The sequence below is a fragment of the Balaenoptera borealis genome, assembly GCF_965194805.1.
Source record: "Balaenoptera borealis genome assembly, chromosome: 12".
In the NCBI taxonomy this organism is placed as follows: Eukaryota; Metazoa; Chordata; class Mammalia; order Artiodactyla; family Balaenopteridae; genus Balaenoptera; species Balaenoptera borealis.
The window spans coordinates 58,144,504-58,348,629 of record NC_138869.1 but is presented as its reverse complement, the minus strand read 5'-3'; the positions used below and the strand labels follow the sequence as shown (position 1 = coordinate 58,348,629).

Sequence of the window (204,126 nt, the reverse complement as noted above, 5' to 3'; positions counted from 1 at the left end):
AACTGCACATGGTGTGAAATGTGTGTTCTCTCTCACTCTTTCTCCACACACACACACACACACGCACACCCCTGATCCTAAAAACTCACTCTGCATGCAGCCCGTGCAATCCGTGCTGCTGAAACTGTCCTCGAATCTTCCCCCCTCCATGCCTGCTGTGTAGACAATAGAATAATGATAGCCCTGGTGCTGGTGTGTCACCAGAAAGATGAAATGCTTTTGAAATGTCATATTTTGTCTAAATATTCATAACAAAATCATTAAAATTGGGACCTCTGGAGTCAGATCTCCTTGGTTTGGTTCAAATTATTGTCAGCTCCACAATGACTGACATGGCATGAGCCTTTTAATCATTTTATTACTTTGGTTTCTTACCATGTAAAATGGGTAATGACAGGACCTACCTGAGAGAGTAGTAAGAATTACTATAAAAATAGAGTTACTGTTTTCAAAGTCATTAGAACAGAGACTGGTGCACGTAAGCATTAATTATTATTATCTACTCCAAAATGAAGTTGTGATGTTGTCAAATTTCAAAGACATAATGTCTCAACATCCCTAATTATCAGAGAAATGCAAATCAAAACTACAATGAGGCATCACCTAGCACCAGTCAAAATGGCCATCATTAAAAAGTCTACAAACAATAAATGCTGGAAAGGGTGTAGAGAAAAGGGAACCCTCTTGCACTGCTGGTGGGAACGTAAATTGATACAGCCACTATGGAGAACTGTGTGGAGGTTCCTTAACAAAAACTAAGAACAAAGCTACCATATGATCTGGCAATCCCACTTCTGGGCATATGTCCAGAGAAAACCATGGTTCGAAAAGATACATGGACCCCAACATTCACTGCAGCATTATTTACAACAGCCAAGACATGGAAGCAACCTAAATGCCCATGGACGGATGAATGGATAAAGAAGATGTGGTATATACATACAATGGAATATTACTCAGCCATAAAAAACAATGAAATCATGCCATTTACAGCAACATGGATGGACCTAGAAATGATCACACTAAGGGAAGTCAGACAGAGAAAGACAAATATCATATGAGATTGCTTACGTGTGGAATCTAAAAACTGATATAAATGAATGAATTGACAAAACAAAAACAGACTCACAGACTTAGGAAAGAAACTTAGAGTTACCGAAGGGGGAAGTTGAGGAGGGGGGAGAGATAAATTAGGAGGTTGGCATTAACACATATACACTACTATATATAAAATAGATAATCAATGAGGACCTACTGTATAGCACAGGGAACTTTATCCAACAGTCTATAATAACCTATGTGGTAAAAGAATCTGAAAAAGAATAGGTACATGTATATGTATAACTGAATCGTTACTGTACACCTCATAAAAACACAACATTGTAAATCAACCATACTCCAACAGAAAATAAAAATTTAAAAAAAAAGGAAAGAAATGCCTACTCTATTCTCCTCAGGCCTTGGTGACCTGGGCTGGTGTCACATCCCCTGGAGCCTGAGCAGGCTTGGGTCCCAAGGCTGGACTCTCATGGGGCTGAGGGAGCTGGGGAGGATGTACCAGCAAATGAGCCTCCATTGGACCTGTAGTGCCTGGTCCCCTCCGGATGGGACCACAAGCTCCAGATCCAGGCAGGCCCTTCAAAAGCTAAACCAAGCCAATTGCACCCAAAGAAGGGTGGACCCTCTGGTCTGGAAGAGCTTTGAAAAGTCACCTGGTCTCCACATCTCCTGGTAGTGGGGTTCCCACCTCTATCCTCCTTCCTTACAGTTGCCCCACCTACAGATGACAGCACCCTCAATGTAGTGGTTTTGCAGGGTTGGGGTTTGTCTGGTGGGTGAAGGGTAAGGGGGAAGAAGTAATGAGACACAAGCCCTCAGGAGTTTCTTCTAGCACATTCCACTCTGATAACCCAGGAACGCGAATTTCCTAAGGCTCTGGTTGCCCACGTTGCCAGAGTGGGGCATATAGAAATGCTGCTGCCTTGTAGGCATTTCTCATAACAAAAACTTTAAAACTGGTGCTTATGGGTACTTCATCTTAACAAGACCTGCAGGGCTATAAATATACCTGCCCTCAAGAAATGTCCTGCAGTAGATAACCAAAAAGGAATTCAAAACAGGGCCAACTTTCAAGAAGCCAATTTCAAGAGGTAAATTTTACTCACACTGTTTAAAAAAAAAAAAAAAAAGCACATGGAAAGATGCTCAGCATCGCTAATGATTAGAGATGTGCAAATCAAAACTACAATGAGGTATCCCCTGACACCAGTCATCAAAAAGTCTGCGAACAATAAATGCTGGAGAGGGCATGGAGAAAATGGAACCCAACTACACTGTTGGTGGGAAGGTAAATTGTAACAGCCACTATGGGGAACAGTAAGGAAGTTCCTTAAAAAATGAAAAACAGAGCTACCATAAGATCTGGCAATCCAAAAAAAAAAAATAAAAGAGATCTGGCAATCCCACTCCTGGGTGTATATTAGGAGAAAACCATAATTCAAAAAGATACATGCACTCCAATGTTCATGGCAGCATTAGTCACAATAGCCAGGACATGGAAGCAACCTAAATGTATATTGACAGATGAATGGATAAAGAACTGGTACATAGAGACAATGGAATATTACTCAGCCATAAATAAGAATGAACTAATGCCATTTGCGGTAACATGGATGGACCTAGAGATTATCATACTAAGTGATGTAAGTCAGACAGAGAAAGACAAATATCATATGATAGCACTCATGTGGAATCTAATTTTGAAAAAAAATGAACTTATTATAAAACAAACAGATTCACAGATTTCAAAAACAAACCTATGGTTACCAAAGGGGAAACGTGGCAAGGGGGATAAATTAGGATCTTGGGATTAACATACACACACTACTATGTATAAAATAGATAATCAACAAGGATCTACTGTATAGCACAGGGAACTCTACTCAGTATTCTGTAATAACCTATATGGAAAAGAATCTGAAAAAGAATGAATGTACATATATGTATAACTGAATCACTTTGCTGTACACCTGAAACTAACACAACATTGTAAATCAACTATACCCCAATAAAATTTTTAAAAAAGACATAATGTTCCACAAATCATTGGGTAAAATGGACTCTTGAGGAAGATGAGCCATGTCTTCTGTATGAAAACCTTGCCCCTAGCTCTGGTCTGTGGAGCACTCCTAACTACTTTTGGTTTTTTAATATGTTTCAGTTTACCTTTTAATACACATGAATATACCACAATTTCTTCATTCACCTTACTCAAAGACACTGGGTTTTTTCCAATTTTTTTTTATAATTACAAAGTGTTGAGTAGACAGTATGGATCTATTTTATTAGAAAAAGGAAATGATATCAAAATTAATTAAAAGAAGTAAGATGATTTAGATTATAAAATTCATTGAAAAATATACAGATTGAGCCTGACTAGTGAAAAAACAGGATAAGGAGCAGAAGACGGCATAATTGTGACACCTCCCCCCCCAAAGTGAGAAAAGCTCTACCAGTTTAAATGCTAACAAATTGTATGCAGGATCTGTATGCTGAAAACTACAGTAAACTGATAAAAGGAATATAAAAGACCAAAATAAATGGAGTGCTATTCTGTGATCATGAATTGGAAGACTCAATATTGTTAAGACATCGATTCTCTCCAATTTGATCTGTAGAGTCAAGACAATTAAATCTAAACCCTAGCACTTTTTTGGGTAGATATCAGCAAGAAAATTCTAAAATTTATGTAGAAGTGCAAAGAAACTAGGATAGCACAAACAATTCTGAAAGCGAACTAAGTTCTATCTACTTTGAAGACACACTATAAAACTATGTTGACCTAAAACAAATAGACTGCCATTTATTTCTCCAGCAAAAATGGGTTTATTCTGGATCCTCAAGAGATTGCAATTTGGAGTCTGCAGCCATGGCAAGTCACATGCAAGTCCCCTGCACAGCAAGGAGAGGAGAACTCTTTTAAAGAGAGGTGAAGGAGGAGTGGGAGGTACAATCTATGGAGTGAAAGATAGGCTCAGTGATGTATTATACAACATGGGGGATACTGCCAACATTTTGTAATAACTGTAAATGGAAAGTAACCTTTAAAAAGTGTATAAAACTTTTTTAAAAATTAAAAAATAAATAAAGAGGGAGAAAAGAAGTTAAAAGGGCTATAGTAAACAAAGAGTCGGCTGGAGGAATTAAGATTTTGAAGAATAGTGACTTATCATTGGCTGAGTTGTGACAGTCTCTCATTGGTTGAGCCCTTGCCAGACATAAAGAGAACGTCTTTCTTCTTCCTTTTGGGCTCTGCTATGGTCATAAGATGTGAGAGCTTCCCCTTCTAGTATCCTGACTTTATTTTAATTGAGGTTTCGGTTTACGGCTACAGTCATCAGAATAAACAGCCTAGATTCGAGACAGAAAATCAATAAGGCAACAGAGATCCTAAATGATACAATAGAATAGTTAGACTTAATTGATATCTTAGGACATTACATCCAAAAAATGAAGAATATACATTCTTTTCAAGTGCACATGGAACATTCTCTAGGACTGACCATGTACTAGGGCACAAAAACAAGCCTCAACAAATTTAAGAGTACAGAAATTATTTCAAGCATCTTTTATGACCACAATGGCATGAAATGAGAAATCAACCACAGAAAAAGAAACGAGAAAAAAACAATTATATGGAGACTAAACTACACGCTACTAAAAAACCAATGGGTCAACAATGAAATCAAAGAAGAAATTTAAAAATACCTTGAGGCAAATGACAATAAAAATGCAACCATTCAAAATCTATGGGATGCAGCAAAAGCAGTTCTTAGAGGAAAGTTCATAGTGATACAGGCCTTCTTTAAGAAACAAGCAAAATCTCAAATAAATAACCTAACCTACCACCTAAAAGAATTAGAAAAAGGAGAACAAACAAAACCTAAAGTCAGCAGAAGGAAGGAGATAATAAAGATCAGAGAGGAAATAAATAAAATACAGATAAAAAAACAATTTAAAAAATCAATAAAACCAAGAGCTGGTTCTTTGAAAGGGTAAACAAAATTGACAAACCTCTGTCCAGGCTCACCAAGAAGAAAAGAGAGAAGACACAAATAAACAAAATCAGAAATGAAAGAGAAGAAATCACAACTGTTACCAGAGAAATACAAAAAACATAAGAGAATACTATGAACAATTATATGCCAACAAATTTGACAACCTAGAAGAAATGGACAGCTTTCTAGAAACATACAAGCCCACCAAAACTGAATCTAGAAGAAATAGATAACTTGAACGACCAATCACTAGAAATGAAATAGAATCTGTAATTTAAAAAAAAAACAAAAAAAAAACCTCCCTACAAACAAAAGTCCAGGACCAGATGGCTTCACTGGGGAATTCTACCAAACATACAAAGAAGAACTTATACCAATCCTTCTCAAACTCTTCCAAAAGACTGAAGAGGAAGAAACACTCTCAAAGACATTCTATGAAGCCACCATCACTCTGATACCAAAACCAGACAAAGACACTACCAAAAAAAGAAAATTACAGGCCAATATCTTTGATGAATATAGACGCAAAAATTCTCAACAAAATACTAGGAACAATCCAACAACACATAAAAAAGGTCATACACCATGACCAAGTTGGATTCATCCTAGGGTCACAAGGATGGTTCAACATACACAAATCAATCAATGTGATACACCACATCAAATAAAGAAAGGACAAAACCCACATGATCAACTCAATAGATGCAGAAAAAACATTTGATTAAATTCAACATCGATTCATGATAAAAACCCTTATGAAAATGAGTATAGTGGGAACATATCTCAACATAATAAAAGCTATTTATGACAAACCTACAGCCAATATAATACTCAACGGTGAAAAGCTGCAAGCCTTCCCCCTAAAATCTGGAACAAGACAAGGATGCCCACTCTCACCACTTCTCTTCAACATAGTATTGGAAGTCCTAGCCACAGCAGTCAGACAAGAGAAAGAAAGAAAATGTATCCAAATTGGAAGGGAAGAAGTAAAAGTGTTATTATACACAAATGACATGATACCATATATAGAAAACCCTGAAGATTCCACACAAAAACTACTAGAACTGATAAATAAATTCAGCAAGATAACAGGATACAAGATTAACTACAGAATTCGGTTGCATTTCTTTACACTACCAATGAAATATCAGAAAGGGAATGTAAACAAATAATCCCTTAAAAATCACATCAAAAAATACTTAGAAATAAACCTCACCAAGGAGGTGAAAGACTTACATGCTGAGAACTACAAAACATTAATAAAGGAAGTTAAAGATGATTCAAAAAAATGGAAAGATAACCCATGCTCTTGAATTGAAAGAATTAATATTGTTAAAATGGCAATACTACCCAAAGCAATCTACAGATTTAATGCAATCTCTATCAAATTACCCATGCCATTTTCCACAGAACTAGAACAAATAATCCTAAAATTTATATGGAACCATAAAAGACCCAGAAGTGCCAAAGCAATCCTGAGGAAAAACAACAAACTAGGAGGCATAACCTTACCAGACTTCAGACAATACTACAAAGCTACAGTATTCAAAACAGGGTGGTGTTGGCACAAAAACACACATACAGATCAATGGACCAGAATAGAGAGTCCAGAAAAAACCCCACACACCTACGGTCAATTAATTTTCAACAAAGGAGGCAAGAATAAACAATGGGAAAAAGTCTCTTCAGCAAGTAGTGCTGGGAAAGTTGGACAGCTGCATATAAATCAATTAAGTTAGAACACACGCTCACACCATGTACAAAAATAAACTCAAAATGGCTTAAAGACCTAAACATAAGATATGACACCATAAAACTCCTAGAAGAGATCATAGGCAAAACATTCTCTGACATCAATTGCACCAATGTTTTCTTAGGTCAGTCTCCCAAGGCAATAGAAATAAAAACAAAAATAAACAGATTGGACCTAATCAAACTTACAATCTTTTGCACAGCAAAGGAAACCATAAACAAAATGAAAAGACAACCTATGGAATGGGAGAAAATATTTGCAAACGATGCAACTGACAAGGGCGTAATTTCCAAAATATACAAACAGCTCATACAACTCAACAACAAAAAAACAAACAACCCAATCGAAAAATGGGCAGAAGACCTAAACAGACATTTCTCCAAAGGAGACAGTTAGCCAGTAGGCACATGAAATGATGCTCAACATTGCTAATTATTAGAGAACTGCAAATTAAAACTACAGTGAGGTACCACCTCACACCAGTCAGAATGCCCATCATTAAAATCTCTACAAACAACAAACGTTAGAGATGTGTGGAGAAAGGGGAACCCTCTTACACTGTTGATGGGAATGTAAATTGGTGCAGCCACTGTGGAAAACAGTATGGAGTTTCCTCAAAAAACTAAAAATAAGAGATGCCATATGATCCAGCAGTCGCACTCCTGGGCATATATCCAGAGAAAACTATAAGTCAAAAAGATACATGCATCCCTATGTTCATAGCAGAACTATTTAAAATAGGCAAGACATGGAAGCAACTTAAATGTCCATCAATAGATGAATGGATAAAGAAGATGTGGTACATACATACAATAGAATATTACTGAGCCATCGAAAAGAACGAAATAATGTCATTTGCAGCAACATGGTGGACCTAGAGATGATCATACTAAGCGAAGTAAGTCAGAAAGAGAAAGACAAATACCATATGATATCACTTATATGTGGAATCTAAAATATGACACAAATGAACCTATCTACAAAACAGAAATAGACTCACAGACATAGAGAACAGACTTATGGTTGCCAAGGGGAGGAGGGGTAGGGGAGGGAAAGAATGGGAGTTTGGGATTAGCAGATGCAAACTATTATATATAGAATGGATGAACGATGAGCTCCTACTGTATAACACAGGGAACTATATTCAATATCCTGTTAGAAACCGTAATGGAAAAGAACATTAAAAAGTATATAAATATATTTTTAATATATATATAAAAGTATATATATATACATATATATATAACTATATATATAGTCACTTTGCTGTATAGAATACAACATTGTAAATCAACTATACTTCAATAAAATAAAATAAAATAATAAAGAGCCCAGAAATAGACTCCACAAATATAGGCAACTGATTTTTAATAATTGATGGGGAAGTCTAATATTATAAATAAAATCTTCTGCTAATGAATAAAATCTAGCCACAAAGGTGACAGTTTTCTTGTTGACTAAGCATTAAACCAGAGGTTATGTGCAGCTCAGGTAATATGCTAAAGAGATGGTAAAGACAGAAAGAAATCACACAGGATTAGGCACATGAGTGTTTTTCCAGTGGTTTAGCTTTAGCCCCAGGAGGGATGCAACAGGCCCAAATGTCATATAATCTGCTTATGAGTAATCTCCAGGATTGGCACTTCACCCTGGATTGTTCACATTAGGAGACATGATGCAGAAATTCCCACCTAGACTTGATTATGTGGCTGCAACTATAACGCGCATCCAGCGCTTGCAGGAAGCGGAGAATCTCAAGCAGATCCTTATCATTTGCACACCAGATTCGAAGGAATGTGTGTGCTCCTGCCTGACAGACCAGCAAATCCCTCTAATGTGAATATAAGACCTCCCCAGAAGCCATGCAGATGGAGGTATGTGGTTCTGCCCCAAGGATGTGAGAAATACCAAAATTTATCCTCTAGAAAAGTCCTCTCTGGAGACCCAAATGTGAGAGGCCTTAGAAAAACACGGCACTTGGGTTTTAGAACACAACCTAATAATCATTCAACTAAAAATTCAACTCACGTGTTGACTTAAGTAGGATTGGAAGACATATTTTTAGGCTTAGCACAGGTCCTCCAATGTGACAGTAGGGTCCTCTTCCACGGGCAGGGAGGTGAGGAGGTAGTGAAGTCCCTCCAGCATCGATGCTCACCCCCTGCCCCACCCAGCCCACCACAGAAAGGCCTCCCCCTGCAGAGAGAACAACTGTGTTTCCATTACGGTGTAACAACCTTCTCATCCCTTGGTCTGCAGCAGAACATGACCTGCCCATAGAAGAGCCTTCAAATAACAGAAAAGAATTGTTTAGGACTCACTATTCACCTGGGTTACATTTTGTGGCTATTTGTATTCTACATTGTTATCAGCTATCAGTCAGAATTGCAGAATATGTCAAATATGAGTGGGTCCCAGGCAGTGTTCATAAAATGTTAACTGACCTGTAACTTGTGATTCTTAAAATGAATGTGGCTTTAGCCTGACATTCTCTTGTGAGAAAATATTTAGAAATCAAAATCATGCTTCTCCCAAGAAGAAAAGTTTTCTCATATAAGTCAATCTAAATTCATTTTTAGGGGGAAACTTTTCTCTTTTCCTGCAGGGATGCATATACTAACCAGAACACTTGACATTTCAGTTTGTAGCATGTGTTTTAAGATTAAAGGTGACTTCTGTTGGTGGGAATGTAAATTGATACAGCGACTATGGAGAACAGTATGGAGGTTCCTGAAAAAACTAAAAACAGAATTACCATACAATCCAGCAATCCCACTACTGGGCATATACCCAGAGAAAACCAGAACTCAAAAAGACGCATGCACCCCAATGTTCATTGCAGCACTATTTACAATAGCCAGGTCATGGAAGCAACCTAAATGCCCATCAACAGACGAATGGATAAAGAGGATGTGGTACATATATGCAATGGAATATTACTCAGCCATAAAAAGGAATGAAATTGGGTCATTTGTAGAGACGTGGATGGATCCAGAGACTGTCATACAGAGTGAAGTAAGTCAGAAAGAGAAAAACAAATATCGTATATTAACACATGTATGTGGAACCTAGAAAAATGGTACAGATGAACCGGTTTTCAGGGCAGAAACTGAGACACAGATGTAGAGAACAAACATATGGACACCAAGGGGGGAAAGTGGCAGGGTGGTGGTGGTGGTGTGATGAATTGGGAGATTGGAACTGACATGTACACACTGATGTGTATAAAATTGATGACTAATAAGAACCTGCTGTATTAAAAAATAAATAAAATAAAATTCAAAAATTAAAAAAAAGATTAAAGGCGATTTAAGAGCTTTTTCTAAGACATGAGTTAGTTATTTTACATTCGTGTATCCAGGTGTTCCCTAAATAAAGAAGTTATCATCTCCAAAGGCAAACTAAATGCACCTGCCAACCTTCCTCACAGCCACGATTATTTATTAATTACTATGTGCTAAGCCCCCTATGGATATTAAGTCTAATTTTTAAATGCATAGAGATATATAATTACAAATAGTGATACAAATATTTTAAGAAAATTATAGAGAGCTTATATTGGGGCGGATCCCCTTTTGGGTGGGTGGAAGGCAGGCAGAGAACATCCCTAAGAAACAAAGAATCAAGCTGAGATCAGAAGTGTAAGCAGAAGTTTAGCTAGGTGGAGGGGGAAACAGCATTGTAGGAAGAGGCAGGGCTACCGCCAAAGCTTTTGACAGCTGGGGTAAAAAGGAGGGGTGGGATCTGAAAAAAGCCCAACTTCCGGCTCCCATCAGGTGGGGGACAGCACAACACAACCTGTATGGGGCTGGAAGGACACAGTGCCTTGGCAGCCACTTCCAGAATTTGATCTTTATCCCGGGAATTAAAATCACCTGCTTTCGTACAGCTTAACTATCAGGACCGCGATCACCTACGCCAACATGATTTAATTTTGTTCCAGGAGATTTTCGCTCAGAAAGTTCATGTTGTAAATCAGTGAGTAACTTTACTGTTTGCTTTAGGAAATTCCTGCCAACCAGCTTATCCAGAGAAACACTTGACTCATCTCTCCCATCAGGACAAAAGAGGGCTCAGCTGTAGAAACAGCTCACTTATCACACAATTTATTTATGGAGACTTGTGCCAAGACACTCCCCTTGCTGTGCCCACCAACCCGACACCATTACATGGTGGACTGTGTCCCAACCAGTTTGCCTTAAAAGACCCGCCTTAAGCCACTTGAGCACACACCTGAAGCCTGTAAATAGGCTTCTTCAACTCCCCCTTCTGAGACCCCACTGAAACTCTTTCAAGGCAGTTTTGCTCCATACTCGGTAGGGCTAATAAAGTTTTAATTAGCTTTGCTTGACCAACAGCTTTTCTGAAGATTTTCTGCAGAGTTTGTAAAACAGAAAGTGAGAGATAGGATCAGTCTGTGTTTTAATATGGTTGCAGTTTGTTGAGCAGATGGGACAAAGTCCAGAATCAATGTGTGGATGCAGTAAGAAGGCTATAGCTATAGTCCAGAGGAGAGGTGAAAGGAGTTTGGAATTTGGACATGACAATGGAGCTGGGATAAATGGATGGATTTGAGACATGTTTTGGAGGTAAATCCAACAGGAAGGTCTGCTCGTAGGCTGGACAGTGGGGGAGAGATGGAGACAGAGACATTAAGCATCAATTATAAATTCTGGTTTGCTGAACTAGATAGAAAATGATGTCATTCGCTGAGATGGAAGCATGGACAAAGGAACTTGTTTGAACAGGGGTGTAGAAAATCCTGAGTCAGTTTTGGGCACGCTGAGTTTGAGTGGGACCTGAGTGGAGTTGTCAAGTAAGCATTTGCCCATGTGGGCATGGAGCTCACAAAGGTCTGAGAAAGCAATGGCCAAATACTAAGAAAATATTTATTCTCACCTCCACTGGGGTACCTATTAAAATTTCTTACTATTTCAAATCAAAATGCCCTCTAGGCTATTGCCCTCCAACTTCAATGGCAAAAAGCAGACAGGAAAATTCCTATCTTCTGGTTTGAGAAAGGGGCCATGACAGTATGATATAATTATTGTCCTCTTAGACCAACCTAGTTCTTGATGTTTCTGTTTGCCAAGTAACTGTGGGATGTCAGACACAGTCAGATTGCTAGGATTAGTTCAAGATGACCCTTTTCTCTCTATACATCTACAGTAGCAAAGTGAAGAAGTTTAGAGCCTGGGCTCTGGATGGATTTAGATTTGACCCTGGGGTCTACCACTCAGTAGTTTGATAATCTTGGAGAATTTTCTTACACTATTTGTGTACCAGGTTCCTTGATTGTAAAATGAGGATAATAAAACTCCCACCTTGATCGAGTTTTGTGAGGTGTGTGTAAGACCATGTAAATGTACTAACTGGCACAGTCCTTGGCATGTCGTATGGACTCAGTAAATGTTAGCTATTGTCACCATCATCCTTGGTTTTCTGCATTAGAGGAGGCTCAAACTTGTGGAATTTGCCATGAGAAACACCACACCTGCAGGACTAACAGGCTAAAGAAACAGGAAACCTATATTATCTTTCTCCTTTTGGCTATAGCACTCCACATACTCCCCCTGCCCCAGGGGCATTTACTTTAATGGTCTGGGTGTCCAATGCTTCATTGGTTCAGCCTAATGGCCCCCCAGAAGTTGAGATTCGTAAGTAATTTCTTGTATCATATCTGGTTGGCTGACTTACAGCTCACATTTTACATGACCAAAACCAGGTAAAGCTACTCTTGCAGCCCTCATCCCAGTAATGGCAATTCCTTTCTTATGGTTGCCCAAGCCAAAGGTAAACGAAACTATCCTTCATTTCTCATTTCTTTTTAAATACTCTACACCATTAGCCAAGATTCCACCTTTCAGTGCCTCTGGGATCAGACCCGTTTTCACCGCTTCCTTCACTACATCTCTAGCATAAACCACCATGGTTTCTTGTTTGCACTATTGCAATTGCCCCCATTTGATCTCCACCCTTGCCCATGCACGCCCTATTCTCCAAACAGTAATCAGAGTGATCCTCCGAAAATATAAGCTGAATCATGTCAATACCCTGTTCAGATGCTCCAGTGTGTTTCCATCTAAGTCTCCATCTACACGGTCCAGTGTCCTGACTCCCAGATACGTCCCTGATTCCATCACCCTATCCTGACTACCACTCACCCCAATCATTCCCTCCACTCCAGCCAAACTCACCTCCATGTTGGTCCTTGGATGGATCACAAGGGCAGCTCCTCAGCCTTTAGCTTACCAAGCCCTCCTCGTGGAACACCCTTTCCCCAGATACCCACAGGGCTCTCTCTCCACTTCCTTGATCTCCATGCAGAGGTTCCCCTGTCAGGGAGGCCCTGCCTAACCAACTTCTCTCCGACAGCCAAGTCCATCCTCATTGCTACCATACTCCATCCCTTTACTCTCTTTTTCTTCAAAATACACATTGCCACCTGACTTGTTACATAGTGACTTGATTGTCAGCCCCAAGGATATAGAGAGCTTCACAGGAGCAGAGATTTTGTCTATTTCAGTCACTGGGTATTGCCTGCACCTAGATAACAGTCTGGAACACAGTAGACCCATTAGCAATATATTTAAAGGGTGAATGAATTACAATTAACCTTTCATCAAAAAATTTTTCTTGACCATTCAGTCAAATACCTGATTGGGGGTGGTATATCTGAACATTTTAAGGAGAAAGGAGTGGGATGTTCAAAGTACTGGTAGCAGTTGTTGTTTTTTTTTTGCCATTGAGCAAGGAACTGTCATCTTTCAAAAAAAAGGCCCAACAGGAGCTGAGCTCGGGCTATTGAGTCTCCCATGGCCTGCCTTGTAGATGAAGGAAGACTGAACAAGGGGCAAATCCATACTTGGCTATAACTGTTTTTTCCATTTTATTCAAGGTGTTAACTAAAAAACAGACCACTTCCAACCTACTCTCTCAATTAGTTAACTAAAATGCCAACAGAGCCCAAATTACTTCTAAAATGTATTGGTACCAAATGAACTAATTTACAAAACAGAAACAGACTCACAGACTTAGAAAACAAACTTAAGGTTAACAAAGGGGAAATGTAGTAGAAGGGATAAATTAGGAGGTTGAGATTAACGTGTACACATTAATATATATAAAATAGATAATCAACAAGGACCTGCTGTACAGCACAGGAACTCTACTCAACACTGTAATAACCTATATGGGAAAAGAATACGAAAAAGAAAAGATATATGTATATGTATAACTGAATCAAGCTGCTGTACACTGACAACAAACACAACATTGTAAATCAACTATACTCCAATATAAAATAAAAATTAAAAAAAAGATTTTAACACTTAAAAATATAAAAAATAAAATAAAATGACTATGTGTTACTTACAAAATAAATAAATAAATAAAATGTATTGGTACAATCCAGTAAAGAGGGGGTGACAGGAAAAGAAAAGCCAAACACGGTGTGCTCACATCGCTTTTTATTTCATTAAACCCAAATTACTGCAAACATCAATTTCAGAACATTTTAGGAAGACTTTAAAACAAAAAGGCAACAAGAAATTCAATACACACACACAAATACCTATCACCAGAGACTGAAGTAATTCAGAGAAAGATTATTCTTTGACTGATGGAGATATTGAGAAATGACACACCCTAAAATGAGAATATGGAATAAAAGCAAACAGTACACATCTGCTTTTTAAGTCTTCACAATTTAAATAAGTTAGGGAAGGCATACAAAATGGTTATTGAATATGCTACGTCTAATACTTGAACAATCTTCGATCACGTGCCTTCCAAATCACAGCTCTAACTAGATTCATAATTATACTTTGTTGACCTCTGCACCCACACCTCTGAATTCTGTTTATTTCTTAGTCAAAGAAAATTCTGCTAGAAATCTAGGACCAGGATTAGATAGAATTACAATTATCCATTCTCAGGAGAAATGGAGGAGGTGTTTGCCCTGAAAGACCTCTAATTCCCAGATTCTCTGCCCAATATAAATCACTTAATAGTCTACACTGACATTTCAAAGCTTGAGAAAGGGAATGTTGTATAACCCTGGACTTCATTCTGGTTATTTCCTACAAGCAGAGAACAGGATAAAAAAAGGGCCCCTCAAGCTTAAAGAGGTACCTTATTAGAGATATATATACCTAACGTCTACTCCCAATTAATGACATGAATGATTTGGGGAAGTGAATTAGGACTATTGCTTTGATTAAAAGGACTACACTACAAAGTGTTTGTCTTTTATCCTTATCTCTAATTTAAATAATTTATAATAGATAATGGCTAATTTTAACTTTTGAGAATAAACATTTAGTCTGCATAAAAGATACTTTTTATAAAGTAACCATCTTATATAGTTTCTCTTTTAAAAAACAGCATTGATATACTTCTGATGACCCTAAACATTTGTGCTACAGATGCCACAGCTGCATTTTCAGAGACCGACTCAGGAACCACTGAAATATTAGATATCCTTTTGCTGGCAACACATCAGAGTGCTTATTCAGTCAATTCAAAGTTGTGCTAAACTACTGGTTCTCAGATTTTACCTTGCCTCAGAATCACGTAGAAGGCTCCTTAAAATTCAGAATACCCAGCCCACCCCCAGAGTTTCTGATTCAGTAGGTCTGGCGCGGGGCTGAGAACCTGCATTTCTAACATGTTTCCAGGTGCTGCTGGTGTAGGGATCATACTGTGAGAACCACTGCTTTAACCCACTAATTTCGATGTTCTTTCAAGAGAAATGTAAGCTTAGAACCCAGAGCCCACATAGTACTCACTAAACTCTCTCCCGGGCTCTGCCCCAGGGATCATCCGTGAGAAAATCCTTTATTGCAGCAGTAGCACCCAGGCAGCTAAAGAGTCCTTAACACTACTTGCTTAGCATTTTGGTTTTGCTGGGCAAGGATGGGGCATGTTTCCTATTTCTCACCAGAAGGGCTGCAATCTCCTATGTGTCCCCAGATGCCCTGGATCTGTAACCCTCCAGGGCAGGACCTTTGCCTCTGGGGGATCAAAAACCACAGCTACATGTCCCTACCCAGAAGGTCTATCTCATCCAGGAGGAAGTCCATGTCCTCCCGTCTGACTTGAGGGCTGATCAGCACCTGCCGGAAGAAGTTGACCTTCCCCCGGTGGGGCTGGTAGCCCAGCATGAGGCTCCCCTTCTTCATCATCCGCTCCTTAATGGCCGGGGCCACCTGCATGGGAGAGGAGGGAGGCGGTGAAAGACCAGAACACCGAGGCATCATGATTGCACTGTACCCAGTCATTGGCTACTCACAGGGCAGCCACTGGTGTGGACGCCATTCTCACACACACAAAGTTGACATTAATAATAATCATCTGCTGAGAACTTATGACATATAAGTACTGATTCAAGCGCCTTAGATAGATGAATTCACTTAATCTTCACAATAACTCCACAAGGGAGATATTATTAATATACCCTTTCCAGATGAGGAAATTGAGGTGCACAGAGATTAGATTAATAGCCTGAGGTCCTGCATTTGTAAGTGGGAGAGCTGAGATTTAAAAGCAGGCAGTCTCACCTAAGCCCACGCTCAGAAACTTAAATCACGATGCAATGATGCCGCATTAAAATCAAACCAGGTGTTCTCAGGGGTCACAGTCTCAAAAGTGTCAAATGTTATGTTCCCAAATTTGTTGGAACTAAAAAATACTCCAGTTCAGGCAACTCGAATAAAGATTAGTCAGAAATGGATAAAAAGCACACAAAACAGCCATGCCTTGACAGTCTACCAAAGAAAACACTAAAACAGGTACTATGTGAGGTTATATTTTGAAGACTACCAGTTTATTAGTTTATTAATAGAACATAATTGTTTGTTAACAGGAAATATAACCACTGTCACTTATTAAGAGGTGTACAGTTGGTAATAAAATTAGTAAGTCCATATTTTAAGGATTTCTGGTGAACACGGGAAGAATGGGCCCTGAGAGTCCAAGTGCACACATTTTTCTAATTTTCCACTTCCATTTTCATTTTAACTCTTTCACAGTTGCTGAGCATGTCCTCAGTGAATATGGGCAAAGAGAATAGAATGAGCGTCTGTCCTCTCCTGTCAGGAAAAGGAGACTTAGCTAGTCCAGAAGGGAGAAACGCATACTTAAATAAAACCAGGCGCAACGTGGTATAAGATGCCCTAGATGATGGGCATAAATCTCGGTTCCCGGGAGCCCTTCTCAGTGTGACCACCCCACACCACTCTGGTTTGAAACACATCTATGATTTGTCAGATACTTCCCTAAACACAAGCCAAAGTACTTCATCCAGCTCTCAACAAAATGATCCAAGCTTATGGGAGAATCAATGCTTCAGACCTCTGGAGATATAGTTGGACTCAACCAAAGCCTTCCGAAGCGATGTCCAAGGGTCATTTTAGCTAAATACTTTTTTCATCATGTGCTCATTTTAGAACTTAAATCTTGTAAAACATGAACTATTACTGTGCTTACAACAGCAAAAACGAAGACTTACTAAGCACAGTCACAGTCATTCTAGCGAAGGATTGGACGTCTCTCACAGTAAAAGGAACATAAAAAGAAAATATAAAAGCTTTAATGAAAAATAAATGTAGAAGAAGAAGATGAAGTCGGAGGTCAAGTTACTGAAAAAATACAGACCATCAGGTTCTATAAATGTCTGGGAATGTGTCACAAATTTTATTCTGAGCTTTTTAGATTAGGAAAACAGGGTTAAACCAACATCACCTCCATTCTCTTTGCAAAACTTAGTGGCAAAGTCCAGTGGATACTGAAGCTGGAAGCTGGTAGGTAACTCTGTGTATGCTTACGCATGCCCATTTGAAACCCTTCAATTTGTATGCTCTTACCATCAGTTTTCTTCCAAAGCTGTCTATGCAAGTACCATTTCTTATTAGAATTATAAAATCTAGTGAAATAGTACTAAGCAAAGGAAAAGTGAAAAGGAGAGTGTTTTCCATAAAAACTAAGTTGAATCCTTTGGAAAGACCAGATAAAGGAGGCGAGGGGCTGCCAGAATTTACTGCCATCAAGTTAGGTGTGATGGGAGAGCTGTAAAAGCTTTAGAACAAAGTCTTGAGAGTCCAGACCAAGTCTGCCCACAGGTGGCTGCCTAGGTGCTGAGGACGCTTTCCATTTAAAGAAACCTGAGCTGGAAAAGGACAGATGATTCCTGAAGAGTATAGTTTATGTAAGAACCATAGACACCCTCAGAGCATCAGAACTCTGCTCAAGAAAAGCCTCATTTGCTCTTGGAGATCCTCACTTGATGGAAAAAAAAAAAAAAACCTTTCCATCGAAAGATGGGGAAATTAAAATGCACATAGATGTGTTTTAAGTTAAAATATTTAAGTTACGTATGCATCACATATTTTTCTAGGATTATTTGCTTTAACTTGACCAATCCTCATCCCCTTAGGTAGGTGGGCTTCTAGTGCATATGTGGGTATGAATGCGTGTGTTTGTGCATGTGTGTATATGTGTATGCAAGCATGTGTGGATGTGTATGTATGTGCATATGTGTGTTTGTGTGGTGTGTATGTATGTGCATGTGTGGGTGTATGTGTGCATGTGTGTGCACAATCACATGTAATTTAAGCTTCTAACCCCCCATTTGTCATTTACCGCTCTTAAAATCCTCCTAGTCACAGGGCAATGCAGAACTGTGGGCTGACTTAGGCTCATGACAAAGGTACATTTATTTTTAATTCCAAGAGCGAGTGGGCTCTTGCATGTAACCTGTAGGTGTGAGAGTAGGTATGAGAAGGCATGGCCCACAGTGCCCGTGCTAATCAATGCCAGGAAGATCTGGTCCATGTGGGGCAAATGTCTGCCCAGGAGAGTCACAGACTACCAATTTTAGGGCTTACAGCTTGTGGTTCTGTAGACTTTTTTTAAAATAAAAATTCCCTTCCTATTTATCTCCATCCTCCTCTAGGTGGTACCCAGGATATAATCCGCTCTGGCTTAGAGCAAATTTTAAATTTAAAACAGGCATGTTCTTGGCTCAAACCTAATTTGCATTATTTATTCCTATTTATTTTTCCTCTATTTTTCTTTCCCAAATGATAATTTATGCCTTACCTTTGGAGAGCAGTAGAATTTTGATTCCAGCTCCTAATGCGGCTCACAGGAGGCGCTTATCAAAATGAATGTCAGGTTTGCATTTCTTGTTAGCAAACCAAAAACATCTCCTAATGTGAGCAAGAAAGATAAAACTAAGAGGCACTCAGATGTGTTAATATAAAGATATTTTTGATCTTTAAATTCTTGCTCTTTGTAAGGCATAAAAATTTGCTTCCATGGGCAGAACACTTGGCATCAGAACCAAACTTCTAAGCCAAATTTTGTCACTGACTTTCAAAAATTATAAAGAAATGACTAAATATCTGTGTGATTCAGAGAACCAGCTAAATAAGGGTTTGGCAGTACAACACACATCTTATTTTCGTACCCATGAATATAAGCTTAATTCCTAGAGGTAATTACTCCTGGCCAAGAGGGGAAAACCTCCTTTGTTTAAATACTTCATGGGGAAAGCAAGCTGTAAGCAACACCAACATCATTCATTAAATCTGCCACAAATTATAATTGTAGTAGTAGCGGTTGTTGTTATTGTTAATATTTTACCAACTCTTTAAAATTTGCAATGTGCTTTTCATGTCTCTGATTCTCATGAACCCAAATTAAAGCTTATTTGAAAAGAATCCACATTTTTGCAATTTAGGGACCAGAATATTCTCGTGACTAGCCAGCTTGTCACCTTTGTACATAAAAAAAAAAAAAAAAAAAAATCAACCACTTCCTATTTATAAAGCTTCAGGCATAATCCAATTCTTGGCAACTAGGATATTCTATTTTGCTGATCACAGCAGAGAAACAGTCCTAATCCGACAAGATGGAATATTCACAAGGGAAAGAAAATATGCGCAAACTAAATGTAAGTATCCGAATATCGCTCCTAAATGGAGCACGCAAGGAGGAAAGCAATTTAGCAGGAGTGAGATTGCTTTCCAGCTCTCAATTATTTTACTGCTGGTTTTTCCCCCAAATTGTAAATCAAGTTCTTTTCTCCTGCCTCAGTGCTCTGGTCCCTGCATCTTAAGTGGAGGAAGATCCTGACATTTCTATTTGGTTGCACAGGAACTTAATCGACACATTTCTGTAGGGTTGCTGTTTCCCCCCCTTAAATTATGTTTCAGCAATGATTTAGCCATTTAAACAGAATTTTGTTGCCACACCCCTGCTGCATCAACAGCATTTGGTATTTAAAAGTTGCTTAAACCCAAGGAAAAGAAAAAAACAACTCTCTCATTCAGGCCAAGTACAGTAACTTGGTAACAGATAACTGACCAGGTGTCACCAGAGCCTTTTATTAAAATAAAATCCTCAGGTCTATAAAGTGACATTTCTTCTTAAAAATGTGTAACTTATTTAATGTTAAACAACATATTTTTTTTCAATATACAAAGTGTTTCTCAAACTCTCTGTAAGGAAGTTTACTTTTTCCAGTCCATTACATACTTTTGTGAAATACAATAAAAGTGAATAACTAAATGAAAATTAATTACTAAATAAAAATGAAATAAAAGAGACATAAAAACAAGATCCTACTGTATGGCACAGGAACTATATTCAATATCCTGTGATAAACCATAATGGAAAAGAATGTATGTGTATGTGTATATAACTGAGTCACTTTGCTGTACAGCAGAAATTTAAAAAACATTGTAAATCAACTATATTTCAATAAAATTAATTTAAAAAAATTTTTAAAAAGACACAAAAAGAAAGACGGTAAAAAGAAGACATAATAAGTACAAGCTAAATTAGTGTTTTTTTTAAAAAAATCAACAGTAAACTTACTGTTGTTATAAAAGTTTCTAAACAGTAACTCTGGGTTCCCATGTTTTTCTTATGGCAGACACCCAGTTCATGGATCTGCAGGGTGCTGGAGACCACATTTTGAGGATTGCTGCTCTGTTCTAACTCCCTTGTCTCCTTAGGGGTGTATATAATTTTAGTTATGAATGTTGGTGTTATTTTTCATACTTACTTCTGCATATTGGCATAATCTCCATACCATTTTGAATTGTGTTTTTGTTTTTCACTAAACCACTGTGCCATAGTTTACCTAAACATGTCCCACTTGTTAAGTCTTGGAACTGCTTCCAATGACACTTCGGTGAAACCATGAACCCAATCATGAAAACTCTAAATCAGTTCTTCGAAGTCTAGTTCAGAGATTATAAATGTCTCAAAATCTCCTAGACATTAGGATCTTTATACAACTTTTCCCATCAGATGCTATAAGGGTGAAATAGTCACATTTTCACCTGCAAAATATGGGGCAGCACAACACCCAGCATGACTGAGAAGACAGGCCTGTAATTAAAGGAAGTGATCCTTTAAGCAAATATGAGGGGCAAAGACTACATACACTTCTACTGTGACTCTAGATAGCAGAATCTTCGGAGCTTCTAATAAACCCAGCAAGATTTGTGCTTTGCTAAATTCTCCCCTAAATTGATGTTCTTCAAACTCCAGATTTTATAGTTGTTTTCTCAATTTCAATTTAATTAAATCTTCATTCTGTAATCTCTAAGGAAGCAAAGATTTTTTAAGGAGTAGGAGGCTAAACTCATAATAATTTGCACATCTTGTGGGTAGAACATGGAGTGGGCAGGCAGACTAATAAACTGAAGAATTATTAGAGTTTTATTGTAATTAATAAAACTTTTTCTAAGATTATTTTGCCTAAAGGAGAGTTAGTTGTATCAAATGCAGAAAATTATCTACAATATTTTTTTCTCTCTATAAAAGTCACTTGGAAGAGTTTTTAATTTCCTTATATTTACACTAAACTTCATACATCTTTGGCACCTTCTGTATTTCCCAGAACAGAGTTTATAGCCATACCAAAGCTACTCATTGCAATACATGGTTAAGCAAATAAACACTGAGAAAGCAATATAGTGGGGGCTGATTCAGCTGCTATGTTGAATGTTAGTTGCTCTAGCTCTAGTTTGGTAAGCTTTTTTTTTCTGTAAAACACCAGACAGTAAATATTTTAGGCTTTGTAAGTCATACAAGCTCTGCTGCAAATACTCAACTATGCTACTGTAGCATGAAAGCAGCCCTAGACAATATATAAATAAATGAGCATGGCTATTTAGGGACTTTATTTAGGGACAATGAAATTTAATATTCAATATCATATGATTTTCACATGTCACAAAATATTAACTGCTTTTCATTATTTTTCAACCTCTTAAAAATATTAAGCACATTTGTAGCTCCTAGGCTGTACACAAATAGGTGATAAGCTAGATTTGGCTTTGGACATAATTTACTAACTCCCTGGTCAAAATGGAAAAAAATACATTACAATGTATAAAATCTACCCCTTAGAAGGAAAAAGTGCATGAATATTAGGTTCGCTGGGCTTCTTTCAGAAACTCTGAATTGAGCCAGGAAATGAAAAAGTTCTTCCTGTCTCTTCTTCTCCAGGAGAGCATGAAACCAGAGCCACAGATGGGTGGGCAGGGTTGCCACAGTGGATTTCTTCCAGAACAATTATTCTTGAACCAGCACAACAAGTAGCTTGCTTTATATTGTCTTCCCAAATAATCTGGGTTCCAAATAAGCCCCATCTTCCATGTTAAACTTGAGGTGTGTTCTTCCGAGTAGGATATTAAAATCTAGCTCATGAAAAGAGTTGGCAGGAAATGTCCACACTTGGTACCTGGCACCCAACACAAAACTCTTTCCAAGACTTATAACAAGGTATGTACCTCCTTTCCCCATTTAAGTAATTTCTTTTTGTATAGTTTGGGGACATCTCAGATTTTCTGAGCCCAGATAGAGATGCAATGCTGATCAAGGTGAGGGCCAGAATTCAGGGCATGAATAGCAGCAACGGCCAGAATTTAAATGGAGGAATTCCAGTCCAAGAGAAGAATTAGCAAGACTAAACCAGTCAGAGAACTTAAGTGGGCTTTCCAGGGGCCTTCCTTCTTCTGAGAAAAGTGCAGACCAGCACAGTGACAATCTAGGAAGCAAACGGGGCTTTCCCAGTGCATATAAGCTGAAGGCCAATCAATCATCAGAGAAAAGCTACCCTGGAGAGATTCCCCAGGCATTCCTGAATGCCCAGTTTTGCAGTTATAGAAAATAAGATGTGAGAAAGCCTGTAAATCCTTTATTTGTTCATTACTTTCTCTGGTATTTATCTCCATAACTAAAGCATCATGATGGTCCTTGCATGAGCCAGTGAATGGAAGGCCATCATAACACTGATACTGCATCACAGTCTAAACATAGATTTGCATCTCTTATTTTCCTTTTAGCTTCGATTAAAAAAAGATATACTCTCCAGTGGATAAGTGCATTCCATCAATTTCTGATCATGAAAGAGCTCAAACATATAAGAACTTCCCAAAACTTAAATGAACATTTTTATCTTGATTTCTTCTAACTGTACATAAGAACCAGATACCTTGATTTCTTCTGACTGTACGTAAGAACTGGCTTTTCCAAATTTTAAAATTTGTATGGAAACACAAAAGACCCCAAATAGCCAAAGCAATCCTGAGAAAGAAAAACAGAGCTGGAGGAACCAGGCTCCCTGAATTCAGACTATACTACAAAGCTACAGTAATCAAAACAGCAAGGTACTAGTGCAAAAACAGAAATATAGCTCAATGGACGGGATAGAAAGACCAGAAATAAACCCACAGATCTATGATCAATTAATTTATGACAAAAAAGGCAAGAATACACAATGGAGAAAAAACAGTCTCTTCAATAAGTGGTACTGGGAAAACTGGACAGCTACATGTAAAAGAATGAAATTAGAACATTCTCTAATATGATACGCAAAAATAAACTCAAAATGGATAAAAGACCTAAATGTAAGGCTGGACATTATAAAACTCTTAGAGGAAAACATAGGCAGAACACTCTTTGACATAAATCGCAACAATATCTTTTTTTGATCCACCTCCTAGAGTAATGAAAATAAAAACAAACAAATGGGACCTAATTAAACTTAAAAACTTTTGCACAGCAAAGGAAACCATAAACCAAGAGAAGAGACATCCTACAGAATGGAAGAAAATATTTGCAAATGAAGCGACCTACAAGGGATCAATTTCCAAAATATAAAAACACCTCATGCAGTTCCATGTCAAGAAAACAAACCACCCAATCAAAAAACGGGCAGAAGATCTAAATAGACATTTCTCCAAAGAAGACATACAGATGTCCAAAAAGCATATGAAAAGATGCTCAACATCAATTATTATCAGAGAAATGAAAATCAAAACTACAATGAGGTATCACCTCACACTAGTCAGAATGGCCATCATCAAAAGTCTACTAACAATAAATGCTGGAGAGGTTGTGGAGAAAAAGAGAACCCTCCTACACTGTTGGTGAGAGTGTAAATTGGTACAACCACTATGGAGAACAGTATGGAGATTCCTTAAAAACCTAAAAATAGAACTACCATATGATCCAGTAATCCCACTCCTGGGCATTTATCTGGAGAAAACTCCAATTCAAAAAGATACATGCATCCCTATGTTCATAATAGCACTATTTACAATAGTTAAAACATGGAAGCAACCTAAATGACCATCAACAGAGGAATGGATAAAGAAGATGTAGTACATATATACAATGGAATATTACTCAGCCAAAAAAAGAATGAAATAATGCCACTTGTAGCAACATGGATGGACCTAGATATTATCTTACTAACTGAAGTCAGACAGAGAAAGACAAATATCATATGATATCACTTCTATGTGGAATCTAAAAAAAATGGTACAAATGAACTTATTTACAAAACAGAAACAGACTCACAAATTTCGAAAACAAATTTATGGTTACCAAAGGGGAAACAAATGTATGGAGGGGAAGGATAAATTAGGAGCTTGGGATTAACATACACACACTACTATATATAAAATAGATAACCAACTGTGACTACTACTGTAGAACTCTACTCAATATTCTGTAATAACCTATATGGGTAAAGAATCTGAAAAAGAATATATGTGTGTGTGTGTGTGTGTGTGTGTGTGTGTGTGTATTTGTGTGTATAACTGAATCAATTTGCTGTACACCTGAAAACTAATACAACATTGTAAATTGACTATACTCCAATAAAATTTTTTAAAAAAAAGATATTTTCATTTTCACGGGTTTAACATATTTCTGCTGTTTGGATATAGGTGAAATTATAAATTAAGGAAAAATGAACACTATTATAACAGTGAAACTTCCCATCAAAGAAAAAAAAAGAATTGGCTTTTCCTTTACACATGCAATTCAGAACATATAGAAATGGGTTTTGAATTCAGCTAAATATATATCCTCCCATTTGTAACCTCTGTGTTACACAGGGAGGTTGTTGCTAAACGAACAGCTATTGAAAGAAAACATTTCCTTATGGTCTAAACATGATATAGTCCAAAGGAGAAAGTGAGTTTTTAGTCTTATAAAAAAAGTTCTTTGTGGTAATGGTTACCTTTACATCCTTAAAATGTAGTAAATGGAATCTCTCACCCGATACAAAAGAAACAGTTGCTACCTCACAATACAGAAACCATTCCTTTGTATTTCCAAACACTTTAGAGTAATTTGCCCCAAACGTGACATTCTATATAGAATAGGCATTTGCCCTCCTAACACAGTTTGCTTTTGTCTAAAATTGTTCTGAGCTCACAGCCCTAAACAGCAGAAATTTTGCTTATGGCTGATCACACAGGCAGTCTCCACCCCCCATCAAGGAAGAAACCATTACCTGCCAGAACAACATTAAAGCACTTCCACATTTCTAAGAGCATTTCTGACTCAAAGAAAGAAAACTGCTACTATTGTGTGGATACATGACCATTGGACTATAAACTCTGTTCAAAGCTAGGTCTTCACCTTATTTTTCTTTATATCCCTCAGAACCTAATGTAAAGCCTTGCTAGGAGATAATGCTATGCACTTGTCAAAACTCATAGAACTGTGCACCTTAAAAGGTAAACTTTACGTGTGTGTAAATTAAGAAGTGAATAAATTAATTAACTTAAAAAACAACAGAGATTCTGAGAGGGCCATGTAGATATGTGAGATCATGCAAGTATCTTCAGCTCCTAGTGCCCCAGTTTCCTTATCTCTAGGCAAGAGATAGTAATAATAGTACAGATCTCTTCCTAAGATTGATAAAATATGGAATGTGATATTGTGGGTGAAGTGTGTAATGCTGTGAACAGACAGTCCATGATGGAGATTAATATTCTTACTCAAGAAGAATCTAGAAATACAAATCAAAACTACAATGAGGTACCACCTCACACCAGTCAGAATGGCCATCATCAAAAAGTCTACAAATAACAAATGCTGGAGACGGTGTGGAGAAAAGGGAACCCTCCTACACAGTTGGTGAGAATATAAATTGGTACAGCCATTATGGAGAACAGTATGGAGGTTCCTTAAAAAACGAAAAATAGAGCTACCATTTGATCCAGCAATCCCACTCCTGGGCATATATCCAGATAAAACTGTAATTCAAAAAGATATATGCACCCCTATGTTCATAGCAGCACTATTCACAATAGCCAAGACATGGAAGCAACCTAAATGTCCATCGACAGGTGAATGGATAAAGAAGATGTGGTACATATATACAATGGAATACTACTCAGACATAAAAAAAGAACAAAATAATGCTATTTGCAGCAACAATGGATGCAACTAGAGATTATCATACTAAGTGAAGTAAGTCAGACAGAGAAAGACAAATATCATATGATATCACTTATATGTGGAATCTAAAATATGACACAAATGAACCTATCTATGAAACAGAAACAGAATCACGGACATGGAGAACAGACTGGTCGTTGCCAATGGGGAGAGGGTTGGAGGAGGGATGGAGTGGGAGGTTAGCGTTAGCAGATGTAAGCTTTTATGATAAACCATAATGGAAAAGTATAAAAAAATAATGTGTATATATATATATATGTATACATATGTATAACTGAATCACTTTGCTGTACAGCAGAAATTAACACAGCATTGTAAATCAACTATACTTCAATAAAAAATATTAAAACTGAAAAAAAAAGAAGAGTCTAGAGAACAAAATCTGGAAAGGAAATGGAGCATGAATTGGGATGTTTCCTTCTAGTTCTACCACTCACTGCATGTCCTTTAGCAAATCACTTGAGTTCTCTGTAGGTCTGAAAATGACAAGGGTCATGTTGACCACTCTTAGATGCAAAGGATAAAGGTATTTTGGACATGGTGGCACTTGAAGCTTTTCTTCATGGTGGGCAGTGGAGACTAATGGAAACTGTATGGTCTGAGGTTTTTTGGAGGCTCTGAAGCACATAAGATCAAATATACTGGGGCTTCCCTGGTGGCACAGTGTTAAGAATCCGCCTGCCAATGCAGGGACATGGGTTCGATCCCTGGGCCGGGAAGATCCCACATGTTGCAGAACAACTAAGCCCATGCACCACAACTACTGAGCCTGAGCTCTACAGCCCGCGAGCCACAACTACTGAATCCCACGTGCCACAACTACTGAAGCCCACGTGCCTAGAGCCCGTGCTCCGCAACAAGAGAAGCCACTGCAATGAGAAGCCTGGGCACCGCAATTAAGAGTAGCCCCCACTCGCCGCAACTAGAGAAAGCCTGTGCGCGGCAGCGAAGACCCAATGCAGCCAAAAATAAATAAATAAATAAACTTATATTTAAAAAAAGATCATATATACTGTAATAGGGAAAAACAAATCTGACTTTATATTAGATCTGTTCCTTTTGCTTTAACCTTTGTGCTCTGTTGCCTGTGCTTAGTCATGCTGGCTCTGCACCTTTTGTAAAAGAATGTTGCGTATAGCCTGAAATATGCAGGATAGCCCATTCTCAAGTCTCTGACCTTTAAGAGTCCATTCATATAAAGGTAAAAAGTTGCAGAACAGAGAATAACGTGTTTTGTTGGAGGTTTACAGGAGCATTATGACCTATGGGGACAGCTGCAAGAATGAAGGATTCTGGCACCAAGAAGTTTGTAACTAACCATGCCCCCCTCCCTCCAGTTTGCCTTTAAAAGTGCTTTGCTGAAACCCTTTGGGGAGTTTGGGGTTTTTTGGGCATGGCCCACCCATCGCCTCGCATGGCCCTGCAATAAGCCTTTTCTCTGCTCCAAACTCCGACGTTTTGGTTGTTTGGACTCACTGTGTGTTGGGCACACGAACTTGCATTCAGTAAGAATATCACTGTACTTATTAAATAGAATTCACACATAATTATAGAAGATTTCAGTTGAGTTGTGATTGACTAAGTTAACATAATGTTCATTATCTGTGATTTTGCAGTTTTTCTTTTGTATTTTGGAGCCATCTTTAAAAGTTAGCAAGTATTTTTATATGCCCCAATTCAATTCTTATACCCCACCCCATGCTTATTTTGCCTGATGACTAAATAAACTAGCTCTATGCACATATGAGTGGCCAAACATCCACTGTCCTCAGGACAGACTCAACTTATACCTGTAATTATCACAGCACTCCTTTTCACTGTTATAAGTGTCCCAATTTAGAGGCTAAGTTCTATGGTTTAGACTAACCATAAATAGACCAAGAGACTAGTTTACTGACTAGGGACCCAATTCCTGAAATTCTGTGTGACTCTGGACAAGAACTTTGGACTTAATACTATGACTCCTGTGGGACTCATAGTCCTCTCTTATGAAAAACTGATAATTCCTTGTAGGATTGTCATGTGGACTAAATGAAATAATATAGATAAAAACACCAAGCACAGGGGCTTCCCTGGTGGCACAGTGGTTAAGAATCTGCCTGCCAATGAAGGGGACACGGGTTCGAGCCTTGGTCCGGGAAGATCCCACATGCTGCAGAGAAAGTAAGCCCGCAAGTTGTGGCTCTAGAGCCCACGAGCCACAACTACTGAGCCCACGTGCCACAACTACTGAAGCCTGCACGCCTAGAGCCCATGCTCTACAATGAGAAGCCACTGCAATGAGAAGTCCACACGGCGCAATGAAGAGTAGCCCCTGCTCGCCGCAACTAGAGAAAGCCCGCGCGCAGCAATGAAGACCCAATGCAGCCAAAAATAACTAAATTAAATAAATAAATTTATTTAAAAAAAAAACAACAAGCATAGAGTTGGCATCTGCTAGGCACTCAATAATATGAACTAGTATTATTAATTTCTTAAAATGAATTTGCTTTTAATCAATTTACATTCACACCTGGTCTTTTATTACTCTTATTTCATTATCTCTTGAGACATGTGCATTTGAAAGTGTTGTGAAAACATGACTTGTAACTTATTCTTTCTCCCCAAAGCATCTAAACTGTATTAAATAATTCTGAGAGGTTGTGAGTTACCAGTTTTAGAAATTAAATCTTACACCTCATGTATGCTGCTTCTATATTAATCTTCTATTTATGTTCCAGGTTTTTTCCAAATCAGACAAAAATTAACAAAGCAAACTTTTTTTTTCTTTAAAAAGTAAAACAGTTGTTGATTATCTTGGCCGTTTGATGGTGGGGAGAGAAGTTTCCATTGAAATGTACTGTGGGCAGGGACGAGTTTCTATTGTATTCTAGAAATTTCTATGTGTTGTGTAATTTTGCAGCATACAGAAATATTTTCTAAGTAATGAAGTTACTTCTCCTTTGGACATGTGAAAAGTTCACATATAATGAAAAGGTCATTTGTCCCCATATTCATGAGCTTGTATCCAAAACTTTAGTCTTTGTGTTGTCCTGCCATGTACATTTTTATCAAAGGAAGATCAAAGAGCTGTGTTAGGTGCTTCCCAAATGTGCCTGACGATACACGGCACCTGGATCCAGACCCCAATCCACAGCAGCTGAATCTGAATTTTGATGGGACAGGCCATTGGTCTGTATGTTTACTGACCAGGCACTCAAGTTCTTGCTATCATGATGCAAGTTTGGGAACCTGGACAATGGCAGTCCTTTAACTAGGATGTTGGAGACATATGGTACAGTAGGAGGTGAGAGGTGTTGGACAGGAAAAAACAATTTTGAGAGAGGAAGGAGGTGAGATTGGGAATCTCCCCTTCCTGAATTGCTTATGTTGATTTCATAATAAACGAGTGACCTTCAAAGAAGCTGTTAGCCAACTTTTCTGTTAATCATAAAACATGAAAAAGTATTCAAAACACTTAATTATGGACCAGGAAACAATGAAACTCTTCGTACTGAATGCTTAAAGAATCAATTTTCCTCTCTCGATATATTTCCTGCCATTCCTTACCTGCTCAATTCTTCTACTCCTTTGCCCTCACTCTTTTCCCCTGATGTCTCCACTCTACAATTTAGAGGTGAGCTGCCCTGGTGTGCCTCCCAAGCTTACATTATGTAAAATCGGTGGTCCAGAGCCCATGAAATCATTTGCATCTAAGAGATCATTTCAGCTTGGCAGACATGGAGAAACAGGCCACACTCGGGGCATACCTTTTTTCAAATATGGATTCTTACCCTTATTTTCCTCTGGAGTATATCTCAAAATCAGCAAAACACTAAAAAGTGCTTCACTTTAAAAGCACTGCCCTGTCTATACGCTTCCCAGTACAGATGAGCAAAGCCACAGAAACAAAGAGGTCAGACCTCCAGGAAGAATGAAGAACACAGCTTCACATGCGGTGTTTGTAACGTAGAAATGACAATGACGGCAATTCCAGTAAACCTAATGTCAGTCATATATTCAAGGCAGCCAGAATGAACAGTCATAAAAAGAAACCAAACTGAACTGAAAGCTTTAGCTGGAGAATGGACACAATAAATGTTTTACACACTCTATAAAGTAAAACCTTAATACTCAGTGGTGTCACATGAGCTCACAGCTCCTCAGTAACTGTTGTGGGCCAACCCCCAAACGTTAGCCCACGCTGTGAGATCCCTATATTGTTCCTTAAAATGGCAAGTTATTCGGTAATGCTCAGCCAAGGCTGGCACCACCTCTCAGGGGCGTTTGGAAAGGAGTCCAGGCATTTTGGTTTATTGCAATGACTGACAGCTGCGTGCTTCTTGCACTTGCTGTGTGAGGTCAAGAGTGACAAACGCTTCATAATGGTTAGACACAACTTGCCCAGGGAAGAATGATGTTGCCCCAAATGCCAGTGAGGCCCCTGCTGAGAAAGCTGATCAGGAGGCCTGTGGGCTCCAGGAACACCTTCTACACTTTGTCTTGACTCCTCTGGGTCCTTTCAGTTTCTCCCACAAGTTACTGACCTTGCTTTGAGTCAGAACAGATGACTCAATTGATGGCTCAGCAAAGTAAATGGGACCCTTGAGGGCAAAAAATAGTATTTTGTTGTTTCCCTTAGATTCTTTTTTTAATGTTTCATTTTAATTTCATTTTTTTCTAGCTTTATGAGGTCTATTTGAGAAAAAAGAATGGTATATATTTATAGCGTCCAATGTGATGTTTTGATATACACTTAAGTAACAAAATGCTTTAGGTTTGCACATATTGAGCAAATTAACGAAAGTGATTATACATTCTTCCTTATGGAGCTTGCTCAACACTGTTGAACCCAGTACTTAAAATTAGAAGTTGCTTTTGAAGCCACATACAAGCCCCTGTGTCCCTGACTTTTGAAGTAAAATGCTGACTTAAGAGTTATGACTGGGAATTGTGAAGATGTAGAAACAGAGAACAGCTGTTGGGCTGGGGAAATGATGACAATTTAGACTATAAATCCATCACATAGCAGAATCACCTAACTCCCAGTTCCCTGAAAGATACAGATAAAGGCCTGACACACTCCTGAGTTGTTTGTACAGGAAGCAGACCCCCTCCAGGTGAAAACTGCTGACCACAAGCACATAGACCCTAGACTGGTTGAAACCAGAAGGTTGATGATGCTGACTCCCAATTACCTCACCACCAGCCAATCAGAAGAATGTCCATCAGCTGATCACGTCCTCTTTGAACCATTACTATAAAACTCCTCACTACCCCCTCCAGGGGTACACAGTTTTGAGGGCATTAGCCCGCTGTGGCCCCCTTTGCCTGGCAAAGCAATAAAGCTATTCTTTTCTACTTCACCCAAAACTCTGTCTCCAAGATTTAATCCGGTGCTGGTGTACACAGGCGGAATGTCAGCAACACTTTTTCCTTAAAGTCATGGAAAAAGTGTTGGCTGCAGGGTGCTGCCCCTGGAGAGAGGGGCTGCCACAAGAGGCAAAAAGGAGGCAAAGCAGACAGGGCCCTTCTTGGCCTCAACCAAGCTCCTCTTTACCTGTCTTACATGTTGGAGTTCTAGGTAAGAATTTGTGTGACAAAAAGGGATCTGCCACTTAAAAAGACCAACTTTGAATTTGATTGGCAATGTATGTATTATTATTTATTCAAGAGCTATCATTTTGGAATATCTGCAAAATAGCCCTCTAGATGTTGGCCAAGGGAATGCTCCCTAGATGCTGAGTCTAAGGGCAGAGAGTGGACCCTGGGGTCTGACATTCCTGACCGGGTTGGGGAAGCTAAGAAAATTCACCGGGAAATATGTCTCCTTGCTAAAACTAAGCTTCTTTTGTATAAGAGTTAAGGATAAGGGGCTTCCCTGGTGGCTCAGTGGTTAAGAATCCGCCTGCCAATGCAGGGGACACAGGTTTGAGCCCTGATCCGGGAAGATCCCACATGCCGTGGAGCAACTAAGCCCATGTGCCACAACTACTGAGCCTGTGCTCTAGAGCCCGTGAGCCACAACTACTGAGCCCACATGCCACAACTACTGAAGCCCATGAGCCTAGAGCCTGTGCTCTGCAACAAGAGAAGCCACTGCAATGAGAAGCCTGCGCACCGCAACTACAGAAAGCTGGCGTGCAGCAACGAAGACCAAATGCAGCCAAAAATAAATAAATTAATTAATTAAAAAAAAAAAGTTAGGATAAGCCATACGTTGTCAAGTTACGTTCAAGTAGAGTAATAATAAATAACCAACAATAATAAATGACCATTTCACATAATTGAACTTAAGTATGTCCCACGCGCAGCTATGTAACAAAGCCGTATCACGTTCCAGGGGCTCTCTTGCCTCTGGCAGGTAATCATCATTCCATTCCCATGCTCTCACTCTCCTGTAAGTGCCCCAGGGTTTCAACTCATCCGCTGGCCACTTGAATGTCCTCTTTTTAAGAACTGCTTGTTCATGTTCTTTGCCCATTTTGGGTAATCATCTTTTTCTTACTGATTTAGAAGAACTCTTTGTTGGTAAGAACATTATCTGATGGCTTTACATGTTGCAAGTGATTTATCTGCTTTTAACTTGGTTTTTAGTAGCTTTAATTACATATTACAATTTTTAACCCTTAAAATCCTTAACAAAACCAAGAAACAAGTAATTGAACTGTTACTCCAGTATTTACTGATTGGCAAACTTAAGAACATATTCCATAACCTCTAAAAACTTACATTTTTCTTGTAGCATAATTTCTCCTTAATGTGGTACAAGATGCGTGTTTAATAAACCCAAACATCTTCTGAAGTTCTACTAATTAACGAAAGGCTGAAGTCTCAGGCAAAGTGGGCTGTGTTTGTATTTCAAGGACATGATGAGAGCTAACTTCAAGTTTTCTCCGAAGTATATTTTTGTTCTCTCAGGGTCAGAATTCTGAAAACAGTATGTTATCAAGCTAGCTTTCTCTAACTGCATATGCAAACAGAAACAGTTCTGGAGTTTCAAAAGAGTTTCATCTTAACCATTTTTTTCCAGAGTCTAAAGAATACCATTGTCATATATTGTTAAAAAAATCATCTTTCTTTTTCTTTAGTCATAATATCATAGCTAAGGTTTTTCTAATGAATTGAACCTGAATTTCCCATTTTACAAAAGACAACAAAGATACCAATCACACAAATGGAATATACACTCATACACCAGAAAACAGAACTGTCACAAATCCTCCGAGAGATGACTGATAAAGTCCCAAACACTTCCCAACACAAACAGGCCTCGACGTCAGACACACATCAGAACCAACTAGCAAAACACCCAAACGACGTTTCGTGCTCAAAAGAGAAGTTTGCCGGGTGCACACCGGTGGACTTACTGGGTCTTGGAACTCGTCAGCTCGTCGTGAGGCATCTTTCCGTTCCACCAAGGGAAAGCATACATTGGTAGCCAGTGCTGAGCAGGGGAGAAACAGGGAGGAGCCCCGAAACAAATGGTTTGGGCAGCTGCTAGGAACGTGCCCCCAAATCCCCCTCTCAGGGCCAATTAGCCACAAGCAGAGGGCTCCTCACAGCCAACCCAGCACGTCTTCATGGCGGCAGCCCTGCTCAGGGAAACCTGGGAGCCAGATATCGCGAGAGCCCAGCCTCACGCTGGGAACCAAATACTTACCTAAAGTGGGTCCAGCTGCTCGCCGCTCAAAAGCCAATAAAGAGGCAAGCCTCGTGGAAGGGAAAGCTTGCTTTATTTTGGAGGCCAGCAACCAGGTTGCGGGGCAGGCTCCTGTCCAAAGGCCGACTCCTCCCACTGACAATCAGTGGGCAAGAGCTTTTATAGACGGAGGGGGGGGGGCTACATGCAGAAACAGCACAGTCAGCTCTGACGCTCATCTTGAAATTGGTCATCCACCAATGGTCTGACCACCATCATCTTGATTGTTTTAAGTACAGTTAATCTTCAGTTCCAGGGTTGGTTTGTTCCCATTTCTTTGAGGCCAGTTCTCAGAATTGTGGCAGCTTATGTCATGGCTACAGTCTGGTCATCATGTATTAACCTCTTCCACCTGGTGGGGGTTTCAGTATCTATAAGACAGCTCACAGGACACGGCTCAGAATATTATCTTTAGCCCTTGAGGAGGAACTAAAGGTCCTTGACTTTGCTTAATGACTAAACTATTATTATTTAGTCTTGTTGGACTGTTTTCCTTTGTTTCTGCATTTTCTCACTTCTCTGATTAAACTTATTCTTCGGCTAAAGTTTTCCCCCAGACAAAAGGCAGGCTGAGGACGTGGTGGGGGCAAGGACCATAGGGTCCTGCTCCGTTTCAGATGGACCTAGCGAGGATCATACTAAGTGAAGTAAGTCAGACAGAGAAAGACAAGTATCACATGATACCACTTATATGTGGAATCTAAAAAATGATACAAATCATCTTATTGACAAAACAGAAACAAACTCACAAACATAAAAAACAAACTTATGGTTGCCAAAGGGGAAAGGGAGTGACAGGGGGAAAGGGAGTGACAGATAAATTAGGAGTTTAGGAGTAACAGATATACACTATTTATAAAATAGGTAAACAACAAAGACCTATGATAGCACAGGGAATTATATTCAATATCTGGTAATAACCAAAATAGAAGAGAATCTGAAAAAGGTATATATATATATATATATATATATATATATATATATATATATATATATCTGAATCACTTTGCTGTACACCTGAAACTAATATGATACTGTAAATCAACTATAATTCAATTTAAAAAAAAGAAGGGATACAAAGAGGAAAAAAAACTTCTATTGATATGATTAGAATTATATTAGGCCTATATATTACTGAGGGAAAATTAATCTTCTCATCTAGAATTATGGTGTTTTCCAGTTTCTTTTTTTTTTATTATACAAATGGTTTATTTGCTTCATCTTATTATGAATATTATACATACTCAGCATAAAACACATACATGTGCATGTACACATACATATACACATCACCATCACCACCATTAAAATATTATAAATTAGAAAATAAAGATTATCCAAAATATTATGACCCAGTGATAATATCCATCTCTATTTCACAAGAAATTCTTAATTCGCAGATGTCCACAAGCAGGGTATACAAGGGCTATTCTGGATCCCGTTTTCTTCTTTCTTCACTTTATCATTCTTCATAAGTCTTAAATTATTTTTTTGAATTTTATTTTATTTATTTTTTTATACAGCAGGTTCTTATTAGTCATCCATTTTATACACATCAGTGTATGCATGTCAATCCCAATCTCCCCATTCATCCCACCACCACACTCACGCCCTGCCGCTTTCCCCCCTTGGTGTCCGTACGTTTGTTCTCTACATCTGTGTCTCAATTTCTGCCCTGCAAACCGGTTCATCTGTACATTTTCTAGGTTCCACATATATGTGTTAATATACGATATTTGTTTTTCTCTTTCTGACTTACTTCACTCTGTATGACAGTCTCTAGATCAATACACATCTTTACAAATGACCCAATTTCATTCCTTTTTATGGCTGAGTAATATTCCATTGCATATATGTACCACTTCTTCTTTATCCATTCGTCTGTCGATGGGCATTTAGGTTGCTTCCATGACCTGGCTATTGTAAATAGTGCTGCAATGAACATTGGGGTGCATGTGTCTTTCTGAATTGTGGTTTCCTCTGGGTACATGCCCAGTAGTGGGATTGCTGGGTCATATGGTAATTCTATTTTTAGTTTTTTAAGGAACCTCCATGCTGTTCTCCATAGTGGCTGTATCAATTTACATTCCCACCAACAGTGCAAGAGGGTTCCCTTTTCTCTACACCCTCTCCAGCATTTGTTTTTTGTAGATTTTCTGATGATGCCCATTTTAACTGGTGTGAGGTGATACCTCATTGTAGTTTTGATTTGCATTTCTCTAATAATTAGTGATGTTGAGCAGCTTTTCATGTGCTTCTTGGCCATCTGTATGTCTTCTTTGGAGAAATGTCTATTTAGGTCTTCTACCAATTTTTGGATTGGGTTGTTTGTTTTTTTAATATTGAGCTGCATGAGCTGTTTATATATTTTGGAGATTAATCCTTTGTCCGTTGATTTGTTTGCAGATCTTTTCTTCCATTCTCAGGGTTGTCTTTTCGTCTTGTGTATGGTTTCCTTTGCTGTGCAAAAGCTTTGAAGTTTCATTAGGTCCCATTTGTTTATCTTTGTTTTTATTTTCATTACTCTAGGAGGTGGATCAAAAAAGATCTTACTGTGATTTATGTCAAAGAGTGTTCTTCCTATGTTTTCCTCTAAGAGTTTTATAGTGTCCGGTCTTAAACTTAGGTCTCTAATCCATTTTGAGTTAATTTTTGTCTATGGTGTTAGGAAGTGTTCAAATTTCATTCTTTTAAATGTAGCTATCCAGTTTTCCCAGCACCACTTATTGAAGAGACTGTCTTTTCTCCATTGTATATCCTTGCCTCCTTTGTCAAAGATTAGTTGACCATAGGTGCCTGGGTTTATCTCTGGGCTTTCTACCTTGTTTCATTGATCTATATTTCTGTTTTTGTGCCATTACCATATTGTTTTGATTACTGTAGCTTTGTAGTATAGTCTGAAGTCAGGTAGCCTGATTCCTCCAGCTCCGTTTTTTTCCCCAAGACTGCTTTAGCTATTTGGGGTCTTTTGTGTCTCCACACAAATGTTAAGATATTTTGTTCTAGTTCTGTAAAAAATGCCATTGGTAATTTGATAGGGATTGCACTGAATCTGTAGATTCCTTTGGGTAGTAGAGTCATTTTCACAATATTGATTCTTCCAATCCAAGAACATGATATATCTCTCCATTTATTGGTATCATCTTTAGTTTCTTTCTTCAGTGTCTTATAGTTTTCTGCATACAGGTCTTTTGTCTCCCTAGGTAGGTTTATTCCTAGGTATTTTATTCTTTTTGTTGCAATGGTAAATGGGAGTGTTTCCTTGATTTCTCTTTCAGATTTTTCATCATTAGTGTATAGGAATGCTAGAGATTTCTGTGCATTAATTTTGTATCCTGCTACTTTACCAAATTCATTGATTAGGTCTAGTAGTTTTCTGGTAGCGTCTTTAGGATTCTCTATGTATAGTATCATGTCATCTGCAAACAATGACAGTTTTACTTCTTCTTTTCCAATTTGGATTCCTTTTATTTCTTTTTCTTCTCTGATTGCCATGGCTAGGACTTCCAAAACTATGTTGAATAATAGTGGTGAGAGTGGACATCCTTGTCTTGTTCCTGATCTTAGATGAAACGCTTTCAGTTTTTCACCATTGAGAATGATGTTTGCTGTGGGTTTGTTGTATATGGCCTTTATTATGTTGAGGTAGGTTCCCTCTATGCCCACTTTCTGGAGAGTTTTTATCATAAATGGGTGTTGAATTTTGTCAAAAGCTCTTTCTGCATGTATTGAGATGATAATATGGGTTTTATTCTTCAATTTGTTAATATGGTGTATCACATTGATTGATTTGCATATATTGAAGAATTCTTGCATCCCTGGGATAAATCCCACTTGATCATGGTGTATGATCCTTTTAATGTGTTGTTGGATTCTGTTTGCTAGTATTTTGTTGAGGATTTTTGCATCTATGTTCATCGGTGATATTGGTCTGTAATTTTCTTTTTTTTGTAGTATGTTTTTCTGGTTTTGGTATCAGGGTGATGATGGTGGCCTCATAGAGTGAGTTTGGGAGTGTTCCTTCCTCTGTAATATTTTGGAAGAATTTGAGAAGGATGGGTGTTAGCTCTTCTCTAAATGTTTGATAGAATTCACCTGTAAAGCCATCTGGTCCTAGACTTTTGTTTGTTGAAAGATTTTTAATCACAGTTTCAATTTCTTTACTTGTGATTAGTCTGTTCATATTTTCTATTTCTTCCTGCTTCAGTCTTGCAAGGTTATACCTTGCTAAGAATTTGTCCATTTCTTCCAGGTTGTCCATTTTATTGGCATAGAGTTCCTTGTAGTAGTCTCCTAGGATGCTTTGTGTTTCTGCGGTGTCTGTTGTAACTTCTCCTTTTTCATTTCTAATTTTATTGATTTGAGTCCTCTCCCTCTTTTTCTTCATGAGTCTGGCTAATGGTTTATCAATTTTGTTTATCTTCTCAAAGAACCAGCTTTTAGTTTGACTGATCTTTGCTATTGTTTTCTTTGTTTCTATTTCATTTATTTCTGCTCTGATCTTTATGATTTCTTTCCTTCTGCTAACTTTGGGTTTCGTTTGTTCTTCTTTCTCTAGTTCCTTTAGGTGTAATGTTAGATTGTTTATTTGAGGTTTTTCTTGTTTCTTGAGGTAGGCTTGTATAGCTATAAACTTCCCTCTTAGAACTGCTTTTGCTGCATTCCATAGGTTTTGGATTGTCGTGTTTTCATTATCCTTTGTCTCTAAGTATTTTTTGATTTCCTCTTTGATTTCTTCAGTGATCTCTTGGTTATTTAGTAACATATTGTTTAGCCTCTATGTGTTTGTGTTTTTTACGTTTTTTTCCCTGTCATTGATTTCTAATCTCATAGCATTGTGGTCAGAAAAGATACTTGATATGAGTTCAATTTTCTTAAATTTGCTGAGGCTTGGTTTGTGACCCAAGATGTGATCTATCCTGGAGAATGTTCTGTGCGCACTTGAGAAGAAAGTGTAATCTGCTCTTTTGGGATGGAATCTTCTATAAATATCAATTAAAACTATCTGGTCTATTGTGTCATTTAAAGCTTGTGTTTCCTTATTAATTTTCTGTTTGGATGATCTGTCCATTGGTGTAAGTGAGATGTTAAATTCCCCCACTATTATTGTGTTACTGTCAATTTCCTCTTTTAGAGCTGTTAAAGTTGCATTATGTATTGAGGTGCTCCTATGTTTGGTTCATATATATTTGTAATTGTTATATCTTCTTCTTGGATTGATCCCTTGATCATTATGTAGTGTCCTTCCTTGTCTCTTGTAACATTCTTTATTTTAAAGTCTATTTTATCTGATATGAGTATTGTTACTCCAGCTTTCTTTTGATTTCCATTTGCATGGAATATCTTTTTCCATCCCCTCACTTTCAGTGTGTATGTGTCCCTAGGTCTGAGGTGGGTCTCTTGTAGACAGCATATATATGCATCTTTTTTTTGTATCCATTCAGCAAGCCTGTGTCTTTTGGTTGGAGCATTTAATCCATTCACGTTTAAGGTAATTATCGATATGTATGTTCCTATGACCATTTTCTTAATTGTTTTGGGTTTGTTTTTGTAGGTCCTTTTCTTCTCTTGTGTTTCCCACTTAGAGAAATTCCTTTAGCATTTGTTGTAGAGCTGGTTTGGTGGTGCTGAATTCTCTTAGCTTTTGCTTGTCTGTAAAGCTTTTGATTTCTCCATCAAATCTGAATGGGATCCTTGCCAGGTAGAGTTATCTTGGTTGTACGTTCTTCCCTTTCATCACTTTAAGTTTACCATGCCACTCCCTTCTGGCTTGTAGAGTTTCTGCTGAGAAATCAGCTGTTAACCTTATGGGAGTTCCCTTGTATGTTATTTGTCCTTTTTCCCTTGCTGCTTTCAATAATTTTTCTTTGTCTTTAATTTTTGCTAATTTGATTACTATGTGTCTCGGCATGTTTCTCTTTGGGTTTGTCCTGTATGGGACTCTCTGCGCTTCCTGGACTTGGGTGGCTATTTCCTTTCCCATGTTAGGGAGATTTTCGACTATAATCTCTTCAAATATTTTCTCAGGTCCTTTTTCTCTCTCTTCTCCTTCTGGGACCCCTGTAATGCTAATATTGATGCATTTAATGTTGTCCCAGAGGTCTCTTAAGCTGTCTTCATTTCTTTTCATTCTCTTTTCTTTATTCTGTTCTGCAGCAGTGAATTCCACCATTCTGTCTTCCATGTCACTTACCCGTTTTTCTGCCTCAGTTATTCTGCTATAGATTCCTTTTAGTGTATTTTTTTTAAAATTATTGTATTGTTCATCTCTGTTTGTTTGTTCTTTAATTCTTCTAGATCTTTGTTAAACATTTCTTTCATCTTCTCGATCTTTGCCTCCATTCTTTTTCCGAGGTCCTGGATCATCTTCACTATCATTATTCTGAATTCTCTTTCTGGAAGGTTGCCAATCTCCACTTCATTTAGTTGTTTTTCTGGGGTTTTATATTGTTCCTTCATCTGGTACATAGACCTCTGCCTTTTCATCTTGCCTATCTCTCTTTGAATGTGGTTTTTGTTCTGTTTTCCAGTTTCTTAATGAAGTGATTTTTAAAATATGGCTGCAATTTCTTTGGCACTGCTCTCGGAAATTTCCTGAATTGGAGACAATTTGTGGCCGGTTAGTTACCAGCAGAGAGCAATGGACACTGCGTGGCCCCCGAGATGAGGTCAGGAGAGGTAGTAGGGTAGAGTCCAGCTAGTTCTCAGGGACACTCACCTTTTGAGGTCCAACTATCCTGAGCCCCCCAGCTCTGCTGAATCCCAGGCCACCTGGAGAGGCCTCCAGCAGGTGCTCTGGTTGACAGTCCCCAGTGAGTTTCCTGCCCAGGGCCAGCACCAACCATCAGATATGAGACTGAAGATGCTTCCAGAATATTCCAGCCCCAGCCACTGCATCACCCTCAGCTACATCAGTCTCCCAGATGTGGCTCCAGACATCCCATTCCCTCTGTGCTGTCCAAATGCCTAACCCACAAAATCTGGGTGTATAATAAAATGGCTGTTTAAAGCTGCTATACTTCAAATAATTTATAAAACAGAAACTGTTCCTGGAACATTAAGGGTATTTTTTTGGTCCTTAAAATTTTATAGTTTTCTTCTGAAGGTCCTATACTTCATTTAACTCAGTTACTTCAAGTATGTTTTGGTATTGTGGTGATGAAATTATTCTGACTAAAAATCTGCCTTCTGATATAAATTTCAATTTTCAAGCTCCTAGTTTCTCCTTCTGTATGTAAGAAAAAACTTTTTTATGTATTCAACTTTGTACATCTACTATGGAAAATTTCTAAGTTTTTTATTTGATGCCCTTGGGTCTTATAGGTATACAATCATACAATCTAAAATGAATGTATTTGGATCTTCTCCTTTTAAATATTTTAAAGCCCATGTCTTCTTCTGCCTATTAAGCTGGTAGCACTCTTTGAATAACATTAATGCACAGCGGGGAGGGCAGATGCTTGTAATTTGTTCCTGAGTTTAAAGGGAAGGCTTTTTGCATTTAATATAATTTAATCTAAGACATCATATAAGCAAACAAAATGATATAACCATGAGATAACCTCTAAACCTTAACATTATTTTTTTTAATTGAAGTATAGTTAATTTACAATGTTGTGTTAGTTTCAAGTGTACAGCAAAGTGATTCAATTATACATGTACATATATGTACATTTTCAGATTCTTTTCCATTATAGGCTATTACAAGATATTGAGTATTGTTCCCTGTGCTATACAGTAGGTCCTTGTTGTTTACCTATTTTATATATAGTAGTGTGTATATGTTAATCCCAAACTCCTAATTTATCTCTCTTAACATTAATTTTTTTCTTTTTTTTTTTTTGACTGCTTTGGGTCTTCATTGCTGTGCATGGGCTTTCTCTAGTTGTGGTGCGTGGGGCTACTCTTCACTGTGGTGGGCGGGCTTCTCATTACGGTGGCTTCTCTTGTTGCGGAGCATGGGTCCTAGGTGCATGGGCTTCAATAGTTGCAGCACACGAGCTCAGTAGCTGTGGCACACGGGCTCTAGAGGTCATGGGCTTCAGTAGTTGTGGTGCACGGGCTCAGTAGTTGTGGCTCATGGGTTCTAGAGAGAAGGCTCAGTAGTTGTGGTGCACAGGCTTAGTTGCTCCGCGGCATGTGGGATCTTCCCCGACCAGAGATTGAACCCATGTCCCCTGCATTAGCAGGCAGATTCTTAACCACTGTGCCACCAGGGAAGTCCCTTAATATTAATTTTGAAGGTCATTCAACATGTGTATTTTTTTTCAATTTCTAAGGATTTTGTCTTTCTTGCTTCATTTTAAGTAGGAGAAATACTTTTGGACTATTTTCTTGATTTACTTGTTCAGCAATAGGTATAAAATGATGAAATTGCTTTTTCAAACCTGCTTTGGCTGAGCATTGGAAATAACGAAGTTTGGCAGGATGGAGCACAGAAAATGGAACCTTGGGCACGTGGCTGACTAATTCATCTCCTCAGTTTTGGGGAATCCGAAAACACTATATAAATTAAGTTTGTCAGTCCTGAGTGGATTATTGTGTGGCTTCCTGAAATAATCCTCTCATCTTCTACCACAGTTCTGACCCAGTTTGGAGAAGTAGCTTTAATATCTTCTTCTACTTCACCGACTTTGAGGCAGAATAGCCAGAAAATCTGCATTTAACAGACAACTTTCATCTTCAGGCTCACAAAAGGGTCAGCTTTCTTTAAAAAGGAAATGGAAACTTAAGCCATAGGGTATCTTCTTAGGCGATTTGACTTTCTTTGTTGTAACCCTGACAGACAGAAGACAGAGATCTGGAATAACTGAAATGCCTCAGAATGGTGCCCACCTGCTGACGGAAGTAAGTCAAAAGCTGTTGAGTGGCCCTGCTTTACTTCACCATTGATTGTTTATCAAGTCATGGGCACTCGCCCCAGAAAGAAAAATAGAAACACATGCATGGAAGGTGAGGTAAGGCTGGGTGGTTAGAAAAAAACACAGAACAATAACCCACCTGGAAGAGGAGGGGGATCGTGAAGTGTTTACAGGAAGCAGTAACTCTGAGATTTCACAACACACCCTGGTTACCTAAGGGATGGTTAGGAGGATGGAGGTTCTCTAGTTGGCAGATGGGGGACTGATTGTTCTGGCCTGCAGTAGGTTTTATTGCTGTCCTCAATTATCCACATGTCCTGCTCACTGTAAGAGCGTGCATCCTTGCCCTTGCCTCGCAGCCTGTGGGGCCTCCTTACAGCAGCAGTATGTATCATCCTTCCATCAGCATGTGACCAAGTACCTGCTGAAACTATAAGAGCCCTTGTGTATTTCCGTCAGCCCTTTTCTCCTTTCCCTTTGTTGTGAGGATGGCATGTCCCAGATAGGGGTCCTCCTTCAGCCTGGATGTGAGGATGAGGGCCCTGTGTCAGAGCAGAGCAGCCACTGACCCGCAGCAGACATGAAATGCGATCAAGAAATAAACCTGAGATTGGGGAGGGGGAGCTCACTTGTTCTGTAGTATAACTAAGTGAACCCTAATGAATGTGACTCAAACTAAGGTATAGAAGGTTAGATCTAGGCTGAGTCCCACTTTAGAGGAAACTAGGTAACTCGTGCTTATTTGGAAGTTTGGATCTAACTAATTCTTCCCACATTAGACAAGGGAGATTAAAGCCCTCAAGCCCTGATGACACCACACACTTAGATTTCCACAATGTCAAGGCAACAATCTGGTGATTCTGAGCTATTATTCGATGAATATCTGCCATCATGAAAGAGGGTTAGTCATATAGAGAGAGCATCAATCTGTAGCACAGGGGTTGGCAAACTTTTTCTATAAAGGGCCAGGTAGTAAAAACTTTAGACTTTGAAGACCATACAATTTCTGTTGCAACTACTCAGGTTGTAAGTGAAAGCAACTGTAGATAATACAGAACACAAGACTGTGGCTGTGTTCCAATATAATTTATTTACAAAAACGAACAATGGGCTGGATTTGGTCTGGGGGCTGACCCTGCTATAGCGTAAGAAAACTTAAAAAACACACAAAGAAACAAAAAAAAAATCTTAAAACCAGACTAATGTTTTACAACCACGTTTCTATTGTTTTAACATTAAAAGCCCCACCCAGCAGCCACAGAAAGACATGCATAATTCCTCGGTTTTGCCACAGAGATAATAAAAGCCACTTCATAAGGCTTTTGGAGGAATTAATTAAGATGAAATAGAAAGTGCCAATGAGTAAGCACTCAATGAATTTCAGCTCCCTGCATTCTTCTTCATTCTGCTCTATAGACTCAGAGTGGATTCTCAACTTAGACCTATTTAATGCATGCTGAGTTAACGCATGAGGTCAAACAGTAATGAGGCAAAGCAGAGAATCCTTTAAGTCAACATTTGCTGAGCAATTGGTTTGATATGACAAACAGGATAACTAAGAATAAATATTAATATCTGTCATGATTTACATGACCATTAATTAGATTCTTAATTATATTGACCTGACATGGAAGTGCCTTATTTTCAATTCAGGGGTGTATTTTGAATGATAGATAATAACTCTGTGTTCTATAGCAAAGTCATGAAATTCCCAAAGCCTTGCATTAGAGCTTGTTCTGCATGGACAAGGAATAGAAAATAAGATCTTAGTGCTATCTGCTCAATTACACAGAAGTCAATTTTGTGACTTACTGAACTCAAGTTTTCTTTTAAAAGACAATGAATCTCAATACTGTGTTGCTCTATGTTGTGTTAAATGTCTTCTGACATAAATCGTTAGGGTCAGATGTGCTTAGGACCCCATGGCCGATATCCAGCATCTTTGGTGCATGGGCCATAGAGACAATTGTTGAGATAACTGAACCAACTTTTTTCTTCCTGTATATGTACATGCCACCAGAGAAAAGTATATTTATTTTTTCAATACATTTTTTTGGCCTGATTTAGCATCTTAAATTTATCTTCCAGTCCTCCTCTTGGACTCACCGTGTCCCCGAATTTTAAAATCCCCTCTCCTCCATTCTTTCCATTTCTTCTACTGCCAAAATAATGACCAACATCATTAACAACCACACAGTGTCTTTTCTGTCTAGGAAATGGATGATCTGACATGCATCTTATCTATCACTGTTGCCTTGCAGGACACCAAGGCAGGTATGAACACGTTCCTCCTGGAACATTGTACAAAGGAAGGGAGAAATATTCTCCGTAAAACTGGTTATATACTTAAGGAAACTTTTTCACAGGGTAGAGGAGATTTTTAAGGTAAGTGAAATTGCTCTGAGGTGATGGTATGGTTGTGTGTTTAAATAAACATATGGAGAAGGGAGTACAGGAAAGGGAGATGAGTTAATATTCATTTAATCCTGATGTTAACATACTTCAAGCATAGTGGTGAGTGGAGACAGTATCATTTACACGAGCCCTGAAGCACCCTGTCTAGTGTTTCCAGAATGTGGACACATTGCCTTGGAATCATCTGGAGATGCTTGTTAAAAATACAGATTTTAGGGTACCACCCACTGCAGACCTACAGAACCTTCACTCTCTAAGAAGTTGAGCCTGGAAATATGATTTTTACCAAAATTTCCCTGTGATTCCAATGTTAAGTCAAGTACAGAAACCTCCTTATGAAGATCATGAGAGACGCAAACAGACATCACCATGAGTGTTTTCACATCAGCATGAAAAATGGCACCGGGGCCCGTCCCACTGGGCAGCAGGGTGACAGGTGGGCTAACATTTCTGTGAGAAGCTTCTTTCTCTTTCTACTTTGTACTTTTCTCTAGGCCATCAGGCATCTCACACTCTCAGGAACATCAACAAATAAAAATGAAGTATAATTTGGGGACTCAAGAAAAAAATTATTAAAATAATTGTCAATAAAAAATGCCATTTAAATGTTTGAAAAAATGAACCAGATCGATCACATGTACAAAAATCATTTTCTATGAATTCAGTGTTGTCTTTAAGCGTTCTTGAGGGCCGGCCATGGAGGAAAGTGAAAATGAACTAGTGTGAGTTTGAGCATTAAAGGGCAGAAGGCCACTGAAAGATCCCTCCATGAAAGAATGCAATCGAGGCCAGGAACGTCCGTCCTTCATCTTCACAGGACCTTTTGGGTACCCTGTAAAATCACAGCAGTTATATAGGGATGTCTCTACAACATAGCACCTTTCAGGGTCCTGCACTTTTCTCTTTGCCACTCAGATGATTTTCATCATCACAGGCCCGGACTAAGCCTTGCACATGAAGCATATCCTCAGACCAGTCCATTAGAACTGGGCTCTGCTCTGTTTATGGTAACAGCAGAATCATCACAAGTGGAACCAGGCCATTGTACTCTCCCAGGGATTTTAGACCCAGCCCACTGGGTTGTCTAAAAGTTCTTTTTTCCCATGGAGCTGCCTCCAGACACAAACATGTCATGAAAAATTTCAGTTTCCTTGGCTACTGACAATAAGGAATCAACTGCATATACAGCTGTCAAAGTGATGGTGTGTTTAGCTATCTGAATAATGGAGCACAGGCGGGGGAGGAGAGCATGAGGAACTGTGGAACTAAGTAGGATAAGTTCATATCTATTCATATATCTCATTGGACCGTCATTTTTTAAATATCTTTATTGGAGTATAATTGCTTTACAATGTTGTGTTAGTTTCTGCTGTACAACAAAGTGAATCAGCTATACATATACATATATCCCTATATCTCCTCCTTCTTGAGTCTCCCTCCCACCCTCCTCCTTAACCCACCCCTCTAGGTTGTCACAAAGCATCAAGCTGATCTACCAGTGCTATGCAGCAGCTTCCCACTAGCCATCTGTTTTACATTTGGTAGTGTATATATGTCAGTGCTACTCTCTCACTTCATCCCAGCTTCCTCTTCCCCTGTGTCCTCAAGTCCGTTCTCTACGTCTGCATCTTTATTCCTGCCCTGCCACTAAGTTCATCAGTACTGTTTTTTTTAGATTCCATATATGTGCGTTAGCATACGGTATTTGTTTTTCTCTTTCTGACTTACTTCACTCTGTATGACAGACTCTAGGTCCATCCACCTCATTACAAAGAACTCAATTCTGTTCCTTTTTATGGCTGAGTAATATTCCATCGTATATATGTGCCACATCTTCTTCATCCATTCATTTGTCGATGGACATTTAGGTTGCTTCCACGTCCTGGCTATTGTAAATAGTGTTGCAATGAGCACTGTGGTACATGTATCTTTTCGAATTATGGTTTTCTCAGGGTATATGCCCAGCAGTGGGATTGCTGGGTCATATGGTAGCTCTATTTTCAGTTCTTTAAGGAACCTCCATACTGCTCTCCATAGTGGCTGTATCAGTTTACATTCCCACCAACAGTGCAGGAGGGTTCCCTTTTCTCCACACCCTCTCCAGCATTTATTGTTTGTAGATTTTTTGATGATGGCCATTCTGATGGGTGTGAGGTGATACCTCATTGTGGTTTTGATTTGCATTTCTCTAATGATTCGTGATGTTGAGCATCTTTTCATGTGTTTGTTGGCAATCTGTATGGCTACTTTGGAGAAATGTCTATTGAGGTATTCCACCCATTTTTGGATTGGGTTGTTTGTTTGTTTTTTAATTTTTTTTTAATTGAAGTGCAGTTGATTTACAATGTTGTGCCAATCTCTGCTGTACAGCAAAGTGACTCAGTTATACACACATACACATTCTTTTTTATATTCTTTTCCATTGTGGTTTATCACAGGTTATTATATATAGTTTGGGTTGTTTGTTTTTTTGATATTGAGCTCCATGAGCTGCTTGTATATTTTGGAGATTAATCCTTTGTCAGTTGCTTCATTTGCAAATATTTTCTCTCATTCAGAGGGTTGTCTTTTTGTCTTGTTTATGGTTTCCTTTGCTGTGCAAAACCGTTTAAGTTTAATTAGGTCCCATTTGTTTATTTTTGTTTTTATTTCCATTACTCTAGGAGGTGGGTCAAAAAGGATCTTGCTATGATTATGTCATAGAGTGTTCTTCCTATGTTTTCCTCTAAGAGTTTTATAGTGTCTGGCCTTATATTTAGGTCTTTAATCCATTTTGAGTTTATTTTTGTGTATGGTGTAAGGAAGTGTTCTAATTTCATTCTTTCACATGTAGCTGTCCAGTTTTCCCAGCACCACGTATTGAAGAGATTGTCTTTTCTCCATTGTATATTCTTGCCTCCTTTGTCAAAGGTAAGGTGACCATATGTGCATGGGTTTGTCTCTGGGCTTTCTATCCTGTACCATTGATCTATAGTTCTGTTTTTGGGCCAGTACCATACTTGGACCGTCATTTTTATAGCATCCTCAAATCCAGTTTGTTTTTGAAAGATAGTCTCCAATATCTTTTGTGAATCAAATGAATTTTTCAGTATTTGAGAAAAGCAACATTAATTCATCATTTCCTTTGAAATGAAGACCCTAGACACAGCCCTGTCTAACAAACACAGATCCAAGATTTACATATGCGGGCACAGATTTGTACATTTCCCGGGTCTATCACCTCCTGTAAATATTTCTATTCATTACTCATCTGTTGGTCCCACTCAGGGGCCACACCCAGGTTTCAGTTCCCATCGGGCTTGTGGTTTGAATTGACCATCTTCACCAGGGGTTAAAACGAATTTGCTTGTGATTCCCAGCACCAGCGAGAGTCATGGGGGCCGCTGATGATGAGTCTAGCAAAGCTTCCTGCCAATCACACAGAAATGTCTCCTGTCAGAACCACTCCCAGATACTGACACATATGGCCTGCAACACAGCTCAACAATATGCAGAACTACTCACTGAGTAGCGGGGAAAAGTCCAGCCATTCTTGAAGGCAGAGGGAGGGACCACAGTCAGTCACAGAGGGATGGCTGTGTGCTTCCCCCATTTTCCTGGACCAAAGCAACCATGTAGAGATCACGGATTGATTTGGAACACCATCTAGCGAAGGATTTGAGGAAGTGCATGAACAGAGAAAGAAAATCCCAAGCCCAATTCTGATTCAACTCTTTCAGACTATTTTAAATGGTTCTGAAATGATGATGGTATGATTTTTTTTTTTTTTTAATTTAGGGCAAAAGCAAAACAGGATGACCCGTGTGCATTCCAGCAAAGACCAGATTCAGCTGGTTATCCCATCTGCTTCTTAGAATAGAATGGGCACTGCTCCCCTAGCACTTTCTCTTGGACTACAGTAGGAATGGAAGCAACACACGAGTCAGCCCAACCTGTCAGAAAGTCGCTTCTGGGAATGACAACAAAGGGCTTGGGAAGTATGATGCGAGGGCACCAGATTTTCAAACACTCATCTACAAACTGCCATGTTTTTCAGTTAAACAGTATATGTCAGAGGCCTTAGCTATGAAAATTTTTTTTTATATTTCTAGAACTCAATAGCTTTTATCGCCAGAAAATGAGTACCAACATTACCTATTTCACAGTGGGCTGTGCACCAAAAGCACTCAATAAATATAAGATTGTTCAATAACTAGAGGTGGGAGAGAGAATTTTTAACTGGGGAGGAAAGCTGAATACAACTCAACTGTTACATTTTGAATTCTTCTATATGAAGCTGTGTCCTTTATTTATTTACTTATTCATTCATTCATCTATAACTTAGCTCCACATTTCAATGTCACACTCCTCCATACATTGATCTACGTGCTCTTGGCGTTGAATAAATGTCATGTGACTGCCTCTGAACTTCAGGGGGAAGAAATAAAGCAAACAATAACAACCCCCCACCCCCCCAAGCTCAATCTTGTGGTACTTTTACCATAATTAACTATCAGTAGTTTCTAACAAATCTTCATTCATCTTATTCTGACTTTCAAAAAACCTCACTTCACATTCTTGATCAGAAGCTTGCTTTGTCATTTCTAGCTGTTGCTCAGAAGTTACACCCTCCGTTTGCCATTTGGAGCATCACAGTTCCTAGGGGTAACTGATTCTAGCTACTCTAAATGAAAGCAAATGCTGTATTTGTGTTTCTAATGTTGCTGAGTTTTCCTTTTTAGGTGAAGAAAAAAAGCCTCCATCAGGCCTCCCAGCCTCGATCAGAGGTCCCTGGGGAGATGGTGGCCTTCCATCAGGCCCTTGGTCTCTCTCTAATTAGAAGGAAAGAAGGCCAGTCAGAATGGTGGGTGGCTCTTTTACTTCTTCCTTGAACTCTTCCACTGACAAATGGCATATTACTGATCATTATCTTAATCCAGCCCTGCCCTGACTAACCCACGCTTATTTTTTAGAAACAAGTGACTCTCGGGACATTTCTTCAAGAAGTCAACACTTTAAACCAATTGGACTTACTTTGAACTTAGAGAATATAGCAGTTTTCAAACATTTCAACTACGCTTTCCTTATATTTATTGGTGGTCCTTTAACTAATAAGGAGGAAGGGTTGTTACCTGGCAAAACATTCTCAGTCTGCTAGACACTCCGTGAAGAGCACCTGTAGGCAGGCAAAGTGGTCAGATGCTGCTGTTAGTGGTTTGAGCCCCACTGCCTGTGTCACTTGCCCTAGTTCAGCACCTCACACAAACGAGCCACCGAGGCTGCTAACAAGGAATAAGTAGGAAAAACACATCATCTCTCGGGGAGGGGTGAGAAAACATGAAAATGACTATTGCATGAAATGAAATGGATTAAATATCGGAACTGAAGAATGAAATGTGATGGAGATTTAAGACACAGTGTCCTATAGGCAGAGATCAGGGGTGACGGAAAAGAATACTTAGGGGCAGTAGAGTTTATACTTTAGACAAGGGTCCAGAAATACTGCTGGTGCTCAATCAGGCATGCAGTGTGTAGGCAACTTATTATTAATCAGGTTACAGCATAGGAATTTGCAAGTAACTCTTCCTCTTCCTCAAAGTAAGTTATAAGCATTTCAGATTGTCCCAATATAACACATCTCTCACTCCTCTGACATGCTTTCATTAAAGAGAGAGAAGGGGTTAAAATTACAATCAAAAAAGTGTATACCAGAGCATTCACCTCTGTTATTTATAATGTTAAAAATGTAGAGGGGAGGGATAAATTAGGAGGTTGGGATTAACATATACACACAACAATATATAAAATAGATGATAAACAAGGACCTACTGTATAGCACAGGGAACTCTACTAAATAATCTGTAATAACCAATATGGGAAAAGAATAGGTATATGTATATACCTGAAACTAATGCAACATTGTAAATCATCTATACTACAATATAAAATAAAAATTAAACTACAAAAAATGTAGAAACCAAATGTCAATAATGCAAGACTGAATTATGTAAAAGAATGGTATAATACATGCATTCTCTTGTGTGTGTAACCATTGAAAATGGTGCAGACCTATATCGGACACCATGGAAAGATGTCTAAGTGTTTACTGAAGAAAAGCAAATTGTAGAACATTATATATAATTTGATCCCATTTGTGTAAAAGTATATTTGTGTATCTGTGTACATATGCCCATATGTAGAGAAGACCAGAAGAATGTTTACCAAACTGTTAACGCTAGTTATCTCCTGGTTCTGACACCACAATGGATTTTTACTTGTCTTGCACTTTCTGTATTGTTGGGTTTTCCAATTTGTTTTTACAATGAGTGTGTATCATTTTCACTAAAACAAAGGTCTCTTCTAAGATGATTCTGGTTTCATCAAACACATATATCAAAATTGAATAAAAATATGCTTTCTGCTTTTGGACCTCATCAGAGAAAGAACTGTGAACTAAAAAAAAAGAGCCTATAACTAGGATGCTGGTTTGCTCTGAGATCCACTTCACTTTCAGAAGTGTCCTGAGTTAAGCAATACATTCTCTGGTCACCAGACACACACTGACAGTCTTATCTTATGGATGCTATGTAAGTGGATGGAGCTGCCCAAGTGGGTGGGATGCATTAGCAGCACACACTGCCCCAGGAGCCTTTTGGTCTCCCTCTGCTAAGGTTTCCAAAATGCCAGGTCTCCCAAGACATCCAAACAACATTCCAAAGGTGAGGCTGTAAGAAATGTCATAGTCCATTGAGAGGGTACCATTTTATGCTTTCATATGTTTGAAAGGGCACTGGATACAAGTTCCTATCTCTCCCTTCCTTCCCCGGATGCCAACCTTTTGCCATAATTGCTACAACTAATTGCCAATATTAGCAACACACACACATACCCCATACACACAGTCTCTCTCTCTCTCTCTCACACACCTGTATATGTAATTTGTTCTGTGGTTTCATACTGCTTGATTTAAATAAGTATCTTTGTCAAACTAATTTATTTTCAGCTCAACTCAAAATAAGTGCTAACTGTCTTTGGTGGGGCTAATGGCGGACTCTGGGAGGGCTCACGCCAAAGAGTACTTCCCGGAACTTCTGCTGCCAGTGTCCTTGTCCCCATGGTGAGCCACAGCGCCCCCCCCCCCCCCGCCTCTGCAGGAGACCCTCCAACACTAGCAGCCTGTGGAACAAAAACCACATTCACAGAAAGATAGACAAGATGAAAAGGCAGAGGTTTATGTACCAGATGAAGGAACAAGATAAAACCCCAGAAAAACAACTAAATGAAACGGAGATAGGCAATATTCCAGAAAGAGAATTCAGAATAATGATAATGAAGATGATCCAGGACCTCGGAAAAAGAATGGAGACAAAGATCGAGAAGTTGAAAGAAATGTTTAACAAAGATCTACCAGAATTAAAGAACAAACAAACAGAGATGAACAATATAACAACTGAAATGAAAATACACTAGAAGGAATCAATAGCAGAATAACTGAGGCAGAAAAACGGGTAAGTGACCTGGAAGACAGAATGGTGGAATTCACTGCTGTGGAACAGAATAAAGAAAAAAGATTGAAAAGAAATGAAGACAGCATAAGAGACCTCTGGGACAACATTAAACGCAACAACATTCAAGTTATAGGGGTCCCAGAAGGAGAAGAGAGAGAGAAAGGACAAGAGAAAATATTTGAAGAGATTATAGTCGAAAATTTCCCTAACATGGGAAAGGAAATAGCCACCCAAGTCCAGGAAGTGCAGAGAGTCCCATACAGGATAAACCCAAGGAAAAACACGCTGAGACACATGGTAATCAAATTGGCAAAAATTAAAGACAAAGAAAAATTATTGAAAGCAGCAAGGGAAAAAGGACAACATACAAGGGAACTCCCATAAGGTTAACAGCTGATTTCTCAGCAGAAACTCTACAAGCCAGAAGGGAGTGGCATGATATACTTAAAGTGATGAGAGGGAAGAACGTACAACCAAGATAACTCTACCTGGCAAGGATCCCATTCAGATTTGATGGAGAAATCAAAAGTTTTACAGACAAGCAAAAGCTAAGAGAATTCAGCACCACCAAACCAGCTCTACAACAGATGCTAAAGGAACTTCTCTAAGTGGGAAACACAAGAGAAGAAAAGGACCTACAAAAACAAACCCAAAACAATTAAGAAAATGGTCATAGGAACATACATATCGATAATTACCTTAAACGTGAATGGATTAAATGCTCCAACCAGAAGACACAGGCTTGCTGAATGGATACAAAAACAAGATGCATATATATGCTGTCTACAAGAGATCCACCTCAGACCTAGGGACACATACACACTGAAAGTGAGGGGATGGAAAAAGATATTCCATGCAAATGGAAATCAAAAGAAAGCTGGAGTAACAATACTCATATCAGATAAAATGGACTTTAAAATAAAGAATGTTACAAGAGACGAGGAAGGACACTACATAATGATCAAGGGATCAATCCAAGAAGAAGATATAACAATTACAAATATATATGCACCAAACATAGGAGCACCTCAATACATAAGGCAACTTTAACAGCTCTAAAAGAGGAAATTGACAGTAACACAATAATAGTGGGGGACTTTAACATCTCACTTACACCAATGGACAGATCATCCAAACAGAAAATTAATAAGGAGACAGAAGCTTTAAATGACACAATAGACCAGATAGATTTAATTGATATTTATAGGACATTCAATCCCAAAAGAGCAGATTACACTTTCTTCTCAAGTGTGCACGGAACATTCTCCAGGGTAGATCAAATCTTGTGTCACAAACCAAGCCTCAGTAAATTTAATAAAACTGAAATCATATCAAGCATCTTTCCTGAGCACAACGCTATGAGATTAGATATGAATTACAGGGAAAAAAGCATAAAAAAACACAAACATGTGGCAGCTAAACAATATGTTACTAAATAACCAAGAGATCACTGAAGAAATCAAAGAGGAAATCAAAAAATACTTAGAGACAAAGGATAATGAAAACACGACAATCCAAAACCTATGGGATGCAGCAAAAGCAGTTCTAAGAGGGAAGTTTATAGCTATACAAGCCTACCTAAAGAAACAAGAAAAACCTCAAATAAACAATCTAACATTACACCTAAAGGAACTACAGAAACAAGAACAAACAAAACATAAAGTTAGCAGAAGGAAAGAAATCATCAAGATCAGAGCAGAAATAAATGAAATAGAAACAAAAAAACAATAGCAAAGATCAATAAAACTAAAAGCTGGTTCTTTGTAAAGATAAACAAAATTGATAAACCATTAGCCAGACTCATCAGGAAAAGAGGGAGAGGACTCAAATCAATAAAATTAGAAATGAAAAAGGAGAAGTTACAACAGACACAGCAGAAATACAAAGCATCCTGAGAGACTGCTACAAGCAACACTATGCAAATAAAATCAACAACCTGGAAGAAATGGACAAATCCTTAGAAAGGTATAACCTTGCAAGACTGAAGCAGGAAGAAATAGAAAATATGAATAGACAATCACAAGTAATGATATTGAAACTGTGATTAAAAATCTTCTAACAAACGAAAGTCCAGGACCAGATGGCTTCACGGGTGAATTCTATCAAACATTTAGAGAAGAGCTAACACCCATCCTTCTCAAACTCTTCCAAAAAATTGCAGAGGAAGGAACACTCCCAAACTCATTCTATGAGGCCCCATCATCACCCTAATACCAAAACCAGACAAAGATACACAAAAAAAGAAAATTACAGACCAATATCACCGATGAATATAGATGCAAAAATCCTCAACAAAATACTAGCAAACAGAATCCAACAACACATTAAAAGGATCATACACCATGATCAAGTGGGATTTATCCCAGGGATACAAGGATTCTTCAATACATGCAAATCAGTGAATGTGATACACCATATTAACAAATTGAAGAATAAAAACCATATGACGATCTCAATAGATGCTGAAAAAGCTTTTCACAAAATTCAACACCCATTTATGATAAAAACTCTCCATAAGGTGGGCATAGAGGGAACCTACCTCAACATAATAAAGGCCATATATGACATACCCACAGCAAACATTATTCTCAATGGTGAAAAACTGAAAGCATTTCATCTAAGATCAGGAACGAGACAAGGATGTCCACTCTCACCACTATTATTCAACATAGTTTTGGAAGTCCTAGCCATGGCAATCAGAGAAGAAAAATAAATAAAAGGAATCCAAATTGGAAAAGAAGAAGTAAAGCTGTCACTGTTTGTAGATGACATGATACTATACATAGAGAATCCTAAAGACGCTACCAGAAAACTACTAGAGCTAATCAATGAATTTGGTAAAGTAGCAGGATACAAAGTTAATGCACAGAAATCTCTTGCATTCCTAAACACCAATGATGAAAAATATGGAAGAGAAATTAAGGAAACACTTCCATTTACCATTGCAACAAAAAGAATAAAATATCTAGGAATAAACCTACCTAAGGAGAGACAAAAGACCTGTATGCAGAAAACTATAAGACACTGATGGAAGAAATTAAATATGATACCAACAGATGGAGAGATATACCATGTTCTTGGATTGGAAGAATCAATATTGTGAAAATGACTATACTACCCAAAGCAATCTACAGATTCAATGTAATCCCTATCAAATTACCAATGGCATTTTTTACAGAACTAGAACAGAAAATCTTAAAATTTGTATGGAGATACAAAAGACCCCGAATTGCCACAGCAGTCTTGAGGGAAAAAAACGGAGCTGGAGGAATCAGGCTACCTGACTTCAGACTATACTACAAAGCTACAGTAATCAAGACAATATGGTACTGGCACAAAAACAGAAATATAGATCAATGGAACAGGATAGAAAGCCCAGAGATAAACTCACACACCTATGGTCAACTAATCTATGACAAAGGAGGCAAAGATATACAATGGAGAAAAGACAGTCTCTTCAATAAGTGGTGGTGGGAAAACTGGACAGCTACATGTACAAGAATGAAAGTAGAACACTCCCTAACACCATACACAAAAATAAACTCAAAATGGATTAAAGACCTAAATGTAAGGCCGGACACTATAAAACTCTTAGAGGAAAACATAGGAAGAACACTTTTTGACATAAATCACAGCAAGATCTTTTCTGATCCATCTCCTAGAATAATGGAAATAAAAACAAAGATAAACAAATGGGACCTAATGAAACTTCAAAGCTTTTGCACAGCAAAGGAAACCATACACAAGACGAAAAGACAACCATCAGAATGGGAGAAAATATTTGCAAACGAATCAACTGACAAGGGATTAATCTCCAAAATATATAAACTGCTCATTCAGCTCAATATTAAAAAAACAAACAACCTAATCCAAAAATGGGCAGAAGACCTAAATAAACATTTCTCCAAAGAAGACATACAGATAGCCACGAAGCACATGAATAGCTGCTCAACATCACTAATTGTTAGAGAAATGCAAATCAAAACTACAATGAGGTATTACCTCACACCGGTTAGAATGGGCATCATCAGAAAATCTACAAATAACAAATGCTGGAGAGGGTGTGGAGAAAAGGGAACCCTCTTGCACTGTTGGTGGGAATGTAAATTGATACAGCCACTATGGAGAACAATATGGAGGTTCCTTAAAAAACTAAAAATAGAATTACCATATGACCCAGCAATCCCACTACTGGGCATATACCCAGAGAAAACCATAATTCAAAAAGACACATGCACCCCAATGTTTACTGCAGGTCTATTTACAATAACCAGGTCATGGAAGCAACCTAAATGCCCATCGACAGACGAATGGATAAAGAAGAAGTGGTACATATATACAATGGAATATTACTCAGCCACAAAAAGGGACAAAATTAGGTCATTTGTAGAGACGTGGATGCATCTAGAGACTGTCATACAGAGTGAAGTAAGTCAGAAAGAGAAAAACAAATATCGTATATTAACCATATATGTGGACCCTAGAAAATGGTACAGATGAACCGGTTTGCAAAGCAGAAACTGAGACACAGATGTAGAGAACAAACGTATGGACATCAAGGGGGGAAAGCGGCGGGGGGTGGGGGTGGGGGTGTGATGAATTGGGAGATTGGGATTGACATGTATACACTGATGTGTATAAAATGGATGACTAATAAGAACCTGCTGTATAAAAAAATAAATAAAATCAAATTAAAAATAAAAGTGCTAATTCATTTGCCTGACTTAGCTTATTTTTTATTTACAATGAAAATCAGGCCCTGGTAGAGCATATAATAAATAGAACATGATATATTTTACATAGTTTTGGAAGACACAGGACCTCATCTGCATCCCAAGGCCAACTTTTGTAGCAAATGTGAAAGGGCATATTTGGTAGAGAAAGAAGTAAAGAGCTATTTCTTAGGCAAACTGAATATACCAAGCAGAGCAGAAGAAAGCCCTCCAGGTTTTGAATGGCAGTATCTGGGGAAAATAGGCTAATACACAATTTCAAAGACAAATGATTTGAAGGATGATCTTCCCCTCCCCCAGTCTGTTTGTACTACAGCTGTGTCCCAGAGACATCAATAGAGGGACTGAGAAACTCAATTAGATTTCTGCTGCACTGACGCCCCACACTGGTCTCACCATCTCACAGTTTCAGAGGAAAGCCCTTTGGAAAATTTTTCACAGGTTTTTGTCACATGCAGGATTTAATTCAGCTTCCCTCTTCGCCCCCCGGCCAATTTCATTCCCCTCTCTTTCCAACAAGTGAATGGCAAAGGGTAATGAGGCCAAGGATGAAAAGGACAAAAAAAAAAAAAAAAGAAAGAAGGAAAGACGTGTGATGGCTGTCCATCTGAATAAAACAGGCCAAGGTTCTGAAATTAAACCCAGCAGGCAGAATTTTCCAAAGGCTGCCTGACCTGATGGCTGAAACCGCTTTCATCCGAGTTCCAAGTGCTGGCGTGGGTTCTCAGTACACACACACAAAGGGACCTTCACTGACACACCTGAGCTGTCGTCCTGCTCCCCGGGCTTCCTCAGGTAATTTCAGGGTCATTTCCAAGGGACGCAGAATCACAAACTGAGCACTAGCCCAGACTGGCATGAGACAAAGCCTACCGTTCTCTCATTTCAGACACGGTAGGGCCTGCCTTTCCTGTCTGACAGTCACAGGGTACAGTTTAAGCATAAAATCTATGTAAGTGGTGTGCTGCGCATGGAGGTGAAGAAATTTATGGTACAAGATAATGGGAATAACAGTGGAGTCTGTGCCATGCTGACCTCAGCTTTAGCTAATGTCCTGCATCTCACAGTTACCATAGTTACTGTGCATTTACTGTGCATCTCCATAGCCCTGGAGATGAGGATCACATGGAACTCTGTTTGCTTCTTTAAATCACCAGAACCACTCCGAGACCCAGTCTCAAGGAGCTCTAAATGACTCTTTCCTTGTTCCTTGTCTCTTCACCTCTCCCCCTTAACACATCTGATAGCTGCAAGAAAATGGTGGTTGGAACACACTCCAGAGCGGATGTCAGGAGCAGAAGGGCACCATAGATTGTTCTAGAAGAAACTTCCACCATCTCCTAGTTCACTTGTGGGTTTCTAGAAAAGATTTGGTTGTTAACATTTGAAAGATGTCAATCACCTGTTAAAACAACTCAACTGTTGGGAGACTAGTGCTTGTTTTATTTAAATTAATAGGATAATTATTTCTTAAAGTCTCAAAAAATAAATGCTAAAAAAGGTGGATGGAAGTCAAGCCAGTATAAGTGGATGACAGCAAACAGGTAAGTCCCTTGAAGTCAGCTAAGAATGTAGACTCTCATCCTCACCAACTTCAATCAGTGTAGGACACTCCATCATCAGTGCAGATGAAGTCTGTCTTTTTAAAAAATTTTTCTTTTTGAAGCATAGTTTTACAATGTTGTGTTAATTTCTGCTGTACAGGAAAGTGATTCATTTATACATATATATATTCTTTTCTATGTTCTTTTCCATTATGGTTTATCACAGGATATTGAATATAGTCCCCTGTGTTATACAGTAGGACCTTGTCGTTTGTCCATCCTATATATAATAGTTTGCGTCTGCTAATTCCAAACTCCCACTCCATCCCTCCCCTGATGAAGTCTTAAATTATATTTCAAGTGTATTCAGATTCATAGAGGAGAGTCATAATAGGCATCTTTGTAAACCAGCTTCTCTTTAAAACAAAACACTGTCACTGCCAAAAAAAATGCAATGTTTACTCTTATTGATGAGGCAGCAATTCACAGCCTCTGTGAGGTCAATCTGCTAAATAGGCTTGTGAAATATTAACCACACTACAGAGACCCCACCCATGATTGCACGCAAACAGTGGGACCTGACTTCAGATTGTGTGCATGGGGACGGTTCCAGTTGACATTACATGCTGTGTCCATAACAGCATTTTTTCTCCGACAGTTATTCCTTCCATTCAGAAGTCTTTCCTCAAAAGCAGCTCTCCTAGGTCCAGATACATCTTTAAAGATGCCAGGAAGAGATTTGCATACAATATGCATTTTGCTTATTTATCTTGGTTAATTGGGGTTCTTGCTTATTGTCAATTTTTAAATTTTCTTAATTTTAATATTTAGGGAAAACAGAATATAATACTCTCTCAAGTAGTCATTTTTTTCAATTTAAAAAGAAATTAAACAACAGAAATTAAACACAACATTGAAAATCAACTCTACTTCAATAAAATTAAAAAAAAAAAAGAAAGCAAACTACTTCTGTTAAGGAAGCGTGGTTTCTTACTGAAGGTGATTAATGAGAAACCCTTTTCCCCATTCACCACCATGGAGCTCATCCAACAAAACCAAAGACCACAGACGTTAAAGGATAACTGGTTAGTCCTCCTCCTGAGCAATACTTAAACTCACCCTCTTAACCCCATGTTTACCTGTGGGTCGGGACCTACAGGAGGTCCCGCTGACATGTGGGTAATCATATGAGGAAACCAACGTGAATTCAGTACCACGAAAAATAAACAATGACAGTCTCATTTGCTTCTTAACTATTAAACCTGGAAGGCACGTGTTTCTAGGTAAGATTTAGCTAATTCATAAACTGCAAGAAAACAGGCAAGTTTCTTTGATGCCTTAACCGACTTATGAGGTTCCCGACTCAGTACTTAGTTTTAGTGGCCTCTGCAAAAATAGGTAACTAGAACCTTGACTAATCAGAGAAGAGGAAGCAATTGCTTAAATGACATCACTAGCTGCTAGAAGCACGCTGAAAGTCACGGCGATGCACACAATTTCCCCAGGGGCAATGAGGGCCATTTGCATTACCAATTTCATTTTCTGTCTTCGACTTTCAAGTGATAAACTCAATTACTGACACAGGCTCCTGTAAAAAAGTATCTGATTGATATTTGGTTTCCAAATGATTAAAACCCCTTTCAATAAAAAGAGAAAAGAAGGTGTATTAGTTTGCCTTTGAAGTGTGACTCAATCCTTTTCACTTTCTCCAGGGGTTATAAGTCCAGTGTAGTGTAAGGGGCAGGGAGCCCACCATTTATTTTTATCAAGATATATAAAAAGGGTCCTACACGCAAGTCTTTTGGGACACCAACTATAATTTTATCCAACTAATGAAATAAAAGTTATCAAGTAATATTACCTTATGGATTCCTTCAGGAAAGAAAAAGGGAGTATGTTGTGACTGCATTTTGAGAGTCATGATGCAGTGACGATGATAAACATTATAAAGCCTAAATCCTAAAGGGATAGGGAAAGAGAGAGCTCCACAGAGATGCTGATGACAAACTTTTGAAGCTACAGGAGCCTGGGAGCATCAGGAGCATGGAGTCCAGCTTCTACGGCTAAGCTGACAGTTGATAAAGTATATTACCTCAATGGGTAAATATTTAAGCTTCATGGAGTAGAAGATATTTGACTGTAAATGAGCCAAGAATACAAAATTAGAAGGAAAAAAACTGCCTGTGAAATTGTACTGCAGACACAAACCCTCAACTGCCTGACAGCCCCAGTTTTTTAAAAGCTGTGGTTGACAGAACAAATTAAGCAGTGAGATGTTTACTATGGTTAACAGAGATAAACCAGCACATGTAAAAGATGTAATTACCCAGCATGTTTTCCTAACAATGGATCTTAACTCTGGGCCATGGGAGCACTGGTTTCTTTTCCTTTTTTTCTTCCTTTCTGAAAAATCATCTCAGGTGCTTGGGAAAATTTTTTTAAATTTTCTTTAGAAACTAATAAGATGGTTAAATATTGAAAAACTGAGACTTTCATTGAGAAAGCATTATAGCATCTCTGAAGAGGATTTCCTGGATGAAGAATACTATTTAAGCTAGCAAGAAATCCAGAGAATTTGCATTTCTATCAAGGACTTACCTTTCTCTTAATGTAAATTACATCCCAACTAGATGTCTTGTATATAATAGGAGATAATAATTATTTACTGACTTGAAGGTATACATACAGAGATGTTTACATTATGAAACCATAAACCTGATTTATTAAAAAACCTGGGTGTTTTTTTCTTGTTATTAAACAGCAGCAATAAAAGAGGACAGCTCCAATCTAGCTCTTGGAAGAAGAGAACCACTATAAATAAAGTTTTCTACATAATGAAACTTTTAATAAGTCAAAAATTTCTCTAAGCCAACACTGGAGTAAATACAAAGATAATTAGTCACACATTAAAAAATATATTAAGTTAAAGTCTTGGTGAAGATTCTTCCTCTCCATTGGGCATTTCTTGAGCCTGTCCTAGGGTGGGGTTACCTCCTCTGCAATACTGGTAAGACAGGAAATTGTCAGGGGGCTTTTGTTAGGGTGTGACTTTGGAGAGAATATATACTTTCTGAATGACGGTAAAGTTATAGTTATTTATATGTTTATCTGTATATTTATATGTATTAACGTTTATATTGCATATATATACACATACATGTATATATGGTGTATATTTATATATACTAATGTAATGTTATTTATTTGTCTGTTCATCTGTATATTTATACACATATAATATATGCACATATGTACATATATGTATATACACATGTATATACACATGTAAATATATATGTATATATAGTATATTTATATGTTTGTCTGTATCCTCCATTAGACCTTAAGCTCATTGAGGGTTCTCTGTAGAACCCTCCGAGAACAGAGCCTGACATATTGGAAACACTCAATAAATATTTATTAAATGAGTGAGTGAATAAGATAAAGTCTGAATGTCCAGAAACATATGTTATGATAGAAAATGATTTAAACATGTGCCAAAGCACTCTCTTTGCCTACTAAAAGAAAGTGCGAGGCACTCGTCTGTATACCCAACATTCACGCAGGTAACCCCAAGTCAGCCTTAAGGGGCTGGTTCCTCTGGGAGAGCCACGCTGCCTCACAGGTAGACCTCCGGCAGCCCTCTCCTATGTGATATGAAGAGCCCCCCATCCAGGCCATCCATAAAGGCGCCGTGCCCAGGCCTGGCAGCAGAGACCTAGCATGGTTCAGGAGACACTCACAGCCAGAGGGAGCTTCACAAGATGCCTCAGCAGCATGGAGCCAGCAGCAGCAGAGACAAAATGACTCACCACTCTTTGGACACACACGAGCTACCTACATCAAGAGCATTTCTTTTCCCTTCATCCTTTGAGGTAATCATCTTTTCATGTGCCATGAAAACCACATGGGGCATGGTTACAATAAGAACTGTATTTAAGTCTTGGCTCCACCTCAACTCTACCTAATTAACTACCTAATGAACTGATCTGGGCCTCAGTTTCTTCATATGTAAGATGGGAATGATCATAAGAATGAAACTGACCTTACAGGATTCTTAGGCAAGTCAAGTGAGATTGTGGATGTGGAAACACTTGTCAAGCCACAGAACACTCTGCAATATACAAAGTTATAAAGAAAAGGGTCTGTGTGGTAGAATGCTAATTTCTATCCCTCTGCCATGCTTTGCAGTGTGACTTTTAAGTTCCCCCCATCAGCAGTGGTGGCGTCTATTCCTCCACCAAACCTATTCTCCAATCTGTCTGGCTTCGCAATTTGCTCTGATCTACAAAAAACAGCAGAGGTGATGGTGTGGAAGTACTGAGCCCAAGAAGTCCTGCAAACTTTCATTTTCTCTCTTGGAACGCTATCACTGCCAGGACAACGCACCCAGAATAGCCTGGTGAGGATTAGAGCCATTTGGAGGACGGCTCGGTTGTCCCAGCCGAGGTCATCCTAGTGCAGCATCCAGCAGCAAACGGAGCTACGATGAGCAGAGCTGCCTGCCTGTCCCACAGCTGACTGTAGGTGTAAAGAGAGCCCAGCCAAGACCAGCAGAACCGCCCAGACCATCTGTAAATTCATCAGGACTGATGACAGCTTATTGTTTGAGACCACTGGGTTTGGGGGTGGTGCGCTACGTGGCAATGGCTCACTGACCTGGCATCATAGCTGCCTACCAGGGCCCTTGGGGACATGTCCAGAGAAGAGGGCTCACATGGTCGGAAAATGTGTAAGTCAACGACAACTGCATGGTACAGCTTTTCCCTTCAGCTTCCTTCAGCATTTCCAGGGTGGTTTTAACCACAATTTCTGGCTGACCTCAGGACTAAGGCTGAGAGCTTCTGATCTCAGCAGAAAGCCTGCCCTGAGTTCACAGGATACCATGTGAACAGCTGTGCTTCTGCTTCCAAGATGCGATCTAAAAAGAAAATAAGAAATGGCCTCCTGGATCTCATCCCTCTTTAAGTATGCTGTCCCGGCAAAGAGCCAAAGATGCAGGCAGGTCTCTTTTTAAATATAGCTTCTGAAATCAACCTACCCAGACTGACATTTAAAAATCAGCTGATACAGGAAAGCAGGAAGGGATTAGTCAGCAGAAGTGGAAAAGGGAATAGATCAGAGGCTAGATCATCAGAAGCCTATAAAAACCATAAATGTTCAGGATGATTTGTGTGGCAAGTGGAAAGGTAATTTAAAAAGAAATGAAAGGGTAAAAGCCATCAAAGTCTTCTTTATGACCAACTATGTCTTTGCTCACAGAGCTTTGGCCACCATAGCCAAGGCTAATGTGATGCCCTTCGTGAATATTCTGAGGATAATCACAGGCCCATGGATTAATGTTTCCCTATATTTCTGCCTTGTTGATGGGAGTTTTGTTTATTTCCTAGGGCTTAACTCTCCCACAAAGTGTGCATAAGTATGGGATGAGGGCCCAGGACTCCAATCATCCAAATATGTTTCATGATTAATAGATCAGGTTCACAAAGTTATGAGGACTTGAAGGAATTCTACAACTCCTACAAATATATCCCCACCCTTGCTTAAAGGGTTCTCTTTCTATACTGTAACTTCTGGATACCCAGCCTTCCCTCTTTCTCCTTTATTATCAAAATACACCAGCAGCAAAGCTGTTTAAACAACCAACAAATCAGCAAAAACTAAGAAAAGCATATGAGCTTAAGATCAGAAGGCCAAGTACCCATAAACAATGACTGCAGATACCATTTACTGAGTACTTTACTATGTACTAAGCACCATGGTGTTCATCCATTACCTCAAATTTGTCTCTCAACAATTCCATGAGTCAGGTATTGTTAAGCCCATTTACAGATGAGAATTGGCAAGATGCAGCGGCTTGTCCCAAAAGTCTCATAGCTACTTACTGGCAGAGCTGAGAGCAAAACTAAGTCTGGATGAGACCAAAGTACTTCTCTCCCAACAACCACTTGAACTTCAAGCTTTGACTCTAGCCAAAATTCTTTGCATTTGAAAATAATGCTTATTCAACATGTTACAAAGTAAACTACCAAGCATTTTGTCAGCTGCCTGAACCAAATGTTTCACCTTCCTGAGTGCATACCTTTCCTTAGCAGAGCTTGGTCCAGCTCCCTGCAGAGCCCCTCCTGGCTGACAATTTTTCTTGGGGCCACTTTTTGCAGCCTCTCCCAGCTCTGCCTTTTGCCTGAGCTCCATTCTCTACACTTTGCATTTGATCCTTTTTGATCCTTTTTTGATCCTTTACCAAGAGCCACGGTGACTGGCCTTAAGAACTTTAGTGTTAGACTAGCTCTGTCATTAACTAACTAATTAATTAACATGAGATGTTCGACAAGTAACTTACCTTCTCTGAGGGTAATAATAGAACCTACTTCATAGAAAAGACTAAATGGGTAGGACAGAAAACTAGCCTCAACAAATTAAGAGGTTATTTCAAGCATCTTTTCTGACCATAATGGCATGAAACTAGAAATTAACCATGGAAAGAAAAATGAGACAAAAATGATTACATGGAGACTAAAAAACATGCCACTAAAACACCAATGGGTCACCGATGAAATTAAAGAGGAAATTTAAAGATAATTTGAGACAAATGACAATGAAAACACAACCATACAAAATCTAGGGGATGCAGCAAAAGCAGTCCTAAGAGGGAAGTTCACAGCAATACAGGTCTTCCTTAAAAAACAAGAAAAATCTCAAATAAACAACCTAACCTGCAACCTAAAAGAATTAGAAAAAGAGGAACAAACAAAACCTAAAGTCAGCAGAAGGAAGGATATAATAAAGATCAGAGAGAAAATAAATAAGATAGAGATTTAAAAAAATTAGAAAAAATCAATAAAACCAAGAGCTGGTTTTTTGAAAGGATAAACAAAATTGACAAACCTCTGGTCAGGCTCACCACGAAGAAAAGAGAGAGGACCCAAATGAACAAAATAAGAAAAGGCTAAATGAGATTATATATGTACTGGGCTTAGCGCAGTGTAAGGTAATATAGTAAAAGCTCAAAAATTGTTATGGAAAAATAAATGTACGCCTTCCAGGAACATATAAATTTGGTGGAAAGAGAAAGCCAAAACTATTCCTAGATTCTTGTTACTGAGAAAAAGGTCTCCATGGTGACCCCATTCAAGAGGACTTCATTGGAAGTTCATAAAGCAAGTCTTCTTTATATTTGTTTGCTGCTTTACAATTTATAAAGTACTTCCATAAACAGAATCTTATGTCACCCTTGACACGAGGCAGCACTTTCCAAGACGTGGTACCAGTGCCACACTCCCGATGACGTCTTCCCTGAACTTCCTGTAGAAGACATTAGGGATTGATTCAGCATCATCCAACCTCCTTCTAATAAAGTCTCTTTTGCAGCTAGGGTGTCTGATGTGATTGAAGGTTAGCCAACTATTGGAACGTGTATAAGCCATCATTTCAGAATCAACTGGGAGAAGGGGCATAATGGCAGGGATCGTTTTTGCCAGGAAGGTCATGGTGGGGCAGCTGGTTCTGGTGCTGGCATCTCTTATGGCAGATTCACAATTCAACAGGCCACTTCAGACTTGGGAAGGAGCAGCAGCCCCCTGCATGGCCCAGTTCTGGAGTAGGACTTTGAAACGTGTCTTTTCAGCCCTTCAATGATTATGTAAGTCTTTAATTTTCTATAAATCCCTTTCTTCTTAAATTAACCAGAGTATGTTCTATTTTTTGTACTTGATCTCTAAGCAGTCACTTAGAAGAGGAATTCTTCTTGACCTCCTTTCTGTACCCACAGTCCTTTGTTCCTGCCCATAATTCTTGTGACATTTGACTTTTCATTATAGTAACTTTTATATATGACTGTCTCTTTTTCCAATTGAAGGCGGCTTGATAGAAGACATCATTTTCATCTTTGATTTTCCCCACAGCACTCAGCACAATGCATGTGCTGAATGGAACTGGGACTTCCCCACAGCAGCACCGTGGCTGGCAAAAGACTGATTTTGCAATATCACTACGTTTTATTATTCCATGCTTGATCTCTTGTTAAATTAAGCCTAAATGTAAGTTTTCAAAGTGGCCATCTTTATTTGCGGTAGACTAGGTAGCTCTTCAGAAATATTTCTTCCCACTGCCTCACTTCCAAGGGAGTACTATATTGATTTTGGTCACATGGCTTGATTTGGCCTCACACTGGGGTAGAGTATATCTCCACCATCTTTTCACGTTGGGTTCAGTTACGTGATTTGCTTTGGTCAATCATCTGTTAGCAGACATGCTATGACAGAGACTCTTGAAATGCTCTTACGCAGTAGGTTTGTGCTCGTGGGTCTCTTGTCATTGTCATAACAACATGCCCCAGAGAGTCCACTGGCTCAAGGAGGAGGATAAGGGACCCATGGAGCAGAGCGCCCCTTCCAAGAGTCCAACCTAAATTAGCACCCCCACCTCTCCTTCCCCTCTCATCTGCAGATGCATGAGTAATACATGCTTACTGTTTTCTATCGCTGAGGTTTGTGACACAGTGTTGTTGTAGCTCCTGGAGAGGCAAAGAGGGAAATTCCCCCTTTCAAAGAAGATCGGATGTAGTAGAAAGAGAAGGTGCCTCTTGTATGAAGTTTAATACTTTCCTCCACATCCCCCTTCCTCCTGGAGACTCATCTCCTTCATTTCCACCCAACACACTTTGTAGGGTTGGAGCTACTTTCTGCCCTTCCCACCCCACCCTCCTTGTGCTTTTCAGTAGATGTTGGCTTCTTTTCATTGAGTCCTCTTCTCTCCTCTCAGTATCATTTTTGAGGACTTGTATCACTCTCTGTGGAAAACTCCCAAATTCTAGCCCCAGTCCCTAAGTTGTCCTCAAGTTATAGCCACTGAGTTCCAGCTGCCAAGAGCCTGTCTCCAGCTGGCACTCCTCACGGGATCTCTGACACGGAACTCCCAGACCACAGCCAGCAATTTCTTCTAATTCACTCTTCTGTCTTCTCTTCCTTTGACCATCTCCCAGGTCATCCATACACAAAAATTGCAGGAATAAATAGTTCTCTTTCTGTCACCAAATACCTGCCAACTACCTTGTAGGTGAACTGATGTGGCTTTCAAAAGCACTAAGAGGGAGTTATTTAGGTTCATGGAGGTTTTAAGTTAAAGGAGCACCCTCTGGAATAATTTTGTAAAGCAGAGGGAATTTGGCAATGCAGCTTTGCCCTGAATGTGTCTCTAATTTCAGGATTTTTACTGTATACATTTTCCTTGAATTAGGGGCAGGGTGGTGAGGGACAGAAGATGGAGCCTCACGTATAAAAAGACTGTGGGAACCAGTAAGGGTTTTGGTGGGACACAAAGGGCATAGGGAAACTGTGGCCACGCCCACTTCAATTATCAAAATTAAAGGCTGATATCCTGTACTGTCCTATTCAAAAATCAATGGCTAATAAAAATGTAAGCAATATTAATTCAGGCTGGCAAAACAGGGATTAAAATTTACCATGCAGAACACAGCCCATAAAAATTTTGCAACTAGATTTTTTTTGCCATTCAAAAAGGATAACACACTCTCAGCTTATAGACAGGCATTTAACGAAGGACTTCTGAAGAGACGCTGGGCGTAAATCTCATGTTGGCTGCTTTTTTTTTTTAACTCCTTTTGTATAATTCCAGCTTTTCTTCCAGTCTGGCTGGCTTTCTACCACACTGTCTGTTACTGAGATCTGTCCGGCAGGGACAGTAATGAGAATTCTGGGCACAGCCTCTAGGGAAGAGACAACGAGAGTCTGGCAGAGCCCCTTACCATGTTGCTGAGTTAAAACCGATTCAGAGAATATTTGTTTGGTGGATTCCAGGAACGAATGACAACTGTTTACTAAGTGTGTGTGTGGGGGGGTGGGGGGGCTTATTGACAAAACAAGTGGCTACGTCTTCTCCGAGGCACCCAGTGTCTGTAGCAAACACATTTTCACATCCCATTAACTTCAGAACTTGAGGTTTTATATGTTTATTTTTATTGCATGGTATATTTTAGCTCCTGTGCTGGCCAAGTGTTTTTGTGCAGATGGAAATTGGGCAAGCTTCCTTCCCTGACTCTGTAGTTGATCCTTGTTCTTTACCCCAAAAAAAGTCTTTGAGTCTAGATTAAACTTTGTCCCATTGAAAATATCAATTTTTAGCAGACTGCAGTGATCAAAAAGGGGACTGGGATGAGATTTTCAGAGGTGTGTAGGGGGAGAGAGGAACAGACAGAGAGAAAATGACTTTACTGGACCAGCATTAAGTCAAAAAATCATACTGGAACTCTTATTCTACACCATACCCACAACTGAGCATGCAGACATGCACCAACTGGGGCCAAACGTAAGGTTAATATTTTTAAGACAGTGTTGAAATAGTACAGCACATCAGTATGCTGTCTTTGGCCTTATATATAATAAGAAATGTTTACACGTGTGTACACATACACATACGTATATACGTATGTGATATTTCAGGAAGATGGGATGATGGGTGCAGTGAGATTCTAAGAAAAGGGGGCATCTGGGACTAAGGTACAGAAGGGAGAGATGAGACCTTGAGCTTGGAGCTCTGGGATCTGAAAGGAACTCGTGCAGCCAGGACAGGTGGGAGGTGTGGCTGCAGGAGGAGGCAAAGCCACACCCCCAAATGCCTCGACGGCCCTGCTCAGGACCCCGCATTTTCTAGAGAAGGTGGCGGGAAGGTCTTTAAGCAGTGGAACACAGTGATTCATGGCCATTTATGCATGGCCCTCTGACAGTGTGAGGACAGGGGCTTGGAGCAGAGGCAGTGCCGGAAGCAGGTGGGTCAGGTGGAGACATCTGTGGCAATAATCTACGTAGGAAAAGTGACAACACAGGTTTAAAATAGCTTCCAATTCACCCAGTACCTCAATATAATGTCCCTTTGGAAGGCTATAGTCAAAATTTCCATGTGATTTTTCAGAACTGCCATTACTTGAAAAAATACACAAAACATATCTGAGTTCTCCAGTACAACAAACTGACCTCCAAAATCAGAGATTAGAAATTTAACAAAAAATATTTTTATTGGCTTGTAAACTGTTTTTTATTCAACATACTTTCCACCCTTTGACTTCCATTAAAAATATAAGTGTGTGGCCGGTCAGGATGGCTATTATCAAAAAATCTAGAAACAATAAATGCTGGAAAGGGTGTGGTGAAAAGGGAACCCTCCTGCACTATTGGTGGGAATGCAAACTGATACAACCACTATGGAAAACAGTAAGGAGGTTCCTTAAAAAAATAAAAATAGAACTACCATATGACCCAGCAATTCCACTACTGGGTATATATCCTGAGAAAACCATAATTCAAAAAGACACATGCACCCCAATGTTCATTGCAGCACTATTTACAATAGCCAGGTCATGGAAGCAACATCTGTCCATCGACAGATGAATGGATAAAGATGTGGCACATATATACAATGGAATATTACTCAGCTATAAAAAGAAACAAAACTGAGTTATTTGTAGTGAGGTGGATGGACCTAGAGTCTGTCATACAGAGTGAAGTAAGTCAGAAAGAGAAAAACAAATACCGTATTCTAATGCATATATATGGAAACTAAAAAAAAAAAAAAAAATGGTACTGATGAACCTAGTTGCAGGGCAGGAATAAAGATGTAGACATAGAGAATGGACTTGAGGACACGGGGTGGGAGGGGGAAGATGGGGCGAAGTGAGAGTAGCATGGACATATATACACTACCGAATGTAAAATACATAGCTAGTGCGAAGCAGCAGCATAGCACAGGGAGATCAGCTCAGTGCTTTGCGATGACCTAGAGGGGTGGGATAGGGAGGATGGGAGGGAGGCTCAAGAGGGAGGGGATATGGGGACATATGTATGCATATGGCTGATTCATTTTTGTGTACAACAGAAACTAACACAGTATTGTGAAGCAATTATACTCCAATAAAGATCTATTAAAAAAAAAAAAAGTCACTTGAGGCAGAAGCACCTGAGAGTAAACAGAGACATATGTTGACATACAATAGATTAAGTATTGTTATTCTTGAATGAATGAATATTTTGTTAATATTCTGTTATCATTTTTAATTCTATAAATATTGATAAATAACCCACATGAACTAAAGCTCTTAAATGTTCTCAGTGATTTTTAAGAGTGTAAAGTGATTTTTGGTCTCAGGACCAAAAAGTTTGAGAACTGCTGTCCAAGGACAATGCCTGGCACTTAGCTAACTGATGTCAGTGTTGGTTAAATAACAAGATAAGCAACAAATCTGATCTGGTTGCAATTTATCACATAAAAGAACTTTGTTTCTTGTTTTGCATTCATAGACAATTTAAAAGGGTCCAAGCTTTTTCTGTGTGAGACAGACATTCTGTAGGAAGATTCCAGCAGGCTTACTTGGCATTATTGCTTCATTTGATCACTTTTCAATGTGAATAAGACACTTAGGGTGCAGATGAGAATTGCTGGGGTACACAAATTCACATTTCAGATAACCCTCATATGTTGCCTAATTAAAGATCAACTATTTTTTTTAATCCCCTAATAGCGTGTGATGTTGGGGAAGTGAGTGCACCTCTCTGAACCTCGGTTTTCTCGTTTCTAAAATGAAGATCATAGTACCCACTCATTAAGGCTATACTGAGGATTAAATGTAAAGTGCTTAGAACAGGGCCTGGCATGTAGAAAGCACTATAAAATTGCTCTTATTATTTCTGACAACTGAATTTGCCTTGTGATTCTGATTTTTCAGCTTTATTGAAAAAGTTGTTGAATTCTGTGGAAAAATGAACATTTGTAAAGATTAAGTGTATTTAATACAGCTTAATACTTAGGGGACTGTAGATCTCAATGGCTTTAGAAAATTGATTTTGTTCAAAATATTATGTCATCTTCATGCTTAAGGATGTTCTTCATTAGAAAATAATAAATATACACTAAGTGGAAAAAAAATCAAGTGTGTGTGTGTATAAATAAATGTATATATACGCACATTCAAATTATATGTAATTACATATATATATATCTGTGTGTGTGTGTGTATGTATATGTATACATACATATAAAATCTTTAGTCAGCTTTTGGGGAAATTTTAAAATTATATAACAAAGTTAATATACCTATGAAATGAAGAAATGTGCAAGTATCAGAAAATATCGTTTTTGAAATGAGGTAGAATGTGGTTGTCTATATTTGGAAAATATGGCTTTATAAATAAGTTCAATAATACAAAAGAAACTATTCTTTCCATTGATTTTTTTTTTTTCTTTGTAACAAAAAGGACCAAAATATCATAGGGTGTTCTTATTAACTAACTTTAAATCTCTGAATGAGGCTATCAGGCAATAAAATTCTTTATTCAATATTAATTTTATGATAATAGCATAGAAAAATTTAATACAAGTATTTTACAAAAATGTAAATTGATATTTAATATATATATTTATATTTGACATATTCACATTTATCTTTAATAATGTTATTACTGAAGCTATTTTATATTTAAACTTCATACCAAAAAATAAAATAAACAAACTGCTTTAAGAAATTTCAAAATTTAGTTCTCTTAAATAATAACTGAGGATATGAAAGGGGAAGAAATCTCAGTGGAGTTAAGAGTGTAAGATTTTAGATCCAAGATATTTTCTCTGTTCAGACTATAAGAAGATACACAGTAGAAACTAGTTTCCAAGACATGACCTGATAGATTCTGGTGCTCAGAGTATAACAGAAATCATAACTCAGTTTTGCAACATTTATGTTAGATTACACTTACAATGTAACGTATGCCTGTAAGAACAACAGAGCAGGACCCCTGCATTATAAACTAAAAACCAAGCTGAACCTTCATTTGTAAAAACTGAGGAGTAATTCAGTTTTAATTTTTTAAATCTTTCCTGTTATCCTTCATAAAACCTCAGTCTCTAATTGTAATTTTTCTAAGCTTTGATCACATTTTATTAGAGAAACTACTCAACAAAAGAGATGTACCCGAAGCACCTAGAAAAGAGTCTGGTACACGGTAGGGGCTCGATATGTATTTTTTGAATGAATAGGCAGATTCAAATGAGAATTCTGACTCCCTGATTGTCCTTTTACCCTGAAGCATTGTTAAGCCGTATGAAAGACATGATTAAGACCCAATTCATTACCTACAAGATTCTAACCCAGGCGCCCCCAAACCCTGGGCCACGGACTGGTAATGCTCTGCAGCCTGTGAGGAACCAGGCCGCACAGCAGGAGGTGAGCGGCCGGTAAGCGAGTGAAGCTTCATCTGCTGCTTCCCATCACTCCCCATTGCTCACATTACCGCCTGAACCATACCCCACACACCCGCCCTCCGGTCCATGGAAAAATTGTCTTCCACAAAACCGGTTCCTGGTGCCAAAATGGTTGGGGACCACTGTTCTAGCCCATTGTAGTACCACCTGGAAAAGCAGCTCCCCCCAGGTTGTAGACTGAAAGACAGTCTCAATTCTGAGTCAGACAGGTGGCATTACAATCAACTAAAGCAAGCTCTACCGCTGTATTTCTAGCATTTGAATTATCCCTGCCCCCTAAAACAGTGGAGTGCTATTCTTTCTAGGACCTCCTAGATAGGGGGATATTTTCATAAGAAGCGGAGCATGATTCAAAGATAGGTAGTATGAAAAGTCTGAACTAAAATCGAGAGAGCTATCTGAAGTCAGACTTTAAAAATTTTGACCTTCAAAAAATTTTTTTTTGCATTCTGAACTAATGACGATTTGGTGAACAGAACACAACTAACTAGACAGCAAACTACAACACCAACCCTGCTAGATTCACATAGAGACAGAGGAGGTGGCCTCCTCCAATTTATCTCCTCACAATATCTTCATTATTAAGCTGCACTCATCCTGAGAATCCCTTACACAGATCATTCATAAAATGTGATGGTTCCCAGTCCTTCCTGCATATCAGAAGCCAGATAAAAAAGATGATCCCAGCACTTCACTCCAGACCAACCCAATCACACTCTGAGAATGAGCACTCATACTTTTTAAAACTTCTGTGGGTGAGTTGATGGGCAAGAAAGGTAAGAACAACTAATGTCTCTAGGAGACCACTATAAGCATGCGAGTCAGTCATCCAAAGGGTAATCCATCAGGCCATGTCTTTACTCACCGATTCATTCATTTAGCAAACATTTATTGTGCATCTACCGTGTGATAGCAGTGTGAGAAAATGCAAAGAAATAGTAACACTAGCAACTTCCCCCTTATTAAACACTCACACCACATGAGTATACAACCAGCCTGGCCTCATAAGTGTGCAACCAGTGTAGCTGCATAGGGCCCTGGGTGTGGAAGAGCCCCGTGTTGTCACCATCTTGAAATTCTTGATAATTTTGGAACAAAGGGCTCTGCATTTTCATTTTGCTCTAGTATAGAGCTTCAAGGGCTCTATACTAGCCTGGCTTGGGATACTGAAGCTCAAATATGGCCAACCCCAGTGGGACATGCTGCCCACTTTCTTCATCTCCCCTCCATCAACAGTGTCATCAGTACAAATAAGTGAATCTTTGTTGATAACGGGGGTTATCAATGCATCTTCCTTGTGCTAAAATCCATCAGCTATTTCCTGCAATGGGTGACTTCTCACTGCCTACTCCCCTCCTCCCTGGCTTGCCACCATCTTTTCCATTCCCCGCCCCAAATGCTGCTATCTTACGGTAACAGCCAAGACAGGGTAGCAAAGATGTCACAGGAGTATATGGAAAGGGTACTCATACTCAAGTGTCAGGAAATGCCTTCTGGGCAAGTTGAGGTGTTGCCAGCCTAATTGAAGGTCAACTCAGACCCCCAGATTCCCTATACTATATTAGGTTGAAAGCTATAAGAGGCTTCAAGGAGACTAGGTCATAGCCATATTACTTCAGAGGAGGAAACAAGTACGTATCTCTGGGGCCTCCAGGAGAAGACTGTACACGAAGAGGGTTAGCAGGAGACAGGGCACGGAGGCTGAGTTAAATCATATCTCTGCAGTCCCTGAATGTTTGCGGGCTCTTTCCTTTGGGACAAAGGGAAACATAAGAAGTGACATGACCAGGGTTGTATTTTAGAAAGTTTACTGTTGTAATAGTATTTAAGGTAATTTGAAGGGGGATAAGCAAAAAGGCATGAAGAAGACATTTAAGGCTCATACAGTCCTTCAAAAATGAGGAAACAGGATTAATAATAATGCAAGATAATATTTAATGAACACTTACTCTGTGCCAGACACTGTACCTGGATTATGCCATTCAACCCTATCAAATCCCTTTAAGAGAGGTGCTTTTTATTATCCCCACGCTATTGAGGAAAAAGAGGAGGTAAAGGGACTTTAAGTAACTTGTCCATGGTTACACAGCCAGTGGCAGCAAAGGTATTATTTATTTAACTCCAGATTCAATGACTTTAAACTCCGATAAAAATCCTAACAAGATGTCTTTAACTAAAAAAAAGTTCTACAATCCGTACAAAAAATTTTAAATGTAATGTTAAAGAATGCTCTTTTAAAAAAGAACCAGAAGGGTAATGTTTTAGCAGCCTTGAGAACTCATTATAAAGCAACACCGTTTAAAACCTTTTGTTCCTGACACAAAAACAGAAACACAGATCAATAGAACAGATTAGAAAATCCAGAAATAGACTAAAGTGTTTTAAAAAATGTAACACATGATAACACAAGCTTCCCATAATAAAAAGTGTTAGGAAGAATTATTAAATAAATCAAATTGGAATAACTGGATAATAATTTGGGGATCTGATCGGGTTAGATACATATTTTACACTGTACACAAAAATAGCCTCCACATGAATTGAGTTAATTACAAAAAAAAAAAAAAATTGAATGACAGAAAAACCAGCAGGAGATGGAATAGAATATTTATCAGATTTGTGAAAGAACAATAACTTCAGCTTTGAAGCAGTGGAATAAATCATGAAGGAAAGGACTGACACATCTGAATACATAAAAAATTTAAAACTTCTGTACAATGAAAAAACAGCAAGACTAAAATAAAAAGGACATTATACTAAGGGCATTATTTGCATCCCATCTGACAAAAAGGGCTTTAAAACTCAAACTATATATATCCTCATTCAAATTTATAAGGAAACCATCAGACCTCAAAATACAAACATGTAAGATAGGAAAAAACAATGGATACACAGAGACGCACCATCAGTAAAGAAAAAAATAGAAAATGGTTCAAACCACCAACAATTAATACAATAAAAGCAAAACAAACTTAAGATAGTATTTTTCCCCTTTCTAAATAACATTTCCCCCCAAGCAGGCAACACCCAGTGTTGCCGCAGTTAGACGGAAGGCTTTGTACTGGTTGCTTACTGGTGGAATGCAACCTTCTTAAAAATCAGTATCACAATACACAGCCAGAGTCAGGCTCCAAACCACAGTGATTTCTATAATCAGCAATTACATACCGAGCACTTCATCTTCTGGAAATAATAAAAGCAAAAGTGGACTGAGGATGGAGATGGTCATTCGTTACAGCTCACCAAGGGGAAATGATGGAAACAACCTGAACACCCCAAATTCTGGGAATGGGTTTATAAATTATGACACAGACTATTATTCAGGGTGAGACACTTTAAGCTATTATTTTCATAAGTTTAGTCCAAAGGGATGGAGAAGGAGATAGGGATGTATCTTGAGGGGGCAACAGTATTAAGAGAAAAATCATAAAATTATTTCCTTTAAGGTTGTCAGAGCCTGGATGTGCTTATCATTGGAGGGGAGCAATATATTAGAGAAAAAAGAAGAAGGAAAATGTGAGAAGGAGAGAGAGAGAGAAGTAAGGAGAAGAGAGGGTGGGAGGGCAGAGAAGGAGAGGGAAGTGCGTGGTAAGATTGCAGGTGGGATGAAGTCTAGACAGCAGACGCAAAGGTAAGCACAGAAAAGTTTGCTGTGGAAACGAGGAGTGAAAACGAAGAAAGAGCAACAAGAAACATGTTTGAAGTGAAGACACACAAATCAATTTTATCCTTTGAGAATTCCTCACTCAGGTGAGCTGCTCTTGGTTTGGTAGAATCCAGAAGCCCTGACCCCAGTGATGCTGTAATTCTGTAACATTTTATAACAGCATTTATTCAGTCAGCATTTAGTGTCACTTCCCAGCAAGGAAAGGAAAAATGAGCAAAAGTGCCACCAGGGGGCAGGTTTGGCACTGGCAAAGGGACTTCAAAGACAACGTGCAAAAATATATATATATTTTTTCTTTCAGCACAGGATCCATTCTTTGTTTTGCAACAATAAATATTGCATCAAGTCCAGAGCAATTCCTTAATGGATATGAATTTCGCTCAGGTGTGCAAGAAATGTCACAGTACTTTATATCCTTTAAATAAAATTAAATCCAACCTCAAGCCGCTATCCTACTAGGTCAGGTTAAAAGTCAATTTCAGTCATTATCATGGCTCCCGCAGCCTCATTGGGTCCTGCAGAGGTTCTTGGGGGTCTCAGCCAGGGCTAATATTTAGGTCATTGGTTCAATATGGTTCAATGCTTATGGTCTGAACCAACATGATCCCTTGATAGGCTGTGACTTGTTAGGAATGGGCAGACATTCCATCACCTGGAACACACACACACACACACACACACACACACACACACACACACGCACCTCCTTAGGGCACTCAGAGAAGGGAAGCTGGCATTCATCCTTATCTTTAGAGCTCTTGTCTCCAGCACACCCCTTTCTGCTCCTCTCTCCTGTGCCTGCCTCTCCGCCTCCAGACTCCTCGCCTTCCTCTATGGGTTTCATCTCTGGCCAGCTGAGGCTTTCAGAAAATCTAGGAAGACAGATGTCTTCAAGGCTACAGAAGCCTCAAGAGAAGCATGGAGCCCAGAGGCCAGGTCCAGTGCTCAGGACAGGGAAAGGAGAAAACACAAGAACATCAAAAGAACAGCAAACACACGTATATCCTAATTGTATTGCCACATTGACCACAAGACCACAGTTCTTAAAACCCCGTTTACAAGTCTGACAGCATGCAACAGTGAGTTTTCTTTTTCTGGTAGATGACACAGAACTCTGACATCTCTCAAAGTTCATGGCGGGCTGGGACTGGCTATCAGATTAGCTGCCCTGGGGGAACAAAGACAAAGATGGGCACACCCTCAACTCAAGGAGCTTCTGGTGACACATAAAGAGAAACAGGTGATAGGGCACTAATGGATTTAGGTAAGAGTTGCAAACTAAAAGCCTGAAGGCCAGAACCCACCAACCTTAGTAATTTTTCACTTGCCAACATTTAAAACATTAAAAGCAAAGGACGGTTTACATAAGTTTCTATAAATCTAGCATCTCTTTAAAAATAAGAAGACCTGGCAACCCAGACCTGCATTTCCACATGGCAGCCATCATTAGGAGCTGAGTAGAGGCTGCTCCCTTTAGCTGGGGCCACTGCTTTCCAGTTGTCCACAGTCCCCACCACTCCCTATTGTGTTACGCCCCATCTACTTCCCTCATGTATGCTACTGGCCTAGCTTCTATAGGTTTTGAGTCTGTAACTCCTGACTGAGTGAACTAAATAAAATTATACTCAGGGTAAGTGTTCCATGAAACTAATTAAGCTTCTGCATTTCTTTAATTCGCACTCTGATAGATCTGGAAATTCAGAATTATTTCAGATGGGCCTGAAGATTTGAGCAGAGACTGAAGAAACTGTTGTATTTAAGTGATTAACTTGGTTCATATGCAAATGTTACAGACAAGGCCAGCCATACTCCTGGCATCAAGTAGACTCGTTGTTTGTGTGCTAAAGAGTAAACCCAAGGCACAAAAAGATACTTGTGAAATGCAGCTTTAGCTATGTTCTTTGGCCTCATTTCCCATTACTGCTACCTTGAGTGCCCCATGGAGTGTGCGCTGGTGTGAGTGAGCTACAGGAGGCCACACCCATGGACATTCCTCTCAGACCCAGTCCTGTCCTGACCTCAGGTCCAGGACAGTTCAGCCCCAGCCTGCAGAGACACCCAGCTTCATTTTGCTCAATTTTAACTTTCAGTAGATCATTCCAAGTTTAGAACTTCTTGCACAGTCAATAAACTCAGGGGAGAAAAATAAAGGAAAGAAAAAATAATTCTTTGTTGAGGACATCTGGACTTGTCTGGCTTTCCTGGGGATTCAAGTAACTATCCATGGAAATTCTTCTCTATGTGTCTGAAAATAATGTTTAAAAGACTAAAAAGCAACATATGAAATAAATAAATTAACAACACCAATTTGGCAAATGTATTCTACGTGTTGAAAGGTGTTGTTGAATACAAAGGACAACTCATGTGAACTTCCCCATGGTACACGCATATCCAACAAGGATGCTGTTGGAATCTTTTACTGCTTGACATTTTATTGATCCAATGGAGTAGAGCTATTTAGAAAGACCAGGAGTAAACAACTGGGGAAGAGAGATGGGCATAAAAGCTATAAGACAGAGTATCCCATGTCCTTCAACAGAAGGGACACCCAGCTTCCCCAGCTGAGTTCTGAAGAAGGCCATACACACAGGACTTACCTAAGTAGCTCCTTGACCCTTAATTACACAGAAGAAACTGATTACAACTAGTAGAATATCTGACAGATTGTAGAAAATAACATCTCTCCCTGAGAGAATAGTTAAAAGAACAGCATTTTATCTCAGGTCTTAATAATTTGGGGAAAAATAATATAGTATCTGCAAGAAACAGTATATTAAGTATTTAGTACATTAAGCATTTTCAAAATCGACATCCCAGCCATCATCAGAAGGAGAGAGTCTCAAGTCACACTCAGAAATATTTTATTTTAAGACACTTCTATATTACATTCTCCTTAAATATAATTTTTTAAAAGTAGAGCTTTAAAATGAGGGATATCCACTAGCAAACAGGAGTTTTGAAGATGTTATAATTTCTATATCACAGGGTTAAAAAAGAAACTCATCTTTGAAAATTAAAAAAAAAAAAACAAAACACTGTCACACCTTTAAAGAAATGAGTTTTTTTTTCCACAACCCAAAAACGAGTGCTTGATAAGCAAATGTCACAGATGATGAGGGAAACAAAATCAGAATCAAAGTCCTCAAAATACACAGAAGACCTTAAAATGTGTATGGACTCATATGCACTCATGTGAACACACATGCACACACACATACACACACACAGAGGAAACAAGTGAAGCACAGCCAGGGGCCCTGAGGCCCTCCCTGATGCAAACCCAGAAAGTGGGCATCCTTGAAAGCACACAATGCTACCCAGTCTACGCTGTCTCATCTTCAAGTGCCGTTCATCAGAAACCCGCCAGGGAGAACACTAGATTCTCTCCAAAGATATCTGGAATACCGTATCAAGTTATATCACCAAATAAGCAATACAACAAACCCATCTAGTAGTTTCTAAAAGATTTATTCTTTGCCTACTGTTGAGGAGAAATGAGCCTATTATAAATGTCTAACATTAGCCACAAATCTGCAGGTGAGTGAATGAAAAAAAATTTGAAATGACCATGCTTAAGTACAAAAAGACACCTTGGTAATTACTTTTAAGAATGTAAATTATGTTGGTGGAATGCAGGACTGTTTATGAAATGTTGACAAAAAGAGGAAATCTTCTGCATCAGAACATTGAGTAATGATGAAACAAAACAAACTGATGAAATTTTCAATTACATTCTCTGGGTCTTATGCTTTCAGCTTTATCTTTGCCCTCTCTCCCCAGCTCCCTCGCCCTCCATACCTGATCACCAAGTGAGAAGAAACAAACATACATAATCTTATTTGGGGCAGTCACCTTAGCGAGTGAAGTCTACCTCGACCACAGAGCAGGCAGCTTTCAGGAAGCCCTGGGAAACCTGCTGAAGCTCTCACTGTGGACCCCAGGGGCAACGTCTCTGAACTTGAAATCAGTGCAGATAGTGTAGGTGTTTCAGTAAGGAGATAAGGGGAGAGAAAAAGAGAAGTAGGAAGGGAAGACAAATTATATACTACGTCTGGGAGCAAGTCATGAGAGAAAATAGTTTGCAAACTAATTGATTTGACTATGGTATAATCATGGTCTCCAAACAAGACAATCCCTTTGGTATAAGAAGAAAAGATTAGAGTATCTCTGAATAATTAAATATTTTAAATCTATCCTTAAAAAAACTTATTTTGTGCATTTTTTAAATGTACATACTACATTTAAAAATGAATACATGTAGATAATTTAAAACAATAAACACATATTGGGGTAAATACTCAATTAAAAAAACATTTTTTAACTATTAGGAGATTGTGGTCAAAACCTGGATAACCTTTGCCTGGATAAACACTCAAGGAACTCTAAGGCTTCGTTGGGTCAATTATTCTATACTTTGGTTTATTATTATTATTATTGTTGCTGCTGTTATTATTATTTTCACAAAAGCAATATATATTAATTGTAGAAAATTAAGAAATTGCAGAGGAATACAAAAGAAAGGAACAATCATCTGTAACTCTATTTCTAAAATAGTTTGGTGCCCCTTATCTAACCACATATACAATATTGTATATGTATATAAATCTCTATGTATATACAATATAGTGACTGTTCTATAACTTATTTTTTCAATTAATAATAAATTATGAATACGTTATTTAGGAAGAAAATTTTAATTGTCTATACACTACAAATTTGCATATAAATTATGTACCACATTTTAATCAATTCCCTATAGTTGAATATTTAAGTTTTTAAAATTTTCTTGCTTTTTTAATGCCTGAGGAACAGACATGGAGGCCTCTGGATGCGAAGCAGAATGAACTAGATTTTATACTGTGGACCAGCCATTCTCAAGGAAATGGTATTACACCTCCAGGGAATATCTTCAAAATTTGGGCAGATGTTTTTGGTTTTCATGATGTTTGGGGGTTGCTCCCTGTGTTTAGAAGGTGGGGAACAGGGATGCCAGCTGCCTTGCACCGTGGAGAGCAGTCCTGAGCCAGGAAGAGCTGCCCCATGTCCTGTACAACTTTGAAGTGTCCTGCTGGAAATGCAGGAGGCCAGGAGCCTGATTACATTTATCCAAGCCCAGAACTTAACTCTGGTTTACATGCAAATGCAAACTATTCTGTGCCCATTTTAAATAAACATTAAGTTTTCTACTACCATATAAATCAAGGGGAAAATGTTTTCTTCAATGCTTTACCAAGAATTGTGCACCTTTTTTGAAAATTATGTCACTAACATCACCCCATTCCTACTACTGGCATCAGTAACATCACCTACTTCTAAGAGTCTGCGTTTGAAGATGGCTCACATTCACAGTGATTCTAAAAGGATGTGTGAGCATCTTATCACTTCCTTGTGTCTTCTAATATTGTCATGCCAAACGTTTGTGTAATGAAATACATATCTTTATTATAAAGATTATTTTTCCATCATATGACATGTAAGGCCTTCTATTGCCTTTTACAAAATTCCGTGTAGGTAGGTCCTATTTTCTATTGGTTTCATCTTAGGAGAATAAAGAGAACATTAACAGCATTTATTATAAACAGTGGTCATTGGTCGATCGGGTTGAAAGCTGCGAGTGTAAAGAGTGTAAAGCATTCGGAGGCTTCCAGCAGGAAAATGACAAGATAAAACAGGGCTGCAGGTATGACTGTGCGGAGAGGAAGGAAAATAAACAGGAGGCAGAGACCAGAAAAGAAGCGAGTACAATCTGGGCAGGGAACTAATGAAGACCTAGAATGCTGCAACACCTGAAAAAACCAAAAAGAACTTTCATGGAGGACATTTTAAAAAGAGGAGTTGCTGGAACTCAGTGGTTGAACACAGTGTCAGAGAGGGGCTGTCACAGCATCAGTAGACAGCAGAGTGACTGTGTTCTCAGAAACAGTCTCACGTGTGTGCTCACACGCACACACGCACATGCACACACACACACACACACCCCCAAACTCCAGGTTCTTTATGAAATAATCCCGCTCCTCTCCTGCTGCCAAAGGGAAGACTTATCACACCACTGATTCTGAAATCTGACAGCTCCGCCTGACATGAGTCTGAATTGGCGGGGCGAAGCTTTATTCGGTTTATTTATTTGTTTGTGATTCTCCATCCAAGATAAATCCTGAAACAAATTTCAAGTGTGCTTTAAGTACACTCCAGGTTATAAATCATATACTTGCATTCTCATACTACAGTAAGCATGAAACCACATAGATCAACAACAGATATATATGCCTCCCTTCCTTGCCAAATTCACGCACACACACCCATGCCAAGAGAGAGGATAAACGGAAACTAAGACAGAACCAATGATGATTCATCTGCAGCATACATGTTTAGGAATCAGAAGCAACCAGAACAATTAAAATAATATGATATTAGACTGGGCAAGGGCCTCATGGTTCTAAATGGCAGAAAAGTGTTTCCAAAATGAAGGGATGGAGAATCATGTATATCAATCATGAGAGAACCGATGCTGGAGAATACTGGGGAGAGAAGAGACTGTCCTAATTCATATTTGATCTCCAGTTAAGATTAAAAGTGTATTATATGCTGATTTATCTGATTTTAGCTTATATAGCCATCCTCAGCTTTAAATTTTCTGAGACTAGATAATGTAAATGTTTCTTTAAACAATGGAAGAGTGAGTCCATAGTATCCCCAAACATAAAGAGACTATTTAGTTACCCTGATCCGTGTCCATGCAACAGTATTGAGTCCATAAAACACGAATATCACCTTCTCGGTTGCTTTTCTTAACAATCAGAAAGTGAGAAGGATGGCAGTCATATCCTTCTCAATGTCACCAAACAATGCCTGATGCATTCCATCAAAGTGCAAAATGTCCCTGGAAACACCACCATTAAATTCTCACATTGTTTCTTTTTGAGTCACTTACCATCTGAAATGTATTCTTTAGCACTTTCTCATTTACATTATGTGACAAAAAGACAAGCCAGATCCAAGGACCATGTTAACTGCCTGAAACGGCCAATGGAGGGCTTGTCTAGGCAAAGGCACAGGTAACTCTGTCCATCTCTCCCCATCTCTGCTGCCTGACCTCAGGTTTAACAAGAGGTAAGATATTTATATATTGAGTATGTACTGTGCTACCTTGCAGGAGGCTAAATGAGCTAAAAAGAAACAGAAAGTGGCCTGAGGCTAAAGAAGATGCTGCAGGTGAGGATCCAGGTGGCTATGACTTAAAGGTCATGGTCTTCCCACCTCTCCCTAACTAGGCACAAATTCCAAGCACCTTGTCATGGAAGATGAGGCCTTCATGTGCTCCCCTTCCTGCTGCTCTTGTCCTACTCCTAGCACTGCCCCCTGCCCCATTGTGGTCTTCGATCACACCCTCCCCTCTTCGCCTCTGGGCCATGATGTTGTGATTCTTCCTGGAACCCACTTCTTCACAATTGTCACTGACTCACACCTACTTATTGTCCAAGACTCCAATCTAGTGTCACACTTTGGGGTAGATGTCCTTTCTCTCTGCCTTTACAGGATTTCTCTTCATCTAGGCACCTACTAGTTACCTTGTGATGATCTCTTTACTCATTTGTCTCCTAGAATACGAGCTTCCCAGGGCAGGGACCAAGTCTCTTTGATGTTTATATCTCTAGTGCCCGGCATAGTGAGCGCTGAATGTCTGTCCCTTGCATGACTGGGAAGTTTTTCCTTTTCTTCTAGAGAGCAAGGAGAAGGGCTAGCACCTATCAAAGCTGTTAAAACTATCACTGATTTCCACATTGAGGGTAAGGAGGGGTTTGCAAGTCACACTTAGTTCAATGATCAGTTGAAATTCATTGCTGACATTTCCTTTCTTTTTTATCACATAAGCCCCTTGGTGGAAAGAACAGAAAGTCTCACACTCACAAAGGGTACCAGATTTAGACTTTAACATTATCTGCTAGTGAAGTGATGCAAGCAGTCACAGACATGCACCAGCAGAGCTGAAGGAAGAAGCCATTCATCATACGACATTAACCATTACCAGATCACGTGCTCTGAAATGCACTGTGAATTAGAACTTCTGACAAATTCTACCACTCTCTTGCAAACAACACAATTATTTTGAATTTGTGTGTGTCAAGTATGTTGATTTGTTTTAACAAATGCTCACAACTGTTTGGCATGTCATTAACTTTTAATATACTAAGAACAACCTCTCTAGATCCTCAAGAAGTTCTTGCAAGTACCAAATTATTTATAGGATCATTAGACAATGGGCATTGAATCTATTCCATCCAAAGGAAAAAATGCAATATCCTTATCACTCACCAAATGAAGTTTTGCCCAGAATTCAGGTCCTTCCTCCATCTCTCTGAGGCTCGGTGGAATGTACCAAAAGCAAACATTGGCATATTCAGGCTGAAGATGAAGAAAGTTTGAAAGTTTTTAATTAATCTTAGAATGCAATTCAACTCTTAGCTAGTTTCTTTCAGTCATCATGTGTGTCTTACATTGATAACATCAGAATCTGATAGATTAGACATCCATTCAACCTTACTTTTGATAACAGCTTATTGAGTAATTTTCTTCTCAGTTGGGTGCACCGAGAGAGTGCTCTCCCCTCTGGGTAAGGGATGTGCACAAGATCAAAAATAAACATAATGAAGTTTGAAGCTAACTCAACCCAGCTCTAACTAACCATTAGTTAGCACCTGATACACATATACCTAGAGATACCCTGGTTCATCCCTCTTCAACCCTAATCCTTAAGTTATATCTCATACCACCATATCCTTCAAATAATTTCTTCTCTACTTAAGGTGGCCAAAGTTGTCTTCTATTACCTGCTACACTTGACAAATGCAAAATCCCCAATTACCTGTGAGTCGGTAACATATGATACACTTGGGCTCCAGTTAACCAGCCCTGCTGTGACCCTGGCCAATACAGCATCAGAAGGAAAAAAAAGGCCATCAGTTCGACTACTGGCTCTCAAGTATCAGTATCAGAAAGGGTGTGAGTCTGCTAGACGGCTTGCTCAAAATGAAGACTCTCAGCACCTGGGCTCAGAACACCCAGAGCTGAATAAGTCCGTCATAGAAATGGCTGAAGAACTGGGTCATGCTGGGTCATGCCCACCCACTCAGCACCTTCCTCATCTGATTTTTCATGCTGACAGTTTTTGAAATGACTTCTATTTTCCCACCACAAACACAGTTTGTAGGTAATAACCGGTGTTATAATAGTTCTCAATAACCAAGTTACGCTCCATTGTCAGTATAAAGTTTCAAAGTATTTCAGAGAGAAGAAACAGCTATCACCCCACATCTTAAAATCAAAACTGGTACTATAAAGAGTTTTGATTTTAATGGATTTTAAATTACAACTGATAGCCCAGAAACATTCCAGCTCAACAAGGTAAGCTCTTGATCTGATCATCCCTTCACCTTTGAAGTTTGCAACAGGCTTATTGAATTTGACCAAAAAACAAAAATGGAGCTACAGAAAGAACAAACAAACAGAAGAGGAACCAAGATGGCGGACTAGAAGGATGTGGTCTCACTCCCTCTTGTGAGAACACCAGAATCACAACTAGCTGCTGGACAATTATTGACAGGAAGACACTGGACCTCACCAAAAAAGATACCCCACATCCAAAGACAAAGGAGAAGCCACAATGAGATGGTGGGAGGGACACAATCACAGTAAAATCAAATCCCATAACTGCTGGGTGGGTGACTCACAGACTGGAGAACACTTATACCACAGAAGTCCACCCACTGGAGTGAAGGTTCTGAGCCCCATGTCAGGCTTCCCAAACTGGGGGTCCGGCAACGGGAGGAGGAATTCCTATAGAATCAGACTTTGAAGCCTAGTGGGATTTGACTGCACAACTTCGACAGGACTGAGGGAAACAGAGACTCCACTCTTGGAGAGCACACACAAAGTAGTGTACTCATCAGGACCCAGGGGAAGGAGCAGTGACCCCAGGGGAGACTGAACCAGACCTACCTGCTAGTGTTGGAGGGTCTCCTGCAGAGGCGGGGAGGGGGGGCTGTGGCTCACTGTGGGGACAAAGACACTGGCAGCAGAAGTTCTGGGAAGTACTCCTTGGTGTGAGCCCTCCCAGAGTCTGTCATTAGCCCCACCAAAGAGCCCAGGTAGGCTCCAGTGTTGGGTTGCCTCAGGCCAAACAACCAACAGGGAGGGAACCCAGCCCCAAGCATCAGCAGTCAAGCAGATTAAAGTTTTACTGAGCTCTGCCCACAAGACCAACAGTCAGCTCTAACCACCACCAGTCCCTCCCATCAGGAAACATACACAAGCCTCTTAGATAGCCTCGTCCACCAGAAGGCAGACAGCAGAAGCAAGAAGAACTACAATCCTGCAGCCTGTGGAACAAAAACCACATTCACAGAAAGATAGACAAGATGAAAAGGCAGAGGGCTATGTACCAGATGAAGGAACAAGATAAAACCCCAGAAAAACAACTAAATGAAGAGGAGATAGGCAACCTTCCAGAAAAGAATTCAGATTAATGATAGTGAAGATGATCCAGGACCTCGGAAAAAGAATGGAGGCAAAGATCGAGAAGATGAAAAAAATGTTTAACAAAGATCTAGCAGAATTAAAGAACAAACAAACAGAGACGAACAATACAATAACTGAAATGAAAAATACACTAGAAGGAATCAATAGCAGAATAGCTGAGGCAGAAGAACGGACAAGTGACCTGGAAGACAGAATGGTGGAATTCACTGCTGCAGAACAGAATAAAGAAAAGAGAATGAAAAGAAATGAAGACAGCCTAAGAGACCTCTGGGACAACATTAAATGCAACAACATTCGCAGTATAGGTGTCCCAGAAGGAGAAGAGAGAGAGAAAGGACCAAGAAAATATTTGAAGAGATTATAGTTGAAAACTTCCCTAACATGGGAAAGGAAGGAGCCAACCAAGTGCAGGAAGTGCAGTGAGTCCCATATAGGATAAACCTAAGGAAAAACACGCCGAGACACATAGTTATCAAATTGGCAAAAATTAAAGACAAAGAAAAATTATTGAAAGCAGCAAGGGAAAAGTGACAAATAACATACAAGGGAACTCCCATTTTAAATGACACAATAGACCTGATAGATTTAATTGATATTTATAGGACATTCCAACCAAAAACAGCAGATTACACTTTCTTCTCTAGTGCACATGGAGCATTCTCCAGGATAGATCACATCTTGGGTCACAAATCAAGCCTCAGTAAAATTAACAAAATTGAAATCATATCAAGCATCTTTCCTGACCACAATGCTACGAGATTAGATATGAATTACTGGGAAAAAAAACATAAAAAACACAAACACATGGAGGCTAAACAATACGTTACTAAATAACCAAGAGATCACTGAAGAAATCAAAGAGGAAATCAAAAAATACTTAGAGACAAATGACAATGAAAACATGATGATCCACAATCTATGGGATGCAGCAAATGCAGTTCTAAGAGGGAAGTTTATAGCTATACAAGCCTACCTCAAGAAACAAGAAAAATCTCAAATAAACAATCTAACCTTACACCTAAAGGAACTAGAGAAAGAATAAACAAAACCCAAAATTAGCAGAAGGAAAGAAATCATCAAGATCAGAGCAGAAATAAATGAAACAGAAACAAAGAAAACAATAGCGAAGATCAATAAAACTAAAAGCTGGTTCTTTGAGAAGATAAACAGAATTGATAAACCATTAGCCAGGCTCATCAAGAAAAAGAGGGAGAGGACTCAATTCAATAAAATTAGAAATGAAAAAGGATAAGTTACAACAGACACCGCAGAAACACAAAGCATCCTAGGAGACTACTAAAAGCAACTCTATGCCAATAAAATGGACAACCTGGAAGAAATGGACAAATTCATAGAAAGGTATAACCTTCCAAGACTGAACCAGGAAGAAACAGAAAATATGAACAGACCAATCACAAGTAATGAAATTGAAACTGGGATTAAAAATCTTCCAACAAACAAAAGTCGAGGACCAGATGGCTTCACAGGTGAATTCTATCAAACTTTTAGAGAAGAGCTAACACCCATCCTTCTCAAACTCTTCCAAAAAATTGCAGAGGAAGGAACACTCCCAAACTCATTCTGTGAGGCCACCATCACCCTCATACCAAAACCCGACAAAGATACTACAAAAAAAGAAAATTACAGACCAATATCACTGATGAATATAGACGCAAAAATCCTCAACAAAATACTAGCAAACAGAATCCAACAACACATTAAAAGGATCATACACCATGATTAACTGGGATTTATCCCAGGGATGCAAGAATTCTTCAATATATGCAAATCAATCAATCTGATACACCATATTAACAAATTGAAGAATAAAAACCATATGATCATCTCAATAGATGCAGAAAAAGCTTTTGACAAAATTCAACACCCATTTATGATAAAAACTTTCCAGAAAGTGGGCATAGAGGGAACCTACCTCAACCTAATAAAGGCCATATATGACAAACCCATAGCAAACATCATTCTCAATGGTGAAAAACTGAAAGCATCTCCTCTAAGGTCAGGAACAAGACAAGGATGTCCACTCTCACCACTATTATTCAACATAGTTTTGGAAGTCCTAGCCACGGCAATCAGAGAAGAAAAAGAAATAAAAGGAATACAAATTGGAAAAGAAGAAGTAAAACTATCACTGTTTGTAGATGACATGATACTATACAGAGAGAATCCTAAAAATGCCACCAGAAAACTACTAGAGCTAATCAATGAATTTTTTAAAGTTGCAGGATACAAAATTAATGCACAGAAATCTCTTGCATTCCTACACACTAATGATGAAAAATCTGAAAGAGAAATTAATGAAACACTCCCATTTACCATTGCAAGAAAAAGAATAAAATACCTAGGAATAAACCTACCTAGGGAAACAAAACAACTGTATGCAGAAAACTATAAGACACTGATGAAAGAAATTAAACATGATACCAACAGATGGAGAGATATACCATGTTCTTGGATTGGAAGAACCAATATTGTGAAAATGACTATACTACCCAAAGCAATCTACAGATTCAATGCAATCCCTATCAAATTACCAATGGCAATTTACAGAACTAGAACAAAAAATCTTAAAACTTGTATGGACACACAAAAGACCCCAAATAGCCAAAGCAGTCTTGAGGGAAAAAAATGGAGTGGGAGGAAACAGACTCCCTGACTTCAGACTATACTACAAAGCTACAGTAATCAAGACAATATGGTACTGGCACAAAAACAAAAACACAGATCAATGGAACAAGATAGAAAGCCCAGAGATAATCCCATGCACCTATGGTCAACTAATCTATGACAAAGGAGGCAAGGATATACAATGGAGAAAAGACAGCCTCTTCAATAAGTGGTGCTGGGAAAATTGGACAGCTACATGTAAAAGAATGAAATTAGAACACTCTCTAACACCATACACAAAAATAAACTCAAAATGGGTTCGAGACCTAAATGTAAGACCGGACAGTATAAAACTCTTAGAGGAAAACATAGGAAGAACACTCTTTGACATAAATCACAGCAAGATCCTTTTTGACCCACCTCCTAGAGAAATGGAAATAAAAACAAAAATAAACAAATGGGACCTAATGAAACTTCAAAGCTTTTGCACAGCAAAGGAAACCATAAACAGGATGAAAAGACAACCCTCAGAATGGGAGAAAATATTTGCAAACGAATCAATGGACAAAGGATTAATCTCCAAAATATATAAACAGCTCAAGCAGCTCAATAGTAAAAAAACAAACAACCCAATCAAAAAATGGGCAGAAGACCTAAATAGACATCTCTCCAAAGAAGACATACAGATGGCCAAGAGGCACATGAAAAGCTGCTCAACCTCACTAATTATTAGATAATATAAATCAAAACTACAATGAGGTATCACCTCACACTGGTTAGAATGGCATCATCAGAAAATCTACAAACAACAAATGCTAGAGAGGGTGTGGAGAAAAGGGAATCCTGTTGCACTGTTGGTGGGAGTGTAAAAAACACCCACTATGGAGAACAGTATGGAGGTTCCTTAAAAAACTAAAAATAGAACTACCATATGACCCAGCAATCCCACTACTGGGCATATACCCTGAGAAAACCATAATTCAAAACGACACATGCACCCCAATGTTCACTGCAGCACTATTTACAATAGCCAGGTCATGGAAGCAGCCTAAATGCTCATTGACAAACAAATGGATAAAGAAGATGTGGTACAAACATACAATGGAATATTATTCAGCCATAAAAAGGAACGAAATTGGGTCATTTGTAGAGATGTGGATGGACCTAGAGACTGTCATACAGAGTGAAGTAAGTCAGAAGGAGAAAAACAAATATTGTATATTAACACATATATGTGGACCCTAGAAAAATGGTACAAATGAACCGGTTTGCAAGGCAGAAATCGTGACACAGATGTAGAGAACAAACGTATGGACACCAAGGGGGGAAGGTGGTGTGTGGTGGTGGTGGTGTGATGAATTGGGAGATTGGGATTGACATGTATACATTGATGTGTATAAGATAGATAACTAATATTGAACATGGGAAAAATAAAGAAATGATTAAAAAAACAAAAAAACAAATGGAGTACTTTGTAATTCAAGTCAATTTCCATAAACATTTATCATGAGACTACAATAGTCTTTACAGATCTACACAATTTATATTTGGTTTTCTAATTTATGATTAATTTGGTTTCTCTAGGATAGAATGTCCTGGCCTTCAAATTATTTAATCATCTAATGTGAATAAATCAAGTCACTATGGTTGATTAGAAAGTAGAAAAAAACAGAGTTATTATCTGTCACTAGATTCTAGGAATTTGTGTCTTTATATCAACGATGATTTTTTTCCAGGTGCCATTTATGTCAGTTATCAATTTATTGCCTCTCAGCTCCAAATCCACCCTTTCTTTATGTTCCCCAATAATGGAGGTGGACTCTATAAATATTTCTCCTTGCCATCTGGTCCAATCGGAGACTTCATCAGCAGAGGGTGCTGGAGGGACACGGAGAAGGAAGAGGTGTCTCCTCCTGGTCACGTGCGCTCATCTCATGGGGCTCCTGCAGTAGGTGGGGCTCTTTTAAGCAGTTTTGGTGACCAGCAGCAAGTGGCCCCTGACAGCTTCCCCCAGCACCACGCCCTGTGGCGGCTTCACAGCAGCCTGGTCACAGGAGGATGCCCATAAATGGTTTTTCCTTGCACACTCTCCTCGGGGGATTTCATAGGGAGGGCTGCCAGCGAGGCATCTTGCCTTGGATGGCTTGAGTGAGTTCTAAAATATGGCAGTGCCCTGAAATCAGCATCCTCCAGCACTCCAGGTGGTGTGGACTCCTAGAGACCCCACCTGTGTGACACCTTGGGGGACTTCCCTGTCATCTTGTGAGCCACACTGCACCCTCTCCAACCAAGTCCGGATCTCAGCCCTGGGTGGGGGTGGCTTCTTGCTCAGTGCTCCATCTCAGTTCTAGGAGTGATGTCTTTACAGTATCTGTTATTTCTGTATTTTTCTTTACAGTATCTGCTATTTCTGTATTTTTTAGGGTCTCTCTCTCTTGCGAGGCAATCTCCCATGACTCCAATCCCCTGTTAATAATTCTTTTTTTTAAAATACGGAACTCTTCACAAATCTGCATGTCATCCTTGCACAGGGACCATCCTAATCTTTTCCGTATTATTCTGATTTTAATATATGTGCTGCTAAAGCAAGCACGATAATTCTTTACATTGCACTTTCCCACTTCAGATTACTGTGCAGTTTTTGTCTTTTTATTGGACCCTAATACATCATTAAATAAGCCATTCTTTTTCATTTGTATGGCAACATTATGAATCATTTTGTAATAGTTTCTATCTGCTACCAGACCTGCTCTATATAAGTTAGGACCTAGTCCTTTTGAACCACCTATTATATTCTCTTCCTTCAATAAGTTTCGGTTTAGATATTTTGGAAGTGACAAACCTGTGATATCTTTGCCCAGTCTCTTTTAGAATGGTGTGGCTTCAGTGCTATGATATTTGAAAACTGGTGAAGCCTTTTTGACATTTCATTTCATTGGAGGAAATTTGATGCTCCATTTGGTGGAATACCTTTACTATAGGCATTCCCCAAATTATTAAAACTTGGAAAAAACATCCTTTGAATATCCACAGGGAACATATTTGAGTTTTCCTGTCTCTTTGCCTCTGTAGCTTTTATTTTATATAGACTTTCTTCAAGTAGCTTCAAAGCAGTAAAGTGTATTTTCAGAGTAGAACCATTCACATGCCACTTAATTCCCTACATATATAAAAGTCTGACCTCTTGGGTGTCTTAGGACCACATTTAGTCCATATTGTCTAACACCACAACATTGAGAAGGCATAAAAGGGAATCCAAGTGTCTAGACCAGACAGATGACAGAGAAGGGTACAAAAAACCTGTAGCAGTAAAAGCACTGTCATCATCTTTAAAGATTCACGGAGGAGTAGAGAAGTGTCACTAAAGAAAAGATGGGTTCATTCTATCCTGATTTTCAAAGAGAAAGAAAGGAGATATATTCCAAGAAATAAAGCCAGTGCTTTGATGTCAGTTCCAGCAAGGATTATTGAGCAAATAATATGAGACCCTTGGGGGAAAAAAAGTCAGTGGTCACCAAGATATAGTAGCTTGTATTCTCTAAAACTGAGTTTTGTCAAAAGAAATTCATCTCTGCTGCTGAAATATCATTAGATCACAATGATGATGATGATTAATAATAATAATAATAATAAAAACTAGCAGTATGCTTTTTAATAAGTATAAATGTAGAATCTAGCACATAGACTGAAATGATCAATCATGCAAATATAGAATGCAGAAGGGGGTCATGATGGATTTTACCTGACTTCAAGCTCACAAGTTTTAAGTAACTGATTAGACTGCTGAAAAATTCTGAAGGCAGCACTTAGCACAAAAAGCCTGGGTTTTGGAGTCACATGGATGCAGTTTGAATCCCAGCTTCACCAGGTGTTTGCTTGGACAAGTGTCAAACTCTCTAAGCTTCAGCTTCCTAATCTATAAAATGGAGATTATATTGTCTACCCCACAGAGTTGGTTTGATGAGTAAAGAGATTATTTCCAACATTTACCACCACATCTGGCACACAGAAGGAACTCTACTAGTGTAGTGACTATTATTTGGAACTATATTGGTAGAAAGAAATGTGCTTTTCAAGTGGATAAACAGTCCCATTAAAATCTTCACTGGGTGAGACACATCACTGTTAATTTCTACCTACTTATTAGAAGGGGAACATAAAAAAGTTATAGCATGTCCAAAGAAGGGCAACTGAAATGTTCAATTTCATATGATTTAAACACAGAATATAACTCAAAATTTGTATATGTTCTAGATATTGGACCAGGCATTGGGATGAGAAACATGACTTACATTTTATGCTTATCTCCAGGGACTCAGAGAACAGTAATAAAGCTAGGTACAGGCAATCAAGCTGCAATGGTATGGGCATTTTAAAAGAAGAAATTTCTCATAATCCAAGAAATATTCCTGGCAAAACGAAGAGTACACAGGTAGAAGCTGGTGTATTCAGGGTGATGGCAAGTACTTGGAATGACTAGATGGCAGGGTGTGCTGAAGAGGGGTGATGCTGGAAGCAGAGATGGGCATCCTTTCACAAAGGGCTTCCTCACTGGCCATGCTGGGGAGTATGGGCTTGATTCCAGAGGCAACTGGAGAGTTTCAGTCTAGGGGACAGAGTTCATTCTATTAGAAAGCCCACAGGGTGGCTGCAGTGTGGAGATGGGATAAAGGGGTCTAAGACTGGAAGCAGGGGATGAGTTGGGAGACAGCACCAACCTGAGTGGTAAGGGGAGCCTGAACTAAGGTGGTGGCTTTAGGAGTAGAGAAGGGGAATAGTGAAGACAACATCGAGACTTTTGTTTAGATAAATCATAGTTCTAATGAAAAAGAAGAAGATGGATCATAGTTCTAATGGAAAAGAGTTCCAAAAATTCATCTGGAAAATCAATTTATCAAAATTTTGGTAAAGAAAATGGCTACACTTCAGCTTTAGAAATGATGAATTTGAGGTGACTGTGGGAGTCTGGAAAATTCCAGGACATACCTATATACAAAGGACTGGAGCTGAGGAGACAAGTCAGGGATGGAGACATTATTGAGACTGTTGATGACAAAGCTCTAGACATGGATAAAATATTTCAGGGACAGTATGTGGACACAGGAAAGGGCCAAGACAAAAGAATGGAGAACATTTAAGCAGTCCCCAGATGAAGAGACCTTCACACAGAGACTGAGAAGAAAAAGCCACATGGAAAGGAGAAAAACTGGGAGAGAAAGTTAAAGGAACCAAGACAGGAAAGAAGTGGATAATGGTGCAAAATGCTGCAGAAGTCCAACAAGAAGATTAAAGGATGTGCATTGAATTTAGCAAATAGAAGGTTGTTATGATCTAGTAAAACTATATAAAAACTATATTTAAAAAACTATAAGTTGCAACGTGCTTGATACATATTGAATCCTAATAGTAGGATTCAGTAAGTATTAGAATATGAATATTTAGAGCCCCCTGGAAGAGGAATAAACTGTGAATTCTCTTACACAGGAAGTGTCCTGGCAGAAGTTGACTTCCTGTTACAAGAACTGTCAAGAGAGGTTTCCTGCACTGAGCAGGAAGTTGACTAGATGTCCTTGAAGATCCTTTGTAACTCAGAAAGTCTATGAAACCTAAATAACCCTTTCTAAGGCAGAACTCAGGAAGAGAAAAACAAAAAGTTGAATAATTAGGACTCTCCCAAGAGATCAAAATAAAACATGTGAATGATAGTATATACCTCTAAGAAAACATCTATTAGGTCTTAGATCCAACATGGAAAAAAAAAGATAGGATTTTCAGGGGCCTATGAATAATGCAGAATTCCTTTGAAATGATAAGTTTCAATCATCTTCAAGAAGATATGCATTACTTTTGTTCTTTTCAGGGAAAGATATTCAAGTACTAGATACTCTGTGTGGTTGTGTTCATTTACTGTTTGTAATGTTCCACTTGACACTCTCACTGCCATCTGCTTCACAGCGAAATACACGTATATATCATTATAGACTCTGTTTTTTCCTAAATTGAAAACCTTGCAGTTTTACAGACCTGGGCTCTCATCAAACCTGTGTATCTCTTCTCTTAAGTATGCATTAGGGTTATATTTAATCAGTCCAAGGAAGGCATTTGTTAACAAAAAGAGGCTAATCAATTTGACACTTATATGTGAAATTCAAGGTCTAACTTTACTTTATTTCTCTAAATGGATACAGAGAAAAGAGGCAAATGCAGATCACATACAAAATCCCTTATAAGTAGGAATTCTGGAGGAACGTTGAAGGAGCCACCTTCCCTGCTTTGGGCCCATCTGGCTCCCACAGATAAAATATCCAGGGCAGAAGGCTGCCTAATGCTTAAAATCCACCTTAACTTTCATTACAAGGATGTGAATGTTGGCATTTCCCTAAAGATGATGGCAAGAGGTTCCTCCCTCAATTTTTAAGCCTTTAGGAAGGTATATAAATAACTTTTAAATCAGTTCATCATTTTTCTCGTCACTTTTTCTCTCAGCTCTATCAAAGACTGTGCAGTTCTGAGGTGTACAGCACTTTTCTTAAGACCTATAGCTCCCACAGCCAGAGAAATAAAAAAGGCAATTCAAACTTGAGAAAATAAAGAGGTAATTCAACCTCAAGAAAATAAAAAAGGTGATTCAAACTCATATTCAATCCAGTTGGATAGCTCTTGTTTCATCCTTACATGGTAAGTATGCATCTCTAGAAAATACAGACATTTTCTTCTGTAGTTATAATGCCATTGTCATGTCTAACAAAATCAGTGATAACTCCTACTAGTTCATATTAGAAATTCCCCAACTGTTTCAAAAGTTACTTTTACAATTGGTTCCCTCAAACTAGGGTTCCAACAGGGTTCCAACTAGGGTTCCAATATGTTGCCTTTGGTTGTTCTGCCTCTTAGGTTTCTTTGACCCCGGAAGTGATCATCATCACACTCTCCTTTATTTTTCCTCATGCCGCTGACCTGTTGAAGAAACCAGGTCAGCTGTCCTGTGGAATGTTCCACATTCTAAACTGGTCTTCTTGCTTTTTTGTGGTGTTACCAGAAAGTCGTTTAAATATGGATTCTTCTGCTCTTTTTGCAAGTTCCTTTATATCCCTAGTTTTCAGGGAGTCTGGATTCTTAGAACCTTCTGATCGGATGCCCCCTTTGCAGACAGTGGGAGAATCCACGGCCAGGAGTCTCTGGAGCAGTGTTTCCCAAAGTCATCTGAGGACCATCATCACATCTCACCCAAGTTACTGCAACAGTCTCCCACCTTGTCTCGCTTATTCTTTTCTTGTCCTCCCCTCACCACCACCCCCTCCCTCTCTTCTCATGACATCCAGCACCATCTTTCAAAATGGAAGTCAGACTCCTCTCTGCTGAAAACTTCTCCAAAGATTACACTTGGAATAAAAGCCAAAGGTCTTTATCATGACCCGCCTGGCTCCAGCAGATCTGGTCTCCGCCAACCTCTCCACACTATCACCTACTATATCTCCCCCTTGCTTAAAGCACCTTCTTTTGGCTCCTCAAACACACAGAACTCTTTTCAGCTTCAAGCCTTGGCAGTTGTTTGTTGATTCTATCTAGAATGCCTTTCCCTCAAGCATCTGCGCGGCATGCTTCTTACCATCATTCAGCAGGTCTCAGCGCAGAGGCAACCCCAGAGGGCCCTACCTGCACCCCAACCAAAGAGGCCACCACCACTCACACCCCAATTTCAGCATTTTACCCTATTTATTTCCATTATAGTACTTCCCACATCTGGAACTGTCTAATGAGTTTTTTGTAATTACTTATTATCTTTCATAAATCTGTTTTATTGTTTTCTTAAGACTTCCCCCAACTTGATGTTTCCCATGTAATAATTTGCTTGTTTATTGCCTGTCACTTTCCCTTTGAATGTAAGCACCATGAGAGTGGGGAACTTCCCTGTCTTATATCTCCAGCACGTAGCAATTGCTCAGTAAATCTTGCCAAATGAATACCAAAATTTAGCCAGATTGCTTATATACAGGATAGATTCCTAGGCTGCAGTCTCTAAGTGATTTTTATTATGTTAAAAATTGCTATAAAGTATATGCTATAAGAAGAGCTAAGCAAACCTCACACTTTATATTTCTTAAAAATCAGAATTAAATAATATTCTTCATATTTTCTAACCATATATTTTAGAAAAAAACCCCAATATTCTCTATCTCTGTAACCACCATATTTCTTATATATAGCAAACAATCCAACAACAAAATGACTTATTTTCCCATTGCTCCAAAGCTAATATGCTCTCATTATTTTATAAAAAGAGAAAACTATATGCATTATTGTACATTCACTTAATTGATTTTTCACAGAAGCACCACTATAGCACAGTTGAATATTTGCAGTACAATCATTATGCAATTTATATATCAAGAGAGAGGTCATAATTTATTCAGTATTATCCCTGGTAATTATTATTGAGCACTGTAATTTTCAATACTTAAAGGCAAGTGTGTTCTCTGAATCCAACAAAGGAAAAATACTCACTATTAGAGTAAATTAACATAATGGACTCTATGAATTAAGCTAATGACTTGTTTCTAAGTCTGCAACACAAAAACCAATGAAATATAATAGATTAGAAAATTACCACCTTCATCACTGTTGACTGACAAAATCACAAGCACAATTCTGTAATCACTTACTTCTATCAGTAATTTGAATCCTTCTCTTTTCTTGATTTCTTCTACCAGGTACCTAAAAAAAAGTCACAATAATATTTATAATCTGCAATCTAAAAATTCCATGAACATGGCTGACATACAATAAATCTATAATTTCTGATGCAGAGACAAGGCTTAGAAATAAGTAAGGGTACATGTACAGGCACAGGTTTGTATTTAGACAGATACACCTGAGCCTACTGCAATCCACTGGGGCCTGAGTAAAAAGGTACATCTCTTTGATGAGATGATGTCTATCTTACATGTTAGCATCAGACTTCAACCCAAGTGTGAAAGCCACACAAAGTAGATCGGATATATATCTCATTCATATTCTAGATGGGGATTTAGCTTAGGTACTTAAATTATCTAGCTGGCTTGGGGGTAAAAGTTTTTGGTGTGTAGTCTTGCCTGTGTGTTCTTTTAAGATCAAGGAAGAGCAACATCATCCTTCCCAAGGCCAGGCCAGAGGGAAGAAAGACTGATCACTGGTATCATGCTAAAAGTAAGTAGGTTGTAGCCATTGATAGAATGTCTATGAAGTTATCTTGAATGTCAGGGAAAAAAGAATTATCATGCCATAAGCAAAGGGCACAGCTACATGAGATATGGAATGTGATGGAGAAAAGACTAAAATGACATTGAGAATGTAGAGTAAATTAACACTGACTCTGCCCCACTGGGCTTGGTTATTGTCTAAATAAAAAGATAAACTTTCTGAACAATTGGCCTTGAAAACTAGTGATTTGTTCATGAGCTTTGAAAAGTTCATAACACTTGACCTAGTATTTCAAATTTGGCGGTCAAATGTAAGGAAATGATCGGAGGTGCTGACAAAAATGTACTTTCCAGGGTATTTTGTAATTTTATATGTTACAGCCAAAAAGAAAGGACGGAAGGAAGAAAGCAGGCAAGCAAGCAAGCACTGGCTTTGAAAATCCTGTCCGGTCATATGGAATTATGGTACCATCATATGGAATTGATTGTGTAACTAAATTACATATATTCAATTAATATTTAAGGGCAACAAAGAAATGCTCCTCTTTGGACCTCAATTCCCTTACCTGTAAAACTGGAATAACACATTCTGATTTTCCAATCTCAAAAGGACGTTGTAAAAAAAATAAATCATATGTAAAAAATTGTATAGAATATAAACTGTGGAAATGGGGGATTATTATTACTATGTTTATTTACTAAAGGACATTCTAGAATGTGGATATGGAATACACCAGTTAATGGGATGAAGTTCTTTTTTCCCAAACAATTTTTTTAGCTTTTTGCATAAGGTTAAGTATTGGTGCTTAGCATACAGATTATATCATCTTTAAATTATAAAATATCTTTAAAAATCCTATCGGTATTAACTGGATAATATGAATCTTTTATTTTGAGCAATAATATTGTGACACCACACACGTGCATGCACACACGCGCACACACACACACAGATTCACAAACTATTTGATGTTCTTTCTACATACTCCTTTCCCTGAACGTTTTTTCAGGAGATGTCATGTAGCTGTAAAGTTTTTACACCGTTAGCATACTGCCTAACTTTCGATAAAAGCAATTCCAATGGTCAATAAACATTAGAAAAGATGCTCAAGATCACTGGTAATCAAAGAAGTGCGAATTAAAATAACAATACTAAACCTGTTGCCCACAGGACACTGGAAACAAATTTAAAGAGGGACAACATCCAGTGCTAGTGAATGTGATAGAAAGCTGCTATAAACCTTTCAAAATTACTAATACTCGCGGCTTCTGATCCAGCAAACCACTTATGAGATGCTGGTCTACCAGGAAAACCTCATCAACACTAAGACAGATAGATAGAGAGATAGAGAGAGAGAGAGAGAGATAGATAGATAGATGCATACACAAATGTTGCTGCATCTAAACCTACATGTGCATGCGTATGTGTGTGTATTCCATACGGAATAATTAGAAACAAGATTAATATCCAGAAATTGGCAAAGGGTAAAATAAAATGTATTATAGCAACACATATACTACGATGCAGCTATTAAAGAGAATGGATTATATCCACTTCAATTAAACCACAGGGATGCTCATGATGTATTAGTAAGAGATGAAAGCAAGGGACTGAGGAATGTAGATAATATGATTCTGCTTTTTAAGAAAATGTAAAAAAAAGAAAAAGCATAAGTGATCCCTCTCCTCATGTATATATGAGCTCGGAATGAAGTATGGAAGACCACATCCTAAAGACATCTTTGATGTCTACCTGAGGAAGCGAGAAACAGGATGCAATGGGGAGGTAGGGACTATTTACTCTCTTTATATCTCTGCAAAGCTTCATAGGTGTGGTTACTCATAATTTTTGAAAAGGAAATTAATAAAAGAAAAAAATACAAATCACAAAGCAAAATAAATAGACATATACAATCTTTATCTATACAAGGAAAGCTTCATGAACCCTATTTTTTCTTACCTTTTCAGGCACAAATATAATGGCAATCTGCTAACTCAGTGCCATGATTCCATTCTGAGGGGGCCTGCACTAATCCTGGATACCCCCAGGCTATGAAATCCAGGGAATGACTCTAGAAGATTCTAGTTCTGCAGTTGATCAACTTAGTGATTCTAGGCAAACTCCTCAGACTCCCTGAGCCCTCCTCAGTTTCCTCATGCACATAATGCAGATGTGGAACTAAATTTGTAAAATCCTTCCCCAACAGATTAAGACTGTTAAGATGAAACTTAGACACACTGCCTATAGTCTCAGTTTAAAATATCTGTCAAACCGGCTAACACTGCTCCTGGGAGAAAGGCATCCTAAGGCAGAGCTGAATCATTTCAGTTAAAACTCTGCTCTTTGCTAACCACGTGGATCTGGGCTTTGTGTCTGATCAATGCCCCCATGCAGTCACTCTCAGAACCTGTAAAGCCCAGTGTAACAAACACTCCAACTGAACTGAGGGTGGAGGTGATTTGGATAAAGAGTTATAACAATAATAAAAGGTTTACACCAGACTTCCCAAACTATGTTCCTTGGTATACCGTGTTAATAGGTTTCCACATGAAAGGGTTCCATTCAAATAAATTTGAGCAATGCTAGGCATATCCATTAGATTGCTTTGCTTAAAATTAGAAGTGTACTTGGCTTAATTCATGAGAACATTTATTGAGCTGGTTGGAAAGTTCAGTAATGTCACCAAGAACCAGGCATTTTCTATTATTTCAGCCTGCCATGTTCAGAGTGTTAGTGAATTCACTTGTGTTCACAAGATGGCAGCCACAGCTCCACACATCACATCCATATGTGACAGTGTCACAGGAAGAAAGAGAGGAAGCTGGAGCAAAATGCATTTTCTCTTAATTTCTATTTAGGTAAGAACATTTTCCTCAGAAGCCTTCATAGAATTCTTCCTGTATCTTATTGACTGAACCTAAGTCATATATCTATCCCTAAGCTAATGATTGGCAAAGGGGATAGGCTTAGGCCAATGTTCCCAGCTGGAATATTGCTATCTATATAAAATTGAGGTTCTGTTGGCAAGGAAAAAGGAAGAATGGTTTTTGGATGAACAGTCAACAATGTCTGTCTACTGACTAAAGTTTAAAATGTTTCTATATTACAAGACCCTCAGAGCCTTTAATGTGCTAATGAACACTTGGAACCTCCAAGAGGGGACCAATGTATTGGTTAGCATTGTCCAAACATATTTGACTGTGGAAACATTTTTTGGAAGAGCATCTATTAAGATCTTCTGGAAGTCTATTATCCCATGGAGCGTAGGTTCAGAAATGCTAGCATAAAGTGCCTCTTCTATAGGGTACCTACCCTCTTCTTAAATAAATGCTTAAATGAAATGAGTTTTTGGGGAGGGGATCCAAATAAGGTTTAAGTCACTTCTGCCTACATTCATAGGATGAGTTATTCCTCGCAACTTTTCAGTATATGGAAACAGCCTAAAGATAAAATACACTAAAAAAAAAAACCTCTATTCTTATCTAATACAAGCCAGAAAAAAAAAAGATATACATTGAGTTTTTTGATAAAACTCAGGAACCATAAAACACTTCTACCAAAAGGCATCCAGGTAAATGGGTTCAAAAAGCAACAATAGCGTCAAAAAATTCACAGTCCTTCCCACTAAGCTTAGCAAAAAGAGAGAAGAGAGAAAAAAATACACATTAGTAAGTTTTCACCAGTCCTACTGGGTAAAAAACTCATTTTATTAAGATCCTGGCTTAGTTTTGAAATGTACATTAATGAAATCTTGCTCTGAAACATTTCCCTCCTTAGTTCCATGAGTCCATTTAACAGTTGTGCATTTCACTTGCCCTTTTGCAGGACATACATTCCTTTCCAGAAATAGCCTTTCCAGTCCCTTTCTCAATTCACTAGCCACTTGGAGTCTCCCTGGAGCGCTCTGGACCAAGTGCCTCTCCCAGTCTCATCTCATGTGAAATTTCTTCTGATGCAGTGGACCTCCCAGAACTCCTGGGATTTTTTTCCATATGCTTTCTGTATGCTCTGCATTTATGAGAACATATTGCATGGCATGCATGTGTGATTCATCACAGATATCTACATGCTACATTTTACAGCATTGTGATGTTTTTAAAATTACAAATATAAAGAAAAAAATGAAAACGTTGGACCTTCTATAGTCTTCTAGACTCTCTCCCTCTCCTCACCTAGAGAAATACACTAGCACAAAATTGCCTTGTGTTTCTGCTTACCTTTTCCATACTAGTACCAATAAATCCCTCAGTATTCATGCAAGTCAGTGAAATGAATTCCATCTGAGAGATTACAGAGATTGTGTGTCAGAGGAATAGATAAATGATACACTGGAGACCTAGCAACATAGCAGAATGGGAGTTCCTGACCTGTTTGTTGTTCTTGAAAAGACTTACGCACATGACTCTTCTAGATTTGCTTTAAAACTTACCCCTTAGTGAATATCCATTTAACTTGAGTGTTGTAACAAAGGCCTACAAGGTGCCCTCAGCAACCAGTAGCCCTGGGTATTGTAACACATTTTCAACTTTTCTAACTAGATATCAGAGATCACAATCACCTTGTGCCAGAAATGGTGGTTTTAAACCTCAGCCTTCCGGGTTTCAAATATGCTTAATAATCACATGCTGCTTTAGGTTCCCAAAGTCACTGGTTTTCCAACAACCAAAGGAGAAAGCAAGTTTTTTGTCATTAATATTTCTTGAGAGAAATGTTCTCTCATCCATTGGAATGACAAGGGTCAAATGGAAATTAGGGAAAGCCTTAGAGATCTTCTAGGAACTAATTAGTTCCTTCTTGCTGGATTTCTGACAACTCATAAAATAGGAATCATTGTCCTCTTGAAAAGGTCTGCTCTTGCTTTCCTAAGGGAAGAGGGAACATCTGATCAGGGTGATGGCCGTCCATTGGTCCATCAAAATCTGGTCCTTAAATCTTAAGGTCAATATACAAATTTTAAAACTAAGTTCCATTCAGATTCAGGAACATGGAAATGTTGTTTCTATGGAATCAGTGCAATCCTTACTTCAATATGCCAGGGGAAAAGAGTTGCACAGCCTTCTCTGTGCTTAAGAGACCTGACCTAGGTAGGGCCTGTGGGAATGGACATCTTATCTACCTCAGGCTGCTGATGACAGATGTGTACCACAAATAGTAACACAATTGTCATCTGCAGCTTTACTTTGCTAGAGTTGTTATCTACTGGAGAAAATCATACTTCTTGGAAACAAAACAGTGTTGGTCTGACCTAGAAATTAAGCCAAATAGAGTCTTTTGACAGTGGATGAGAATCATTTTTATTAGGTAAACTCTAAAACAAGTGGCTGCAGGTCAGTAGGCTTGATGAGAAATGGTATTTTAACTCCCACCAGCCAGTGGTTTGAACCGATTATGCTGGCTCATATAATCAATGGTAGTATAGAATTAGTTTGTACTAGCTAGTGAGAGCCAATTGTTAAATAATCAGAAATTTAACAGCCGCGACTGTTGGTAGCTTGCAATTTTCCACAGTGGGAATATTTACACCATGGAAATTGGCAGACATTACAAATTGGGGCCTTTTTCCCCTCCTGAGAAACAGTTTACCAGTGCACAACTGCACATAGGCTCCAACTAATAGACTAGACCTCAGAATTCAGATAATGTTTCCTCTTTCCTAAAAAGCAGAACCACATTCAATTTGAAAAGACATAAAATCATGAAAATAAAGCACTTGTGTTGCTATTGTGAAATAATTCTTAATCCCAGAGAAACGTTCTCCAAGTTTATAATTTCACATTCATTCCAAGTGACATGCCTAAAAGGACTCTTCCTTGGCACCTGTCACTGGGGATAGGGGAAGAGGATGGCTTTTGCCCACCCCAGGAATGGACTGTTGGATATCAAGAATGTGGAAAGTTAAGACAAGAAAACCATTATGACTAACGGCATGACAGAAAAGGGATTATTTTAAATATAGGTCACAGAGTCTGCAGTGACGCTCGCTGAAATGTTAATTCAATTCAATTCAACTTGACAAACATTTACAAACAATGTGCTGTTGAACTAAATTGAAATGTTTACATTTATCCTCCTGTGATATTTCTCTGCAAAATTAGGAAGTAACCTTAGACTATAAATTAAATTCCACCCTGAGATGAATGTTAACTTTGTAATAAATACGATCATCAAATATTTACATCTAGCCTTGTTTCAAGACACCTGTCATCGAATTACTTAGCAGCTTTGATAAAATAATGCAGAGTCTACCATACTTAAATAGTATGAGAAAAATACAAACAAGGGAACAGAGCTTTCTGAACTTTTAGTTTAATGGGCAACTGTGAATATTTATGGTAGACAGTTTCATGTTTTCACCCCTGTGTAGTTATCTCCCCACTTCTGACGAAGGCACTTTATCCCTGCTTCTAAGAGAGGTACACTCCTCACCCGGTGTCAGTATATTCTATATACGTAGGAGGAGTCGACAGTCTTCCCAGTGCCAAGGGAGAGCATGTGACTCAATATCACATTTCCCTGACAACAGTGATTGATTCAGATATGGACATTTGCCTCATTCAAAAGGAATTAAAACTTTCCTTGGGATTGTTGAGAAAGGAGCACTCTTTCCTTTTGACCTTGAAGTTGAACCTGGGAGGCTATAGATCTGACCCTCCTGGCAGCTACCTTCCTACAGAGGAATAAACTGAACATGGAGGAGAACAGACCTGATTGATGGACAGAGATTAAGGCCTGGTGATCTTGTTTAAGCTCCTAGAATAAGCCATTCCATAGTCATCATTACACTGGCTTATCAGTAACATGAGCAAATAAATTACCTTTCTTTGTTTATAATGCCTTGAATGAAGGTTTCTGTTGCTTACCAACAGACACAGTATTTACAGATTTTTCAAACTACTTTTTAAACCAAAATCACCAGAATTGCTGACTTCTAATAGTCTTCTGAAAGTGCCAAAGCCGTCTTTTCCCCTGTCCTTATATCTAAGCCCTTCGCCATGTAATCTTGCAGTTCTTTCTGCCTCTTGACATTGAGTTTGGCCATCTGACATTGAGTTAGGCCATCTGATCTCCTTTGGTCACTGGAATGCTAATAGACATGATGCAATCAGGAGCTTAAAGTATGCTTGCCTTCTTGGGCTTCTGTTACCACCATCACAAAACCAGGCTCTGGCTGGCCTGTTGGTCCAAGGAAGATGCAAGACATGCAGGCGGGAGACCCAGACCCTCCTCCTACCCCCACAGCCGCCGCAGGATGAGATGAAGCCGCTCCAGCCAACTTGCAGACCTCTTAGAATAAACGACTGCTGCTTTAAGATACTGGGTTTTTAGACAGTCCTCAGTAATGCTCAGAGCATCACTGTCACACAGAGAGGCGCAGAGAGCACCCATGCCACTTCCCTATAGAGAGAGGAAATTGCTTAAATCTCTCAGGAGACACTGCAGGTTTCTGCAATTGAAATATGAACAGGGAGTAAAGAAGGAGAGATTATCCAAACCAGAGATCACAAACTCTGATGCTTCTAGTGGCCAAGCAAGTGAGAAAATAATAACTAATAAAACTCATAGAGCATGTGGCATATGCCAGGCACCATCCTGGGTGTTTTACAAACATCAATTCATTTAATTCTACTAACAGTTGTTTGAGTTCGAAGCTGTTGTTACTTCCATCTTACTGGGATGCAATGGAGGTAAAGAAAGTTTTAGCAACTTGCCCAAGTCACAAAGCTTGTAAATGGTGGAGCTAACTTTTGAGTCCCGGCTATTAGCATTCTGTGCCACAGTAAAATAGGCTCAACAAAAACCAGGGGGCGTGGAGGGCACTGTGGGTCTCCAGAGTCAGGCACCACCATGTTCAGTGCCTTGTCACCAGGTGGGACTCAGAGCACTCTGATCTTTTGAGAGAAACCACGAATCTAGATTTTTGATGGTCTCCCTATTTTAAAATATTTGGAATGTTTAAATGTTTGATTTTTTAAAACACAATCCAGGTTAACCCAATGGAGCTCAGGCCCAACAAATCACATTTAAAACTACATTTAGCCATGGCCTGCCATCCACACACACTGGTCCAAGCTTAGCAGCAGAGTCCTGCTCTGGTGGCAAGCACCCAGCACCTGTATCTCAAGAGCTTTTCTAGTGTCGTTGAAAGTGGTTTCAAAACATTTGTCCTTACATTACAAGAAGGCAGCAATGACGGTGCTTCCACATCACCTTTACCTGTATGTCTTTCCACCAGCCCCACATTCTCACAGACTGTCTTTTCGGGTCCTTGAAGTCACCAGGATTTCTCCCACACCCAGAGATTTGGGCCTGGTGCTCCCTCCTCCTGAATCAATCTTCTCCCCTTTCTTCATTGGGTCTTAGTTGAATGTCACTTCCTCCAGGAAACCTCTGCCAACATCTCTCAAGAATGTACTAGGGAACCCTCCCGAGTGCTTCTGGAGCACCGTGTACCTCCCTTTACCCAAAACTAGGTGCACCTGTATTTTATCTGCTTTGTCACTTGGATGTATCTCTCACTAGGTTGGGATGCTGGAGGGCAGAGGGTAGAACTGCTTTGTTGGCAATTCCTAACACATACTAGGTATTGAGAAAATGGTTATTAGATGAAAGAAGGAATACATATATGGAAGAACATCTTTCTATTAGACACCCATGGACACACACACACACACACACACACACACACACACACACACAGAGCAAGTACCTAGATAAAGCAAGAGCGCGATTAACTTTTTCTTCAAGGCCTAATGTGCCCAGGGCCTTCCAGGTCATCCAGAACTTGAATGCGTCTGGTCTTCTGCTACATTGGATAGACTTGTCTCCCGTGTCATAGCTGACATCATAGAATTTATCCTGTTGGAAGAGGTAAGATGCCTTGGCAGAGTAGCATTTCTTAAGAAGGTCCTTTCGGGAAAAAAAAAAAAAGGAAGAAAGACAAACTGTAAGACTGTCCATTTTAGAATGCAGTTAATTTCAAAAACACATGCCCACCAACAAAACCTGTATAATATTCTACCACTTTGTGCCCAAAGTATTTGGTCTCACTCTGTGACTGCCCTACGTCAGGAACATTAGGTGTGTATTAACTTTGAGACACAGATGACCCGTTGTGTTTTCAAAAAAACCAAAAACCCCTCAGAGTTGAGAATGCTAAGTCCATCTTCACAGTTGTATTGATGAGTATTAAGAAGCTTTGAAATGATCATATCATCATCTGTATGACATATGACATCAAGATGGGCCAATTTCTCAAGATGAAAAAAAAAATTTGTCTATAACTCACTCAAGGCTCTGTATTAGAAAAAAAATACCCAACATATTGTACATACTTTATACAATTTCATAGGCAAAAAACTAGGCTTTTAAATCCAAATCCTTTTTTCAATTCATAACCATATTGAAAAGGCCAGAATTGACAGTAACCCAGAGATTTAAAAAAAAAAACCTGAGGAAAGAGCTTATGGAAGAGTCAAACAAGAACCAACACGTTTCAACCACCACTAAACAGCACCTACAATTCCATAGAATTGGGGGTGGGGGGTTGGTCTCACACTGGTTTTATTTGCAACCAAATTCAATTTGCATTTACTGACTGGTTACTTCTCTCTAAGATTTACCCTGGGTGACAATTTACCCTGTTTATTACCATTCTAGAGTCTTTACTTTGACCTCAAATTATTAGAGTTTAAGCCCTATTTCCTTCAATGTCATGTGGGATCTAAGAAATCCCAGGTATCCTAGCCCATCCTTCACAGTCCCACAATCCCCTGAGCATCTTCACTCCTAGAGAATACCCATTAGAACCTTCTGCTTCCCTAGCATAACCAAACTGCTCAACGCCCCTTAATCACTAGATCATGCCCCATTTGTATCTCTGTTCACACAATTTGCTTCTCTTTGTCTCTGTTTTAATGTATTTGACACACTTGAAAGAATAAATGCAGCATATTTATAAGTTGTGAAGTTTACTAACGCTGAACACAGTCGCCTCTCTTTCTCTAGGTCTGCCTTTCCTTTGGGTCCCATCTCAAGTTCTGCTTCCCCTCCAGCTTCTTTATCTGCCCATCCCGTTGGACTCCCTTCTTCTTTTCACATTTGACTGCATTTGTTGCCTTTGCTCCTGTGCTGCCCCTACTAAGTGAGCAGCCCCACATATTTTCTCCTCGTGAGGCCAAGCAGCTTCTTGAGGGCAGGAATCATTTCCTGTCCATGTCCACATCCACAGAACTTAACACCACTGGGCACAAAGACCCTCACTAAGCAGTTAGGGTGAGGACACCACCTCCCATATTCTGTACTTCTCCCACATCCCCCTGACATTTAGTATGAACAAAATAAACACAGATACAAGAACTTCTCATTTGGTGCATCTTCCAAACTTTAACAATGCAGAACCATCAGTGCTGTACAGGAAGCTACGGAGAAACTCCCCACGAGTCACGGAAGTCCTAGAAAATGATCCCTCCTGAAGAATGAATGTATTACATGCCTCATTTGAGTGATCAACATGTACTTAAAGAATAAGGAGAAAATCTCAAGGGATCACATTCCAAACAAGAGCACATATTTGTTGTCTTAATAACAATACTGTCTTGCGTGGACACTAATCTGGGTATTATATGCTCCAATACCAGAAAGTATGATTCTATACTATGTAAAAAATGATACACCAACTATAGTCAAGAACTCCAAAATCTGGCTCATCCAGTATCCAAAAGTAAACTGATTTTAAAATAATAAAGGAATACTAGTAGGCCTTCAGCCTGGCTCTGATGGGTAATATTGGTAGACACAAGGGAAGAGGAGATTGCCCCGACCTGATCATTAAGGTAGAAAAAGCCCTTATTCTTTAATCTTTACTATAATTCTATCATCAATCTCTCAACTCTGATCACAGCTGCCACCGCTGCATCTCCCTACCCTCAAAGGTCAGGAAATTTGGTTACTGCTTCCATAGCAACTACAGCCTGACCATATATTATAACATTAAAAGATCACTGCAGTTTAAGGACAAAGCACGTGCGTGCGCACGCACATGCGTGCGTGCACACACACACACACACACCACACACTTGTACTTGCATCATGATTATAAATTTACTTTCATCAACCATGAAAGATTCAAAAAATTCCCAAAGCAGATGAACTTTGGACATGTCTTGGGCAAGTTTCAGTGCCTTCTGCTAGTGACTGAAAGGGAGAGGAAGCCCATCCGTTAGAGGAAGACAAATGGCATCATCACAGACAAATGGAGAAGCGAAGAGCCCAGAAAGCATATCGCACGCAGAATGAGTGATTACCCTGTAGTCATGACACTGTTGATCTCACTGCACTGAAAAATCCTCCTGTCTTGTGAAGGTTTCATAAAGAACAACTAAAAATATTTCGATATTTACTTTATCAAAATAAATGAAAACTTTCCTCCCAAAGTCCCTGCTTTGCATTTTAGTTTCTATCTTTGTATTAAAATGGATGAACTGTCTTTAGTTTTAAGATAGACATCAACTAAGAGAAGATGTTCAGATCTCCGGAGAAAACATTTTAGAATAAGTGTGGTAAAAGTTAACATTTTTGAAAACATTTAATTAGTCACTGCTGTGCTATCAAAGAGAAGGACCATGTTCATCTTGCTCATCTTTATATTCTTAATCCTAGCAGGACAGTAAATACTAGTTATCCAAATTCTAGAAAGAAGTATTCAATGAGAATGCCAATTGCTCCATATTGTGATAGCGTCTCAAACAGTTCTCAGGAATTAGGAGACATTGGGTTAGGATACACACAGTGACAAGTGAAAGAAATGCAATCAAAGTAACTTAAGCAAAAGGGAGAATTTTTATAGGCGCATATATTTAACAATCCAGTCATATATAACCTTCAGGCACAGTTGGATCCAGGATTAAATCTGCAATCTGTCTTTTTCCTCTTGTTCTGTTTTCTTCTGTATTGGCCTCACTCCTAAAGCAGAAAGCTGGGAGGAAGTCTTGGAACAGTGTCTTCCAGTAGGACCTGTGAGCCCAGGGGGAGGCTCTGTTTAGAGAGTGATGAGAAACGTAAAAGAGGTAGCCTCGGCTGGTGACGCTACCCAAGCCAAGAGACCACTGGCCTCCCAGCCTCAATCTCTTCTGAAGCCAGTGGGCAAGGGAGCCCAGGAAATGTGGTTCCCAGCAGTAAGGTCCCTTGCAGAGCAAAGCTGAGGAAAACTGGAGAATGAATTATACAGTAAAGAGAAATGACAAATGACAAGCACACTACATGAGTGCAGAAGCCACAACACTCCTTTTCACCTAGCATGTAACAGTCATGACCAGAGCTAACATTTATGGAGTCCTTACTGTGTGTCAGGCACTGTGTGTGGATGAACTCATAAATCTCGTAACAACCCAAAGAGGCAGTTCTATTATTTTTCAATGCCATTGCACATGTGTGGAAACTGCAACCCGGCGAGGTTCAGTTAATGACATAAGATCATGTAGCTACTGAGTGGCAGAGCTGGGTTTCAAACCGAGGCTGCTAGGATTCAGGGCGTGAACTCTTTACCCATTATACTCTACTCTCTCTGCACTGGAGCTTAAATATTTGTGGAGGAGAGGGACCTGTGAAAGCTCATGAAGAGTTCTTGAACATGGCAGCAGAGAATATACCACAACAGAGGTCAAAGCAACTCACATCCTGTTTCAGATTCTTACTTTGTTCCTGTAAATACGACTTCTAGTCTTACTAGTGTAATATCTTCTCTGTAAAGCATTTTGAGATTTTTTTCTAAATACCTGTGACTGGTGATACTTAATTTATCACCAAAAACACATCCTGGATTATGAGGTTACGTATTTTCATTGTCAAAATTAGCTAAGCCATCTTTGATATCCATAGGCCAGACCAGATTCTGCAGGCTCTTTCCAAGGAGTCAGTGACTACTCACAGCCCTCACTTCTTGCAATCATGTTTTTCAGCTTAACAAAATCTCCTAAAAACTCTTCCCGTATGGCTTTTCACATAATCTGTCCCATATCACCATTATTTACATGCAAGAAATTGCCTAAATGCCTTAGGAAATGGGTATATTAATCATCTTTGTACTAATTAAGTCATTCCAAAATTAGGTGTTGAGAACTTTTATAACAAGCACTATGATGCCAGGAGCTTAGATATATAACCCCAGGGAGGTACAACACATCTAGGCTCATACTTGTTGATCGAATGTGCAAAACTAAATTTAGACTGTGAATAGCAGGAAGGCTTGGTTGCAATCTAGAATACAAAAGTGAATTTTTAACATGATTATAGCTTCTGATGTTGTCTTTATTTATTTATTGAGGAAACATTTTGAGAGCCTGAATATATGCCAAAAGCTGTGCTAGGCACTGGGGCTGTAGTGGTAAATGAGAACGTCACTGTTCTTAAGAACTTTAAGGTGGAAATGGGAACGGAAAAACAGTCAGTTAGAGTACAGAGCAAGACCAGGGGAAAGAGCAAGGTCTAAGGAGCAAGAAGGAAGGTCATCTTTCACTAACTTAGAGGCATTAGAGGCATTAGCACACACCATTCCCATATTTTCTTCTGAAATGTCAATCTTCCTTAAATTCGCCCAAACCACGGGTTAGAATGAGCAGATTCGGAAATGAGGAGGCTGAACTAAAAGACATTTTTAAGAAATGCAACTTAATACTTTTAAGCAGTGATGGTACCTACAGGAGAGGGTAAAGTCAGGCTCAGTGTCTCAAAGAATGTGTAAGGGCTTCTATAAATAGGCAAGAAACATTTGATAGCACAGAGAACGCTTGGCAATACCTCTGCGTGCCCTACACGCATTTAAAAATAGTTCTATCAGGCTTCTCTCTTAGGACAGATGGAGATTTTCTGATCTTCCCCAGGCAACTATCAACATACCTTCTCTGTTAAAGATTATCTAAAACAGTGTTTTTCAGTCTTTGACTACAACCCACAGTAAGAAATTATTTTTCAATAGTGACAGCATCCACTCTAAAATACATGAAACTGAAACAAAAGTTTCTTGATAGAGTATCCATCATTTCTACATGAAATGCATACTGATATTTTCTATTCCATTTTATTCTCACTGTTCAATAAAAGGGAAAATAAAACACTGATGTGACTTACAGTTGACTATATAACTCAAGACCAACTAGTATGGTGGTTCTTAACCCAAGTTAATATTAGAATTATCTGAAGAGTTTTTTGAAAAATAGCAATGCAGGGTCCTTACTCCAGATCAAAAAATCAGAATCTTTGATGTGGGGTAAGGGCAATGCTATTTATTTAAAAAGCTTCCCAGGTGACCCTATTGTGCAGCCATGACTGCAAAGCACTGCTCTGATGGGTCTTGACCTTATGTTGAAAAATCCTGATCTAGAAGTTTTGGAAGGCATTACATTCACATTGAATCTAGAAAACTCTCAAGTGTTGAGTTTTCACCAAAGCATATAAACCAGGGTGATTATCTGCCTTCTTTTTGTGCTGTGAGTGCCAATCATCAAAGTTTTATTTGTGTGTGAATACAAGTGAAGAATGACTTTAGTCCATGCAACTAAATAAAGAGCATACAGGTTCGATATGAATAATGCTGGAGTCTTCATCAGGGGGGAAAATGCTCCGAGCTATGAAACATATGTCCAAGGATTTGGTGTGGATGTGATGTGCAAAAAAATCCCACAACCTTAATCTATTACACTTTTTGATTAGCTAGGTGTTTGTGATGGGGGACAAAGATTCACTTGTTTTTGGAAGCTTAATCATATCGACATGGATACGAGTAAACCTCGCTCACTCAACTGAGATCTTGCATTACTCCCATCTCTGAGTTTCTACAATTCTACCTGATATATATCTATTGTCACCCTTCTTGTTGCAAAAGGGAGTTAAGGCAGCTTACAAAAATACGATATGGTGGGATTAGAAGAGAAAAGGAGGAAGGGGAGGCAAGAGAGCAGGGAAGGTAGGAGGATGAAGGAGGTGGGGAGGAGGGGGAGGAGGAGAAGGAGGGGAGGACACGGGGTCCATTCCGACAGAAAAGGTGATGTGGAAACACGATGAAATGTGGAGTGACATCTGTGCACAAAAGACACACCAGGAGAATGAAAGGGGACAGATATTTGCCAAGGTCTCAGCACACCCGGTCCCACAGGCACAGCAAAAGCATCCAGGCATCACTTGCTGCTTCTGAGCGCTGAGTCTTGACTGTGAACTGTCAAGTACGTCATGCTGCCCCATTGCCTCACTCATCATTCATCTGTAATTTGAGGATAATGACATTGTGTTGCATCCCACCTCCCGGGGATGGATATTCATGGCACAATGTTTAAGTGAATGTCTGGAAGAAAACATTTATTAACCCAAGACATATTTCTTCAGTCTAGATGGCTTAGTTGCCTCTCTCTAAAATAGGTGGACAGACATAGATGGAAATGAGGTCTTTCAAATTGGACAAAACGGACACCGAGCAAGTGTGCTGCTTTGGACGTGAGCTATGAGAGCAATTCTACAGCAGGAGCACAATATTTAACAAAATCAATCTATGTCTCCAGTTTATTGCAATGCTGTTCACAGCGGCACGTTCAGCACCAAGGCTGCCGGCCTACATTTCTAGGAGTTTTAGCATCCTTGAGAGGTCTGGCCTCTGAGGCCTGAGCACAGGTAAGAGATTGATTTTGCACAGGGAAATGTTACCCAGGGGGGCCATTTCTGAAACACTGTTCCCTGATTTTTGTAAAAATCCCATGAAAGGGTTGTTGGAAATTGTTGATATTACCATAACCATGGGCAATCCCACAGAAAACTGGCTTAAATAATAGTTTGAAATGAACTAGGAAGCACTTGGTAAAAACCTCTGAATAGAACCTAGGATGTAGTGAACAAAAGCATTCTTTTCCCAAAGACTCGTGATAAAATACAGAAATGTGCTTTTCCCACTGTACACATGGACATTTGTCCACACAGAAGAATCTGTGCATTCACATGTGCCCTCAATCTGGAGAGAACAAGGAAACAAGAAATGGCATGCACAGGGTGCCCAGCACATGGCTGGCAGCATACTGTGCGCTTCTGGACATTCTCTCACTCAAGGTCATATCACTTCTTCAAAATGGGAAGTGTCTCCATTTTACAGATAAAATAATGGAATTTCAGAGAAATTATGCGACTTGTCAAAGTCACACAGGGCAGAAGCAGAGGCAGAATTTGAACACAAGTCTTGCTGGGCATCAAGGGCCCTAGGTGGAGGGAGGTATGCACTGCGAAATCGTATTTAAGCCCAGAATTTCCTAGTCAAACTGTGGTCCCAGAGTGTGGGAAAGACAAAGTCCTCTCCTCTGGAGGTTCTAAATCAGGGATGGGCTAACGAGTTCTGTAAACAGCCAGAGAGTAAATATTTTCAGCTTTATAAGCCATGTGATCACTGTCACGGCTATTCAACTCTGGGATTATAGCATGAAAGTAGCCACATGGGATCCTTAAATGACCAGATCACACATTCTCCATTTCGGACTGTTTAGAACAGGTCAGAAATCAGGCAGTAACTGGGGTGAAGGCTTCACCCCGACTCTTACCCCGTATCCTCAAGCCCTTGAGCAGACCTCTGCTCAGAACCTCTAGGAAGGCCCTGTGCGCTGCCAGGTCCAGTGCCCAGAGGCACAGGAACTGCAAATGAACCACAGCTATCTTTCTTCTCCCGGCCTCCCCAAATCCATGAAATTGGTACAGTGATGAGGGACAGCATATCTTCTCTATGATTTCATGTAGCCTGGCACCGATGAATGACATTTTTGGTCCTAAATAATTAGGATAAATGCCCTGGATATAAGTGATGTCCTGTCTCAAGGATGCCTAAAGCAATGGCAGCTTTGGGGGACATCCCCATGTAGGGAAAGTTAACCCCCACGGGTTCCCATCACTTCATTGTTAAACTCTACAGCCAGTATCAGACTCTACAGTACACTGAAGATTGCTGGCTCCATGAAGTTAACCTCACCACCCACCAAGAGTGAGTCAATCCCAAAGCACAATCTTTTTAAATTAAAGAAGACATATAAAGAACTTCACTCCCCTGGAGGTTTTCCTCTTGGATTTCAACTGAACCCTTTAAGTGAAAGGCATCCTATAACTCTCATAATGGGAAAATAAAATCTGTTAAAGTGACTAACCTTCTAACACTTGCTGTTGCTACCTCACTGGTAGAAAACAATCTTTTTCTTATTATATATAAATTCCTGGTTCTCAGTAGTTCTGAAAAAAGCTATGTATTTCATTGAATTTCACTACATCTCTGGCAAGTTGGATATTGAAATGGCACAAAGACGCTGACAATACTCTAAATGCATGCATTGGTATTTCTGTGACTGGGTGTCGAGGGTTTAATCCGCACTATGGTGCCGTCTAAAACTGGTAATAAAACAGAGGAATAATATGCCAAGATAAGATCCAAAGGGCATATAATAGTGACATGTGCTACTCCGTGACAAGGGCATAATGAAATGTACTGGGGAGAGAGTAGCCTTATAAAAAAGAAGCCATGAACTTCTTTCTGACAACTGCTGTGAGCTAGAAACGGGCAAGATGCAATCCATCTACCTTGTTCCACTTCAGTTTCTGGACCAGGTTTAAAACTCAGCAATCCATTAGTAAGTTGTCACAGCAAGAGATGGAAGACATTTATAGTACACAATTTAGGCTCTCTGCCTGGTTCCCAGGGACCCCTTACTTCCCTTCTCTCCCACAGAGATGGTCACATCACACCTTTCCCCTGCCGTATCCCCCTGGTCCCAGCTTACTGGACCAGAGGTGGAGAAGACAAGGGATTTGGAATGAACACTGTGAGATTCTAATTTAGCTTGTGTTCGTCTTTTGGGTAAAGATGTAAACATCATACTGTGAAGTGCCAACTTTTACCTGTCACATGAACTTAAAAACAAATAAAATTGTTATGAATTTCAAAATGATATCACTTTGGATATGCAAAAATGACACTTCACTTTTCTTTCACTGAAAACATTTCTGATTTGGAGCTATGTTTATTTCCAATGCAAACTATTTAATCGGGTCACTTCCAGAAAAACTCAAAGCTCAAACTGAGTGATTTCTCAGACCATGTAGACATAAAACATGGGCAATCGAGATTTTTCCTCTGAGAGTTTTCTTCCTCTTACTTTTTGTTTAACATCGTTGGGACATTCACAAATGCCGCTAAGGAGGGTTATCAGATAAAATACAAAACCACCTATTAAATTTGAATTATATACAAATTTCATATAAATTCCTAAAACCCAAAATTTTTAGTAAAAGTATTATGCCATGCAATATTTAGGATATACTTATAATAAAATATTACATGTCATTTATCTGAAATTCAAATTTCACTGAGCATCTTATGTTTTCAATTGCTAAATCTGCCGACTGAAGCTAAGGAGGGGACATCTGTTTCTGCAGTGTGGTCACCACTGTCCTTGTGCTGACCACCTGACCATCTCTAGCTCTTTCCAGATGCTCTTTCCTGCTTACGTCTAAAAACCTGCCTTGGGCTGTGGTTGTCAGATCACATGAGTCATGCTCCTTGCTTCTTAACCCTATTTCCAGGCTCCCTTGTGCCCCCGGTTCATTTTCAGTCACTTTCAGTTGTTCTTCTGACCAGCCACTGTGAAGCCTACAGGAGAACTGGGGGTATCTCAGGCACTCTCATGCCTTGGATATACCCGCTTCCCATCTCTATTTAATTTCTGCTTTCCAGTTGACATGAGAGGTGGGGGAGAAGGGAGACTTCCCAAATCTCTGAGCCTCACCTAGAACTTGGGACAAGAAAGGAAAGAACCCACATATTCTATTTACAGGGAAGTTCTGGTTTTTCTTGAACCCCCTAGGTTTGCTTATTCATATTTAATACTTGGTTCTTCTTCAAACACTCTTCTCCCCTCCCCAAACTTGAGGACTCTTTATCTGCTTGGGAAAGAAAATGCAAACTAAAAGTGGATTCTGGATGATAAGATGTCCTTTCAACTTTTGAGTTTAAAAGGTAAAAATTCATCACTCTTGATCTCTGCTTTCATTTTGATTATCTGACTACAATAAAACAAACCAGAATTTCATAACACATCTTAAGCACTTGGGAAGTTAAAATTACTTTTATAAATCACCGTTGGCTCGAAGAGTAAATCAACACTGTGATTATAGATTAATTGGGAAATAATTTAAATGAGAATACTCCAAAACAAAATTTAAGGAGCTGAGCCAAAACTGCCCTCAAATGTAAAATAACATTTTTACAGAACAAAAACATAAAGAAGCAGGAGTAAATGAGTAACAATGAAATAAACAATAAAGATGTGACGTGAAAAAAAAAATGCAAGAAGTGATTCTTATGGAGAGAAGATAAGGTAAGCAAACTAAGAAAAAATATTTTAAAAATTAAGACTTCAGGCAAGGAGATAAGGTAAAAATTAGATGAAAATGATGAAATGATATAGATTCTACTAATATACTTGAAAATCTCAATAAAATGTATTAGATATTTGAGAAAATGTTCTTGAAATTGATCAAGTAGAGCATGAAATTCTTAACAGTTGAATAAAAATGGGAAAATAAAGAATTATCTCCCTCCAAATTTCTGAACAAGAGTTTTATGATTGAGTTTTCTCACCATTTCTAAAAGCTGACGATCTCTATGCTCTCATAATAATTCTAAAACAAATAAGACAGTTGAAAGCTGACAGTCAAAGTACAATCTAACCAAGATAACATGCACACGCACTCGCGTGCATACACACACACAGAGTAGATTAATTGTATGTATATAGAGGCCAAAATCTAAGTACACAAATCCATTAATACATTAAAGCAATTTACTGCAACTAAATGAGGTTAGTCAGTAATGTAGAAAATCAATGAACACACATCTAACTTTGTTCAGGAGTAAAATGATAGAACTACCTTATCAGATATTAAAAAGGAATATGGTAAAATTCAATACTCATTCCTAGATCATTTCTCAAGAGGACTTATACAGAATGTATATCTTAAGGCAACTTTAATAAAATCACAAAGAAGATAAAAATGCCTTCTATTTACTATTATTACTGAACATATTTTTGGAAATTTTATCAGTGCATTATAATTGCAACTGATATGAAGCAAACAAAATATATTAGAATATTAGACAGCAAACAAAATTACAGTTATATACTAATATTATTATATATTTATAAAATGCAAGAGAATAACTTGAAATCCCTCAGAACTAATATGAAATCTGGTAAGATAATGGTGGTCATAGTTAAACAAATGAATAATTTTAAATGAAGATTTTATAAGCCCAAGTGCCTCTGTTTTTTAGATAATGAGAGGGGGTAGGAATGGGTAAAGAAAGGAGATGCTAGTTATAGAAGCAAAATACATAAATCTATATCAACACAGATACAGTAACATAATATTCATCTATCAAGAAAATTTTAAATGATTTAACTTTGACTGGTGGGTACGAGTAATTTTTATATTCCTAATTATGCCTGACACTATGCTATTTTGATCCTATATTGCTTTAAAAATGGAAAGAAAATACCAATAACTGATATTTTAAAGGTCACCTCTGTTTCAATTAAGTTTTCTAGACCAGCTTCTTCAGCAGAGTTGTTCTTTCACTTGATCTACATTTCCAAAACACCTGCTTTTTACTCTATTACATAAATACAGATATTATATTTTAATTATTTGCTTAAAATTTGTTTCTTACTATCTCTTGAGTTCACTTATGATAGGGAGCATGTCTTACTCAACCAACACATAAGAGGCTGCACACATTTGCAGGTGGAATGAAAGGGTGAGTAAATTAACGAATGCTCATCCCCACTGGCAGCACTGAACAGCAGCTGATTATTACAAGGCCAAAGCCTGACATATATCAATGCTGGTAATAAAAGACTAGATGAACTTGAAATGCCCCTACTGAAAATAACAAGAAAGGCTGGAAAAAAACATAAAAACTGCATCTAATAAAAAGCGTAGCAGACCTACACAAGGCAGAAGTAAACGTCTGGGAGGTACAGGAGAGAAGTGGAGCTCAGAGGTGAGCCAGAGATGCTTCCACCCCAGGGGCATGTTCAGACTCAGAAGGGCAGCTGCAACAAGAGCTAGAGTGAGGAGAGGTGAGGGAAGGGGCAGTGTGGCCTCCACATGTGGGGACCTGGAGTATCACCATCATTTTTCCTCCTAGCAGGCATTTCATGGGCTTCAGGAAACAGAGTTCAAAGGTGGTCAATGTAACAAGAGCACTAAAGCAATCCTTTCTCTTGTTTAGGACCCAAAGGTCTCCACTGGAAAGAGAGGTCAAGATTATACTCTGAAGACCCAGAGAATCTTTAAGCGTTGGTCCTGGACTGCTAATCCCCCCCAGTTGCCCAGAGAATGAAAATAAAATCCTCTGTAAAGAAAGAGAGCTTCACTTCTAGTTTCAAATTATTCCTGAAGGTAAATTTTTAAATAAAATATTCAGTAAACCATCAAGGATTGTAAGGTACCTCTCTAGACAATATGAGAGCCAGGACTCACAGACTTAAGAAACAACAGGCATAGCACTTGTGGGAATCCAGAAACTAGAGTTAGCAGAGGCAGACTGTGAATCTATGTTCAGAATGTTCATGGAGATAAAAGCTGATCTTAAAAATGTCAACAAGAACCTAGAGACCTTCTATATGTAAAAAAGATTCAATTTGATGCTACGAAACCAGAAAGACAATAATAAAGTAAGAACCCAAGGGTTAGTGTTAATAGCAGATTAGACATAGCTGAAGAGAGAATTAGTGAATTTCAAATAGGCCCTAAAAATTATCCACAAGGAGACAAGGAAAGACAAAGTTATGAAACTTACAAACTAGAGTAAGAGAAGAAACGGTAAGAAGGTTTAATATGCATTTAATTGGAGTGCCAGAAAAGAAAGGAGACAAGGTCGATAATTAAATGGAGAATTTTTAAAACTTATGAAACATGTCAATCTTCAGATTCAAGAAGCACGATGGAGTCTAAGCAAGAAAAACCAAACAAAATATATATTAATAGCATTATAGATAAATGGCAGAAAATTAAAGAAAGCTAGAAAATCTTAAAGGAAGCCAGAGAAAGAAGTTATTTTGCCACCAAAGGAATGACAGTTAAGTAGTTAACTTTCTAATACACAATGCCAAAAGACAAAAAAAAAAAAAAATCATTAAAGTTCTAAAGGAAAATTCCTGACAGAATTCTATCCCCAGAAAAAAATGAAATAAAGACATTTTCAAAGAAGCAAAGTGTAATAGAGTATGCCACCTTTTGATTCATTAAGAAATTCCTAAATATGATCTTCAAGAAAAAGGAAAATTATACCAGATGGCACCTCTGGGACATAGCAAGCAATGAATACATGTACACAAAAATGTTTGTAGCAAAATTTTGTAAAATCCCTGAATTAGCATAACTCAAATGTTCATCAACAGCAAAATGGATAATCAAATGGTGATTTGCTCATGTGGAATAGTATAAAGCAGAAAATGAATAACCCTGTGACTGTGCAACTCGTGAATGAATCTTACAGACGTAAGGTAAGTTTGAGTAACAACAGTAACAAAGCCAAACCAAAAAATACATACTGCATGATTCCATTTACATAAATTTCAAAAAGGCAAAAGTAAACTATATTATTTGAGAATGCATAACTACAAAGCAAAACTAAAGAGAAAAGTTAAAAAGTCAGTAACAGGAAGGAGCACATAGGGGATTCCTGGGTTTCTGTTCTTTGTTTTAATCTGTGTGGGAATCACCTGATTATTCTTTTTAAAAAAATGAATTAAATAAATGCATTTCATGCATATTTTATATTTTCCTTATATTTCATAATAATTAATTGAAAAAATATCAGTATCTTCTAAACTCCCAAATAGCCCTTAGAATGAACTACCAGAGAAGCTTCTAATTCCTTTTGCAATTAACAAAACTGCCTAAATTATAATTTTCCATCAGCATCATAGTGACCTAAAGGCAAGTATGTTTGCTGAGTAAATGCACGTGTGCTTGCATGCACGCGTTGTATGTAACTTCAATATATAAAATGTGGCAATTATTTTACAGAGTTTCTGTTTTTCTACTCAGTCCACAATTAATTCCTTTATTATATGCCAGTAACAATTTCTGTACAAATTAGTGTTTAAGTACAACAGCTAAAAATCTATATAAGATAAATCTATATTTACCACCTCTGAGTTATCTATAAAATTAAAATACTTCTCTTATTCACATGCACTTGTATCTGCATTTTGAATTGCCATGGAAGAAAAACCCACCAAAAAATGGACTCCCTGAAATTATATGGCCTTGAAACAACAAAGCTAGAAAGCCTAATTAGGAGTGTCAGATATGTTTTTAGATATCTTCCTTGGAAAACAACAAATATGACAGCTAGAAATGTGCAAAGGAAAACAAATGGAACGATTTATGCCAAGAAGTCAAAAGGGCCTCAAGCGTCACACCAGAGAGTAGAAATAGAAGAGAAAGCCTTGGTGTAGTGAGTTAATAGTAAAAAATAAAATAAAGGCAAAAGGCAGATGCTTAGAATATTTAAAAAATGCTAAAATCAAATTTTAGCCTACCCACTGAGGCAGGTGTAGCTTGCTACTTATGGCATGCATTTTTCCATTAGCTTCTTTCCAGGTTTTCTTTTATGCCCTAATCCTTATGTTTCTTGTTTTTTTTTTAGATTTTAACTTATGTAATCTTCCTGTATTATGGGACCCTAATCAGTTTTGTTACAAGGTAAGATAGAGAAAATTCAATCTGTAAGTAGAATCCTCTTTTTGGGATATTTTTCAACTGCTAGTTTTTGTGGAATCAGAGATGACAAAAGGACATAAAGGTAGAATTTCCTATTTCTTCCCTCTTGGTCATTTCTTAGCAAATCTGAAGTTTTCTGTGATGAATGGCAGAGAAGCAAATGTTGCAGTCCCATAGACATGGGATGGCTGTTATGAAGAACGAATTCTTTACCTGGAAGGATATAAGAGAAATTCCCATATTCTTCGGGTTCTCCAGAAATTGACAGGCAGATGATATTAAATGCAACCATGGGCAGCACCCCAACTCACTCAAGTCAAACTGATGAAATAAATGTAGCTCAATCAATAGGACCAGGTGGCAGCCACCCAAAGGTTTGAAGGAACTCAAGGATGAAATTGGAAAACTGTTGGCCAAGATGCTTGATCTAGCATTACAAACAGCCACCACCGTCACCCTGGCAGATTGTGAATGTCATTCTGTTCATTAGAAGGGGTCAAGAGAGGACCCGGGAGCCCTGGAAAAGCAAGCTTCTCTTCCGCTTGTCCACTATCCAATAAAGCACAGCATCATTAGACACTGAAACAAAAATAACTTTCTAGGGGAAAGACAATATGGTTTCTGCAAAAAGGAAAGCATGAGTCACTGATTTATTATTGGTCTCTGAGGCACGTAGATAAAAGGCCAAATGTTGGCACAGTTTAGGGTAGACTTTTTCTAATCACCAACATGAAATGGGATGTAAGGAGATAATGGACATCTCAAACCATATGGATAAGACAAGCAATTTCTACACTCCCTCAAAAAAAAACCTCTATGTACTAGCAAGAAGGGACGCTCTGAGACTTGAAAGAGATCAGGTTGTGGTGATAAAGGATCTACTGCAGGTAACAAATTTAAAATATTACCATTTGATAGTATTGGAAAAAGATACAAAGTAAGTTCACTCCAGGAAACATTTTTATTGAGCATGAATGGAGTGTCAGGCTTTGTACTAAGTAGTGGGAGTACAGCAATGAATAGACCCCTTCTGCTCTCCAGTAACTCACAGTCTACCATATAGATGATTCCAAGAACCAAGGGATAGGTTCTCTGCTGGGACTTGTGCCCATTTATGACATGATGGCAACTATCGACTGGAATCAGATAGTACAATCATGATCATGCAATAACACATCCCTCAGAGCTGCAGTTCACCAAGGAGTTAATATACTAGGTTATATGATGCATGGTTCTAAAACAAAGTACAAATCCCCTTGTTAAAATTAATGACAATTGCAATACGAACCCAGTAAATCCTAAAACCCAATTTATTGGTTTGTTCAGTGGAGAAAGATATGCTGGGTTTTGAACACAAGCAATTCTAACATTAATTATTATCTCTCTTTACCTCATGGGGAAGGAAAGCAGACACTATACCATGTGAAGTTTTTTTAATGTGATGTATATATATATATATATATATATATATATATATATATATATACGCACAAATTTCTAAAAGCCTCATGAAAAAATTAACTTTTTTCATTATAAGTAAAAAAAAAAACAGCAATTAAAAAGAAAATGGGCTATTTACCAACCACGAATTTGTTGAGCTCTGCCAGTGTTATGAAATTCTCAACCTCGCTGAAAAGTTGAAGAATTTTCTGAGCTCAGGCAAGAGTCTCCAAGATCTGGAGAATAATTTCGGCAGCCTCAAGCCGAGGAGACTGATGTCTCTCCTTCAAGTCAAATGTTTCTTTTTTTCTAATCAGTTTTTTTTTAAAATTTTTATTTATTTATTTATTTATGGCTGTGTTGGGTCTTCGTTTCTGTGCGAGGGCTTTCTCTAGCTGTGCCAAGCGGGGGCCACTCTTCATCGTGGTGCGCGGGCCTCTCACTATCGCAGCCTCTCTTGTTGCGGAGCACAGGCTCCAGACGCGCAGGCTCAGTAGCTGTGGCTCACGGGCCCAGTTGCTCCGCGGCATGTGGGATCCTCCCAGACCAGGGCTCGAACCCGTGTCCCCTGCACTGGCAGGCAGATTCCCAACCACTGCGCCACCCGGGAAGCCCTCTAATCAGTTTTAAACACTGACCTTCCCCCTTTTCTGTTCCATTAGCTAGGAGGCTGTCATTCCAAAGAAATGTATAATGTACGTGTGTAGGGGAAGTGTGAATGTTCTCTGGAATGGGAGAAAAGAAGTTTTTGATGATCAGATTGTTCAGTATTTTCAAGCCATCTAACGGCACTTCCATAGGAACTCCATGAAGAAAAATGAGAGCTGAAAAAGAAATCCTCACCAAAGCAGACACAGTCTGTCCTAGTTTCTCTGATAAGCCATGTTCTCTCCCTTTTTTATTTTCTTGCACATTTTTTTAATGGCATATAATAGTTGTCCTTTGCAATATCAATGATCATTCAGGATAAAAATTTAAGTGGGTCTGAGAGAGAACACATTTCTCAGGTGTGGTATCTCAGTGAAAAATTCCTGCCTTCTCTTGGGGAACCACACTGGGAGATGGTATTGAGTCCCCTTTTCCATTTTTTCTCCATGCATAGCAGTGCCAGGCCCACAGTATACCTTCAATGAGTGTATACTGAATGAACTCCCTGCTCCTCTTCTTCCTGCTACTTCTTCTAAAGAAAAACTGGGACCATCCTGAGCCTCCTCTAGACTGAAGATGAAAGGGAAAGAATTGCAAGTCTATCTCCAAAGCCTCACATTTGAAACCTAAGTAGCCCAGAATTGCATGTCAGTACCTCCAGCTAAAGAAGATCCCTGAGTAGGAGGAGATACAGTACATCACTGGATAAAATGAGAAGGAAAATGGTTATGTGTCTGTAAGTATGGGTGTACAAATGTCTTGCCTGTCAAATCAACAAAGCTAAAAACCCTTGCTATTTTGACGTCAAAAGCTAACACACACACACACACACACACACACACACACTCGCATACTCTGCTAGTGAGAAGGCAAGCAATTTTTTAGAAGGAAAATTAGGAAACAAGTATAAAAAAGCATCATGAAAGATGATCATGGCTCTTCAACTTCTAAGAATTTATTCTAAGGGAAAAATAAAGGATATGCCCAAAGATTTAGCCTCAAAGGTGGCAGCCACATCTATATTAGCCCAAAATCAAAACAATCTAGTTGGTCAGTGGTAAGGAGGTAGCCTAGTTAATTATCAAATATCAAAATGATAGAACACCATGCAGCTACGGAAAATGCATACAATGCATATTGACATAGAGCAATGTTCACAATTTTGTGAAACAGAAAAAGCATGCTAAAATCAAAATATGTTTTTATGTTAGATAAATACATATGTGTACATTTAAATATATAAATATGCCTAAGAAAATATGCATCTTCAGATATTTGTAAAGGGCATCTTTTTTCTTCATCCTTCTCCCTATCTGAATTTTCTGATTCTGGTCTATGATGTAGGTGAATTACTTCTGAAATAAACATATAAAAATGGACATAATAAAAAAAATCCTTAGTATCTACATAATTTTTCTAAGAAAAAAAATGTCCCTTTAATTATCTATAGCTGCTAGGTTAAACAGGAAGTCCTTGTGAGTTAATATTGGATGATGATGATAAATAGAAATAGAGAGGAATTATTTATTCTCAAAAAGTCATCTGATTAGCATTTTTCATGTTCTCATATATCTGTTAGATTTTTTTTTTAACTAAATAGTTCTTCCAGTAAACACTAAAAGTCAAAAAGCCAATACTGAGATTTTTCTCCATCTATGCATCTGATTCTTAGACTGTATTGCCTTTTATTTTAGATCAAAGCATCAAAATTGTCTTTGATCCAAAGCAACCATGTAGACCCAGCATTTACATCTGAAGTCAACCTATTTATAATCACAGATTTTTTTTAAATCCCTGATTTTGTTTTTATCCCTATCATGCAGAGTGTTAGTGATAGTATGACTTGGAGAGCAACAGCTCTTTGTTTTGGAAGCAGTCTTCCTTATGGATACAGGAAATTAAAAGTGTGAACAAACGCCACCAGCTAGTCAAACAGGAAAACAGCATTGTGAATGCTGGGGCTTTGAAGGTACAATTAGGGAATTAGTTTTTCCCTTAACAGAAGTATGTTCACTAAGTAATTTGCTTTCTTTTAACTAGAGTTACCCGCTTCCATTAACTGGAGAAGTAAGCCCAAATAAAAATCACTATTCATCAATTGCCTGCTGGAGGCACACTCAAGCCTTGTGTTAGGACCAAGGCAATAAAGCTCATCAACTATCATTTTAATCATTGTTACCTCAGAGCTCTCAGAAGGAATAATTTGGGGTAGGGGAGAAAGTGGAAACTCCTAGTTATTGCTGATATGAAGGCAGATATTTCTGAGGATTTTAAATTTACTGAATCATTCATTTTTTCAGTGGATTTTTATTTTTTCCTCGTTCAGTGAGTACTTGCTAGGCACGCAGGATACAGTGGTGAATATAATGACATGGTCCCTATCTATATATACAGCTTACATTCTAAGGGAGGGAACATTAATACATGAGAAATCATAATTACAAGTTGTGATGAGCACTTTAGAGGAAGGGAACGGGCTCTGAGAAGGAATAATGGAGAGATGACAGTTACTTGGGTGAGTCAGGAAACTCTTCCTTAAGGAAGTGATACTCAAGCTTTGACACTAAGACAGAGTCACACTCCTCCTAATATGTTTCTCTCTATTTCATTAGCATCACCCTTTCCTGGTCCTCCTACTGTCTCCCTGGCCATTCCAACGCAGCTTTCTCTCTCACTGCTGGTTCCTCCTCTTCTAAACTCAGACTCTGAAGTTTTTCAGGCCTAAGATCTCCATCCTCTTCTCACTACAAAGTTCCTCCCAAGGCAAGCCATTCCACTCTATGACCTCAAGCATCATCTGCACTCAACAATCCCCTAATATATTTTTCCAGCCCAGAACCCTTTTCCTAGCTTTGGATCCATATGTCAACTGCCTACATGACACCTTCACTTGCATACCGCACAGGAGTCTCAAATTTAACATAGCCCATGCTAAATCAAGATATTTCCCTGTGGAATCTTCTCTTCCTTCAGCAATCTCCATCTCCCTACACAGGACCATTCACTCAGTTGCTGTATCACTACTCAGGGAGTCAACCATGATGCCTGCTTCCTCCTCATGTCCCATATATAACTGGGAATTCAGCCCGGTCTAGTTGATAGCTAAAATATATCTTGAATTTTATCACACTTTTTCCATACCCTACCATTATCTTGTCTGGATACTGCAAGTTTTTTCTCATCTTGTACCCATTTTTGCCCCCCTTCAATTCATTGTCTTAAATGAAACTCTTTTCTGATTACTCTTTGCTTTTAAAATTCTTCCATTGTTCTGAACATCGAATCATTAAAATGGTTTCTAAGACCGTGCATGATCCATCCACTGCCTAATCTTTTAGTCTCATCTCATGCTGGTCTTAGCATTACTCTCTGTGCTTCAGCAACGATGAACCTCTTTCAGTTCCTAAAGTTTAAAAAAGGACCCTCCTTTCTTAAAGACTTTGCACATGCTGCTCCTTCCATCTGGAACTTCTCAGGTGTCCCTGCTTTGTAGTCTGAGTAACACACTGTTCTCTGTCTCAGATAAGAGTGCATTTGGCTTCAAGTAACAGATTACCCAGTAGAAGTAGTTTTAGCAATAAAGACACTTACCATACATATCACAAAAAGTCTGGAAGTGGGCACTTCCATACTAAGTGCAATATTTCAAAACTGTTACCCAAGACTATGCTCTGCCATTCTGTGCATGTTCACTTTTTAATTTAGGGTCATTGCCTTATGGCTACAAAGTGGCTGTCAGAGCTCCCTATATCATGGTCTGACACAACAATGTTTCTGCATTCATGGTAGAAAAGGGGGCAGAAAGCTCTCCTCTTGGGTATAGCACCTCTACCAGAAACTAAAAGCTTTGTTTCACATTTCTCCCTCATCATAGTGGCCATATCTGTGTCATATGGTGACTCTTAGCTGCAAGGGGGGGCTCGTTAGATGAGCATCAGGAGAGAGAAGGAAGGAGGTCGGGACAGCTGGTGAATATATAATCAACAGTGTCCAACACGGTCTTCGGAGCACTTACCAAAATAGTAATCAAACAATTCAATATGCACACTTTGTTCACTGTCTGCTCTGTGAGATTATAAGCACTTTGACTATGGGGAATGTGTCTGTTTCTAAGCCCAGCATCAGTACTGCGCCCAGCCTATGTAGGAGTCAGTTGGCAGTGGTAGAATGAATGAAAGTACGAAAGAAAACAACAGAGGCAGAAAATAGCTACAAAAGGGACAGAAAACTGCCGACACAGAACTTAAGCCGATGGTCATATCTCATACCTCATGGTTCAATTCTGCATTCCAGGTAATTTGAAAACAGTCTTTCATCAAAAAAAGGCAACTTTTGAAAGTGCTCCATTCTTTGCATCATGAATGCAATTTTCCTAATCTGTTAATTCCTGCCATGTGAGTAGACATGGGTGCTATAGTTTGCATTGAGATCCAGGAATGAATTCTTCAAAAAAATTATTTTAACCACTGTTATATAGTGTTAGATGATCCAGAAAATTTTAAATTGCCTCAAGGACATGAATGTAAATCAATTCTTAGCTAAATCACTCCAAATATCATTCAACAAGAAAAATTTATAAAAGCTAGAAAGTTATTTAAAAGAATAGTCATAAAATTTGGGGTCTAAATTTTCCACTCCTGAGAGCATCACACTAACAGATAAGGATGTCATTCAGATTATCTGATTAGGGAGAAAGCAGATGTAAAATGCCTGGCACATAAAGGATGCTTGGCATGTTTTTGTTCTTATATCTAGACCACAGGAAAACCAGGGTTTACTCCTAACTCTTTCATGTCCTATATATGTAACTGTGGGCAAGCTGAATATGTTCTTTGGTTCATAAATGATACAGTAATCTTTAACCACCTTTCAGTTATAACATGAAGTCACTCTACTATTGAAAAACTTAAATGAATAAAAGTTAAGTGGCATTGAATGCAGTCCATAGTAGCCAACCTAATAAAACATGAAGGAATAGATTCATATTCCCAAGAGTCTCTCTATCTACAGATGCAGAATCTGTTCATAGTTTCTGACGGACATCCTGTTTGGTCATCTCAAAACACAAAGGGCACCAACATGCAAATATCACAAAATTTTTTTAAAGAAAGTTGTAACCATCCACACATACGAGACTAGATTTCAGGTTTTAAATATGGTTGTCATTTGAAATAAAATTCCTTAAAAAGAGAAAATGACTTTAGCATTGGCAAAGGGAGTCCCCTAAGAAAAAAATGTAAACAGATGGCTGAGAAAGATCACCCACATGCTGCACACAGATCTTGAGGAGGCATTTCTAAGAATGAAGTGGCACTTCCCAGCCTGGGCCACGTCCCACAAGGATCCTTATTTAACCCAGAGAAAGCATAGAGTTTCTACCTCTAACCAAGAGGAACTTCAGCCTGCTTGCCTCACAGCAATCCAGACTAGTTTCCAGCTCTCCCCAGTGCTCCAACAGAAGCTAAGTACCGACCACGTGAGACAGGCAATCCCCTAATAAATCAGGGTTTGATGATCAGCCCTGAACCAACATCTTCCCATATAAAGGGGCTGTTAAGCCCCAGCTAAGCATATTAAGCATTCAATTTAATGTATGACACACATCTGCTCTCCTTTCTCAGGGAGAAGTTTCAAGATAATTTAAACCCCAGACTTAAGGGGAAAAAATATCTTGGCAATGTTTAAAACTGAGTTTAAAAATATAATCCAAATGAGGGCGAGAGAGACCATTTTGCTGTAAGTAATGAGATTATATAATACCTAAATCAAATACACAACATTACCTGAGCAGAAGCACTTGTTTCTTTTATCTGGGTCTATTCAACTTTCCTTTTGATTCCATCAACATTTACCAAAGACCGTCATCTACCTCTGGCCCAAGGTATAAAATACAAGCAAAAATGGGTCCTCTGCAAATATGGTAATCTACCCCCATCCATGCCTGATGAAGGCCATAAGAGGAAAACTCACAGATTTGTCTTTTACAAGGAAAGCACAGCACTGAATCCCAGCCATCAGCATCTTGTGTGGATTCCATGCCACAGAATCAGCCCTGTTACGTTAAACAAAGACAAAAACAGGGTAGGGAGGGGGAGACTCAATTAGTTTCTACTGGTGGGAAGAATGCTGGTACATTCAGTATTCACGTCCAAGTTAGTGCTCCAAAGGATTCCTTGTGTGAGCGGTTTAAGGAGTTTGGGATTTTTTTAAACCAAAACAATTTCTTAGTTTTTTGCCTGTTTTCAAAAGGTCACTTAATTGGGCAAAGGCCAAAGAGAGTCCCTTGCCTAAATAAAAGGCCCTGTGACTGGGGAAACTACATTTACCTGTGGATGCCGTGCAGAAGCTTGCGGTGCTTCCTTGACATCAAGGCTGAGCCACCCCAGGAAGCCTGTTGAGATATTTATATAACCAAAATGATGTTATTTCTATGGTACTTGTTTACCAGCCAGTTGTCATTTGATGCTTTAAGTCGATGTTAACCAATGTGGACTCTAGGAAATTTTGATCACTGGCTCTACTCAGGTGATCAGAACCTCAAAACAATTGATGGTCCCCCACTGATGCTTAGGAGTTAAATTCCCACACTATAAAGAAATTGGTATAGTATTCATTGAGTTTCCTGTGGACAAACAGAAGTGTAAAAGACACAGTTCATATCCTCTCAAATCTTAGAATTTAAAATAGACAATAGCCCTTCAGTGTTGACATTCTACCATACACGATGTACAAGTGCTGATCATGAGACATGGGTTCAGGAAAGGAAATCCCATAGTCAATAAGTCTGGAGGAGAGGGAGGAAGAATCAATGTGAGAAATAAGAAAGTCAGTTTGGTACTTGAAATCGAGCGGACTTCTTGTGAGGGAATATGAGGGGACCAGCGTGGGAGATGTTGAAAGCTCTCCACGCTTATTTAAACTGCACAACGTTGCACTGAGAACAGAGTTATCACCATGTCAATTTTTTAATAGAAAAACTAAGGTTTGGAGGTTATAAATTTTCCAAGGTCTCATAGGTAATAAAAATCAGGTCTGAGAGACAAAAGCCCATTCTTTACACTAACATCATATCTTAGGGAAGGTGACCAACTGGCCCGATGGTAGAACTCAGCATGGAGAATTGAGGTAGGAGGGGGGTTGCCTAGCAGAATTTTAAAAGGCAACCCCAATGAACATGCACCCCAATGTTCATTGCAGCACTATTTACAATAGCCAAGACATGGAAGAAACCTAAATACCCATTGACAGATGAATGGATAAAGAAGATGTGGTTCATATATATTGGGTTGGCCAAAAAGTTCGAACTTTTTGGCCAACACAATACAATGGAATATTAGCCATAAAAAAGAATGAAATAATGCCATTTGCAGCAACATGGATGGACCTAGAGATGATCATACTAAGTGAAGTAAGTCAGACAGAGAAGGACAAATATCATATGATACCACTTAATATGTGGAATCCAAAAAAAAAATGATACAAATGAACTTACATATCAAAACAGAAATAGACTCACAGACATAGAAGACAAACTAATGGTTACCAAAGGGGAAAGGAGGGGAAGGATAAATTAGGATGTTGAGATTAGCAGATACACACTACTATATATAAAACAGGTAAGCGACAAGGACCTACTGTATAGCACAGGAAACTATACTCAATATTTTGTAATAACTTATAATGGAAAAGAATCTGAAAAGAATATATATATAATTTGTATGTATAACTGAATCACTTTGCTGTACACCTGAAACTAACACAACATTGTAAATCAACTACATTGCAATTTAAAAAAAGATCTTTCCAAAAACTTTATGTCCCAAACTTTGACCTTGAGCATTCTAATATGACTATAGTGAGTATAATAATTTAATTCAAGAAATATTTATTACATATCTAAATAGACTGACACTGATATAAGTGCTAGAAACACAACAGTAAATAAAACACTGAAATAATAACTCCAAAAAAAAGGTAAGGAAGAGCCCAATATCATGCAGAAAGAAATGGCAAGATTGTGTGCACCATGGATGTGAAGGAGGAAGTAAGTGAGAGGTCTCCACGATCCTCAGAGTATTAAAAAGCTGAGCCCAATGGTGGACAATAAAGAGTGGCCTTAAGAACAGCTCTCCACTTCAGGGCTGGGCCCAGGGGCAAGTGAGCGAGTCACCCAGGGTGCACCCTTAAGCTCACTCCCAGAGTTGGGCTCTTGCATGGCCTTGGGAGTGAATGCCTCCTTAAATTTTCAAATACCAAACTGACTTTCTTATTTCTCGCATTGATTCTTCCTCCCTCCCCTCCAGACTTACTGACAATGGGATTTCCTTTCCTCTCCTTATTCTCAGCTCTCCTCTCCTTTGCTCATAATACTTACCTGTCCAATGAACCCTAGGAACCTCACTTGCCTCACCTTAGTTCCAGCCCTGTTTCCTGGGACTAGACTCTCCAGTGATCCCATAGGGTTCCCAAAGGTTTGTGGGCCGAAGGTGGTGTGCAGGCGAGTTCCAAAGATGCCCAGATAAAGGACTGATGATCAGGACTGTCAGTCAAGTGCCCTTGCTGCTGCCCTCTCTGTCCCACCGGAGTTCATGATGGACCATGTGTGACCAAAGCTGAGCTATGGAGGCAGCTGCCCTCAGCCTCTGGGAAAACGTGATCTGAACCTGCTAACTGAGGCTCCCCAGACCTGGGGTTTGAGAACTTGACCCTCAGGAACATGAAGATGACTTACATATTAGGTTCTTTTATTTCTCTTACATCCCTAAACTCTAAGTTGCCTGCTTTTCTCAATCTTTTTAACCCCCAACTGCATTGAGAACCTACCAGTGGCAACTAGGGGAAGGATTAATCAGTAAAGCTCAGCCACGCCCACTCACTCTCACCCTTTCCACCTGCCCACTCACACACCTGCCCTCCCTGGTGCCTCCTGCACTGGCCTCTGCCTCTTCTTCCTCCTCAAAAAGCAGACAAATATTCTGCCAATCTTAGTGAGCTGGACTGAAGTTTTAAAATCACATGAACTCTTTCAAGGCATTAGTTCACTGGTTTACAGGGTGGTAGGCAGCGTTAGAAGCAGCTCGTTCATAAATGTATTCCTCAAAAGAGCTGAAAGGGGAAAAACGACGCACCTGATGCCAGTGCCCTACTTGTACTGGCTTCACTCCACAACCCCCTCACTCCAGAGCTCGCAACAACATCGAACCAACGGATGTCATTATTGAGCTATGAGCCAGACACCATGAGTACCATTTTACTACGTTTTTCTCTTCAAGTAATTAATTAATAATTTAATTGTACAGCCAATCTTGAAAGGGAAGTGGAAGCAGGGTGGAATGTAGAGATGGCAGCCCCTAAAGCCCATGATTTTAAATACAGTGTTTGTCACCTCCCCCGGGACTTGGGATGGAGTGTGGGTGAGACACCGTAGGAAGTGTTGCTGGGAGGGTGAGGTTTTGCAGTGGCCGCAGCCTCTGCTTCAGAGAAGAGCTGGACCAGCCCTGAAATGCTGGTCTCAGGCAGAGGCTGGGATAACATTGACTCTCGCAGATACAGAATAGTCCTGGAGGCAAAATATTCTAACACAACTGAAGTTTTTCTTATTCTGTTGTTTAAAAATACATTGTAATTAACCAAATTGCAGGCACTATCAGATGTAAGAGTACCATTTTTTTGTGGATTGCTAAGAAAAAGAAAAGTGACATCAACATACCAATTAGGTATATTAAAAATGTAAACAAAATATGTGTATCTTAGAAATAATAAGATATGGTATATATGCCAGGCAACCTGGTTTTATGGAAAACGCAGAAGACCAAGCAATTCTAATTACATTTTTAAAAAGAAAGCAAGTAAATGCCAGTTTTTAATATTTTAAAGGATCTTTAAAATACCCTTTAGAAAATTTCAGGACTTCCCTGGTGGCGCAGTGGTTAAGAATCCGCCTGCCAATGTAGGGGAGAAGGGTTCGAGCCCTGGTCCAGGAAGATCCCACATGCCGCAGAGCAACTAAGCCCATGTGCCACAACTACTGAGCCTGCACTCTAGACCCCCCGTGCCACAACTACTGAGGCTGCGTGCCACAACTACTGAAGCTCATGCGCCTAGAGCCCGTGCTCTGTGACAAGAGAAGCCACCGCAATGAGAAGCCCACGCACCACAAGGAAGAGTAGCCCCTGCCCACCGCAACTAGAGAAAGCCGGTGTGCAGCAATGAAGACCCAATGCAGCCAAAAAAAAAAAAAAAAATTCAAACAAGCCAAAGTAATCACTGTAATTTTACTAACTTTTTATCTGTAAAATTAATAAACTACCCTTGGTATATGAAGTTTCTTCAAGGGAAGTTATATGCTCCTGCATAAAATTTTATCAACAGAATGATGTCTGCAATATTAGAGGATGAGTGAGTACTGTCTCAATGTTAGAGCTAATTTCTTTAATAAGTCATATAAACAGTTGTCAGATTTAATCTAATACTACAGACATTCAACTTGAAGCTTATTATATGCAAATAGAACAATTTGCGTGGCTTAAATATTCCCTTATAAAAGTGTTTTCTTCAAAAATTCAACCTTTGATTTTTAGAAAATCTAGAGAGGTTTTCATTCACATCTTATAAATCACAATTCTTTCTAAGCCCCGTAAATCTCTTAATATCATTCCCAATTTGGAAACTGCTGTAGTTACTCTGTTTTACATAAACCATATAATCCATATTTGATGTTTCTTTTATGAGAGTAGAATTTTTAAGTATAACTGCTCAGATATTTGATTTTGCCCCTATTTCCACAGTCACAAAAGTACTCACTTCATATTATCTTTCAGGACATACTGTATTATTATGCTTCTAAGTCTATAAAAATCAATAAGATATAAGTTGAAATGTGAACAGATACAGATACTATAATCCCATTTAAAGAAGTCACAAATAATCTACCTGATGTATTGCCATTGGCTTACTAATCAAGCCTATCACTCTAGTGAGCTTTATATTACTACTTCTGCTTTTACCAAATATTAGCATACTTTTACTGAAAGCTTTGAGTTGCTGAAAAATTCTTTCAATATTATATCATAGAAACTTTACCTTGAAAGCATAAAATCATACAAACTATAAAATTATGTGCAGGCATATCCCCCAAATAAATGCTCAGTTACCTAATGTTCAGTGAGTCAAAAATATTGTCCTTTCTTTTTCTGATAAGGAGGACACGAACCACTCACTTACTGGAGGAAAGTTCCTCTCAACTGCAGGTTCAACAGTTCTTTCTACTGGCTTGAATCAAACTAATTAACTGCTGTTTTCACACACACACAAAGAAAACCAAAACGCTCAACAAGCATTCATAACCGGCTGAATTCAACTTTTTAACCCTAAATAAGTAGAATTTTAAGAGTTACTGTTAATTTAGGACAACAATTATTATGAACAACCCCAGGACCTACAAAACTAATTAGAAAAAAAAAAAAAGGCCAACCCTTTAAGTTAGAAAATTAGCCCTTTAAGTTAGAAAATTGTGAAGAATATGTTATCCCAATCCCTCTCCAATAGTTATCTATGATAGATCCAGATAAAACCTGTTTTAATTATGGCATGCAATGAAGTCATGCAGCCTTTTGCATTTTCCAGCTGATCAGAAGCACAGAATGTTAGAGCTAGAAGATCCTTTATTGACCACGTCAGTCATTTCCCTCTTTACAAATGAAACCAAAACCCAAACAGCTGGGGTCACAATGAAGAGGAGGCAGATTCGAATCCAAAACCAGCCTCTTGACTGCACAGTAGGAAATGTGTCCCCCACACCGTGTTGCCTCAGTGACAGTAGATCCAAGGGACCAAAGAAATGATTCAGGACAGAAGAGGAAATCTGGAAAACTAAGACAAAATGCGCATCAATGCGGGATCTTCTTCTTTATTACCTAACAGGAAACAACACATTTATTTCCCCTAATTAGAAATATACATTTAAATACAACTAGCTGGGGACCTCACATTTAGTTACTGAGAATACGAAAAACTTCCCACCAAAGCTGCAAAAAGGCTAGAAAGTTTAACAGATATGCACACCCAGATGAACTTACATCCACGTGGAGCCAGAGGCCATGCCTCTCGCAGATGTCCGCTATCTCATCCAGAGGATCGAAGGCCCCCAATACCGTGGTACCAGATGTGGCACAGACAAGGAATGGAGCTGCGCCCTGTGAGAAGGACCCACATGTGAGAATTATAAGAATCATCATCGTCACCATTAAATCTGTGCTACAGTAGGTTGGTAAACACAAGGGTTATACACCCAGACATTTATCTGGTTTCTTTGGAGATAAACATTCATTGAGTGAGTGTTGTTTACACTTCTCCATCACATGGCCTCTAGTCACTATAAATAGGTTAAAGAAACAGAAAATGCCATGGCAATAGTATCCTTTGTCCCAACTCCACATGCATCCTTATTCTCTTTACTCTCATTTTCTTTATTAGTCTTTTCTGTTCTCTAGCTTTTCCGGATAGAAGTGAATAAACTCAACCTCCACAGCAAACTGGCATCCTGTGTGACTCCTAACTCCTTCCCAGGGAGACTCATCGGGGCCTCCCTAGCACCTCCAAAATAAGAAGGAACAGGACTAGAAGACAAACAGCCAGCTGCAGGGGCAGGCCATGCAGGCCTGTCTGCTTGTCACCTGGTGAAGTAAGTGCAGCTACAAGGCAAGGGATGTAATCAGGTACGAATTTGGCGTCAGAGGGGATACGGTAACCTCATTGGGATACACTCCCCCAAACGGGTGCTGCCACAGAGAAAGTCATTAGAATGTGCTGGAAAAGAGAACCTGCGTCTTTCTGCCATAATTTTCCCTCCTCATCCAGTCCATGGCTGCATCTTGCGGAGAGAGCAGGTACCCATGAGAAATGGGAGGAAAGGGAGAATGTGGGAACAAGTGCAGAGATGAATGGTAATTCCAGTCGAGCGAGCCAGGCACCTGGTCTCATGAGGGATTTTATGGCAGCCATGTAGAAGAGCGTACACGAGGTTGTTTCCAGATAGATCCATCCTCCCAACGTGTTGGCAGAGGTGTGTTGCTCTCTTTGGAAGTGCCATGAGGGGAAAATTTGCAGACAAAGGTGGGGGTCAGGAGAGCAAGTAGAATCCTGATTCTAGAGCACAAGAAGTCAGTGACAAGAATACTTACTTGCAGAGAAAGAGTCAAAGTCATTTTAGGATGGAGTCATTTTTCCCTCAGTTTTATCGTGAAATACACTTGTTCTTGTAACATATTTTTATGTCCCATTTAATGTCAGGGGTGTTCGGCTTGAACCAGATTCATTCCAATTTAGCTGATCTTTGACAGAAAGAAGTTATTTCTCGATGGAAAGCAGGGCAGAGCAAGGACGCTTGGTCCACATCTCTAGGCTGAGATGCATAGGAATCAAAGTGATGGTACACAATGGATCCATCTGCCATGTGGGGAGACGGCTGTGACACATGGAATACAGTCCACCAAGCCTCCTAGAGCAGGGCCAGTAGGTGACAGAGCCCCTGGGACCATAGGCTTTGGGACTTCTTTCCTGTAATCAACTACCAACAGATGATGTCTTTATCATGCCCATGACCTAAATGAAATGTGACCAGATTTACATCAATCAGGAAAAGCAATAGAAAAAGTAATTTACTAAAACCACTGAAGGTGTCTTTAATGGTTGGGCTTTCCTTATAAAGTCTATGACATCCTGACAATTGTGAGGAAAATATCTATGCTAGCTATTACAGACCATTAATGAGTTTTCCTCACCTTTTTAATCTAGCTATAAATATAAGTCCCAGAAATTCAACTTTCATAATCTGGATTTAACCTTCCAGGTTTTTTTTTCCCTTTCTCATATCTCACACTATTAATGAGAAAAGTCAGTGGAAACAGTATTGATTGTGTATTGCCAATGAGTTGTATTCTCTAAGAAAGTTTGTCATTTCAAATACTCATACACAAAAATACTTCCAATTATTCAGTGTTTACACTAGTTTTATCTTTTTATAAGCACTTTAGAACTTCTAATGCTTCTGTGGTTTTTACCATCTTTGTAATGGCATCAAGGTAAAGGTCACTGCTCAACAGATTTTTAATGGATCGTGGTTGGCCAGGGAATTGAATCCCAGCAGCAAAAAAAAAAAAGTTGATAGCTATTTCCTACATCTGTAACAATATGAGTTAAAAGCTTGAAACAAACAAACAACAACAAAAAGTAGGTCTGAAGCTACTGAGAAAAAGAAACTAGTCATCAGGTATTAAAATCTCAGAATGGATGCAAGATTTGTCCTCAGTGAATCCAAGCCCAAGTTTTAACTGACTTGAGAGAAAACTGAGGAGGCATGCCAACTCTAACCCTGTTGCCCTACTTTCAAATGTGCCTAAAGCAATTTTTACTTTTTAAAAACTTCCCTTTCAAGTTCTCAACTTCAGGATATGTCACTTTCATGGACTTTCATTGTCAAAACAAACAGAAATTTGAACAATGAAAATAATAATGACTGCTGTGGAGTAAAATCCATCCAATATGTTAGAAGATGAGTTCTTCATGACACTTTAAAAAGAAAAAAAGGTTTGGCTATCCTTCAGGATGCTTGGTAACTCACTCACTATTCTGAAAATTGGTAAATAAGGGAAAAGAATAAAATATTGATTCTGTCTTGCTTGTCCAAACTGTTTCCTTAGGGAAACCAAATATGGATGAAGAAACAAAAATGTTTAGAGTAGGAGGCCTGCCACTAAATGAAGAAGGAATGAGAGAATGAATTAGAACATCACTAATGAAATAACGGATCTAGACAATGATGACAAATGGCAGCAAAATCCATGAGGTGAGAGGCTGATGCAGAGTTCTGTGATAGATGGACCGATAACAAAAGGAGGCCCAAGACGTCTCCTGATTGAAGGGCAAAATGCCACCCATGAAGTCTTCCTGGTAAAAATTCCAACCTGAACCCAACCTGAATCTCCCCAAGTCTCAGTATCTAACAGCCAAATTACAGGAAATATAGAAAACAGATGGGGAGGTACAGGGGAGGGGAGCGCTTAGAGTCTCAAATTCTTGATGGAATCAACAAAATCCATAATGTGAAAACTCTACAGGACAAAGGACTTGGTTTCTCCAACAGATCATTTGCAGGGGAAAAAAGGAGGGGAGACTGTAGGTTAGAAAAGATTTATGTGATAAATCAACCAAATGCCACACATGGACTTTGTATGACTCCTTATTCAGACCACCAGCTATTTTTTTAAAAAGGCAATGGGAGAAAATTTAATCAGAGTGAATACTGGATAATATTAAGAATTTATTCTTTCTTATAATTGCATTATGGGGTTTTTTTTAAAGAGAGAGTACATATCTTTTACAGATATACTTAACTATTTATAGATCAAATGATATAATGTGTAGGATACACTTCAAACTGATCTAGAGGTACTGGGAGGGGAGGCGAGCATAAGCTAATGATTGTGAAAGTTGCATCACTGGTATGTGGAATCTCATTATATTAGTTTTACATATATTTACAATTTTCCATAATGAAAAGTTTAAAATAGAAAGAAAGAAAGAAAGAAAGAAAGGGAAAGAAAGAAAGAAAGAAACAAAGAAACAAAGAAAGAAAGAAAGAAAGAAAGAGGAGGGAGGGAGGGAGGAAGGAAGGAAGGAAGGAAAGAGAAAGAGAGGAAGGGAAGGAAGGAAGGAGGAAGGGAGGAAGGAAAAAAGGAATCATATGAACCATACAAAAAGCAGAGTCAATATTCCCCACCAACAAGCATTAATAACATAAAGTTCTTTTTGATAGGAACTTCTGTAGAAAAAGATAAAACTAGATTTTAAAAAATAGATAAAAGTAGAAGGTGATATCTGTAGTTCACAGCAGAATAAACAGGTTGCAATATAGAATTTTACCCAAGAGATAAAGAAATCTGATAACCTGTACCACCAGACAACTATCAAATCCACTTGTCAATGGAATGTTTTAAAAAATGTAGTGCTAAGGACACACACCAGAAGCCAATACATCTGCAATAAAGGCAGAACTTTCAAGTACAGAATTTCACACCAAATACAGTGATCTAGCATGCTCCACATAAGTTGAATTTCATGAAAAATTTAAAAAAATATGAAGAGTGAAAGAAAAGAAATATAATATTAAATCTTAAAAAATGAAAATAAAAGAACCCATCTTTCCTAAAGTGTGAAGCCCTGTGAGGAGAGATAAACTTATATCCCAGCTCAAAAGCTGGGCTTTTAATTTTTCAGCAGTCACACCCGACGTTGTTGCCGTCTATTGGAAGGTGGTGGGAGAACAGCCTGAAGCTGCACTGGCGTGGGGGCTGCGGGAAGACGGGAGGGAAGCAGTGAAGGGGCTGCACCTAATCCAGTAGGCTTTTGGTCCAAGAAGCAAGACGGCTGCACCAAGACAACGCCACACCCGAAAAGCAGACACCAGGCTGAGCTGGAGTACAGCAGGTGACCAGGGCCATTCCTTGCCTACCCCAGCGATGGATATGCCAGCTTTAATACATCCTGGCAGCTAAGGAAGAGAGGATAGTCTGCCAGAGCTGAAATACTAGACCCACACCCAACAGGGGGTGATGGTCATGGATGGGCTTTGGGCGGAAGCAACCCAGGAGGACAGTTTGATCAAGAAATCAGAAATCATCCTGAATGCAGCCCAGAGACAACTGGTTTAGCCTGTAGCATCCTCAGAGTCGAGAGCTACGTAGGAGTGTGGATGCTGGGACCCTGCTAGAGAGGCTGGGCTCATCTTTTGAGGCTAATTCTAGGCAAGAATCCGGAATCCAGTGATGTCAGTGTTTTAATAAGCTCCAGCCACCTGGGAATGAGAACATCTGAGAAACTCCTCAGAACGTGTAGAGCAAGCACCCAGAAATAGCACATCTGTAAATGAGCTTCCTCCTTTAATTCTAAGGGGCCCTCTTCTCTCTCCCACACATACAGACCTGGGCCTGGCTGCGGGCCCTGCATGCTCCCCCTAATGCCCAGACACACACACGTTTTCTCTCCCTCCCTCTCCTTCCCCCGCTCACCTCTTTCTTGGCTTGCCACACTTGCCTCTCCAGCTCCTCAGGTATCATCTTACCTCTAAGAGACACAGGTTTGAGACATTGTTATGTTCAGCAGTGAACAGACCTTGGTACTGCTTTTTAAATAGTATCAGTTTCCCCCTCCACCCACCAGGCTTCCGGATCCTGTCCCCATTACCTTCCATCTGTTTCCACAAAGCAAGCATTCTCAGTGCCAATCCCAAGAAAGGAGGCCGCCTTCTTCATAGAGTAATGACACTACATTCAAAAAGGCAAGGGGGAGACAGAGACACAAATACGTAACATGAAAAGAGTACTGTTTATTATCTAAATGGGTGTACATCATACGGCTAAGCCCAACCTTTGGAATAGTATTGCCGTAAAAAAAAAGAAAGTCATTTAACTGAGCTCTTTAGTATAGTGGTTGAAAACACTGATTTTGGTTGGGGTCAGAGAAACCAGGATGTAATTCCAAGTTTTCCCAGTTACAGCTATAGACCCTTGAGCAAAGAACACATACTCTCCCAGCCTCCATCTGCTCATCTATAAAGCGGGCACGTGGATGCCTCCTCCATCTGCTTGTCATGGAGTTAAATGGGTTAACGTCTGTAAAGAGCTAGCACAGAGCCTGGCATATGGAAAAGACTTGGTCGCCGGAGGCTGTTGTTTTACGTAACATTGAGAAAAGTTTCTCTTGATGCTACTAATAAAACTCAGTATTAATGGAAACAGAATCTAGTCCACTGCTGATTCAAAAACCCTCTAAGGAGTGAGCAAGACTGTCTCAAAAATTGTAGTCACAGACCACAGAAGAATCTATTTTCAAGAGCAAACAGTGGGTTATAAATGCTGATCAGACACTTGACCAATCTTGTTTAATATTGAATATAAGACTGAAATTAGACACACGGGAATGTGGCTAAATCATAACAACAGAAGTAATAATAATTTATAGACACACTACTGATGCAGCCCTGGCATGAATGAGGCTAAGAGCTGGCTTTGGAATTAGGTCTTGTCTATCTTTTATTGGCAAATAGTGGTATATACTTTGGATTGTTGGGCCTTTTTGCCCTACGTAAATCCTATAAAATAATTAGCATTCAAACACTGGAGATGTCGCTCTTCATACATTATTGTGGACAGGTGGTCAATTAATTCTTTTTCATGCCAGAAAAAGTGAAGGTGCTAAAGGACATTATTGTACCAAAACACCTTAGCAATTTAATTTGTAGGTATGAATACATTAAAAGAGTCGTCAAGCCTTCACACTTAACTTGATGTATTTCCCTCAAATGTGGTAAATTTTTTCCTCTTTTGTCAAGACAGTTTTATGGGGAGCTCTTTTTTAACTCTGTAAAAATAAATGCAGAAGTAACACCATCAGGAAAAATGAAACCATCCTAAATAATTAATTTCCAAATATCAAATAGGACACATTCAAAATGCCTGTAGGATGCATTCATTTCGGGTTGTTACAAGAACATGTGCAGAGTGAAGAGTAATAATGTACATGAAAATATAGTTAATTCCCTACTTGCTACATCAGCCCACCATAGCTAAGGTGACACAGCTAAGGTGAATTATTTCTTACCAGAGATTGGGGCTCTGGCACCAAACAGCTATTGATTTCATAATGATAAATAGTAGCCTACCCCCACTGACATCTGCCAATAAGGAAAATCACATTGCTTTGCCCTGAGAAATAGCAAAATACCCCCAACCAATGGATCTGCTGAATAAAAAACCTGTCATCAGAATAAGAACAGCTTCGGTGGAGCTATTTTTGGGTATCTCAGGGCAAAGTAGAGTCCAATGTCAATCTCAGATGGATAGAGAGAGATTTTTACAAGTCTGAAAAACTGAAGTCTAAACATCTGAAAGCATCAGAGGAGGAAAAGAGCCCTGGAAGGGGAAAAAAAAGAAAGAGCAATGCTTCAGACATACTGAGTAGTTTCAAGAGAAGGAAAAACCTAGAAGGCCGGAGTTCAGAAGTAACAGCTGCATTTAGAAACAAGAAGTGCCTACTCCCTTCACTGGCAGAAGAGAAGTTAGTCCTTCTAAGACCCAGTCTCCCCCTGAGTTTCACTCGTCCACAGAAGACACATAAATCTCAGTGGGTATTCATTTCTATAAAAGTAAGATGGCCAGTGCCCACAGGAAAGACAGAATTGCACTGAAGTATTCCTTCCTGGTTCCAGCAAGGATTTCATCTGTGACCTTGGGTTTCTCAGTGAACCGCTGCTTTCCCCTCCTGTGGATTGTGTTCTGGACATTTGGAGTCCTAAGATGCTGACTAGTTTGAAGTTCAAATTAGCTTCAGGTGGTGGGGAGAGCAGGGTTATGAATGTTATGCCTTAGGAAATAAAGAAAAGGAATGTACAGGGACTTTTCCAAGAGCACGCAGCTGGTTCAATTCCTAAAGAGGCAGAGCCGGAATCCAGATGGACTACCTTACACTCTGCACAACATCCTGAAAAGCACCTGCTGGCCTGTGAATGCCTGCAATGCCATCCAAACTCAGGGCAGCCTCACCTAGAGAGCAGGGCCGCAATGGAGGGAGTCAGGCACCTCAGGTGCAAAATTTAAGGAGGTGTGACCTTGAGACCTGGACTCTAAACGTCTCATTTGCCTCATCCCAGCCGCGATCCTGCTAGTAAGGAACTAGGACAACTGATCGCTGGCCTGGGAGTGAAAAGAGTTTCTTTTCTCCCTCACTTTTTAGTGGCGGACAATAATCACTACTTCATGCTAATTCCCAAAATAATTTGAATGACAACCCTAAGATTTCTATAAATGTAAGGAATTCATATCTAACTGCTAATCAGGCCACAAATCTGTTCCTTTTATTATTTTTCTCCAAAAGTCCCCTTCTCTTTGGTTCCCGCTTGGCCTGGAGAGGCTACCTTAGATATGCTGACAGTCTAGGGGTCTCTGCTGTGATCTTCCTGGTCTCCACCAACAGCTGAATTACCATGGACGCCTGAAGTGTATGCAAAAACCCCTTTAGTGGTGAGTGCACACATTCTGCATTTGATGGTGCAAGGCAGAGATGGAGTAACTTACCCCGGTTCATCTGGGGCTGCATAAAAACTGGAAAAGTAAGGGCACCTGATAAAACAATCTGGGAAAATAACCAGGGGGCCATGGGCCAACGCCTGAAAAAAAACAAGGGGGCTATAACAAAAAGATTAGCATAGGGTTTAGGATCTTTTAGGAAATACAGCTTTCTTTAATTCTTTTTTTTTTAACTAAGTAATGGATTGATTTGTTGTAAATAGTGGTACAGAGGTCCCTAAAATATGAATTAAAGTAGTGTCAATGCTATGACTTGGGTCTCTTTGGCAGAGCAGGGAAAAGAAGGAGCTACAAAGAAGAGTATGGTGGATGGGGTAAAATTTATATTTTCAAGGCTACAGTGTGTTCAAAGTTATGGAATTTTTCTGTGGAGTTCACTTTGTTATGGACTGAATGCTTGAGTCCCCTCAAAATTCGTGTGTGTTTAATCCCTGGCCCCCAGTGTGATGGTCTCCAGGGCGAGACTCTGATGGGATGAGTGCCCTTGTAAGAAGAGGAAGGCAGGCCTCACTCTGACCACGAGCCTGGACAGAGGCAAGGCCATGTGAGCACAGAGGTTCACTCGCCAGGAAGCAGGTTCTCCCCAGACACCAGACCTACCAGTACCTTGATCGTGGACATCCCAGCCTCCAGAACTGTGAGAAATAGACATCTGTTGTTTAGGCCACCCACTCTATATTTTGCTAGAGCAGTCTGAGCAAACTAAGACACACATCTAGCTTGGTTTTCTGGCTCCATCCTCTGCTGGTCTGTTAGCCAAGGCATATATTTTACCTCTTTTTGCACCTATATCTCCACCGGAGATTTTAAAAAATACTTAGTTCTGGGTTCACAACTTTTCAATTTCATTTCATTCCCAACTTGCCAGCTACACCTGTTACTGATCTTTCCCAGGCATAATCTTTATTTTAGGCTTCCACAGAAATTCTTCCCTCTTTCTGGAGCAATTATCCCAGAAAAGAACTCTGGTACATTTTAAACCAAATGAAGAACGAAAAAGGCAAAGGTAAAAGCACTGCACTGATAGCAGGGCCCCTGTTTAATCAGCTTTCCAAGGCGTGGAAATAGCAATTCTAACACAGAAGGGGCTCTGCATTTCTGATACACTAGGGTTCCTCCAACTGAAATACCAAGGATTGGAACCCGAGGGTTGGAACCAAAGTTTCCCAGGGCAGGGAAATTCTACTCCATAATCATTCTAAATAACCAAGCATTTTCCCCAGGTGTCCACATTCCCAAGCATTCTTCTCTTGCTACAGAATGAACATCTCATGAGGAAGGGCCTGGCGAGCTGAGGTCAGAATCTCAGACTAGGTGACTCCTCCCAGCTGCCCCCAACTCAATGCCCACTTTGCCCTTAGCACTGAACTAACCAGAACTCAGGCAGGGCAGGGGGAACACGCGGGGGTGGTCAGGTTCCTGCACCATTTATACTTTTGCCATAATAAAGTAACTTGCTCTTGAAAGAAAGTAACAGATACAGGAAAGTCCAGCTGGAATTAACAGAGAATTTTCAGATTTTGCCCGCCTCACGTGTTTGACAGGAGACCTAGGATTATTGCAGAAGGTACAGGAGGGGACATGGGGAAGAAGCAGTGGTGGGATGGACCCCCAGAGGCCCCCACTGGAATCACAAAAAGAAAAACAAAAAAAGCATCCCTTCTAAGTAAGACTGCATATGAGCTGTGCTCCGCGTTATTATTGCTGGGTCATTCTCCTCCTCCTATTACTACTAATAGCTAACGTTTTTGTCTGTCTAGCATGTGCCAGATGCTACTTTACATGCTTTAACTCATTCAATCTTTGCAATAACCCACTAATCAATCAGTGCCTACTAAGCTCATGTCGCCGCTGGGCTGCTTTAATGGCCCCAGACTGTTCACTGCTCCCTGTATCCAGTCCCTTTTCCTGGTGGCTTTACAGAGTCTCCTTAAGAGGTGAAGTCTATTTTCCCACTTCTTGGATCTAGGTTCCTATATACAACTTATTTTACCAAGAAAATGAGGGAGAAATGACAATGTGCCAGTTCTGAGCCCAGGACTCAGGAGGCCCAGTGTGTGCCCATGCTGTTTTTTACCTGCACCACTGTCCTGACAACACACCTGGACTAGCCTGCTGGAGGATGAGAGACATGTGGAGCGTCACTGGGGTCATCCCAGCCCAGCCGCTCCCAGATCAGCCACTCGCCAGCCAAGCCCAGCCAAGAACAGCAGCACTACCCAGCTCTCTCCAAACTCGAGGGCGATAATATCTGGCTATAGTTCTATGCCACTGGGTTTTGGAGTAATTTGTTAGATATTAGAACTAACTGATACACTCATTTTTATAAATTAGGAAACTGAGGCACAGAGGAGTTAGTCAACTTACCCAAGGTCACTCAGATAGTAAGTAGTGGAGACAGGAATTGAATCCAGGCAGCCTAGCTGAAAGCCAATGTGCTCATCCACAATTGGACCTCCTACGTCAGTGGGGAGCACAGTGAGATAGGGGACTGTGGCAACATCCAACTGTGCGTGTGTGTGTGTGCGCGTGCGCATGATGTTCATTGTTACTGAATATCTCCCTTTCCCCTTGAAGAGCCCTTGTGTTAGCCATTCAAAGCAATCAATTTCACAAGGAAATGGGAGTAGAAGACATACCTTGATATCAGTAGCAACCATCTAAGTTCTCACAAATAAGACACTCAGAGATTCATAGAAAGAGATGGCACTTTCAAATTAAGTGTTCTCTTTTCTTAAGAAAACGTTACAGACTATAAATTTTAAATAAAGGTGATGTACAAAATTGGGTGGCCAGGGCTTACAATATCAAACCCATCAGAATTTCTTTTGGAATGAAATACAACGTTGTACGTAGGCACAGGACTTACACATGGATGGGATAAAAGCACATCGGGAGCACCCAAACAAACAAGCCCTCTCCCTTCATGATGTATTCATTCTCAGAAAATCTATATCTCATATCAAAAATAATTTGTTTTTTACCTCTGCCGATGTGAAAAGGATTAATCTTGGCAAGCCAGACAGCCCCTTTTCTTTAATATCAGGACAGTACTTGTATCTGGCTAAATTCATGGCATACATATTGGACACTGAACCACCTGCAAAAACGAAAACAGAAATATGTATAGCATGATGTCATTGTTCCCCAAGTGCCGGCTACAGTGGGAGGCATGGATGGCTGCAGGTGCACCAGCTTAATGACAAATTACTGTCAAAATCAAGGGAGCATCCCCCTCCAATCCCATTACTCTTACACACTTCCTCATCTCCAGTTCCAGAAGTTATGGTCTATTCTCTCATTCCAGAGCTTTTCTAAACTAAGAGTTTCCATCTATGGACTTAGGGCCAGTACCCAAGTCTCCATAGTTAATAATATTCTTTCCATCTGTCTCTAATCAATAAAATGACAATACATGCTCCTCCCTGGTTCCAAAGAAGGACTGTAGGAGAAACAAAATATGATTCAGGAAACTTCTCAAGTAAAATTAATTGATAAACTTGAAAAACGTATGATAGCCCTTCCTAACTCCCAGCAGCAGATAAATTCATTTGTGTTGGATATAAATCCAAAATTGTAGACATCTCATTTGTTAGCATGTATGTCATTTCTGTAGCATTTAGGCAAAATATCATCACTCTGGAGAAAGGCACAAGCTCGATTCTCCCCAAGTGGAATGATTAACATCCAAGTTTTTGTAATGTGGAAGTCTGTGGGGAGTTGTTCCTCAAATAAGGCATGAATAAAATTGTAGATGCTTTAATGGAGGCAATAACTAATTGTACTTACCTGGGTTAAATATTCCATCCCCTTCTTTCCAGCCAATAAATTCAATCATTTTCTTCAGAACCGCTTCTTCCACTAACAGAAACACTGGGGACACCTCATACGTATAACTAGATAGATATAAAAAACACTTCACTTCTATGGCTAGAGTCAAACCATCCCTTTGGAGTCCCAAGAAATGCACATAGGGTTTTATTAAACCAAGTGGCTGTTGAAGTGTGGGTAGAGTCTTTGGAAATGAATCCATCGGAAACAGAGAAATACACAGTCTATGACAGCACTGGTCATGGTTAGATAAATGTCAGCAGCTGGTGGCTTTAGGGATACTAGCTACTTCGCAGTCTTAATTTAGAGGAAACCTTCAATTCCATTGCAAGAGATAAAAGCAATGCACCTGGATTCTTTGTATTAGCCATGAACAGCAGCCGTTTAGCTCTTTGGATGCTGCTTTGGATGCTGGTTAAAGAAAAACCATTGTCATGGTAGCCAGGTTTATTAGGTTACTACCATGAAGTACCCTAGCAGTCAGCTCTAGAACTTGGGATTCCTCCACCACACTCCTGGGTTTGTACAAATAGCAAGAGCGCTGTGGACATCTCTTATGATGTGATGATTTTACTACACAGCGCTACCTGGATCCCTGTCATGAAGGTTTGAGGCTCTGGGCTGGAATGTTGTCATTAGAGAGCATTGCTAAGTTAGCCCCTTTAGGAATGTCCTGTGGTGGTCCACACCCGATGACTGGTCCAGCTGGAGGTACAACTGGGCCTGGCCTTGGGGGTCCAGCTCCAGACCACACTGAAGGGCCAGGGTAGCTCCAGAGACGTCTGTGGGGTCAGCCAAGGTGGTCTTAGAGCCTACACAGTGGCTTGACTCCTATCTCTGCCCACTCCTGCTTCCTTCCCCTCCCTCACCCATGTTGACCCCAAGGGTTTCCCTTAATAAACATCTTACTCACTAAGCTCCATCTAGGGCAGCTGCCCAGGAATCCAGCCTGAAACAGTTACCATGTAATTTTATAACGTTTCTTTCTTTCTCCAGATAACTGGAGGGTGACTAATATGTATAATCTCCTTCTCGAACAATTAGGTGATTACATTAAATTGAATCTGAATAAATACGTACTCTAAATATGTAAGCTAAGCAGACACATTTAAATTCATAGTCACGGAATTTAATGCAATTATGTTAACATCAGAAGGAAAAAAACTTTGGTAAAGAGGCAAAAAAAAAAAAAAAAAAAAAGGAAAAAAGAACACCTACTGTGTTATCACCTCCCTACCTGCCAAGCACTCTACAGAAGTTACATCATTTTTCAAACAATTTAGCTTCTATTTTCAACCATGCTAGGAAACCACTTTACACATATCAAAAGTGTGAAAAAAAAGTATATATGTGTATGTGTACCTACAAATAAAAGTGAAATGATCATTCACTTTTTAGTAAGAAAAAAATACTATTAAACTTGTCTTTGCAAACTAGCTCAACCGTAAACCTGGAAATTGGCCTGGAGGTGGAGGAGAGGACAATACAGAATGCGCTCGTGGCTTCGTGATATTTTGAGTGGACTACTCAGCTTAGCAGCAATTTAATACTTCAAAAGCCTCTAAATATTTCAGTAAAAGAACCCAGATGAGGAGTTAGAGAGATCCCAGGACTTACAAGGAGAGGTTCACAGAATTGTGTAATTTCACTATCTTTTCTACCACTTAACTCTTCTACCCATTGTAACCTGGTATCTGGTATTGTCTTGAATTATTCCACGAAAAATTCTGTAACTGAAGTCACCAATGACATCCATGTTGTTAATCCAGGGGACATTTTTAGTCTTTGTCTTAGTTAAACACTCCACTCAACAATATATGACTCTGGACACACTCTCCTCCATGGCTCCCAGGCCTTCCCAGTGGATTTTCTCCTTCTTCTCTCTCTACTGTAGGCTTATTCTCCTCCTCCCAACCATGAAATATCAGATGCCCTCAAGGCCCAGGCCCGAGCCGTCTTCTCTCCTCACTCTATGCTGTCCTGCAGGCAGTGCTTCTCCATCTCCTGGTTTGTTTTTATTTAAAATGTCTCCATCCTGCTCATTAAAATCACTTGTTGGGCTATGAAAATATATCAGTGCCCGGGACACATAGACAGAAATTCAGATTTAATTGGTCTGGGTTGGGACCCAGGTCTTAATATTAACCCAGTTCCTAGGTTGATCCTAAAGAGCAGAAAGGGTTGAGAATCCCTGACTTTAGGAATCTCATCCATGCCCACTACTGAAACTACCATCCTTCGCCAGTGACACCTACGTTTATAACTTCCATATAAATATCAGAATTTCAGGCCCATATATATCTCAACTCACCAAGAGTATACGCTTAAATATTTCAAAGTTACTGCAAATGCAAATGTTCACAATGGAAAACTGAATTACTGCTCTTGCCTTTTTCACCATAGACTTGAAAATTGGCCCCTCTTCCAGTGTTTCTTATCTCAGTGAGTGACATGACTATCAACCCAGCTATTAAGGCCAGAAACCCAGGCATCATCTTATAAACCTCCCTCTTGTTCCCATTTCCAAGATCCAGTATATTATCCAGTCCTTTCTGTTTTATCTTCCAAACACATTTTTCCCCCTCTATTCCTAACACTTCTGTCTAAATCCAAGCAACTATCATCTCTTACCTGACCAAGGTAATGCCATCCTAATGGGTCCCCTCCAATCCACTCTCCATATTTCCAATGATCTTTTTACTAAGCAAATGTCACCTAGTGATGTGGAAACCTTCAATGGCTTTTCATTGTACTTAGAATAACTTATAAATGTGGCCCACTGGGCCCTGCATGTCTGGCTCCAATCTTGTCCTCCATGACACCCCCCATAACTTTCTCAGCTACACCCACCCTGACTTTTCGGTTCATAGCACATGTCATGCTGTCTCTTGTCATAGAGTCTTTGAACATGCTGTTCCCTCTGGAACCCATCCCTCCTCTTTTCACCTAGTTAACTTTCATTCATTCTTCAGCACTTAGCCGTCACTTCCTCAGAGAAGACTTCCCTCAGTGCCCAACAAGGAAAACTTGTCCCATTTATATTTATAGCATCATGCACCTCTCCTTCATTTGAAAATAATACATTAATTTGTGTAGATCATTTTGATTAATTTGCGTGCATCTCTATATCACTAGATTATTTGCTTCATGGAGGCAAAGTGGAGGTTTGTTTTTACACAAAGTATCTCTCCAGCACCTTAGCACAGACATGGCTTTTCATGTAGGAATGAGTTCTTAATCAATTTTCTCATCTGTTAAGTGGAGATAATTCCTGCCTTACCCATCTCACAGTACCACTATCAGATCAAACTGTTCTTTGAATACTGCAAAGTGTCATAAGACTATTCCATTATTTATGATGACACTGCACAAATTAAACCATTAAATAGAAGTTAATGAAATAAAACTTCACCTACTTAACAAAATCTCTAATCCATATTCCTTGTAAAATTCCATTTAAAGGTACTCACACACTTGGGTTTAATGCTTCTGTCATAAATCTGGCCACCAAGGAGTAATAATCAAGTCCAGCATATAACTGGTTGAAAAATCTTGGATGGTCTGTAAATTGAAATAGAATATTAATCTACACAGCAGTAAAAAAGAAAGAAAACTATCGACACAGGATAATATAAGTGAATCCTTCAGACAATGTAAGCAGCTGGATACAAGGAGTATACAATGCATGATTCCACTTATATGACATTCAATATGGGGCAAAACTGATCTGTGGAGACAGAGATTAGAATTCCAGGTACCTTTGGCAAGGAGATACTGATTAGGAAGGGGCTTGAGGGGGCCTCTGGAGTCCCAGGAATGGTCTATATCTTGCCCTGGGTGATGGTCACTTACATGCAGATAGGTACAAATTCACTGAGCTGAGCACCTGAGGTTTCCCACTTTCCTGAATGTAAATTATACCTCAATTTTAAAAAAGCATTTAAAATATTGTCATGTACAAGGGAAACAAATGTTGAAGACCCATTTCATAGCCCTGTCTACTGAACAATATGTTTCTAAGCAAAACTTGAGCACTCTTTTGAGAGCTTTGCTTTACCTGTTTCTTTTTAAATACAACCCAGACCCAAACCAGAACCTTGAGAAATGGATTATTTGAGCAGTTTGTCCACATATCAAAGCCTGCTGCTACCTTTACCTTCTAAAAATATCGATGTTAATTTCCCTAATTTAAACACATTTCACTCACCAACAGGGTTCACTTCAGGCTCCTGGCAGTGAGTGGCCTTTTAATTTTTCAGATTGGACCATTTTTTATAGTGCAACTGGCATCGTGTTGTTGGAGTAAGATGTGACTCATCATGCAGCTTACATAAACTTTCTGATTCAATGCACTTCAAAGGCAGTTGCCTTTAAGGCTCGAAAAACTTCAGTTCCAACTTTCTATTTTTTTCCCTCCTATAAAAGGTCTCATAAAGGTTCTTGGCTTTACACAGTGGGAATATTCACACCAAACCCCAGGCTAACAGCTGGCTTGACATTCTCAATCATAGGAAGTCCAGTGTGACAAAGAATAAAGAGGTAGGAGGCCTATTTCTAAATTTGGGTATTTGGGAATCATTTTCGTTAGTGACCTCTCATTGCAACTCATAGCATTTGGTTTTGGGGTTTTTTTCTCTTTAAACTAGTTCAGTGAAAAACAAAAGTCTCAGAAGAAAATGCCTTTTCATATAAAACATGGCAAACTTCTTCTAATCTGGCAAAGGAAACCAGACATTGCTACAAGTAATTTTAATAAGACTTTTTTTTAGTTCCACGTTAATTTATGATTGATTTCCATGGTAACTTTATGGAAAGTATCCAATAAACTGAAAAACCTACTGCATTAAATGTCATTCTACACTTCCAACATGCACTGTAATAATGAGATATGTATCTCTGCATTTGAAATGTTAACTGGTTTTTTGATACATACACCAGACTTTCCCAAGGGTATATAAACCAATTATTTTTAGCCAGGATTTTATTATGTTCTTTCCACTAAATTTAGTTCAGTGTCAGAACTCACAAAGCATAATGCCTGTATGGTCTTAAGCACTAGATTACCTTTATATCACACTGAGAAATGCATATTTTGGAAAGTTATTCTTCTACTTCTGAAACTTATTCACTGGGTATGTAGGATATTAACAGTCAGTTGGAATAGGACTTAAGCACAAGACAAAGATCATGTTACTGCATTTACAAAAGATCACAGTGGTTCAGCATTATTGTGAAACTATCAGAGCAAAAACTCACCATGCATTCATTTTCTTATACCTTCCGAAAGGTTTTTATCTTTTGATCCTGCTAGATTTGATCAAATAATTTGGTACTTGCCAACTGCCAAGAGTACTTTACAAATAAATCTATCCCTGTTTATAGTAAAGACACCCTCTTGAACATTTTGGGGGGCCATATTCTGGGCAATCAGGATTTAAAATCCCTTAACAACTTCTAAAATCAAAATACTGTTTATCAGTTTGGACCAACAAAAGAAATGATAAGTAGCAGTCATGATACTGCTACTTATCAGGAGGATGAGGATTGCTGAAGAGCAGATAATATTTACATATGACCACTAACACCATCAGTTTTTCTATCAACCTATCTTTGGCCTTGACAAATCTATTTTACGGATTAGACATATGGACCATTGTCAAAACATCAGAACCACTATTTTTGATCCAGCTTTCTCATCCCATAAACAGCGCCCTAGTTGCCTTTACTATGAGGTAAATACAGGCTTAAGAAAATGGAAGAACGTGTTAGAGGCACGGATCAAGGGAGTCAGTGAAGTTCTTACTGGTCTTGACGCTGTAGCGTATGACATCCTGGCAGAGTTCCAACAGCCGCTGGTGTGGCTCTCCTGTGTCCCTTAGCTCCAAGTCGAGAAGCTGTTTCAGCTGTTCAGGGGGCCGCCACTCACAGACCTGGAGATGTGGCAAAGGCACGGTTAACTGGGCACCCGCTAGAGCCAGGTGTGGAGAGGATGTCGGAAGCGTGGCCCCTACCCTTGCGAAGCTTCCAGACAAGTGGGAGAGAGAGAGATTTAACCTGCAAACATAGTTCCCTGTGACCAGAGCTATGATGGTAAAGCAGATGTTGCTGGAACATAGGAGGGACCCCATCTTACATTTGGGAAGATGTCCTGGAGGAACTGACATCTAAGTTGTGACATAAAATAAGAGTGGGGTGAACCAAGCAAAGATTAAGGGATGGGGTCATGCAAGGGGCCTTCTAGGTGGGAGGAACAGCACAAGCAAAGCTGAGATATAAGGGCACCCACAGCCCTTCTGAAGAGTGAAGTCCGTTGGGTGTGGCTTGAACACAGAGCCTGGGGGAGGGAGGGAGAAGTGAAGCTCGGCTCCCGGCATAACTCCTAACTTGTCTCTCTGCTTGTCCCCTGGCCCCGTACAATCTACTCTCAGCCAGGCAGCCAGAATCCAGAATGCTCCTCTTGTATATGAGCCACGGTCACCCCTCTGCTCTAACACCTCTGATGGCTCCTCATTCTTTCAAAGTAAAAGCCTAAGTCCTTATAATGACCTAAAACGATCCTGTACAACCGCCTTCCCTGGTGGCACTGCTTTCCTCCCAGCTGACTCTGCCCCGGCAACCTGGCCTCCTTTCTGTTTCTTAAAAGACCAGGAACATTCCCACCTTTGGGTCTTTGCCCTCAGCCTGATGCCCCCCCAATATCCTCATCACTAACTTCCTCACTTCATCCAAAACCCTTCTCAAATGTCACTTTCTCAATGACAGCAATCCTGAGTCCTTATTTAAAATCCCAGGCTGCACATTACCCCATGTCTAGCAATTCCCCCCAACTGTTTCTTCTCTTCCTTTTTCCATAGCACCTGTCACCTTCCAGCGTCCTGTGTAATTCATTTATGATATCCTACACAATCTCCATGAGAGCAGACATGTCAGTCAGTTTGCTCACCGATCCCTAGTAACTAACAGAGCCTGCCATAACAAGAGGTTATCAACAAAGATGTGTTGAATGAATGAATGAATGAATGAATGAAGAGATAAACAAGGCTCAGATTGTGACAGGCTTTGTGTGGCATGTTACAGAGTTTGAACATGGCTCTAAAAAAACTGTTATGTTTTGGACAGGGGGATTATATGATCATATTTGTGTTTTAGACAATAGCTTTGGTTGCTATATGGAGATTCCAAATAAAATTGGAACTAAGAGGTTACTCTAATAAACCAGGCAAGAGAAGGTAGTAGTCTGGATGAGGCTAGCTGCTTTAGGAATGAAGCATATATGGAGATTTTGAAAATGCACCATCATTAGAACTCGGAAAGCAGTATCACATTAAGGATGAGGGAGAGCAATGAGCCAAAGGCCATCCTGAGGTTTCCAGCTTGCACACGGGTTGATGGTGGATGGGGTGGGGTGGGGATGACGATTTTGGGGCATATTTAGTCCAAGGCACCTTCAGGACACCCAAAAGGGGTGTAGCAGTTGGTCTGAAGCTCTTGTAAAAGATCAGGAACAGAGTTCCAGGCATCCATTATAATATGACACAGGTGACACAGCTCAGGGGGAACCTACAGTAAGAGGGGAAGGCGCAGGGTCTCACCTGGGCGGCGCCAACGCGTAAGAAATGGGCAAAGGGAGAGGAGCTCAGTTGTGAAGTGGAGGACAAGCCAGGGAGGCAGGGAGAATCCCAGAAGAGTTTTGTGCTACTAAACAAAGGAAGAAGGATGCTTGAAGGAGGAGACGGTCATCACTGTCAAATCCTGCTGCTACTAAAACAAGGAAGAAGGAGGAGATGGTCATCACTGGCAAATCCTGCTGCTACTAAAACAAGGAAAAAGAATGTTTTAAGGAGAAGATGGTCATCACTGTCAAATCCTGCTGAGAAGCCAACTTAGACAAAGCCTGAGAAGTGCTCCTGGGATTTATGAACAAGGAGGTGTTCTTGGCAAGAGCATTTGACTGAGGGAGGTGGGAGTGGAGGCCAGATTGCGTGAAGTGAGGATGTAGGAGGTGAGGAAGTAGAGGGAGGGGGGCAGTGTTGACAATCTTTAAAAAGTTTCGCTGTGGAGGGGAGGAGAGAGACAGGGGGGCCTCCAGGGAGTAAAGACCAGGATGTGGGAGACTGCAGAAAGGAGGAGGAAATACCAAGTCGTGCGAGAGGTATGAAATCAAACTCTCAGCTTAGAACCATAATGGGCAGAAGTAAATCAAATGGACTGAGCCCATCAAAAGGAAGGACTATGGATTCACGTAACGTGGATGAATATCCAGCACATTTCGCTGAGAGAAAATAGCAAGACTCCAAAGGCTACTTGGGATATGATTCCATCTACCTTACCTTCGGAAAAGACAAAAACCACAAGGACAAAAAAAAACAACAACAAACCACAGATCAGTGATTGCCAGGGGCTAGAGGTGAGGGGAGAGGTTGACTATGGAGGGGCACGGGGAAATATGGGGGGGTGATGGATCTTAATCTGTATCTTAATTCTGTTCATGGTTACATGACTTGTCAAAACTCATAGAACTGCACACCAAAAGGAATACATTTGACTGAATGTAAATTACAGTTCAATTACAAACAAACAAAAAAAGTGGCTGAGAAAAAGTGTCTATCAAAGAGGGCACTAGTAATAATCATCTAAGTGTGGGGACCCATCCTATCCTCAGGTCACCATTGAAAGGGGACTTGTTGAATCTCTGACCAAGTAGGCTAAGTCAGCAGCATAAAATCCTCACCTCCCTCTCCCAACCTCAACATAACTTTCAATCCAGCTTCATATGGATGCACGTCTACTATATTGCAGTGGGCTTGGGGTTGCTTAATTGACAACTTAGGATCTCAAGCATACCCTTCTCATCCTACCTCCCATTAGTGCCCTGTATGAGCCCTTCTTTCTAGGTTTCGAAGGGTCCTCTTAGTGTATTAAATACCTTATCCTATTACAACTCTCTATCATTTACCTCCCGCTTTCTTCAACACACCTGTGCTGACTTCTCTCTGTCCATCAAAACCTTACTTCACCTTCAGACTCTGCATCAAAGTTCAAGGTGCCCACTCCTCAGTGAAATCCCCAAAGTCTGCCCAAATCACACAGCATTTATCACGTTCTTATTGGGACCCCCTGTTCTCTATCCCAACAAAAACTTGTTCTCCCAATGAGATTAAAATTCTGTTCAAAGCTGAACCTTTATCTTACTTTTCTTTATATCCCCCAGGCCCAAATGTAATGCTTTACCCTTAGCTAACACTCAGTTAATATTTAATGACTGAATAAAGGCCGATATAAAAAAAGTTCCAGGGGAGTAGTTTACTCCAAAGTAAAGCAGGTCCAAAATATTCCCAGAGTACAAAGAAGACAGGAAAATATGCAATTATAAGTACATATCAGGAAACACCTCCAGTGACTTTGCCTTGAATTTAACCATTCCAAGATCATGGGTCATTTCAATCTATTTTCCTATTAGTTTTCCCAAATGCATGTTACCAAAAATTCAGAATACCACTTCACATTCAAAATCATTTTTTTAAATGACATTTATTTCTCCTGATAAAAGTGAAATGAAAATCTCTCCCTCCATTTCCTGATAATCTGATTCCAGTATGAAAGGTGATCAATGTGACAGAGGTTAATTTTGAGATTTTAAGAAACGTATGGAGGAATCATTAAAAGCACAAACTCTGAAGCCAGCCTGCCTGGAGTTTAGTACCAGCTCTGAGACTTGCTAGCATGTGCTTTGGGGCAACGTACTTGACCTCTTGTGCCACATTTTTTCCCTCGTCTCTAAAATGGAGTTAATAAATAGTACCTGCATCTTAGGGGTCTTTAATGATTAAATACACAAACACATGGATTAAATACACAAATACATATGGAATAGTTCTTAGAATATCACCTGGCACGTAGTAAGTACTGTTAAGAATAGATGTTATTAGTGGTAATTCCAATATCAATTTGCATCTGAATTTGAGTCTGAATTTGAAACCTAGAACCAGTCATTGGTACCAGTCAGAAGTCAGACTTAACAACCCACGATTTCTAGTCTGAGCTCAGACAAGGTTCTGGTAAAGACCCTCAGATAAATTTCTAAACTTTTCACACTTTTTCTACCTTCTGCTTGGTTTTCCCTAGTAACATAAAGAACATGCACAAGAAAATGGAAAGCAGAGTGTGCCTTGGAGAGTGTAGAAATCAGATCATTGGGTGGTTTATAATCTATATTGTTATCTGGGGCAGAAAGCTTCATCCTGTGCTTCACAGCCTTACCTGGTTAAACTCTGGGTCTCAGCCAATTTCCTGACACATGCTGGGTGGCAAAGTAAAAGTCAACCCTCCCAGGAAAACAGAGACTGGGTGGGGGTCTGGAGGCGGGGATGGGGTGGGGAGTAGATACAAACTTTGGTATCTGGGCATCCCCTTGAAACAAAGGTATAGAGGAAATGAAAGCATGATTCCCATTTCCCTTACATCTAGCCATCCAGGTTTGGTTAAAACCTATCTTTCCCATTCTTAGGGTTCCTTATAGGTTTTTATATTTACCTTCTCATTGATGTCTGTAGCCTTCAAAACCACCTCTTCCATTATTAGTCTACAGGCCTCTTCGACAAATTTTTCTCCTGCTCTTGCATCTGTTGTGGGGCCATTCAGTATGACTCCATCCACGAAAACAGTGTTCTTCCTGCTGGAAACCATCTCTTGTGGATCGATATCTCCTGGAAGCACACAATCAAACCGTGTTTGAGAGATAATCTAATTCGAGCACAGAACAAAACACAGGGGAAATGGCTCACTGTCCTACCTTCAAAGGGCATACCTTCTTTTAATACATTTGAGGCATTGAAGCTGACAGCTTCTTATGGTGCCCAATGGCATGACAGAGTTAAAGAAAGAAAGTTCCATTTTCCATTCCTGCAGCATCTTGTTTAGCATCAGGGAGCATGGAGGAGCTCAAGCAACATAAATTCAACCCATTTTACTCACTCATACAAACATCTTTCAGACACATGTACAAAAAGATCTTTGTAAACACAAGCCCATGTCTATTTCATGGGCACACACTCTCTTGTAATTTAAGGATGACCATACATTTCCTTTTCATAAGTCATTCCTAAAGAAGAAGAAGTAATGTCAACGTGCCTTTTCTCTTAATTTTACATTTTAAGCCTGTGATTAAATGCCCCTCTGCTTTGTCTATGAAACCCCTTGTTAAACCCACTTGGCCATTTCCTACTGGGAGAAGGAGAAAAGAACGTGAGCAGTGTCACAATTCCTGTAAACCCGTATTTAACACCTTTAAACTTTTCAAACTTGCAATTTAGGCAGAAGGATGGAGCAGGACATTTTCAGGACTGGACAGTTGCCACTCAGTGACTAAAGGTTAAAAGTCAACATGGAAATCTATATCTGAGAATAAAGGTTACTGCTTACCCAAAATAGCCCTCCTCCAAAATAATTCTGGCAACTTAATCCAGATATTCAACCAATATCTGCCTCAAGCTCTGACTCGATTGTGTTCTCTTTTTCTAATCACTATCTCTTTCCTCCTTATAATGTACATGTTCACTGAGTTGTGGAAATTTACAGAAACAATTTTTAAAAGTATTTTTCAGCGCCTCAGCTAGCACAGCACCTCAATTATTCTTTGTAAATACACCTTAAATATGCTGATGGTCTGTATGTATTTCAAACATTTTTATACTTACTGAGGGTTCTAACAGTATTAACAGTTATTATGCCCTGGAGTCCATCTTCTCCTCACAGTTAAATGTTTGGTATAATTCCGTGGTTTTCTAAACCCTTTAATTCTATGACTGGAAAACTCAAATGGTGTCCACGAAGACAGATAAAAATGTCACAAGAAGATTCCCCAATTTGAGAAAGACAGAATCTGTAGCAAAGGATCGATTTTTTATCCTCACACCCAAGGGTAAACCATCCAGAGCTCCCACGATGAATTTTAGTTCCATCCTACACTTTCACTGATCTTTCACTTGAAAAGATGTATTTAACATGGTTTAGGACAAATGGTGAAGCCCTGGAGTTGAGCTTTTGGATGGAAATGCTCTACACCTAAAGGCACTTTCCTCCCCCCAAATTGTAGGTCCTAAAAATAAATTGGAAAAGAGGACAATTATTCAGGGAACCCTGGTTATGTAAGTGGGCAGTGCTATTATTAAGCACACAGAAAAAGTTCGATTTTTTTCTAACCTCATTAGTAGGATTTCAGGTTTTTATTGCCCAGGGAATAGCAACCACTCTGTGGGCCTCTCAGAGTTTCTCTCTCTCTCTCTCTCCCTCTCTCCCTCTCACACACACACAAACACACTAAAAAATGTCAAACACCCACTTGAAACCAGAATAGCAGAGAAATTGAAATTAAAATTGTCTGTTTCTCCACAGCCATCAATTACAGAAATCCCCCATAATTCAAACAATTATATAGGAGAAAATACTACTTTTAAAAAACTAAATAGAATTGGGTATAGAGTATGCATCTTTTCTTGAGAGATATGTTTTATTTCTATTACCAGATGTGATCATGTCCCTCTTTCCCCACTACATTTGCCCAACTGGAAAAGACCCTCTGGAGATTGAACAGTCAGTCAAGCTGTGATCTTCTGGGGATGAACACCCAGGACCTCCCATCTAACTGCTAGAGTTGATAGCGGTAAATAATGAAATTGTTCAATGGGAGGAGTGTTCCATGAAGAATATACCCAGAATCTGTCTGCTCTTCATTGCCCCCTCCCTTATCACCATCAAACACTTGGGTTAGCCTTCCAACTAACCCCCAGCTGCCACCCTGCCCTATGTACCGTGTAGACAATTCTCAACATAGTAGCTCCTATGTGTCTTTGAAAAGATGGCAGATCACATGATGACTCCTCTATTCGAACCATTCAATGACCCCTTATCTCATCAAATTAAAAGTCAAAGTCCTAATAATGACCTCTAAGGCTTTAAATGAACTCCTCCCCCATTATCTCTTGGACCTCAAACCTCATCTCTTATTCCTGCCCTCAAAGCTCACCACGTTTCACCCACTTTCTCCTCTTCACTCTTCCTCGACTCTTTCCTTAAACACCAGCTTCTCAGCGAGGTGTCCCCGACGACCCCATTTCACACTGCACCACTCCCCTCCCCCACCTTCTTTCTCTGCTTTATTTGACTCAAGAGCAGTGACATACAATTCTTATTAATTTACTTGTTTAAATATTGTCTCTGCAACAGAGGTTTCGCTCTATGGGAACATGAGCTTGTGTCTGTTCCACAGCACCCAGAATGTGCCTGGCAGTTTGTAGGAGTTCCATAAACATTTGTTGGCTATTAAATTTAACAAGCCCGGGACCCTGGTTCCCTCCACCATCCAGTGATCATGTCCCTTCCTCTGAGGAGCCATCGCAGGTTGCCAGCCCTAACCGAGGAGGAAACACCTTTGGTAGGAATAGGGCAGACATGGAACTCCATTCATGAGCTACAGAAGGGGCAGCAGGGGCTACAAGAAGGACCTGGAGAACAGGGTCAACAAGGCAAAACTGAGTTTGCAGTCTGGGTTATCAAAAGAAACAGTTGGTGAGAGGCTCTCACTTTCCTCCCTGAGCCGTTCTTTTCACCAAGGCCACTCTCTCTTTTCCCTCCTTCCCTTTTTTGTAGTCATTTGACTTCTGAAAGTCAGTCCATAACAAATCTCATTCCAGGAACCACAATTCCAAACGTGGAAGCCAGTCAATCCTGAAACACTCCGACTTCTGAATTTCCACCAATTCCTCAACTCCATACTTTCTAAACCCCTATCTATATAAGCTCAACTTCTGTTTTGCTTAAAGAGATGCACAGCTCTGCCTTGCTGAACAAACAATAAATTCAGCTTCAAATATTGTTTCAGAGATTCAGTCGTGGCCTCTTTCGTTGACATAGAAGTAAATGAATTAATACAGACGAAGACCTAAAACAATGCCTGGTGTGTAGTGGGCACTCAATAAATGTTAGAAATATTAGCTAACTCAGTAAGTGTAAGTTAATAGTAGTAGACAGTCAAGACTATTTATTAAATACATAAACAAACAGGAGTAAATTACATGTGACAGTAAGCAATGACAGTAGAAAGGGAGATCTCAGAGTAATCAGATGCCCAGGGTAATGAACTCTAAAGTGGCTGATGAGTTACCCCCTGGAAGAATGGGAAGATGAAGGCTCAGTGGGAAGGGATTGTCCGTATGAAGAGAGTTGAACTTCTGGCAACAGCCAAGCAGTTCAGCCCACATGGGGTGGGCAGCTGTCCAGACTTCCCACCTTGTCACTTTCCACCTTGCACCGTGGTTATCTGTGTAGATGTTTTATTTCTTGCACCAGATTGTAAACGCCTACAGAAGGGATCCATGCCTCAATTTTCTGGATATCCCAGAAAACCGTTCAGCCGTTGGCATTCGTAGGCACTCAGCAGCTCTCTGAGGACTGACTGGCTGAATGTATTGTTATCTTGGAGGTCATCTTATCTAACCCTTTCATACAGTCCCCCAAATCCCCTCCCCAACCCAGTGGCTGATACAACAGGAGATCTGAGTTCTAGCCTCTCAGGTTCTTTGATCCTGGAATAATACATCCTCTCTGTGCTTCAGTTTCCTCATCTATAAAATAGGAGATAACCCGAGGAAAGTGCTGGGCTGGCTGCACGCTCACTTACACTAACAATACTGAAATATACTAACATTGCAGGTGGGTTTAGGAACCACTGTTCTGGTTGACCTCTAAGATGCTCCCAGAATCCTAACATCTTCGTTTGCCTGGCTTCCCTCTTATCCTTTAATAATTATGTTTTCATTTCAACAAACATGTGTTATTCACCTACCATGTGCCACACAGTAGGTGGGGGCTAAAGACAGGAATTGGATCATCTCCTTGAGGATCTCAAAGTCTCTTTGGGGAGTTAGGTGCTGAAAATTGACAAGAATAAAAGACATGTAGGGTAGGCTCTGTTCTAAATTTTATAGATTTAGCAAATTTAATTGTCACAAAATTTCCAGTTAGTTACTCAGTTTTATAGTTGAGGAAGCTGAGACACAGAGGGTTTAATTGGCTTGCCCAGGGTCACAGAGCTGGTAAGTAGTGAAACTGGGGTAAATAATATAATATATTGAAGTTCTACAAAGGAGCAATGAGATACTGCTCTATGGGCATCTACAGTTTGCAAGGCAGTGTTAGGGAGTTAGTAATGACAGCAAGATGAATTAGACTCAGTTCCTGTCCTCGGTAATTGAGAGCCTCAGAGTTTGAATAATGCAATAGAAGATAAAGGGTGTCAAGTGCCATGAGAAGGATACCAATAAAATGTTTTGAATGTAAGCAATGTAGACAGTTAGGGTTAAGGCTTAGGGTTATAGGAGAAGTTGAGGTATCAGAGAAGACTTCTGAATTGGAAGACCTGTCTTCTCTTTAAATATCTGCAGTAAGAAATAATAATAATAATTTTAAAACCTCATCACAAAGTTATAATTTTAAAACCTCATCTTAAAGTAGCAAGTCCAGGACAAACAGCTGGGAGTGGTCACAAAGCTTCTCCTACAGTGACTCAATATGCATTTGTGTCATTTCTTCAGGCTTTTACACTAGATGGGTAGACAAAGCGAGTCTAATTTCTCTTCCATGGGACTCTAATCCAAACACGTGAAGACCTTTATCAACTCTCATCTAAATCTCTTATTTTGCCAGTTAAAACTGTTCCAGTTTCTTCCATGGATCTGAGAGACCATGGTTGTTAGTCTGGGTCAGTTTATTTCTATCTTACAAAATGAGGCATACCCCAGGTGTGGTCTCACCAACTCAAAATACAGTGAATTGGTATTTCCCCTTCTTTGGTCATCATGATTCCATTAGTAAGGCTTCTATTAGCATCCTAGTTGATTCCAAAGCTTAAGCTTTGAAACCAGGCAGATCCTGGCCCCAATTCTAACCGTGTTGCTGTGATCTTACCCATGTCACTTAACTTCCATGTGATCCAGATTTCTTATCTGGCCAACAGAGAAAATAGCCATGCCTATTGCACTGAGTCATTGGGAGGGTTGAATGTGGCCATACGTGCAAGCTGCAGAGCCAACTGCCAGGAGTAGAGTACAGGACACGGTGAATGGGGACCTTTACTGTGGCTAAGTCTACATGAACTCTCTTCTAGCACCCACGTTACACTGCTGGCCCAGGTAAAGTTTAGAATCAATAGCCTTAGGTCTTTGTCAGAAGGTCTGCCAATAAGAGTCAAGCTTCCAATATGAGATTCTTTAATTGTTAAGAGCAAAACAGCACTAGGAAAATAACTCTTGCTTCCAAAGGATGGAAAGAGGAACAATGGATCAAAAGTGAATCCAGGCATCTGGTGGGGAGGCCAAGGAACTCTTCAGAAAACTTGTGCCAAAGATATTGGGGCCCCAAGGAGAGCTGAGGGTCAGGACCTGGAGAGCCCAGTAGGCCAGTCCAAGATAGGAATGAGAAGCAAAACCTGGGAAAAGAGGATAGTATTAATTAATAAATTAATAAGGGCCTACTGTGTACCAAGCACCAGCCTGGTGTCTGGGAATACAGAAATTAAAAAACACAGAATCTCTGCTGTCAAGTTGCTAAAAGTCTTGAAAGACAATATCCAGGGGGCCAGGGAGAAGAAAAATAGAGCTGAACAAAAGTTGAAGAGACATTCCTCTGTTCTGGAGTTTTCCAAGTCAGGTGTCTCTTCTAAGCTCAAAAAAGTGGACACCTAATTTAGTCAATGTACCTGGTCCTGTAAGACTTATATATTGTTTGCATCCCTTTTGAATTTCACATCCATTTTAAGTCATTTTTGTTGTCTTAGAAACAACACGCCAATGCCAGGGTAACTACGAGCAGTCTCCAAGGAAGAAGACTATAGGAAATAAACAAATATTAAGAAATAACAATAATACAAAGCAGTGGCCACAGAAGCTCTGAAGGTGTGGGTAGTAGCAACAAGTACAGGGACTGAGTGTCTGAATCTAGCTCTGTGATTGGTAGAATCATAGACCTGACTTAGAGACCAAACGATGTCCACAGTACAGCCCCCAAATATGAAGTCACAGGAGAAAATGGCAAAACTATGCTCACAACTTTAGTCAGCTAGAGAAGGGCACCCAAAGGCAAAAAAAAAAAAGAAAATTTAAATCACTCAGTCTCATTTTTGGGGTTAAACTCTCTTTAGTTGAAATACACAGTGAGTTAATACTTCTTTCATTTATACTTCCCAAAATATTTACTGAATACCTGCTATGCATAAGACACTGGGGTAGGCACTGTGGGAGACTCAAAGATGGATCAGACACACAGACAGTGACCTCAAAGTCCAATAAGGAAAATTAGACACGTTTATGAATACCTAGAATCCCATCCAGAAGGTATAAAGCGTGATACTTGAGGTCAGACAAAACACACACTGAAATTCCAGAGGAGGGCTTCTGACTGTGAGAAGCAGAAAGTCCTCTTAGATGATATTTAAGATGGTCCTTCATTCAACCATTCAGCAAATACTTACTTAGCACCTGTTATGTTCAGAACACTGTGTGAGGCATTGGAAGCTGAGCCATGAACAAGAAGACACAAATTTACATTGACTTGGGATGGATGGGAGAGATAGTTAATAAAAAGGCAAACAGATAAATAATTAAAATAACTGCAGACTCTAATAAATGCTCTAAAGGAAATTACCTGAATGACTTGATAGGATGAAGATAAGGAGGTATTTCAGATCTGATCAGGGGAAAGTATTTCTGAAGAAGAAACATTTGAATTGAGATGCAAATGAGGAGAATGTTCCAGATGTAAAAAGACATGAAAAGAGAATAGTCCAGAAAGGAACAAAAAATGCAAATAATCTATAAATTGTCCTTTTAAAGGAATAGAAAGACATCAGTGTAGTCCAGTGTGAGGACAAGGGGAAGGAGGAATAGAGTGAGCTTTGGAAAGACAGACGGGGAGCAGGTTAGGTAAGGTGTTTTATTTTAAAAGCAACAGGAAGCCACTTAAAGGTTTTAAACAAAGGAGTAACATGATCTGGTTTACATTTCTAACAGATTTCTCTGGTACCTTGTAGAGGATAGACTGTCTGAGGGCAGATGTGGAAACAGGGAGATTACTTAGGAGGCTACTATAGAAGTCCGGGCAACAGAGAATGGTGGCTTTGATCCAGAAGATGTAGGAAAAGCATTGCAATCTGGGAAATTTTGGTGGTAAAGCCAAGAGGACTTGCTGATGAAGTGGGTGCAGGGGTCAAGAAAACAAAAGACTCTTAGATGACAGGGCCTTATGCTGATACAGGGACCACTGGAAAAGGGCAGTTGGGTCAATGTGTGGTAAGGTGGGGATGGAGAATCAAGATTTTTGACTGATTTGTAGAAATTGGTTATGATGGGGTAGAAACAAAGATTATGGCAAGGACATTCATAACCAAAAAGGAAACTGAACTAGGCAAAAAAATGCGTGTGTGTGTGTCCAGGAAACCTTAAGTACTTCTGTTTGTCCAAGGGGCAGGGTCTGTAAATGGGAGAAGTGACTGACTGCTGAGAGGTGACATGGGCACTGATCTTGCAGGAACCTCACTGGAGACTGAGGAATGTGTATGTTACTTGGTAGGCAATAGGGAGCCATTGAGAACTTCTGATAAGAAGAGTGCTTTAGAAAGATGAAGTGGGTACCAGTGTCGAGTTTAGGTGGGAAATCAAGAGTTCAAGTTGGGGAGACATGATGGCAATAATCCAGGCCAGGGAGAGGGAGGACACGGACTAGATAATAGACAGGATGGGGGGTTATATTTATTTTGACGTCTCACCTACAATATTATTACTGCAAACTTGTCAGGGATCCCGTGTCTTTCTAATGAGCCCTACAACTGTACGTGGATAGTATAGTTTTCTATCTTCCAGTAAGTTTATGTTCTAAAATGATCTTTGGATGAAAGGTGAAAGAATAAGATAGGAAAAGGTAATTTTGTGTATCCATACATCAGCTCCTCTCTTGCAAAGCATGGATGAACACAGAACATTTTGGTGACATGTTCCCATTACCCTGGGTTTTATTTTATGAGACCCTGTTGTGTTAGCATCTGGGATGTCAGTCAAAGGACTCCGATTCTGTGGAAACGCCAAGGCATGCCCTTTAACAAAAGAGCTGGGTCCATCAACACCATCCATTCTCTGAGAGGACAAGCTTCTTAGAAGGGAGTCTCTGAAACAGCTCCTTAATATAGTTGTCAGTGCCCTGCCAATGGCCAATAAGTGCATGGTCACCATATACCCTATTTATTTATTTTTAATTTCAAAAATGTTTTCCTTTCACTGGGCACCAGGCCAGAAATTGGGTAACCTTCTGATGTTTTCAGGAGAGTAGGATTCCCCGAGACATCTACTCCTATGGCTTGAGTAAACATTACTTGACAAGATCTACATGCTGGTATTGTAAGTCTTAGCTTGTCATATTGATGGCCAGCCCGTGAAATCACCCCCAGCCATCATCCCCCCTCTACACCTTATGAACTGATGGGTACTACTTCAGCTTACAGGGACTTGAATGCAGCCAGGCTCTATGAGAAAACTGGATTGGCATATGCATATAGTAAATTTCAGCCCGGGCTGGAGAACCTGGCTATGGATGATGTCCTTTCATCTGGCTTATCAGCACCGTGCTCCCCAGGAGCTGCTCTCACCACGTCTGCCCCCTCCTTCACTGGCCACTGCCCCCCAGGGTCACCATTTCTGCTGGCACTTCCCCCTCTGCCATCTTGGCTCTGTACCCTCTCTGACTCTTCATCTAGTTTCTTGCCTACATATAGTTGTGAAACATTTCATTTGACTTGTTGCTTTATCAGTGACTCCTGTGTTTTCTGAAATTTGAGGCTGAGTAGGGAGAACGTCCATTTTGAGTTTGCTTGTTTGCTTGGGGAATTTTTGGCCTAATCGGCATCCCAACTGGAACCACTCTTCCCCCCAGAACACAGTCTCGGAAGCACTGTCAGTTAAGGTGTTCCCCTTTCATGGTATCTCCAAGTCTCAAGTATTCCAGATCTCCAGAGTTGCCCTGGCTCCTGTCTTTTCCAAGGCCTCATTATTTAGTTCTCTCTCCAATTCTGTGAGTTCTCCCAAATCCTTCCAGTCAACTCCCCCTTCTAGTGAGCAAGAGTCATTCTGTGTTCTGTGAAAACAGAGAACCGTAACTAATATTCTGAACAACTTGACTTCTGTAGAAATTCCCAACTAAGGAAAGTTAAAGCCAACTACACACAGCTTAATAAGTATATTCTCTGTACCTTCAGAGTTTCCCACCTATTTTTATTGTTCTCCAAAACTTAGAGGTCATCCAGTTACTGTCAAAAAATAAATACTGCATTTTTTCTCTTTTTAAAAATATTCCACTTATGTACAAGTCAGGATGTTTGTGGCCAGTGGGTAGAGCACTGTCTTAGCAAAAAAGAGTCTAGAACAGCCCTGCCAAAAAGAAATACAATTCCAGCCACCTGTGTGATTTTACCTTTTCTAGTAGCTTTTCTAGTAGTAGTATGGCAGAAAGGGAACAAAAATATAATTGCATTTAGAAAATAACAAAAGCTAACATTTATTGGATACTTGCAATGGATCAGGTACTGAGCTAGGTACCTTATATGTGTTACTTCATTTAATTCTGATAATAATTATCTTCATTAACTCAATTTTACAGATAGGAAAACTGAGGCCAGAGAGATGAAGAGAATTATAAGTGACAGAGCCAGAATTCAAAGCCAGGCAGCCTGAGTTCGGACATCATGTTTATAATGACTATATTCTACCTTTTTCCAAAAAAAGGTGAATAAAGAGATATTGTTTCTCATGTTTTATCAACCACTCTAAACTATTTGGACACATATTTTATACTCCTAAAGCAATAAGCAATTATCTGGGAACTATGTATTAAATTGCAATGTGCTGCAATGTAATATATAGTTTTAAAACCAATTTGCTCAAGTGTTGACTGCAGGATTTTAAATGATTCCACTTAACCTGCAATTTAAGTGAAAACTCATATATATGCTATAAATGGGTACCTCATTTGCATGATCCATTGATTAACTCTGATGTGATGCTCATTTGTGCCCAGGGTACTGCCTCCTAGCCTAGGCTTTTGGAAGGTCATCTTCTAGGTCAGTAGTGGGCAATTACTCTCAGCTCAGTATTTCAACACACGTGCTATGACATTCACACGTGGCCACCCTCAAATGCAGAGAACATCACTTACCAAAACCTCTTTATGGAGTGTATTACATGAGACTGGAAAGAATATACTGAGAAGCTGCTTGGGATGGCAATAAGACCTCTCCAAGAAGCATCTTTAAGTGAAAATAGATAGTCTAAACTGCCTTCTAAGGAGGGAGGACTCTTACTTGCAGGGCAAATGCATTGCTAAATGGGGTATGCAAATTTGGGTTCAGAGATGAATTGCTCAGTAGAGAAGAGGGTGAGGCAACCACCAGCATCTTTCTCCTCATCCTTTATGCTACACAGAATCAGCCTCACCTCCAAATATAATCAGAGCAAATATTCCAAAATTTTAACCTACCTGGGAGCCAACACAGTCACATAAACTACATTATAGATGGTGCCCCTGAAATGGCAAACGTGGCAGCTCTGGGGGATGCCCACACATCTCATTGCTACTCTTATGTTGATAAGTGAGGCACTCACAGAACACTGCATAAAAGACCATAAAGGCATTGGCCTGGGCTAGTCTACAGCTGAGACCCAATGAGGCATGAGTTTAGAGCCATCTAGAATATGTGCCATGGTGGGTTTTTGGCCAATTTTGTGTCGGATCATGGGATCTTAGAGCTTGAAAAGCACTTACAGATAATTTGGGAAATGTCCTCATTTTGAATTTGAGAGAACTGTGATTCAGTGGCACACAGACTGTTTGATGTTTATGTATCCCCTTCTATAAGTCTATTGGATCCTCTAAGGGCTGTCCACACTACACCTCTCATAAGTATTTAGACCTTATTTCACATAATAATAGCTACTATTTATTCAGCCCTTCTATGTGCCAGGTTTTGATAAGTCCTTTACAAACAGCAGCACATTTATCCTACACAACAACCCTGTGAAGATACAAACAACTAAAACCCACTCTGGTTAAGTTAAACAGAAAAATAATTTATTGGGAGGGTGTGTAAGTTATCTATAGTTGTGTAACAAATGACCCAAAAACTTAGTGGATTAAGTCAACAAGGATGTATTATTTCCTGTGATCCTGTGGCTTGGCTGGGTCTGGGTAGTTTTTCTGGTCTTCCCTGTGCTAACTCACACACCTGCAGCAACTTGTATGTTGGCTTGGAGCCGAGTTCAGAGCTGGGAAGACTGAGCTAGCTGGACCTCTCTCTCCCTGTGGGCTTTCATTATCCAAGAGATTTGTTGGGTCTTCCTCAGAAGGTGATGGCAGGTCTGAAAACAGTGAAGGAAAAAGCTGACAAGCTTCTTGAGATCTCAGATTGGATGTCACACAACTTTTTTTTTCTTTTGTTATTTTTGACACACTCTGTTGGGGAAAGCAAGTCACGAGGAAAATTGTACTCAAAGATACAGGAAAAAGCTCACCTCTTGGTGACAGAAGGCAACATCACATTGCCAAGTGTATGCATTCTCGGAAGAAAGGAATTTGAAGCCATCTTTGCAACCCATCAGAGTCTACCCCTTGACCACAAATTATTCATATTCCTCCCATCTACAAAATACGCTCATTTCCATCCCAGGACCAACCCAAATCTTATCTCATTATAGAAACAGACTTCAACTCTGGGATCTCATGAGTTGTATCAAGTCTACAGACAGACAAGGCTGTTAAACTGCAGCTGCTCTTGATCCAGGGACCCATAAACTAAAACATAAGTTATCAGACACCACGCACAAATAGTGAGAAGAACAGGATAACTGCCACAGACACACCCAGGAAAGAATGAAAGGCCCAGGGCCAGGCACTGACCCATAGCAGTTCTGAAATCTAGCAAGGCGTATATTGCATATATTGAATGTGATCTGATTCTGCCCTCTGGGATGGTTTCCTAACCCGTTATTCTTTGTGGCTCTTGGCTCTGCACTCTGGCAGAAGTGAAGAAACACCCCAGCCTCTCTGATATTCTTTGAGGTCGCGTACAATGATGGGTAGTTGCAGACATGCAGCAGTGAGCTTGGCCTCACTCTCTTCTTCTCTCATCTGGACGCTTGGTTCTTGTTCCCCCGAGATGGCAACTACACAGAGAAACAACTTTCTTTCTCCAGCTCCTTTGACAGTCACTCTTTGGCAACTGTGTATGCCAGCATTCATGGATTCCCACACAAACTCTGACCTGTCCATTCTTGACGGTGCTTCAGGAAGGCTGGTTAGTGACTTTTCTGTGACTTCCAACTTCCCCTTGTGGATTTTCCTTTCACAGCTCCTCCTACATTTGTGTAAGGTTTAATTCCAATAATAAAGTCCTTATTCCACAATGCATCTTACATACAACGTGTTACTGTATTTAATCTTCATCACAGCTGTACAAGTTATAGATATCCCCATTTTACAGACAAGGACACTGAGGCTCAGAGAAGTTAGGACACTTTCCCATGACTTCACAGCTAAAATATGTCAGAGCTCAGATTTGACCTCAGATTTATCTGATTCCCAAGCCTATGCATGTAATTCCTATTCTCCATCTACTGGGAGAAAAGGGATGGGAACAGTGGTGTGCTGCTAAAATTGTTTCTGAAGAAAAATGGATCCGGATAGATCTATTTCAATGGTATGGTATTCCCATCAAGCTAATTTCAAGGTACCAATAGTTTACAAATTGGCTTACAACATTTCTGAAAAGCTGACACTCTCATGAGCTGGTATGAAGTAGCTTCTGCCCACCATGGTATAGGGATCTAGGAAAACAAAAAAGGTCTTCAATAAGGAAATGTAATCATAGTTAACAAAAGTTGGGTAAGGTGGTTCTTCGGGTGTCTCATCCATGTGCATGCTACCTGATTTCCAAGTGCTAGCACTTTCATCTCTTTGCCTGTGGCCTTTCTATTCTGCCCACTCACATAGCAAATCAGAAGCTTTGAAAAATTAATACCCATATCAGCATCCCTCAATCAACAAGCGATAAAAATTAATGTGTAAACATCCAGCTCTCTTGTCCTTCATATGGGATAACTCTGAGAGGTGTATTCTTCACTAACACTCCTAGTTACCCAGTGGAAGTAAGCTGTAGTTACCCTCAGTGATAACTTGCTTTATAAGGTATTCTCTGTTGGCCTCCCTGGGACCACCTTCCAAAGGTACTACTTATGCTCCAATCCTTGACTGCTTCTGGAAAATCCAAATCAAAACAAATGACTACTGTTTTTTGAACGTCTGTGGACCAGACAAACACTGTACTAGGTACTTATGTTACATGTCTTTATACGAATCTTCATAGCACCTTATGAGGCAAGTATAACACCCAATTCTAAAAATATGGAAATATGGATCCAAGAGTTTAATTAACTTTATGCAGGTCACATAGCTGGCAGGGCAAATAGCAGAGCTGATATTTAAACTATGATTGATTGCAATGTCTCTTTTCTTTCCACTAAACCATGCAGCCACTCTCGCCAAGGAGGTTGGACTAACACAGGTGAAACAATAAAAGAACAATTAACTGCTAAGCTGACATATTGTATTGAACACTTCTGGGCAAAAGTGTCATCATATGTATGTTCCACAATTACTTCCTAAAATTCTCTTTTGTTGTGCCATCAACTTGAAAAATAAGGCCATGGACAAATATTAGGAAATTCAATTTTTCATAGATTTTCTTTCTCCTCTATCACTGCTTCATACAAATTAGGTACTGAAATAAAACTGAGTGGATAGCATAGCAGAATATACCATAAGGAAAATGCATATGAGGAAAATATGTTCCCTGGATGTATTTTTTGGCCCACATAGCATCTGAAAGAACAGGTATGTCATAAAATACCAACTAAGTCTCTATTGATTTTGTAAGTCGATACAAAGTATTAGAAGATCAAACAACACAGCATCCAGAGTGCTGAATTGGGATTAGGCTTATCAGCTAGGAAACTTAAACAAAGGGAAGATTTAGCAATACATTTAAGAGGCAAAAAATTGAGTGTGGGAATTTAAGATTTGTCAATGCTACAGCTAAATCACCAAAACAGATTTTAATATTTAACAACGGCTTGCTGACCTCAAGTAATTTAGATAGTTGCTCTGCAATATTTCCCACTAAGAAGCTCTTGGATGCTGAAATTCTTAGCACTGCACGAAGACTTGGCAGATGCTGGTGGAAACAAATATAAATCCAACTCTAATTTAATCAGTATTTTGCAGAGTTGATTTCTTACATTTAATTATCTGCTCTGACAATATGCACAGAAAGAACACTCTGGAATTTGGAATGGGGTAGGAGTTCTTGCCCCAAGTCTGGCTCTATATAGTTCTGTGGCTGCCAAGTAGTACTTTAACCTCTCTGGTTAAATGATGCTCTCAGTTAAATGGTGCTCTACAAGATGACTTGCCACCCTAGTCAGTGATTCTATGGCTAAAGCCCTTTTTTCAATTAAATTCCTATTCATGTAATTAACATAAATCACATTCCAGCATTTCTAAAAGCAATCCTCATCAATGCTCTGCAGAACTGTCAATTCCTATAATGTTTCAGGACCTCCATGGTAGTGGCTCAGGGGAGGAACTGATGGAGATGATAAGCAGGTGAGCCTGTTTTATCTCAAAAGCCTCTCTATACTGTTTTGCTTAAACAGAGCTCCTAGGCATGAATGAATGAAGGAACACTTTGGCTTCAAATTACAATATGACTGATGGACTTTTGGCAGCCATTACTTTCCCTTCTTTAAAAAGTGGAGAACTTATCTACTAAGCCTCTTGCCATGGGACACTTCATCAGCAGACCTGAGATCCAGCTTTACACACATTTGTCTTTGGCAACTGCACTCCCCCAAGACAGTGCCAGTGTCAAGGGCAGTCACTAAAGCAGCCAATTTCATTTGTTTCAAGGCTATTTGTAGCACAATTACATGTATGACCCTCAGGTATACTGAGAAAATATAGTACTGACATACCTCGGAGATATTGCTGGTTCAGTTCCAGACAACCACAATGAAGCGAATACCAAATAAAGCGAGTCATGCGAATTTTTTGGTTTCCCAGTGTGTATAAAAGTCATGTTTACCCTATACTCTAAACAAAGGGAGGATTTAGCAATATATTTTAGGCAACAAATGAAGTGTGAAAATTTAAGATCTGTCAGTGCTACAGCTACAGTTAAGTGTGCAATAGCATTATCTCTAAAACAAACAAACAAAAACCCACTTAACTAAAAATACTTTATTGCTAAAAAATGTTAACCATCACCTGAGCCTTCAGTGAGTCCTAATCTTTTTGCTGGTGGAGGGTCTTGCCTGGATGTTGATGCTGCTGACTGATCAGGGCGGTGGCTGCTGAAGGTTGGGGAGGCTGCGGCAGTTTCTTAAAACAAGACAGCAGTGAAGTTTGCCACATCAATTGACTCTTCCTTTCATGAATGATTTCTCTATAGCATGCAGTGCTGTTTGATAGCATTTGACCCACAGCAGAACTTCTTTCAAAATTGGAGTCAAACCTCTCAAACCCTCAACTAAAGTTATTCTAAATCCTTTGTTGTCATTTCAGCAAGCTTCAAAGCATCTTCACCAGGAGTAGATTCCATCTCAAGAAACCACTTTCTTTGCTCAGCCATAAGAAGCAACTCCTCATCTGTTCAAGTTTTATCATGAGATGCAATAATTCAGTTCCATCTTCAGGCTCCACTTCTAATTCTAGTTCTCTTGCTGTTTCCACCACATCTGCAGTGACTTCCTCCACTGAAGTCTTGAACCCCTCAAAGTCACCCATGAGGGTCAGAATCAACTTCTTTCAAACTCCTGTTAATGTTGATATTTTGACCTCTTCCCATGAATCATGAATGTTCTTCATGGAATCTAGAATGGTGAATCCTTTCCAGAAGGTTTTTAATTGACTTTGCCCAGATCCATCAGAGGAATTCCTATCTATAGCCTTACTAAATGTATTTCTTAAATAATAAGACTTGAAAGTTGAAATGACTCCTTGATCCATGGGCTGCAGAATGGATGTCGTGTTAGCAGGCATGAAAACATCATTAATCTCTTTGTACATCTCCATCAAAGCTCTTGGGTAACTAGGTGCCTTGTCAATGAGCAGTAATATTTTGAAAGGAATCTTTTTTTCTGAGCAATAGGTCTCAATCATGGGCTTAAAACATTCAGTAAACCATGTTGCCAACAGATGTGCTGCATCCAAGCTTTTCTGTTCCATTCATAGAGCACAGGCAGGGTAGATTTAGCATAATTCCTAAGGGCCATTTTTCAAAATGGTAGATTTCAAAATGGTAAATGAGCATTGGTTTCAATGTAAAGTCACCAGCTGCATTAGCCCCAAACAAGAGAGTCAGCCTGTCCTTTGCAGCTCAGAAGTCAGGCATTGACTTTTTGCCTCTAGCTATAAAGCAGAAGGCTGCTTCATCTACATTGAAAATCTGTTACTTAGTGTAGCCACTTTTATTAATTATCTTATCTAGACTTTCAGGAGAACTTGCTGCAGCTTCTACATCAGTACTTGCTGCTTCACTTTGCACTTTGATGTTATGGAGACACTTCTTTCCTTAAACCTCATGAACCAACCTCTGCTAGCTTCAAACTTTTCTTCTGCAGCTTCCTTACCTCTCTCAGCCTTCCTAGAGTTAAGGAGAGTTAGGGCCTGGCTCTGGATGTGGCTTTGGCTTAAGGGAATGTTGTGTCTGGCTTGATCTTCTATCCAGTGCACTAACACTTTCTCCATATCAGCAAAAAGGCTGTTTTTCTTGTCATCCATGTGTTCACTGAGTAGCACTTTTAATTTCCTTCAAGAACTTTTCCTTTGCATTCAGAACTTGGCTAACTGTTTGGCACGAGAGGCCTAGCTTTTAGTCTGTCTGGGCTTTTGACATGCCTTCCTAAGCTTAATCATTTCTATCTTTTGATTTAAAGTGAAAGACTTGGGGGGAGACCTTCAAGATGGTGGAAGAGTAAGACCTGGAGATCAACTTCCTCCCCACAAATACATCAGAAATACATATACATGTGGAACAACTCCTACAGAACACCTACTGAATGCTGGCAGAAGACCTCAGACTTCCCAAAAGGCAAGAAACTCCTCACGTACCTGGGTAGGGCAAAAGAAAAGAGAAAAAACAGACAAAAGAATAGGGACATGACCTGCACCTCTGGGAGGGAGCTGTGAAGGAGGAAAAGTTTCCACACACTAGGAAGCCCCTGCACTGGCGGAGATGGGGGGTGGGCAGGGGGGAAGCTTCAGAGCCACAGAGGAGAGCACAGCAATAGGGGTGCAGAGGGCAAAGCAGAGAGATTCCCTCACAGAGGATCGGTGCCTACCAGCACTCACCAAAATGAGAGGCTTGTCTGCTCACCTGCCGGGGCGGGTGGGGCCTGGGAGCTGAGGCTCGGGCTTCAGAGGTCAGACCCCAGGGAGAGGACTGGGGTTGGCTGCATGAACACAGCCTGAAGGGGGCTGTGCACCACAGCTAGCCAGGAGGGGGTCCGGGAAAAAGCCTGGACCTGCCTAAGAGGCAAGAGACCATTGTTTCGGAGTGCGTGAGGAGAGGGGATTCAGAGCACCACCTAAACAAGCTCCAGAGATGGGTGCGAGCCGTGGCTATCAGCGTGGACACCAGAGGCGGGCATGAGACACTAAGGCTGCTGCTGCAGCCACCAAGAAGCCTGTGTGCAAGCACAGGTCACTATCCACACCTCCCCTCCTGGGAGCCTGTGCAGCCCACCACTGCCAGGGTCCTGTGATCCAGGGACAACTTCCCCAGGAGAACACATGGTGCGCCTCAGGCTGTTGCAATATCATGCCGGCCTCTGCCACCACAGGCTCGCCCCGTATTCCGTACCTCTCCCTCCCCCTGGCCTGAGTGAGCCAGAGCCCCCTTATCAGCTGCTACTTTAACTCCGTCATGTCTGAGCAAAGAACAGACGCCCTCAGGCGACCTACACACAGCGGCGGGGCCAAATCCAAAGCTGAACCCCAGGAGCTGTGCGAACAAAGAAGAGAAAGGGAAATCTCTCCCAGCAGCCTCAGGAGCAGCAGATTAAATCTCCACAATCAACTTGATGTACCCTGCATCTGTGGAATACCTGAGTAGACAATGAATCATCCCAAAATTGAGATGGTAGACTTTGGGAGCAACAACATATATATTTTTCCTTTTTCTCTTTTTGTGAGTGTGTATGTGTATGATTCTTTGTGTGATTTTGTCTGTATAGCTTTGCTTTTACCATTTGTCCTAGGGTTCTGTCTGTCCATTTTTTTGTTTGTTTTTTTGTTTTTGTTTTTTTCTTGTTTCTTTTGTTTTTTGTTTTTAGTACAGCTTTAGAGCTTGTTATCATTGGTGGATTTGCTTTTTGGTTTGGTTGCTCTCTTCTTTCTATCTTTTTTAATTACTTTTAAATTGTTTTTATTTTTAAAAATTATTTATTTTTTATTTTAAGAACTTTATTTCATTTTATTTTTTTCTTTCTTTTTTTCTCCCTTTTCTTCTGAGCCATGCTTGGTGCTCCGGGCAGGTGTCAGGCCTGTGCCTCCGAGGTGGGAGAGCCGAGTTCAGGACATTGGTCCACCAGAGACCTCCGGGCTCCACGTAATATCAAACGGCGAAAGCTCTCCCAAAGATCTCCATCTCAACGCTAAGACCCAGCTCCACTGAACGACCAGCAAGCTACACTGCAGGACACCCTATGCAAAACAACTACCAAGACAGGAACACAGCCCCATCCATTAGCAGAGAGGCTGCCTAAAATCATAATAAGGTCACAGACACTCCAAACACACCACCGGATGCGGTCCTGCACACCAGAAAGACAAGATCCAGCCTCATCCACCAGAACACAGGGACCAGTTCCCTCCACCAGGAAGCCTACACAACCCACTGAACCAACCTTAGCCACTGGGGGAAGACACCAAAAACAACGAACCTGCAGCCTGCAAAAAGGAGACCCAAACACAGTATGTTAAGCAAAATGAGAAGACAGACAAACATACAGCAGATGAAGGAGCAAAGTAAAAACACATCAGACCAAACAAATGAAGAGGAAATAGGCAGTGCACCTGAAAAAGGATTCAGAGTAATGATAGTAAAGATGATCCAACATCTTGGAAATAGAATGGAGAAAATAAAAGAAATGTTTAACAAAGACCTAGAAGAACTAAAGAGCAAGCAAACAATGATGAACAACACAATAAATGAAATTAAAATATACTCTAGAAGGAATCAATAGCAGAATAACTGAGGCAGAAGAACAGATAAGTGACCTGGAAGATAAAATAGCGGAAATAACTACTGCAGAGCAGAATAAAGAAAAAAGAATGAAAAGATTTGAGCACAGTCTCAGAGACCTCTGGGACAACACTAAACACACCAACATCTGAATTATAGGGGTCCCAGAAGGAGAAGAGAAATAGAAAGGGACTGAGAAAATATTTGAAGAGATTATAGTCGAAAATTTCCCTGACATGGGAAAGGAAATAGTCAACCAAGTCCAGGAAGCGCAGAGAGTCCCATACAGGATAAACCCAAAGAGAAACATGCTGAGACACATAGTAATCAAATTGGCAAAAATTAAAGACAAAGAAAAATTATTGAAAGCAGCAAGGGAAAAACAACAAATAACATAAAAAGGAACTCCCATAAGGTTAACAGCTGATTTCTCAGCAGAAGCTCTTCAAGCCAGAAGGGAGTGGCAGGATATACTTAAAGTGATGAAAGGGAAGAACCTACAACCAAGATTACTCTACCCAGCAAAGATCTCATTCAGATTCGACAGAGAAATCAAAAGCTTTACAGACAAGCAAAAGCTAAGAGAATTCAGTGCCACCAAACCAGCTCTACAACAAATCTACAAACAATAAATGCTGGAGAGGGTGTGGAGAAAAGGGAACCCTCTTGCACTGTTGGTGGGAATGTAAATTGATACAGCCACCATGGAGAACAGTATGGAGTTTCCTTAAAAAACTAAAAATAGAACTACCATATGACCCAGCAATCCCAATACTGGGCATATACCCTGAGAAAACCATAATTCAAAAAGAGTCATGTACCACAATGTTCACTGCACCTCTATTTACAATAGCCAGGACATGGAAGCAACCTAAGTGTCCATCGACAGATGAATGGATAAAGAAGATGTGGCACATATATACAATGGAATATTACTCAGCCATAAAAAGAAACAAAATTGAGTTATTTGTAGTGAGGTAGATGGACCTAGAGTCTGTCATACAGAGTGAAGTTAAGTCAGAAAGAGAAAATCAAATACCGTATGTTAACACATATATATGGAATCTAAAAAAGAAAAAAGGTTATGAAGAACCTAGGAACCTATGAAGAACCTATTCCTGGCAGGACAGGAATAAAGACACAGACAGAGAGAATGGACTTGAGGACATGGGGCGGGGGAAGGGTAAGCTGGGACGAAGTGAGAGAATGGCATGGTTTAATATATACTACCAAATGTAAAATAGATAGCTAGTGGGAAGCAGCCACATAGCACAGGGAGATCAGCTCAGTGCTTTGTGACCACCTAGAGGGGTGGGATAGGGAGGGTGGGAGGGAGACGCAAGAGGGAGGGGATATGGGGATATATGTATATGTATAGCTGATTTGCTTTGTTATAAAGCAGAAACTGACACACCATTGTAAAGCAATTATACTCCAATAAAGATGTTAAAAAAAATAAAATAAAGTGAAAGACTTGGGACTCTTCTTTTCACTTGAACACTTGGAGGCCATTGCAGGGTTATTAATGGCAGAAGTTCAGTATTGCTGTGTCTCAGGGAATAGGGAGGCCCAAGGAGAGGGAGAGAGATGGGGAAGAGCAGTCAGTGGAGCAGTCAGAACTCACACATTCATCAATTAAATTCACCATTTTATATGGGCATGGTTCCTGGTGCTGAAAAACAATTACAGTAGTAACTTCAAGGCCCATTAATCACAGATCACCATAAAATATATAATAATAATAATAGAAAATTTAAAAATATTGTGAGAGTTACCAAAATGTGATATAGAGACATAACATGAGAAAATACTGTTGGAAAAATGGCGCCCGTAGACTTGCTCAACACAGGGTTCCCACAAACCTTCAATTTGTAAAAAAACACAGTATCTGGGAAGTGCAATAAAGCAAAGTATAATAAAACAAGGTCTTCTCGTATCTTTATTTTGTTCTCTAATTGATCTTATCTTCCCCATGAGTCTCCACTGATGGAAGGAGTTGACAAAACTTCCTCTATTTAATCCAATCTGGTTAAAATGTGGTCAGCTATGATAAATTAATTAAACAGTCCCTTTAGGCAATGCTCAGTTTTACAATGCTCAATAAAAATGCTTGATCTCTCAGATTTTCACTCCCCTGTCTCCATATATTCTTTCTGGTGGCTTCTAGGTACATGGGGAGGAAAGCATTATGTTACTCAACTTCAGGATGGTGTAAGAGTGGTGGGGTCCTTGGCTCCGTGTAGGCTCCCAGGCACCTTTGTCTCTGGCAATCTCACTTATCTACATCTTTACTTCTCTCCCACCTGGCAGTCATGGCTGAGGCATACTTGTGGTCTCTTCTCTCTCATCGTGGTCAGATACTGGGGTTGCTCCCTGGCTAAGACGGACTCACCTTGGCTGTTGGTAATGATACAGACCCCTCTGGGCTTATGCCACATTCTTCATCAGCTCCCTAATAGAGCAGATTTATCCTACTGTTTCTACCTTCATCCTCATCAGAGAGAGACCCTTGGGAGGATCAAGAGTACTCTATCCAGCTACCTTCCTCTGAGGAAAAGAGGGTCTTTCTGAGTCACCTCCACCTCCTGAAGAGCTAAGTCTAGCCTCTCTCTCTCTATCCACCTCAGTGAGCCATCACTTTTTGCTCTGAAGAGGTTGCAAGGTGGTCTCCTCCAAGAGAAGTTGGTAAAGATCTCTGTTGTTCAGTGTTTCCATTAAATTACCGTGTAAATGATCTACTGCCCCTCACTGTCCCTTGGCTTTGATCTCAAGTAACATGAAGTAGAGACAAGTCTTTCAGCACTGACCTATCTTGCTTCAATCTCTTTTTCTGTACCCATTAACTCTTCAGGTCTTAAGTGGAGATTTTTTCATTGAAGATTTTTACATTAAAAATTCTGTTTTTTGACCCTAGCTTTATGGATAACCTTTAAAGGTGCACAAGGGGATCTTCTCTGTACTATGGACAAAACCCCATGATTTTTGCCTCCTAGGTTTAGTAGATCATGTTCAAGGGGAAATACAAGAATTTAGAGGGGACTTCCCTGGCGGTCCAGGGGTTAAGACTCCATGCTTCCACTGCAGGGGGCACAATTTCCATCCCTGGTTGGGGAACTAAGATCCGCATGCTGTGTAGCGTGGCCAGAAAAAATTAAAAGAATATAGAAAGTCCTATCTGAAGGCAATAGTCTGTCCTGCAAAACTATTGTTTTGCTTTGAAATTCTTATTTTGACCATAGTAATCTAAACAGTAATTGTCTTTCTCTTCGCATTCTACCCGCAAAGGTCACAATCTCTCTCAGGCAGACATCAACTTGCAGAGAAGAGCAGGTACTCAGAAACAGCAGAAGAAAAGCACAGTAATACATTTTTGAAATATCATACACATGGAAATGCCCTAAAATTGGATTTTGGTGAAGGCTGCACAACTCTGTACATTTACTAAAAATTGAATTGCACAAACAGGTGAATTATATATGTAAAGACCTAAAGACCTATGTAAATCATACCTCAATAAAGCCCTTAAAAAATCATGTGCATTGTAAAGAGGAGTGAAGAACAGTTGCCCAGCCTCCTGTAAGCTGTACTACAGACCTCTTAGTAGTGAAACCAAGCAGGACCCTGTGGTGCTCCTGGGCATGGAAGCCTTTCTGTGCCCCCGTTCCTTGTTTATAGGGAAGAGACTCCAGCCTCCTTGACCTTCCCTGAGTTCCAAAGGGCAGATTCGAATAGTTGTCAATCAGGGAAGGAAGGGGATGGAGAGATAAGAGAGGAACAGCCAAGAAACAATAGTGCAGCCTTGGGGTAGGGTCCTGGTTCCACCTCAAGGGATACACAGAACAGTATCTTTGAGCTCTTTTTAGAACAAAAACCCCCAACAAATGGAAGATGGTAGCATTCTTCATTCCAGAGAAGACCACCTAAGGCCAGATTAAAGGAACCAGAGAACCTCATCAAGAGACCACCTGAGGCCAGATTAAAGGAGTGCAGGCACTGCACACACCCTAATCTTATCAGCAACCCCATACCCTTGAACTACTGCTATAAAACTCCTCACCAAATCCTCCCAGGTTGGGACACACAGTTTTCAAGGGTAAAACTTTGCCCACTGTGTCCCCTTTTGCCTGGCAAAGCAATAAAGTTATTCTTTTCTACTTCACCCAAAACTCTGTCTCTGAGATTCAATTCAGCACCAGTCCACAGAGGCCAAGTTTTCAGCATCAGTAGGGCAGCTGATGGGAGTAGTGTAAATAAAGCAAGTAAGGCAAGAACATGCAGGAATTGACCTTTTCATAAGGGTTAGAGACCAGTCATACTCCCAGTGCAGTTCAGTGAGTAGAAAGCTATAATTTTCCCTTAAACTGGGACTTACCAACTATGTTTACATGTGTATCTCTTGAGCAATAAAATGTTATCCGTTTCTTCAAATTGTAAGCATGAACTGTAATTATTCATGCATATGTTTACATAAAAATATGTTTTCATCTACAAACACTCTATATGGAAGCTTCTTATCTGGCAACATCGAACATCCAGAACTACACAAGAATACAAGAAATGCAAAATAAATAAATAGAACAATGTCAACGTGACAGGTACTTATAAACTCTTCTCATAGACCTCTTCACACCTCATTCAGAGGCAATCTGCTTTCTATCATGGACAATTCCAACCTTTTATAAGCTAAAAAAACCAAGATGAAATAATTGCCAAACTTGTTAAAAACAATAAACTGGAGTAAGTGCAGCAAATGGTGATTAAAAATGCTACTAAGATTTATTAGGAGAAAGAAAATGTAGCTGACACTCATGGGAAACCGTGATGAGGGAGACAGCAGCAGGATAAAAGAAGATGCTAGAATTCAAGAACAGCAATCTGACATCGTTCAATGAAGGGACAAAGAAACAGGTGGACACATCTCAGCTCCTGAGAATGTTATAATATTATTCAGTGCTCACAATGGCAATGCCAAAATACACAAAGAAGGTTAAATTGTTCAGGGAGGCAAGTGAGTTCTTAAATTATTTTATAAATTTTTCTATCCTTAAAAGTATTTTTGTTTGTTTGTTTTTAAATTGGGTATTCCTTTTTTGTTGTGGTAACAAAACACATAGCATAAAATTTACCATCCTAATCATTTTTAATTATACAGCTCACTATGTTAAGTATATTTACATTCTTGTGAAACAGATCTCCAGAATTTTTCATCTTGAAAAACTGAAACTCTATGCCCATTAAATACTTCCCATTCCCTCTATTCCCCCAGCCATTGGTAACCACCATTCTACTTTCCATTTCATATAAGTGGAATTATACAGTATTTGTTCGTGCCCGGCTTCTTTCACTTAGCATAATGTCCTTAAGGTTCATACATGTTGGAGCATGTGACACGATTTCTATCATTTTTAAGGTTAAATAATATTCTCTTGAATGTATATAGCATATTTTGTATATCCATTCATCCACTGATGGATATTTGGGTTGCTTCCACCTGTTGGCTATTGTGAATAGTGCTGCTATAAACATGGGCATCTCTTTAAGACCTTGTTTTCAATTATTTGGGATACTTATCCAGAAGTGGAATTACTGGTAGTTTCATTTTTCATTTTTTGAGAAACCTCCCTACTGTTTTGCACAGCAGTTACACCATTTTACAATCCAACCAACAGTGTACAAGAGTTTATAAAAAACTGCCCCATAATGCTCCCAAATTACTAATACTTGAAATAATTAGTAAATGAGAGCATCAACTTTCAACCAATTCATTATAATGCCTAATGAAGTTAATGCAAGAATGGAGGAGTTGAATAGGAGAAACTTAATAAAATGTTTTATTGCCTAATAATAAAAAGCCTAAGAGATAAAATGATTTCATGGTTGTTTCTAGAATTTAAGGATCAGACTAATAAATGTAATTTAGCCAAAAGGACTGAGAAAGAGGAAGGGCTAGGGTGGTATAAACCAGAGTTCAAAAGAAGGCAATCTTCAAGGAAAATGTTAAACCATGAGCACAAAAGCAGCAAAATCCAGATTGTGGGGGATTCTATAGACCAAATGGCCCATGTTCTTCAACAGATAAATTATTTGAATAGAAAAGGACAGTACATCTATAAATTAAAAGATCTATCACAATTTTTTAAATGGGTAGGACTAAATTGTTAGGTCTAGAAATGCATATTTGGTTGGTTAAACTATGAAAAATGTAAAAATCAGGGTAATGGTTCCTTACAGGGGAAGGAAAGGGCTATGTCTTAGTATGTGTGACCTCAGGACACTGGTAAAATTATACTTCTTCATCTGGGTGGTGGTTCCAAGTGTACAAAATGACAGCTAGGTGTTCTATATAATCAGTCCCTCATAATCCAAAAGGAAGTCTAATGAACACAGTCTGGAGAACAATCATCGTGGAGTTCCAGTCTCTCAGGGACCATCAGAACCTCAAGGTGAAAAGAAAGTGGGAGGGGCCAGAAGGACTGAGATGGATCCATGAGTGTTGGAGCAAATTTAATGGGAGGGATCCTGTGTCTGAGACATTATTTCCTTCCAGGTATTTTTCCCTTTCCATATCCCTTCTACCACAATGGGGTGGAATAGGGGTACCATCTTCAAATGAAGAGGTCAGGACCTCTAGAGAAGGAGTGTAGCAGAGCTGGATAACAGGGAAGGGATGAGGTCCCCCATACTCAGCAAGGTTATAAGAGTGTTTGGGAGGGAAAACCTAAAAAATTAGGTAGGGATTTCCTTCAAGACTGAAAGAGTTCTCCACATGGAAGAGAAAAGAGATGCTGCTGACAGAACCTGGAAAAAGAGGCCCAGGACCTACCTCTCAGTCAGAAGCCTGAAGAAGCAATGAGAATTAGAAAGGAAACAATATCATGATGTCACCAGGGATGCTGTAGAAGCGGCATTGTGATTTCTGTGAAGTACATATTGATAAACATAAAAGGTTAAGAATACTAATTCTTCCAATCCATGAACACGGTGTATCTTTCCATCTGTTTGTGTCATCTTCAATTTCTTTCATCAACATCTATAGTTTCCCAAGTACAGGTGTTTTGTCTCCTTAGGTAGGTATATTCCTAGGTATTTTATCCATTTGAATGTGATTGTAAATGGGATTTTTTCCTTAATTTCTCTTTCTGATGGTTCATTATTAGTGTATAGAAGTGTAACAGATTTCTACATATTGATTTTGTGTTCTGCATCTTTAGTGAATTCACTGATGAGATCTAGTAGTTTTCTAGTGGCATCTTTAGGATTTCTATGTATAGTGTCGTGTCATCTACAAACAGTGATAGTTTTATCTCTTCCTTTTTAATCTGGATTCCTTTTATTTCTTTTTCATGTCTGCTTACTGTGGCTAGGACTTCCAATACTATGTGAAAATGACAGTACTACCCAAGGCAGTCTACAGATTCAATGCAATCCCTACCAAAATATCAAAGGCATTTTTCACAGAAATAGAACAAATAATTTTAAATAATTTTAAAATAGAAACACAAAAGACTCTGAATAGTCAAAACAATCTTGAGAACTGAAGGAACCATACTCCCTGACTTCAGACTATATTAAAAAACTACAGTAATCAAAACAGTATGGTCCTGGCACAAAAACAGACACAGATCAATGAAACAGAATAGAAAGCCCAGAAATAAACCCATGCACCTATGGTCAACTAATCTATGACAAAGGAGGCAAGAATATCCAATGGGGAAAAGACAGTCTCTTCAATAAGTGGTGCTGAGAAAACTGGACACCTACAGGTAAAAGAATGAAATTAGAACATTCTCTAACACCATATACAAAAATAAGCTCAAAATGAATTAAAGACTTAAATGTAAGACTGGAAACCATAAAACTTTAAAAAAATGGGAGGAACACTCTTTGACATAAATCACAGGAATATTTTTTTGGATCTGCCTCCTAAAGCAAAGGAATAAAAGCAAAAATAAACAAATGGGACTTAATTAAACTTAAAAGCTTTTGCACAGCAAAGGAAACTATTGACAAAATGAAAAGACAATCTACTGAGTGGAAAAAAATGTTTGCAAATGATATGAATGATAAGAGGTTAATATCCAAAATATATAAATAACTCATACAACTCAACATCAAAAAACCAAACAACCCAATTAAAAAATGGGCAGAGCACCTGAATAGACATTTTTTTCCAAAGAAGACATACAGATGGCCAACAGGCACATGAGAAGATGCTTAACCTTGTTAATCATCAGAGAAATGCAAATTAAAACCAAAATGAGATATCACCTCACACCTGTCAAAATGGCTATCATCAAAAAGAACACAAATAACAAATGTTGGTAAGGATGTGCAGAAAAGAGAACCTTAACATTTAGAGAAGAGCTAACACCCATCCTTCTCAAACTCTTCCAAAAAATTGCAGAGGAAGGAACGCTTCCATACTCATTCTATGAGGCCACCATCACCCTGATACCCAAACCAGACAAAGTTACTTCAACAAAAGAAAGTTACAGACCAATATCACTGATGAATATAGATGCAAAAATCCTCAGCAAAATACTAGCAAACAGAATCCAACAACACATTAAAAAGATGATACACCATGATCAAGTGGTATTTACCCCAGGGATGCAAGGATTCTTCAATACAAGCAAATCAATCAATGTGATACATCATATTAACAAAATGAAGAATAAAAACTATATGATCATCTCAATAGATGAAGAAAAAGCTTTTGACAAAATCCAACACCCATTTATGATAAAAACTCTCCAGAAAGTGGGCATAGAGGGAACCTACCACAACATAATAAAGGCCATATATGACAAACCCAAATCAAATATCATTCTCAAGGGTGAAAAATTGAAAGCATTTCGTCTAAGATCAGGAACAAGACAAGGATGTCCACTCTCGCCACTATTATTCAACATAGTTTTGGAAGTCCTAGCCACAGCAATCAGAGAAGAAAAAGAAATAAAAGGAATACAAATTGGAAAAGAAGAAGTAAAACTGTCACTGTTTGCAAATGACATGATACTATACATAGAGAATCCTAAAGATGCCACCAGAAAACTACTAGAGCTAATCAATGAATTTGGTAAAGCTGCAGGATACAAAGTTAATGCACAGAAATCTCTTGCATTCCTATACACTAATGATCAAAAATTTGCAAGAGAGATTAAGGAAACAATCCCACTCACCATTGCAACAAAAGAATAAAATACCTAGGAATAAACCTACCTAAGGAGGTAAAAGACCTGTACTCAGAAAACTATAAGACACTGATGAAAGAAATCAAAGATGACAAACAGATGGAGAGATATACCATGTTCTTGGATTGGAAGAATCAATATTGTGAAAATGACTATACTACCCAAGGCAATCTACAGATTCAATGCCACCCCTATCAAATTACCAATGCTATTTTTACAGAACCAGAAAAAAAATCTTAAAATCTGTATGGAGACACAAAAGACCCTGAATAGCCAAAGCAATCTTGAGGGAAAAAAACAGAGCTGGAGGAATCAGACTCCCTTACTTCAGACTATACTACAAAGCTCCAGTAATCAAGACAATACGGTACTTGCACAAAAACAGAAATACAGATCAATGGAACAGAATAGAAAGCCCAGAAATAAACCCACGCACCTATGGTCAACTAATCTATGAAAAAGGAGGAAAGGATATACAATGGAGAAAAGACAGTCTCTTCAGTAAGTGCTAGGAAAACTGGACAGCTACATGTAAAAGAATGAAATTAGAACACTCGCTAACACCATACACAGAAGTAAACTCAAAATGGATTAAAGATCTAAATGTAAAGCCAGACACTATAAAACTCTTAGAGGAAAACATAGGAAGAACACTCTTTGACATAAATCACAGCAAGATCTTTTTTAACCCACCTCCTAGAGTAATGGAAATAAAAACAAAAATAAACAAATGTGACCTAATGAAACTTAAAAGCTTTTGCAGAGCAAAGGAAACTATAAACAAGATGAAAAGACCACCCTCAGAATGGGAGAAAATATTTGCAAGTGAATCAACAGACAAAGGATTATTCTCCAAACTATATAAATAGCTCAATATTAAAAAAACAAACAACCCAATCAAAAAATGGGCAGAAGACCTATATAGACATTTCTCCAAAGAAGACATACAGATGGCCAAGAAGCACATGAAAAGCTGCTCAACATCACTAATTATTAGAGAAATGCAAATCAAAACTACAATGAGGTATCACCTCACACTGGTCAGAATGGTCATCATCAGAACATCTACAAACAACAAATGCTGGAGAGGGTGTGGAGAAAAGGGAACCTTCTTACACTGTTGGTGGGAATGTGAATTGAGACAGCCACAATGGAGAACAGTATGCAGGTTCCTTAAAAAACTAAAAATAGAATTACCATATGACCCAGCAATCTCACTACTGGGCATATATACTCAGAGAAAACCATAATTCAAAAAGACACATGCACCCCAATGTTCACTGCAGCACTACTTACAATAGCCAGGTCATGGAAGCAACCTAAATGTCCATCGACAGACAAATGGATAAAGAAGATGTGGTACATATATGCAATGGAATATTACTCAGCCATAAAAAGGAACGAAATTGGGTCATTTGTAGAGACGTGGATGGACCTAGAGACTGTCATACAGAGAAAAACAAATATCGTTTATTAACACATATATGTGGAATCTGGAAAAATGGTATAGATGAACCGGTTTGCAAGGCAGAAATAGAGACACAGATGTAGAGAACAAACGTATGGGCACCAAGGCGAGAAAGCAGGGGGTGGTGGTGGTGGTGGTGGTGGTGTGATGAATTGGGAGATTGGGATTGACATGTATACACTAATATGTATAAAATAGGTAACTAATAAGAACCTGCTGTATTAAAAAAATGAAATTAAAGAAAAAAAAGAGAAAACCCTTTTACACTGTTGGTGGGAATGTAAATTGGTGGAGCCACTGTGGAAAACAGAATGGAGGTTTCTCAAAAAACTAAAAATAGAACTACCACATGACCCAGCAATTCCACTCCTGGGTATATATTAAAAAATAATGAAGACACTAATTTGGAAAGATACATGCACCCCAATGTTCATAGCAGCATTATTTACAAGTGCCAATTATGGAAGCAACCTAAGTGTCCATCAACAGATGAATGGATAAAGGAGATGTAATATATATATATGGATATATGTGCATATATATATGGGTATATATACATGGGGGTAGGGGATTAAGAGATACAACCTACTATATATAAAATAAATAAGCTAAAACGATATACTGTACAACATGGGGAGTACAGCCAATGTTTTATAATAACTATAAATGGAATATAACCTTTAAAAATTGTGTATCACTATTTTGTACACCTGAAACTTATGTAGTATTGTACCGCAACTATATCTCAATTTAAAAATTTAAAAATATGTAAGGTTAAAACTTACTCATTCACAACTCTATTCCCAAAGAATGGTGACTTTAAAAAAAAAAAAAAAAAAAGGGAAGAGACCACCCTGCTTTACAAAGTTCCTGTTCCTGGAACTAACTCTGCAAACAAAGAAAGTATACAACTGGTAGCCACCATGAAAGCACCTCAAGTACATACACAAAACAATTAGGGAACACTTACTAACTAGTTATTCATGAACTGTCCTAACATCTTTATACAACAAAGGAAGGAAAGCCTAGGGCAGAGGGGAGATTAAAAGTTAACTATGATTTGCAGCAAAGCAATGTATTCAACAAGAAGACATGTTGGAAAATTAGTATCTTTTGTCCTTGGCATTGAGTCATTGGTATTCTTTTTCCTACTTTGGGTTTCTTTTTTTCAATTGCTCATCTCTTTAAAAATCAATTATGCTACTTTGTAACCCTGAGATGCTGAAACTTATTTAAATGTTCAAAACAGTTAGGCAGACAAATTTGGAAAATCAGTTGAGAAGACAACTTAAGTGTCCAGTGACAGGGGATTAGGTGATGCAGTGTAAGTGATCTATGATATTGTTTTATAGTACATAGTTCTTGTATTGTGTTTCTTCCTTAAAAGAGAAAGCAAGTTTATTACATAAGAATCAGAAACATAAACAAGCAAAAAAAAAAAAAAAATCCATCATCCCATCTACCCAGAGGCAACACCTATTAATCCTTTGTTATCTCTCCATCTAGATCCTCTTGCAACATATAATCATTTTCCAAAAGCAGAATGCCTTCACATAGCATTTGATAGCCTTCCACAATTTATTTAAGCCATCCAGAAAAGGATATTTATATGTTTTAAATAACACCCTATTGTTTGGCATGTAAATACTTATAAATTTTCACTATTATAAACAACTTGTAGAAGGAAAAAGTGAATACGAATTCAAAACTTAATGCAGAAAACAACAAGGACTAAAGTATTTCAGGAATCACACATTGTTACCTCCCATCACTTTCTTATTCATTCATGCAATTCTTTATTCAACAAACGTATGTTGAATATATGTACCTACGCTGTGCCAGGCACTTAGCTACGTACTGGGGATCCAGTAAATAGAAAGATGTGGCCCATGCCCTATGGATTTTATGTAAGAAACAGAGATACACAAAAACAATTAGAAAACACTTTGAAAAGTGTTAAGATACGGACAAAACAGGGTTTACCAAATTACACTAGAAAAATCAGTGAGCAAGAATCAAAGTCTTGAAAGTCGATGGTGAGGGTAACTCCACGGTGCCATGGACCAAACTGCTTTCTGAAAATCACTCTCCCACAATTCACCTGGACTCCCAACGCATCTTTCTGTTTTAATATATAAATTAACTTCTCCTCAGTCTTTCCCCAAAATGAAAGCCCCAGTTGCAGACACAGCAGCCAAAGCACATACACACGCACACAGCCATCTGTGGCTGATCACACATCTGGCAGGCTTCCTGCATCAGTAGGTAGATTGTGCCCGGTAGTGTCATATAGTTGAATGGACGTCACGTTAGCCCTACCTTTCTGGGGAGCTATGTGTTGCTCACACATTCCAATGACCTCATTAAACTCTACATCCAATTTTCTGGATATAATAAGTTTATGGGGAGCCTGCTACTTGCCAGACACTCTGTATATTAGTGCTAATGTTCACAATAATTCTAAATAGTGGATTTTTTAATCCCTATTTTACAGATGAAGAAACTGAGACTCACAGAGTTTTAACCATGTATCGAGAGATACACATCAGAGCAGGCTGAAGCCAGAGTATTCGCTGTGCATCTTTCTCCTTCTTCTGTTCCCACAGTTCGCCACAGAGAACAGCTCTGCTCCACTGTGGGTCAGCCTGCTCCCAGCCTTCTTTTTTTATTTTATTTTATATTGGGGTATAGTTGATTGACAATGTTGTGTTAGTTTCAGGTGTACAGCAAAGTGGTTCTGTTATCCATATACATGTATCCATTCTTTTTCAAATTCTTTCTCCATTTAGGTTGTTAAATAATATTAAGCAGAGTTCAGGGCACTGCCTTCTAATGTGGCCCCATCTGCTGCAGCCTGAGAAAGAAGGGACCCCTGGTCCACCTGCTCCAGAGAAGGGCTTTAGAGAGTGTCCCATGGGGCACTGCCTTCTCCCTCAGAAAGGCCAAGCTGTCCTTTATTCCTAGCAACCAGAGGGTTCCTGCCCCAGGGGCAAAGCACAGGTCCCTACCCTGGCCAGAGGGGCAGAAGGAGCTTCCACTTCCAGCCCTTTGACTACTGATGGTCTTTCCTCCCATTTTCCCACCCAAAGGAAGCGGGAAGAATGCTGCTCTCACTTCAATGAGCTTAGAGCCACCTTCCAGGGGCCTCTCCAGCATTCTACCTGTGGTCCCTGAATAGGGTGGCGGAGGATGCTGTGGGCCACCTGTGGACGTTCAACATTGTGGTCCAGCAGGAGGCAGGACCTGAACTGGGTGGGTTTGGGGCATGTGAACACTCAAGGCTGACAGTCACCCTCTCAGAGCCTCGGTTTTATAAAAAAAATATTAATAATAATAATAATAAAAGCAGATAGTGATAGTTCTCCTAGCTAGTGAGGGTTAGAGAAGCTGGTGCTTGTAGCTCAGCATAGCAGGTAAGTAACTGTTCAATAAATGTGAGCACTTCTTATCTTAAACGAGGGATCAGCCACTGGGTGATACATTTTACCTGCAGTGGATTTCATTTAAATTATGATCAAAAGGAGTAAATAAAAAGTGAAAAGTTTACAGACAGAAAGAAAACGAAGCAATATAGAGGAGGCCAAAAAAATTACACAGAAATTTTGTTCCTGAATATCATGGTTTCAATTTTATTCCAACATACCAGACTTACAACAGGCTATAAAAGTCAGATTTTCAATAGAAAAAGTTTCTGTCCCCTGCTATTAAAACTTAAAATTTTCTTCCATTTTAAAAGTGTTTCAACAAGAATCAAAGCTGCATAAAATAAAAACGATGACTTTGCAGGCCAAAATTATATGGAAGGTTTGTGTTATGATTTCAAACCGAAAGGAAAAATATGATTTGAGTCCAAATAATTCTTTATTTCTAACGGTATTAAAATTTGAATCTGGTATAATTAATTGCCTAAATTTCTCTGGGATGTACTACGGGCAGATTATAAACTGGATCAAAACATGAGAAGTAGAATAAGAATTCTTTATCTGCAACAGGATTCCCTATGACGTTCTTCCATAATGTATAGTCTGTAACAGATACTCAACCAGAGAGCTTGTTCAACACAGGCATGTCATTTAACATACTCACCACATGTCACTTTCACAATCTTGTCAAACATACTTGGAAATTTACTAAGTCTGACAGATACATATCCAGTCCTCTTTTAAGATGTCATAGCAAACATTTGGCACAATTAGGTGTTATTGGACATGTTATCACCTTGTCACCTGCTCAAGGATAACCAGACTGACAGCAGCCTAAGCCTTTTGGTATCCTCTGAAATTCAGATTTAAGGTTAAACTCTGCACTTTGCTATTCACATATAGTAATTACTGAAGTCCTCACAAGTTACAGACATGCCTGGTTACAAGGACATATGCTTAATTTAGGAAGACTAGATACTTTTTTAAAAAAAGCTTTCTATCAGCGTTCTGAAGGGTTTGTGGCTTTAAAACAGGAATTAAGATTCCAAACAAAACAAACCAAACAAAAGAGTGCAGGGCTAAGGTAGTCAGATACAATTATCCTGACCATCCTTGCCTCACATAAAGAAGCCTGCCATATTATCAGGAAGTTTTAAAAACTTAGTCTTATGTATCAATCAGTTTTCAAATAACCATTTGTCTTAGATTATTACACTGTGCACAGTGATTCTTGCCTTACCAATTACTGTGCAAAATTCCTGGTCCGCAGGGAATCCTGGCCTGTGCACCTGCCTCACAAGCCCCCAGAGTTTCAACTTAAAAAGCAACTTCATTAAGTCGTGTTCAGTACAATCCGAAAGGGTTATTGATGCAAAGACGAGTTTATTCCTGGAGGAGCGATCCTCCTAAAAGGTCAACAACTAAGTAGCTATAGCAATAATGATGACCTTTCAGGGCAGGGCTTTTGAACCACAGGTAACCGGAGGCAGTTAAGGGGTTAAGTTTGAAATCTTTAGCAAACATGCAAATAGGTGAATAGGTGAATTTTGATGGGAAAAAAACGTTCAGAATATTTCATCACCCGTTCAAAGCAACCTGAGACATTTCCCTCGCAGAATCGTACAACCATTATTTCCCAGTAGAACTAAATGACACCCGAGTTCTGAAGTCAGTTTGGGGAATTCTGCTGCACGATGCCTTCTTTAAACGAGTAACGTCCCGGGTCCCCCACCCGCCAGGCTCCAATCCGAAGAACATGAGGGCATCACTCACTCTGTAAATGAAGTAGCCTCTTTAAACGCCTGTTTGTGGAGGCGGGGGTGGAGGGGTGTTGCTGGGTACATCCCAAAGTAGAAGCAAAATCATTCTTTAAAGGGAAGGAACTCCCACCGTGTCTAGAGAAAGCCGCGGCAGCGCACTGGTCAGTGAAATCAGCTCTGCATTTGATTTGACAAACCCGCAGAGCGTGGCACTGCGTTCCAAGAGCGGTTCTCTGCGCTTTAGAAAAGTTAACTTGTTTCATTCTAAAAAGAACCCCAAAAAGAGCAGAAAAGGAGCAAAATTGCAGAAAGACGAGGACTTCCTACCCACACCAGCCGCCTAACGGGGAAATAAATAACCCTCCTTCTGGTCCCCCTGATCACCGGCACCGGGAAGTTATACCCCGCGTGGGGCCGGTTAAGCACTAAGAGGCCGGGGCGCCTGCGAGTCGTTACCGTCCAGCGGGCGCTCGCGGTCTGGGTGGCAGCTCATCTCTGCTCCGGCTCCGGGCGGCCCGGGCGCGGCTCCCGCAGTTCAGGCGGCGGCTGCAGTTGCCGAGGCAGCGCCCGCCGTTGGGGACCCGCAGGTGCGCGCGGCAGCCGCTGGGCGCTCGCCACCGCGTGGGGACGGATAGGGACGCGCTCGCGTTGCCTGCGCTCCGCAGCCCGAGGCCCCGGCGCCAGCCTCCTGCGGCCCGCGCCTCTCTATTAATACTTGGCGAGCTGCTGGCGGCCTGCCGCCCGCTTGACCAGGGGCCAGGATCCCTCTGCCAGAGCTGCGAAGGGCTGGGACACGGTGTGTGGGGGCGCGGGGCATTTGCCCAGGTGGGAACGGGCAGGGCGCACCCCCAGCAGCCCTTCAGGGTAGAGACTGGACACGAGGTTGGGTGAGTGAGCCTTGGCCTGTGACCTTCCCAGCGTCCAGTTTTGTGTAGTCACCACCTCGCTGGGTCTGATCTGGCCAGAGAAGCCCTAAGCTAAATCTGATGCCCGCTCCAGGCCACCAGCGCAGGGAACCTATTTTAGGGCAGCCGCGGTGAATAGGATCCGCTACCCATTCATTCAGGCCTGCCTTGACATTTAAGAGTTCCACAAGCGAATGCCTTGCCCCAGATCCCATTTCACCCTTTTGCCTCTGCAACACTACAAGTTTGGAGAAGGGAAGGCAGTCGGCACCTTGTTGTCCCGTGGTAAAGAGCAAAAAGAGGCGGTGAATTCGAAAGGGCCTCTATCTGTTTGGTCTTTAGACTCAAATGTTCACAACACTGTAATTGCTCCAGCAAGCCCCTGCAAGTTGGGCTTCAGCCATGTTCCTATTATAAATTTAAATTTAGTCAGCGAGGGCTGCTTTTTTGTCATCCCTCCAACAAGTTTTATGTTTAAATTCCCTACGAGCTTTTAACTGAGGCTGTTGAGATGATAGGAGCAATCGGTTAATACCATTTCAAAGCACACTGATGACAACTACCTTATAGAACTGCATTTGTAATCCACATTCTTCAAGGGGCTAAAAAAAAAAAATCCTCGTTTACTTTCTTAGCAGGTGAACTATTTCCTCTGGCTGCATAATTAAAGTCCATATCAGTGAAGACAGTGCAGCTCTTTTTTCTCAAATAAGAATTGATTATTCCTAATACACATAAGACTAGAGTTATTAAAAATATTAAAGTTAAGACCCTGCAGACAAATTTTATGAAGTTTCTGAGACCACCCTCCCTCCATCTACTCTTTTGTAGGCAGTTTCACCAGATAAAGGACTGAGATCTAGTGATGGAAGCATAAATAAGAACTTCAGGAGTTAACCTTTGGTGACTCTAGTAAAAAAAATTTAAAGGAGTATACACTCTGGCAAGTTTTTCATTTAATTTTTTTAGCTTTGTAGTAAGTGGACCCTCTCTACCCCAGCTCAGAACAGTGACCAGTGTCAGCCTCTGCTAAATTAAATACCTCTCTGTGTGAGGCAAACCAGGACCAACTGGGCCACAGTGGACTCTAGAAATGTCAATTTACAGACCTGTTCCCTCTCCCCTCCTGTGCCAACCAGGGAATATGCCATTTAAAATTTCTTAGATTGAAAGCCAGAAACTGCTCTAAAAGCTCACCTCTTAGTGGCTTAGCTCAGCTCTCGTATTTACTCTTATGACAAAGGCATTGTGTTACATTCCTTCTTGCTTTCATTCTTCAATTACTTGGCACTTCCTCTGTGCCAGTTACTAGGGATTTCAAGAAAAATCCTGCCCTCAGAATGCTGTAGTGTAGTTGAGAGAGAAAGGCTTAGAACCAGCTACTTTTTCATCATCTGTTTCATGGTCTATGAAAGATATGGGGCACTGAGGAGCCACAGCTGAGGGGATGGCTAATTCTACTTGAAGGATTAAGAAATGTTTCTAACCAGTACTGACCATTTTCACTAATGATAGTAGCTATTATTTTTAAACATGTACTGTGAGCTAGGCACTCTGCTAAATGCTTTTCATACATTCCCTTCTATAATCCTTATATGAATGGGAATTATTATTACCCCCTTTTTACAGATGGAAACAGAGGCTCAGCTTTAGTAATTTTCCCAGAAACACAGAGGGGAAGCATTTCAGAACCATGATTAGAAGGCAGCTTTCTGTAATTACAAAGCCTGTGCCCAGTGTCTACACTGGGTTGCACTGATTAGCAAAGATACTTTCCACAGTCTACGATAAGAGCTTTTCACCAAAACCTTTCAGGAAAATGGGCCCTTGGAAGGTACACAGACAGGCCGGCTGTTGTTGCAGGAAACTGGACTGCGCCCTGGCAGTCTTGGCTCCCGCACAGAGTAGCATCCACATTTCATAACAGGGTGGGACCCAAAAATTGGTCTTAAGAAAGAACTTGGGAATTGTTGTCCCAGGCAGGACTGCTGTGAGAACACCATTCATTCATTCATAAATCCATTCAACATTTGTTGAGCACTTACTCTATTACACACACTTTGCTGGAAGCTGATTTCATCTCAACAATAGATCCCCCTAGGAATGCTCCAAGGAATTAGGAATTTACATTGCGAGAAAGGAAAAAAAAAGTATCTTTAGACTCAGAGTTGGTTGGCCATTGGGCCAATTTACTGGAGGTTGAAAAGCATCCCTTTTGCTGGACAGGAAGTGAGAGAGAAGAAAGAAGATCCTGAGCATCTATTCCAATGAGAAAACTTCCAACTTAGTCACACCTGCTCAAGGAGGCCCACAAGTTGTATTGGTCTAAAATTCTGGAGGCATGTTCAGCTCAGGGGCAGTAAAATGTAATGATTAGGAATCCAGCCTTTGTGTCAGACAAACACTACATTCAGATGCTGACCTGTCAGATCCTGGGTCAATGATGATCCAATATGGTCAATCTAATACTGTCCAGTGAATGAGTAGTAACTTGGGCAAGTTTTACAACTAGCCTAAGGCTCCATTTTGTAAAATGGGATTAATAGTATAAACCCTATAGGATTTTTGCATGATAATCTTTGTATTGGTAAAGATGTATTTTCAGCTGCTAGTAGTAGAGACCCAAATTAGCAGTGATTTAAATAAATTAGATTATTTTTCTCCCTTAACATGAAGGTAGTAGAGTTAGATGGTCTATACTTGGTACTGAAGCTCCATGCCTTCATCAAGGACCTAGAAGCATTGTCATTTTCTGCTCCAGCATCCTTAATACAAGCTTCAGCCTCAGGACTTCCTCATGGTCACAAAATGGCTGCCAGAACTCCAGACTGACTCATGTCCAAACAAGGAGAAAGAAGGGGGAAAGGGCAAAAATAACACCTGACAGCTGAGTCGGGTCCCTTAAAATAACTTTCTTGGAAGCCTTATCCAACAACTTCTATGTAAAATTCAATATATATTTCCTCTGCAAGAGAAGCTCGGAAGTGTGTGTGTGTGTGTGTGTGTGTGTGTGTGTGTGTGTGTGTGTGTGTTAACCTGGGCATTTTACAGATTCTGTTATCCAGAGAAAGGCAGCCAGCAATCTGTGCCATAGTTGGAAAACCATTTGACACAGTGCCTGGCACAAAATAAGTTTAAAGAGAGATAGACAGAGGCAGAAAGAGACAAAGAGAGACAGTAGCTGTGTTAGGGAATCAAGAAGTTCCCCAAACAAACAGATGATAACAGGACTGGTCTGAATGTGTGTGCATGTTGGGCAGGGTAGCAGGGAGTTTGGGTCAGGTGGGTATTTTTCATGAAAGAACATTCATTCATTTTATCAGCTTCAAGCAGAGTTCAAAACTGCCAGGAAACATCATTTAGATTATAATCAGCACACTCTGGTGCTAAAAACCTAAGGAACACAACCTAGAGAAATCAAAGAACTCAGGACAAGAGGAAGAAAGACTACAGCAAATTCATAGAAACAAAAGTGGAGAGAAAAAATGAGAAAGTTATCTACCGTTTACTGTTTTGAAACAACCTAAGTGACATCTGGCTACCTTAAGAAATTTTTTTTAACAAGCACTTTATTAGGAGGATATCAAGGGCATCAGACTTGACTGATGGTTAGAAAATCAGACTTAGAAGTCAAGCAAGAACCAAGCTAGGTCTGAAAGTTCAGTAAGGAGGCGGCACAGCAGGCATCTTTTTGCAGGGACAGGTCTAGCCAAGGATGTCCCCCAACCCTGAAAGCCCCATTGCCGCCCTCAGACCCTACCTCAAGTACCCAGAAAGAATGCAACTCCTTATCTTGGGATCACTTGATCAAATCAATCAGATGAGTGCACCGGATTGGCCAGCCTGGATCCAATGGTGGATACAGGATGGATCTCTCCCCTTTGGATCTCTTCCCCAGGTGCTGAAGTGCCCCCACTATTACCATACTCAAATAGAGGACCCACACACACATAGGAAGGAAGGATAGATGCAGCACAGCCAAAAAAGACAAATGTCACTGCAATATCCCAGTGAGCCAAGCTGCGTTGTGAGCACTTGGCATGTGATCTTCACGAGAATCCTGAGAAGCAATTGTAGGGGTTCAGAGCGAGCCTTCCCCAAATGTGCCACTTTTGCAAGGGGATTGTTTTGAGCTAAAGGCAATCAAGAGTCTGTGGGTTCAAGAGAAATTACTGCCTCTCCCTTGACTACTTAGGAGAACTTAAAGTGGGACTTTTTCCCAGAAAAGAGTTACTACTGAAGATAAACGTTATCTAAGTGGCCCCATCTATATGCCAGGACAAACATCTAATTACCAAATATCTGTTCTTCTTCTGATCATCCTGTGAATTGCCCTCCTGTCCTTGGAAGCCCCAGGCCCCTATTCTACTCCTTAGATCAGAATGGCATATATACCTCATTTTACCTTTCTGTCTCTGAAATTCTCATGTATGTAGGGTTCCTGTACCTTTGAAATTAAAACTGACATTCTTCTGTTCATGTGTCTCATGTCAATTTAATTCTTAGAACAGCTAGAAGAACCTACAAGGGTAAAGTTTTCTTCCTCCTCAACATAATTATTATGACTTCCATTTTATAAATTTTATTAGGCCTTTGTCTAAGGCTACATACTTAGTAAGCAATAGAGCTGGGATTCAAACTCATGGATTTTAAGAGTTCTTCCTTTTTCTAATCTGTGACATACTTCCATCCTTTGTTTTATCTGGATTTGGCATCATAAGACAACATCTGCCTCACTGGGGCTAGGGTCAAGGGATTTGGAAGCTGACATTGGGATATTAAAAGTCACTTGACATTGAACACAATTCTTGCAGCTAACAGACGACAAAGACACAACAGTTATTTGTCCACTGATCAGTAAATAACTCTTTTTCAGCTTTGATGATGTGACAGGCACTGAGTTAAATGTGGTACACAAGTAAGACATGGTCCCTCAGAGAACACTGTCTGGTAGGGGAAACAGATGTGTGAACAGTTAAATCAAAATGTGTTGTGTTAGATGTAACAATAAAAGTAGGTACAAAAGTATGTACAAAAGTAGTGGTGAGCAGGCAGCAACTAACTCTGTCAGAATGACCTGGTTTCGCTTGGTAACAAATAAGCCCTCAAATCCCTGTGGTTGATGACAACTAAGATTTATTTCTCATTCTTGCTAAATGTCCATCATGCATCTGGTGCAGCTTCCTTCATCACCCAGCCAGGACCCAGGATGCTGGACCATTGCTTCCTCTGGACCATTAACAGGCAAATCATGCTCTGTCTCTGTTACAGGAACAACAGCCATTATTTCTGGTGACGGTTAATTAGGCAAAGAAAGTCACATCCAAGCCTGACATCAATAGTACAGGAAAATAACAGTCTTCCCTCCGAGAGGGACAGTAAATGTTTGTAAACAAGGATATAGCCACCTGGGAGAGGGTAGCAATGGGAAAAGCTTCCCCAGAGAGGAGAAATAAGAAGTGACTGGGAGCAAGATAGACTCCGGAATCAGCCTGGTTTGAATTTCACATCTACCACTTGCTTCATAACCATTGGAAAGTCACAAAAATTAGCTAAGCCTCCTTTCCCTCAACAGTTACTATAAAGAGTAAATAAAACAAACATTTAGCACAGTGCCTATAATACTTGGATATTATAGTACATAGTAAGTACTTCATAAATGTTAGCAATTGTTGGTGTAAAGAGCTGGCTTTTGAGAAATGAACACAAGTGTATCATATTAGGAAATGAGGTGGAATGCCAGTTTTCCAGGCAGAGGGACCAACATAGGCAAAGTGTTGGCATCAATGATTGGGTTGGTGTTTCTCAGAAAGGCTAAAGTGGGGAAATGGGGGTGCCCGGAGATAAGGTCCTAAAGAACCTGTAGTCCATGTTTAGAAGCTTAGACTTTCTCCTGGAGGCAACGGAGACCCAGTGAAGAGTTTTAATCTGGGGCAGATGGAGAGAGGCAGTGGCATTATGGAAGATGGATGGAGGGTGAAACCAGAGGTGAGGAGACCAGTCATTCTAATAATCCGGGTGAGAGAAGGCAAAGTGCTGCCACCAGGGAGGGACAGTAAGAATGGGGAGGAGAGACAGGAAGGAAAGAGTAAGAAATGTGTACAAGCTGTATGTGGTGGGGGCCTCTGTCTGCCTTCTCCACTACTGAAGCCCCAAACCCAGCACATCATCAGGCATGAACCAGGCCCTGAGTAAGGAGCTATTAAGTGAACACATCGGCAGGACTTGTGCTGTGACTAGATTCTGGTCTCCCTTCTCTCAGTGTTTTCCAGATTCCAGAGCTTTCCAATTAGACTCACCTCCGCTCCCATTCCTATGTCTTGGATGGGAACCTGAAATGTATATTTTTAACAAGCACTATTGATTAGAGGTGAGAAACTAATGATCAACATGAGAAACCCTGCTAAACTGATTAAAATATTATTAGCCGAGAAGAACAAGGGAGCTGTGTATGTCACTGAGGTACCATTAGGTGATGTAGGACTTTGCATTCCTTCTTCTGTCCTGGGAACTCATGTTTGTATTCTAGAGGAGTTACATTATGGCTAGTTATGTCATTTAAAAAATAAATGTCTTTGTTGTAAGCAGTATGGCTTCCACCCACTATTAGGACCCCTGGCTCATATACTAAGTTTTCTAGAAATTCTGCCACCCCATTGGCTCATGCTTTGGGTTTGATCAGAAAGGCCATGGCAATACCTCTAGAATGTTCCTTCTTGGAGTGTGATCTGCAAAACAGTGCCAGTCTGGGAAGTGCTCATAACTGGCCCATGAATAAGTTCAGACAGAAAATGAGGGAGTCATTTAGAAACTGTAATAGAAACAACCTCAGCACCATTGACATCTTGGACCTGGAGGTGGTTGTGGGGCTGCTCTGTGCATTCTAGGCTGTGTGGCAGCATCTCTGGCATCTACTCACTAGATGCCAGTAGCACCTTCCTCTCAATGAGGACAACCAACAACGTCTCTAGACATTGACAAATGTCCCCATGGAACAAAATGTTCCTGGTTGAGAGCCACTGCTTTATAACAATTTGACAGACTAATTTTATGTCTGATGTATCAAATAATAGAAAAATCAAATCGGGACTTGCATTATGTATATCTTTTTATTTCATTTTCTAGTAATTTGTTATTATCATATTTTACTATTAATTTAAGGCAGATTAAAAACATGGTCCTTCCCACAGATAGTTTAGAACACACTGATACAAAAGGTAACTGTTAAAATACAGAAGTGGTCCTTAGAGGAAAGGGTACACCTGGATTATCCTTCATCTCTCTGCCGTAATAACCAAATGTTACAAGGTGACTTATGAAGAAATTAACTAGCCTTTATGTTTTATGGTTTTGCTCCTGTAGCCACCATGGAAAGTCTCCAGCACTCCATTGCTACAGAAAAAGAAGCATCTTCTGGTGAGAGTAAGCAGTTCTCTTGTCTTTCCCAGGACAGACGAAAATTTGCTGGAGAGGGTACAGGCCAAGACAGAGACAGACCCTAAAATTCTTATGACAGAAAGGCCTAAGTCAGAGATCACAAA

The 204,126-nt window shown here is 39.6% G+C and overlaps 1 protein-coding gene across 4 annotated transcripts; it reads right to left on the bottom strand.

Annotated features, from left to right (window-relative positions):
• Window positions 1-14,264: 14,264 nt before the first annotated feature.
• Window positions 14,265-196,522, bottom strand: GADL1 (glutamate decarboxylase like 1). 4 transcript variants are annotated; one of them, XM_082348629.1, is made up of 15 exons: window positions 196,137-196,519; window positions 159,979-160,151; window positions 155,249-155,375; window positions 152,916-153,006; window positions 149,404-149,510; window positions 148,599-148,714; window positions 142,715-142,794; window positions 142,540-142,594; window positions 137,551-137,667; window positions 131,800-131,864; window positions 131,444-131,525; window positions 108,291-108,490; window positions 99,067-99,118; window positions 85,556-85,645; window positions 14,265-16,019 (listed from the first exon to the last, which is right to left on the bottom strand). In XM_082348629.1, the coding sequence occupies exons 1-15, from the start codon at window positions 196,171-196,173 to the stop codon at window positions 15,846-15,848; spliced, it is 1,566 nt and encodes a 521-aa protein (XP_082204755.1). In that variant the 5' UTR covers window positions 196,174-196,519; the 3' UTR covers window positions 14,265-15,845. The 4 variants fall into 4 exon arrangements, with proteins under 4 accessions (XP_082204755.1, XP_082204757.1, XP_082204758.1 ...); XM_082348632.1 differs by lacking the exon at window positions 14,265-16,019 and adding an exon at window positions 40,549-46,378 and having other exon boundaries at window positions 196,137-196,521; XM_082348630.1 differs by lacking the exon at window positions 14,265-16,019 and adding an exon at window positions 57,387-81,199 and having other exon boundaries at window positions 196,137-196,522.
• Between the last annotated feature and the right edge of the window lie 7,604 nt (window positions 196,523-204,126).

Coding starts and splice junctions, on each gene's coding strand:
- GADL1 (XM_082348629.1), bottom strand. CDS start 196,173: ATGAGCTGCCACCCAGACCGCGAGCGCCCGCTGGACG. Junction 155,376..159,978: donor CTACAGACATCAATGAGAAG/GTAAATATAAAA, acceptor CCACATCTCCAG/GTCTGTGAGTGGCGGCCCCC. Junction 153,007..155,248: donor ACGCTACAGCGTCAAGACCA/GTAAGAACTTCA, acceptor TTCAATTTACAG/ACCATCCAAGATTTTTCAAC.